Source organism: Tyto alba, unplaced genomic scaffold (assembly GCF_018691265.1).
Source record: "Tyto alba isolate M040663 unplaced genomic scaffold, T.alba_DEE_v4.0 Super-Scaffold_26, whole genome shotgun sequence".
NCBI classification, from domain to species: Eukaryota; Metazoa; Chordata; class Aves; order Strigiformes; family Tytonidae; genus Tyto; species Tyto alba.
Window position 1 is genome coordinate 21,227,133 of NW_024881300.1, and position 288,358 is coordinate 21,515,490.

Here is a 288,358-nt window from a genome sequence, read left to right on the forward strand (position 1 = left end):
CTCCTTTGGCCACAGCTGTCACTTTTTGAATGTTCTCTTTTAAAGCACTATTGGCACAGGCTATTCTGCTGTTTAGCCATGCTGGCTTTTAGAGATGTTTTTCTTAGATTACTCTGATTCCTCCACTAAGAGTCTCTAATGCCGTATCGGAAAGCCTCTGTGCTCCTCGTCGCACCCACTGTCCTTGTAACTGCACTCGCAGTTCTGCACCTCTAACTTCCTTTTTATATATATAAAAAATATGTATATATAAAGTTAAATGTTACTGTGGTAGTGAGGTTTGGTTTTATGAGGATGTTAGGCTTGAGCATATAATACTGCAGATTCTCTCTTCCGGTGTTGGCTTCTGAAACAGCTACAATGCTCAAGAGTAAATCAAGAATTGCCTTTTTCTTGTGAATCCTCTCATTGTCCAAGACATCAGTTGACTGTAGCACCTAAAATTCAGTATGAAATTTGTGTATAACATCTATTCAGCCTCTGTAGGCATTGCTGAAGTTTCACTTTACTACTGGGTTTTCTTCGCAGCCTCTCCGATCTCCATTAGCATTCCAAGCCCATTTCTTCCTCTTGGGGGGTGGAGGGGATGTGTCAACAGAATAGCCTGAGCTCCATCTTCTCTTTTAGGAAGGAAAACTTCTGAGTTCTACCATCTGCACACCCAAAAGTGCAAATCTTCAAGCAACCCTCACACCTCCACATTTCTGTACGCCTGAGCATCCCCTCCCCTCCCTCAAGCCAGAGCCCCTGCACCCCGAGCGTCTCTCTAGTGTGGAAGGACCCCGGGAAGGGGGATTGCAGCAGAGGATCATCGAATCGCAGAATGGGTCGGGTTGGAAGGGACCTTGATCACGTAGTTCAACCCCCCTGCCCCAGGCAGGGCCCCCTTCCCCCAGCCCAGGGTGCTCCCAGCCCCGTCCAACCTGGCCTTGAACCCTTCCAGGGAGGGGGCACCCACAGCTGCTCTGGGCACCCTGGGCCAGCGCCTCACCACCCACGCAGTAAAGAATTTCTTCCTTAGATCTCACCTAAATCTCCCCTCTGTCAGTTTATAACCATCACCCCTCATCCTACCCCCACCCCCTGACCCAGAGTCCCTCCCCACCTCTCCTGCCCCCCCTTTAAGCCCTGGGAGGCCGCTCGAAGGTCCCCCCGGAGCCTTCTCTTCTCCAGGCTGAACCCCCCCAACTCTCTCAGCCCGGCCCCCCAGGGGAGCTGCTCCAGCCCCCCCAGCATCTCCGTGGCCTCCTCTGGCCCCGCTCGAGCAGCTCCGGGTCCTTCTGCTGTTGGGGGCCCCCGAGCTGGCCCCAGCACTGCAGGGGGGTCTCCCCAGAGCGGAGCAGAGGGGGAGAATCCCCCCCCTGGCCCTGCTGCCCCCCCTGCTCTGGCTGCAGCCCAGTCACTCTCCCTATGACATTTTTTTTGTCTGCAACTTTTACCAGCAGCATCTCTATCATACAACCATGCAGATACACCCTGGGACTTGGGATGTTTGTCTTCTGCTCCCACCTCTTGCCCAGAGCTCACCCACCTTCCCATTCCCTTAGTTTTAACACACGCAAAACCAGAAGTGGTAACTGGAATTTCAAAAAGGAGGATGGTGATAGAGGAATGGATGCTGTCATTGCTAGGCTACACTCCTAGACCAAGAGGAACACTTGGAAACCCAGGGCTTAGGTGCTGGGGGATGTGGGATAAGACAACCTTTTGCAAAATAAAAAATTAAGAGGCAAAGACCAGCAACAAGACAGTTGTAATTCAGCTTTGTTAAAAAAACAAAACAAAAAAAAACAACAAAACAACCCAAAACATAGAACAACCCAAACATTGAACAGATTTGTTAACCACAGACATAAAAGAATCAAGAAATACTACAAAAAAATACATTGCAGGAGACATCTTGTTTTACAAGGCAATTTGATTAAGTTACTACTGGCTGACCAGCACTCAGTCAGTTGTGGAATAGCTGTGTTGACAGGAACACAAATATTGTAAATAGACAGCGCTTACTGTAGAAGTATTAAGACTAAAAGATATTTACCCCTTAAAATAAATAGAATGTCATCTACAGCAACATTTAAATTAGTAAAATATTTTTAAAGCAACCAAATATAACAAAATTGTAAATCAGATCTAGATTTTTTTCTGTATGTTAAGATCCACTTTTTCTGCGTTTTTTTTTTAAAAAAAAAAAACAACAAAAATACAAACTTTAGAAGAAAGATATCTCTGAAAAGTCAGATTATTCACTAGAAGTGAATTTCACCCTCCCTTTGTTCTGCGGGCCAGCGCAAGGTCTGGGTACCACTTAAAAGACTTCCTTTGCAAAGATTTAGGTGGGACACAGACCTCACTCTGTCCTCTGAACAAATAAGGATTTTTTTCCCCAAATGTGAAATTCATCCCAGCGCAGGAGACGCAGCCAGACCCCGCGTCGCGCTGCCTGGGATGCGGGAGAGCATCCGCGCGCTTGCAGAGCCCCTGCGCCGAGAGGAACGTCGCCCGACGGGAATAATTTAGATGTAGATAGAAAGTCTCTTTTAGGCCCTTTAAAAATTAATTCAATATTTAAAAAAATATTTTTATTTTTTTATTTTTTTTTTTCCTCATTAACACTTCCAACAGCTGGAGGAAGCAACGCCCCGTCTCACACAAGGAACAGGGGGCTAAAAACAACGAAAGAATCCTCTGGACATCGGTTACTTAGGGGTGACCTAACCCACGCCACATTTCCTACCACTACATCGCGCGGGCGAGAGCGTCTGCACCAAACTGGGAGCCCTTGGATCCAGCAGCACACAGGCAACCCCCTTCCTGCTCCACCCCCAGCTGCTAGTTCCAGTTCGGACCGTGTAAACTGGGAAGCAACTTCTCAAAACCAGCCTAAGGCTGGCTGGCTGAAACTCCTCGAGAAGCCACCAGAAATGTAGAACCCCATGAGCATCCCCACCCCCCCGCCAACGCCGAGGGCTCGTGGGATGCCCCGGCACGGGCAAGGGCGCCGCTGGAGGGGATTCCTGTCGCCCCAGGGAGTTGGTGGCCGCTCTCCCTGGTCGGCAGCCAAACGCCGTCGGCTTCGGCGGCGCCGGCCCGGCTCGGAGACGCTCACCGAGCTCCCAGGGCCGGCACAAGGCTGCGACTGACCCCACGGGGCTCTGCCGAGGCCGTGGCGCCGGGCGGCAGACCTCGGCACGAGCCCCGCGGCGGGGAACCGGAGCCGTCTCAACCCTGGGCTGCCCTTTCCCGAGCTCCAGGAGGAAGTTTTTGTTCCGAGCCCTTTCTCAGTGGCCAACGTCGCCTTCCCCCTTCGATGTCATTAGAAATGGGAGTTGTGCAACCGGTTGATGGAAAAGCTGGCATCCCGCAAGAATAACCCCAACCGGCCAGAGTGTTGCGTAATGGCAACGTTCGGCTGGTTTTTATTTGGTTTTATTTATTTATTTATTATTTTTTTATTAAAGCCCGAGGCCCCCGTAGGCTCGGCTGAAGGCACGGGTACCTTCCCAGACTGAGTGGAAGCCTTCCCTGCAGCCAGACTGGGACTCTGCCCCTGCAAACCTCTCCCCGTGGTTGGGAAGTCGCGGCCGTGGGGATAGAGCTCTGTCACAGCACCGCTGTCCCTCAGCTCCGCTCTCAGGGCAGACCCACAGCAGAGGAGCCCATGGAGGAGCCCGATTTATTCCCTTGCCTGAGCCACCCACGGGGAGAGGGCTCGGGGAACACCAAAGCCGCTTCTTACGAGTTTCGATCCAGTTGAAGGATCTTTAAAGTTTGGCTCAATAGTGACAGAGCCCCTCTGGACTCGGTACCCACAGACGGTGCCATTAAAAACAAAAGTGTGTTTACCAGGACACAGCATCTGAGATGGCAAACACTGCAAATACTGCAGGAAGTATATATATATATATATTAAAAAAAAAAAAAAAAAAAGTAAAAATCCACCCAGGATGACAAATCCTCCCCATTTTGGGGCAGCAGCAGGGCTGGTTCCCCTCTCAGCTGGGAAGAAGGTTTTTCATTTAGAAAGAGGAACCCAACGGGTAAGTAGGCGCCTGGCTCCAGCTCTGCACACCCCTGCCCTACTGTCTAGCAACCCCTGCGGGATGTTCTTCCAGAACACCCCAACAACTGACTGCCCGGGAGCCTAAATACTTAAAAACAAGCAAAGAAGAGTGATAATTGAAAGGGGGGGGGGTTTAATGCAAGGACCAAGGGGCTGCTGCGGCACAGCCGCCACTCGCAGAGACACACCGCCACAGCTCCACGGTTGGACTCGATGATCTTAAAGGTGTTTTCCAACCTAAATGACTCTTGTGATCCCACTGACATGGGTCTGGCTGTATCTGCAGAGTACTGACATAGGATCCACACGATACCTCGCTCAACTGTAGCTACCGTTTAGGAAAGCAAACTCGGGGGCGCTGCGGCCGTGTGTGTCCTTTGCGGTGGGTCGCAGCGGGCGTGACTGGTCACAGGCTCGAAAGAGCACAGGCAAACAGAGAAACGACAGAAAAATCCCACGTCCGGTGCTGGGAACGATGAGAAATTTTCCGGGAGGTCTCTGTTGCCCCCCTCGCCCTCCGTGACACATCTCATTCCACATTTGAGGAAAACAAGCAGCAAGGAGGTCTTTCACGGGGGTGTATTCTCTCTTTTTCCATACCAAAATCCAGCTGAACATGGCCAGCCCCGAGGGCAGCAGACACTCCTGGCTGCTGATCTGAGTTACAAGCGGTGCCGGACAGCAGATACTGTTAGCAGCAGTTTCACCCATTGGAGAATTTACTTTATTGTGTTCTCTTTATAAAATGAAATTCAGTTTTCCCCCCTTTACTCATTATCTCCCTAAACTCCAGGAAAAAAATAACCCAGCCTCTTACAGCCATGTCATCAAGCTCTGGTGAAGGGGAACTATCGGAGTCAATGAATCAGGGATAAAAGAAATCAGGTTTTTGAAAGGTAAACTTTGAGATGTGAGTTGTGGCTGACCAAATTCAACATTTTCGTCATTCTGTGCTGGTACCTGGTTCAGTTTCTTATACCTCTATTGCCAAGAAGATGCTGGCGAGACCACCATGAGACATATGGTATCAGTGCCAGAGCCAGCAGGTTAGTACAAGAGAAAGATCTTTAGCAGCAAGTGAAAAACCATTAAAATTCATAAAGAGCAAGCAAGCGAGTTAAGGACTTAATTAAGAACAGTTAATTAATTAAAAAATATTTCTCGGTGTGACATCTCCTCTTTAAAACCAGTGTGAGAGATTCACCAAGAGGACATTGTTTAGTGATGGTCTTCGGCGCTGATGAAACTCACTTAAAGATGTGTCCCAACCGAGCAACCCCCACGCCTCTGGGAGATTTGGACCCGTTTCTGAGCTCTCCGTGGATCGGATTTGAGTGGTGCTAATTTACATTGGATTGAGGTGGCTGAGAATTTAAATCCCTTCCCTTTGCATCACAAGTAATTCTGCTGGTATGTGTTAGCATGGAGAGCCCCTACGCTGAACCCAGGCCCTGCAGGAAGCTGGCCCTGAGACCCCTGCAGCCAAAAAAAACACCTGCAGACCGAGCGGGAGGTGACAGACTGCGGTTCTCTCTTCCTGAAAACAGGTTCCAGCATAAGCAGCGATTGCACATCCCTAACCCTGCCCAAACATCTCAGCCTTCAGCTGGAAGAGGATTCCAAAAATTTGAGTTCGGGTTTCAGAGTTCACGACCTTCTTTATGCAAATGCCTCTCCGCAGGCACTCGCTCTGAGATGCTCCGATTCATTGCACGTAGGTCCCTGAACAGCCAGGCACTGGCCATAAACTTTGGGTTCTTCTGCGCTGGAGATACACCCAAACCAGCCGCCAACTCTCCAGAGGTTTAACTAAGGGCCAGGAGAGCCGGTCACTAACCCGTGGGAAGCAGCACCTGAGCTGGCTCGCGTATCTCTACCCTGTGCTGCCACGGAATAAGCAAACCTGACAGCAAAGGGCTTCAGCGTGATGATTGTCTCACCTATTCCCTCCTGCGCCGCCTCAAAGCGAAGACGCGTGGTTGGCGAAGCGACAGCAAAGAGCTGCACGGAGACACTCGTTGGCACAGCCACGGTCATTGTCACACACACTTAAAACAGAAGCTGCCACCTGCTATAACACACTTTTTTTTTTTTTTTTTTTCCTTTTTTTTTTTTTTGCTAAAGAACTTAAAAGGACAAAGCATGAGCTAGTACCATTGGTGTCCTTAATGCCTCTTCATCCAAAAGAACTCTATGCTACGAGGAAAATCCAGTGGAAAGCATTAGCTCTTGGGAGGATCCTGGCTTCGAACAGCTAAGTTTACAAAAATAGGAGAAAAAGTTGTTCAACGACCCATTTGCACGAAGCACGAGCACACAGAAGATCTGTAACAGAGACTGAAGCAGCTCACATGTGGGGAAAAGATGCTTTTGATTTCTAACTGCCACCTCGAGCGCAGAGGCATAATGAGCACATTGTTCAAAACCTGCAGTTTTGCTGAAAAGGTGATGCTTTTGACCAAAAAAAGGGACAGTTTTGACTACTTGGGACCTCGAGGAATTTTGGGTGGCCTCTGGGGATGGGACTGCACCACCCGCAACAGCAAAACGTGATTTCACATGCGGGTCATGGTTTATGCTCAGAGACCCCTCCCTGAACGGGAGGGTGTTGGTGGGGGCACCTCACCAAGCCAAACCTGATGCTGCAGTTTTGCACGAAGGAGAGACCAAGCCCCTGGTCCCTGGTTCTTAGAGCAAAACAGACCATCTGCAGCAGACCGAGATGAAAGCCAGGCTCCAGCCATCCGGGGCCATCTGCCCTTTTCTACACCCCCAGACCCAGTTGGTCCCATCTCCACTGCACGTTCGAGAAGAGGAAGAGACTCAGCGTTCACGACGGGCAGCGCACAGACAGACCCCCCCGGGGACGAGCCCAGGGAATCCCACCCTTATTTTCTCTTTGCAAATGGTTTAGGGGCAAACGTGAATCAGACCGTGGGGAACGAGCGGGGCCGTTTGGAGCGCATGATGTTGCTCATCCCATGCTGGATCATTGCCTGACTACAGCAAAACACGGAGTGAGCAAGCCAAGGACTTGGCCTTCTGCTAATTGCAGTTCCCTGGGGTTATCAGGAGGAACTTCACCCTCAGGCCTGCACCTGCCCCAGTGCTAATTCTCAGTGCCATGGGACGGGCATTCTGGTGAAGAGCATCCCGGAGGGCCGGCTCAATAGCAGGGAGATGGCTTGGATCTGAGAGTTAAAAGCCAGGCAGTGGCAGGGGACCCCGAGTGCTCTAGTCAGGAACGCAGTGAAAGTCAGATGAGACCTCCCCACGTCATTTCTCTGACACTAATTCTGCTCTGCCTTGTCTCACCCAAGTCACTGCCAGTGGACCCAAAGCGTCTGGCAGCGCATATTTTGGTGTGAGTTGGTGTGTGTGTAAGCCTGTGAGCCAACGTCAGCCACCCTTTGCTTCCCAACCACCCTCCCCCTGAGGTCCCTCAGGACCTCCCTGCAGCTCTGAGACTGTCCCAGCCCCAGACACAGGCACGTTGGGACAGCTGGCAACACTCAAACCGACCTCATGAGAAGATCCACCATCGTCTGGGGAATCCCAGACCGAGTAAGCTTACACAGAACTGAAGCACAGCCCTCAGTATCACACACACACAGAGATACTGATCGGCCTCGCTGCCGCCGGACGGGCAGGGCCCCTTCGGAGTTGCCGTCAGGATTTCCTCCTCCTGGCCCCAGCTCGTACCGAGAACTCATCACAGGGCTGCTCATCTGCCAGGCTAAAAGGTGGTGACGGCGGGGCTGGAGAAGGCAAGGCAGAGCCGGGGGCATGGTGTCAGACATGAAGCAGCTCTGACGGGGTGCTCCAGTGCCTAGGTTTCGTTTACGAGGGATCAGAAGCGTTTTCTCCTTGTGTTGTCTTAAAATAATATTGTGCGTTTCCTCGAGCTGAACGTCTCTGCTTTTCCTGCTTAGGATTCTTGTGGAACCACTTCCATCAGTTTCTGGCACAGGACTGTTGCAGTGACTGTGGGGAAGAAAGCAAAGCACGGGTCAGAGATCGGATCCAGGGGCCCAACATACATCTGGGTCTCGGTTCACGATACTCTGCCTCAAAAGGGCTGACCCATTCGCCTCCCCGCCGCGGTTCTGAGCAAGATTACTCCAAATGCAATTTAAGATGTGAAAGCAAATGAGCCGTGGGCTACTCTCTCCTCAGGCCCAGCACTGAAATATGTAACACCGGGAGCTTTGCTCCTGCAGCAAGGATGCTGCAGTGCCCCAAGAGAGGCTCTGGTACGTCTTGACACCAGTTTCTAATTGCACGGTGATACGGGAACTACGCTGCGATGCCAGAACCGCAAGCAGCCAACCCCGAGTTAGGCACAATAGCAGGAATGGGCATAGAAAATCGGAGCCGATGCTTTTACCTTCCGTTTTGAAAACCTCGGCTGTATGTGCACTCAGCTCCTTTAAAGGCTCGAGTACCCAGGACAAAACCAACCCAGCATTCTGAACACAAGGCAGAGTCCAGTGCCGCGCACAGAGCAGGTGAGGAGCAAAGGAAGCGTTTCAGATGCAGGTTTGCACAGCAAAGGTGCTAAACTGGAGTTAACTTTATTTTTCCACCCGGTAGTTTTGGTGGCTAGTATCCAAACACACCCGTGCCTTCTGCTGCTTCACTCTGTCTTTGGAGATCACAAGATAGTCTCGCCAAGTAAAGCTAACACTAATTCTAAAAACACACAAAGTCAAACTCAGATCAGTTGGAGCTGATCAAATAATCTGCACTATATGAATATACACGTGTTTAAAGTTCTTCGGTTTCTAAGGGGACACTTGCAGGATTATCATTCTGTGTTCCCAGAATATTCTCTATATTCTCCTTACAAGCCTTTGGTGGTAGAAAACAATTAATATGGTAATTTGCTGCCCAGGCACTGCAAAAATGGCTTTTCCAGGAACTGAGCCTAATACTCTGAATAAAAAAAGTGAGCATGTGAGAAAGAGAGAGGGAGAGAGAGACAAGGGGTAAAAAAAAAAAAAAAAAAAAAAAAGAATAACAAGTGCTGAGCACTGTTGAAAGCGTTTTTCTTCTTCACAAAAAGCATCCAGCTAAGGCTGGGCATTTCTACTTCTCTGCTTTTCTAGGTCAGTCTGCTGTAAGAGAGCTGGGAGGCAGATGGTAGAGTTTAGTTACTTGGACAACACGGATTGACTTTCGTGATTCAGTTGTTCGGAGAGAGGTTACATGTGCCAAGCACAACCTCTCCATCCCTTCAAAACACACCGTGCTGTAGTGTCAGCTGTTGGAAAACCTTATGTGAAGACACCTTAAAAATAAACCTCATAAGAGAAAACATCCAGGGGATTTTCCCCTCCTTCTGCTCTGCTGCCATGTTCTGATGCCAAGGAGAGCTTTGACTGGATCAGAAATGTTAGCACTGGCTACGCGATGGATTGGGATTAATTACGGATTTTCAGCAGTCAAATTGAGGCCAACTGTGCTCAGACTGTGATGCTGTTACCTCTTTTCCCTTCCTACACCCCTAGGAAGGGATTCTCTGCTGACAAAAGGCTTGACCCTGTGCTTTTACAGGGGGCAGAAGAGAGGCAGCAATGTGCTCAGCAAATTATGCTCCACAGCGTAACAGCAACCTGCTCGCCAAGATAAAAAAACCCAACATGGTATTTGGCTCGAACTTTGCAACTATCACAAGTCAGGGTGCATTTGGGGTGCTTGGTAGATAAGGTAATCATCAGGTTAAAACTTGTTCCTGTCAAAGAAGAATTGAACAGAGCCAAGCCACTGGAAGCCTCCACTACAGAAAGGAGAGCCAGTGCTACTAGCTGTAGCATGCTCACTGGGAAGCTGCTATTTTTTGGAACAAAAGCCAAGGCTGCACCCTTGGTCTTCACTGGTAACACTTACAGATGCCTTGGAGAACCCACTTGGGCTTGTTTTGCCACCAGACCCCGAAGAAGTAAACAGGGATCCCACTGAAGATGATTGCAAAGCCAATCGCACATTCCTTTGGCGTCATCCAGAAGGAAACAGCAATGAGAAACAAGCAGGCCAGGATGAAGAAAATGGGCAGGCAGATGTTCACCTAAAGAAGGACCCAAAGAACCAGGTAAAGGTTGTATCAGGGGAACAGGGCACACTTTCCAGTGAGGTTTATCTAGCTGTACGGCCCGGGGAGGGAAGGAGTTCATGTTCCAGCACGGACCCCCCCCACGGATGATGCTCCTGTCTGTCCCAGTGCTCTGAACAAGGGGACCATGACCTTGAACTGCCATGGGGAGGGTATCGATTTAGGCGGTGCTCTTCATCAACCCTGGAGAAAGCAGGCATGGGCTAACACCTCACATGCACATTTAAAACCAGCAAACCAAAGCACGGAGTTGTGGCTTGCCAAGAGCCATGAGCCTTTCTTAGCATCCTTTTTTTGACCCCAATTCCATCCCTGAATTAGCCCTTGTAAACAGCACCTGTACCAACAGCATCAAATTCAGCAGCAGCCACAGCACAAGCCATAGCATCTTCACGGCGGTTTCTCAGGGGACTTGGGCTACACTGCTCTGAGCAGGGCGTGCGCTGAGAGCAGCCCAGATTTTTGAGGAAAAACCACAAAACAAAGGAAACACCCTGCAAAGAGTTACTTTGAGAAGGCACTGGGACAGGTCTGTGAGTTTGTTTCTCTCTGGCTGCCTGTTGCCTGGCAGAGACCTGAGTGTGCTGGGGGATGAGTGAGAAACATGCCTTTAGGAAAGGCAGACATGCTTGTGGCTGACATGATCTTGGCCTCCTCCCAGCTGGGACATGGTACTGCCAAGCTGGCCAAGGACAAAGAGAACAAAGTTCTCATCTCTGCAGGCGTGGGTCTGTCTGCTTTGTTAAAAAAACCTATTTTAAGTGAATTCCATGATGGTACAGAGCGTTTCCCTGAGAGCCACAGCCTATGATTTGTCCTGGGGAATATGTTAGTCATTGAGAGCCTCCCACTGGGCTACCCCACCAGAACACCCCGCATCTCTGACACCCAGAGCCCCCTTCACTCCGATGTCCCCACGGCCACACCAGCAATTCGTCCTCCTGCACCTTATTTGCCAGATTTCCGTGCAGCAGGGATGCCTGGCTTAGCTCCGACACAACATTTCCCCAGCACGCTTGCAATCCCAGTCCCTCTTCCACACAGGACAAGCAGCTGTAGTTGCTGAACCTTCCCTGGTGCTGAGAAGGGACTCAGGGAGGACCCGCCACGCAGTTACCACGCTGTTCTCACCCTGATGGGCCTTTCCAGCTCTGGCTTCTTGTAACGCAGCCACATCATGCCGATGATGGCCAGAGCCACGCACAGCCAGTTGAAGAAGCTGAAGAAGTTGATGACTGAGAAGATGTTGTTGGAGAAGGCGTAGAGCAGGGTCATGACACACTGCACCCAGAAAAAAAAAAAAAAAAAAAGCCGTTTGCAAAGGGAATAGGCAAACCCACATGTGTTACAACACTAAATACGGGTATTCTAGAAGAACTATCTGCCAGGAAAAGAATCCTATTGATTATTTTTTACTTATTTAAGCTGTTTTCAATGGGTGCCTGGAGTGACGTCAAAACAGAAGTGGAATATGAGGATATGATGAGAAGAAGGGCCTGTCCTCTCCTGTAGGTCCATGTGTCTGGACGTGGTGGCCAAGCAGCCCCCCCGCCTCCAACCACTCCGATGGGATCCCACCCCCGACCCTTTTCTCAATACCAGGTCGATGCTCCTCACCACAGCCCCCGGTGCTTACCGTAAAGATGAGGGACGGCACGGGAGTGAGAAGCCTGGGGTGAATCATAGACAGGATTGAGGGCAAGTGACCTTCTCGGGATCCCACGAAGAACAGCCTGAGGTGGGGGAGACAGAGTAGTTACCACCTCCCCGAACTTCAGCCCGGGGCTGGGGTTTGTCTTCGGCACAAAACAAGTGGGGACAGCCCAAGCTCAGCCTGGGCAGTGCTGCAGCAGCAAGACTGAAACGCCCAGGCTCCACGCAGGTTTTCCACCTTAGTGGTGCTTTGCCCGAGGCCAGTTCTGCCCTTTTGCTAGTCACTGGCTCAGGGGTGGGGCCCTCCAGGATCAGACCCCAGCATGGGGCGTTCTGCACATACACAGTGGAAAGGTTCTGTCTTAGAAGGAAGGCTGGAGACGGTCAAAGAGTGCAAGAAAAGATGTATTTATATCCTCCTTTCCACAAAGAGCAATTAAGTGGCTTTCCTAAGACGACCCGGGAGATGTGTGTCAGAGCTGGAACCATCTCAGTCCCCGTCCTGCCCCGTCCTTTCTCCCCTCTCTGGAGGGATTTTCAGCCCTGAAGTTTCATAAGTTTCTGCTTTTCATTAGAGCCACTTTCTCAGGCAACATCACTGAGCCCCAAGCCTGTGTTTGTTTATGTGCTAACAACTTCAATGGGACTTTGCCTGAGGACCTGGAGACTAAGACCATTGAAAGGGTTTCCTTTAAACTGGATATGATTTTAAAGTCTTACTTTTTTTATTTCCACATTCCCCACATGGCCTCCAGACCCTTTAGACTTTGTGTCTACCCACAGCTACTCTTTGGAGGACAGCTCCAAACCAAGAGGCATTAAGCACGACTTGTAAACAAAAACTACAAGATTGAGCAAGAAACCTACCGGGAAGAAGTGAAGAGAGATCCATTAACGGATCCAAAGCAGGATAAGCCAACAAAGACGGGTATGATCCAGGACATGAAGCCAAGGTGGTAGTTCCCAAAATCCTAAATAGGGGCCAACAAAACAGACATTTCACACCCAGGATGTCCAGAAGAACTCACAGCTGCCTACAAAGTACTTAGTATTTGTAGAAAGCTGAACAAATGGCATGGCTTGGTGCTGAAGCTGTTACGGGGTTGTCCATATTGCCATTTGCTGCTCCTCCTTCCTGAAAAAGCATACTGTGGAATTGCAAAAAAAATCAGCAGCAAGGCCTGGAGCTGTAGTTTTCTGTCACAAACTGATGCCGCGCTGCTTCACTGCAGTTTGAGGCCAACGCCATGATACTGATTTCAAGACTTGCAAAGTCACACAACTAGAGCGATGCAACCCAGACCGGCACCTCCAGTAACTCAGCACTGCGTAGGTGCAGGCTGGAGCGCCGGCACCTGGGTGGCCCAGTCCAACTTCTCCTGGTCTGGGAGATTCCCCTTGAAGCCCTGAACAATGCTGGTCACACTCAGTTTGCAAGGTCATACCGTGCTGCTCACTTCTGAAGCAACCAGGAGTCCTGACCGCAATGGCATTTTAATTAATGGAAGTATTATTTTTCTCTCTTAATTAAAACAAGGAAGATACAGAGAGAGAACAATCCAGTTCAGTATTGACCGAATGACCTTTTCTCATAAATATCATGCTCTGATAACTGGTGATAAGTCATGAGGCCAGCAGCAACCTTGCATATTTATGAATTAAAAGCAGCGTTAACTGACTGCCCACCCTTACTATTGTCTGTGATTAATCCCACTTGGTATCACGCTGTTCTTCCCTGCTCCTGTCACAGTTGCCTTTATCTCCTGTCAAACATCAGCTTTTTTTGTAAGCAGCCATGGTCAGCCTGGAACAAACTAGGAGGTGTATGCAGAGACTTTAAGTCTGATTTAACCAGCCTTGGAAAACAGATGAGTCACATCAGAAATGCACCTATCTTACCACAGCCACGGCTTCGGACGTCAGCATCTGGTCCGTCGACAGGGTCGTGAAGTAAGCCAAGTTTGTCAGCACATAAACCAAAGTGACTACAGGTAGTGAGATGATGATAGCCAGAGGCAGGTTTCTAGGAAGAAAATATAAATCGCGATGAAGCGCTGCAGCTCAGAGAAGAGAATTCTTGATGCCACGGACGGGTGGCTCACGCTGCAGCCCTCCCTTGAAGTCGGTTTGAGCCATGCTGCTCTTCTTTGGCTCTTCAGCATGCCCAGTTTCCCAGCCACATGCTGCTCCCCAGGAGAGGAGAAGATGCCCACACGGAGCAGCCTGGAGGCAGATGGACGTAGAGTGAAGGATTATGGCAGAAGGGGCTTTCTGCATGGAGAGACTGGCTGGCTGGGCAAGCAGTAATCCAAGATCACTGCAAAGCCAATTAGTTAAATAACTCCCCGTGTCTCTTGCTAGCCAGTGGCATTAGCACATGCGTTCTCTTCTGCGTAAAGGAGAAGCATTTGTGCTGGTGGGTTTCTTGTGGGAGAAGGGAAGATGGGGGATTTAGTGCGCAGCTTTTAGGCTCTAACTCTGTGCAGCTGGCTGGACCAGTGAAACTCAAAGCAAATGAGTTCAGACACAGTCTGAGTGGGTCTGCAAAGACGAGGCTGTGTTGGTACGAATTTGCCTTTCCAAACAGTCTAACTTCATTTGCGAATGGAAACTGAAAAAGGAAACCCTGCTTGATGCCATGTATAATTGGTCTAGTGAAGCTCAAAGCCACAGGAGGAGAGAGTCAAATACCATGACTGCATTCAGAAGACACGAAAATAATTGCAAACTGCAAAACCTTTTTATAACTCTGTTTGTCAAGGAAAGGGCATATCAAATCTTGTGCTTCCCAGCAGGCACTAATCAGTGCCAGGGTCAGCCAGCAACGGCTTCTCACACAAGTGACCCTGAAGCTCGCATTGACAGTGCATCACAGGCACCTTCCCTATGAGCAGAAATGATTTATCAGTGATATCCTGCTTTGGGGTGGCCCACCCTCATCTCACCAGATCCCCTGCGTAACCCTGAAAGGCACGAGCCGTGCAGAAGGAGGCTCTTGCTCAGCAGAACAGGAAGAGCACGTGACAAACATACGTACGCACAAATACTCTCGTGGGAGTGTACACAAGACAGTAATAAAGCCATCATGTTTCTTCCTCACCTGTAATTCAGAGAGGTGCCAAGGAATCAGGGCTTTCCAACAGCACTGATAATATTAGCAGTACAGGAAAGCAGTGTAAGCAACAGCCCTCCTCATACAGAGATTATTATTCCCCTTCCCCTATTCCAGGGAGGAATAATGGCATTAATTTATCTCATTTTCTATTTTTTTCAGAAAAAGTCTTTGGTTTCTGGGCTGATTAACAGCCCCTGTTACACACACGAGGAAGGGGCTTCCCGAGAACAACAGGCTTTCCTCCCCAGGAAGTTATCACAGGACACACACCTACCTGTAGGGATTTATCATCTCTTCTGTAACAAAATTCAAGTAATTCCTGTAATTTTAAAAGAATGGTGGTTAATTCTGGTTAGTCCATGGAATAAATGAAGCCCTTCATCTTACTCATCTGCCAGGGGATTTCAGGAGCGGTGGAGAGACTGACACCTGGGATGGCTGATGCCACAAACCCTGCAAAGCACAAGCGCTGGCCGGTGCTGGTGCATCGGGCTCCCCACGCCGCCTGCTCCCTTGCAAGAGGAGGGGTGATTGCAGTGAAGAGCTGGACCCAGCAGCCACAGGGCCACCCCTCCAGGCCGCAGGGATGGCTACAACTGGCCTGTTTCCACAGCAAATCAAGCAGGCTCCTTTGTGCTTGCAAGTGCTCAAAGGGACTGAGAACCCCCAGGACCTTCAGTTTGGTGCTCAGTGTAACCTGCTGGCATGTGGCACAGCTCTCCTCCTCGAGCTAAACCCACCCTGCTGCTTTCTCTTAACACACCCAGGAGCTGCATGAAGCATCGTGGTGCGTCATCACCCATCACCTGCTGCTGCTTCTAAATCCCATCGTCGCCTCCACTTCTTTGTTGCTTCCGTGTCCTGGCTGGAAACGGGGTCTGAAGTGTGACTATTAACACTATTAGGCAAACCCAAAGCATCTGCCTCGTTGCTCTGGTTACAAGCAAGAGTTGGAACGTCCTGGACCACGCTCTTTCTGCAAAGGCAATCTAGGGACGGAATGAACTGCAGTATTTTGCACCGGAAAGAGATACAGGGCTGCATCTTACCATCCTCCATAGGCAAAGAGACCGCTGTACAAAGCTAACACGATGTTCCCCACGCCTACTTTGGTGCCTTTGAAGGAGTGCTCAGGAGTCAGGTTTGTCACATCACCTGCAGAAAACGAAAACAAGAAAGGGTCGATGCGGCTGGACTGTGAACCCCAAGGGCCTCGGTGGGTGTTGAAACAGAGAAACCTGGAGGCGAAAGCTGCTCTTAGGATACTTAATAGTCACGCTGATGCATTTCAGGTTAGGCTAGAGAGCACGTGCACATACTCTTAGAGGGCTGATTCGTCCAGTTTTACAGCGCTTAATTCATCTGGAGTAAAGCACCGGATAATCAACCCCCAATATACTTGTCTCAAGCAACTGGCCATTACTGAGCACTCAGACTTTCTCACACTGCAGTGTGCTATCGCCGAGATAATCTCCCAAATATCGTCCTGCGAGGAAAACATTCTGGGGACCTTCCTGCTGAAAGATGCTATGCAAACAGATATTGTCACATTGTCCTCTCAACTGAAAGCTGCTTTCATTCGATAAAACCCCAGGATTTCCTCCACTTCCACCAACCACCCAATAAAGCAGAAACCCAGGATTTCCTCTAGTCCCACCAGCCACCTGATAAAGCAGAGGGTTATGGTAATCCCTTTGATTGTGGGAAGTCAGGTTCTTTGGGGCTTGAATATCAGAAGTTAGCTTCTTTAGGGCTTGAATATCAAAAGTTCCTGTTATGCATCTGCTTTTGAAATAAAAAGCCATAAATAGACAACTCGATTGTACCTTTGGTAAGAACTCTCCCAGAGCAGCCAAGGGTTTATTTATTTTGCTTTCATTTGCTCTGCAGTTGTTTTGTTCCCTGCCTTTTGATGTGGAGCCTGGGTATAGGCCCGGGCTGGCGCAGCCACGCTCCCCTCCCCGGGCCCAGCGCTCCCCTTGGTGAGGACGGAAGCGGGGAGCGAGGCAGGATTCAGGAGGGCACGTTTGCATCCAGGGAGCCCTGTCGAAGCCCATGTGATTCCTCTTAGGGCACAGATCTCTACTAATCACCCGAGCAAATGCATCACATGGCAGTCAGCAGGGCCTGGAGCTTAACCCTTCATCTCTTAGCGCAAGGTATCCAAGACGTGGATTTGAGGAAAGGAGAGGGATGCTCACACGCCCGGCATTTTTCCTCTGGATTGGCCTCTCTTCCCACCTCACGCCGGGAGCTTTCGCTCCCCTGTGCCACCAAAAAGCCACTTTTTCAGCATCTGGGTAACAAATACGGAGGCACGGACCCTTTTACGCCTCGCACTTATCTTTTTAGTGGTGGGAAAGGGGGACTTTTCCCGACGGCGCTATCGGTCTGCTGGTGCAGCTTTCATTCATGGGGCTTCGCAGGCGACTGCTCCAACTCTGTGCCAGTGACAGGGAGCTGCCCTCTCTGTGCGGGGGAGCTACATCTTGTCTTTCCCCCTTTCTACCTGACCCTCCAGCTCTATCCCCATCCTTTCCACCCTGGGCATTGCTCCCTTCACCTCCTTTCTGCTTCCTGCTCCTGCCAAGTCCTAACCAGGGCAAAAAGATATTCCCTAACATGCCGTGCAAAATGCTCTCTGCTCACAAAGCTACCACGGAAACCAGCATCCTTCTGCCTCCTTCCCTGGCTGGTAGTTATCCCGTTTGCAAGGGGATGCTGTGGGTGTGAGCTGCGAAAGAACCAGGACCACAGCAGCAGCTGATGCACTGGGGTGCGGGAAACCCAGCGCAGTTCTGTCCGGCAGGTTCTCAAGGATCAGCTTCTCCAGATCCCACTGCAGATTGCTCCACTGTTGTTGCCTTGTCCCCCTCGCCCAGCAGCCCCTCGCAGCAGGAAGGTCTGTTCTGAATCTACCTTGGGATATGCTGGTTGTATTTAATGCCCCTTTAGCCAGTGAATCTCCTTAGCAAAACGCACCACTCCTTTTTTTAAAAAAAAGTGAGGTTAGAAAATGTACAGAGTGTAACAGGAAAGCCAGGAAATGCAAAGAGACTGATATAATGCTGCGAGTTTAACCTTAATTCCTGGTTTATAGGTTCAGTCATATAATCTTAATTTAGCATTAATGCCCTGGCCCGGCTGTGAATAAAAAGGCTGAGCAGGAGGTGGGTGTGCACGGTATCACATTCTGCTGGATCCCTCGGGCTCAGCTTTACTGAGTTTATTTTCTCCCACTCTTGAATAATTACCAAGCTAGTTCTTTCCAGATCTTTTGTTATGGGAATAAGATACAGTTTTTGTTAACAGTGGCTGTAATTAGCTACTGGAATGGCACACGAATGAACTAGGAGAGCTCTCCAAGCATTTCAGACACCCCTCGGGGTGTCTCCCCCGGGGCTGAGGGACCACCACCTTTACCAGCTCAGGAGGATGCTCTGATCCGGGAGGAGCCAGGGCACCGGCAGCATCACGCTGTGGGCTCACACTTCCATTTCTCGTCCACACCTGGACACCAGCTTCCACCGAAAGCCTCTTTCTGTTTAGCACAGGCGAAAAACTCTCAGGCCAAACGTTCCTTTTTCTGAGGCATCTGCAGGTTTCGCTCTGTGTCGTCCCAAACCTCACACAGAAACCGTGTGCTGGGGCCGCCGAGGAAGGGCTGAGCTGCCGCCATCGCCCAGCTGGCCAGGACAGGAGGAGAGCATCGGTGGGCCCCCCAACCGCAACCACATCCCTGGATGCAGGATGTGCCACCCGCTTGGGGACCGCAGGCACCTTCAGCCCCTGGGCGAGGAAGGGCCCGAGCCCAGTTTGGTGGCCTGTTGGGCTGTGCAGACACTTTGGCTGCGAGTCAGGACTGCTTGCCCTCCAGGACACCAGCAAAGAGGAGGGAAAGGCAGCGTGGGACCGCTACGGGAGCGGCACTGAGGCAAAGAAATTAAAACAAAGCCTGGCATCTCGTTACACGGTGGGTGGGCAGGCGTGACGGATGGAGGGATGGATGGGTGGGACATAACTAATTACTCGTACACCTCTTCCTTGCACGCACCGAACCCGTCCCTTTGAAGCACGGAAATGCAGCTACAGGCAAAGGAGTGGCAAGTCAGCGTGGAGGCAGCCAGGAGAGGAGAGGAGGTAGGAAGGAAGGGGCTTTTTGTTCCTCCTCAACGCTTGAGGAGCTGACACCCCGTTGCCCTCTCCCTGCCTCACCTAGCAAGAGCTGCAGCTTTTCTAAAAACTTGCAGCGAGTTGCTAAGCTTCACATCTTTATGCTCCCATGGTAAAACGGATTTAGCAACATGTCAGAACGTGATTAAATAACCAGAGGAGCTGAGATCTGTCTCTTCCCACTCCAAGGGGACGAGCTCGTGTTCCCAGGTGTCCACACGATGCCCCTTTGCTGTTTGCTTCTTTCATGCTTTATCGCTTCTTGGTTGCATGACAGGAGCCCGGGCTCCTTAACAGGCATGCCCTGAAGACCACATCCCAGCAGAGCAGCCATCCTCTCCCCGCATCACCACAAAGCTCTGTCCCACCCTGCCAGCCCGTGGATCACCAGAAAGATAACAACTTGTGCCCGCCGGCGATGCCTTTACAGACACAACTGGCACCACATTATACATCTCGGGGCAAGAAAGCCAAACGCCAGCAGCGATGCTGGAAAGGTATCCCAGATGTCTTTTGACATGGGCCAAGTTGTAAAACACAGCAGGTGAGCTCCGCCTGTGCCCACAAATCCTTGGATGAGAAATCCATCGCGCAAAGATACCTCCTCTGGAGCAGAGGATCCAGAGGTGCACTGCCAGCTGAGAAAGGGTCCAAGAAGCACCACGTATCCCCCCCTGTTCTTACACTTAGCACCGATGCTTGCTATTGACCCCAGCTGGAGACTGGGCATACTGGGTAGGTGGTCCAGCACAGTCATCGTTACCTCCTCCTTCTAAAATAAATGCTCATTCGGACCTGCTGTTCAGAATGGAGTTACGAACCTCAGCTCCAGACACTCCGCATCCTTCAAGCCTGAGTGTGCAACTCAAGGCTCCAGACTTCGGAGGCTTGAATTGCAGACTTTGGCTCCAATCAAGGGTTACAAACCTGCAGGTGAGGCTGCCAAGCACGGCCTCCACTGCTCCCGTGGAGCCCGAGGTCTGTAAGCGAGAGCATCCCGGGCACAGCCGTGCTCTGCCCACCCTGCCGGCTCCCTCGTCCCCCCCAGCCCACGCAGCCAGGGCTGCTCTCTAGGCAATGCCCTGCCCGCGCCCGGTACCCTGGAGAGCTGAAACCTGGTTTGAACTGGCTGTTCAATGCACTCTGCTCTACAATTAACCAAATTAAGGTAACAAGTTCTGACATAAACCCCATTTGCTGATCTTGCCAGCTGCCAAGACTCTGGTAATTGCGCCGGCAAGCGATGGGTCACCTGGGGCCTTTCTGTGGGAGGGACCTATTTCAGGTCCATGCACTGCATGTTTGGACCATTTCTTTGAAAATGTTCATTTACTCCCCGGTCATGTCCGTTCCAGTTTTAATAGCACAGCAATCTTCTCCTGCAGAAAGCATTTAATGATAATTAAATATTTTTAACTTGCCTAAACAGTGAGGAGAGGGAACACAGCCATCTAGAGAGCTCAGCAAGAGAAGGGGGGGCCCTCAGCGCGTCTCGCTTGTGGAAACCAAGCCAGGGAGAAATGCGTTGTATATATGAAAAACCCCAGAGGAGAAGATCTACTCAGCTGTTGAGCCATTTCCTGAAAAAAGCAGCAAGAGTTCAATCGACTGAGCCAGAAAAACAAGACAGCAAGAAACAGGCAGGGGCCAAGGTTAGGAGAGCATCCCTTCGGCAGCTCATGGCTCCCAGGGAAGCGCACGCTCGGCAGCCACATGAGCTGTTTGCTCCTCTCTGATCGCTGTCACTCTGCGGACAGCTTTGCATTAGGTGGTTTTGAACAGCGGCTATTAAACTTGGGTCCCGTAGCAGACGAGTTTATGGGTCTGAAAATTTCTTCTCCGGGGTGAAGGCAAGGGTCCGGGCTCCTGGATTCACTCCACCCCACACACTGCTCGAGCTTCACAACTCCTCCTTTTGCAGTGGTCCACCAGGACACTACCTGGGCCAGACAGCGTGTTGTTCCCTTTCCACCTCCTCTGCATCCTGCTGATACCTCCAAAAAACCTTTTACCCTTCTCCTCCTAAGCCAACGCCTCTTGATTTTCACAGCCTCCGTGGCTGCTGGCATGACGTCTGCTGATGAGAAATAAAGCAGCAGAGCGAGCCCCGGAGCGATGCACGGCACGCCGAGCGCCGTGCCTCCTCCGGGAGCCAGAAAGCACAGAGGCAGTGCCTGGGTGAACAGGGTCCCTTTGATCCTTGGCACAGCACGGAAAGGTGTTTCCTAAATACCCTCTTGTCTGTCCCTATCTGAGCAGAGTAACAGCAAGGTGCAAACCCCAAACAAACCACCCGGTTGGTTTCCAGCCGCTTCCATGGGCTTGTTTTTTCGTTTTCATAACTGCACAACAGGTTCAATCCACATCCATAGAAACTTGGGATTGAGAGTGACAAATAAGAATGAGCCACCTGACCGGGCTCCGGCGGGGCTAACCACAGCAAACCAGCTTGACATGCAGGAGAGCCAAGAACATTTGGGGAGGGCAGATCCTCCTGCCTGTCGCCCGCACCTCTAGCACCACAGGCAAGGCCATTAATTTCAGCCCAGCAGCTGAAAGCTGGGGGAAAGGGTCAATATAAAATGCAAGCAAAAGCACACGTGTACACACAGACTGCGTTGATGCACCTTAGGTATGAACGACTGCTTCTGGCTGAGAGCAGAGGCTTTAGAAAGACAGAGAGAGGAGATCTGAACAGAGATGCAAAGAAGCAAATGCCAAAGTATTAGCTGCTCTCTAGTTAAATATGCCTGCATTGCTGGGATAGCTGCACTTGGAAAAATGAGAAGCCAACAGAGCCTCTTATGTCAGCTGCCTTAAAACCCACTCAGCCCACAGCAGCGGGGAGCAGGGTCCCCTGCGACCAGCCCGAGATGCGCTCCTCGGCCCCGATCCCGCCCGGATCCAGCGCAGCATTTGGCTGCTCATTCAGGACACTGAAAATGAGCAACACGCGACGATCCACAGCTCCTTGAATAAAGCAGCTTTTCAGGTGTCAAGGCACCTTTCCACCCTGAAGAGTTAACGCAGCTACGAGCCTCCGTACGCAGTGTTAAGCAAACAAGTGCATCATTAAAAGCCAAGCTTCCAGCCAGAGCCACCCCAACTCACCGTGATCATAACAAGAAGCACAGGTCACCGACCAACTGCTTCGGTATTTTTATTGTTGTTATTAGATACGTTTTATTTATTTTTGGACAGACGACTTTGTACTTGTAAACTGCAAAAGCCCCAGGAGGCTGGATTCTATCCTTGAATTTATAAATTGCCCAAAATTTTCTGGGCAGAGAGGGCAAGAAAAAAATTGCCTGAGCAGAAACGAACTGCTGCTCACTCCAAACCAGCACAGGCAAGCGGCACAGCACACTAACCTGCCATGCCCACCTGGCCTCAGCGTTTGCATCCACCTTTGGCTGGAAAAGAAATCAAAGATTAGAGAGTGAGAGGCCCATAAAGCATAATTGTGTTGTATCAACCCTCCGGCATTAAGACGCCTGATTAATCTCCAACATGTGGTTGATGTGATTTAGAGGTGCAGGGTGCTGGCAGCTTTCCCAGCTTCCTCATTCGCGCTCTCCTTTGGTACAGGCTTCCACTCTCCCTGTGCTCCGTGAACAAGAGGGTGAGTAAGGGAAGCACAATAGGTTTCCTTCAAAGCTTACAGCTGGAAAATCACATTATAGTGGCATTTCTGAATGCCAGTGTAACAAGAAACAACACAGGCAGCTGCAGGGCACGCTTTTCTTGCAATCTTTTGTGCAGGAGCCTCAGCCCCAACTTGCAGGGACACACTCAAAGCTTGAGGGACGTTTACTATCCATAGGCTTTGCCTCTTCTCTGCCAGAGAGGACCTACAGTGTGAGTTAGTCGTGGGCTGGTGGGGTGAATATCCAGCTGGTTTGGCTTTGGGCTCCAAACTCCTCTCAGACCCCTACAGCTCCATTCCTGTGTCCCAGAACCAGTCCCTGGGGGGAGCTGGTCCCTCCAGGCACTGAGAGGCATACAAGGGCTGCCCTGCTCCGTACGACGCCAGGCAGTGTGTGCAGAGGCACTGCCACATCTACCCTCAGCTAGCAGGCACGACTGATGGGGCAGGAAATTTGGGGGGGGAAAAAAAAAAAAAAAAAAAAAAATTGATTGAAAACAAACTCCTAAACATCGACCTGCTGGTCAGGTTCATTCTTGGGTTCACCCTGTGGACGCAAGAGATGAGACCAGGTCAGAGGAAAACTTGTGGCAGATTTCTTTAGCTGTGCTAAGTGCTCATTCATCTCTGGACGGCCAAGCGTGGTTAAATGTAGGTACAAACCCCAGAGAATTCAGACAATGACCGCTCTTGTTTCCTCTTAGTATCCATGTGCCATTGTGTTTTGAGACCTGAGGGAGCCTGAGATTTTAATTGCCAGCCGCCGAATCAAGTTTTCCTGCCATGTCTCAGCAGGCCCCCTCCAGAGCAGCCCTGCCCTCGGCTTTGCTGCGTGCAGAGCAAACCCGCTCTGCCCCCGCTCGCACTCCACGTCGGGCTCAGGGGGATTTTTTGGGACATTCGACTGGCGTTGCCACTGGCAACGGAGAAGAAAATCTGGGAAGAAAGGAAGAGTGAGTAAACTTTCCCTCCCTCAGGTCTTTCTTAATCACAGGATTTTTCACCAAAAAAAAGGCAGAGACAAAAGTTTGGACAGGGAGCTAGTGAAATAACCCTCACAGAGAACCACAGAGACCAAATGGGCGTTCTCTAGCAAAAGACAAAGGGATTTGATAAGTAAAAGTAGCACCCAGATTGGCACGCATGCCCCCAGCACCAAGATGTCACCTGGCACCTGGAATACTTAAGCGATATTTTTAGGAGGCTTCGCAGACGTGCTCAGCTCACGCTAATGACTGACGGTTTGATTCTTAATTTCGGTACTTTCTGAAACCTTCTCATATCAGGTTCAGAATTTGCCAGCCACAACTACACCTCTAAATACCTTTTTACAAAGAGCAAATGATATTGGGGTGGGGCATGCCAGTGCTGGCTGATACCGTAAACATCTATTTAAAGTAAAAACAAGATTAAAACCAAAACTCACTGCCTAGTCTAAGTTTTCCATGGCAAATGTCTGGAGTTAAACCTGTCTCCTTTGTCCTTAACTCACCCCGTGCTTGTTCAGCACATGCAAATCTGCTGGTCTCTGACAAGCCCAATGAAGGGAGACAGAGAGAATAATGCTGCTGTCATCAAAGAGGCACTCAAAGCACCGCAGATGAGAAATTTAAGGTCAGAAATCAGGCATTAAGAGGGACAGTAAGTTCAATTAAAAATAATGCGATAAAATGAGCGTTAAATTCTATTTCCCTAAGTCCCACATGCCCAATTCTTTGTTTTTTTTTTTTAAGCAGAACTGCTGGTGAGGAATCACAGCGAGGGCTGGAGCCCAGCACCCCCCGAACACACAGCAGCCAGAAAGGGCACCTCACTGCTGCTGGAGCTGCCCAACAGCAGGTAAATGTCTAAGTAACCCTGGGACATCAACAACAGAATAGAAAATATCTGAAACGTGTCTGAGATATGGGGTTTTTTAGAATTTTTTGACATCAAAACCCATCCTGGATTTCATCACGTGTAAAAAGCATGAGTGCTCTGACAGCTCAGCACATTTTTTTTGACTGTTTCATGCCTTGGTTAGTTTTTAAGGCACTGTGAAGTGTGGGGTGATCGGGTATGAAGAGCACAGCTGCTGCCCCAACCGCAGACACCCCTTAAACGTGCAGAGCCACTGTCCAAACCGGCTGCAGGCTCCAGTCCCAGGCATCCCACTCACCAGGTCAAGAATATGGCCAAAAAATACACAGAGGTGGCTGGGCAGAAGGCAACTTGTGAGAGCTGGAAGAAGAACCAAAAATAAGCCTAGTTTTTATAACACTGGAGTGAAAAAGTCCTGATCCTCGGTTATTTATACTCTTTAAGTCCTAAGGACTGGTGGGCTGTGTAGTTAGTTGTCCATATATAAGGTTTTCCACACCAATATACCAAGTCCAGGACACTGAACTTTTAAAGCAACACAACAAAGACTTTATAAAGTGTAACTTTTGTATTAGTAGAGTAATTGCATACCAAGTGGGTCTGCTATACTGAGTCAACTTTCAAGTAGTTGAAAGGCTGTCTAAGTAGGAAACCAACTTCTACCCTCCTTTTGAAGCTGCATGAAAGAAGTGATGTGAAACAGCTGTCCACAGAAAGATCACAAGGAAATGCTATTTTCTGTGTGGTAATATTGCCACGTATTTTTTTGTCTTGAGATATTACTGCTTTTCTGAAAATAATGAAAATATCCAATGAAAGGATGAAAAGAAAAAAAGCCAAAAGCTGGAGGCGGGAGGTCAATACAGAGAAAGACATACTTCTGAGACTTCTCAGAAGTTTCCACATTTGAGCAAGAAACCGTGGTATTGCTCCTCTTTGTTTATGGATATTGTAAACATAAACCAGCAATGGGACAGTAACCATTAAAGCAAGTTAACCAGCGCTGGTCAGGCACCGGCCAGACTGCTGAAACTGCTGAAACTGCAGCCCCAGACAAATCAGCTTGGCATGTATTTCACCCCAATAATAGCTGCTGGCTTGGCACTGAATTTCCTGAGCGGGTGGTGGTAAGAGTCCTCTTTGTCCAAAAAGCGTTGGAACGGGTACGGCAGAACACGGGGGCACTCAGAGGAGCAGCAGAGGCACGGCCCACTGGTGGTGTATGGGACCCAGGATCACCCACCTACTCAGACGTTAAACAGGCTTTTAGGAAAAAAATTATCCGTTTGAAGGCATCAGCACTTTAAAAGACTGGGTCTGTAGTTTTTCGCCTGGAGAAGACCCAGCAGCTCTGCACTGTGCTACCAACACACAGCGGGCACAGACACGGCGGCTTCCACGTGCACCAGGTTTGTCCCCCTGCTCCAAGGCAGGTTTGACTCACTCGAACCATTCCCAAGTGGCATTTATTGACCTGTTCCTGTAAATCTCCAGTGAGGCAGCCTCCCTGGGCAACCTACTTGAGCTCTGCATTACAGTTAAAAGTGGTTTTCTAATGGCTAATTTAAATTTCCCTTGCCTCACAGCTTGCATCCATCGTTTCTTGTCCCAACAAAGATGGAGAACGGTACAGCGCTTTCCCATTTTCAGTATGCTTTCCTTGAAGAAAAAAGTCAGTCTCCTGATGTATCCCTGCTACACAAAAGCACTGAGTTACCTGGCATGATTTAAAGAAAAATGGAGAAACTTGCAAAATGTAGGTGGAAGCTAAGGGCGGGCATCGGAAAGAAGCTTGCACATTCTTAAGGACTTAGCAGAGAGCTTGCAACTTCCATAAGGAGATTAATAAAAGCCATGTTAGATCCCAGGCAGAATCCCAGGCAGTATGTTGTAAAATAAGAACTCGGACGAACAGTAATGTGCCACTTAGGACAAGGTGTAATCAGGCACTTTGTGAGAAGCACCTTCTGTAGATCCCAAGATTCCCACCCCAAGCCAACTTGCTTTATGCTGAGTGTTATGTGCACAGACAGGAAGAAAAGGCTTTTGCCTTCAGATGTTATCATCTAACTATTGCTTTTGATCTTGTTACCTTTCACTCGAAACTAAACGTCACATGGAATGAGTTGTACCTCTCCAGACCTTGAACAAACTTGAAACTGTAATAGGCTTCATGCAGGTAAAAAGCTTCTCAGCCAGAAGAGTATAGGATGGCTTTTTTGGTTCACAAGACAGAAATCTCTTATTGGTTGCAGATATAAGTCAATGGAAATATCATGTATTTGTACGTGAGGAACCAGGGCAGAAAGTGATTCACCCTCAACAAAATGACGAAAGAACAGTACAGAGGGAGGGAAGGTGATTCCGAAGAAGCAAATTAAGATTATTACCTGCAAGCAGAAAACAACTGTAAAGACCTATAATGGGTAAAATGTTGAAGAACTAACAGAGATTGATGTTTACTTATCCTTTTCCTTCTAAGACAGAAAAAAAGTTCTGCAAAGCAGCCTGGGCAGATATAAAGAGGAAGGAGGTATATTTTGTGATAAGCTTCAGACAATGTTCCTGTTGAGCGTAGGCACTGAGCTGGAAGAAAATAAAACCTCTGATAAAGCAAGAAATTCTGCAAAGACAGCACTGGCTCCCATAGCTGAGACAGGAATTAAAAAGACCCACGTGCACACACAAACATACAAACACTTGCCAGTACAGAGACAGGCGGGACTATCTATAGACTTTTATCCCCATTTAACAAACAGGGCCTGTACTGTGCCCCAAGAAAAGTTTATGTTCAGAAAACTCACACAAAAAAAGCACACAGTAAAGCTTATCTGCGTGGACTGGTTAATCAGATGGGTTTGGAACAAAGTATCTCCCTAGGTTTGAGAGGATTTTAAGTGTGCATGAGGAAAACAAGCAAAACCACCAGAAAATTTGCTTTATCTTCATATTTTTATCTTCTTCTTTGGATGCTGGTTGACACACATGCATGCTGGTGTCAGCTGAGAGCCCTAATATCACTATTCATCGTGCGGTTTCTGCAGCCTTGCCTGACCCAAGCTTCCCTCTGTGGCCCTATGGACTCAACCAAGCTGTTCCATACCTGAAGGAGGAAGAATAGAAATGTACAGGGGCAGTTTGTGAAAAAATGAAAATTAGCAGGGGTTGGTTTGCACGTGCAGATACTTCTCTACTAACAAATGGCCACGACCAGCTACCAGTTACAGAAAAGACTTCCGAGAGCCACAGCACCAAAATCTTAATTCCCTGTAGACTTGGCAGCTCTGCAGTCTCAAAGGGAGAGGCAACACAGTGACTGCATTAAGTGGAAAAGACCTTGGGTGGTATATGCTGGGTTCCAGTAGCATGAAATCCAGCCTAACTTCAGCAAGGTAAATACAAAACCTCGCAAATAAAATGCACAAAAGCACTCGGCCCTTTGCAAAGCATGAGCTGGAAATATCACCCAAGCATGCAAGAGAACAAAAGACATTTGTAAAGCACTTCTGCTAGCTCTGAAATGCTGGGGTTAGAACTCTTGGGCTCTATCTCTAATCCCCAGATTCTGCTTTAACTGCATACCATCTTCAAAAGAAAAAGGAAGCATACTCACCCTTCGCAATCTGCACGAAGCCAAGAATGATGATCAAAGCCAGCGCCAGCAGTTTTGCCGCAGCAAAGGCATCCTGAACACGAGTAGCAGCTTTCACGCTGTAACAGTTCACTGCTGTGAGGAGCACTGAGGGAAACGGACAAGAAGAGACACATCAGTTGTCCGTGAAGCGCTTAAAAAGCAAACCGAATGATGACACACTGGCATGTGCTTTTTGCTAAAACTTAAGCGAACACAAAGAGTCTCTTCCTAAAACAGAAATTTTTCACAGGGGAGGCGCCGCAGCCCCGCACTTCTCTGTTCCGTCTTTTGTTTTGGCAATAGGTGGTTTGAATAGTGCATACGCTCCTTGGGACAAGGAGCTGCCCTGCTGCACTGGAAAGTACACTTCTGAGGGCATGTAAATAAAAGTTCTTACTGCAACCATTAGCATCAAAGTGTTTGGCTGCAATCCCTGTTAAGTCGATCCAATTTAATGCTGCTGTTGCGCAAAAACACCATAGAAATGTCAGGACAAACTTCCAGAGCTGAGGTACAGTGATTTGTGTAACAACAGCACCTAAAAGGCGACGGAGGCCACACCAGGACATCCCTGTCCCGACCCACTGGGCAAGCTACGAGCCAAAGAACGCCTGCAGGTCAGCGGCACAGACGGGATGAGAAGCCGGAGCTAAGGAAACCCTCACGCTCGGCTCGGCTGTGCAGGCTTTCAGAGATGCTGCCCAAGGCCACACACCGCAGCGATGGAAGAGGAGGCTGCCTCCCCACGCTGCAGTTTGCTTGCTGAGAAGCTCCCCACTGCCTACCAGTTGCTAACGAAGCCTAATTTCCTAGCTTTTTTTGCCTTGCTCCCCCCGTCACCCTCCCCTGCATCACCCTCCCCTGCCCACCATTCAGTGTGGCACTCCTACCAGGCAAGGGACAGCGTGACCTAGGGCTTGTCTAAAGCCCCAAAGCTCCTGACTGGCTGAGTTTCACCTGCTTCAGAGAAAATAATGGCTAAAACCTTTACTGCTCTTCCAAATCTCTTACTATTTTCGTGCCCTGCTCACTCCCCAGAGCCTGTTGCTTGTTATAGAGACGGACAAATGTCACGCAGAGAATGACGGTGTCCCACGTGCTGGATGTCCTCCCCTCCTCCTCGGCTCCCTTGCACCCAGCCACCCCTCGCTGCCTCCACACCAGCTTGTCACCGGCCCCCGGAGCCAACAGGTCCCCGAGCAGCTCGGGGTGGAGTGGATCTCAGCCTTTCTTCTTCAGCTGAAGGCTCTTCCCTGTGGGATCCTTTCCTGGCCAGCCTCTGCCCTCGTGGCAAAGGCTCTTTCCCACATCCTGCAGCTCATTTTCACAAGACCCTACTGCCTCGATCAGAGCCAAACAGCTGCTCCCCAAAATATTCAGCTCGGATGCAGATTACCCTCTCCTGAGGTTACGGGCTATATCTACTCTCACAGTTTAAAGCCCAGAGCATTTGATGTAGGTATTTCAGCCTTAATCAAAGCCCCAGAGATAGAAGGGGGATCAGCAGCACTACAATCAGGTCACCAACCTCTCCAGGAGATTGCCAGTGGAGACTCTGGCCCCAGGCCTGTCCCCATGGGGCCGAGCAGCACGGGGTGCTTCAGAAGGGAGGGAAAGCGACGGATAAAGGTGGGAGGCAGAAATACCAGCACTCAGAAGGCGTGGCGACTGCCCAGCAAGAGTCCCCAGTGCCTTAAAACCCTCAACACATGCTGAGCATCACAGGGAAAACCACAACACAGCCCTACTCTGAAGTGAGGTTACCTCCCGACTAGGGGCCGGCACCCAGCTGAGCGTACCCCGAGTGCACACGCAGGATGCAGGCACCAGCACGCCGTGTCCTCACTAGCCCACCTCCAGCGTGCGATGGCTGCACGGGGTGGGCAGCACCCGCCTTTGCTCCCCAGCTGGCGGCAGGACCACGCACCGGAGCTGCTCACATCTCCTCAGCTCGGAGCCACAGCACGTCCCCGCAGCCTCACGCCCTGCCTCCCAGCAAGGGCGCAATAACCTGCAAAACTGAAATAAAACCGTGGCGGGAGGAAGGGGAAGTTGGGTATTTAAAAGGGTCTTATTAGCTCGCTGCCACCCTGCATCCTGCCCTGCCTGCGAGAAAGCAACTGCATCTGTAAGAGCTCAGGGAAATGCATGCAGAGCCCACGCCAGAGCTGGGAATAGCCCTCCTGGAACGCGTGGGCACGGAGAGGCTCAGTCGTACCCACGGGCTGGCTGCAGAGAGCTCGGTCTTCACAGACAGCACTACCTGGGTCTGACAGCAACGATTAAACTTCATGTTCCTGCTCGAGCGAGCGCCGAGAGTGACGGGACTTCCCGGTGTCTCGGAGGACACACAGGCAAGAAGGGATGCGAGTTGCATCGTTCATTCACAGGGGTCTGAGAGCTGGCCATGGCCATGGCACAACAGCAGGAGGTACCCGGCTGAGAGGATTTAAGTGTCCACATCTTGCTCAGCTCAAGGCCGCTTGTAGGGGATCTTTCGGCAGGGACAAGCAAAGGCAGCCCCAGCGGCGCAGGCTGCACATCCCGGAATACAATGCCTGCTTTCAGGATCATTAGCTTTCCCTCCCCCAAATCTCTAGGATCTAGTGTCATCTCAATACAAGAGCATTGTAAAATTTGGAGAAATGAAAGACTTGGATGTCCTCATGAATAAAAGCACGTGATCCCATATAACCTACCAGAATGAAAGCCAGAAGTAAATAAGGCATTTTAGATTCACTGGGTTTTGTATCATGCCTTTCAAGCCCCTTTGGCACTTTGGAGGTGTCTGGGCATTTGGGGTGAGGGAGACTGAAATGAGCCAGAGCCATCTTCGTTGGGAGGGACATCTCTGCAGGCTCCCACACGGGTGACAGGACAGCACGGGCTGGGCTTTGGCTGACCTGCTTGGGCACACGGCCGCACGCGAGCGGCGAGGAGCCGCGCCGAGAGACCTGCCGCACCTCCTCCCCTAAGTGTGACCACCCCGTCCCAGGGTCCCTTCACCCCGTGCTGTTCGGAAGAGATACGGAACATCTAATTAGCAAGACACCTCGTGCCTGGACTTGGAGGCTTTTCAAGCGTCGAGCAGCAGGCCGGCACTATCAGCGGTTTGCAGGGTCACAGCTCTGTCACCTTGCAGCAAGACTGTGATATATCTGTCTCCAACCAGCATGCTAAAGGGGATGTTGCCCAGATATCCAAGGGAGGAGAAAATAAAGGTTAGCAAGGTCAACTTACAGTACATCTCTGCTACAGAGGGGGAGAGAAGAAAACACAGTGAAATATCACTAAGCACAGATTGCAATTACATCTACTATAAGCACCTCTAGTGAATTCTAATGGGGAGGACGAGGAGGGAACCGAGGATCCAGGATTCACTTCGACCAGCAATTATGCTAAAAATAAAACTCTCCTTGTTTACAGAGGGATATTTAAAGCATGAGCTAACGCATCTAAAAGCACACTTTTCCCGTTAGTGAAGACAGCCCTTAGAGGTGTGACAGTGACATTCACTTCCCCATTTAGGCATTCTGTTTCTTTGACAATAGCTGCTTCAGCCTCCACATTAGATCCTGACTTTCTCAGGGCCGTTTTTCATGTTCTGGTTCTATACCAAGTCTGCTGGATGGACCATGGGACAGCAGTGGTGTACATAAAAGGCAAAAGCTTTCTACACAGTCCAAAACTGAAAAGTAACAGAAGTGTCTGTATTCAGCCCTTAAAAACACATTGGTGCCAGATAAACAGGCTCTGTAAAAATAAGAAAACACTTAAGGCCAGAGACTCTGACCAGGGCTCAGAGCTTCCTCCATGCCAGTCGTGATTCAGAGCCCTTCAAGTCAACCTCTCTCCTTTGCTTTTCCCACCATGTCATAATATTTGTCTTTCCTAAAGGAGTGTGGTGGAGTTACTACACATAAATGCTTTCAACATAGGAAGGGCTAAAAAAACCCCAGTCTCACCCACCAGAAAGAATCCTACAGGCACCGAGATGAAAAGGCAGACCAAGTTCTTTTCCAGATAAATTCCAGTGCTTGCTCAGCTTCTCAGGAGAGCGGAGGGCTAGGGTTTCTGAAAGCAGTTTTATTCTTTTGATCCAAGCTGCTGCCCCGCGAAGCAGGGGCTGCGGGACTCCTCTTGGCACCGCTCTGCTCACCTCGGCTGAACTGCTCCGCATGAACAACGGGGGAAAGCTGCACAGCCACAGCTTTGCTATGAATGAGGGCCATGATACAATGCAGGGGAAGATCAGACTGCACTGCCCTAATTCCTGCAGCACCTTTCCTAAGGCTACAGCCACCGGCCGTTGTCGGAAGCCAGCTGCACAGCCAGGCAGACCTCTAGCGTGACCCATCTCGGGAATCGTTCTAGGAATACGGATTTCAGCACGACCTGACGTGACACAGTCTGTCTGATCCAGCAGCCCCTCTCCAAAGGCTTTACATAATTGGGATAATAGGAGCTAGAAAGCTGCAGTGATTGCAGATGTAAGAGGGCGTCCTTTTATTTATTTATTTACTTATCACTTCTGGCAGAAGTAGGAAAGATACTGGTTTTTGATTACTGTAGAGGGAACATGCTCACAAGGTGCTGGTCACCCCTTCAACTCTTCTGGTGACTGCTCTAGCTTAGTCGTGGGTGAGCTTTGCTTCAAAATACTCAAGCCACAGGGGAAGCCAGAGGCTTTCAAAGAGAAGTTTGGCTTTCTAAAGACAACAGTGGGTCGGCTTCAATTATTTACTTTGTCCTAGTAGTTCCAGCCAGCTTCAGGCATGTCACTCAACCTGCTCCACTGGCACTCACCTGCAGAGTCAGGTAATTTCCCCATTACTGATAGGAACCAAGGATAAACTGACTAACACAACACAGGACCCAGAACCTTGCCCCCTCAGCAATTCACATTTTATGGGCATATTCCTCTGAACTCAAGTTCCAAGATCCCTCCCAGACATGACTTCTAGATGAACAGGACAGCAGGAATAAATCCTTGCAAGGCAGACATAGAAAGGGATCACGACAAACACACTATATGTAACAGCAGCTCCTGTGTCTACAAAGGAAAGGCAGGATGTAGTAAAGCTGCCCTGCGGGCATGTGGTTCTGCCCAAAGCAAACAGTACGTGAATGGAGCCCTAATACAGGTAAACGGGGGCAGCTTGGCATTTATGATGCAACAGTCTTGGCAACTATTCTCTAGAAAAAGGCAGGGCTGCAGCTTTCCCAGGGTAATGGAACGTGGCCATGGATCGGAGACGGAGTAAAGACAGCGCTCAGGGAGGTTTTGTTTGGATAAAAAAAGCAAACAAACAAGCAGCCGATCCCTGGCTCTGCGCACTCGCGCTCATTCGCAGGGGAAAAAAGGATCCAGTTCCAGCACCGTATGTAACTTGCTGATGGGGTGGCAGGAGTTTGCTCAACCCAAGATCTTCAGCAGCGCTTCAGGTGAAAGATTTCTGAAATAAGTGTAGGAATTCCTGAGGTACTGGCACAGCTGCATTCAGGCAGTGTGGGAGGTTACATACCTTGGGAGCCTTCCACAATGTCACTTTTGTCCTTTATTTCATCTCCTATAGGTTTCCCTGGTCTTGACCTGTAGTGCTTCCTGTATCATTCAGTATACACACATTTATTCTTGTCATAGAGGTGTAAGTAGCTTGCTTTAGAGAAGTAAACTCAATTAGCTTGCTGCAAGTTACCCACGGATTCCTATTTCTGGTGTTACAGGTCCAGAATGAAAATGCGTAGCAGGGTAGGGAACTTGTGGAAAGAAAGGGGAAGAATGAAGGGAAATCCTCCACCTCAGCTTCCCCGCCAAGAAAATGGGGACTATAACACTGTCCACACACAGAGGATAAATCATGAAATAAGTTTGTAACTCACACACTGCCAAAGCACTTAGCCCTTACAACTGTAAGACGATGCTTCCATTTACCATCTGCCACTGGATGATACTGATTTTCTCTTCACAATTACAGAACTGTTTCCATTTCCTCATCCTACAGCAAAGGCTGCTCCTTTCGCTCTTTATAAAAGTGCAGATGATGGACAAGCAGTTTTCTCTTCTGCCAGAGATGGTGCAACCAGGTTTCACAAAGAGACAAGACAAGCTGAGCCCATGGCCACTAAGAAACAAACCACAGGGATGACAGCAGCACATGGCACAGACACAAAACGGTCCACATGCTTTAAAGAGAACTGCTGCCTAAGCTCATAAGAGGTTAGACACACTGAAATGAAGAGTTACTCCACACAGTACAAACAAGGAATTAACGCTATACTGATTACAATGGTTTAAACCCATGGGAAAAATCAATGCCTTAAGTATTCACTAAGGCAAAAAAACCCTTTATAGTCAAGTGGCTGTGATGCCACAGTGTCTTCCAAAAGTCGCAGGTGCCTATCTCTACTAGCACAATCTAACATGAGACATACATACGAGGATGTAGACAGAAAATGGTTAGGGAAATTTCAACTCTGGAGTGAGGACTTGGGCCCTGCAAGGTGATAAAAAGCAGAAGGAAAAACTTTGCAGATATTTCTTCAAAGACAAGTCCCTGGAGAAACTTAACAGCCAGGGCAATCCGTCTGTAGAACGGAAACACTTAGTGGCACATGAAGCTGCTGGGAAGGAGCACTTGGCCCCAGAGCAAATGCATCTACATTAAAATCAACTTGTAATAATAAACATACCTGGCAATGGTTTACAGTTTCCTTTTTATTTTTCTTCCCCAAAAAGCAGTGCTGAGGAATCAGGGAATGGGTGCATCAACAAACGACAGGTGAAAGGAGAGGGCAAAGGCTGCCCTACCACTAGAGTGTCAGAAAAGGGGTCGCCTCCAGACCCACCCTGAGACCACGAGCTCTGGATGTCTCCAACAAAACGGCTGCAGACACCCTGAATGTGTCACAGCTCCATCTCTGCGCTGGCTTTCAATTCCAGGAAGCCCCTGGTGCTGAAACCAGCTTGGAGCTGGGAGCCAGAGAAGTTAGTGCAGAGTGGGATGATGCTGGCATTTTACCATGTAGCACAGATCCCAGAAGCATCCACACCCTCAAGTTTCCAGAATTCTTCAAGAATAAATTAACAAGCACTTACTTGTCATCTCTCTCTCAAGAGCTGTGCCAACTAGTGCAGCACAGCCAGGGCCACAAGGCAGCAGCAGGACTGCCTGGAGGAAGAGCCCAGTGAAGAATTTCACTGTTTGCAGATACTGCAGGGGCTGGATCTCAAGACTGTATAAATGCACCCAGAGCTTTGGTACCAAGGTTCCATAATAACAGTGATACAGTTTACACTATTCAAACTGTGTGCTTCATGAAAAACTACAAAGAATTTATTACTGTTAGAGGAGCTAACTCCTAGCTAGTAGTGGTAGGAGTTACTATTTTGTTTCCTTGGAAAGAAACTTGTGTTTTTACTATCAAAGTTTATAGATTACATGATGCAGCAATTCCACAAAACAGGTCACTTTACTACAGGAATACAAACAAAATACAGACTTTGCAAGGGGAGAAAGAGGTGTATTTCTGCTATTCTCAGCAAATTAAACAGACCCTGTAACTATTACAAGCTAAACATCTTCTCCACCACGCCCGCCTCAGATGAAATGTCTTCCTAACAGCAAACAACACTTACTAATATTTTATGTGCACATTAAGCCCCGCAGACATATCACCATCCTTGCCAAACAGATGGTCAGCTAATGGACCTGCAAAACACGGCATCCTACCTGGCCCACAATGATGTTACACAGAAGCACCTTCCCAGAGTTGTATGGAATTAGGTTCCACAAATCCGCAGGAAGGTGGCTGAACTTCAGCACTGAGTGCTAAACCCTGGGTCATGAACTTAATGAGAAAGTCCAGGCAGATTTTAGTCTGAATCATGCCACTTATGCCATGCAGAGGGTCAGAATGCAGTTCTGAGTGCTGGCTGGCAAGAAAATGCTTTGCCATCCATTGCATTTGATTTTTTTGGCCGCATCCGACGCTGGAACTATGAGACTATTGGAATACTTGAGATACCTAGTGATGTTGCTTTGAATTAGACTGACCACGGAGAGTTTCTCTGAAAAAGCCTTCCCAATTTGTTCATGTCAGAAGAGAAAGACTCTGAAGGATCTCGGTGGTAATGTAAATCATTCAAATACAATAAAATTTAATGGGACATTTGTTGTTAGAGCCAAGAGAGGGATGCCAAGAAATTCAGTAGTTGCTTGCTGTGTTTCAAGAGTCCTCCAAACCTTCATCCATTTCAGGAGATTCCTGCTAGTTGGAGGCTGTTTTCATTAATGCTACTCTCTTTAATTAAATGCGGATTTAAAAAGGCAACCGCAGTCTTGCAATGTTAGCCATACAGCAGGGATTCTACAAAGACCCCTTCCTTTCACTCTGATCAAACAAGTGCATATTTACTGATACATCTTAGTCATTTAATCCACCTTTCTGAAGGAGGGAAATTAAAAAAAAAAAAAAAAAGTCTTCAAAGCTTCACACCCTGCTTGTCCTAGCAGATTAATTCCAAGTAACAATGCTGCAGAATAAACCCATCCTCAACAGACAAGCGTAAGATTTATTTTGTGTTTGCCTTGCTTACCATCTAATACCTGATGAGTTGAAAATCTACCCATAGCTTCACTTTAAACAGATTGTCAAACAGCCAAACTTGTCAGATTTAAAGTAAAACCTTCATACCAAATAAAGACGTTCCTGCTTTCAACATATGCAATTTCTAGTTGAAATGCTGACACTGAATATTCACTTATGGACTACAGCTATAATGTGGCAAGCATTCAAGGCATGTGTTTATACACTTTTGCCAAACCCTGGATTTGATACCATTCTCTGCCTCTAACTCACAATGTACTCGGGGGGCTGTCAGGCACTTACGCTTCCATATGACATGTCCTGCTAGATATGAATCAGCTCCACACTGACTGCTACTAATTCTTCCACTATTAGGCCGTTCATAACAGAAGAGACGAACGAGAAATACGTGATCGTTTTACCGGAATTCCACACTTGCAGAATGAGTGCCCAAAATAATGTTTCAAATGCAGCAAAGGAAGTGTGAAGAAATTTTAAAGAAGATTAAAATACCATAGCTTTCAAAAGAGGAGATACAGCTGCAGCAGTAGTGGGGTTATTAGTGCCAGATTAGCATATATAATTAATAAGTGATAAAAGGCTTGAGAAGCTAACAAATCACTGATTTGACATTGAAGATCAGAAGTAAAATTATATGCAACTGGCCGGGTTTCTCAAATTTTTGTGGCAGATTATATTGTCAAGAAATAAGTAAATTATAGAATAACCTGTTATGCAGCACAGAGGGGTTGTGCAGCAGGCTGCAAATAAGGGTGTAGGAAGACCAGTTCAGGCACTTGTGAAGTACCAAGCAAAAAACAGTTCAGGTCTGGAAGCAGCATTAGCCCCCATCTCCCTCTACCTACAGGGAATTTGCTGTACCACAATTCAAAGACCTCTCCTACGTAGGAAACCTGCAAATTAGCAGGTGGAAATGAGGAATATGCATGTTATCTTTAACTGGGCAATTTGAAACTTTCCATCCTTGAGCCGTCTCTAGAACATACACTGGGTATTAGGCTGTGCTCTGTGATTATTTTTTTTTTTAATGATTTTTGTTAAGATTTATCAGTTTAAGAAACATTAACGCAAGTGGCAGCCTGCTGTAGAAGAGAATCTGACCCACCCGAACTGTAAGACATCAGGGATGTACTTCCAACTGGATGCTGTGCCACGTCAATATTCAGGCCACCACCTGGATGCCACCTCTTCAGTGGGGAAAAAAAAAGACAGGATAAAACAGTTTTACATGATCCTGTTTCTGCTACATGAAGATGGTCCTGCAATGTATATAAACAACAAGTTCTTTCAAAACTACACTTGCTACCCAAGTACTCTGTTAAAAAGTATTTTTAAAATTCTAATTCAAAATAAGTTGTAGAGAATTGCAGAAAAAGATAGAAGTATGTTGGAAGTGCAGTAAGAATGTATGTTCCACTGTGATGGTTTCTCAAGATAAAAAAAAAAAAAAAAAGAGCCAATACCAGTCCCTCCATCCTCTGTAGAAGGGGTAAAATTGGTATAGATGAGATCATATTTGGGGGAATTCAAATCACTGTTGGGTCTTCACGCATATGCACAAATTATCTGCTTCATGAACTTTCTATTCACAAATGCTTGGATACCAGGTGGACTTTGTGCTTGTTACCCCTTAGCATTTGCTTTTATGTTTTATCAGTTATGAAGTATCAGCCATCCACTCTTACCAGTAAATAACATGCAGTTTATGAGTTACCCAAATAACCCACAGCTTGAAAAAAGTTAAACCAAAGTACCTGCAAATCCCTACAACTAGGGAGCACTGGCTGTTTTGTGGTGAACATAAAATAAGCCACGCTAATGATGAACAGCTTGACCCATCTTGCTACAGGAAGACTTCCCTGTAGTGAATTCCCACACTGTTATTTGGCAACCTTAATAAGCATTCATGTTGTCTTGTGGAAGAAGTAGTCTTGCATACCAACTGTCTGTAGATTACAATCTTGACAGCAGAAAATACCTATTTGTAGTTAAATTCTACTTACCACCCACCTTGTTTTTCTCAGTACCTCCAGGGGAACAAAATTCCCTACTCCACTATTTTTTCTTCCTTTCAAGACTGTGATTTATTTAGATAATCTTAATGCCTAGGAATTCAATTTCTGTACTTTATGGTGGCAAATACCAAACAACAGGTTATTTATTCAACTGTTCAACACCAGTAACACTCAAAGGGAAAACAAGTAACTTTTGTTATTTCTCCTCTTACTAGAAACCATGCAGTCAATTGCATTTTATGTTGAGATACAAAATTTGCAAGGAATACAGCTGGTACTATTCTAGACGCTGGATTCTGGCTACATAATAAGTCAACTGTATTCCAGCCCGGGGCCCCAAATTACCCTATTGCTTCCTAAACAGTTCTTCCCCTCTTTGAGATAACTCGTTAACGTATGCTCTAGAGCATTTGCACAAATAGGCCATTTTTCCTACCCCTGGGCTCTTGGAAAAAAAGTATCTCACTGGTTAGGGGTGTGTTTGGAACAACCATGTAACAAAGCTGCTTGTTAGTCCATAAAAGTTTTGTGTGACTTGCTAAGTCCTTGGACCAGTTTTACTTCATTTATTGTTCCTAGTTCATGATGTGGTTTTGGCACCAGACAGTTAAAAAGCTAACTCCAAAAATCAACGTTACAGAAAACTAGATTGCTGAAGGCAATGCATGATGAACTAACCTTTTGCAACAAAGGAGACAAACAAAACTTTAACCCAAAGCATAAACAAAATAGCAGCCAGCGGTGTATGGGGGAGTAAAGTTTAAAGAAGAAACACATGGAAATGACGCAGATTTGTAGAACTAGCGACTCTTTCCTTGGCACTTCATGATAAAGGTTCAAGAACAAATTCTGCTTCAGGAAAACTACTAATTGCTAGCAAAAGAAAGTTGGAGACACATTGGAATGAGACCTGGCATCAAGAAATTTCATGCTGCAATCCATCCTGTAATGAACAGATCTCGCCATGGGCAGGTCTACCTTTACCCCCGTATTCGTTTTCTGATCAGTAAAACAGGAGCAGAAACACCTCATCTTACCTATTTTGGGAAAGATCCTGCAGATTCAAAGTTCCTTATTATTAGATACATGTTCTCAAAGGCCTTATCAACTACAATATGTTCTTGCATAGCAAAACTTTGATGTAAACCAGTATGAAAGTCCATCTAATAAATGCTTTAATTCTGTTAGCTTCTCAGAAAAAAAAAAAAGGAGTGCCACGTGCATACATGCCCCTTTTCTCTTTGTCACTAAAGAAAGCGTATTGGGGACTGGCAGGAAAGCTCTAAAACCAGATTTTTCACAAGACCCTACTGGAAGCAAGAAACCCGTCAACAGAACTATTTTCTAACCCTGCTACAGCTTTCTTACTTGGGTAACTATTTCCTTAATAGATGCATTCCACTTTGTTATGCCCTTATGTTCCTAAAAATTTATCTGGTGAATGAGTAAGTTTCAATCTTGCCCAAAGAAAGTGCCATTTGCTGCCCTGTCTGTTATTTATCTTACTGTATCTGCTAGCTAGCCATATAATACATCTACCAAAGATTTGGTCAATCTGTGTATGAAGACATTTACAGACAACAGATCTTCCCATAATGACCAGGCGCTACAACTTTTGAACGCCTGCGATGCTCAGAGGGTGAAGGAATCAAACACAATCTCCCTTTGGACAGCATGAACAAGCAGTCTTCTCTTCACGGTCTCAAAATGAAAAAATAAAAAGATCGCCTGATGGTAACTTTGTACAGCAAATAAGTATTTTATAAAGGCCTCACAAAAAATTATATCCTCTCCCAATATACATCTTTACAATGGCACAAGAATAACCAGTGGAGTAGAACACAGATTGAATATGAAATAAGGAGAGAAAGGCAGAAAATAGTCCTGCATTTAAAGAATGAGGAATTTGGATGGAGTGACTTTGCAGTCACTGGAGAAATAGAAAGTGGGGCTTCACCTACAAAATTGCAGAACTCAAAATACCAGAGGGATGATAAAAACTGCATCAGGAGAGACAGATCTGTGTGTCATGACAGACATCAGTGGCCCTAAATTCATCACAGCATAACTGAACTTCTCTGCAAGGCAAGGTCTCATGAGATACCGTGTTTGCTAGCAAAAAAAAAAAAACCAAAAAACCAAACCCAGTTTTGAGCATGGTATCAGTGCACATACAGCCAAGATCTCAAAACTGGTGCTGAAAACAGCCAGGTGCTGCAGCACAGGCCACATTCAGCACCAGTTGCTCATGACAGATAATTTTTTTGCTCAGTTTTTTGGGGATAGGGCCACATTTCCTAATCACGCTGCTCAAAAGAGCCCCCCAACCCCCCCCCCCCCCCCCCAGTATTCAGCCAGTGTAGCAGAGCAGAGATGATGCATCTCCTACAAAGCGACGGGCTCACGGGTTGGGGCAGGCTTTTTGGGGAAAGCGATGGCGAGCGGGGAGCCACGTGGGGTAGCAGGACAGCGGGTGTCTGGAGAGGGTCTGCGGGTACTTACGGACACAGAGACAGGCCACCAGCTTGGCAGCCTCGTCGGGCACCGGGCAGGTGGGGAAGATGGGCTTGAGCAGGTAAGTGGCAAAGACCAGAGCCACGATGTACTGCGAGGAGGGCCGGATGATGAGCAGCTCTATCCAGAGCTTGAGGAAGGCGGGCAGGGAGCCGTACACCTCCAGCATGTAGGCATAGTCCCCGCCAGATTTGGTGATGGTGGTACCCAGCTCAGCGTAGCAGAGGGCACCCACGATGGAGAAGGCCCCGCAGACGGCCCACACCACCAGCGACAGCCCCGGCGAGCCGGCCTCCCGCAGCACGCCGGTGGGGGTGACGAAGATGCCGGAGCCGATGATGGTGCCCACGATGATGGCCACGCCGTTGAGCAGCGTGATGGAGCGCTGCAGGGTCACCCCCTCGCCCTCGGCGGAGGCGCAGGGCGAGGGCGAGCGGGCGCAACCGTTCTCCTGCGCCCCACCGCCCGCCGCCTCCAGCATCTTCTCCATCGCCTGCTTCTCCTCCTCCTGAGCCAGCGAGGAGGCCGAGCCAGCCGGGCTCCTCTTCTTCACCGCGTTGCTGCTGCTGCTGCCGCCGCCGCTGCCCGACATGGTGGCGGGGTGCGGAGCGGGGTGCGGAGCGGGACCGGTGCTCCGCAGCCACCATGCAACCGCGCCTTTTGTTCCGGCAGCGGTGGGCGGCGAGCAGCGAGCACCTCCCGCTTAGGCGGGGAGCCTGGCCTCCTTTCCGGGAGGAGGAGGAGGAGGAGGAGGAGGAGGAGGAGGAAGAAGGAGGGGTGTTGCAGTGCCCCCGGTTTGCACTAGTAGCGGCGGATCTCTTGCAAGGCGCGGGCAGCTCGCACACGCCACCCCCCCTCTTCCCCTCCCTGCACCCCAAGAAGCGCAGCGGGGAGCTGCAGAGGGACCAAAGCGGGTCCCCCATCGCCTCTGCCCCCGGCTGCGGGGTGCTGGGGGGGGCTCCTCGCTGTCGGCTGCCAGGAGGGGGAGGTTCGCTACCATTCATTCTCCTGGCCAGACTCGGCCGTGCAGTCTTACAAAGGAGAAAGGGGCTCTCTGCATCTGTGTGTAAACCTGCTGTTCAGCAAAGCCTGCGTTTCCCAATTTCTGATATTAGTGCGCTGTACTGCACTCTTCTATTTGACATGTTCACACAAGCAGAGGTCAAAGCCCTGTCGTTGCATCACCTGCATTTCTGCAGAGGCACTGCAGGGCGACTGCCTGTCATTTTGGATGCCAAGAGCACTAAAAAGACTTGTTTGCAAAAAATAAATAAATAAATAAAAAATTAAAATCTGCCAATCTGACAAGCATGCAGGCAAAATGAGCAACTTCTACCACACCACCTCAATGAAGGCATAGGTTTTGCATCCAAGGGGACTTACTTGGATATCTCACAACAGTGCCTAAGGAACTAATTATTTAGCAAATTCAGACTCTGCCTTGTCCTTGTGGGATGAGAGATGAGTTCAGAGGCTAAAGCCTGGAAGCCCCGATTCCCAACAACAGTAATTCCCCTTGAGAGGTGGAAGTGGTACCTTTGAGGAGCTGCTTCTCAGCAAGTGAGTAGTTGGTGTCACACAAGCCAAGGTTTGTGTCCATCCTCCCTGGACCATCCTCCTCCCCGCGAGTTTCAGACACGCTTCAGAACAGGCTGTAGGGTGGATCAGGAGCTTTTCTAAAAGATACCTCAGAGAAACGCGAGATCTGCATTCTGGGGAAAGATGGAACAGTTTAGGAACGTTTTCAGGTACCTGGCACTGGCAATTGGCATCATGACCACGTTCAACCATTTCAGGAAGCCCGAGCAGCCCCTTGAAGCACTAGTCAGAACGTGACATCTAGTGGCCACTGGCCACAATAGCCCAGAGGCTTGCAACTTGGGATCATCGTTTCTTGATTTATACAAGCATCTGTCTCGAGGAAGAAAGCTTAGGCAAAAATTACCTTTGCACTGAGCGGATTTTTCTACTTTTCAGAGGGAGATGGGATCCCGAAGTGATTGCAAAGACCATGAAAATTAATTAAAAATAAACAGCAAAACATATTTATCGCAGATTTCCTGAAACCCCAACAGCCTTTCTTCAGACTCCTAGCCTAACATTAGCCCCATTGCAGAGGCTACAATCTAAACCAACTATTACTCAAAGTAAGATTTAACAACGTTTACTTGTTACTATATTCCATATTTTATCCTAGGCAAAATGTTCACAGGGCCATAAAATCAGAAAAAAACAGGTACCTATAACATGGGATTGTCTCCGAGTTGGCCTCATTACCTCAGGATCCAGCAGGCAGGATTGGAATTGAAATAAGCTGTATGCTTCAGATATTTTCAGATGAATGCTCAAGCTCAGTTGTAGAATTGGGTGAACAAAATCATTCATCAGTGGCTTTACTTCACCAGTGCTCTAGACTAACTTCTTAAGGCAAATTAACTCCTTGATGATTGGTGTTTTTCACCTCATACTAACCTAACTCACAGAAACTTCCATTATCTTTCACAAGAATGGGACCAAGTTATCTTCTCTCTTCATCCAATTCTTCCAAAAGGGAATTTTTGAACAGACTGACAAGTAAGAATTTGCAGACATCAGTCTCCATTTTGACACCGTTTCCATTTGGAAATCCTGGGATCAAGGGGCAGTGCAGTAGCAGCCACTGAACTGCCATACTCAATTCAACCACATACCTGACTGTCTTGCAAATGAATCAGCGCTAATTCTGCAGCTGTTTCTCCATTTGTATTACTGAGAAAATACCTGCTTTGCAGTCACGGTGTTAGGGTGTGTTCATATAGTGCTTTATATCTTCAAAGCACTTCACGAATGCTAAGTATTATTATCAGTCCTGACCATGAACATTAACTCTCTTCAGGCCCCCAAGTTATTCTGCAGAATCTTTGAAGACTATTTGATTATACAATCAGTTCTCCATATGCTAATACTCAGGCACTTCAAGTTTGTCACATCAAAAAGAAAGACGGAAAGAATTATTTGTCAGAAAGAGAAACAATTACCAGTATCAGAAGTAAATTGGCCATTTGTTAGAAGTAATGTGTATGTTCTTAACCATTTATCAGGAAAGCTGCCTTGATCAAAATAAGACAGCCTGCTGGAACCAAATAAGCCATTTCTTTAGCAAACACCTCAGCTATACTAACACAAGAGCTTAGGAGCTTTTTTTGTTGGGTAAATGGAAGTGGTGGTAGCTTCTAGAACCCTTAAACAGTAGTAATAGTGGAGCTTGCCTCATTCTTAACCTGTGCCACACTTTCTTCACACTGAAACGGCCTGCCTACTATGTATTCAGTTCTCTCTGCTCTGTTAACAATCTTCAGTTCTTCCCCTCCTGTTCTTTTACATAAACCAAAAAAAAAACCAAACCAAACTACTACGACCTAACAAAGGTTACCAAATAGCACAGTTTGGGAGGCCTTATATGAAAGTATTGCCTAAATTATTTTAGGGGGAAATTCCTTAACCAGGAATGTAATCTCCTACTTTTCCCATCAAAAGAAGTGAAAACTTGTTTGAATGAAATCAGCTAAGCATAACATATCTATATGATATCTAGAACCTAAGCATGGCCAAGCAGTGAGACAGAAAAAGCAATGCTTATTTCACCTGATTAGCCAATCTTTATTGAAAAGAGCAATTTATTTTACTCAAAGTTTTTTTCAGGTTATCTGATAAGGTCCTCGTAGCCACAACCACTAAATGTGAAACCCTCGAGAGTTACACCACACATCAGACCAATGCTTGGTTTTATCAAGACCAATTACACAATGCAAAAAGGAGCTTAGTTGACAAGTTGAATTTAATGATCAGTGTCAAATCAAGTAGTTTAGCAAAGATCCTCAAACTTTAGAATCCCATTTTAGATGGCATGTTGCATCTAGCTGAATGTAACAAATAATTAGATATCCTTCCATCAGTACAGCTGCAACAGAGAGGTCATTGTTCTTTCATTCCAATTATAATACAGTTCAGCAGTCTTTCATAGCTTTTAAGTATCACAGAATGTCTGACATCTGATTAGACTCCACTCATAATGAACTGGTTCATTCTCAGAGGAGGAATTGTATTATTTTCTTGACAGAAAATCTACTTTTAAACTTGGAGTGCTTAATTACACAATGAGATACAGGCACAGGTTTCTGTTTCTTTATTGCATAGTCACACACAAATGTAATAGTTTAAAATCTAACAGCCAGAAGTTCCTTTACATCAGGTAAAAACTGAGACAAAAGGCCTGTATCCTAGGAAAACAAGGCTTTCCCTCTTACGGATGTTGTCTACAAAGACAATTATTTCAGTCAATTATGATTAGGTAGATAACATACATTAAAATACACAATGTAATAACTACATTAAAATACACAATGTAATAACTGCCATGAAAACAAGACGCACAAATAAAAAAGCAAAGATGTGCCAAGAAATACAAGTTAAGACATTCGAAGCTAAGGCATTCAAATTTTTAAAGCAAATACTATTCACTACAAAGTTGAGAAAAGGGAACCTTCCTTAAAAGTAAGCCGTGTAGAATTCCAGTACTCTAAAAGCCAGTAGATTTTTGTAAGACCGAAGCAATCTCCATTTCTATAGCTTTCAAAGCCAAAATATACACTCCTGTCAGACTTGCGGTAAAAATACCAATGCAAAGCCACTCATGACAGAAGATGACAAAAGACTGGTCAGGTTTACATGGTGGTGTACACCTGAAGTACACTGGTGTGAAAGTCCTGGAACGTAGGAATATGGATCAAACATTCAAATGTCAAATGAAGTCATTCCAGCCATGAAGTCACCAAGAACAAGGCTTCTGATAAGAGTGACATTTAACAGAAACACTGAAAGGTAGTTGAAAGTCAGACCAACACAGATCTATGCTCAAAAACCTTCTACTCCCTTTTCAGTAAGCTGTCCTCAAAATTCTTTCTATTACAGTCTCTAATTCCTAGTACTTACTGTCACAGGAACACCTCCCAATACAGTATTAAGTAATGGAAATTACTACTATGCAAGGACAAATATAAATGTGTGCTTTGACTCTTCCGTATTGTACCATCTAAAAGGAGAGCCTAAAGATTCCTGCCTCTCAAATAGAGTTTAACTTAGTTGTGCAAAATCAGTACAAGTATTAGCTCTAGACCAACAATCAAATCAAATAATTTTCCCCCCAAACGCAACTGAGAGAATAAGGCAAAAGAATTATATCCCATCTCCCATTTTACATACATGTGCAGGCACATAGAATTATTTTTCCTGAAGTTAGCTTGTGTGAGGCCAATATAGGCATTGTAACATAGAAGTTAAAAAAAACCAAACAAACAAAAACCCAAACCCACCTTTCTGTTAATTTCCAGACTGCTAGTTTCAACAACAATCTACCCTGCAACTGAGATACTGCCTACCTTAACCAGAGATGCTAAAACACTAACACATAAATGCAAGACTGAAAAAAATCCAGCAAAACAACTGTAACAGAGAATCCCTGTAAAGCACAGGGATTTGTAGCACAGTAATTTTTTTTCCTATGTTGACCCTGGTTCCAGATATTTGAAGTGATCAGTGCTGAAACTAAAATTAATTGATTTTATCTAAATATGTATGGAGTATAACTTATTAACTGTATGACTGGATAATATACCTATTCTCTAACAAAACTTCCAGCACAATACTTCAACAAAGTAAGTAAATATAAGAATTTTAAATGGATCACTGAAAATAGACTATTCAACATAAATTTCTGACGGCTGCATGGTGGTGAGCATGCTAAAAAGAGATTTGCACACCTAGGAATAAAATTTGGTTCAGTGGAGCAAACCTAACCATTGAGAACTCAGTTGGGTATGAACATACTACAGCATTATGAAGCATTTGAAGATTAAACATTTACACCACAGCAGTTCCCTAAGAACAAAATATGTATTTTGTATTTGCATATGCTAGGAAAGCTATATTAACTTGTGAAACAAGCTCAGTGGATCAGAGGTACAGAAAAACTTGGTGAAAATTACTGAGGCAACTAAAAAAAACTTAGAGCAATTGCATGAAGGTTTTAAAAAGACCCACTCGTATATGATAGGGACATTGATGCAGGCTACCTACAGCTAGCTTTGTGCTGCTGAGTCGCCTGGACTTTTAAATGTGAAGGCAATATTAAGATGTCTTTACATTACAGTTTTTCCTAACTGCTAATAAAAAGTAGCAATAAAAAGAAAAATCACAAAGATAGACAAGATATGTGCCAGTTCTGAATAACTGCCATCTTTCTATGGGGTCCTCCTTTGAAAAATGTTTTCAAGAACAGCACTGAACAAAAACCTCAAGCTTAACGATGACTAGGTCACATACCTTCAGGCAGAAAGCAAAAGAATTCTTTTGCTATTGCCAGAACTGTAGATATCCCTTCCAAAATTAGTTTGGAACCTGTCATTCTCTGGCAAAACCACCACTGATATGATTCTGCAGACCAGGAACATTGTAAAAAGTTTGATGATGCCAAGGACTGTATAGTTCAACTGAGATGGTATAGTTCTGCAGAGTTCAACCAAGATGGTAAGATTCAACTGAGCAGTAAGGGCTTGGGAGAGGTATTAATACAGAAGATACATACTGCCATTCTGAATATACTACACAGTAAAAATAAGTACACTACACTGGGATAGAAGAGAAAGTTTCTTACATTTACCAGGTTACTCTAAGGTTAAGTGGCCACATTTCAAATTGCCAGGCAAGAAAGGCACAACTGTTGCAACGTATCAACAGCCTGAGGTAGAGCTATTAAGGAAGCAAAGGCAGGACCCAGGCACTTAACTGGTTAAACAAGAATATTCAAAAGCCTTAAAATCATCAGGGTCACACTAAATAGTGGTAAAGTGCTTTTAAATTGAACACTTGGACTTAGGAAAAAAAAAAAAAAGGATCAATTCTAAAGTTCTGAATGTAGCATTGAGAAGCTAGTGTCCTGGCTTTACTTGTGCTGAATCACAGCAGCAACCAGTGCCTTTGCTTAGTGGCAGAAGCAGACCAAGTAACATCTATACTCCAAGATTCCTCAGATACAATTAATCAAGATCACATCATGAATTTACAGACAGACCTGCTCCTCATCAAAAAACCTGACTGTACATCAATTTCATGAACAGGCACACTGTTAAATACAGTAAAACATAAAAAGCCAGTGAAAAAGGTGCTCAAGAGAAAATTATGACTAGTAGTAGTATACTTCAGAGGTAGATAATATTTGTGGTAATTGGACTGTAACTCTAGGATAAGGCTCCACAGCTGGCAGCTTACACAAATATTTTGTCTGGGCCACAAATAAATTTCAATCACCACTTAACTTCGTTACCGTAAGGTGCTAAGGAATACAATCTGGTCCCCAGTTGTCCTGAAGCTAGATAACTCATTTTAGAAGAAAGTTTTGTCTTAAGACAAATCTCTGAAGAGAGTGCACTGGTGCTCTATGAGTTACTGAAAAAATTCTTTCAAGTACCTGAATGCTGCATTTTGTCCATACTCTCCTAGCACTGCACTAGGTTTCAGAAGTATTTTTTTCTTGCTCCCCACCCCAATCCCATTGGGAAAGTCATCTGGGGCTTGTCTAATTTTGCTTTCCTTTGATGTGATCAGTTTCCTAGGATCAACTGGACATTTTTGCCTAATATGATGCTCTTACCAATCTTGAGATACTGGTGAATTCTCTTCTGTTCTCTTCTCCTGGTACATTATTAATACAGAAAAAAAAAAAAAAAAAAAAAAAAGCTGCCAAAGCTAAAAGCTTCTACATACGTTATAATGTTTTAGAAAATGTCTTCTGGCTTGTGGTGTCGATAGAGTGGACGTTCTGTGGCATCCTGATCAAACATGGATCATGGAGTCAATAGAATGGAAGAGGTTAAATTCTATAAATCATTTTTTCCCCTCATCCTCTCATCATTTTAAGCATCAAGGCAAAAGGAAGATGATAAAATGTCTCTGTACATCTGACTAGAGAAGCTAGTTCTCTTCACAAACCTCTGAAACAATTCCATAAAAGGTCCTGATCAGTATTAATAGTTTTCACTTCTTCACATTTCCTGCTTGCTAACATGTTTTTAGTTGGGATTATTAATTCATGCAAGTCACTGAAAGAGCACTTGGAGAGACAAAACAATTCAGAAAAGAGGCAGGGGAAGAGATTTCCTGCCCTTGTTTTTCCTTTAACTGTCAAAATAATTCCTTATTGATCCCTGCTTTAAAGCAAGTCAGTTTGTTAAAGGTCAATATTATTTTATTCTTAAAAAAATCAAAACTAAAAAAGCTTCTCTGCTGAGGATCAAATGGCACCTAGCAGAACGGAAGCTGGCTGGCTGTGAAACTGTACAGCATACACACACATACTGCAGAAAAAGGGAAAATAATTAAAAAATAACGTCAGTTATATCCAGGTACTGCAGTCTGGACTGACATTTCATGGGCCATCTACGGCCCGATTTGCTCAGCATGGTCCTTGGGCTGTAGTTCAGTATTCAAGAGGTGCCTGCTTTGGAAGGATGAACGGACGGTTCGGTTCATTAATGGCTGAAGAGGGCGAAAGTTGTCTACCATTCTCTTTTCTTCTTCACCATCTGAAGTAAAGAGCAGCATCCGAAATGCCTCCAGCTGAGAATGAGAAATGTCCAGTTTTGTGACTTTACTAACTGAAGAATTATTGGAGTTCACGACAAAACACAACCATTCATGCGTGGACAAAAAAAAAAAAAAAAATCGAAGGTACTGTTACATTTGCATGCTGAGAAATTTTAGCACAAACTTCTGGCCCTTCTTTGTCACCTGCTGGTAAAGCACCATCATCCATATCAATGCAGAAGATGAATTGTCAGTCATCTGCCATATTTCGGCAAATTACCTCTCAAATGTGGCATGCCTGAGACAGAACCGATTCCCGTTCAGAAACTGGAACATATGCCATCTTTAAATAAACCTCTCCAACCTTCTTAATTTATACCCTTCCCAGAGTTCTGTTATCTTATACAGAAGTGCATATGCTGGCACCCATAAAAGAGGGAACCTCAACAAGCAACAATCTACATAGTTGTTGTTCTCAGTGGTTTATAACTGGGGATTAAAATAAAGTATGCAGCAGATCATCTTTTAATGCTCACAAGGGCATTCAATGTTAAGTAAACTATAAGCCTTTATGCCATAAACAAGTAAAGATCCAAGAGAAGGAATAAAAGATAAAAAGTTTCAATTTAAAGGAAAAATTATATACTATGTATTCAGTTCTCTCTGCTCTGTTAACAATCTTCAGTTCTTCCCCTCCTGTTCTTTTACGTAAACCAAAACATTAAGATCAGAAACATGCTAATTCTTCAGAGTTAGTGTTTGTTTGGAGCATAACTTTCTAGATGAACTATCTCCATGCAAAAGTTGTATGAATTAAAAAAAAAAAAAAAAAAAAAAAAAAAAAAAAGATCAGTATTTTGCTTGTGAGTCCAACGACACAACTTCATTATTAATCAAAGCCTCAAAAAACAGGGACAATGCACAGACAACTTCCAGTGCCTCCTGAACCATGAAAAAATAGTAGAATTTTAGGTTGTTAATTTCTACTTGCTTTGCAACAGTCTCCAGGATGTGTTTTATGACATAGTGCCCCTCAAAGTATTCCATTTCTTTGAAAAGACAAAAAAAAAAAATCCTGAAATCTTCCAACAAAATACATAATTGTAATACAGTTCCAACAAGTCCTCCTTCTGCCCATTTTCTACTTGTCCCTACATCTACTTCACACTAAGGAATAACATCTCATTGAAACATAAAGTACTAAAAATTAAAAGCAGTAGAGGGCATACAGTGAAAAGTTAGGGTTGGTCTCAGACCAGACTATTGACCAAGAACTCCTTCACTTGAGATAACTTCTGTAATACAAACAGTTGCTGTAACCTTTGTTCATCTGTCCTTTTTAAAGGCGAAGTAAAAAAAGAAAATAAAAAAAATGGAATTCAAGAACAGTACAGCCAAATATAGAGTAAACATGCCTACAAAGGCAAAGGAGATAACCCAACAGGGACCCACTCTATCTCTGGCCGTCAGAATGACATGTGAAGGACTCGGAGCCACCCGCCATCCCTCCTGCACCTTCAGAGTCTGCCCAAGGGAAGAACAGAGAATTAGCCCTTGCAGTCTCTGCAAGATTTCTGTACAAATTCACGTGGCTATCAAGAATATGCACAAAAGGTCAGAGTGTGGAATTTCACAAAACCTGCCCTTTCTCCTTCCCTACCACAAAAAGGGCTGCATCTTGGCAAGGAGAGCAAAATTATGCAGCATTCCAATGAATAACCTTTGAAGTTTTCAAGGGGCAGCTTTCAGTATAAGGCATTGTTTATCACAGATCAATATAAAATGCTATGTTAATGTCAGGATACCTCCCCAAACAAACCCTGGGTGTGAAGCAGCCACTCATCTCTGCATATTCACAGAGTAAGCAACTACTACTGTGCACCTTCTCCTCCATGGCAGCAGGCAGTCTAACAAGTATGGTATGATTTGAAATGTAAGCATGAGATTTACCTGATCCTCATCAACCTCTATTGGCTGCTTCTTAATAATCCACGTAACTGATTCGGTAAGTGGGGGAGTAGTCAAAGAGCCTGCGTAGGTCCAATAATCAGGGCATGAAGGTATCAAACAGGAAGGATCAAAGACATCAAACTCGATAACAGTGTCCTAAACCCCAGAAAGACATTTTTTTTAAAAATTGTATTTTGAGAAAAAAGTTATAGCAGATTTTAAAATATCTTAACAATGAGATTAAATCCTGTATGTGTTATATATGCCCATGCAAAATTAAGTATTGTGAATATTAATAATGATCTACATAAAAACATAATTTAAACCCCATAAACTCATACAAAATTGGTAAAATGGGTTTGAGGCAGCTAGTGAGTAGACAAAATTTAAATATTTCTGTTGCCTCCACAAGCCATTAGGAACTCAGTGCAGAAGAAACAAGGAGTGCAAAGGATCAATTGACTACGTCTTTGGGGGAGCTAGAAGCAAACAAGAAAAAGAAAGTAAGTGGTGGAATAAGTTCAGGTAGTTCTGCCAGATGTACTTAATAGACTGCAAACAATAGTGCTTTTACTTTTCACCATGTGATTTTAGGCAGCGGGGAAAGGGAAGAGGACTGAAGTTTTATTTAAATCATATCAAGTATCCATGTCCCCAGAATGAGCACTCTCAAGTGAGATACCAGACAGCATATAGGAGCTTCAGAGCCCATGATTTCCTATACAAACATTTGACTGCTGAGGTATTTCCAGAATATACTGGCAGTGCAGGAAAGGAACATCTCATTTTTCTTTACAGAGGCTTTATTGGTTCCCCACTGAGAATAAGAAATATTACAGTAAAGAATTTTTCAAAAATAGGGAACTAGACAAGAGATTCTAGATGGAAGCTTTCACCCTTCATGTGAGAGAGGATGGTTCAAGGACAGCAGAATGGGTATTATCTGACCTTCTTCCTCCTCCTCACCAGGGTGATGCTCCTCAGGATTTGGTGCTTAAGTCAGTGGTAACACTGGTAAGTCAAAGGTTTTCAAACATTTTAAACCAAATGCTGATGAGTTGCTGGGTGATTGACACCCTTTGGAAATGAGATCCCTCCCAGAGCAGACCCATATGCAGCTTGATGAGCCTAGTGTTTGATACTGCCTTTTTTTTTTTTTTTTTTTTTTTTTTTTAAGATCTTTACTTTAGTTTCTTTCAAATTTATATGCTGTAAAATATTATATTCTCTTAACAGATATATATTCACATATTTTTGAGGTCTTTTGGCACTGAACTGACTGTTTTGCTATTTATCTGGCAGAATTTTCACTGCACTGCCATAAATATTTGTTTAATTTGGATAAAAAAAAATCCTTACTGTGATAAATAACGGCACAGCGACTTCAACTGGATGTGCTTACAAGCCAGGAAAATTCTTGATATGCATTTTTTGTGTGTACTTTCAAAAAGGAATGGGCAACTCAAGAAGCATGAGCTGCTTCTGAGTAGTACCAGAGATGCAGCACTCCCTCTCCTGGCAGAAGTCAGAAATCAGCTATGAAGAAAGAGTCCCATTCCCCTAGCAGAAAATTTACAGTGTTTAAACACAAAGTAAACAATAATCTCCTCCTCAGAGATCAGACAGCCTTAATTCCACAAGAAATAAACTACCACTTAACACAGCATAGAAAGTTCCTTCCAGTTAAACAATATACAAAAACTAATCTAGTGGCATCTGTTTTCATAGAAGTGGAAGGGCAGGCTTCAGTGAGGGCAGGCATTAAACACATGCATGCCCTTCTAAGAGGATACAATCTCAATAGCATTATTTCTTAAACCAAGAGGTTTGGAAAGCTTAAAGTATACAATTTCTCCTTAAAAATTAGCTTTCCTGCCTCTAGTATAATCAACAATTCACCCAAGGTGTCAATCAGGCCCCCTACGGACATTTAAGGAAAAAAGCATTTATTAGTGTTTTACTATACTCAAAGTATTCTTTTTGTTGAATGACTGCATTAACTACGCTGAGTGATAACTGGTGTGACACTTAAAAATACTTACCTTGTGTTTAACTGCTGGCAAAGCATCAACCAGTGTCTGCAGCCCTTCATGATGTGCTCCTAGCTGTGGAAGACAGGTAGGAGTTAGCAAATCATTAAGCTGACATTCTGCATTTCTACCTTAATCAGTGTTTTTTGAAAACAGCAACAATCTGGAGGTATTTTGTCCTAAATCGGTTTTAACAAAGTGAAAATAAAAAGACGTCGTTACAGCTTATTACACAAAGTGAAGTTACCTTTAAAAACACTCCAATAACAGCCAAGCCGTTACCTTCCATCACAGCTTCTTCAAAAGTTGGGTACACAACAGCATTCCAGTGTACCAAATGCAACTGAAATATAAATGAATGAGAAATCAAACATATGCACAGAGCACAGCAATGTTAGCAAAAACAAAAATTACTTCTGATCTTTGCTACATTTGGTCCTTGGCAACTTGAGACACTGCAGCGAGCTACCTCAGAAATCACACACCACAAAAATAAGGACAAAATGTGAACTGGAAAATAATGGTAGTTCCTTTTTTTTTTTTTTTTTTCCTTTTTTAAACAATAGCCAGAGACTCATAAACTGCATTTCACACATATGAAAGGGTTTTTGTCTGTGGGAGACTGATTACAGGAATGCTAGTTAAAAGCACAAAAAAAGCTTAGTATACCTGGAACTGAAGGACTCTTCCATCTCTTAACAGGAAGAACAGAGCATGCTATTCTGGTAAGGAACATTGTCCCGCACATAACTTAAGCTTCCTCTGCATTGCTTATGGTCCAATACAAGCATTCCACTGAGCAGTTTTGTGTATTAAATAAATAGCCAGCACCAGTCCCAAAACTTAGTCATACAGTCTTGCTGTTACTAAATATCTTGCCAAGCTGACAGGCATCATTATGAACACATTAACAGGAGATAAGCATCTTCTCAAAAATAAGCAATAACTGTTTTTCAAATTGTCCATCTCTGGCATATAACTGTGTTTATACCTGTTATAATTTCTTATCTGAGCAACTTAATCTCTATTTTTCCCTGTTGGCTCCGTCCTTTTAATTGAACTCTTTCTGCCTTAGTAGCTACTTAATCACAAAAGTCCTGCCACTTTAATAAGTGCTTAAGAGTTGAAAACAGAAAGTAAATTAAACGTGATGACCACTATATAACCATAGTGTTACCGAAAATCATAACCAAGAAAACTCCCCAAACCAAATGACAGTTTAGAAAGCTGACACTGGTTTATTGCAGCGCAGGGTGCATGGGGTATCCCTCCTCCTATCATGCACCCAGAGAGACAAATGCAATTCCAAAGTCTGAGCAGGGTGTGTGTGACACCCTACTCATCCTTTGTGTAAACCTTGTATAAACAAGTAGAGCATACCAAAGGGGCTTATTCCATTTTAATATTCTTTCTTGATCAAATTTGGTATCAATAGAACTCTGCTGTATGTTATTCTAACTTAGGAGACACACAAAAAAGTTGTTGATAATTGGAATAAACTTTCTAACATTAGCCAAGGCTCTCGGGTCACATACACAAGAGAGTTACTGTATATAAGATAAGCAGGACCAGGCTTCTTGAGTTACAAGTATGGGTGTGAGAATTAAATAATCTTCCATTTCCTCTTTAAATATTTTTTTAGAGTATTTAGTATGTGCTCTGTTTCTCTGCAAGCGCTTAGTAATAATAAACAAAGCAATTTTTAAAGCAGTAAGGATTGGGAGATTCGGAGGTCCACTAGAGACAGCAGCTGAGGTGAAATGCACGCACCATACTCCTAAGAAAACAGATCCTACATCTCACATGAACTCTTGGCTTACTGACGCTCAGGGGTAAAGCACTTTTTTTTTAATTGAGATCTGAGTTTGCACATTTACGTCAATATTTACTGTCCACCTGGTCTGTACCACGTTAGCTGGGATCTGGGCGTTCATTCAGACCTGACTGTGCCCTCAACCTGCCTTCTCTCTCATCCTTTTCCCCTTTAAAAGGAGAAAGGGCAAGCAGAGCTGTGCCACTCCACCCAGACAGAGCTGGAATAGCAATGACACTTTGCTGCCGGCCATTGGCTTGTCCGGCAGCTACCCCAGCGACATTCAGGGAGAAGAAAACATTACTGAAACTTTCAGTAATGGGGCCAATGTTCAATTTTAAGACTCTGTTCTTCTCCAGAAAACACAGTGATTATGAACTTACTAATAAAGTGGTAGATGAGCTATGGCACCTACCAGCTCTGATTGTTAACAATAAACTGCAATTCTTCAAATTGGGAGTTTTCTAGCATGCATTATAGTCACAGACAGCCTGAGACCTAGCCTCCAGTCCCCACAAGCATTTGCATTGTTCAGCATTTTATCTCATACCTCTGCTGGGTAAAATTTACTGTCCACTGTGTGCTCTGAACCCCACTCGTTTACAGCTCCCCAATGGAAGTGGAACTGCTTTAGCCTGTATTGGTTTTCCAAGGGGCCTCCAACGATTGCTAAAAAACAAAACAAGACACACATATGAATAAGCATTTAGAATTGTCCAGACAAGTAATACAGCAAGATCCTCCTTCAAATAAATTTGCCCAGGAAAAAAAAAAAAATAAAAAATCAGGTGGAGCAACTACCTTAACTGAAACAGTCCGCTGTTACTTTTACTTGGCTACTTTTACACTTTACTTTGCTATGACAAAATTATTCAAACACACACATCACTGGTTTTCCCTGCAGCCTGAATCAGCTATATGAAATTGAAGATAAACTAGTCTCATCCATCTCCCCTCAAGAGAATTTTCTTTCCAATTCACATCAAGTTTGGCAGAGTCATGGTGATTACATGTTACATTCTACACTACTCTCTTTGAGTAGGCAAATGAGAACTGCCTTACCAGAAGAAACACGTATGATGACAAAGCAATGAACACATCTATTAAATGTCATCCCAGCAAAGCCTCAATATCTATGAAAAATATTGAAATTTCCCATGACAATACAAGACTTCCAAAACCCAATTTTGCCAGAAAAATCAGTACCTTGTGTCAAATGTTCAGCTGTGCTGTTTTTCAAGTTAGAAAAATCCAAACAAACTATTCTGCTTCAATGCAGCTTTCAGACTGCATAACAAATGTCAAAAGATTTCCTGCACAGCCAGAAATATGCTAATATTGTGCCTACTGTAAACTGCTCAAACTACACTCGACAAAGTATCTAAATATACACTCTGCTCATTGGCAAGATTCTGAGTTTCTGGAAGCTTTAGTACACTTTTTAGCCATTAGTAAAGGTAAACATTCAGTCTGCTCTCCTGATTTCAGAAGGCCTCTCAGCATTTTGTGTACACATGAATGAAAAAGCCTATGCTTAGTTTGCTGCGTACTGTTAGGTTTTACTCATTTCCTCCTAACTAAACCAGCGACATCCTGCAAAGTCTTCTTGCTAGTTATTACCTCACAGCATCTGGTAAATGAGAGATGATAATTACTTCCAAAGGGCTAACAGTAAATATGTAACTGTAAAGTAAAAATCAGCGAATGCATCTTAACTGTATGTCATAGTTACATTTTATAGCGAAGCCGTGTATAAAGTACATAATTCCAACATTACTTCTGAAAATAAGTTAGTCGCTTTAATGCTAAGGAGAAAACAACAAGAGGCATTAAGAGCTTTTCTTGTGTTTTGGTTTGTAGGCTTGTTTTTTTTTTTTCCTTTTTTTTCCTGAACACCAGCCAGTGGTTTTGAAATTCTAACTAGACAGGCCTCCTTGTGATAAGAGTAATCTGAAACAAGCTATGCAAATTTACATTTAATTAACTTCATCCACTGCTGCTGAGCTCTTAGCATAAAGGCAATACTGACCAACACTAAAAAAACCCATGATGGGTAACTTTCAGGGATGGGATGAAGACACGGTCCACACCACCAAGTCTTTCAGAATTAAAGTTTCTATGCTCTAACACCATCCATTCCTGATTACGTGATGATGCAAACCCACAAGTGACTACATTCATGTTAATAATCCCATTCACTTGAATGTCTGCTTCACAAATAAAGTAAGCCACAGGCACACATAGGTAAAAAATCAGGTTCCTATAGTGGACACTAGAAGGTGACAGGACACACACAGGAACTCGCTGTCCCTTTACAAGCATTTTTGACATTTCATTTCTTCTCAACTTACCAGTTTTGGTAATTTCAAAACAAAGTAGAAGTTTAAAGGAACTTCAACAACATCAGGAAAGAATCACATCAGCTTTTTATTGTAGCCCTAGTTCCATTTCAGTCTCATTTCCTTGCAGCAGGTGGCATTCATGCACACAGACAAGACCATGTTCTGTACATACCTTCCCCACACCCTCCTCCTTCTTCATCTTCCTGCTCTGCTCATAAGTAAACACCCCATGGCAGCACTACCTTCATCTTTTGCCCAAGTCTTGTTTTGCCTCGTCTCAGGAGTTGGGCATTATTGTCTATCCTGGATACGTTTCATTTTGTCTTTTTATCTTCTGTTTCAATTTTGTGGCTCTGTTTATTCATAAGCTTGCTTCTCTGGATTTCTATTATTGTTAGGCAGAAGCTGGCAGAAAGAAAAATCAGAAATAGCAACAGTAAAGAAAGAAAGGTAGAGCAGAGAGGCAGGCACTTGAAAACCTGGCCATTTATACAGCAACACCCATGATCTGCTGTTTCTTGATCTGTCATTTTGGAGGCCAGTCACTGTTTAATGCCATCCTCCACCAGTCATCATCACCCTTCATCAACTTGAGGAAGATGGTGATGATGCTAATGAAAAGGCAGCCATCCAGAGAGAGGCAGCAAGAATGCTCACACTTAAACATCCATCTCAGGTGTTCAGCCTTACTGATGAAGCAGACAAGATCTTTCACAGCTGAATAGCCAGCCTCTGAAAGACCAGCACCCCTCAGACAGTTCTGATGATTTCATGCTTGCCTCTATGTCACAAGAACTGCCCCCGTGTATTTAAATGTGTATTTCTTACCCTCCCACAGGCAATTCCCCTCCATTACATCAATTCTTGCAGAAAAAAAAATGACTTTGTCATCCATCAAACTGCAAACCATTACACTTCTCAGGAACAAATCCTCAACAGATAATGGGATGTGGCTGTATAAAGTAAAAGACTGTTAGATTGGTTTTGCTTTTAACTTAAAGTTAGTAAGTTAAAATCACTGATGAGCTAACAAGTGATGTCTTCATCTTAGTCTCTCCTCTAACCGCACCTCACTAACGCCATAGCAGTTTGTACTGTAAAACAGAAGGGCACTACATGGTTTCGTCATTACATATCATAGTGCTCAAATGAACAAGGGCAAGAATACTCTCTGGTTAGAAACTAATATTCTGGGTAAACACCTATAAACAATAAAAAAAAAAAAAAAACAACATTACACAAGCCCCTGAAAGCTCCATGCATTCCACCACTACAATTTTTGTTGCACTGTTTTATCAGCCTCTTTCCAAACATCAACCAAAAATACAGGTACTGCGAAGACACAACATTTGTTTATTAGCATGCTGAAAGCTTCCTTCCCAAGAGCATGACTAAATCCTTACCAAGTTCTAGCATCTCTCACGGTAAGCAGTCACATTAAACATAAATGACTCTGATGAAACAGGTTCAAACTTGCCCAGGGTCTCTCAATGTTTCCCTCCAGGAGAAGCTGAGTAATCAACGTGAATCATGTGCTTTACAATATCCCTGACCAACTGCTACCAGTTCACCTACCTTTACGAAATATCTTCTTTATACATACAAGCAATATTCTCTGGTAAAGTCAACTTCTAAAAGGAACAAAGGACAGGAAATCTTGGAATTTGGTGGCAGTATCTTGATTTTAAGTCACCTGACTCTACTGAGCAGTTCAAAAAAATTCAGCTGATCAGGTCAGCACGCTTATTCACAACAAATTGATGGAATGCATAACTGGATTTTGCATGAGTGGACTCCTCCTTATACTAAAACAACAGGAATACATGCACCTGCTGCCTATTTAATTCTCAGAAAGCTTATTGAGATAAGTATGTATGGTTTCTAACTGTAAGTCATTTTGCTGCTCATTATTTCAAATGCATTCAATGTATTTGTTAACACCACAAAAGAAATAAGCGGCAGATTATTTTATTAAAGTGTAATCATGGAATCTCGTTTAAAATTAAATAGGTACATATGTCTGAAGATTGGCTCACATAGACAACGCTGTGAAATTACAAGACCTTATGAAGAAGCAGGACATTAAGGTTTGTGTGATAAGAATCAATTTCAACCTACAACAGAGGATTTGCACACAATGTCCACGGCGATAAATACATAGTAAAAGTGAGGCCTGTGTAGAACTTCTGCAATACATTTCCCATTGTAAATCTGCATTTATCTAAAGAGTTCTTCTACTGTACATTCATTTTCAACATTTGTGATGTTATTGAACCTGAGGTTTTACAGCATGCAAATATTTCTCCTCTCTAAGCATTAATAATACATTATACAGATTTTTCTGAGTTTTGCTTACTTGATCTATCAGCAGAATCATCAAATTCAACCAGGAATGAATATCCATTGTTCCAGATGTGAAGACACGTCGTTGGGTCATAGCTGATTTTCAAAGGCTTCAGAAAGGGGTCATAAACACTGTCTCTCCACTGAATATTGATAGGAGACTGTCGGGTGCCCCCGGGAATTGTAAGCGGACTCTGCCAAAGTGGGTGCACTGGAAGATGAAGAACAGAGTGAGGCTCTAATGCACGATACAGAATTTCCAATTGAATACTTCAGAACTCTTTGGCAAGAGAAGATGCTTTGCCATATTGGCTCCAAAAGCTAATTCAAGTCAGCTGATGCACAGGAAAGTAAAATAATAATACATTCCAGTTGCATGACTCAGAGCTACACAGGGAAGTGCAGTAATTTGACTTACAACTGTGTTGATACCTTTCCACATTTGCAAAACGCTCTTCAAAAAAATTCTGTCCCCTTATTTATCAGAAAATTGTTTTCCTTTTATTGCCAATTGATTTTAAGGTAGCTTTTGTTTTACAAGTTTGCTGGAGTCTCACCACACCACTTCAGATTTTGTTATATACTAGTACCATCAACTGACACCGGATTGCACCAGACACAGGATAACACCCACTGCAAAGCAACAACTCCTTTGAAGGTGCCAGTCTTTCACCTTCGTGCTTACAGGTTACACTACTGCGAAGAGCGTAGGTGCTTCTGAAGCACCCATACCAATATTGACCAAGACTACTTTATGCAGTAGGGACCTACAGCTGACCTCCACACCTGTAGAATCCTACACTTAACAATTTTGGGGACAGATTGGTCATCTCAAACTGGTACGAGCAGGGCAGACGCATGAATACAGTTTCCACAGGGTTTTATTCTCCTTAAAAATAGAACTGAGACCTGCGTGGACTTGGGGAGCACTTGCTCACCTGCTGTCCCCCGACATCAATGACCCACAAAGGTTTTTTGTGCTCTGTTCATCCACTGAGCCCAAAACTGAGAGGCTCTGAAGTGATGCATTATTAGCTACTTCATTAGATACAAATACAAATGCCAGATACAATATACAGAGACAAATGTCTTTCCCAAGGGGAAAGAAAAATAAATTAAATCTTTTAACAAACCACTCATATGAGGAGCGGCTTAACAACCATTCCACTCGTTTTTCTCAGCAAGGGGCAAACTTTATGGGCCTGCACAAGGTCACCGCACACAGGTAAGGCAGAAGAACAAGATATTCCCCAGAGGCGCCACAGCTCTGTTATTTTTAGTGCCGTTTCCTGACGTTTCAGCGGAGGGACTGACACAGACAAAGCCAGGCTGAACTTGGCGTCCCCGCCTCTTCTACACAAACTTTCGAGGCACCGGCAGCCCCCTCAGCCCGGGGAGCAAGGGAGGGATAGGGGGGCTACCCGTGCCCCGGCAGGAAAGGAGCGCGAAGGGGGCTCGGGCCGGTGACCTGTTCTCCTCAGGCGGCGGGAGGCTGCTCGCCTCGAGGGGTGAGGACAGCCCCGGCCTGAGGGAGCCGCTCTCGGGGGAGCCCCGGCCTGAGGGAGCCGCTCTCGGGGGAGCCCCGGCCTGAGGGAACCGGCTCCCCCCCCCCAACTCCTGAGGGAAGCGGCGCGGGAGGGCGGCAGCACTCACGGGCGTCTCGCAGGCGGTAGGAGCAGCAGGCGCCCAAACTGCACCGTCGCGTCCCCCACCGTGAGGCAGCGGCCACCCCAACCCGGCGTAACAGCAGCGGCAGCATCGCGGAGGAGTCCGCGGAGCCACCGCCCAGCCCGGCGCGGCCCCTTCCGGCACGGCCCCCGCCGTCGCCATGGCTCCCTCAGGGGAAAGAGCGGTTTTTCTGCCTGAGGGAAAGCGGTGAGGGCGGCCTCTGCCCAGCCGGCAGCTTCTCCTCAGGGCCCGGCTCTTACCAGCGTTTCATCGTGTGGCAACGTTAGGGGAGAGACCGCAGTTCCCTGTGGGTGGGTGTTCGCCATTTCCCATGGTCAGGCTAATTGCTGTGCCTGACTCACAGCAAAAATATATTTCCTCTCAGGGGGGAGAGCGTCAGGGCTTGCATACACACTTTAGAGGATTAGCATTTATTCTTGTCTAGTTGGTTTTGCTCAGGTAGGTGGTTTCGGTTTGTCCCAGCTGAAGGTGGGCTGGAGGGTGATCCCTCTCCCACAGAGACACGGGTGGCCTTGGTGAAGCAGGGTCCCTGCCCCAAACTGCACACAGAAAAGTTAGGAAAAGTTAACATTCTGGCTACTTTACGCGAGTGCATCTGTCCCAAAGGCTGAAAGCCAAAATAGGCCAGCCCCGGGATGGTAAAAGGAGCCAACTGAGCTAACATTCCTCTGGTGCCACTTGAAGCGGGCACTGATGAAACAGGGTAAAACTTTGATTAATCCTTGCACCTTTTCTGTGTTACAGCCGCCAGTGAGGAACACAAAACAGAAAAGGGAAGTCTGTAAAAAGCTGACAGTGTTGGTGAAAGTGCAGAGATTAAGTAAGTGTCCTCATTTTTGCCAGGTCTGTTGGGCAGCCGGGAGCAGAACAGCACACCTTGGCTCCTGGCCTTCATCTTGCCACCTGCTTTGAATCATATTTCTTGGTCACGCTCTTAAAAATAATTTTGCAAATCTACATTTACCTTTTGAGGATTTTTAAGTTCATTAGGGTGAGTACTTTTGAATTTTCATGAGGAACCTGACGTAGCATTTAGAATGTTTTACTGAAATGGAGACGGGACTGTATACTCAACTAGAGTCAACCAAGAAGTGTTTTCTCTAATATTTACAACATTATGTAAGAAGTTTCCATTGCATTTACAGTATAACATATTTAAAGTACTCCTGAGTTGAGTAAGAGGTTGAAATCTAGCAAGCGATTTGCTTTGAGTGGCTACATGATCAGAAAACAGGTCATTTGGAATAAATTTCATTTCACTTCCTCCCTGCTAAGATATGACTTCTTTAAAGCACAGTTTTTTGGTTTTTTTTTTTAATAGTAGGATTCATTTGCAAACATAATGAATTCTTGGTTTGACTTCCAATGTTTTTCAGGATGGCTAATTTACTATCCTCAACATTCATCTTCCTGCAACTTAAAAAGAAGAGATGAAAAGTAAAACAGTTGCTGCCCATAAACATTGTTATTCATTCAGGCTTAATCACTGTTTAATAGCCTATTGATCATGGTTAGGCAATTGTGTTTAGCACAGATCAGACATGTCAGTTGCTGATGCTACTTATGAGCAACGGGCAGCTCCTGGTCATGAGGACAGCCCATTTGAGCTTCATAGCTTCTGAGATTTTATTATCGAGCATAAACAAAAGATATTGGGTTTTATTCTCATATATCAACAAAACAAGATTGTCATTCCTTCACGTTCCATTCTTCTGTGGCATGTTGTCTAAATACAGTTGATAATCTTGGGCATCTTATAAGTGACATCTACCAAATTAACTAATGTATGTATGCCCAATATCACGGTATAGATGCTTACTGTTGCAGAGACTAACTTGGTTTCTGTACAACCATCACTTTTCCATACGTTGAAAGCAGTTGGGAAAAAAAAAAAAGCCTCAAACTCTACTGCTTTACACTGTGGCATTAAGGTGACCAAACTTTGTGAAGCTTTTTAGAGATCTGATCCTGCAACATTTTGAAAATGTGAAGTTTATTATATTGCTACTAAACTGAACAGAACGAGTCATTCATTTCTCGTGGGCTGAACACCACAACCAAAGGGAAGTTCTTACAGCATAGACTTTTGGAAATGATGGGCTGTTCAGGTGCAAAACTAAAGAGAAATAACTTTGACCTAGAACACTTTTGTTTCCCTTCTGAATCATTCACAGAATCTACATCCAGTTTTCATGTGCATATGCTATTTCTTACTGAGCATAAATGCCTGTAAAACTGTAGCATTTAATTAAAAAAACCCTTTTCTTCTCTAGGAGGTTAAAGAAAACCCTTTAAAATATGAACTCAGTGGCAGTGAGATAGTTTGTTTTGGAAACTGCTGACTGAAAGGCAAAAACTACCTGTGCAAAAGGAAACATATGCCTTGTTTGCAGCACTTAGCTGGTGTGGCCAAAATCTTTTCTGGACCATTCCAGAAACAAAGTTTCTCCTTGGCCCTGTCTCAGCTAGAGATGAGGGTTTATGCAAGAGAAATATGGTTCTCATGAAGCAAGCTGGAGAGAACAACAGCAGCCAAAATTACAGTACCTCTGTTGTTCTCCAGGTTTTTCCAAAATTGTTATATTTCTGGACCACCTGGAAGGTTTCAGCTATGCCCTCTCGTGTTCATGAACTGAGAGTGGTTTCAGAGTATAGGGAACACTGCAACCAGAATCTAGCAATTGGCCTTCTGAGTGAGGTAAAGTATTGCAGAATCTGTGTAGAAAGAGAAGTAGAAACCGCATCTACTAGGTCTGTTTTCAAATGTGCAAAGTTAAAAACAAACAAACAGGTGAGAATGAAGGTAGCATACAATTTGTACCCCTTGTTTTATGCATGCCTAATTTATGATCAGCTCACTGAGGAAGGGCTTAGTGTTTTGCCTACCTTTGTTACATACATATTTATGGTATTGTCAGAACAGTTATAGTAAATATTGTAATATAACAAGCATGACCAAAATGTGAGTCACCCGTGAAAAGAGATCTGCCACAAACAGACCTAATGAGTGCTTGATTTATTTTATTTTTTTTAAAACCTTCCAAATAGACACAGTGATGCTCCATTTAATTTTATAGTATTTGGAGGCTTCTTACATTTGCACTGTGGTCTTTTCCTACCTTTCCCAGCTGAAGTAGATGTATAGAGCCATCCAAATAGTCCCAATCTTTTGAATTATTTTCTATAATTAATTGCAGCTGTGGAGGCTTCAACAGGTCTGTCTGGAATAGTTGTTAAAAACTTCATTTAGCAAAAGCTTTGGGATGGGAGTCAAGATCCAGATGAAAATACAAGTTGTGTATTATACTGGATTATCATAATTTATAACATGATTTCCAAGAAAATATATTGAAGGCCATTGTGTTATGGTAAAAATCCAAAATAAATTCAGTTAAATGAAAGGATTTACTGCCAATTTACACTGTTGTAAACTTGATTTAAAGAGACCAAGCATTTTTCCATGTTTCATTTTTAAATTCTCTTTAAGTATCCTGGAGAAGAGAGGCTTCTCACATATGGGTTATAAAATTAGAAGAAAGGGTATGAAAATTAATTTGGGTGGTTGTCGAATGAGTAGTAAAATGAATCAGCTTCAGTGGATTTCAGCCTTTATGGTTTTAATCTTTAAGAAGACCTGTTGAATAAAGCTCTTTGATTTGTTTACACAGGGACTTTCAAAGCAGCTTCACCCAGCTCTGAAGTAAATCAGGGAGGACAGCATGGTGAGAACAGTTGAGAAACCCCACCCGCTTGAAGGAAATATGTCTTTGTCCTCAGCTGAGCAGGGGTGCTTTCCATAGCAACACATTCTGAATTAGAAAAATAAAAACAAACACATTACTGAAATTCAATAAAAATCCATTTTAAACTTTAAAGGACTGTGGCTCTGCTTCAGCCACTTGGACTGAATATTACAGGGGAAATCCAAGATAGGTTGATTTCTTTGAAGCTTTTTAGTAGGAATCAAGATTTTGAAGGATAACAGTGGTGGTTGGCTGAGGTCCATTCTGACAAGGTGTTGAAGGTTCTGCTGAATTGATGTCAGATTTGGACTGTGATGTAGGCCAGTTTATTGATAAACAGTCCAGTGCTTTTTATCAAACGGATGTAAGTGACAGAGTAAGCTCAACAGGAAAGCAGCAGCAGATTGTGAAATGCTGAGCTTTTCCCTACTTCCAGAATGTTTGGCTGAGATAGGAGTCTGGATGAGAAGGCAGTGGCTGAGGCTAAGTCCAGATAAGGAGGAGGTAATTCCAGTTGGCAAGGTAAAGCAAACAGAGGCTTTATCTTTTCTGTATAAAAACATTTGCTAAAATTATGCATGCAGGCTTAGTAACTCGGCATGGAAAAGGCTTAGAAGATATCTCATGGACAATTTGTGTAGTTACTGCAATAGTATGTGTAGTCCTGGAGATGGCACACCTGGATTGTGTATTATTGCTGTACTTACACAATTCTCTAAAAAAAAACCACTTGGGATTCTGCTTTTCTTGTAACTTGTTCTGAAAGAGTAAGAAAGAAAAAAGGCACTCAGGTCTGCTCTGGCAATAATTACTAGGCTAAGGGTATACTTCATAGACTTAATATCCCTGTAAAGAACATTTCTAGCAATTCCCTCTCTATTGTATTAAGATGTGTCTGAAACCACTGCCTCCATGTATTGTTACAAGATTCCACAGAGCTTAGTAGACATGCACTGCGGTAGGCCACATCACTAGAAATTTTTACATATATGCCATGATTGTCAGCAATGTTTCTACAGTTCTTTCCCACTGAATTGCAGAAAAATGCTTTTGTCCCTGTGGGGACAGAAGGGGAATCCAGAAAAGGTACTAGGAAGCATCAGCCTTTGATTTGTTTAACCCATGTCCTCACAGCAAATGTCTGGGTGAACTGCCAAGTGAAAGCATCACCACCCAGCTTAGTGAGAGACTACTTCTGTGTGTGGGAAGGGTGAGGGGAGAAAGGAAAGAGATGAAGTTCAGGAAAATGGTGAACTTTACATTGAAGACATTACCTAAGACCCCAGTAGTCCAGTTCTACTGTTTCTTTGATCAAGTTTTTGTCACTGAAAGGGCTGTTTGTACTGTCAGCTGTGAATAGCAGAATTTAATTGAATGTGCTTTTTGCTTTGAATGCACATCGTGCACAGGGTCTAGTCACCAGATGGAGGAACCCACAGGCTGGCTTATTTGGAGCTGGTGTCTATTCACTGGCAGCCGAAACCAGCTATTCCAAAGATAGTGTTTTCCTGAATCAGTTGTTTTGGCATTTCCTGCATGAATGTCATGGAGTAGAGAAAGATTTAAGTAATAAATAGTATCTGTCTTAAATTGAAAAGAGGAATGTGAGTAAAATGAGATAGGTAGCAACTGTAGTTAATTTAATCAGCAATGGTCTTATGATGGAACGGCCTTGTATGAGCTCTTCCTGGAATATTTGTTACCATGAAGTGAGTTTTGGTTTCTCAGTGCTGTTCCACATGCACAACTGTCCACAGCAAAAAATACAGCATCATTTAGCCCCTTATTGGGAACTGATGGACCACAGGTAACCATAAAATAATTACTTTCTCCATCACATGTGGAAATCTAGAGATCTCAATCTTTTCTCCAGTTCACCTTCTTATTCCACTGAACAATTCAAAACAATTTTCCTAAACAGATGCAACAGAAGTGTAACACTCAATTGTACTATATTCCATTCCTGAAGTTTTTAATTCTATAGGCCATAAAGTTTCGTAGTATATTAATATTGAACAAGCAGAAGAATTAGGAACTGTGTAGAGGGATTCTGTGCTGATGATTCATGGGTTTCACTACTTTTTAAACGAAGGATATTGATTTATATTGTCTGTGTGGCTTCTGAAGTTGGAAGTCATTGGACTCGCAATGAATATTCACTTGCAATCTTAGTTTATGTCTTCAAACATAAAAATAATAATAAAAATATAAAATAACGACAGAACTTTTTAACCACAATTCAATGGATTCTCTGCATTTCCCCTCTGAAGCAGTAATTCATATCACTGCACATGATGAGCAGTATTGTATGAGCCCAAGCATCACTCTTACTGGCACAGATCTTGGGTTTACCTCTTGACTCTCCAACACTGCAAAAGCTTGCTGATAAATTGCAGATCCAGAAGTAATATAGACATTGCTTGTGATTATTAGAATATGTTCTCTCATATGCACACATCCTTGTGTGGAGTGGGTGTACATAGAGTTGTACAGACTAATTAGCACACCTAATTAAAATGAATTGATTAAAAAAGCTACTATTACATGCACCTAATTAATAAAAATTTGTTAGAAAGTCAGGAAGTTTAAGAGACTTTTGGGCTTTACTAAAAGCTCTACGCAGGTCAGAGGAGGGAAAATGTCATGGATGCGTGTATGATCATTCAAATTTTGCATTAGGAATTAGGTTCTTTCTTGTGGTTGTTTCACTAATAAAACAATTCAGTGCTAATCCTGCTTCTAGAATTAGGCATCTTTAGATTTAAAAGGCACCTTTTAAAAATGAAGGTGAAGTGCTGTATTAACAAGTTATGTTACTGACTTGAAGTACCTATTCTGTTTTAAGCTTTCAGAATAAATTCACATTTTCTATTCTGAGTAGCAGAGAACCCAGAAAATTTAGACCAAAGACTCTGAAAAACATCACAAACACTCTATCCTTATAAGAACTACTCTAGTTATTCCTGATGTGCTGAGTCACAGGGAAGCTTGCATGCTATATATTACATAAAGCTTCCATGTCTAGGAATATATACAACACAGTGCACATTGAACTTGGCAGCTGATCTACCAGGTTTTTTGAAATGCTGGTCACTCAGTGGCAGAAAGTATTTTGGCATCATCTTCAAAAATGCGTTTACAAGTGCAGAGCTATTAAACACTGAAAGTTACTGAATATTTCTTCTGGCTTTCAATATAAACAAAGCCTCATGCTTGTCTCCATTCTGCTTTGGTTTATTTATTTTACAAAATCATCTGTTTTCTCATCAGTTAAGTAAACATAAAATTTGTCATTTGATAGTTTAAATAGAAGAGAATCACATCTCAGTATTCAAGGAAGGATCTGGTTGTTCTCTGGGAAGAGTTAGTAAGCTGAATACATTTACAGAGAAAAAAATAGGAAACAAAAGGATTTCCTAGATGTAAAAAAATTACTCTTTACTGTTGCTCCAGCTGACATTATGTGCACACAAGCGAGTAGATACACAAACTCTGGCTGGCCTCATCTTATCTGTAAGTTAATCAGTATTTTAAATAACTAAATCTTTGACATCTTCCAGTACTACCCTACATCTCAGGAAGTGATTCACTGTAGCTCTGTACACCACATTTGGATGGCTTTGTGATTTGTATTTGCCTTAGGCCTCATATTCAAAATTAAACATTGTAGCATCTGTTAAATTCAAAGTCACTCAGAATCAATTTGCACAAAATGTGCTTTGAATTACACTTACACAGGTTTCATTGAAATCAGTCAAAACCTTGCAGGACAAAATTAAAAATTAATTGTTATAGCGTCTGTTTCTTCATTGTAGTTACAAGTGAAAAATCACACAACCCAATAACATTGACACAGCAGAAATAATGAAGAACAATGTTTTAATCCTGCACACGAAGATAAATCATGCAATTCATAAGGTGTTTCCATCTCTAGTTTCTCTCATTCTAGTCACTCTTTTTTCTTTAATCTTTCAGTCACATTCTCCAATTTCCCTTTTTGATTACCTAACAAATAAGAGCAACAGTTAACTACATTTGTTGTCTTTGTACCTCTGCATCTCTGTTATGCACGTATCTAGTCCTATTTTGATAAAATGGGATACACTTACATGCATCATTCCTGTTTTTATGAGTGCAGGAGGCCAAGCTGCAGAGTCTTGCTGGCACTGCTGGTGGACGCCAAATAGTTTTCAGCTGTTTGTACAAATGCACCAGGCTATTTGCCTTCACAATATTCATTGCTATCACCTTGGCTCTTGAAATCTTCAGCTCGTCAAACAGCCAGAGGAGCTTTCCAGAGTCTAGCGACCTGTCAACACAAAGTAGAGGAAAAAAAATCCTGTGGATGTGCAGTTTCAAGATAACTGAGGGGTCTCCAGACCTATTTATAAAAAATTTTGAGAGCACCCTTTCCTGGTTGGAGAGGTGGAGCTAACCAAGTAGTTAATTTTCAACTTGTCCCTAGTCTGGCTTCTTCATTGGCTCCACACTTTGGTGGAGGGCTGGCTAGTTGATGATTATGCTACATGTGCTTCCCAGGTTCTTTCTCATCTGACTCCGGGAACACCAAAGGGTTACAGAAACCACTCTTCTGTATGCAAGGAGAGGTTTCTTATCATTTCTTCATGCATACCTGCTTTGAATTTACATAGTTGTGTATTTGAATACTGATAGCCAAGAACTGCTATCACTAACAGCTGCAATTATAAGGACTGGTGACTGCTTAAAATAAGGAATTCAAAGGAATCTAGTAGATATACAAGACTTGCTGAGGAGCAGCCTTCCACAAAAAGAGTATTTTAGCTCTGAGCACATATTACATTACCATTGTAGCTTCAAGACAAGGAGTTTGTTCTTCTGAACTATCAGATGTCCCCCAAGAGGGATGATTTTGTAGAGACTAGAAAAAGACAAAAGGAACTGTCATTACTCCTCCCACTCACACACCACTTTGACCCAGCTGAAGTGTTTGGGATTTTTTCCCCAGTGGGGAGAACAGATTGGGATGTTTTCCTGACTGGTGTTTTTTAGGGATGAAAGCATAAAGAATATTACTCTCTTATTTCCACATGCAATTCCAATAACTTTGTTATCTTATGTGAAATATCTAGATAGAAAGCCCATCCTTTCATTTTCTTTGGGATGTTTGCTCTTCCTCCCAGAGCTGCAATCCATATAAATGGCTCAGACACAAGTAGCTTCTGAATTAGAGCTGCAGTTTCCCATGCCAAACACAGAAACACTTCACATGCTGTTACAGATTATAGTAGGGCAAATGGGGATGAAAATGGAGAGCCATTAAGAAAGGGTGCCAGGGCACATCAGAGAGCAGCAGGGCCAGCTACTCTGCAAGGACAGAGGAGTGGGGAGCCCCAGCACTGGCTCACGGGCAGGGGAGCCACCCCACAGCAGGCAGAGCTGGCCACTGGTAAAAGGGACCACTGCCAGTCCCCAACACCGCGAGGGACAAACCAGGTCCAAGGTCCAACCAGAGAGCCCAGACAGGAGCAAAAAGAGACAGGGCCAAAGACAAGCAACAACAAGGGTTCAAAGTTCTTCCTAGAGACAGAACCAAAGACAAACCTGAAGGTAAGAGCCCTATCAGGAGTTTAGGGGCCCTGGCCTGAGCTTAAATGGGCTCCTGGCCCATGGGCAGGGCTGCAGGTGAGGCTTGTCAGGGCCATTAAAACTTGTTAGTGACCTCAGGGTCATGACAGCACAAAAGTATTGTGGGGCCTTTAATAATTCTCATGTAAGTATTTACAAAATCCATGTGGTTGGTTTCCTCCATTAATTACATAGGAGGGGATGTTTTGAAAGCTACAAAATCAATGAGAGATCGAACAGAAATTATGACTGTTAACATTCTGCCATTAAAAATTTACTATTAGAACCCACTCCTTTCTTAATCCATACAATTACCTGTAAAATATTTTTCAATAGGTGTTTGTTTTGTTTTGTTTTGTTTTTTACTTAACAAGTTGTGGTGTTTCAAATTAGAAACTTATTTGCTTGGTGTTATTTTCATTAAACATATGCACATCTGTCATCTCTTATCACACAGGTGTAAGTGCAGGGTTCAGGCTCAGGGAATCCTTTTTAGTATCCTAAAGCGAGAAGCTTATCTTGGCTATTTGCTATTCCCAAACCTACTCTTTAGAAGAGTCTTTATTAATGCTTGTCATTTATTACCTCAGATGTATGCTTCAGAGTATCTAACAACAAGCCATTGTCAGCTAGGGGTTCTGCCTGAAGAACTGCAATATTAAACTTCTATTGTTGCTCATAATTGTGGATAATTACAGATGTGGAGTGTGTGTACAGTAGAAAGAAATGTGCTTACTTTGTCTTCACAGAAACTAGGGAAGTAAAAATCTAGAAATTTTTTGCTGTCACTACCCATTTGACTTTTACTGTAAATGCCTCTGGGCTAGACAGAGAAGATCAATATTTGTTTTCTTTCTGATGCTTACTAGAGAGTTGCCAGTACTTACATTCTGGTTAACTTCAAATGAATGCTGTTACTTGCAGAGGGAAAATTACCTCCTTGGTTTAGTGTTTCAAGAAATCTGATTCTCCTGGCATCATGCATGTAAGGGTGTTCCTGTCCTAATATTGTCTCAGTTGCAACATTGGCAAGTCAAACCCAATAATTCAGAAAAAAATAGTCTTACAGTTTTACTGTAATAAAAAAGATACAATGAAAGCGATTTCATAATTATCATTTTCCTCACCTAGTTATTGTAATATAAGAGCTGACAGGGTGATCAGTCAGGTCCTGGGAAGCTGCCTGGGATGGCACTGCTGCTGCAGAGTCCATGGGAAACCTCTATCAAGTAGCTGAAAATATCGCCTAGGGCAGCTTTCACAAAGCAGTCAGGTCATTACTGGCTGGGCTGTAACACTCATTTCTCTGAGGATTGGCTCATACTTCCCATGTTAGATATTACTTCAGCCTAAGAGAAGTTTTCTTTGATATCCAAATTTTGCTAGGACACTTAGTAATGCGACGGAGCTCACTGGCCTGCTAACCGCCTCTCCTCCCTCCAGTTTCTCATTCTCTCTTTTGCACTAGGGGTCCCCAGACAGGGCAGAGTATTCCAGATGTGTCCTCACAAGTGCTGAGTAGTGGGGAATGGTCACTCGATATGCTGGCCGTGCTCTTTCTAATACAGCCCACTACACCATTAACCTTCATCCCTGCAAGGATGCACTGCTGATGCATGTTTGACTTGTCCTCCAGGGTCTGCAGTGTGTTTCTCCAGAGCTTTTCACCCTAGCAGTCAGTCCCCGGGTTGTACCAGAACATGGGGTTATACTGTCCCAAGTGCAGAATTTGGCATTTGCCTTTGTTGCATTTCATGAGGTTCCAGCTGATGTGGCTTTTCAGGACCACTCCGAAGGGTGGCCCTGCCGTCCTGCACATGACAAACGTGGTGATGTATGGAAACTTGCTGAGGGGACAGTCTGTCACGCTGGCCACTGATGAAAATTTATACTTTTTACCTTTCACAACTGAAAAAATGGGGTTACATTGCAAATAAGTTTGAACATGTGTGTGAATGGATGCAGGTCCAGAACTAGGAAATGGTCAAATTCTGCTTAGATTAATAGCATTAATGATACATTGGTGCTGTGTAACATTTTGTATGTGGATTTCTGAAAAAAATATATGAAGGTGGGGACTACACATTGAGTGAAAAAGCAGTTCTCAGGCAACCCTCAGTCCAAAGAAAAGGATAAAATCCTCTAAAATCAGTGAGTGTAATGAGCTCCCCATCAGGCTTTTGATAATCCCAGTGGATTAAAAAAGCCTGATGATGATAATGGTACCTGACCAAGTAAACATGGTCTGTGGCGAACCTGCACAAAGCTGGGCAAACTAGCAAATACTGGGCAAAGGTATCAGCTGTGTAACAGAGGTAAAAGGGCAGCAGAAACAGCTGTGAGCGTGATCCTGGGAAGATCACAGTCAGGCAAAGTGCAAATACAGAGCTTGTCAGAATGGCAGATTTCTGAGAAGGGGAATAGCCTCCTATCCTCTTTTTTTTTTTTTTTTTTTTTTTTTTCCATGATGTATACAGGGAAATGGAACAGTACATAAATAAATATGAGAACACTGATATCATGACCCTTCTCACCTTATTTCTCAGATGGGCAGAAGTGACCTTAGAAGACCATGAACTTTGACCAGCTAGATGACCAAATGTGTAATGATGTTTTTCTCTCTGCTGTGGGAATTCAAGGCCTTTTCTTCCATCCTTATTCATGAAAATTAGGAGTATTGTCGCTGAATGAAATGGAGTTTACTCAGCATAAACCAGAAGTGAGATCAGAGTTAGACCAGAAAATGTCTGTGTCTTGCCCTAAGTCATAGAGCTAGCTGAAGTAGGTTCAGGAGCAAACCCCACTGGATCCTGACCTGTTTTATGTAAAAAAATCAAAGAAAAATTCTGAGAGAATTGAAAATGGATGTGGTGTCTGTAAAGTAAGTTATGAGGAAGAATGTCCTTGGAGGGGGAAGATTGACAACAAATTTCAACAGCAGAGAAGTTTACTATTGATAAAAGGGGAAATGCTACAGCAAGTTTACAAACAGTGTTAATATTACCTTTGTTTAAAAAATGTATTTTATGTAACTTTTAATTAAGCATCAATGTGTCATAAGATAATGCATGCTGTGTTCGCAAGTATGTGTTTGTGTCCCTCTCCAGTTATGAGAGTTAGTATATAGAAAGTGAATTATCAGGGGAACTTCAAGTACTCTTTTTTGGTTTTAATAGCATAGGATGTGATCAAGGATTTTATCCATAGTAAAGAAAATTATTCCCACAGAGTTCTTATGGCAAATACTCTGGAGTTACTTCTGTGCCCTGGTCACATCTTCTGTGTTCTTCATGCCTTTGTTTCTATATTCTCATGCTCAGCAGTGAGTATAATTATGAAAGCCTGTCACTTGTTTAAACAAATGCTTTGTTTGACAACCTTTGTTTTCCTGCTGCTGATGCAGCTGCAAAATTGTGTGCACAGTGTGTTAATTTTTTACCTTTGATGCTATGGTAATTTTTTTTTCCTAACAAAAAAAAGGAAACCAATGAATGAGATCCCAATCTCTCTTGATCCACACAAAACATGTGAAAGCAGCAACTTCCTTAGGAAACAATAGTAAATGAATGCTGATACAACGGTAAAATAAGCTAGATACTTCCTGGAACCAAATGATTCTTCATAACACGACAGAGAAAAGTTAGCACATACATAAAATGCAAGGGAGAGAGAGAGACTAAAAAAAAAAAAAAAGAGGATGAATAAGGTGAGGAAATAAACCAACGAAGAAGTATCTTATTATTTTATTTGGGACAACAGACAAACAGGGCAACAGGTTGTATTTTTTTCTATAAAATTTAAAAATGAAATTGGTATATTAGCACCTGGAAGTTCTTACTCATTTTTATAAGCGGAATGAAAATTAGAATCGATTTGATGTAAGCACTTGAGCAGGTTATGGTGGTTTAAATCAGAATATAACTCTCAGCGTATATCAACTTCTTCCTGGTTCTTGCTCATGGGCCGTCTCTCATCCCATGGTAAAGTGAAGCCTTCATTCACCAGAGGGGGACTTACACTGCATTTCATTACATTATTGCAGAAATATTCAGATGAGCACATTCCTGAAAGCTCATAAAATTTAGGAGATTGTGAAGCACAGGAAACAATTATCCTTGGGTTAGTTATTCATGTGTTGGTAACGTAAGTTAAAGACTAAAAGCCAAATTTGGGCCTTCTGATTTAAGCACAAAGGAGACCTCCACTTTTAGATTGTGAACAGAAAGATCCTCTTTCTTCTGCTGTTTACCAGTGTTTTCTGCCATACTTTATGCTGCATGAAGAGTATGTCATATCTGGCTGTGTCAGTCTCAAGGGGAACAAGGGATAGCCTGTGATAACAGAGTCTTTTCATGGTTTATTGGTGTAATTCAAAATTTTAGCAAGAAGCACCTCCTGCTTTAGAAGAAACGATAGGGGAAAAAAAAAAAAACAACTTAAATCGTATCTCTGGTAAAGAGGGGAAAAAACCCTTACAAGAGGTAAGTTAACTGTATATTCCAGATTGCTGTAATGCTCAGAGTGGACTGACTCGCTAGCAGAAGGTCGTGCTGCAGCCTTTCTTAGTGATAAATGGCTGTATTATTTTTTTACTATGTTGCTATCGCTGATCAAAGACGGAGACATGAGTTGGATTCTGTCAGTATTTCCTGCAGTTAATTTGACAACTGTAGGTGAATAGTAAAATTGGTTTATGACAATCAAAGTTTTTCTGTTTTGTCTTGTTTTAGCTGTGAAATGATTTACTGGCTATATAGACAGGAGGGGGATCTCACATCCTCAGCAGAACGCGAGTTAATAATCTCTGGGAGAGAATGCACTGATGAGAAAACAGAACAGTTTTTACATTGGATTTGCTTTATGATGGCAAAGGCTTTAACTAGCAACTTTCCACAGCAGGTAGTACATTGATATTTATATCACTGCTTTTCTAGCTGGGACCTGGCAATTGCTTGAGTACAGCAAAAACTGTTTGGCAAATCTGTTGCAGGGCAAATCTGTGCAGCGAAGTGTGAAATAATCCTGTGTGAAAAGTCAGTTTATAAGTAGTTTAACCTTTGAACTTCCTAATCTACTTGTGAAGGAAGAGAACACAATAAATAAATCAACAGACTCAACTGAACAGTTACAAATCTGGAGGCAGAAGCAAGGGTTTTTCTAACATACTGGTTGTTAATTCCCAGGCTCATGACAACCCTTAATACTGAAAACACCAGCTTGAGAAGTTACTATGAGCCTTTTGAAGAAAGGCACAGTGCATGTGCTTCTGTCAGCATAAGCTTCCCTACCTGAAAGGTGAAACTCCTCAAATCCTGTTCTCTGACTCTGTAACTTCCAGACAGGTGATGAAGAGGAATTGCTGGTTCCCTGAGGTCAGAAACACCTATGAAACTGGAGCTTTTGTGACATGCACCGTTACATTTCATACAGGTACAAAAGTCCTGCAGTGGACACCTTGAGTTTGAACATGACAAAGCTATTGTGCCTGAAAACAGCTTTTCAAGCCACTAGCCCCGCAGCCATGACAACAGCTCCATTTAGCCATAGGTCTGTAGTTGTCACCGTGGCCAATTACAGTGGAACCAGGGTGGATTCAATTGCATGTCATGACACTGCAGAACTGAATTAAGCATCTAATTTATGGACTATTTTTATGCAGAAGTCTGAAAGTCACTGCTGGCTATGCTGAGGCTGAAAAGTGAAATATGATGATGGTCTTGTTTGGGCAACACTGTGATATATAAAGCTATAGTAAAACAATCTAATCTTCTGTCAGAGCTACGTGTATACTTCCTCCATGCTCCCTTTTTGTGCTTTTGCGTATTTTTATCATTCCCAGAAGGTTAACAGAAGGTTTTCCACCTTCGCCCAGTCATCCTGTTCTCACACCAAATGCAGCAACGAAGCAACAGAAGAATCAGTCCGATGAGCTAATTTAGCAAATTCCCACTTGCTGCCTGTTCTTCAGCTGTGTTCTGAGCACGGTGACATTTTTCTCCTTAATATGACAGCTCACATACCAATCATCCCATTTCAGTGATGCAAGCACTCAGGAGCCATTTGAGCAGGGAGGAATTTAATGGAAGGACCAGAGAAAGGAGTGGGTAAAGGGAACGTGTCAGTGTGCGAATGGCTCAGCGCAGGCGGCTCTCGAGGTGCAGATACACATTTAATCTGCTTGTTGACAGCTCCGCTGGCCAAATCCTGTGGCTACGTCCCCTGGCAGGTCTGGCAACACTTAATAAAAAAAAAAGAGATGCGATATTGGAGCTCGCAGTAGCTCCGAGATGCTGTCGGGGAAGGAATCGCAGAGCCGTGCCCAGCAAGACCTGGTTGCAGGCTGCGGGACACCACCGCACAAACCATATGGCTGCCCTGCCCGAAATGCTGGCAGGTCTGTCACCGTCCAGAGGGTTTTGTGGGACCCTCAGGGCGGTGGCAGGGCTGGGGTGCGCGCCTCAGGGTAAATAGCACAGAGAAGGAGGGGATGCGTGTGCAGATATGGGGTGTGAGGGGCGGACTACAATTCCCGGCACGCACTGCGCCAGGCGCGTGTACTACAGGTCCCGGCCTGCTCGGCGGGGGCGGCACCGAGCCGGCGCGTTGCCCTCTGGGAATTGTAGTCTCCCCCGGCGGCGCGTCGGTGAAGGGCGGCCGCGGGGCCGCGTCCCCCGTACGCCTGCGCGGACGCTCGGGGCGGGCGGGGGCCGAGCGGTCGCAGCGCCGCGGCGCCTGCGCTCTGAGGAGAGGGAGCTCTCTCGCGAGGAAGGACGCCATTATCGCAGCCGCTCGACAAACACCACGAGAATTCGGCACCGCACACGGTAACCGCGGCGCCCCGCGGCCGGACGGCTGGGGCTGAGCTCCCGGGGGGGGCCTGACGCCGGCCGTATCGCCCTGGCCCTCACGGTCGTCCCGCTCCTCACAGCGCTGCCCGAGCACCCGGGCCGCGAGGCGGTGGCTCCGGGGAGGGGCCGAGGCGCGGGGGGGGGGGGGAGCCCGAGGGCCCCCGCCTCCTCCTCCTCCTCCTCCTTTTCCTCCTCCTCCTCACCCGGCCGGGGCGGGCGCGGGGAGGCGGGGGGCGACTGGGGACTCGCCTCCTCCCGCCGCGGACGCTGGAGCTGGGCCCTCCTTTGGCGGCGGCGGTGGTGGGGGGTGTGTGGGGTGCGTGTGCTGCTCTTCATCGCCTCGCTGCCCGCCTGCCTTCTCCGCGCATTCGGGCCCGGGGAGGGGTGGGGGGGGGGTGTCACCCCCTTGGCCGCGGCCCCTTCCCTTGTTAAACGCTGCGGGAGCCGCCGGTTCAAGCCCTGCGGGGCCTGCGGCGTTTGCGGCGGGGGGTCTGGTCTGTCCCTCCCCCGGCAGCGTCCCCGCAGGCCGTGCCCCGTCTCTCCCCCACTTCCCCGAGGCTTGTGTTGTCTCGTTTCGAAGGAGGGAGCGGGGGGGCTGAGCCTCCCCTCGCCGGGGTCGCGCACACGCTCCACTGCAGACACGATTTGGGGAAGGGGTGTCGCCGAGCGCACTCCCACCCCCCGTCCTCCCTCCGTGTCGTGGGAGAGTGTAAATGACTGGTGACGGGGGTACTGCCTCCTCCTTCCCTCTGCCCTGCTTGCAGGTAGCGGTAATGGAAAGGGGCTGCTGCTTTTCACATGCCTGCTAGTGGAGGGGGGGGGGGAGAGGAAAATAAGCTCCTGAGCTGCTGTTTTGTGTGTGTGATCATTTAGTCGTAGTGAGGGTTTTTCACATCCATAGTGGGGTTGGTATTTTCTAGTGTCTTCATATTAGCGATCTGTTTGACAACACACTCGGTCTTCCCTTTTTGCTTATTTGCAATACAAGTGTTGCTTTTTTTTTTTTTTTTTACTTTTTTTTTTTTTTTTTAAGCCCTTGTACAGTGGGAAGTTGTGTACTTAACCAAATATAGTAATTTTATATTGCTATGGGACATGCAGTTTATTTATCAGCTTATTTTTAGATCTCTCAAGAGAACGCTTTTTAAGTATAAACAAGTTTGGAGGGGCATCAGCAACTGAATGATGGCTTCAGTGCAGCTTTCAAGTTGTTTTCAAGTGATTGCTTTGAACGTTTTTTGATACTTTTTTACCATCTGTGTGAGGTTACCTTAGGTGTAGTACCCTGTTGAAGTTAGGCTTTCAGGAAACAAACACAAAATTTATAGGATTTTGAGTACTCAAGCAAGATCTTAACAAACAAATGTTTTTGTCTTAATTTCATAGTAGTATCTCTTGAAACAATGGGTTTTCTCTGTTAGAAAGTATTAATATATGTTTAAAATCGACCAGAATAACAAGAATTTGATTTTGAAACTGTATGAGCCTTATTCCGTACATTAAATGACATCTTGGCAGTAGTTCAGTTTTCAGTAATACATGAAAAGATGCTACAAAGAAAGACGAGTGAATTTATTGAAGAGAGTAAAAAGACTGAGTTTGGATTTGGGAAACATTCCATCTCCTTCAGAGGATGAAAATATTTTGTAACTTGGTTTTGTAATTTATAATCTGTTTTACAATAACAGTAACTGGCTTTAATGTCTGAATTATTCAGCCATGTTTAAGTTGTGTGGTTACAGGACTGGTTTTGAATTTTAAGGTTCTTTTAAAGGACTGATTGATAACATGCAGAGTAATTGAAGAATAATAGCGTTGAGAGTATGGTTATAATACAGTGAATGCTAATTATCAGTGTTCACAGTTGAAAGGCTTCCATCAACACGTGTTCTGCTAAAGATGTTTGGAAAAGGCTTGTTTCCTGCCTGTGCTGTTTTTAACACGGTACAATATACATGTTCTATACTGTTTTGGACTGATTAGGTGAAGATAGATGAGCTTATAGCTCAATGCAAGAGAAGTGCTACTTAAAGGTTTACCTTGATTTTGCAAGTAGTCCTCTGGGATTCAGACCCCCATTAATTGCAGTAATATGGTGACATTTGCAAGGACTGGAGGTTGTCTCTGGTCTTTATCTTGAGCTTTTCCCTAAATTTGTAAATCACTGTTTGTGCAGAAAGATTACGTGCCTTTATTTTGTCAGAACTTGAATGTCTTCATATCTTTAATTGAAGAATGTCTTGAATTGAAATTACTGTGACGATCCTTAGAAAGTAAAGATTCTCTCAGTACGTTTATTTTGAAAGGAAGAGATGGGTGCATCTCTTTGCACAGAAGCTGTTTTCCCAGAGATCTACAGAAACTCTTTATGTGAATTAAGCAGAACAGCAAGAGCTACTTGTAGGAGACAATGCAACGATTAGAATTAGATCAACAAACTGTCTATGTATACTAAACTTTGCCAATAAAATTTTTTTCACAGATTTGATTTCCTTTAGTTTGAAAGTTGATATTTAGTTGTTAACTATGACGTCATTTTATTTGTTTTCTGTTTTTTACATATTCATTAAAAGGCTAAATCATATTTTTTTTTTCCAAGTAAAAATAAAAAGAATAAAATGTCTTAAGTCATGTCAAACACTTGTTTCCTTGCAGTTTTAGCTACTGTTAAGCACTTAGTGTTGCCTACCAATTGTTAGACTGCATGTTAAGACATTAAGCAAAAGTGCACAAAAGGATTAACTTCATAAAATCCTTTGCATTTTGGACTTTAAATAAAATAATTTGTAATGTTGTCTGTTGAACAAAATTATTTTATTTTGCTTCCTGTTTGTAAAATCCTAATGTAGACCACTTAAGGGAAAAATACATTAGGTTCAAGTTTTCCTCTGAAAATCAGAGCACCTGTATTTTATGATGAAAAAAGAATGCATCTCTCCTACTCATAGAGCATATTCATAGCAACTAAAGTTAAACGCCTCTTTCTTCCCTGCTCCTTAGACACAAATGTCCGTTACATGTACCAACATACCTCTTTTTAACATCCTATGAATATACAGTCTTGCAAGTTTAAAGCTGGAGTGAGTTACTTTTTTTTTTTTTTTTTTTTTTGTCTGCAAGAGGGAGGGAGGGAAGGAAAATGGCAAAATGGGATCACAGTGTACTAATGAAAGTATTTCAGAATGTGAAGAACTACTTGCTCTACATTTTTCTACTGAAACGATGCTCTTCAGTTTATTTTCATAAGTATTTTTGATCATAATTTAAAATTCCTAGTATTATCCTTGTGTTTTAAAACAGTGCTAAGGTCTGTTTCAGCAGCTTGAATGTTTCTGTTTTCTAGATAGCTGCAGGAGGTAAATCTATCGGAAGACTTTCGAGGAAGCAAATTACTTGTATATTTTATATTGGTCATCATGCTTTCTAATAGTAGAAGCCTGTGCCAACATCAGGATCTGTCCTTGTCCCTTCTGGAATTGCTAGATCAGAAAGTTTTTCCAGTGTGTAGAAGCCTAGCAGTGCACATACTAGGAAAAGTATAAAATGATAAAGATAGATTATATTACTCCCTTTTGTTCTCAAAGATTCTGCTTTGGGTAAACTGAACACATAAGAAGAAAGTATTTTGCACAAATTTCCCTTGAACTTGAGCCAGGTGCTTGTCACAGTGCATAGTGGTCCTGGGGTGTCTGCTGTATTTAGACTGAACAACTTTCTGAGGCAAAGCCTCTAAGTGATAGAGCAAAGACTTTTTCCTGCAAAGGGGCAATAAAACTTGAACGTTACAGTATTAGAAAGTCTTAATTCTACCGATGGAAAATGTGCACTAAGCAAGGGTGTCTTCCAAAGCACACCGAAGCCAGCCAGGTTCGGGTGTATGTCTTACTCCCACACCCTGCCTTGCATTTATTTTTTGTTTCTGTAGAAGAGCTAGTTTTAACATGGGGAAGGAATATGATGGTCAGAGGAAACGAGATTCTGGTACAGTGGCCATGCACCACTACACAGACATGACAAATGATATGACAGATGGGGGGGCACCCCTGCCACGCTCGCCGTGCCTTGGAGCTGAGGAGAGTAGCAGCTTTGGACGTGGAACAGTTGACCCAGATGGAAGTGGCTTCTCAGTGGTGCTGTTTTCTTGCAAGCCAGCATGGGGCAAGATGTTTTCCTTGGCAGTCTCTTCCGCTTGGAATTTCATTGGTAGGGATTTTCATCACACAGTTCTAGTCCCAGCATAGCATGCTGTTGGTGATGTGAGGTGGTCGTGATGTTGGAGCTGTGGTGGTATTTCTCAGGGTGTGCACGGCTCAAGAGGACAGCTCCAAGATGTAGGGCTTAGTTACTGCTGCTTTCATTTTTATCTAGACAGTGACAGGTCATTTCAGCAGTGTGTCTGCTTCCAGAAACAAACAGTTTTCTGCACTAGCTAAAGTTTCTAAATGATCTTTTGCTTGGCTTTAAGTAGAGAAGGTTCTGATTTATCATACACTTTTTAGCAACATATTTAAAAGTAATAGTTTTCTGTTTACACTAAATTGCAGTGTTTGGTCTGTGAAGTGAAGTAATATTTGCGTTGAGAGAATCAGTAATACAAGATGCAGTTTAGGAATTCAGTAGTTCAATCATTGGACAGAAGTCCTATCCAGGTTGGTTTTTTTTTTTATATAGTATGGTTGCTAGCTTATTCTTCACTCAGCCTTTCTTCTAGGTCTGTTAATAAACCTGGAATAAACGTTGGAAGGTTTGAGGAATCACTGGCTTTTCTAGTAATGTAACTGCTGGCACGTGGCCGTTAATGCCAGAATTGGAGATGAGCCTTCCCATGGAGTCAGCAAGTCTGGTGGCATATTGGTGTGCCTTCTCCCCCTGAGGCAGAGCCCAACTCCACTGAATCTTCATGATTGTGAGGGCTTCTGAAAGAGGGAATCTTCACGGAAAATTTAATCTACTCTAAAATTTGTTCTGTGGTAAACATTTCTTATTAAATAATTGTGTTGAGTTAATGGCCTTGCCATTTCAGTGGTCATTTAAAGTACCATCTATGATACTATTCATTAAGCTGTTTTCTTGAATACAGAGGGGGAATTTTTGAGGGGAAAAAATTATTTTGTGATACTGAAATGATTGGGCAACATAATGAAAAACTGGGCTTTCAGAGGTACAAGTTGAGAACTAGGCTAATTTCCTTAAAATCCGTTTATTTCCCATGTTTGATCTTGACTGTATAATTTCAGTCTTGCAGAAGGGAAATCAAAATAATATAGACTGCGCAGTTTTTCACGTAGTTTATCAAGCGGTTGCACAGTAGAGTAGAAAGTATTATGCAGGAAGGAAACTTACGGGATAGCTACTTAATGGTGAAATAGCAAATGAAGCTACATTAGAGATTCATGCAAGTGCTTTTATCAGGTGTAAATTATTATGTAGGTAGTCAATATTCAGAAGCTGTCATTTATTCAGCAAGTTTTATCAAGTGTTTTAAAATTAAAAATTTGTTTCACCTCCTTCTCTTTCCTGGTAGCATCTGACAGTTTTTTAGAACTGTTATTTTTAGTTGCAGCCCTTTTGTTAAGCTATTTATTTCCTGCTTTCCAAAGGGGATTTTAATATTGAATAAATAGCTGGTATCTAGATCTGTTATTCTTATACATATATTCCTTAAAAAATCCTTTTGAGTTGAACCAGTAGTTGTACAGAAAGTATCTCAGAGCCTTTTTGACGAATGCACAGTATTGCTGTCGAGAAAGCAGCTACAGATGTATCATGTACACTCTTAAAGATCTTTCCAGCTTTCTGGCATCCACTCCCTATGGGAAATTAAAATTTTAAAAGTTAAAATTTAAAAAAATTATTTCAGCCTATGCCACTGAGATTTCAAGAGGTTTTAATATCAGTACATGTCCCTCCCCTGATCCCCCTCCCACACCCCCCACCCCCCCCCCCCCCAAATAAATTAAGTAACGAAACTCAAATTTGGTAGAAATTGCATTCTCCAAAGTCTTCTCTCATGTGCAAGCTTAGGGTCAAAGATCTGGTGATAAACCTTGTTCCAGTCTATACATCCCTGCTGGGCGAAAATGTGCTCGCTTGATCCTTCATGAAATAACTTATGTTTCCTGAGCATAATGCAGATCCCGCTGCTGTGAAGGAGGCTCATCTGAAAGAGGCTGCGGTGCGATGTCTGTGAAAGATGTTTGTAGTGCTTGTGCCCTTCCTCCAAGTGGTTGATTCTGGGACTGGAAGGAGGAGACATCACAGCTTTTCTCAGCTTCTCCACTACCTCTGCAGACCTCCTGAATAGCAGTGATGAAGCTCGTTTGCTGTGTTACTTTGTCCTGCTGCTGGTGAAAATTACAAGGTGGTGCAAGAACTTTGGGTAATACCTACTCAGGGTTAGTGTTAAGTTGATTTCATTGCTAGTGATGCTTCAGCTACCAGTGTCTTCTGGAATATTGGCTTTCCAAAGAAGGATTCCCTCATCCTCCCCTCACCTCAGTCTTATATCACTTCTCAGTAAAGGCCTTATGAGGTGTTGAAAAATCACTGTTGTTTCCTCTCAGTGTTATTTCTCCTGCAGAGGAAACAAACTTTTAAAATAACACCTTTTATTCAGGAACCAGGCAGATACTTCACCTTTGTTTTTTGGGGGAGGAAGGGTTTCTTTTTCCTTTTTTTATTTTCCAGATGGGAAAATTGAATCCTGAATCCCTTGGTGGACCAGTAGCACGCATTGTACGGGACCAGCTGTTGCTGAAGTCTGTAGACTACTGAGGTTTCTTTCATGTTAGAAGCAGCACAACATTTTAACATCCATTGAGTTTTGTGATGGAGAATAGGAAACAAAGCACTTGGAGTTCAGATATTTAACTACTATGTTTTGACTGCTGTATAATCCACTTACATTGTAGTATTAAACTTCAAGCAAAGTTTTGCTCTTTCTCATGTACTTAATGTTCTGTTAAGAGCTTTCTGCTTGTGGACAACATGACAATGAACTGGGGTGCAATTGTATTTTTGTTCCCTTCATTTTTATTGTCTGTCTGTGTTTCAACTAGAAATAGAGTAGATTTTGGTTTTGATCTTACCTGTTTATCAGGAATGTCATTTTGCTAGGAGCATATGAAAGTACTCCTGAATAGGAAGTTTACAACTTTCTCTGAAAAGAGTTTTTGGTGTAGAAGGGCCCAAGGGTACGACCATCTCTATGTAAAGGCATAAGCACAGTGAGTTAGGTGTGATGTTTTAAGGTATGCTTTGAATCTGACATCGTGGAGCTGCCTTCATTAATTGGAGTACACTCTGCAAGCATTCAGGTCATACTGATAATCTCACCAAAAATACATCCTTTCTCAACATCTGCAGGATATTTTGGAGTTAATGATTGAGGCACAAAAGAAAAATACTCTTACCGATGCTGTAGCTTTTGTAAAGATCTAAGATCTGCCCCAAATAATTCTGTTCGTGTTAGGCAGTGGTTTGAAATTCCTGAAGTCGGTATGAAATGTCACAGAAAAACAGATTAAGAGGTTACAAAAAACCCCTAAAGTAGTAACTTCTAACTTCAAATGAAGGTACAGTTACCTAGAGTTCCAAGGACATCTGGACTACCTGTCTGAAAAAAATTCTATTCGTGTATAGAAATTCTTTGAGGCAGGATGACACTTTTATATAAAGTAATATGAAACTAATTCTGGAAGTTTGTTCTTTGAATTTAAGTACTTGCAGGTTTTTTTTGGAGTTGTCAATAAAGATTCTCCATCTAGTGGATGAAAACAATAAAACAACAGGACTCCATCTGCCTCTCTATACTGCATTTGCTGTTCAGGCAGTTCTTGTTTCGTATTTGCTGCTTTTCAGCCAAACATACAAATTGTGCCCAGCATTAATGACCTATGTCCTGAATAATTATACCATGATGCAGAAAACTGACCTCTGCCGTAAGGCACTGAATCTGCAAACACTTTTGTATATCTATTCCATATGGGTAATATCATTCAAAGTTCAATGGGTCTATAGGTCTGTAAAATTAAATTCAGACTTTTTTGCATGTCTAAACACCTGAAAGCATAGTTGTAAGAGGTGTTAACATAACCTTCCTAGCTCACTTGGGAAAAATTATATCAACGATGGGGCAGTGCAGGTGTTGGCACATGACACCAGCAAGAGCGTTTATAGGAGGCCTGCAGAGAATTTGTGCTTGAGGTGCTGGTGAATGTGGCCACACGCTCAGCGCTGTCGTTCCTTCTGCCAGAGCGTGTTAAACTGGTGTGAGTGCACTGGAAAGCAGGACAGTGGTATTTCAGTTTGCTGTACGTTATGTTAGGATTTTGGCCAAGGGCAGTGTATTAGAAGAGTTAGAAAAAGACATCCAAGCAAAACAGTGGCTTGTACCAGGCAGAATGAGAAGAAAAAAAAAAAGGGGGAATACTTCTAGAAGCAAAACAGTAAAACAATAATGTGAGCTTTCATAGCAATATTTGAGAATTTCTGCCTCTCTGTAAGATTTTGTACTCCAAAGAAATTTCAAGTTCCTTTATTCTTGGAGCAGCTGTTTCCCTTTTTCTGTTGCTATCTGTATTGTAAGAATTTGTACTGGAGTACATCATTATAGCATCTCTGTGAGTGATATTTATTTTATATATCCAGAATGTTATGGCTGGTGTCTGTGCTTATACAGATAAGGAATGTTTCTGTTGTGTTTTGGGAGGATAGACTTTTTTTTCTGATCCTTGGCTGAACCAAAGATGCCTGTATATTATTACAGTAATTTTTTAAATTGTTAAACTGAAATACTTGTCTAGTTTTGCTATGAAATTTACTTAAAACAGTGTTTTTACTTGCCTTTTAAGATGGATTGAGAGTAAGGATGAAAGCTAAACAGATACTAAGAAAGATCAGAATACTCTCCTTTGTAGTTTTTAGTAATAAAGAAATGTAAATTCTGATATCCCCCTTTTTTTTTTCCCATCTTCCCCCAGAAAATTATTTTTGACTTCATATTCTGATAGAGTGCAGCTTCAGAGAGTTGGAGCATAAGGGAGGCTGGTAGCTCTTGTGTTTACAGTGCATTTAACCCTGCATGCTATTAAATTGTTGGTTTTTATTACGTTATTCCTCATCTGTTACAGCACATTAACATTTGCACTGATGTGGCTTGTTGAGGAATTACTAGTTAGTGTAGGAAGGCTGTTTCAGCTGCTGACTAAAGTGACTTTATCTCAGAGAAAAAGACAGATTTGGGGATTATAAAAAATGTTGCGAATCACAGAGCAAGACTAAAAGAGCATTGTCAGGTTCTGAACCTCATAATACCCATGAATAACTTAATGTATCTAATTATATGAACATTTCCCATTTTTTTTCCCCTGGGGCTTCTCGTACAAATTGTTCCTGTGAAAACGCGACAGATTTGTCGGTGCAGGAGATCTGTTGCCAGGTTAGCCAGGGTTATAACCTGAGCATGCTGGTTATTCTTCGTTAAGGCTATCATGTGTAAGATTTTGTTTTGTACTTGGAGTGCCTTTTTGCTGGTTTTGCATAATTGGCTTCCAGAGTGAATTTAACTGAGCTGCACAAAGGGATTCTTGGTGTGGATTATTCCTTGCGCAGAGATTTAAAGCTCAGTGGCCCTTCTGGGCTGTTTCCGTGAAGGGACAAGAACTCAGGGAAGTTGAACTGATTTAATGAAAGCAGTAGAGTTAATGAGGATTGTGTCCTCTATGGATCTTCACTTTGAGAGGGTGGATGATCTTGATACTGTAATCCCTTTACAGCATAAGGTCATTTTACTTCTGCACAAAGTTGTTCTCACAGAGGATCAATACACTTGGGTACATGTATGAAATACTTTCTTACCATCAGGCTTGCCTTTGCAGTCTAGCTGGTTTGCTGTTTCAGAAAACTGTTAAGTGTCAGCAAATCACAGCTTTTTGCAAGATGAGGATCTTTATTTGTCCCATTCATGGTAGATATTAGGCTCAAAAAAATGGGCTGATTGGCTAATAGTGGATCATAAAGAAGAATATATATTTGTAACAGAAATGACGTGTTTGAAAATTGGCTTTAATTGATTTAAAGGAAAAATGAAATAAGAGGAAAAACATTTGGGGCTTTTTGGCTGAGCAAAGCAAAATGGCATCCTTCAGCTTTTTTGACACAATTTTTGTCATGGTTCAAGTTGAAGTACTGATAAATGAAAAAACCTCTTTATAGCACTGAGAAATATTAGCCAGGGGGGTGATTAGCTGTTCAAATAAGAGAAGTTCAGTTAAACACTCTAAGCAGACTAGAGTTTTGGAAAATATTTTTTTTTAAATGTAGTGTTTACCCTTGCTAATTAGCATGAGAGGGAAGATTTATGTTTTGTGCCTGTTTTTATATGTTAACAAGGCATTGGATGTTTTTGATTATACACTTTGGAATGATGCCCTGTGACTTTGTAAAGCCATCAGATATTTCAGTAAATAGGTTTGTGTACAAGGGACTGCTCAGAAGAATTATTCTGAATTAATGTTTTAAAATAGATTCATTAATTTGCATTAAACTTGTGTGTGGAAAAGCTAATCTGGAATTCAGGTGAGTTTAATTTAGTTGCTTACAAATATTAATTTACTTAATTAAACAAAGGCTACTTAAATTCTGTGTTAAGTGTATCCGTTCTGAGTAAGAGTATTGGCAGAGATATTTCGTGCACTTTACATAATCTGCTTTAAATTTATACCTTTAGTTGTCTGTAGTTTTTCTGAGTGTTGCAGTACTAGAGCCACCTCCTAGCAAGTGGTTGTAGGAATGCCTAGGCTTTTTGCTCACCTTTTTGGCTTTCTATCTGAATATGGAAAGCCAGGAATGGAGAGGATTGTTTGTCTTTACTTTCAACTCATAATACATAAATAGGGAAATTAATATTTTAAAGTTTTGATGGGTGATGAAATAGACTGTCTTTATTATTAGAGGATTTAGTTCTATTACTCTATATTGATTCTTGTTCTATCTTGGAATCTTAGTACTGTTTCCTCAGATTTTGAAAAAATATCTTTCCTTTGAGAGATAAGAAAGAACTAATGCAGTATGTTTGCTATGTGTGATTATTTCCATTATTCACCATGATTAAAATGTGAGACAATTTTTAGTATGTGCTGTTCTATTCAACATGAATGGATTTCTGGTGGGCTTAGTAGGCAAGGATTATGAAAGCAGTGTCTGGCCTGGGTTGGGGAAAGGGTGGACAGTAACAGAGCTCATCTGAAGGGTTAGAAACATTTGAGGGAACTGAGATTTGAAGGCACCCAGGGCTGAAGTGGGAATGGAGGTGGGAGGAAATCCCTGTGATACACACCGTAACCTGTTTTTCAGTTTTTGCGTTGGGTAAGAGTTGAAGCAACCTCTCCCAAGCCCCGAAAAAGCCCTCTGGGGGAAGTGAGGAGTGCAGTGTAGATCCACCTACATAGCTTAGCTGGAGTCACTCTGGGTTTGGCTGGCCAAGGCCTCCCGTAGTGTATGTGTTAATGAGATATTTTCCATTGTCTGGTGTAAGCTGTCTTCCCATACCCCTCCCCCAGATAATGGCAAATGGACTATAAAATACTGCTCTTTGATCCAACTTCCACATGCTGGTTGGGGAAGAAAAAGTGGGCACGTATTTACGTCCCTGTTGTAGTTTATCCTTGGCTTCCTGACTTTCTGTTAATATTTCTTTCTTACAGCTTAATACTTGTTCCAGGTAATATTTCAGCATTGGCTTCTTAATGCCAATGTACACATACTTAATTTAGAATTAATGGGGACTAGGGTTTCAGGCAGAAGAAAGAAGAAAAAAAAAAAGTCTGGGAACATACAGCAAATTTCAAGAAAAGTGTTTTACATGAGGAAATGCTGGTAAATACTTCACTGAGTAACATACGTGGAAACTATATTGGCAAAGTTTTTCTGAATTTGTTGACTGAGGATTTTTAAAGCTGATAAACTAATCTAACTCTAATCCTGTTAAATTTTATCGGGCTTTTACCCTTGGTTATAAAAGCAAGGTTAGACCACTGCTGAAATTTTCTATTATAAATTGAAATTCTGAATTTGGAAGAGGGGCATTTTATTCAAGCTGTGATAGCTGCTGTGGTTGCAGTACCCAGTGTAGTTTATTTGGGCATTGCTTTCCTAATTCACACTTCTAGAGTTAATAACAAATTTATTTGTTTTTCCCTTATGTTGTGATACAGGAGCTTACAGCATCTGGTGACAGCAGAAGTGTATTTTGTTCTGTGTGTTGAGAAGGCAAAAATTCCATCAGGTTGTTGGCTAATTGCCTATGAGCTGTGTCTGCCTTACTGAAATTGTAATAAAATTTGTTTAAATGGAAATAAATACTGATGTTATGAAGACGCATTGCTGTGTATGTGTGGTAGCTGTTTTGCCAGTTTGGTTGGCTTGCCCTTGTTTCAAGGCTCTGTGACAGAATGTTTTGGTACTTCCTCTCTGATGTGAAGTTGAATAATTTCAGACTGTGAACCATGAGAGGTGGAGAACATGTCAGAAGTGTGAAATTATTTTTTGTTTGTGTGGAAGAAAGGTTTAAATAATTTCAGTGATCTTTTTATAATGAATTTTGGAAGGCTAAATGTGTGCATCGCATGAAGTATTCAAGTGAATTTAAAGAAAAGCATTGCAAATCCTTTGGAATGTTTTGTAAAATATTGATGTGTTTGTAGCTATAACTGGTTTAAATGCAACACGTGAAGTGTCAGTGAAATCTTGAATTGCGTAAATAGACAAAGTTTCCAAAGTTGGGTTTTGTTCTAGTTTGTCCTTTTCGAGTGTTTGGAGTGGCGGATGTCTTCCTTCAAGTTGAGGGCAGGGTTCTTAATATTACTAGCAGTATGTAGCATTATGAAACAGTAACTGTAGCACAGCTGTTTTATTATGTTAAGCCTGGCTGGTTACCAGGATTTCTCAGAAATGGCAAATATAATTTGCCAAAATGGCATCCATATGCACTAATGTATTGCCAGTTTTTTTGGGCGTGCTGCCACAGTCTGTGCTGTCCCAACAGTTTTTCACCACGCTCAGAATTTCAAATGACTCAGTATTGGCAGTGCTGGTATTTTGAGTAAACAAATCTGATATGTGGGGAGTCCTCCTTTTGAGATGGGCTTTCACAGCGTGCAGCGGTTGCTCAGGCCAGTCTCCGAATTCTTCTGTAGGTTGTGTTGCTCTCTTCAAAAATTTGTACTCCACCTGTCTGGCTTAATGGCTTTCTTGTGCTCAAGTGGAAGAGGGCAAGAGGAAAATCTATATGCATAGTTGGACTTGATTCAGTGTTAAGAGATGAATTACCATTTCCATTGGTAAACCTCAAATTATCTCCCTAGTGTTTTTTCTTCAGGTTCAAAAGGAAAAAATCGGCTGATCTCTTGGTATTCATTGTCCATCTCTTTGTGGGAAAGCACAGATATGAATGGTTCCAGTGATTTTTTAATTCAATTTTACAGGCTGAAGGTTTCTCTTAAAACACTAATAAATAACCTTGACAGACAATTTCAAGGGAGCAGGACTGAAAAATATTTTGGCTTTAAAATCAGGACCATATTCTGAAAGTAATTTCATCAGAATCTAGCTGCAGAAACACCAGGCCAGTTCAATAGCCAAGAAAAAAAGTCAAGTTGTGCTTCAAGTCTAGTTATAATTAGCTGTGAGGAAGTTCCCTGTTCTCACTGAATGTTTATGAAGTTTTGAGAGGCCTGTTAAGATTCATACATTTAAGGATCTTGTGTGCATATAGATCTGTACAGAATGCAGTAATTGCAAATCTGATGTGGTTCTGGAGCTTCGTATGCTTTTGTAACATCAAGACTAAATACTAAAGCCTGATCGCTTCCAAGAGCTTAAGTAATTTGTAAATTAAAACCCTGCAATTTCAGAATGGTCTTGTATGCTCTTGAAACTTCTAAAACAAAAAATCAATTTAAAAGAAAATATTTCATTTTGTAGTTTATACTGATGAGCTGCCAAATCTCTGAAACTAAATATTCTCCTCATCCAGTGGGAAAATGCAGAAAGGTGGATCAGCAAAGAAAGCCTGAACTCTTGTCTCAGTCCTAGTACAGAAAGATTTACTCACAGAGGTGATGCAGGTCCTTTGCTCTTTGAGGAGGCTGCTGGATAATGTAGCAGTTGATACCACTGGATGATCACTCTGTAGGCTGGTCACTTACGTTAGGAACTGCATTTCCTTTTATAGAGGAAGAATGAAAAAATAAAGGCAGTATTGATGTATCAAATATATCTGTATTAACACTGTTCTTGCTGCTGTGTTTCAGGATTGCATGACTTGTAAAATTACTTATCTGGGGACCTGCAGTGGTGTTTGACTGGATATTGCTGCCTGGTTCTGAATGATGTCAGAACACGATTTGGCAGATGTTGTTCAGATTGCTGTTGAAGACTTGGCTCCAGATAACCCAGGTACAGTAGAGATGGTAGTGATGTCATGAGAAAGATAATTTATGGTATTGCTCGTTAACAAGGTGCAAATTACTGTTGAGCTTTTCTTAAAAATATAAAGCACTGCTGCAGATATTTTTTTGGAGAGGTGCTTCTTAAGACTCCATATCAGGTTTTCAATGGTTTAACTTGTATATTTTCAATACCCTTTCTATAGATCAGATTTTTTTTTTTAATTTTTACTTTTCTTTTAGAAGTTTTACCGCCGTTTTTTATGCAGGGGTAGACTAGTGTCAAAAACTTTGAATGAAATAAGGCCTCTGGCAATCTTTTGTTTTTCTCCAGACCCAAATACATGTTTTAGGCCTTCTCTCAAATGAGAACTATCACCCATCTATTATGAATTGTTGTTCTACTTGTAAAATAGTTTCTCTCATACATCATTAAAATTCTTTGTCAGTATAACAAAATTACAGTAAAACTGAAAAACACTTCTGAAAGCAAATAGTGTGATATCTTAGAACTTGACCTACTAAGCAAAACCATGTTGAGGTCAGCTACAGACACTGATCCTATGCTGCCTTTACACGTGAGTAACTGACTGAAAGAACAGTAACTACAGTTATGGAAAAGAGAAATATGTATCAAAAAAACTTGGATGCAAAACAAAAAATTTATTTCAGCGATGTTCCCAAAGAGTTGGAGGAGAAGCTGGGACCTGCCTGTCCTAGCCTAGCTGGTAACTTGGTGTTCAGGACTGTCAGCTGTGTTCTGGCCAACCTTACACAAGCCTGCCTCTGCTTGGTTTGGCGAAGGAGCTCGGACCTGGTCCGATCCCAGGTGATGCTCTGACTGGGAGGCTGATCAAGGCTTTACCTCTTGATTTTACCAGTCAGGCCTTCCAGTTCTCAATTCAGTTCTTCTTTGTTACTGTTTTCTTCAAATTGTTTCCCTTTAGATGAAAAGCTATTAGAAACTATAGGTCTGCATATATAAGTATTTATTTTGGAAAGCTTGCAGGATTTTGTTCATCTATACTGGGGAAAAATAACCTGCTACTACACTGAGTAGTGGGTATAATTCTACCTTTGTACATAACTTCATTAGTATTTTTATGGTTTTGTATATACACGAGGGTTCAGAAGCCTGTAGAATCTTGAAATCAGGGCAGCTGATGAGGCAACTCTGCTACCTCGTGGTAGGTTCCTAATAAAAAAATCCAAGGTGATGCTTGTGTGTTACATCCTCAGTGCATTTGCAACAAAGTCTTAGATTTGGATAAATGTTTTTTTGAGAAGCAGTAAACAGTTGTCATATATTTAAGAGAAAGCCCAAGTAAGTATAAAAGAATATATACAATATGTTAATTAAATTCCTTTTTTTTTTTTTAAATTTTATCCATTTAATGTATTTTTAATTTGTGCCTTGCCCTCTTGTGTTACAAACTATGGCAATGCTTATTTTTCTTTGCAGTTGTGTTGGAGAATCATGAAGTGACAGACGATGATGTAGAGCCTGCTCTGAAACGTCAGCGTATAGAAATTAACTGCCAGGATCCCTCTATTAAGGTTATAATAATGCCTTTTTCTGTTTTGGTTTTTTTTTTTTTTTTTTTCATAATACCAATTAACTTAGTACTCTTATATTAAAAGATATTGAAAGAGAAGAGCATAAAATAAAATTTTTATACATAATACTGGAATTATTAATGGCCTTCTTGTAAATGTTTGTTTATTCTTGTGCATAAATCTTAAAGTATGGAGGAATGGCTAATTTACTGGTATAAAATCAGAAGCAAGAATTTGATATGCAATATAAAATGTCACCAGAAGTAATTCCAGTGTCTCATCATTATTGGTACACTTTTTGATGAAGTGAATAAAGTTGAACTAAAAGATAAACTTGAGCATGTATTAGTATTACAATTTGTAGATACTTTCAGCATGTTTTAAATTATTATTTTAATTAATTCTCCAGCATTCTTGTAATAGTTAAACCACCTTTGGTTCAGACCCGGTAGCTCAGGCTTTTCAGTACATGCAGAACTTCCCCTGCTGTTCTCACCAGTGTGCTTCGGGTCATTTGGGTTTTTTTTTTGGTCTTGGAACATACGTATATGAGTAGTATTTTACTGCCACACACATTAAATAGTATGTGATTCTGTATTTTTGAAATGGCCATAGAAACTGAAGCTCTGTATTGAAAGAGCATGGGGGAGCAGCACTATAAACCACCTTGATTTGGTGTGTAAATTGTAATGAAGGGCCACGAGATGGCATAGTTGCTGTTTGCAAAGGAGAACGTGTGTAACATTACCCTTTAATGGTCTGTTTTTCCCAAGAGAAACTTAAGTAGAATATGCTTTATTTTGAATAAAATTGCTTAGGAAAACAGATTGTATTTATTTGCTTTTCTTGATTGGCTGTTCAGGAGAATACTTAAGTGAGCGGCATCAATTGTCTCTGAGGTTATTTGTGTTGATATCATTTCCACTGTAATTATCTGAATTTATCTGTTTGGGCAGGAAAAAAATCTTATTTAACTTTATCCAGGAGGATGCGTTCATAGAGTTATAATCCTTTTGTTTTTACATGTATCGAATGAAAGGCTTTGGCGTGTCATTTGAAATGATTTTGTGGCATATGAAATCATACTAACAAAGTGCTTAGGTGAAAATGTGTTTGGCTCGGGTGCTTTTGGCTTCTAAATAAAGATCTGGAAGAATTTGAGAATGCTAAAATGCTCCTGGATGTCATCAGTTTTGTTCGTGGCTGAATTTTGTCACTAGGCACACTGCTTGTTCCTTTTGAATTGTTTTCCAGTCACATTTATCTGGAGCTTCCTTATGTGTATATTGCTGAAGATAAATGTGTAAGTCTTTAAAATCAGTTTCTTTTGCATTCTCCCCTTTCTAGTCATTCCTGTATTCCATTAATCAGACAATATGCCTGCGGTTGGATAGCATTGAGGCGAAGTTGCTGGCACTAGAGGCTACCTGTAAATCACTGGAAGAGAAGTTGGATCTTGTCATGAACAAACAGCATAGCCCCATCCAAGTCCCCATGGTGGCAGGTTCTCCTCTTGGCGCTACACAGACGTGCAATAAAGTACGATGGTAAGAAAAGAACAGATTACTCATCAATGTGCTTTTTAAAAATAACGTAAATCCGTTTCTTTGGCATCAATCTCTGCAGCTTTCTGTATAGCTGTCAAGATCCTGGTATGGTGTTTGTGAATGTAGAATGAATTTATCTTGAAGGTAATTTTTGTACCAGTTTCATGATGTTACTTAGAATGAGACACTGGTCCATGGACAGTTTGCAATTATTTCCACATTTCATTTTGACTTAAACCAGACTGATTCATCCATCCTCTGGAAAAGTCTCATCAGCTATTTTAGACAGGTTTTTTAGACTTTACTTTTATTTATGTGGCTGTTTTGAGTTAATGAGTTCATCATCATTCTAATTGCTTCTCATTTTACCTTTATTCACCAGAAGTACAATGGAGTTTATGTGCTTGTTTTCTAAAGACTCTTGCTAGAATAATATCTGTGTTTATTTTGGGGTTGGAAGTTGGAGATAGAAAATCTGTTAAATAATCTAATCCACTTCATGAAGGAGCAGGTTTGACCTGCAGTACCTTTATATATGAGTTGCCTAATATGGTTTTAAATGTCTAAATCTTGACGTGCCTGTCATTTTACAGTGGAGATGATTTCAGCCAGAGAAATATTCTTATCAAAAGACTCTTTTGTCTGACAACTTTTTCTTCCTCACTTGTATTTTTGCAGCTAGGAAAAACTTATTGAAATAATTACCTTTTATTCTCCTTTACAAAGGTATATAGGCAACGTTCACATGTCATACTGTTCTAGTCAGGATATACTAATTTAATTAATACTTTGTCAGTCTGTTTTTCCATCTTCTGATCTTTCATCACTCTCTGAAATTTCCCAGTATCTGAAAATAATTTTGAATATATTTTTGGTATGTTGTACTCAGTGCAGTGTTTCAGGTGCACTACTTTAGAGCTTTATAGAAAAAAATATTTCCTTGCTTTATGTTGTGGGACTCATCCATGTGAGGTAAGGGGGAGGGGGAAAAAAATCCTCAAACATCACAAACATTACCCTTTTTCTACTAGGCCACTACTTGCTCCCTGCTGTATTTTTTTTTTTTTTTAAGTATCGCTATTTTTATAATAGTTACTTTAAGTTAAAAAAAATCTATCTCAAGGTCATAAGTGCATTTTATCATGATATCTTTCAGTTCATGCATTTGTGAAACAGGATGGATTATAGCCTTACTACCATCAGAGTTCAGAGTTGGAGTCTTCTATGCAGGAGGGTTATGCTCTGCTCACGTAGCTGTACTTGTTGCATGATTCAGACTGTTGCCTCACAGTTGTTCATTGAGTGTGACTACTTCTGATGAATGCAGTCTAATCATTTTAAAAGATACCTCATTTGTATTTAAAAATCTAAAATTATACAGAACTTAGTGTGCTTATTGATCTCTGTTTTAAAAGTTCAAATGTTCTTTATATTTTCAGTGTAAATCTGAGTACTCTTTGTTCCTTTAGCTGGAACAGTCACCTGTCCAGTTAGGAACAGCTGATGTGTCCTCATGTCCTCAAACTTTTCCAAAACAACTTCCCTTTGTAGATGGTTCAAGTACAATATTTGGGCCCCAGTTCAGAATTCTTTTATTGGTCTTTGTTCTTGTGCTGATCATGAACATCCTGACCATTGGTCATCCTTCTTTTCCCTTTTTAATTTTTCTTTAGAATAGGTGCTGTGTTTACATTTACCTAAAGGTCAATGATAGTTAAGTTCTGTATCAAAAGAAATAAAGTACATGGAATAACTATTTGGATAATAGAGCAAGTAACTAGAATATTACACCAGTGTCTTCACTAAATACTCTTTATCAATAATTATTTCTCAAGGAACTTCCTTTAAATCTGTTATTCTTTCTTTCTCATTAGAGATCTTCAAGTTCTTGTGCATAAACTGAACTTCTTACTGTGGTTAGTGCACAAAAAAATTCAGAAACATTTTCAGAAATACATGGCCCCGTTGGGAATCTGTTAATTCATATTCAGTGAATGCTTTCCTCCATAAGTGGTACTATTTTGAGTTCCTTATGGGATTTGTCAGACTCGAGGCTTTTTTTTTGTTTTAATCTCTGTAACAGTCGGAAATCTGTCCTGTGTGTTAATGGCGAACTTGATGTATAATCTTTTGGTTTGGGTGTACAAATTTATGATGACAGCTCCTCGGTCTGAACATAATTTAGATAGAAGTCTTGAAGACTGTAAAATTCTCTGCCCCAAATATTTGTTAGTGTTGGTATGAAGTTGCACTTTATCAAATGCATCTTGCCAATAAAGAACTGAGGGCTTTTTGTTCTTTTAGCAGTCTGTGGCCTATATGACTCAAAATAAAATAGTTAGGGATGTATGTGTTTAACTTGGCTTTAGTAACACTTCAGTTTCACAGGGGTAGAATGTTTCACTGAATTCCCTGTCTCATTCATAAAAACCTTTATCACTTGTTGATTATTTCCAAATAAAGCCCGTGTGGACTGTTCTGTTGTATCAACTCTGTGTCGTTCCCTCTTCCCCTTACGTTGCAGATGGCAGTGGAGAGCTGCCAACAGGAGTTAGTGTTTTGGATAGTGATTTTCAGATTCCACATCTGACTGAGATTCTTCAACCTTCTTCTGCTCCTTCTGCCACTACAATAATACCGGGTTTGCCACTCTAACAAAAGAGTTGTAGTTGGCAAAAGCACGTCAAACAGAAGGTGCCACACCACCAGTAAAGCAGACTTTTATTCTTCTTTCGATAAATACCTTAGGGTTTGTGATCTGTTCCACTCCTGTGAATTTTGTTTACAGTTTTTCTGGTAATTTAGTTACATTAATTAGGTGCAGGTTTAACAATCAAAATTTGTTTTACAGCACCACAGGTAGTAGAGTGTATGAACTGTGCATTGGAAATTCACACAGTTTGATTGCTTTGTGCTATTTGTGCTTTTAAAAATCAGTTAATTTAACTAAGACTTGTTAGTTTGAAATACGCTTAAGTGATTGTGTGATGAAAAGAAGGACAACTTGGACAGAGGAGCTTTCTTCTGTGTCATCTTGTGGTAGAATTGTGTAGTTACAGCATACCAGGTGCACTCACAGCTGTGTACTGTGGCCTGCCTTAACTATGATGCAGAATTTTACGCTTTGTCCAATGCTGTACACTGGCTGCTTATAAAATGGAGTAAGAAAGTATAATCTGTCTATAGCTGCATTAAGGAGGCAGGAGTACAGTTGTCAGATTTATGTTCAGTGATAAGTTGTTTTTTCTAGTAAACTTAACACGTTGATTTATTGGGATAACACATATCTTTTTTTGTGCCAAACTGTTGTTTCCAAGTTTTAAAAATTGTTATTAGGGAAATGAAGCAGAAATTTTCAAGGAGACTTGCAATAAATCAGGAACCACCCCATGTTATTAGCTCCCAGGACAGAAATGCAGTGCATTTTAGAGTCTCATTCTGCTTTCCATCTCTTTATTAAACACATGAGGAATGATATGTGTGGAAATCTTCCAACATCCTTTTCTGGATATGTGATTTTTGAAGGCTTGCTGATGTTTCTTGGAAAACTACGAAATGTTGAATTCTGAAATTACAGCACTGTCTACTGCTCTTGATATTTTGTGTAAGTACATCTTCATGAAAGCTGGATTGTGTTCTTAATTCTTCTGTTCATATTGTTTACTCTGATCTGCTGTTACGGTACTTCATTATATACTAGCTAATTGCAGTGCAGATAAGGAAGAAAATATAGGGTGCGTCGTGCTGTGTGACAAATAATTAGTAGGAACAGTTGAGATACAGAGAAACAGTAGGGAAACTTGAAGATCTCCAAGTAAGAAATTTAAGCTGCAGCAAAAATTAAGAGGAGAAGACTTCTTTTGAAAGGAAGTCATTCCGAATTTGTGAGATGTAAACTGTTTTGGGGGAAACAGCAATAGGCCATAAACAATACGGAAAGACTTGTAGCTGTTGCATTTCAGTAAATCATCACATGAAAAGCAGAACTAAACAAGTGTGTTCTCGTACAGGTTTTTGTCCTACGGCCTTTCCCTTTTCAGTGGACCAGCCTTGTGTTTCCCATATGGTCCATGACACTCCCTGCTGTGGGATTTTGAAATCTTCTGTGCTGCTCTTGTGATAGTAGCATATGCAACTGCTGGACCTAGCTGCTGGGGGGCAATGGCTGAGACCTCTCTGACTTTCTGCTAGTGGGGTGTAGCATTTGGGCTTCTCCTTAGCCCAGCCTCAGATTTTAATAGGTGTTTACTATCTCTCAGACCTCATTTTGTCAGATTTGCTTGTAAGAGTGCAAAGTATTAGTTGGGATTGGAGAAACAACAGCTTGATGTTAAATCTCATTTTCTCTGAGGAGGAAAAAAAAAAAAAAGTTTTAGAAAGTATTTTCTCAATGTTTAGTGGCTGCTGCTGAAAACTATGTAGTTGTTAGGATTACCTACAAAGACATAGTGTTAATAAAGTTTTAAAAATTTCTTCCAAGAAAGAAAGGCTGTCAGAAGGTTTCAGAACTATTAGAATGGATGGCAAAAATCCTTAGATTGCACAGAGTTATGTTGAACTATATGGAACTTGAAAAGAGCCAAGAACAGTAGCAAAATAATGTAATAAATTCATAATGGGAGTACGTGTATTGTCCTGGTGTTCTGAGCTTTGTCCGGCTGTGTGCAGCATTAGTACAGCCCTGCTTTTCCATCCAGGAAGTGATTGTCTCTCTTCCTCTGTCTGCAACATTTCCTGGCAGTATGGCCATTAAAAACCTCTAATTTCTTTTCTTTATGAGGTACCATGCTGGTCAAAAACTTCCAGTAGCTGCTGAAAGTTTCTTGGATAGGAGAATTGGTGCGATGCCTGATGGCCTGTCAGTATGACAGCCTCAGATGATAAGTTTGAAATTTAACATGTGCCCAGGTCTTGAGATTTATAAATTGATGAACACACAGTGTGACAGTGCGACTAAAATCTTTTATCCGTGTTTTAAAGCAAATATTTCATCTGAAATATTTCAGTCCAGAAACTGTTATTTTTGTTAACGTCTTTCCATTAATCATTTTTCTGAGTGGGTAAGTCCAAGTATAAATGGTTAAGGTTGATTGCTTCAGATAACATAGGAATTTGTTTTGGTTTCACAGAACTCTCCATCATTTGTTTTTATGGGTATTTCCTGCAAATACTACATTGGACAATTCTGCTCTGTCATTTTGGAAACTTTTGTTGGGTAAATGGATGTAACTGAGAGCAGTTTTTAAAATGTATTAATTTTGGAGAGGATTTAAATTTAAAATTGGTATTTTCTTCATACTCATGAAGTGTTTCTGATGAAATATGGAAATCTGTAGGTAAATGGAGTTTTTTCTTCTGTTCAGATATTTTCTTTGAGCTTTTGTTATGGTAAAGTTGAAATAGAGACCACATACCTCTGTTTCTTTACCACATGCATTTGTGACTAACCAATTAATGATACTGATCACTAAGTGTAGAGATAGAATTGCAAATATTTTTATCTTTAATGGGAACTGGGGGCTTAAGTGGAGTTGCGGGTTTAATGCATTCAGTTACTGTGCAAAGACCTAATACAGTGTCCTTGAACAAGACTTGTTAGTGGTTTGGACATTAGCTTATTAAAGTGGAGGTGCTTCAGATAGTCTTGTCTGCCCGTAATTGTGATGTTGGTAGGTTCAAGCAGCTAGTTTTAGAAAACAGCATTTGACCTTTTTTTGCCTTAAGATACAAACCAACTTTTTTTTTTTACATGCAAGAGATGCAAGATATACCGCTTGATGCGGTTTTGTACTAGATGGGATGTATGGACTGGCTTTATTTTTCTAGTGTAGATCATCAGTATGTTTGTTTTACCATTAAGTTTAATCGACAGGGTGGAATAGGTTTTGAAGAATAGGATTTGCTCATCCTTTGTTTGTGGTGTACCAGTTGGCAAGCCTTTTGGCTCCAGATTTCCCAAGTTCCAGATCTGCGTTTCTGGTGTGTGATTGTTTCTTTGTTTACAAGTGGTTTTGTAGTCAAATAAGGCAAAACTGAAAACCGATATGATTTTAAATGAAGTTGTAAAGTTGGGAGGATGTGGGGTGGAAAGAACTGCAGGATGACTGTTATTCTAGACTTAGCAAAACTGTTGTTACTCCTGCATATAAAGCCTTTAGGAGAACAAAAAAACCTGAAGAAATACAAGCAAGGTATTGATATAAAACCCAAAATAGCTAGAATTTGATTTTTTAAAGTATATATATATATTTCTTTTCTTTTACCCCTTGAACACCCTAATTTCATGTTATCAGATATTGAATAGCTTTTTCAGTTTCGCTGTATTTTTATAGATTATAATAAACTATCCTACTATGCTAATCCAGGCTTTTGAAAAGAATAGTAATTCTTCAGTTGTTACCACTGAATAGTGGCTGTTGAGTCTCTGGTGTATATAGTTAACCTCTTTCCCACATTTACTGCAATTGGTACCATAACTCATTAGGTGATGTAAGCCACTATCCAAGTTTAATTTATCGCTATTTTTTCTTTCCTTTTAATTCAGTGATAAATAAATGAATATTGTAAACCTTCAGGATTGTTACTGTCTTTAACTAAAGTTAAAGCTAACTGTCCCTTCCTGGAAATAAACCCTCTTCAGGTCTGAGGACCCTCAATTTGCAGGAAGATTTTTTTTTTTTTTTGAATAGCCAGTTTGAAACAAAGCATGTATTGAGGAATATAATAACCTGAAAGATGTATGGTATATGGTTTATTTTGAAGTTGCAGGTACATTACTCTGCCTGCTGTGACCTGATCTCACACACTGAACTCTAGGCCTGAAAAAACATTTCCCTGGAAGCGGATTCAGTCCTCAAGACAACTCAGCAGGCAGCTCAACAAAAGATGTAAAATTAAACCATGTTTCGCGGAGTGGGAGGGAGTGGAGTGTTACAGATGATGTCTTGAAAATACAGTCAGCAATTTGGGGTGTTAGACAGAACTTATTATAAAGGTTTTATTTGGAGAAACTTTGGAGTTCATCAGGTTTTCAGAAATTCTTGTCGCTTCCTATAAGCAAGCCAGACTTATTTATCCTTCAGTATATCTTGTGTTAGAGCCTCTTTCTGGGGCCTCATCCAGCAGCGTCTTTAGTGCAAAATGTTAAGTCTGGGAGCGGCTGACAAAAACACAGATGAACTTTTGTCATTGTTTTGGTCTGGACCCTGTGGTATCAATAAATTAACAACCTTTCCCCGTCACTTTCTGTCATCAGTCAATGGCACTGTGTGCAAACATTTATTTTAAATTACCAGTTCATGTCTGTAGCTTCAGCCAGTAAGAGTTCTGTTTAAAATTAATGTGTTTGTTTCATGAAGAATTGAGGATGATGGTGCTGCCCCCGTGTGAATAGCTCTTTCATGCAAGTTCAGTCTGTTTATGTCTGCGCGTGGAAGGGGTTGAAGGAAAATGGCACAATTGTCTGTGATCTGTTTTCACCATGTTCATTCCGGGTACACTCACGGTTAGGGAACAAAGTCTTAACAAAATGTAAAGATGATAATTAAAACTTCATGACTTTAGAGGATTTTACTCCTTTTTATGGATTGAAAAATTTTGTTTAGAATCTTGAGTTTTTTAAAGAGGACATAAATATAAGCAAAATTTTGATATTTTGATAAAAATTTCTGGTAAAGTGGAATTTTGACTAAGGGAATAAGAATTTGAACAGCCATTCATAGTTGCATCGATTGGTTCACAATTCTGTTAGTCTTCATGACTTTTGGGGTCTCTGTTTTCAATACTATCTGCCTTTGTTGTTTTGTTTTCGTTTAAATTCTTTCTTACTGCAAAGCAGGTGATAAGGGGGTTTTACACATACATTCGTGTATGAACACACCCCCCCACAAATGCTCACTCTTGTTTTGAACCTAAATGTGTGAAGTATGCTTTGTATGGTTTTCTTAAATGAAGGAAATTAGCTGCTGTCACCTTGCAATGCCAGCAAGTGATGAGCAGTATTTTAGTCTGGAAGAATTATTGTGACTTGAAATATGTAAGTGGATAGATGAAAAACTCAAATACCTTCTTGAGGTATAGTAGACATGTTTATGTGAAAATTATGGTTATGTCTTGCATTCAAAAATTCAGTTTATGAAACGGAGCTAATCAAATAAAGGAATTCTTTGATTAGATGTCAGTCCTTCTTTCTTTATCTAGGGGTGCATAACATTAGTTTCTTTGGCTGTGGTGTGGAAAAAAAAAAAAAAAAAAAAAGGAAAAATATTTACATCTTTGATTCCCTGAAAAACATAACAGTGTTTTCCAAAGTCTCCTAATTTGTTACAAGCACTTGCCAGCCTCAACATCTTGAGATTGATTCGGGTCCTGCATAGCAGTAAGACTGCCGATATACGTATTTTTATTTTACCTGCATTGAAACATGCATTTCATGTAGAAGTACCTGCTGTGAATTAAGTGGACTTCTATGATTCGTTATATTTAAGATCAATACAACTTTATATTGAAAAGAGTCTAATCATGACTGATTTTTGCTGTTACTTGCTGTATCCTGTAAGATCGGCAGCAGCAGTGCTGCAAACAATGGTGATTCTTGCTTTAGACATTTATGCTGGAGATTTAGATATTTTGAAATTAAGTTACCCTGTTGGTTTTCCGTCTGGAGTTTTCATTACAGACCATCAGCAAGTGAAGGTGGTGTTTTTTTTTTTTTTTTTTTTTTTTTGTTACGAATCATTAGTTTGTGAAGATTTTTACAGTTACTCCCTTCACTATTGGGAGTTAAAATTCACACCGGACTAAGGAGAAATGGCATCTTGGATTTAAGAAGCTTGTACAGCAGTGTTCTCATTGGAATTTCACATTCCATTATTGTTGCACTAAGATATTGAGGAGCCAAGTGTTTAGTAATTTGTTGTTGGGATTTGATAAATTCAGAAACAATGTATAACTTCCAGACAGCGTTTAGGTTGAGAGTGCGAGGTCAGTTATGGAATTAAAATAACAATCTAATACCAAGATTTCATCTGTGGTTTGGAGAGTTCAATAATTCACGCATGTATGGGATGGACCTTAATCTATAAAACTTTTCAAACTGACCAAGAATTGAACTGTGTTGATTCATTCTCCCAAGTCCAATTTTTCTGAAGTTAATGGTTTCTGATGAAATACTACTTCAAATAGTCCAACGATTCAAATGAGAGCCTAGCAAGTAGCAGCTGATAACTTATATCTGAGAAATGGATGCAAAATGTTTGGCTTGGATCTTTTCAATTGTGGTGGTAGTGCTTAAAATGTGCCTGTGAGGCTTAAAACACTAGAAATAATCTTTTGGGAAGATAGAAATTTGAATTCTTAAATATAATGCTAGATAAGATTTTCAGCAATATACACCGAAAATGAAGTCCTAGGTAATAAACTTCCTTCAAGTTTTAGACAAAGGTTTCAGTCTTTAGTTGTGTTACAAGGTTTAATATTTTACTATTTGCCAGGTAATCATACAGTAACTTTTCTGGTTCTTTCCTCTTACCACATGACAAATGTTGAAATCCTTTAAATTAGGAGGTTTAAAGCATCGGAAGTAATTGGTGCTTGCTCTGAACCACATGTGGGTAAACAGTTTATTTATTCCCTCTTAGCTAATACACAGGAACTTTGTTCTGCATCTGAGATATTAGTGAATCCCCTTATTTTCATTTTGTAAAGAAAAACCTTATGTAAAAGTTACGGCACCAAAACCGGCTATGCAGTTGTGTGAAGTCCCTTGTGGTGCGATATATTGCTATTGACAATAGCAGGCTAAGAAATGGGACAACTGAATGCACGTAGAATTTGTCCCTTGTGCCAAGACATTTTAGAACATCCTTTAATTCTAAGGGTATCTGAGAATGAGAGAGGCGCGTACATAGGGATCAAAAAGGCTTTGAGTTTTATACACAGATTAGGGGAACATTTACTAGTGTAATTAGTGTCTAAGAACATCTAAAACCAATTACAGCAGTATTAAAATGTGGGTTAACCTACCCCCTTGCCAAATCCCATAAGGTCAAATTAGATGAATTCAGGGGAAAGCAGAACATTTACTTTAATCCTATGGTTCCCTGCGCATAGCCAGCTATTGCATTCAAGAAATAAATGTAAAGGGTACATGACCTGAAATTTGGGTCAGGACATATGCCTACATATGGCTCATGCTTTTCCTTTTGCCTAATTAAACAATTGAAAAGAATTAGTGTGTTTAATGGAAGTAGATAGTTTTTACCTCATGGATGTTGTAAAATGGATGAATATTATTATTAGGATTATATCTTAGTGAAACTCTAAAAATCGTAATGTATTTGAAGCAGTGCATCAGATTGTGGAAGCATATGTTACATACTATATATTTTAAGAAGTATCAAGCATATAATAAACAGAAGGGGGCAGAAAAGCCTTATATATTCATTTGGATTGCAGTTTTGAGAATTTAAATATCTTTAATATTACAGTTTCTGGAGATGTTTGAGAATTTGAAAATCCATCAGTAAGAGCACTCCCTGGAAACTTCCTGTAAGTTGGGGTATTTAATTCTGCAAGTACAACAAAATGTATGAATGAAGAGGGGAGCAGCTAATCAATTTGTGATTAGAGGGGGCAAGTTTTCATCTTCCTTTGGAAATGACAGAAATTTGTGTTTCAAAATAATTTGTATCCCAGTTTGCACCAGATTAAAGTACCAGTAATACTATTTTAAAAAGTTGCGAAGCCCCCTGGTCTTGCTACTTATGGAAGATAATACATAGTAGTATAGTTTTAAAATAAATAATCTACAGTGGTTTTGGAGAGTCCTAGTTTTACTTTAAGCAAGGTGGAAAATAGCTATAGATAGTTTCAGAGCTTCGAAAGGATGAAACAGTCTAACATCTAGCAAGGTCTCAGCAAGGTTGGTAAAATGGCAAAGAGCCAGTCTTCCATCTGCTTTATTTGGCAGCAGATGCTATTTAACTGATACATTTCCAAACGTAAAAAACACACTGTTTGGAATCTGGATGTCTTTCCAAACAGAATTTTTCCTTTTTGTGGAACTGTACATTTTTGCATATCTTTAGCTCAATCTCTTTGTTCCCTATTGAAGGGTGGAGTATGAGACAGGAAATCTGCTCCTAATAACTTTTAAAATTGTGTTCTTTGTAAAAAGTGAAGAGTGGTGTTTCTTTGACATCCCTTCAGGATATATGGAAATTAAAAATTCAGTACCAGCTCAGAGTAGCAGCATCTTTGGCCTTTCTATAAAAGTGTGTGTGTGGTGGCAAGTGTGCATAACTGGTTGGGCAGTTAGGAAAAGCAAGAGAAAGAGATACATGATGATGGAAATTATTTACCAGCTGGGTCTGTAAGAGCTGTATGTTTGAGTACTGTTTGCAGAAACCTGACATGGTAATTGATTTGCAGTTTGTTACCTGGTGACCATAGAGGCTCCAGTTCCTGGAACTAGTGTCCTGGAAGCCAGTTTATAACAGTGCTTCCTTTACCTCCAAACTTCTACTGCCACATTAATCAGATTTGTGGTGATATTAGATACCAGAATTTGTGAGAAAATTTGGAAAATTTAGAAGTAGCTAATTGTATAATAAAGGATTTGAAGTCTTTATGTCTGTTGCATACAGTGTTTTCTAAACATAGAGCAATTTCTATTTGAGTACTAAGGCTGCAGTAGATAATTGATAATTCATAGTAACTGTGTCCAGGATCAGTCAAGGCTATGTATTTTGTTAGGGAAAATGACTGTCCTTCACTTATAGATCAGCCTTTCTCATTTCATGTTTAATACAGTCTCCAGTAGGCTGCACTACTACTTACTACTTATCTAGTTCAGGAAGTTAAGGCTCAAAGAAGGGTAACAACTGTAAATTTTTTCTATAGTCTGAAAAAAAGATATCTTTGCTGTTGTATTTTTGTGAGTACATTTATCTTTTAAGAGGCTTATATTAACCTGTTAATTAACAAGTCCTGACCTGTCCTTTTCTTGTCCATAATCAAATATTGAAGACTAATAATTAATGCCATTTCTGTTATATTTTTCAATGCTAGTTATGCCGCTTGTATATGGCCTTGGATGTACTGGTTTTTGCTAATTTTGTGTATCTGTTTAGGCCAAAAGGTTCTCTGGAGATGCTTTCACTGTGCATTTAATTTTTATGGAGTTTCAGTTGTGTTTGAAACAAAAGAATTTGAAACAAACACAAAACAAACACTAGCATGTGGAGTTGCTGGTGTACCCATACAGGTGTAAAATCCCTGAAGTAACAAGCTTGACCTTTTCAGTGATAGGTCCTTTGGGTCAGTTGTAGTGTTACCTGGCTGTTGGTTAATTGGTGAACTAGATGGAAATGGGTGTTGTCATTTATGAATGATTACATTTGATTGTACAGGTGTGTTTAGCTTTTCTCAGAGCAGAGTAATCCACAACAGATTTGAACTGCTTTTGAAATTGGTTGATAAAATGGACTTAAAGCTACTAATTCATGTCTTTCTGATTGCCAGCCAATTCAGAGGCTCTCTCGGTAGGTAAGGCTGAGTACAATAAAGTACATGGATGTATTTTGTAACTTGTAAAATGTCTGGCTCTTACTTGTTTGAGCTGAAAATTTGATGTTAAATGTTCTTAAACTGTTAACAGTATGTTCTAATAAATGCTACATTTGCTTTATCTTTATTATAAATTGATTACAGCTTTCTCAGTTTTCAGATCCATGAATCTCTCCGGTGATGGCTGGTGTACTTTGGCTTGTCTTTTTACAGGGTCTGATTGCTAGTGCTGTCTTTATAATGTCTGCTCTTGTGTGATGTTCCAGATGCAGAGAATCCAAAGATAATTTTTGATGACTGAACTCTTACTGAAAATGATGGATAACGCTGCTGCTTTTCTGGCAATTGGCTGAGACTAGGCAAATGCATGGTTTAGGGACATGAGAACTTTAACTGTTCAAGTGCCCATACAATGCTCTACCCTACTGCGGGTGTCCCAGTGGTCCTCATCTTGCTGAATGGTTGGGTGGTTGACAGGTTTGCTCTTTCCTGGGAGATGAGAGGAGCTGCATTCCTTTTTTTTTTTTTTTTTTTGGCATAAATCCAGTGTAATCTTGTGTATGCTTCGACAGTTTGTGGTTTTGTTCATGTATACCATAGTGTAAATTCGTCTGTTTTCTCATTCCTATTTGGATAGGGAATCTTAACGGTATGTACAGACGGCAAAGGAAGCAGGTGGTCATCAGGAGGAGGGAGCATTTTAACATTATCTTCCTAAATAGTGATGAAAAGATCCAACGAGCGTCTGTTCTTACAGATGAACACAAGTGTTAGTGAAAGGTAAAAAAAAAAAAAAAAAGGAAAAAAAGAAGATACCGCAATTCTAAAATGGTATTTTTCTATATAATTTGAAAAATGTTTAGGCTTTCTTCATAGTAGGGCTAATTGTAATATTTCTCCAGAGCCCTGCCCCAACATGAATTTAACTCTTCACATTCATCCCCAGCAGTAAACTGGAAAATACTGGAGGTCAAGGTCTCTTTCCCTGACTTGCTTTCCTTAAGGCTGTGTTTGGCTGGAGACCTTTAGTACAAGCAGTCTGCCAGCAGTAACGCTCAACTCCTGCCTTCCTGATCTCCTCTTTCTGCATCTCCTTCTAATATGTACGCTAGAGGAAGATAAGAATGATATCCTCAGGAGCCCTGCCGTCCAGATAAGCAGTGCTCCCTGTGTGGGTGTTGGGGTGACCACAAAGTATTATATAGGCAGGGGATAGCAGTTCATGTTGGGGCGACCTCCTGAATGTCTCTGAGCTGAGCTCTGTCTCCGAGCTCTTACTCTCCCTATTTGCAGATGTTCACATGCACAAAGAAGGCTCAGAAACGGAGGACTCTCTTCTTTTTTCTTTTTAATGGGTTGAGTGCTGCTATAAATATTCCATTAACTGGCCTATATTAGTGTGTCTAGGAAAACAAGAAGAATAACTTCTTGTCTGAAAATTTCAGTCCGAGTTTTTCCACAAGTAGTTTTCATCCATTTGGAGAAACGCTTTTGATCGTGTACCTTGTGAAAGATAGAAATGTCAGTTAGTTCCTCTTGCTTTATTTTTCTCTCTGTCTAAATTCTCTCTGTCTAAATGAAAACCTCTTCTGGGAAGAGGAGATGATGGTCGTGGTATTGCCAAAAATTCTTTTATGCCATTGGCTACGTTCTGTGTGATTGACAGGTTATTGGCAATGAAAAACCAAGAGGTAAGACTAATGATCATATCTGTGACTCACACGTTTTCCATACTACATATTACCTTTGGCAGCAGTTTTCTTATATAAAATATAGGCTGTCCTTTTATATTTCAAAAAAACCTATCAGAGGCTAAATATGCATGCTTGAAAATCATTACCTGGTGTGTTTATTTCTTATAAATATTTTCACCTGTAATTTAATAGATTATTAAGTAAACTGCATTTAAAAAAAATTTCCCAAATATAAGAATATCTGTAGGTTGCATGCATTTAAATTTTTTATGAAGCGGTGTCCAAGAATAGGCAAATTGCAGAACCAGTCTCCAAGTTCTAATGCTTATGGGGAAAGGAATATGTGAACACAAATGGAAAGTTCTGAGCCTGTGCAACAACACTGGGTTTCTGAAGCACTCCTCCTGACCCCTCTTAATATTTTCTTTCCATCTTCTCTGTGAGTATAGTACTGGCAGCACTTGTAGAAAGAATTGCTTAATTTCAGATCTGAGTGAATGTCAGAAGCTTTCCTCCTCCTTTGTGATTTTTGTTTTCTGTATTCTAGTACATAGTAATGTTCAAAGTTGGTTCACCTTCAGGATGAGATGTACAGACTGAAAAAAGAAATTAGAATAATCCAGTATGAGGATGCATTAGGCTGTAATAAGTTTTAATGATTTCCTTGATGGATTTTGTCAGGTTATCCAAATATTTGGACTTCACATAAATTCCTTGTTTAGTTTCATGTATGTTCAGCAGATTTCTTATTGTTGTTTCTTAAAAATAAATAAATCTGCAAACGGAGAATAAAACATCTCACAGGAAAGTTGATGGGAATTACATTCCCATATCTGCAGGGAATCTTGTGGATATCGGTTTCTCCTGTGTACAAGTTGGAGTCTAAGACAATCCTGTGAAACTCTCCTTTTTCAAGCATAATGGTGCCTTTTTTGTGTTGGTCCCAATTGTTATTTTCTTCCAGCTAAGTACTTGCTTATGTTTTACAGCATCAACTCTGCAAAATTTCTGCTTTATGATGCCTCACAGACAGAATTTGTCAGCAAATTCTGTAGCCATTCTTGTTCCATGTAGGGCATGGACCAGAAGTGTAGTTTCTTGGTTAACATTTATTATGTTTTGAATGGAAAGGTTACCTCCTCTTCCTCATACAGACTGCTTTTGAAAGCATTGTTCTTCAGGAATTAAGCATGAAACATAATAAATTCCTTCTCCTTTAAGACTGAAAAAGAATTGAGTGAGTTTTACTGGAGTCTTTGTGTTAGTAGATACAGAAAACAGAAATCATCTTTTATCCAAATTTAATGATTTCTGGTAAAAGATAGAAACTTCACTAGGTTAATTTCAACCTGGATGTAGAGTTCCTACTGAGCCAGGTTAATCACAGAGAAAGCTTAATTGGTGGCTGTAGATTTGTTGTGCTGTGGTGAACATTTCCAAATGCTTACTGTAGCTGTTCTCTACCACTGTGCTTTCTGTGTGACTCATTTCTCTCCAAACTGCCGTATAGCTTCCTTGAGTCCTTACAGCTTGATAACAGTTCATTTCCAAATGTAAAATAATTGATGGACCATTTGGTGGTAGCTGTGGCTTGTTACAGAGGTTTTCCTTGTGTATGTGGTCTCTGGTTTTGCCTTTGTGCTTTATAGCGAGGGAAATGTGTGTCATTAAAATAGTATGCTTAGTTAGTGGCTCCTCCCCAAACAACTGTGAAGGTGGATTTTTCCTGTCAATAACCCACTCTACTAACCAGGAAAAGTTAATTAGAGAGGAGCCAGTGCTTTCATGGATGTTTCTTTAGGGATAAAATTGAAGAAAATGTTTCTGCATTGAATTAAGCAAGCTTGAATATGCACTGGTACATTGAAGAGGGGATAAATCTATGCTGGTGGGTTGTATAAAAGTATTTTCTTATTCTAAATTTTCTAAATTTGCTTTATTTAGCTATATGCCATCCAGCTAACTCTTTAGATTTTCTTCCTTAAAATGAATGTTCCTTAAAAAAAAAAAAGGGGAGGGGGTGCCCCCAACTTCTTCCTTATTTCATGCCAATTTTTAGTGCTAAGACTGTTCAAATATAAACTTTATATGAGCAAAATCCTAAGGACTTCATAAATGTAATTTTATTGCATTTATCTCTACAACTGAAATTAATTATTCAGAGCGCTCATTAAAAATAAGCTTTGGTAAGTGAAATTTTAAACAGGCATTCAGAAGTGATTGCAAGAAAGATGGTGATAAAGAACAGTGTCTAAAAGGAAATGTAAAATTCTTGAACATTTTAAACTGGCCTGTAAAAACTTCAAATGTAGCTATTTGGACAATTTGGGAAATGTAACGAGAACATGTGCTGCTGCTAGACTGGGGGGCCTGCCAGCATTGCCACATATCAGTATTTTATCGAGTACCTGGTGTGGTGTTTTTTAAAATGTTCAGTGGTGGCGTTGAGCAAATAGACAGAAATTACCATTTTTTAAAATGAAAGATGTGCAGGTTTTTCCCCCTTGATAATGGAGAAAATTTTGAAAAGGTGACTATGAAAGCATCGTAAAACCCTGTACTCTAGACAGCAACTAAAAAACCCCAACAGCAAACCCCCCATCTAATGCTTAATATAATTTGAAGTTCACATGCACATGAAAAGCTCTAGTACACTCTGTACTTGTCTGTGACTAGACAAACATCTTCCAGAGCTGCTCAAGGTGGGCAGTCCAGCAGATCGTTGGCAGTCCAGGAGGAATCCTGCGTGTTAGCAACAGATGAGTGACTGCAAGACAGAGGCAGGGCTTTAGGCTGTGGGGCTTTTTCTGTCCAAAAAACCTGTGGTCAACCATTTTATCTGTGCCAAAGTTGAAATCCATTTATTGTTAGCTCTTATGACAGTTTCTTATCTTTTCTTTAGGTCGTAATGATGGATATTGTAGTGCTTAAAGTCTTTTGGATATTCAAGCAAGCAGACGCTCTATTACAGCTGAAATAAACAGAGTTGCTGTCATCAGATTTGTTTAATTTGTGTTTGAACAATTAGCCAAGGAATACAGTTAAGAAAAATAAATGACCATCAGTCATGTTTGAGATGTTGGACCAGTAAAAACAATAGCGGACTATTTACTGTGGGAAGCAAAGAGAAAGAAGAAAGCCTTCTCTGTCACTAAACCACAAATTTTCTTCTAAGTTCTCTCCTTGAGTTTACCATGAACACAGGGGAAATAGTCTTAAATATCAAAGCCATGCCTGAGAATATTGAGTAATGGGGTGGGAATTATGTTAATAATCTCTGAAACCAAATTAAATGATAAGTTGCACGCTGGAGACAATTATTTACTTCATGTTTACTTTTGTATTATAGTGTAGTCTTAGTGTGTTTTTCTGTGCAACACTTCTCTAGTTACTTCCTGCTACATTCTCATCATAAACGATTGAAATTGCTTTCTGGTTTCTCACACACTAAATGTTTTTCTGTTATTTGTTTTAGATTTTTTTTTTTGTATGTGAAATACACACAAGAAACAGTTTAGTCTTGTCATTATTTAAAATTTTAGTCTGTCCCTGTTCTGCTCTCATGCCTCTAGTACCACTCTCGTCTCCCTGCTTTCCACAAGCACCCAGCCCTGGAAGACAATACATGCTCTTTAACTAAGATAATCATCTGATTTTGTAATAAATGCTTTTACGCTTTTTTCTTTCCCCCCTAGTAATTATCTTACTAAAACTGGTGCATTACCATGTAAGTTGGCTGTAGTATCTCTGAAAATGCACACTCTGAGACTTCAAAAAAAGCATTTGGTGGCTGTTTGGAGCAGTGATTTACAGACTTCCTTCTGTGTATCTTGAGTTGATGAATTCTTTACCGCTTTGCCAGGGGTCGTGGACTTTTATATAATTCCATTGAAGCCATCTGTCCTCTGAAAAAAATTGAGTACTTGAAATGGTACAGATGTCAAATTCGATGGATTACCAGCTTTAGCATTTGATACATAACCGCGATGCTGGGAGAAAGAGCAAGGCTTAGAGGCAGTCTCTGTTTTTAAGCAGACTATTTAAACCATAAGACTGTGTTAATGTATTATTTATAAGGTTTGCTCCTTTACATTCCATTTTCCTCTCTGATTTTTGTCTTGTAGTGTTGTCCCTCAAACCACAGTAATACTGAACAACGACCGGCAGAATTCAATTGTAGCCAAGATGGTTGGGCAGGAAGAGCCGTTGAGCAGAGCAGCGGATTCTCTGGAAAATATCCTTAACAAGTTAGTAGCAGTTACGGGAATCCTCCCTCCTCATTCCCTCCTTTGACAGATCAGTATCAGTCTCTGCAGCAATTTGAAGTGCAAAATGAGGAATGTTCTAGGTAATAGTGGGGGGAAGAACAGCGAACTGGTGCTTGAATATTTTATCAGGCTGACAGTTCTGCCTAGGGAAACCTCGTATCAGCAGTAGTGGTACAGAGTGATGTTTCGCTTTTGCTGGGGGGAGAACATCTTGGAGGATCTGGGATTAGTTCAATGTTAGTTAAGGGCTGACAGTTGAAAAATATGTAGCTATGGACACTTTTTTTTTTTATACAGATGCACAATCACTTGAGAACATGCCAAGATCCTGTATTTAGCCGACTGAAGAAGGAATATACAGCAGCCCAGGAAGACTTGTTAGAATTTGTACTATCTAGAGCAAATCTTCAATTAAGTGGAACTGTAGATTCTGGGTAGAAAATGTTCTATCCAGAATCTAGAAAATCAGATTCTATAAAATATTATCTAAATATTTTTTTGTCTTGCACACTGGGCTTAGACTTTTCCATTGATGAAAATTTAGAAAGTGTACATCTAAAATTTCTTCTGCTGTTTTCGTTCTGTTTTATTTTTCTGGATTGCTCAGAGTTATAAACAGGAGTAGGCTTGTTTAAAGCAGTATGCTTTTATAATACATTTAATTTTGTCAGTTAGTGTTTTTAAGTCCCTTATGACGCTATTCCTGATCAAGGATTGTGTTTTTCCAAAGCTTGAAGTACTTTTCTTTTCCATAGTGCTGTTCCTGGGCGTAGACAGAACACCATAGTGGTGAAAGTTCCAGGGCATGACGACAGTCACAATGAAGATGGAGAGAGTGGCTCTGAGGCCAGTGACTCGGTTTCCAACAACGGACAATTAGGAAACCAAAGTATTGGGAACAATGTCACGCTTATTACGCTGAACTCTGAAGGTATGCTGATCTGACTATAAGGCTACTTGGGCAAAGTAAATGTGGTGGTGGAATGGACTAAAATTCAACTGGAAGCATCAGAGATCATATCACGGGTCCAACCTTGAATCGTTAAGCAGTAGAGCAAGCATCAGAAAGGAGTGAATGAATCTGAGCGGTTTGGTTGGGGGTTTTTTGTGTTTTTGTTTGTTTGTTTGTTTTTTTTTCTTTTTCCTCACTAGTTTTTCAGGCAGAACAGCTAATAAAAATTACTTGTAAAAGTTAAAAAGTATGCCCCAATGCAGCAGTGTAACTTTATATTTTAAACCCTTTAAATTAACACGTGCAATCTGCAGGATTTCCTATCACCAAGTTGAAACAGCATTTCAGGACAATAAAGGTCTTATCTGGGAAATAATCTACTAGTCCACCTTCAACTTACTATGAGAGTCCACTTGTATAATTCTTATGTAAACTAGACATTTTAACAACTGTAAACAATTTTTATAAGGAAATTCATATTAAAAACAAAATGTTAACAGGATAGTGTGTAGTGTCAGATTTTTATGAAAATTCTTCAGGTTTTGGACACAGAAATCAAATGTAGTGAAATCTAAGAATTTTAGATTTGCCTTATAAACATATTCTATTTTATGTGGTTGGAAACATTGAAATGAATGTTAGTTGCTATATTTTAATCACAAACAAGGTGATAGAAGCGACACTGAGTTTTAGGTGAAAGTAACACTTGATAAATTGTATTTTATGTTTGTTTGAAAGTGTCAGTGGGGTTTTTTTGTACACAAATGTAATTTGAATCCTAGACTTCAATTTAATAATTTTCCTAATTACTTTTAAAAACATAGTTATTGAGTATTTACTTAAGTGTTATTCTGGATGTGGTAGTTCATACTTACATTCATGTACCAGAGAAGAGTAAGTTACTTTAGGAAGTTATTGCAGCAGATTGCATTTAGGAGGTGACCTTTGTACTTCAGAGGTAAATGTGTTGTCTTTCTGATCTCTCACACTGGAGCAGAAGGGCTCTAATTTAGGAGTGATTCAGTTTCTTCTGCATGATCTGCAGCCATTGGTAAAAGCACGTTGGGTGTGAACAGGTTAGGGTTAGTGGTAAGGATTGATTCAGGATAGCCTGAAACTAAATATTTAAGAGTGAATTCAAAGATTTCAGAACCAACAACTCGGTGAGATGCTGTAAAACTTTGATACTTGGAATGCTTCAGAAATCAGTCTACTGAAAGTCTCATGCACCAAAGGTTGTTTCTGAAAATGTTGTTCTAAGGCATCTGAACCTAGGTTTCTTCAGCTTTTATGGATACTCATACAATGTATGCGTATTATAAAGAGCCTTTAGGTTCTGACCTGTTTGTATGCTGTGAGATAGAGTTGCTTCCAAAGGGTATTTCCTTTTGGGTCAATGGGGAATTAAAGCAGATGGAGACTGTCGGAGGAGTTCCTCTCAAAAAAATAATTGGATTGCAGATAGTGCTGATATTTCGATGTGAAAATCCATATAAAATGTACTCTTTGTGGAATCTGTTAATATTTCATACAGCTCTGTCAGCTATGCCAGGAACAAAGTCTCTAACATTAGGAGGGTATTTATTGTATAATGCCCTTTTTGACTTGGCTGTTAGGCACAGATTTGCAGACAAATGTGATGTTGGCCTTTTCTGCCATTGTTGTATATGTAAATTTTGAAGAAATGGCTAATCCATTAATGTCTTCAGATCTGATTTTCTTCAGACCTTTAGAACGCTCATCCATTAAAAATCTCTCTGAGATTGATGAATGCTTTGAGAATCAGATTAGTAATCCCCCACACCCACCTCTTCTTGCCCTCTCGAAGATGAGAGAGGACCACTTGCACAGAAGGAATGCTAAGCGAGCTAGCCTGCAAGATGTCACAGAAATTAAATTATTAATAAAGGAAGTGATGAAGAAGAATAGGTCTGTTGTGCAGACTTGTTTTCTTCAGCAGGAAAAGGCAAAAGTTACAGCACCCATCAGCTTGCTTTCATCGTCTGTGACAGAATTCTGAGTGACTTTGAGTTGCTCAAAGCTATCTCGATTGATTGTAAAATACGAGGGGCTGCGAATGGAGTAATTCAGCCCTTATGGACTGAGACTAAACAACAGGTTTTCAGTACGACTCCCATCTGTCACCTTGTGTCCAGAAAACAAAACTAAATCGTGTTTATAGTTGGGCTTTAGCTGACTTTGGATATGGGATTGTCCTGTGGTTATATTCAGAATTTAGTTTAAAGATTTATATAAAGGCATTGTTTGCTCTCTGCTGGCTGTTTTCAGAGAGCATTTAATCACGTATGGCAGTTTAAAAAATACGAGTGTACTGCCTTTCTGTTCTTGCAAAATAATTATACAGAAGTGTGGAGGCCAGTTCCTGGTTCCAGTAATGGTCTAGAAGGTTGTTTTTTTTTCCAACTTAACAGTGTGGCTTCATTTGATCTTCAGTTGTATGTTACTTTTTGCATGTGCAGTAAGGCATGTTCTCTCTTTTCTTTGAGCAACTGTTACCTGATTCTTTCTTTTGCTTTTGAGAAAATTGAAAATGCTCATCCAATTTATAGATGCAGTTAATGGTCTGCAAAGTGTTGTTTTTAAAATATAGTATTTATGAATGGAAAGCATGTAGAGATACTGAATCTCTAATTTTTGTGAAATTTTTTGATTTTGTTCTGAAGTGAAATGTGGAAAAAAATAATTCATGTCCTTTTACATGGGGATGATAGTACGAATATCAACGCCTGATGTATTCACTGGACTGCAGTTCTAAAAGTGGTGTTCATAAAGTAATTTTGCACAATTAAAGATAAAAGCCAGCAAGAACAGAATTGTCTACTATTGAATTACCAGTGTAAAAATCAAATTAAAATAGGCTAGTAGGCTTACTAATAAGTGACTTACTATTTTTATTAATGTTATATTTTTGACATCCTTATTCAACCAACTAAGAAATAGTGTTTTTTCATTTAACTTGTAATTTTACCCCATAGATACTAATAACTGTCAAAAGTGATTATTCTCTTGTTCTGAATGCATATGTTAGAGTGTGTCTTTTCTGCTCTAACTTTGTTGTGGTCGAGGGGATCTTCTGGGGAAAATGAATGCCACTGATCCTCTCAGAATTTAAATGGGGAAGGGACATCAGCTAATTAACTTGGAATCTTCGGTTTCTGGAGATCTGGATTGGGGCCTTCATTTAAATCCTAAGTAAAAAATATAAAAATTTTTTTAGAATGAAGAAGCCCAGGTGTGACCCACTACTGAACACACATTTGAATGGAAGTGAAAAAGCAGAAAGGTCTTAAAACAGCAAACATGCAGTCTACCAAGGTTAACACTGTGGCCAAGCTGCTCTATTCTGGTAACTTAAACCCACTCAAGCAATGCCAAAATGTTAATTGTAAGCGCTGTCTGTAAGGTCTAATTGACTTAATCATCGCCCATCTCTTTTCTCTTTATTTTTCTGATTGAGAAGAAAATATCCTCGTATTTTTAACACAATATGCGAATGATGTTTAAATAGGTCCTCACTGTAACCAGGAGTCACTGTTTCAAACCAGAGATCATTTTGTTGTATAATTATCTTAGTTATAGTCTTAGTTAAGAAGTTCTGATTTGGAAGAGCTTTTGGAGAGCTCCTCTGACAGTTGTGAAACTCCTTACCAACAGTGCTCTTAACTGAATAACTCTCAGGTTTGGATAACCTTTCTTTTCTCTTTCTGTCTTTGAAACATCAGAGCTATATGGGTAACCTGTGTATTGCAGTACACATGCAGCCAAGCAGTTTACATCAGGAGGTATACGTGTGGTTTTTCAAAGAAAGGTTTTCTTTCTAAAGTGTGGCTTCTAGAAATTTGAAGTACCCAGCTGTCTGCGTGTTTTAGAAGTCTTTTGTGTAGTAGTTACTCACTGAATACATGAATGCATCCGTTTTACCAGAAGTGTTTTCTGAAAGAAAGAAACCACCAAGCATGAATAATAGCATGACCTATCAAACTTATAAACAAACCATTTTACTGTGCGACTATCTTAAAAATTTGGACAGAGGCTGGTTTTCTCATAGGTTCTGGTAGATGAAAACGATGTAAAAGTAAATGAAAATGAATGTTCTGGCTGTGTACTCCAGAGGCACTGTATCATTTTTCTTTAATCTGGAAGAAACCTGTGTTTAAAAATACAGTGAATTTTTTTTGTTTGTTGTTCTCTTCCCCACCCGTCCCCCCCTCACCCCCCCCATGGATTACACATCTTTGTCATCTAATGGAATAAGAAGCAAATATTTATCACCAAGAAGTGTTTAAAGTAAATGTCAACAATTGATAGATGTGTTTTTATCTTTTAAAAGTCCAGTTAATTTTGACATGAGTGTGTTCTTACTCTAAGTTTTGGAGTACAGCATATTCTCAGTTTAAACAAAGATGTGCTTTTTTTTTTTTTTAAATCTTGAACTTTTTAATTAGGCTTAAAAATGATGAACAATTGATTAATCAAAAACATTTTTAAAACCTCATCATTTGGGCCTTGTGTTTATGTATGGGTTATTTTTATAATGAACTGTTGTAAAACTTCAGGAACTGTTACAAAACCCCTGTTTGTCCATTTGTGTTTGTGAGGATTTAGTAGCTACGTGTGTTAAATGGTTTATAATGCAGTGACTTCTATCCATCTGTTCATCTGTGATTGGAATAGAGTTGGTGTTTCTCTCAGGTGCGTTGAAGCTGTGCAGAATTGTGTGACCTAAATGTCATGGGCACCCTCCACCTTTGTTCAGTTCACCGTATTATGCAAAGCAAAGATAGCGCAGGAAGAGATTTCATTAATTTCACTGACATGATTTTGGAGTGGGAGAGCCGTTAAGTTCTCTGTACTAAAGATGCTGAATAATTATTTTTTTTTTTAATAGCTACATGGGAGTTTGTGTGCTACATGATGTGATGGCACTCTTCTGTTTTCCTCCTCAGTTTTCAGATCTTGTACTACTTACGCTTTCAGGGTGGTAATAGAAGGAAAAGTTTAGACTGTTATTTTGAGGAGACTATTTTTCTGTGCTTTTCAGAATTCTTGTACACTTATAAAGGTCTGTAGACTCTGAATTGGATTTCACCAACCTAAAATGCTACAGCTGATATTTAGTGTCCTTCTTGCACAGAACTTATTTTGCGAATCGATTCTTTAAGCCTTCATATCTCTGAAGATATCGGTCCTGGTTGATTATGTGGCAGGTAAGGCCTCGTGTATAGACTCTGTTTACGAAAAATTGCATCCTAACATTGTTATGTTCTTTTGGATTTTGCCTTCCACTGTAAAAAGTAATACTGTGAAGAACATGAGATCCACACTGTTTTTAAATTACAGAAGTTTTAAACCTATGGTGGTATTAAATACCTATATTGTTTTCTGACTTTAATGAATTCTCTCGTACTGGTATGTGGCTGTAATCCTGTCAAGGGTTGGTTTTCAGTTGACTAAGCTATAACCTGGCAACCATATGCACTTTCATGCTCACCACAAATCTGTTAAAGAAATATTCGGATATTCTCAAATATATTTGTCTAAACTCGTTAACTGAATAGTTTCAGCATTAGACAAAGAAAAGCAAGTGGCAATAACTATGAACAAATAAGTTTTGGTAAGAATGGTGAGTAGATTTTCAAATGATCAACACTTAAAGGAGCCTTCTGTGTTCTTAATAGATAACATCTGAGATGAAATTAACACTGTTATGTCTAGGTTCCAGTGACCTCCCATCTTATTTACTGTAAGGACTCCTCTCTGGCCTTACATTCAGAAAACTGTTACAAATATGATCTTCCAAACTCATCATTTTAACCCCATCATCTTCTCCTCGCATCCCTTTTCCTGCTCCATGGCATCCTTGTTATTAGGGAAGATCCCATCCTTTGCCATCTTCCAGTCACTGTTCAGAGTTGCTCCAACTTCCTCAGCCATAGATGACAGGTTTCCTTGCTTGTAATGTTTCACAGAGACTTTCATGCTTTCTTCTACTTCCTTGGGAGGAGATCCTCATAACTTTATATACATCACTGCCCAGAATACTCGATCATAAAACTATTTTCTCAGTGTGTTTACATAAAACCTAGCCACAGTTAAGATTCCTTTCTTTTAAGATACTCTCTCTTTTGGTGATGCCTGTCATCTCCATGTGTGTTGTCAACTGCCTGCCTCTCTGTAGTCTGATTATTGTCTCCTGCCTTATTCTTGAATTGTAAAACTGCTGGGTAAGGGTGTTATTTCTTCTGTACTTATGTAGCAGCTTCCGCAACACTTGATTCTGATTTAGGAATGTTACGCTCTTGGATTTATATGAAACAGTTAGTAAGTGTGGCTGTTGCTTACTTGTGATTTCTCATTTGTTGGGTAAACTGCTTGGAATTTATCTATAAAAGATTACAATTCATAAAGAACGCCTCCTTTTAAGTCTGGAGCTTGCACTAAATAGCAGTTTCAGAATTTTATATTGTTAAGTACTGTTTTACCAAGAAACGTGCAGACAGCAGAGAGCAAAGAATAGATAATATCCAAATATAATTAGTAATTTTTTTGTTAAATTAGTTTTGCTGTGATCAGGCAGTTTTGCGTTTCCTGTGAAGGTGTTGAATTTTATTTTTAAAAGCTTTACAAGAACTTGCTCTTCAGAATTTCACATTAGACTATTGGTAAAAACAGAATTTGCTTTTTTTAATGCAGCTTATGTACAGAAAAATTACTAACTCAAGCAGCTGCTTCAGCAGCTCAACAAAGCTCAAATGTTGAATATTTACTGTTCAAGTAAAGAATAAGTTATATAAAGGCACTGTGATTATGCTTGCACACTTCTCTAGGAGATATGATGAAAGCATTATTTGCTTAACAGTAGATATTGCTTTCAAGATACAAGGGGCTTCAAGATGTAAGGAATATTATAATAATACTGTTCTTAGACATACTCAGTATATGGTAACATTTAAAATATCTAATCTGTGATTTACTGTACAAACAAGCGGAGCATCTGTTCCTAAAACATTAATGCACATTATGTTATCCTTTTAAATCGTTCACAATAGGGTTACTGTGCTCTCTTTAATAGGGAGAGGGGAAAAAAAAAAAAAGCAGGACCTCTCATCTTTGTGGTATAAGAATGTCCCATTCAGCATTACTATGGTGCTTTAAAAGCGGATATTTTTAAAAATGTCTATGCTAAAGCCAAGACTTTGAAATTACTAAGGAAGAAACACACTGTCCTTAGTATCTTCCAATTATGTGATATGCTCTTGAACAGAGCTCCCATGAAAGCTGTTTTAAAGTGATAAAAGGGCAAGGTCCATTGATTTAGAATTCGATTCAATGAACTTTATACTTGATACACTGACATATGTTTGGCACCATATATGATAGTTTTGTATCATATCTGCTTTCTCTGCATTCCTTTATTGCATTTTAAGACTATAAAAACACAGAATTAAAAATGTAAACCTGCTTTTTTTTTTTTTTTGAGAAGATAGGGGAAAGCTGGTCTACATAGTGTGCCAATTAAAGGATGGATGTTTTTTCCAAATAAAATTTAGTCACATATTGTCTTTTCAACTTTTCATCTGAAACAGTCATTTTACAATAGTAGTATTAAATAGTGCTCAGAATTTGCTTTCCAAATGTGAATCCAAGCAGCTATTTGTACATGGCCCAGACTTATCTGTCCACAGGATTTTCCAGTTCATGGCAAGATCAAATCTTGCATGTTATATGATCATTTGTAGCACTTTGCTTTTTCCTGCCAAGCTCCTTATGACCAGATACAGACAGGGAGAATGAACTTTTAAAGAGCAAACTTTTTGTACAATAAAACAATATTATACGTAGCTGATGTGAAGACACAGATGAGACTTCAGGAGCTTCAACGTCTTCAAAGGAAACTATAGAAATTGAATTGCTTTTATTTATTTATTTTTACATTATTGGGAGCAAACAAATGAACAATGGTTTCTTCTAGGTATCTGTCACAGTGATGTTTGGAATCAGCAGTCCATTCCACTGTGTAAAGTTAAATGTAAGGAAAAGGTAATAAGCAAGTGGGCAAAACGTAAATCAAAAAACTGATTTCTGACATGAAACACATTTTCTGAGTGTTTAAAAAGCCCTATAAGTCTGCGGATTTTAATTGTCTCAATTTTATCTGGATTTTTTTTAGCTGATCGTTTTAAATGACAGATGATCACCTAGTCCTAATTTTTTACTTTTGTTGAATAAATTCCCTGGCCTTCCGTGAGTCATAAAGTGAATGTCTTCTTTCTCTCATGGATTTAACCCTATACTAAAACTGATTTAGTTTTATATTTAGCCTTGTTTTTAACAAACTAGTAATTTTGCCGATGTTATGCTGAGACTTTTGTGTACACTGTAATATTTACTGAGCCGAGTATGCTTTGGTATTGCATCCCATACATATTTTTTCATGCTGTATGTTGTCTGTCAGATGACTGAAAAAATCATGAGCACAGCAGAGCGCGGGTTATATTTTCAGAATATTTCGTGTACTGTACCAGTCCTCTAATCATGGGGGCTTAGAAGTTAACTGGAACTGTGTCTCTGTTATCCAAATCCTTTGTGCTGTACAGGAGATTATACCTGGAACATGAGATTCTTCTGGCTATCTTTCTTTTATATTGACATGGAAATTAAACCTTTTTTTCCCAGTGAGAATCGTCAGGCAAAAAAACCCAGTTCTGTGTCCAGGGCTGATGTTTGTAGACGTGTGTGTGTTGTACACTTCCTTTTGCCAGAACTCCCAATATCTTCACTGCTTTTTGTGGCGGGAGGAGGTTTTGGTGAGCATAGCTTTACAGCTACTTTTTAAACTTTTTCTTATAGCGCAATCTTTAAATCACACTGTTGGATTCGTAGGTTAACATACAGCCTCATTGTCACACTGTTCCCTTTTATTTAATGTTTGTTAGTTTAAGTCAGTGCTCTGTAGTCAGTTAATCACTACCCTTGTGAACTCTTGTAGGGGCAGAGGACTTGGTCCGATTGACAAAAGTTTATTTAAAAAGATGATGTTGAATTTTGTATACAACAGCGAAAATATTCTTTAATTTCTCTGAAATGGGGGTTTATTTTTCTGGGTTACTGTTTGGTTGGCTTTTTTCTTTTTAAGGTTAATTAATCTTTATGCCTTTGTACTGTAGCTACCATTTTTCTCTGTTGCAAATGCCAGATCTGCAGCCAGCCTTGTTAGTAAAATAAACACAGCTACTCTGAATAATGGAACACATTAATTCAAGTGTTTATGCGGGCAGGTGTTTTCTTTTGTTTTTCCTTGGTTTAAAAGAGTGACTGACAACACCTCGCGAGAGCTTTGCTTCTAGTCTTGCTGCTGATGCTCACATGTCAACGTAGGGGCGCGTATCCCAGTGGAAGGATGTGAGTAACAGTGAAGTGTCTGTCATCTCCCGGGGTGGGAAAACACACACACATCAACAGCTAGTCTGAAAGCCACAGTGACTCTTGTCTGGTTTTTGCTCTCTTGACGTAGGTTTTCTTGATACTAACCCTAAAGCTCATCCGTCCCCTTGTTTGTGTAGCAGCCCCAGCCGCCTCTTGTCTTCTCGCATGTCCCTGCAGAAACAGAGGAATGGTCAGCTGTGCTGTGAGATAAAAGAAATGGGCTTAGTACAGTAAAAAAGATTTGAAAACTGCGTTGAAAAGTGAACTAGTTCTGGATTCAGTAGAATGGAGCTAAAGGCAACTTTTCTGATCTCTTAAAAAAACATTGAAGAGGAGCTAGATATTTAGTCTGTCTGTCATTGAAATGAGCTTCTGAGTACAGAGAAGAAATCAGATTAAAATGTCAGGACTTTTAACACTGGAAGTAGAAATGATCAAGAGCCACTTCTCTGATGATAAAATGTTTGGTGTGAAGAAACTCAAGGAAGTGCCTTTCCACATAGCACTCGAAATCCAGCAAGGCCCTCAGGAAAATTAACAAAAGAAAAATACTTCAGGGCAGAAAAAAAAAGGTGCATGATTAAGGTACAGATAAGCGTGTGCATTTATGCTTTGTTATTTTTAAGAGTGTTCCTTATCTGTATTCTTCATCCCTAGCCCTTCACATGCTCTTTGTGTTTTGGTAGCACTTAAGGAATAGAAGCAGCTGTGTGTACGGTTGTACAGTGCCCTGTGGAGTCCTGACTCGGTATCTGGCTATTGCAATGTATGTGCTGAATAACATGACTCATCCAGATTCTATCTAGATATTACATATAATGACTGATAATACCCATAAAGAACCGTTTCAGTAAGCATAAAAGCATGTTTGAGTGCTAGGAGCTTCAAATGATGCACCTTTAATCAACAGCGTTTAGGTACTTAATTGTTCAGAGAAAACTTCCATCAAACTTCCAGTCTTTTTTTTTTCTCTTTCTTTATTCAGTCTGTCTTCTCCCATACCACACCACTTGTTCAGAGCAGGTCTGCCACCCTCATAACTGGCACTGTGCTTCCTCTTTCCACCAGCTTTTTTATGTGCCAATCTCATCATATTTGCTCTGTGCAAAGAGCCAGATGTGTTGGCAGGCCAGTAGGAATTATTTTTATATATGCTAAGAAATAGTTTAGCTTTTGTGCCCTCAAGTAGGTGCAGTGAAACAGTAGAGTCATGGTTAACTTAAGTCATGCAAGTTCCACTTAATGCAAAATGACTATCAAGCAAATTCCCTTTCTGTTGAAGCTTTAAAGCAGGAGGAAAATGCAAGAGATAATTTAATGCGGGGCTTGTGTTCATAGGTCAGAATAACAAGATAGTGTCTTTTTTCCAGGCTGTTAGCAATAAAAGAACAGTTGCATGTGGTGAAAACAGTATGTTCTGGACTCTCTGCCAGTAAAAAAAAAAAAAAAAAAAGGAGATTATTTTGCAAATTGAAAAAAAACTTTAGTTCATGCAGGTTGATAGCATTTGTTAAACAAGATTGCAGGTGGAAGGTGTTCCAGAAGTAGTAATAACTCATATCAAATAGTAGTTCTGTGAACTAATAAGGAAATAAGATTTTGATAGGATATAGAATCATTTACTAGGGCTTCCTAGAATTTCTTTGAAAAACTTTTGCATTTATCCAGAGATGTTTTTGCTTTGTCAGTTCTGCCCAAATTTTTATAGAACAGTCAATTTATCTTCAGGAACAGACTGTTGTTTTCCCTGATAACATTAACCAGACTTGTGGTGAGGCCAGACACAATGGCATTCAAAACAAGTCATAATTAAGCTGAACCACCTTAGTTTTTGGATGGCACCTGGCACCGTGAGCAGAAAACAGATAGTGTGCCCTATTACATAGTTCAGGATAAAAAGTAAGGTTCAAATAAAAAATATATAGGAAAAATTGTGAGCGAATAAAAATATTTTTAGAAAGTTTCTTCTGTTGATAACAGAAGTTTGAGGGACTAGCTGCTACATACATCAGCAACAAATATTTTTCCTTACAAATAATTATAGTTGATAATCTGATGTTTATAGTGATATATCAGTATTGCATAATCTAACATTTGCTTCATATGGTCGTTATTCATTGCAATAAACTTGCATCTGACATGTGGTATGACTCAACCCAAAGGTCATGTTGGAAAAGTGTTTTTTAGTGTTTGAGTTGCTTTTATGTTCTATTTTATTGCATACTTTTGGTCTGTAGTCTAGTAAAATGCAGGCTGCTTAACCTATGCCAGTACTTGGAAATAAAGATGCTGCTTGCTCAGGGGTCCTGTTCAGTGTGAGAAGGATATGCTCATCTGTCTGAACTCGGTCACCTCGTTTGGTGACTAGGAGGATAATGGAAACCAGGAATTTGTGTTTTTGTATATACCATGAAACTACTTGAAAGGCAATTAGTGAAAGATAAATCATGGAGTTGAATTCTTGGTCACATGTTTACCATTTTGAAGGTGTGTGAAACAACAATGAAATGCAATAAAACTCTAGTAGGGAAGGGCTGAGTGACTCCTAAGTCAGGAAGCTTTGTTTTACTCCACAGAGTTGAGCAAACAGAGAAATCAAATCCAAATGGTCTGTGTCAGTGAACATTGAAACAGTACTGGAATGTGGTTCTATCCAGTTCCTATTAGCGTTGTCAAGATTTGTACTGGAAGTTTGTTCTTATCTGGAATGAGAGTCTCATCCTAGATCCTGTGTTGCATCCCTCACTTCAGGAGGGATTGATCATCCTTATGAGCTCTGTTCGAGTTTCTGGTTAGTCTTGGATCCACTAACTTTTGGCACTGTCTGCAAAGATTAATTTCCAGTGGGGGGTTAGTATTCCTCTTCAAATGAACAGGTTTTTTCCCCCCACCAAACTGAGAGCTGGGGCAGAAATCAAGAAACTTCTTTATATATAAAAATTGTGTGTGTATATACAGGAGAAGTTAGGTATAGTTCTGCTGCTAATGGCCTTATACTTGAATAGAAGGGAAGATGCACTTGGGAAATAATTAGTGATTGATTCATTACCTTTATGCTGGGCTTGTTCCTTGGTAAACTCTGTGTTTAGGAAATAAGGTAGCCTACTGGCCAGTAAATTTGAAGAAAGACCAAAATTTTAATTGGGATCTCTGCCTACATTTTGAATGATTGTCATTTCTTGAAATACTCTTTAAGTGATTAAATAAGTTACTGTTCACTATTAGTGTAATTTCTTAAATTTATAACCTTGCTTAGACTCATTTTAATCAGATGCTTTTAGGGAAAAATGTGGTTCAAAGCTGTTAGCTTCTTGAACTTAGCTGTACTTTAGAAGTATTGCGGGGTTGCAGTAATCCTCATTTTTAGGGGATGACTAACTTGATGAATGAGAACACTGTGAATATAGTGTGCTCCTTCAGCTGTTGGCCTCTAGAATGAGACACATTAAAAAGATAACTGAGTGCGAGTTAGGCATCTGCACTAATGGCACCGGTTTCTTGTGTAGGCCAGAACATTAATGGCAATAAATTTTGGTCATTGTTGATGTGGATTTGAGAATAACTTTTTATCTGTAGGAAATCTCAGCAAAACCTATTAGTCGTGCTAAATTTTAAAGAAGTTTATGGAGACTACGAAGAAAACTGGAAGAGCTCATGGTAATTTAAGAAGCGTTGACTGTAACTTGAACCTGACTGTTTCATTCTATGCCACAATTAGAATTTCCACAATCTCTGTTTTTAGAGGATTACCCCAATGGGACGTGGCTCGGAGATGAAAATAATCCGGAGATGAGAGTTCGTTGCCCCATCACCCCTGCCGACATGCTGCACATCAGCACGAACTGCCGCACAGCTGAGAAGATGGCACTGACACTGCTTGATTATCTCTTCCATCGGGAAATTCAGGCCATCTCCAACCTTTCGGGCCAGGGGAAGCATGGAAAGAAGCAACTGGATCCTCTCATGATTTACGGAATTCGCTGTGAGTATAATACTGAAACTTTTGAATTTATACTGTGTAAATAAGGCAGAAACTGCCTGTTATTTGTGGTTAAAACTGTTCTGTAAGAATGGGGTAAGTATTGTTGCCAGACAGATGTTTTGTTAGCTTTTGTTTGTGAAGAAAACCTAATGGGCTGCTTTAATTTAGCTTGTTGTGGGTATTCACCAGAAATTCCTTAATCTTGAAATCTGAATTCATATTTCTTTGCAACTACCAGCTGTGAGTAGACCAAATATAGTAAATATTGGAGGAAAACTACTTTCTCAGATAATGGAACAAATAAAAGAAATCACACATACTTAAGTATTGTTCAAGTGTTCAAAACAATATGGTCTTGATTCTTAGTTTTTTATTCCATTTATGTGTATTATTTCAAAAGACTTGCTGACATTGAAATGGAGGAAATTTGCAATCTCTACTAAAGGAGAGATTAAGTATCATAACGTCTGGATTCATAACAGGAATGCATATGATGCTAATGTACTTCTGTCTGCTCCAGCGTGCATGAGTCTTTTCATTATTAAAGCTATTATGCTGTAATGAACAGAGATTACTTACATTGAAGATGCAATTTTTGGCAATTTAAAAGGAATCGAATGTGTTTTGCACTTAGAATATATAGTAGGCATAGCCGCTAGTTTCAAGTGAAAAGAAGAATCTGGACATATAGAGCAAGGACATACAGAATATAGTCGGCATAGCCACTAGTTTCAAGTGAAGAAGAATCTGGAGATAGGCATCTTACCCTGAGACAGTGACTTCTAGTAGGGAATTACTCAGTGAATACATTGAGGACAGCCAGGTCTGTTCCGTGTGCTGTGGTGTAAATATTTTCCAGCAAAAGAGGTAGGCGAAGGCCTCTCAAACAAACAAGCACCTGACATGAGTGTACAGCTCTCGTGTGACACCTTTGTTAAACATGCAAAGGGGAAACATTTAAATGTTAGTGTGGAATTAAGAGAGATTCTAAAAATGACCAACTTCACTAGTTGGACTAGATTTTAATATACCAATAGGTCTCACTGTTAAAAGATTCCTTATAGTCACATTTTATGTAGGTCACCTATGGATTAGTAGAGTGGGAATAATTTGTTGTACTGGAGTGTTTAGTATGCAGTTGCCAATTTGAAATGCCAATTAAAGCTTAAGAGCATGGCCAGAGAGAGCTTCTTTTGAATGGTGTTTGAAGAATTTGATGTTTTCTTTTTATGCTTCTGTAAGGGCAATGTGTTTGATAGTTACATGGAAGAAAATGTGAAGAATATTTGATGGTGAGACTGCTGTGCTTTCTGTATCCTGAACTGAGCTGAGGAAGTACACTTCTGTTGCCTGCTTTTGTTACTAGTAATTTGCTGGCTAACCCAGGGAAATTGGTAGGCAAAACTAACCCATTCAGTTTGCTGCATTAAGCCAACTTTATGTCTCGTTATATACCTGAAGCAAAAGACTTCAGGCTTCTACTGCATATGTATTAAATATATATTTTTTAAGGGAGATTATGGATCAAAGTAATTTTGACGTCCAAAACCTCTTTAGCTATTGATCTCATCAATGTAAGCGACCTTGTTCCATTGTGTTTTTAAAATTTAGGTAGATCTTTGTTGACAATAGTTTTTAGAAACATGAAGAAATGAACAGCCTTCTTCCCTTGCCCCATGGTTAAAGCCAGTCACTATCAACCCATTCCCCATCCCTTAAATCTGTGAGCACAAATCAAATGAGTGAGGTTATAACTATTTGTGTAGGAAGAACAGGGTTTTGAAAATGTGAGCATGGGGAAGGAATGTGCACATGTGACTGACTGCTCAAGCTAGGGATTATGTCATTTATATGAGGCATTCTGACCATGAAGAAATTGGATTATAGAAGTGATCCCTGCAGCTGGAAAAGGTCTGCAATGGCAGAAATGTATCAGCAGTGGATCATAAGCAGCAGCATTCCAAATGATGGGCACAGAAACCACTGCCTGTGTCTTTGATGTCGTAAGCAGGGTTTGGAAGGTTTTGGAATCCAGGTATCTGAAACATATCTTTATTTCTCCTGCATCTTGACTAGTGTATTGCTTTTGGGAACCAGTCCATAAGAAACTGGGGATGGTATATGCCTTCTGGAAAAAACACACCCGATGTGAATCTGACCAGAGTTTACTTTTCTGGGTACCTGAATATTAATGGTTATTGAGATGTGCTGTCGGCAATGGCAAAGAATCCTGTGGCAGCAAGTGTCGAAAATGCATGTGAACTTGATGAAGCAGCAAACTTAATAGTAACAACATTGGTCTAGAAATGATGTTTTCATGTAATAACCTAATGTGTCATCATCGTGAATAATTAGGTTGAAATGAAATATGATTTCAGTAGCCTATTTATGAATTTGCTTTGAAGTGAGTGAGCAGATGGATGATTCATAACTTTTGAGGATGAGATTCTGGCCACGTTCAGTTCAGTGGCAGAACTCCTGTTGAGTTCAGCTGTGACATGATTTCACCCCTCATATTTGCCGGAGAGGTACTGGGAAGTGCCCGGCCATGCCATAGCCACTTTGCTTTACCAGTCCACAGGCTGTCTGTTTGTTATTGGTGAAACATTGTCCCATAAAATCTACCAAAGACCGAATACAGTGCTAGCATGGAAACTGAATTAGGTGGTTGTGCTAACAATGTGGTTTGCTTCTGCTCTGAGCAGTAATACTTTGATACGTTATTGTAGACTTAAATGAAAAATCTAATGTCATCAGCCTTGCATTTGCCAATTATAGCTAGAAGAGCTCAAGCCAATATAAAGGCTTTTATTTTTCCTTTAGTTTCAAGTTCCTTGAAGTTTGTCAGTGGAAAGATATTCCTTCCTTTCTTTTTCTAGAAGAAAAAGAAAACACCAAATCTCTATTTAATGGAGAGAATATTTTGTATAATGTGCAGAAACTATAGAAAATTGAGATCTATATTTATTAAAAATTCTTGATATGCTGCACAAGGTTTACCACAAGAGAGATGAAAGTTTATCTTTGGAAGTATTAATTTTCACTTGCGGTATAAATTTGCTTGTGGGGTGGCAGTGGTATTGAAGAGAGTTTTTGGGCAAGGAACCAAAATGACTTAAACACACTATATGTCATTAAGTAGCTCATTACTTCAGCCTTACCAAAACTGTAGACATTTTCTGGTGAAATATGATATAAGAATATCCGCACTTGTAATTTTGTGTAACAGAAAATGCAGGTTTAGCTCTTTTGACTCTTTTGAGATTTTACAGCAATCTTCACAAATGAGTTTGAAAAAGAACAGATTTCCAAATTCAGAATTTTGCATTTATAAGAAACTATTCACAAAGGATGATTTTACATGTTGTCTTGGAAAAAATTGAGAGGAGATTTCTGAAGTTCATAAAAGAAAATCTATCAGTAGTTTTTATTCTTTAAAATAATCTAAGTAATTTAATGAAAACATAATAACATTAGTTCCTGTGTGTGTAACTTTGTTAGTGTGTCATTTCTGTGACAGCTTCGTGCATCTGCACATGTGTTTTTGCAGACTCTCACCAGTGATTTCTTAACATATTTGTTAGTTTTGGCTAATTATGACAAGAGGATAGATCATCTGTACCTACAAATTAAATGCAGAACGAGTGGTTGGGCAGAGGAAGGAGATGCAAATTCAGTAATTGCGTTAAAGGGAACCTGTGCCCTTAGTTCAGTTGTGTTACTGGGCACCACAAATCCTCCTTCGGCTCCATACAGTCGTCTGTTGCTCAGGGAACTGTTTATGCACATTGAAAGACCTCTCACATTTGGACACGATTGTTTAAAAAAAAACCCAAAACAAGAATAAAAAAAAACCACCAGAAAACCCCACTACCCACAGAGGGGAGGGCACCGTGGTGAAAGATGCAGGAGTACTGTTATAGCCAGTTTAGCACTATCCTGTTGAATTTTCCCATCTACTTCCAAGACTACATTGTGGAGTGAATGTGTGCTGATTTCTGTTCATCAGTTAACATTTATTTCATCCAGAATACATCCCTGTCATTTAATTAAACATAGGAAAAAAGTGTTCTCTGAAAATCCCTTATGATAAAGTCTGATTTTTAACTATATGGTAAATTGTATACTCTGTTTCAAATAGCATGTTACTTTCTAAGATGCAATTAAGAACATAAAATAGAAAGAAATTGGTAATCAAAGCTTGGTGCTTCTGTTGTGTCATAATATTGCTCCCAGTAACGATGGGACCGCTTTTCTACTGTACTAGTTGAAAGAGATGTTAATGCACTTTGATAGAAGAATGAAACATAGCTATGCCCTCTTCAGAGGCTGTTCAGATAGAATTAAGCGCTGTACTGCTTTACAAAATTCATTGACACAGTACTGCTTGAGAAGCAAGCAGACCACCCGCATTTGTTTAATGGGAAACACATTTGACTCCTGCTTGATTGTGTAATGCATGTCAGTTAGATCAGTGTATGTATATATATATATTCATGCCCATAACCCAAACATAGTGTAGGTTGGGCCAGTTTAAGCAACTTGTAACTTGTGTCATGTAAAATCTGCAGATCGCTGTAAATCACTACTGTTTCAGCTTCTCATTTGCTTTTAATGAAGATTTTGATCTTAATAGCAATGCAGGATAAACAACAAGTATACCACACTTCTGTCTGTCATAAGCATTATGCTTTTAAATGCTGGAGGAAGGGTAATAAGTTGCTTCTCATAGACAAACTGTTAGCTGTAATGTTTCTCACCAGTGGATCTGTTTTATGAGGTACTTCAGATCGTTGCTATTTTATAGAATGTTTTATATAACTAAACATCACAGTTACTGAAGATGCACACTGTAAATATGAAATTTATTCAGTATTTTCTGTTTTTTTTTTTTTTTTTTAATTTTTCCACTTAAAAGCTTTTTTTATTGCTGTGTTTTTTGTAAACTATACCCATTTTTCCTTTTATATCCTTTTTTCCTTCTTAATCTCTGTATACTTTTTTGAACTCTCTGTCTTCCTTTCATTTCCTGTTTATAATTCTGGGCTTCGTGTGTCTCATTTCTGAATATTGTACTAGTCACTAACTGTCAGAGTGTATGGTGTACATATACAGTGATTTAAAACAGCGCTATACCTAGATGCAATGGAGAGCGCTACAAGTCTTGGTTGTCAGCAATTGTAGACATGCATCTGGACTTCAGATTTCATCAGGAGACTGTTGGAGAACTTCAAGAAAAATTAAGAATTTTTCAAATTGGCATTTTGTCCTCTCTCTATTTCATCAGCACTAGGAATCGATGAATTCCTGTAACTCAAATTGTTGTGACTACACTCCTAATCGTCATTTCAATCCATCCTTGTTGGCAGACCCGCTAGCTCCAGAATCAGTCATGCTCTGGATACTCTGGAGGTTTGGGGGGGAAGAGGAATGGGTGAGTGGCAGTGCTCAAGCTAGTTATTTGTTGAGGATCTCTGTCTTCTGTTTAACCCATGCTTCTGTTTCTTCATTGTATAGGACATTAACTAACCTTCCCAGCTATATAGTAGTCTGAAAAGAAGTTGTGTGGTTTGTATCCACATGGATGAGCTAATCTTGTGGTCACTGGAAATACTTTTTGCCAACATTTTCTTCTCCTACTAATAAATACCATGGACTGTAGCTCTTTGGAAATAAAAATTCGCTTCAGCCTGTTCTTTGAAGACTGTGGTGTTATCAGATGCTGTAGTGCATTTTTCCTCAGCTGCCAGATGATGGCTTAGAGGTAGGACAAACTTCCATTTTACTTTTGGAGGGTTGAGTACAAGCAGGGAGGAATCTGCCCAATTCTGCAGCGTCATGCCTCTGGCCAACGGGGGAGGTAAGCAGGTTCTTCTGAGCTGTGTGCTATTCAAAACCTCTCATCTGAATCTTACCAGGTAGACCACCTCTATCTGACGGTTCAGAAAAGCTGCGTTGTGGTTTGTTCTGAAGCCCATGAGAGTGGTGACTCTTGCTGGGGTAGAACTTGGGAAGAGGGAGAGTTTGCAGAGGTGTTGAACGCTCATACTCAAGAAGAGTGAGAAGCAAAATCTGAGAGTTCAGTACATCTTTAAATGGAAAGAAGTGAAATAAAGCATTTCTGTTGTGCTTCTCTCATACCCAAAAAGCATTATGTTTTTTTTGTACAGGACCCTCGGGAAGGGCCTTGTGATGCAGCAGTGCTGCTTTTTTCAAACATGTTGTCTTCCTCAGAGCTGCAAAAGTCTGGCTTCAGTTCCAAATGGCTGCTTCTTTGTGAATCAATTAAATGCTGCCACATGGAGGGAAGTGATAACCTATTTTGAGGCTAGGCAAGAAGATAATATGAGAACCCATTGAGTTTATCTCGGCACTGCAGTTCTCATAAATGGCATCAATGCTGGCACTTGCTTACTGACTTTATGTAAGCACTCTAATTTAATGCTGGTGGTTGTTTTCTTCTTTCCTGGGCACTTATGTTTATTTCAATTACTTTCCTGGCCAGTTACTGTTTAATAAACTGAAGTAAAGGCAGCGGTTTGGGGAAAAAAAGTAAATTGTTGGCAGTGCGTTTTCTCTCTCCTTCTCACACTTCTCGTGTTGTTGCGTTATACAACCGATGAATTTAATTTTCCGTTCTTGAACGTAAGCAGCCGCTTAGCCTGTCAGTTGCAACTGTGCATGTAACTTGATTGTGCGTGATGTGCTGTCAAGCATTTGTGAGTTCGTAGGTTCTACAGAAAGAAAAAACCTGACGCATTAGGTCACTTGGACCATCTCTTTCCAGCTGATGCACAGTTGTTCCATCCTGTCAATACTTTTCCGCTTTGGCCAGACTTATTTAAAGTACGTGCTGAAGTGCGCTGGTCCTCACTTCTTGAGAGGCAGCTAAAAACATTCAGATAAGTCTGTGAGCAGTTTTCTCGGTGACTTAAATGTTGCTTCAGGAGCCTATAGTGAAAAAAGGGGCAAGTTGTGTAATTTGTAAGAAAGATCTGTTCATTGGGAAAGCTACTGCTACAAATATGATAACTTAGTGGAACAAGTGCTGCTTTTTTCTAATGAAAATCAAGGGAACCTTGCGTGGATTTTGGAAGTCATTACATATTCATGCATTAGCAAGCCCTAAACTCTGATGTCAACGAGAAGAACTGGACCATTTTTAATCAATGTATTGAGTGTGATGTCCAAGAATCATCTTTATGAATACTGAAGATCCATCTGAGCTGTGAAGTTACAAGTGAAACAGAGGACTCTTTGTATCACGGTTGTACTAATCACTGTTTTCTTTGGGCTGATTCCTCCATACGTGGAACTTCTCCAGTATTATGACTGTCTGCAGGGTAGTTATTCCAGCGTGCAGCGGTGCTGTCCCTTTAGGGCCTAATTCAGAAGGATGCAGAGCATGCTTTGCTCTCACCATCTGTTCAGGAGGCTGCTGGTTACCCAGTATCACTCAGGCTCAGTCCCTGCATAAATAAAAAATCCTAATGAACTTTTCATGGACTCCAGACAAGAAATAGTTTCTTTACTATTGAAGGCCTATAAATGACAAAATTGAACTTTTATAGTGTGGTTTTAGAAGACATGAAGAGTCTAAGAAAGTATGTGATCCCTGACATTTTGAGAGCAAAAGCAGCTCAGCCACCAAACACCGATAGATCCGCGCAAATAATAATGTACATTCATCTGGAAAACGCATTGCTGCATGCAAGGAGAGCTGTGATTTCACAAAATGTCATAAACGGAATTCCAGAAAGTTGCATAGCTTTTCCTTTCCTGGCTTTGAACTCTCTTTTCTCCATTTCACAAGGGTTAAAAAGTGAAGTGGGGAGATGCCTCAGGCTGACTGCAAGTAAAATGTAAATAAATTCCCGCAGCGTTCAGGTTTCTGTCGTGCCAGCCCTTTCCAAACCCACAAGTTCCTTCGGAAGGGGAGAAATTTTCGTTGTTGATTCATAAGTGAGTTTTTCTTGGCGGCACGTGTGGTGGCGTTTGCCATCCAGATGGGCTCCCGAGGCACTGCGGTGAGGGCTTATGTAACGGGATGTCTTGGGAAAGGGGGTGGTTAAAGCAACAACCCTCCTTTTTCCATCGGTTCTGCTGGTTCTGTCAGATCACACTGTGTTGCTGTGTAAAAGACAAACAGCTGTTTAATCAACTTCTCGGTAAAGTTGTGGCTATCGAAAATGACCTGATCTGTGGTTATTGGCAGCAGCTCCTTTGAATCAGAAGCATTTATTTTGCTCAAGCATTATTGCTTCAATTTAGGTGATTCCATTTGTTTTGAGCATCAGACTTTGATTTCAAGCAGTAAGTTGATCCTTTGGCAATAAACGCATCATATACTTAGGTATGTTCCATGCCAAAACAGGATGACGTCTGATAAACCTTGTGGGATTGTTTCTCCCAGTGAGTAGAAGAAATAGCAAGATCTTTGCTTGCTGACTGTGGTCATAAATGAATACTCTGACATTTTGAATGTGCAAAACTAAAAGGTAAATTTAACTGACGACTTAAAAGCATGATATCCTGCAAGTGCATTTTTATTATGCAAAAAGAAGGTCATAGTTAGGAACGCATTAGGTATTTTATTTGGAAGGAGATTGTTAGTGGCTGGGTAAGTCAAACAAGTGTTGAAGTCTTTAGGTTCTACTCTTCATGAAAAGCCATTTCAGAAGAGAATGCTTGTGCAGGCTGTATGGAATGCTGCCACGGCAATTTTTAGCTGTACAGCTATAGCTATGAAGTATGCAATTTTGCTTTCATACTGAGACCCAATTGTTGCATCAATGTGTATATTTTTGGGAGGAAACGAAACATAGATCTTCTTTCTTTCAAGGTATCTTGTTTTATTTGCTGCGTCTCTGGAATTTTGCAAGATGTGTTTTAGAGAAAACAGTGTGTTTTCTTTAAAATGGGGGAAAAAATAGAAGCAAATATATGTCATTTGTCCAGTATCATCATAGTGGAGTACCTCCCACATAACTTTTGAACCTTAGCAACTCTGTAGAATAGATGACATGAAGACTTTCCTATTTTCAGATTTTAAAACCTCTGATTTGTTCCAGAATTATTTTCTTGTGGGGTTGACTGATTTAATGAGCTAGACGCTTCAAGGTTTTGATACTTACGCTCTGGTTATTAAACAGTTACATTTATGCAGCTGTTGATACTTTGTCCTGATCAGAGAAATGTGATCAAAAGATCCCTCCGGGAATGCCTTACGACCCCTGCTGTAACCTGCCGCCTGAAACTCGCTTCAATCAAAGCGTGTAACCCAGGAACATCAAAAATACTCTATTTCTGTAGTGATTAATTCACTCACTTCCATTTCCCAGTGTTCTGCAGTTCTGCTAACCTTTTGTAGCACTTGGCATGTGCTGCAAGGGAGTCGGAGATTGAGCAAACATACACGTGCACGAATTAAAATGCTGTCATTTCTTCCCAGAATGGTAAATTTGTCACTCCACTGGATGGCATTATTCGCATGCTTATGGCTGTCTCTTGACAAGTCAAAATAAAACAGGTTCTGCTCTTAGTAAAACAGATAAAAATAAACTGGCTGGTTTTCCAGAAAGGTAGTAAGGTGTGTCAGAATGTAGGATCTCTTCTGTTTTAGGAGAGGAAACAGTGGTGGAATTTGGCGATTCTAGATGCTACATAATTTTATTTTTGTTTTTGAAACGTCTGGTAGGGTCCTATAGACCTGCATGAGTCATTCTAATCTGTAAAACAAGGGCACTTAAAATAATTTTCAGTTTAATGTTTCCTCAGGTTCTGTGATTTGTTAAAAATGAAATATTCAGGCAAATATCCTAAATAAATATTAATAAATATTAATGAAATATTTGGACAGATTAACTTTTAATAAAATAAAATCAGAATATATATACTCTGGTAACTGGAAACTAGTTATTATGTCTTTTAAGGAACAGTACACGGCCAGAATGAAATCTAAGCCAGATCTGCACGTAAGCATAAAGAAGGTGCTTGCTTTTCTCATGCAACATTTGGTTTCAAAATGCTTTAAATCTTGTAAAATACAAGAAGTTCTGTCACAGAGAGCAAGAACAGAGAAAGAGAACCCTCATGCCTTTTGGGTTGTACTGCTTTCTCATAACTGTTTTTTTTTTTTTTAAAAAAAAAACCCCAAACAAACCAAAATCAAACCACAACTAAACACCAAAACAAAGAAACAAACAACAAACTATCTGGCTGTACCACGTATTTTACCTGAAGCAAAAAGACTTTGAGCAACCACTTGTAAGAGGTGAAGGGTCTCTTGCCTTTGATCTGGTATGCTCGAGAGAAGTGTGAAAAATAAATGTGGTCACAACCATCTGTCTGCATCCACCAAATCATTGGACCTGCAGCTTCAGATTGCCAAAGTTGTAATGATTGAATCACTGAATAATTCACTTTCACTTTAATCTACGATTTGAGACACAGGTCTGTAAGTGCAAACACCTTTTATGCTGCTTGGTAGATACTTAAAACAGGCTCACTTCTGAAATGTTTCCTCAACATGATAAAGTAATCTGACACTATTGAGGAAAACCTTCTTGCCTGTTCTTCCAAATGGTTTAGAGTTCCATTTGCATAGAATTGTAATCAGCAGATTGTCTAAACAGTGTAATTAACATTTTAGAAATTGTTGCTGATTGTGGTTTAACACTTCTGGCTTTCTTTGATGCTGGTACATCAGAATGCACCTTTTTAATCCCCAAAAGTATTCCTACAAGACAGATACTTAATTTGAATTTGCCTTTGTTTTAGGAGCTCAGATGAGAAAACATTGTTTTAAATTGTTGTTTTTCTTGCAATAGTTAAAACATGCTGCTTTCATATACATTAGAAAGGAGATTTGCATTCTAAGAGGGAAGCAATGAGTGATAGGATGTTGCCTCAACCCACCGGGGAATTTATAGTAGTCATAGTTTGTAGTAGTCATGGTGGCTTGGTAATTGTAAAACCTGTGTTACTGGGATTTTGGGGACTGGGAGTGGGACGCTGATGGGCTGATGCCAGTTCAGTCTGCAGAAATTTATGTCCACAGTCTCAGTTGTATTCTAGTTGTTTTGTAAAAGGTATGAAAACACAACGTTTAGAGTTCAGCTCCTTAAAGTGCTGACGTGTGTATTTATGTAACACCCACATGATGATGGCATCTGGAAGCCAAGAGGATTAGGCAATATGAGCAATACACTCCTGAAAAGAAGCATTTTTTTGGTGTCCTTAAAATTAGTCCCTCTTCCTTAAATTGTCTAACCACATGCTCACACACATGTCCACACACGGTGAAGACCACCGACTTCACTGATGTTTTTCACACCTGGAGTGTTTCCCTTGAACATGCCTGGCTTTTTCAGTTGTGTTCTTACTGGTATTTATGCATTTCCTTACACTCTTATCACAACAGATTTAATTTTCTTACTGGAAGTAAACAGTTGCTAGGTATTTGTTGTAAGTTTAGCAGTTAAGTATTTTGTCATAGTTACCGAAGATAAGACTCCTTCTTACCTCCAGTATAGAGTTCATGCTGTCCAAATAGAAAGGGATTTGATTAACATGGAATTTCGAGGTTTATATGTTTTTATAACTTAGTTTAAGAGTATAATAACCTGTTTTCCATGGAATCTCTTTGCAGAAATCCTCTTTAACCATATCATCTGTACCTAGGAAAACAGGGCTTTTTTTTTTTTTTTTTTTTTTTCCCCTTTAAAAGCTGACAATTGAAAGTTTCCTGAAAAAGTTCAGATTTTGTGAACGTTTTATAGTGTTTTTTTAGTATTTCACTGTTTAAAATATTCTGGTTACTGACACAGGTTTAGTAAATCCTTCTTTAGGTATGTATAGTGGAATAGGATTTCACTTTTATTTGAGGCTGTTCGTAAGTACCCTCTGAATATAGTTTGTACTATAACATGTGTGCACTCTAGTAGTCTAGAAATTTATAGCTGTTTGAAAGATATGAATGTAATAGTTAAACAAAGGAACTGTTGAAATAAAATGGAAAACAGAGTAATTGCTTGGTAGCTGAGTTTTCCTTCCCTCCTCCCTCTCTCCAAGTTTTTAACAGCTCCCCCCATCTCCTTTTGGCCGTTGTTTAGCCTGTGGGTGAGGACAGTGTTACGGCAAGTGATTGTCTGGTGACATGACTGACGTTCACAAGCCCGTGATGCTGGCGAAGCCGCCAAGGTTCTGCCATCCCACCGACCGTACCGGGGAGAGCTTCCCTGGAACGACGCTGCTGCCGCCCTCCCCTCCTGCATCCCTTTGCCCAACACGAAACACTGCTGAGTTTTGGAGGGGGGAAACTGCCTCCCAGCTGTGGAGATCATACCTCCCCCCCCCCAGCTGTCACATGAGTAAACAATTACTCTTCTAAAAATTGTTTCAATATGGTCAATGCGTGATCGTAATTACGTTTGAAGAATTGAAGCCTGAAGGCGCAAGAAGTAACTTCAGAGGTGCTTAATTTTTTCCTCCACTGTTCCAGTATTTAGTACAGCAGATTTTGTTGTCATATGCTATTCGTTTAATAAAAAGAACTCCAAATGTATGACCCTTATGTGAAAAAATGTGTTTGGTTAGCCAAACCCCCAAATAATCGCCCCTCTTCATGATTCTGTGCAGGCAGAATCTGAAACCCTTGTTTTTCATAATATCCATCCATATTCTTGTCAATTAAAGTAAGATTCTCTTAATCGGTTTAAGTGTTTGAATTTTGAATATGACATCCTGTTGCTTTTTCTCTAGACTTTAAAAATGATGTTGAATTTGAAAATGGAAGGAACAGCTGACCAAATGTGTTTTGGATTACACATTTAATGTAAATATGTCTTTATACACGTGGCTGTTAGATTCTCTGGTGATAACATTTTCCTTAATCTTTCCAAATGTAACGGTAACAGAGGGAGCGTCTGTGCCATCTCAGTATAAAGGGCAGCAAAGGGAACTCTGCCAAAGTCCATGAAAATAATGATTTACCTTTTAACTTTCTAAAGAAATCTGGTACTCATGGAGAATGGGAAGCAGCACAACCCAGCAATATCCAAATGCAAGCTATTGACATGAAGTTTATTTTTTAGGAGGCTGATTTTCAATGCAGTATCAAGATGGAATATTTCATGTCTGGTTTTGATATTACAAATGTCTACCCTTTCTCCTCAATTTGTTTTTAATTAAATTTCTTTACAATTTCATGTTTTATGTGGATTGTTTCGTCTGCTGACTGACTTCTGACCTTTAAGAAGGAGAGGATTACTTTCTCAGGAACACTGTTTTCCTAGTGTGTTTTTTTTTTTTTTTTTTTCTAATTAGCTCTGTTTTATAAAAAACCCCAACCCTTTCTCACTGTATTTAGTACATTAGATGCCCCAAAAGTTTGGGAGTATATCGTCATTTCAGACAGCGTTGCTGATGATCTTTGTGTTTGTACCAGATCATCTTCACTACATTTCCAGGCTTTTTTCTCTTAGAGCCACAGAAAGATTTATTTTGAGGTGCACAAGAAGCATTCGAGAATGTGTTGTGTCAGTTTTCTTTTTAATTTTATAGGAACTTTGGCAAAAATGTGCTGTGTTTCTAATCTAAGATGTGGAAGGCAAAAGTTAGTATGATGCACCTGTTGGCGTTTAAAGCTGACGTGAATTTTCCTGATGCACACATGCCTCCTGCCTAAGCTTTTGCTTGATGGAATTTGAACGTTGGTTCTTTTCTGCAAACTGATGTGATTTCCTCTTTGCACATTTCGGAGTAGCCTGTGTCTCTGTGAATTCTTTGTGCAGACCGTTTTGTCTCCCAAGCTGTTGCTAGTATGTATCAGGTCTATAGAAATCACTCAAGCTCTTGCAATTTATTCAATAAGTGAACTATTTTAAGTCTCTGGTGTGCTTTCATAGAAAGCTTTGTTTAGGAAGTGAGGTTCCCAAAGAAAGCAAACTTTGGACCCTTAGTGTTTAAAAACAAGCACATCCTTTGTTTTGAATGTTACAGGCAGCCATCCATTGTCCTGAATAAAAAGATTGCTAAAAACACAGTCAGCCATCCTTAGATCATCTAAATCCTTTGCTTCACTCTTCTTGTATAAGTGCATCTGTCTTCTAGAATACTGTTGTCATTTTGCCCAAGTGCTGAATTATTGCTGAATGTATTTTTTTAATGTGTTTTTAGCAGCGTTGTTATGTGGCTCATAGATAGTGTGCTGCTTCCACACTACAGTGCTTCATGCTGCTTTTGATGAGCAGATGTTCCAAAAAAGTCAAATCCCTCCTCACTGGAGTATTTCTGTCCTTTCTGATATGGATTTCTCCAAGTTAAATGTCTCATTTGCAGTATCTTTCTTAAGTGTTCTGCTTCTCTAACTTTTTTTGTGTTTGACATACTCTGAATGAGACAGCTGAAAGCTCTCCTGCGTGTGATCGTTTATGGATAGAGAACAGAAAGTCAGCACGATGCAGTTTTCTAGTATTGCTTGCGCATGTTTTCAGGATGTATCCCTCCACTACAGGTAAATCATATTTCTAATGTTATGGTGAGCTTTTTCTCTACTTTAAAAAATACTCCACTGTCGTTAGCATTAGATTTTTCTTCAGTCACCAGTGGACTGTTATGAAATGTGGTTGCTGAAGACCTGTTCGCAGAATAACATTTTAGATTGTAATACCAACTGGATAGATTTATACATCTGAAATTCATTTAACCTTTATATCAACTATCTTTGTACTCAAGGGCTAATTTTTCATGCCTAATTTGCACATGCAGTTACTGTGACTGAGTATACAGTTATGGTAAAAATCTGTGCAAACCGCAGGCGTTTCGTCTATACCAGTTTTATACCTTCGACCACCGTAACAGCTAAGTAGGAATTTCATGAATAAGGGAAAAGAAATAAGCACGACTGGCTTTGAAAATCTGTGCCTGATGTGTTAGGTCTCCCTAGCCTAAAATCTTCTCTGACTCTACCCTGTTTAGCTTGTTGTCTATTTTCCATGCTCTCTTCTGTAGTCATGTTCCCTCCATGAAGGTAGCGATCTCTTTACCCTGTATTTCATGGCCATTCCTTAACACAATGATTAAATGACAGTGTTCGTGATCAGGGAGTAGAAGAAGGTCTTTTCCTGTCTTCCTGCAACAGAGCAATTTCTGGGATGTTTTATATCACAGCTCTGGCACTCATCTTTCTCAAGCTCTTGTCCTGCACGGCTTGCGTCTCCTGGTATGAACAGCTCACTGCACCTGAGACTTTCTTGTTCCAAATAATTTATATTGCTTTTGATTTATCTTTGAATTAAGTGACATCCTGGAATATCCCATGGATTACACCGCAATAGTTAAAATTCCTAACTAGACTGCTTTGCTATGAGAGTTTTCTCTGACCTGCAATTGATTCAGTCACTTCTCTTAAATAGAGCAGCATACAACATGAAAGTCATTAAAGTGTATTTATGAATGAAATATGGCCATTTTTTCAAAATAACCACAGAGCATATGACTGTGTTTTATGTAGGACTACACAAGTACTTTTGTATGTACTGACAGCTGAAGTCATACGAAGAGTTAAAGCACAACTATTTTTATTGGACATTACTGCAAACATTTATAAACCCATTTCTCTCTGTAGTGCATATTAGTAATAGATTACACTGAGAAATGTGGTCTCGGTGTTCACAATACAGAATGTGCTTTCCTTTTGCTGACACCCATGGAAAGGAAACTGTTGCACAGCAGCAGATGATAGTTTCGGTCGATTTTCCTCCTTTCCTACTCCCACTCCCTTTTTGGAGACCTAATGTAGGGGTTGTAAAGCAATCTCGAAGTATTGTGCTTGCTGTCACCTGCCAGTGAGAAATCTTGGGGCCTTTAAAGCTCTTTTGAATTAGCTTTTTGATGCCGGTGTTTTCCTCCTGTATATTGTCTACTTTATTTCAAATCGCTTTTTGAACAGATCTGTAAATTTAAAGCATTGGAAAATAAATGTGTTTAAAAACCGATGATGACTTAAGAGATACAGTACTCCACTTGAATATGTTAGATCAGTAAACTGCGGATTTCAGTTTCTGAGGACTCTGGGTTAATTTGTAATACAAAGGAAAATACAGAGCTCTTGGTTTGTGCAGACCTGGCATTTTGCAGCTGTAGGCTTCAAATTGTTTGTCTTACAGGAGCAGACCATATCCTGTTCACCAGTTTAAGCAAGTACTTCACAAGATCAGGATCCTATTTGAGAGTAAGCTGGAAAACACAGTAGGTTGAAAAGATTATTTTACTTTGCAGGGTATGGAAAGCAACAGATACCAAAAGGAGAACGAGAATCTTAGAGATCCTTCAAGCATAGTCATGTTGAATAAAAGCATATATTACAGCTTTGGACTGTTTTTAACTCCAGTGTTGCACGTGTAAATCTGTAAAGTTTAGAAGTACTCAAGTTTTAAAGAATGTTAAATGTTCAGATAGTTCTGTTCTAACTCACAGGTTTTGAACCTTTGGGTTTCCTTTTTAAAGTGTTTTTTTTCTGCAGCCATGAGGATTATAAATGTCTCTTAACGTACTGTCAAATGCTCTCGACTGTTGATGCTTTAAGCAAAATATAAACAACTCTGAGGCTTACAATGAAATGATAAAACTATGTAGCAATATGAGGAGGACCTTGAAACAGCTGACAATGCATGACATGTTTCCTTCCCAGTTTTAAAGCCATTTGTCCAGATGTTGAAACAAGTATTTCTTGTCATACCTGAAATAGTCTTTTTGCTCCTTCTGTTTCTTGTAGAACTAGGCTTCCCCTTTGGGTGTAGAGGTTGCACATGATAATGAACCCGGTTTGAGTTGACAGCAGGACTCAAATCAGTATGAGCTTTGTTTCGAAATACTTAGTTGGACTCGCAAGTCAATGTCGTGTTTATATAACAGTTGGCAACTTAGCACCAAATTCTGGAAAGCGCATAATGTAGCTCTTTAAATGACTTAATGCTAGTAGTAACATTTTCAGAGGATTCTAATTTTGTATTGCATTTTTACTGGATTCTAATGAATTTTGAACTGAGCTGTAAAAGAGTTTTTTTTTTTTTAATAGGGAGTTTTATATGGCTTCCTACCTATTAGACTTACACATATTGTGGGGCACTACCAGTGATAAAGTTTTATCCAGTTTTGGCATCGGAGTGCTGGATGGTTGGTTAGTGTTGCACAGCTTGAATGGAATAGTGCAGCTCCCATGGATAGAAGTGTAGATTAGACAATTTCATGGACTGCTGACATTTCTAAACACATAACTGTGCACATGTATGATTACTTAATTTTGTGACTAACTGTTGAAATCACATCACTGGAGAGCTTTGATGTTTTTCGTAATATGATTGTATCCCGTTAGGCCTTGTTAAGCATGAGGGCAGTTCTAAAATTTTCAGTTGCTTTATTCACCTTGTGTGAGTGACAGTGTGTGTCATTATGCATTTTCTTGAAAATACGGATTTATGCTGATTTTCACCCTTCTGCGTTTCTTTCTAATTACAGGTCATCTGTTTTACAAATTTGGAATCACAGAATCTGACTGGTATCGAATCAAGCAAAGCATAGACTCCAAATGCCGAACAGCTTGGAGGCGGAAACAGCGAGGGCAGAGTCTTGCTGTGAAAAGCTTCTCAAGGCGAACACCATCATCATCATCGTACAGTGGTTCAGGTAAAAAAACAAACCAAGCTCCCCCAGACCCCACAAAACCCAAACAGACCCCAACAGAAATGGAAACGTACAGTAATCACACCGTTTGTTTTTCAATATACCTGAAAATTAGTTTGATATGGTTACATTTATAACAGGTGCATGTGGTACCCACAGATGTGAATATTTTTGTGTAACAAAGAGAAACGGAGAAACCCACATTCCTCAGAATTGAATTTTTGGACTGGATTTTATTTTATTAGTGCTTTTTTTTTTTTTTTTTGAAGTACCCTTTATCATTGGCAGAGAGGCCTCTCTTACAGTGTTTGTCTGTCTGCAGTGCTCCTCAAGGAGTGTATCCGTGTAGTAAGTGAAGCCAGCCATTGGTAGTTAAATCATCTTGGACCTTCAGTGCAAGCCAACCACCTCCTGGTACGCGTGGAGTCCTTTGCAGCCTCCTGGGGCTTGTACCAAAGTACATCCGTGGTAGGATGAGCTCCTGATCCTGTTTCGCCTACAAATTGCAGTCATGCTGAGCATTAATGATCCTAGAAAGGAAGTGAGATGTGTGCGTTTGCTCACAAAGAGAAGAGAGAGAAGGGAGTCTGTCTCTAAAACAGTAGTAGAATACAGATTTGCCAGAAATGAAACTGTATTATATTCCAGTGAGTGAGAGATTGGCTTTGTTGATTTGTACGTTATCTGAATGCCTGGCTTTACTGAGATACTTGAGAACATCCATCCACATGTGTTAACTGAAAAACTTCAGCACGTGCAGCTTCACACTATCATATGTTTTTTTTTAGCCATGTTCAGTTTTTTGAGTAGAAGGTCAAGGTCAAAATGTTTCTGCAACTGATGTTCATAAGAGGGGTCAAGTGAATAAGTCTTTCGCAGTGCGTTCACACCATTTAGTAGGGTGTGCTAAATTTTGTTCCTGAAGTATTTTCCTCTGAAGAAATTAAATATGTTGAAGGTGATTCTGTATTTCCATATAGGTACGTAGGCATGAATAGTAATAACAAATGAAAAATACTGACCTAAGAAGTGTTCTCATAGGACATTTCTGGCTCATGCTTTTAATATAAAGCAGTGTTATGGGACATTTGTACATCATATATTAAAAACAGTGTTTTGGGAGTGAGCCCAAAGAAAAGGAAGTAAGTTTATTTGCCTGCATAAAATTTTTGGTTGCATGTTAACACTAACCACTGTATCTCATGCAAAGAATGCCAAAATCTGCTTTCAATGGAAAATTTTATGTGCTGGAACTAGGAATCTTATCCAAAATTCTCAAATTAAAACAACTAATCAACATAATGATAACCATAAGCCATATATGTTGATGGGATTTTTATTTTCAGTCTCTTAGCAATCAGTATTTTAGAATAAAAATGTGGTAGTAAGTGGATATTATGGGCCTGTGTTCATTGGACCGTACTCCTTGACTGTTGTTGAGATTTATTGTTAAAAAAATATTAATCTTTAATCTCCTGGTTTGGAGATTTGGGGAGACTAGTGTAGAAATGTAAAACACAGACTCAGGCTCAGTGAATTCTTGTTTTCAGACTGCCATAAGATAGCAAGGTGGGGTATTTTGTTGTGGTTAAGCTGGAGACTCGGTTCAGGTGTCTCCGTACCCACGGAACAATCTACTCACAAATCAGGTTAGCAGAATTGGAGGGTAAAAAGTAACTCCTGGGATGTCAGCAGCTTGCTCTCGGAGCATGTGGGAGTAGCGTGGTACGGACACTCGTGAGCTGGTTCTGCAGGAGCCACCACGATATTTTGGGTTGTGTGCCCGGGCTGGCTCCTGGAGCTGGAGTTGAGCTGGCTGCCTTTGGTACGTGGATAGCCAGCAACCCCCCAGGAGTTTTTATGCCACCCGGGTCTCCCCCTGAGCAGGCTGTCTCATCTCCCAAGTTCCCTAGATAGCAAAGAGGTGCCTGCAAGTCCTTATAAAGATGTCTTTGGTCCTGAAGACGATGAAGGTCAACTGAGGCACCTTGGCATGTCATTGGCAGGACTGTGTAGACCGTGCAGCCAAAAGTCGAGTACCGGCAATAACATTAACAGCTGCCTTTGGTAACGGTATGTGAAAATGTTCCTGTGGATTCAGAGTATTTCGTTAATTTTCTTTAAAATATTGCTCTTACTCAGAATGTCATTGGCATAATTTTCTGGGAGGCTGTAAAGATGTTAGATGAATTCACCACTACGTTCGCACCCACTGTGAAAAAGCTCTTAGAAAAACAGACTGCTTTTCAGAATGAGGTGGTCCTTTGAAAAATTAATTTACGTTCCAAAATCAGGTGGGAGTGGTATTTCACCTGAAGGAAGAAGAGGAGGCATGAGGAAAAACAGGAGAGCAGGTTGAGAGGCTGAATGAGTATATAGGGAAAAGAAATAGAAGAAAAGATACAAGGAAAAAATGTAGATTCACACATGCTTAAAAAGGTAACTTTTGCATGACGGGGCTGTAATTCCACTGCTCTGCCCAGGTAACTTCATGAACCTCTCAGACTTCGCCTTTGTGGTTTGACATCCCTGGAACCCCTCAATGGAATTACACCGTCATAATTCACAGGCATCTGTTTCTTATTATACACACTGTATAGTGGATATAGCAGAATTCCTGCTGCCAGCTAGCAGGAAAGAGAAGTAATATTTCACAGCTCTGAAGTAAAGGAGGTCTGTATTTCACAGTTATGACAACATAGCTGTCAAATACAGCTTTTTAAAGTGTTACATATGAACCCAGACGGTTTTTATGGTAGCATTTGTTTCAGGGGGCAATTTAAGGTGAGCCTTGAACGGTCTGAAATTCAGCTACTTGAGAAACTGTCTTTCCCACTATTGTTAGTTGTAGCTATTGAGATGAGTTTCTCGGTGGTTTATGTCAGGTCTCCCCCCGGCCGTGGTTGCTGCTGCCTGCAGAATAATGCCTCTCTTTGGTGGCACGGGGTAATAGGTTGCTCCGTGTCAGTTCACATACAACAGGCATTTGAGTTGTTTATCTGTTGGGCAGAATATAGTAGCTGCTTCTCACAAAACTTACAATAATAATAAAAAAGCTCTTAAAAGACTGTGAATGGCTCCTGCGCCATCTTTACACTGAAGTATGTGGGGATATGCAGCGTAGTTTCTTGTATTACGTTCTCTGAGCTGTTCTGAGCAGCTCTGGCCGTGCCTTCACTCGCTTGGCATAAGACTGTATGACTTCTATTCATATCAGCTGTCATTATTTAGTTTGATCAGGAAATTTAGTAGAGCATGGTTCTGTGAGTGATCAGGTTGGGTCACTGAGCACCTTAAGGTAAGTGCGTGAGGGTCTCTGATAGTTCACACATAACAGTGGTATCGCACACTTTCAGCAGGAAAGCACTTTCATTTCACATCTTGTAAATGAGCATTTCAGATTATGCCCCACGTGGGGAAGATTTACACACACGCTTGCCCCTTTCATCAGGTTAAATATGATAAACCTAAGCTATTTGTGGAAGTACTTAAACCCACTGATTCGTAGCTAAATGATGATAATTTCCTAGGGAAGTTTTAGGGTTTACCCTAGAAGATATTCCTGTAGTCTCCAGAAAGCACTTCTTTTTAAGATGCACTCTTGCCATCAACAGATGCCTTGAGTAGACGTGTAGTGTCACGGTGTCTGCTTTGCAGCTGAGCTGTTCTGAAAACATCAAGAGGTTTAAATATGATTTCAATGTTCTGAGCGTAAATGAATGAACACCACGTTCCGTGGCTGAACTTCTTCCAGAGTTTGTTTTTTTCCACTTTTGAACTTGTGATTGTAGTATTTCATATTAAAATTGCGACCAAGAGGTGCAACAAACAAAAAAGCTCAAATCCCAAACGGGTGTGTTTAATTGGCTTGAAGTAATGTTTTTCATCAGCTATCTCTAGGAGCTGATAATAGCAACATAGCTTTCTTTTATGTTGCTGTATAATAATACATGTTTAAATCAGCAGAAATTTATTGGCACTTTCTTCAAGTGTTGCAAAGGAGCACCATTCTCTTATGTGTTACAGAATATTTTCTTAAATGATGGTATGCTGAAAGTGTAGAATAGCTTAGTATTTTCTGTTTGGCAGTGAAAATTGTTGAACTTTTCTAGATATCATTAAAAATAATATTTTTGTTAGTCCTGAAGTAATCTCAGATAAGCATGATCACTGCTCTGCTGGACATACTCCCCTGTGAATTAGGGGACTTGATTTTCCAGGGCTGCTTTTTATCTGCAATTACTTTGCCTCACTTAAAAAAAAAAAAAACGGATCCTGAAACTCACCTGCCTGTGACCCAACTTTGATTTCTCTGGCTCTGAGCAATCTTGAAGGTGGTTGACACAGTAACAGATTGCCCAGAGAAGCTGCAGGGACTCCATCCCTGGAGACAGTCAAACTCCACCTGGATGCAGTCTAAAGCAACCAGTTCTGGCTGCCCATGCTTTGAGAAAGGGCATTGGATTAGATGATCTCCAGAGGTCACTTCCAACCTCATCTGCATTGTGTTTTTGTGAGTTATTGCACACTTAATAAATAATTTGGAATTACTTATATCTAAAGAGAATTGCTGTTGCTGAGCTTCATTCTTATGTACGTGTTGCACAGGTCAGAACTTTTAGGCTTTTTCTGCTAGTTGTGCATAAAAGCTGATGTAGCACATGGCTTTGATTTGAGGCGTGATAACAGAGTTCCTCTCTGCTCTGTTTGTCATATGGAAGAATTAGCTATGCAAGTGACGTAGAAGAGCAGGAGGCCGAGTCCATAGTCCTTACATAGCCTTACAGGTTTTTTTAGTGTAATTCTGTGATAGTGTTCAAGTGTTAAGAGCTCAAGAGGAACTGATCTGCAGACAAAAACATGTCTAAGGAAGCTGGCAGGAAAATATGAATGAAATCTCTTCTCTGTCCTTCACCCCCAAATATATTAATTGAAATTGTTCTACATTTAATTGACTCTGCAGCTTTACAGTAGCCACAAGATTTAGGGCTTGTGTAAAGTTGTTGTAGCGGACGTATTTAGGCAGCAGTTGGTTTTCCTTATTTTATCTGGCTCTTCCGTTTGAAGCTGTTGCCTTTTGTTGGAATTGAGGTATTAATTGCAGTGGTTTGCTCTGCTCTACTCAGAGCCAACACTTCAGTCCTTAATGTGTGTTTTTCTCTGTTTTTTTTCCTGACAAGTTGTACACATGGCTGCCATGATAATGTAGCTAGATACTCTTTTTAAAAATGTTAGCAGTCTGTGGAGGGAAGACAGTAGGAAATGAGGTTTTGGGGAGGAGGATTAATTGAAGAGTGCTTTCTCCCTTTCTTTTAATTTCTCTTAAGATTGTTAAAGCTGTTATCACAGTTTTCCATGTTGGAATTTTTAATTAGTTCTATGACTTTGGGATTTATATGTAGATTTAGGCTGAAGTGCTCTGCCTATGCTGAGATGTCACATATAAAAATGGGTATGCAGCCAAATCTTCAAAGCTGCTCTGCAAAATTGGAGGCATTTAGCGCTGGATGAGTCAGGTTGAGATAATGGTTTACAGCATACAGTTTTATTTCTACTAATTGTTCAGTAATGGTGTTTTTCCTGCTCTTTGTTTTTGAGGACTGCTTTGCTGCATCTGGCCATTAACCTTTCCTTGCTAGGACTACACATTGAGGAAGCAAGAAAATACATTCTAGTTCATAAGCAGAAGTGTGAGGCTGCGAGGCCTGTACGCTAGGAAAACAATTTTGAATAATAGCACGTAAGGAGACTAAGTGTGAATCCCCTCAGCTGCAGGATCCTACATTTCCCTCCAAAATGAGAAGCCAGATGCTCAACTTGTAAATATGAAGTGGAATAGGAAAAAAATTAGAAAATACTGAGGGTTTTGCCTTTGAAGTGAGGAATTTTAGAACTGATCTTAGTTGAGAATTAAACACACATTCTTAAAATATTTAGAAATTACGTTTATCTGACAACTCTGATCTTGCTGAGCAATGCCTGAGGAAGACTAGCTTTGAGAAATGTGACAGAAGCAACTGCTTTACGGGGGTGATATTGCCAAGTCTTGAACATTCGTCTGAGAAGACAGACTCACTCGGGTTAAATTTTCTTTGACTCATAAGCACACGCAGTAAACAAGCAGAAAATGTAAAACGTCCAATGTCAGCTCGGGAGGAAGGAATATTTCAACAGTTGGGGCTGTTTCCCCTGTATCACAACTTAATCACCTGTGGAATGGTTGACGCACCACCTTCCATTCTGTGGGTGGCTCCAGAGCGGTTCCATCTGGTGGAGGGTGCTCGGGGAACGCCGTGGGTAACGTGCTCCGTGAGCAGCTCGGTTCATGTCAAAGTGCCCCTTTGTAGCTAGCGCCATGGAAAATTTCAAAGCAAGAGCTCAGCTGTAGAGCTTCTCGGTGCCAGGGATTCTCTAATATATCAAAGTTGTAAATGTGAGGCTAGATAGTTTACATGATAGTGATTTATAACTGTTGACATATCCTCTATTCAAGCTGTGTGCTATTCATGTTTGTGTTTGTTTTTAATGGGGAATGTTTAAAAATGGATAAATATTACTTTTGTCTGGTCAGAGATTTAGAGGGGAAAACAATACTTATAAAGGATGTTTTGTTTTTAGACACTGTTGAATCCTCTCTTCTTTCTCCTTAAGAAGCAAAAAACCACACCAAAATCCAAAAAAAAAAAAAAAAAAAAAAAAGAAAGAAAACCCAACTGTGGTTGTTGCAGTGAAGCCAAACTGAAATCTATTTATAAGTGACCATGCAAGATGTACAGTATGATTGCATTCAGTCTGTCTCTCCTGTTCCCACCTCTGAGAAGTGTAATGATTTCTGGCATCTGTGAAGCTAAAGATGGTTTACAAATAAAGGCTTTTGGACATTACAGTTAAAAATGCCTTTCAATATGTGCATATAATATATATGTAAATACATATTTTTATCTGCTGCAGCTCTTATTTCTTTGATACCCTTTTATTCCGTAACTTTCTTAATCAGAAAATAAATACTCATGAATGCATCTTCATGTTTTCTCACAAGTACAATATTGCAGTTTGTGTGATGGTGAGTGTAAGCTACAGGAGGAGTATTGCTAGAAAGTCGCTAAATCTAAGTGAAACACATCTTACCTTGCTTGTGTCCCAAGCTCAGTTCTGCTGTTTGTGTATGTGTATTTCCATTTACACTATGTATGTTTGAGTGAAGGAGTTAGGTACATATGCAGGTGTGTATACATGCACACATCTAAATGGAGGATTATGTATTTGGACGCTGTGGTTTGACTGGAAGTGGAGTTGTAACTCAACTCAGCTGTTGAATTGCATAGCGGGGACTGGGGAGTGGGGTGGAAAGACAAAATCACAATGGAATGGGCTAGTGTTAGCCTGTAAGAAGCAAGATGACTAGCAGTTGGCTTTCTTATAGCTATTGAGAATCCTAACAAATTGCTATTTATAAAATAAAACATACAGAAAATTAATTGCATAATGTGTTGTTAGGACTGAAGTAATGGAAAGGAGAGAAAAAGTGAGACAAACATGTTTAGGTAAATGATCTTTCTAGAATATCTGTTACTTTCAGTGACCATAACAAAGCCACTGGCAATGGAAAGCATGATCTGATACCAGAATTTGAACAAATCACCTTTTTATTTGGTTGACGGTGCAGTTTCTCATACCAGGTACAGGACTTTTCTGCCAACTGAGATTTGTTAATCCCACCCGGAGTTCTGCACGGCAAACTTCCATTGTACAACAGTGCAGGAAATACTGGAATTGCACAGTAAGCAACAGGGCTATAAGAAATTATAAACATTCTGCAGTTACCTACTAGTCAAATGTAAGGTATTAAAGATGTATGTTCAGCAGACAGCAAAAACATGTACTTGTTATGTTCTGCTCAGTTACTGCACAAGTGTTCTGCTTGTAGTTATATATTTGCAGATTGTTAACATAATTAGAGCTGTCTAGTTGAATTGTTAAGCAGCTAAACTTTTCAACAAATAAGTAAATACTAGCTTGGTGGTTTTCAGTTATTTTCCAGATTCCATGTTTAGACTTAAAACTCAAAGCAGACAAGATGAAAAACACTCAAATGGATGATTTTCTTAAAGAACATTTACATTCAAATATTTGTATGAGTGGATAAAGCTTATTCTTGCAAAACTAACATTGTCTTGTCAGTATAAATCTTAGATTATTACGTAGAGATATTAAATTTTTATGAAACATGGCTTCCTGCTGTGCTGGTTCCAAAAAAACAACCATCATTTTAAAAATCAAAACGTATCAGCCATCAGTTATCTCTGAGCAGGATGAGGCCTATCTAGTGCTTATTTAAGCAATACATAAAATCTTGTAAGGAAATGATCTATAATAGAAGTAGAGTGACACTGTTTTTTAAATATTTTCATTATAGTTTCCGGTACTTGGACAGCTGGAAAGCCCTATTGTATTGAATGTTACTAAATGTTAGATGTTAATGTGTTTTGTGTTATCTTGTAGCATAGAAGTCATTGTCAGAGCAATAAATAAGTTAGAAAAATTGTAAAACACTTCATGCTTCAGAGATTTAATTCCATGTATTTTTGGGGCATAGCAAAAGAAAAATGTTAAAATTGTTTACAGGAGTATTGCGTGGAAAAAATATTCTTCAGATACATTATTCTAAAAGCCCTTTATGACAGTTCCATTTTCCAAGATGTCTCAAAAAAAAAAAAAAACCAAGGAAGAAAACTAGGATGGATGCTGAATTTTAGCATGACACTAGTATGATATTGGGTCATTTTAAGGTTTTTCCTAGCAATGTGTACTCAAACTTGTCACGTGTGCTGCAAAAGCGGCATGAATCTATAGCCTTGGGGTTTTTTTTCCTGATTCCTAAGAGGATATATGGTATCTAGTGCTACATTTACCTGATTTATTTACATTTAGTGGTGTCTTAACCTGTAGGAAGACCCATAAATAGCATTAGTCTCTGGTCCGTTGTATTCCACTTCAGCCTTTCAGTGCAGAACTACTGACATTATTAGTCTCTTGGTATCAATATAATATAATCAATATAAATGCATAAAAAAATAATCTTTCAAAATAAAAAGTATTTGAGTACTTTTATGCTAAAAAGAATATAAAATAATAATTTTAGTTGTTTTTACTTGCCTTTTGCCTCTTAGATTTATAAGAATCCTTTCCCTGCATCTGGAAAACCTAGAATTGAATCTATGATATGTCTACTAATGCAAGTTGCTATCCTCTTGAAATCATGCGCTGGTTTTTCTGGTGCCTGTCACTGTTACCTGAAGATAACGCACAGGTTTCTTATTTTTGTAGGGTCATTTTCAGAAGGCAGTACTTTGCAGTGTGAGGTAGTGTTTAAATTCATCTAAGTCAGGAAATCAACTTGCCATTTTGAGGTTAAAAAAAAAAAAATTCCAGTCTCGTGTGTCAGTATGAATTATAGATGATGGATCTTGAAAAACAGTTGGGAGGTATCCTTTATTTATATGATAACTTCAACGTACAGGATGGGTTTTCAAATGTATCCTTGTGGTGGCGGTGGCAGTAATGATTCTCAGCTACACTGCCGTGCAAAAGAAAGTGCTGAACTGCTTAGGAAACGTATGTGGCTTTGCTGTGATATGACTTTTACAGTTGCAGAGTCTTTAATCTAGATTCAAAAGATGTTTTTTAAACATACGCTTTCTCAGAGACAAAATAGCCCTTGGAACTCCTTTGGAATTTGTAGCAAATCTACAGGTGAGCAATGAATATGCAAAAAAAATATTAGCATATAAATAATCTGCATCTGCTTAGTGACTGCATTTGTTTTCCACAGTTTTTAAGTATGCAATGTTGCGTGGCCACTGGCATGAGATATGCACATATAATAAAGATGGATTTTTGTCTCTCTTTCAGAGGGTTCACAGAGTTCAGTTTCGGCTTCTAATGAGATCCAGCAGAACCAGCCACAGGCACTACACTATGCACTAGCCAATGCTCAGCAGGTTCAGATCCACCAAATAGGAGAAGATGGACAAGTTCAAGTAGTATGTACTCAACTTTTTCTAAACTATTCCATTTTAAACAGTCTAGATTATTGCAAAGTTTGCTTCAGTTGAAATTCTTTTTATTTTAAAAAAGTGACCTATTATCACATCTTAAGCACCATTTTCAGAAAACAAACATTGAAGGCTTATGAAAAAAATTTTAGTTATTTGGCAAAAATCTTCACGCATGATTTGCTTACACAATTGTTGCAAATAAGTGCACATTCATTACTGTATATAGAATTGTCTAGTCTCTGGCCATTTGCTTGCACTTGCCATAATAATAATAGCAGATCTACTAAGTGTATGATTTACACTTCAGAGGTTGTTCTAGCTATGACTTTCAAAACAAAAATGCATTTATTTATTTGTTTTCACTTAAAAAACACCCTGCATTCTTAGGCATTTTGGAACATCTGTTAGCTGAATCCTTTACATATGTATTCATTTAGATACATGTATACAAGTAAAAGTTATAAATATTGACATTTTTTAAGCCTGAGACTCCTACCATAACTCAGTCCATGATTATTTTTATATGTGGTTTTAGTGTACTCTGAAAAAACTCACCTTGGCTTTAGTTCCTGTGTGCCACAGCTGGACTGCGAGGATTGTTTTAAATTGAAATTTTACAAAAAAGTAGAAGGAAAAAATGAAATAATGGATTGTGTGGCATTTCTGACATGCAGCATTCAGAAATAGTGAATTTTATCTGCACACTCACTCTTTTGTTGTAGAAACCTGAGAACTTAATGTGTGAAATCCATCTGACGTTAGTTTTCAGAAACTTCAGGCTTTGCAGTTTACAGCATTTATGCGTGACGATATAACATGGAAACTTTCTCACCGATGGTATTAGTGCTTTGAAGGCACCCAGAAATCTGAGTGTGGGGAGCACTCAGCTGTGCCAGGCAGTGTCCAAGCCCAGAACAATCAAATGTGCACAGGCACGTACGTACCTATTCTGTACGATGATCTCGTACGCTCACTTTCCTTAGAAACCAGGCTGAAAAAACAGGTGGAAATGGGCAAATAAACAAGAATTCTTGAGTGGTATTAGTCAACAATATAAACTGTAGTACCCAGTGGTCTGGCTATTGCAAAAATTTTAGTCAACACCATCACAAAGAAGAGTCTGAGGTAGGATAACGAAGCAGCTGTGGCAGATATTTATAGTATTTTCTCCCCAGGTAAGAGAGACAGTACAGGAGAGGAGCGCATGTGCCCAGTTGAATAATTTACACACAAAGAATGAAAACTCTCTGTCAACACAGGGAATGCTCAAGTCTGGTCATGTAGAGCTGCAAATAGTCAGCGTGGAAATGGTGAAGTTGCTCAGAAATACGATGAAGAAAAAAGGGCTGTGAAGGACAGATGCTTTTGGAATGTTATCAAAAAAGACATGTCTGTAAGACCTGCTGAAGGTTTACCGGAGTAGCAATAGAAGAATCAGAGGAGGAAAGTGTCATGGAAGTTGGGGGAGAATTTCAAGATGTGCGGCACGTGTTGAAGGCAACTGACGGAGCTGTAAGCATTGCTTAAAAGGACTTAAGTATTAGTCAGAATATTTCTTAAGGAGTGCATGGAAGTGGAAGGGGTTTAAGAAGAAAGTGATTGAGAGGCACTCCAGACAGCAACTGTAAGAGTTGTGGAGAGGAAGTTGCAGTAGACAGCACGTTTTTCCAAAGTGGAAAAGGATGCTTATAAAGTAAGAGAAAAGAAAGGCCTGGGGTGTGGGTGTAAGGGATGCTAGGAACCACTAGCTGTGAGATTCAGAGTCCAGGCCACCCCTTTTGTTTTCCCAAAGGCCTTACCCTTTCCTGTTATGTACCTGGAAACCATACGACTTAAACAGAAGTTGAGGAGCTAATCCTGGAGAGTGATTGCTTAGTGGAACTAGATCCTAAATGCTTTGAGTTCCTGTTATCAAACTTGGAAGAGGACTGAAGGGAAGTTTAATAAATTAACTTGCAAACTTTTTTCTCTCCTGTCAGTCGAGAGCACCCTCAGTGAATTAATGCTCTTTCTGCAGGAGCTGGGTACCAAGGTTCCATTTCTACTTCACTTTTGCCATAACTTTATGGTATCTTTGACTCTTGGTTTCCCTATATATTTTAAAGAACCTTACTAACTGCTGTATGGATCTTTTGATGAGATTTAACTGATGACTGAGAAGTATTTTTCAAGTCTTAAAAGACAATGTAGAAGGGAAAATTAAATGAAATACATGGATATAATAGACAGAACAGTTATTTTTATAGATGTAAGTGATGAAAGTTTGCCTCATGAAAAGATCCGGACCTGTCAACTGTCCTTTAAATTGATTGTGGAATCGGGAAAAATCCACCACAACTCCCAAGCACTGTCTGCATGTTGTCATAATTTGTCAAACATGTAGCGGGGTCCTAGGTTGAAAGAGGTTAAGATGGTATTGCTTTTTCAGTTTTAGGGAATGATATATGTAGATCAGGCTAAGAGTCATTAGTAATGTGGTAGCTATTTATACTGTAAGTGTTTAAAAAAAATCAGTATTGAATTGAATTTGTGAACAAACTGAAAGGACTGTCCTTGAAGGCCAGCTATGGATCTGGAAAGGATGAGTGAGCAGGTCTCTTTGGAATGCTGCATGATACAAAGGTGAATAAAGTCACCTTCTCCCCCCTCCCTTTAGTCAGGAAGGATTGCTTATATTTGAAAACACTATAAAATGTTCAGTGCATTTTCCTGGGAGCCTTGAGAGCTTGATGTTAAGGAGGGAAAGCGATTCTAATCTCAACATGGACTGGGCTGTGCTCTAATTTTATATACAGTCCCTATTGTCAGAGTGATACTTTCAGTATGTTTTTTCTCCCTATAAATAGACAGTTTCCTTCCAAAGGAAATGAAACTGTTTGAAATAGAGGGATCTGTGTTTCTTTGAAAATCACATGCAATTGTTCTTGTGTTATAAAATAAGAAGAGCCTTTGACAGAATTCCAAATGATTATCTTTAATCTCTGTCTCATGCAGGCATATTAAAATGAACACAAAGCCTTATAAACCCTGAAGTAGGTTATTTAGAATCCAATCTTCCTTCAGGTAAATCACAGTAGCAAAGACTTCGCTGGGCTAGTCAGGATGCACAAGGAATTCCATCCACTCTCTTATCCATGTTTTGATCGAATGGTAGGCTTGATACCATTCTGAAGTGGTGGGTATGGTCAGCAATACAAAGTATTAACATTATTAAAACTGTTAGGGCAGATTCTCCACTAACATAAACCGGTGTAACTGCATTCAAATTAATGACTTCATGCCACTTTAGAGCAGCTTGAGAGATAGTCTTTAGCATGGTGCTGTCCTTCACCGTAACTATGTGAATGTACAAAGATATAGGACATTTACAGATGCCTTTTAAAACCTTCCTCTTAGTGAGTAGTCTTGGTGTATCTGTTTCGAAGATACTGAGTTTGAGAACTGAGTTTTGAAGGTTCTTAAATGGGATTAATGTTTCAGGCACAATGCTAATGTACCAAAGCAAGTTAGTCCCGTGCTTTGTGTATATTAGTCAAAAATGCAGATACTTTGTCTGTAGAGAAATGCACTACAGAAATGTTATTTATTATTATGCCTATTTTCTTTCTTCTGATGTGAAAACGAATCATTCTTTATTCAAAGTCACTGTGCTTATACTTTGCATAAAAAGATGGGGAAATATGAAGGCACTTTATTTTTTTTTAAAAGCTGTATTTAATGGTTTTAATTGAATAAGCATTTTGCTGCTCAGTGCGTTAAGCTGTATTGAATCCAAGGTAATAGCTTCTTTCTCTAGTTCTGATTTTCTTCTGATGCTCCTTGGTGTTTTCTTTTGTTGTGGATCCCACAGGGCCATCTCCACATAGCCCAGGTTCCTCAAGGCGAGCAAGTCCAAATCACACAGGACAGTGAGGTGAGCCAAAAGTTTGGGTGCCCGTGGAGCAACTGTTGGCCAGAATTTAGGGACCTGATTCTAAAACTGCACCTCCGAGATCTGCTACAGTGCACTGCAGGGCCCTGGGGGGACAGAAGCGGGAGCATGTGGTGGAGCCAGGCTGAAATACGCTTTGTGGCAGCACATGCAATACGCTATTTCTGTCTCTGGGGGTTTTCTGGGGTTTCTTTTTGTTTGCTTGGGGTTGTTTATCTGTTTGTCTTTTCGCTTTGACCAGCCAAGCCTGATCAAACATACTGTGTATATGTTACACTAATAATTGTTGTATATGGCTGATGGTCATTTTTGGAAATTTAGGACTTGCAGGGTATTACAGGAAACAAGCTTACATGCTTGCACTGCCATTGAAAAATGAAATTATTTTGGTTAAGTGTATGGACTAAATGTGTTCAGAATACTTGGTGTCTTTAATTGTGAGAACTGTTGCACAGGAGTTGGAGAAACGTTCAAACACCATTTAGTAGAGATATATGGCAGAATGAAGTGAACTGAGCTTCCTTACTGATCAAGTAATCTGGCACTGCAGTATTTGCACCTCAATTTTTCCATAAAAATAGTACAGTAGAATGGAAATGGAGAAATCAAGTACTGAACCCTCCAGTTTTGACTTTTTTTTTTTCCCCTAATCAGGCAAAACAGTTATTAAAGCCAGCTGAGTTTCCCTGAGTGAGAGTGCTATTGGTGGTTATTTAAGAATGTATAGAGACTCTTAACTGCTAAGAATGCTGTTAGATTTCTTGTGCACTTAGTCTGTTTACATGAGGAAGCGATAGCAAAACAAGGTTAAACAGAAATGCAGATTACAATTTCAATCTGTGTGATTTCCCTGTAGAGTTTTTTTAATGTTAAGTGTATCTACTTGTGGGTTAGTTTAGTTCATTTCCAAAGTACCCTAAATCACATCGCATAAAGCCACTCTTGGTGCAGAGGAGTACTGTTAACACAGGGAGTTATTGTAGAATAAATATTATCATAAATATTATATAAATATTATAGTTAAAGGAGTCTCCTTTGAAGAGCTTCTCAGACCTAGAGAGAAATAAGAAAGGATCAAAATATTCTGGGTCTAAAGGAATGCATAGTGTGCTGCAATAAAACTGAAGCCGTTCTTGGGTAAGGAGCCACTGAAAAAATTATGATTCAGCAGATACTAGTTGTAATTGATCTTGAGGTTCAAGCACACCCTGATGTCCACTGGCCTCCTCTGAAGTTCCTGTATGTAAGACTTGTAAGGACTACATTTGTCAGTGACAGATGAAAACATCTGGTTTTAAATTTATTACAATGTACACAGCTTCAAATAAGAGGAAGTGCTGCCAGTAAGAGAAAATTCAGAGAATTGGTGTTTTTTCCTCAAAGAAATGTGCTATTTCGCTGCAAGTCTCTGTTTGGGAAGCTGTTTTTTCTTAATCTAAGTGTGCTTTTGAAAAGACATCTCTGAGCACATGACTAAAAGCTTCATTTTGTAAAGATACTGCTCTCCTTTTTTTAGACTTTGTAGCTACAGTTTCCTTTAAAATACTTAACATTATTGAGCTTTTTTGTAATACATATAATTACTGTAATAGAGCTATGTTGGTCTTTGGTATTGATTTTTGATAAAATAAAAAAAATCTGTTACCACAGGCGGTAACTTTAGAACAACAAATATTAAATAGCACTCCATACATGTAAAAGCGTTATACTGGTATTCTAGTTTAGTAAGGATTTGACTTAAAATTTCAGTTTTATATAAATAAGGAAAACAAAAAAATCTTACCTCAAAAGCCATACAACCGAACTTTGCATAAAAATACTGTACATTACACAGACCTGCTTTTTCAAAAAGCAAAACATGCTGATACTGAAAAGCCTCCTTGATTTTTAGGCTGTTTATCCGCTGTGGTTAAAGTGCTGACCATTGAGTTGTGGCTGGGTTGCCAAAATAACCCTCAGCAGAATTTCCTAAATTAATAGATTTCCTTAATATTGAAGTTGTTTAATATTGAGATGAGAAACAGGCCTTTTTCAGGACAGAGCAGCTTCTTAAGTTCCAAAGTTGTGTTTATTGTCAACGCTTTTATTTTACAGGGAAACCTGCAGATACATCAAGTTCATGTGGGTCAAGACGGGCAGGTAGGAACAGAACTGTGTTTTAAGCAGCATTTTACTTTGATCTTTAATGTTACAGTTGGAATGATCTCACATTATTAGTGTCTGTTTTAAAGAGCAAAATCTGTTCTGGTCTCTCTGTTTAAATAAACAACTTGCAAAATGATAAACTGTAAGCTAAGTATTCTGTCTGTGGACTGAAAGTATTTGACCAAGTTTATTTCATTACTTCTGTGAGATACTTTATCCCTGTGTTTTATACCTTCTTGTCTTTGGCCTCTTCACCTTACATTTACCAACTGGATTGATTATATCGTGTACAGTATGTTCTTTTCTCTGTTATCAACTGTCACTATGGCCAGATGTGGACTGCAGTCCAAGCAAACCTAAGAACATTTATTGCTGAGGTTTAAGCAGCTATTTTTTCATTATATGGCTGTCTTGGGAGAAACAGATCTTTCACATCTGCTTTTGTTCTTTTTGATAAGATGACTTTATTAGGTGCTTATGCATACATGAGGTAAGAAAAAGAAGCTTTTAATTTGAGTGATGAATCGGTAAGTGATTAAATTAGTGGAAATTCCATGTCAGGTGTCAGCAAAATTGCTAACATTTGATCTCAGACACACTTTACTAAATGTTGAGCTATATTCAAATATCCACAGCACAAAAATATTCCTGTAATAAGCTTTCTAGCCAGGCCACTTGAATAAATGTGTTATGAATTTTTTTGTTCCTGTTGAATATTAATAAGTTGAGACATATGGCTAGAACTTGAATACTTCCCTGAATTGAAAAGGCTCACGTCATGAAAGTTCTTGAACTCAAAGGCCTTGAGAAGTTACCAGTACTCTGAACTTTTGACCACGTACAGTATTTGTGTAGGGAAGCAATCTAATTTGTATTTAAAAAGTAAAAATTAAAAAAAACCTCTAAGTATTCTTTACTGAGACTTTAATCAGAAGTACTTTTGTGGAAGTGAGGCTAGGAAAGGTGATTTTTTGGAGACATGTCAGAACCGTTGTTTTAGTACTTCCTATTCTTTTCTCCTTCTTTGTGAAATACTGCTGTCCAAATTACATCTTCTTAAAAGACTAATATTGGGTGGTACATCTCTCCAGGAGTGGCATATAGATGAAGTTACTTTTTTTTTAAATTATAGCCTAGTAACATAATTTTTCCCCTTGAAATATCTATTCATAACAAGTATTCCACAAATTGCATCTCTGTTTCTTACGTAGAACCACGGAATGTAGTTTAAAACATTGCTGTGAGTTCATGCTGTTCTTAAGGGAAATGCCTGGATGACCATGTTCTCCTGAAAACCCCCTATGTTAGGCAGGGAGAGGTAAGTCCTTTCATACAACAGTAGCATTCAGCCGTGTCTCATGCTTAAAATAGTCATGGAGTAAAAAACTGTAAACTCTAGAGTAGTGAAAAACTTCCAAACTCTAAATGCCTGTAAGTGGAGTTTGCTGATCATCTGAGCAGTTGCATTAGTCCATGCAGGATAAAGGGCGTTCTGCAAATACGTGTTTGTAAGTGTGTGTATCCATGTGTCTGCGCAGATACGGATGTGTGATACGTGTTTGAAGTGTGTGAGAGCACACACAAGCCAGGGAAGAAGAACACGATTTAATCGATTTTGTTGTTGTTGAAAATCAACATCAGCTTATCTATAAAAAGGCATCTGTACTGTTACACAGTATGTTGTATTTGGGATCATCCTGCTTCCGCCTAACTGGTTGTGGCTGTACATGTGTATGTAGGAAATCAGTTTAGCATACAATTTTTGGCTTTGCTGTTGTTTTTTTTTGTTTGTTTGTTTGTTTGTTTTTTTCTAACTGTACTCTGGGCCCTGCTTTTAAACTTTCTTTGAAAACAAATGGTTGAAGTGCTGGGTTTTTTTCCTTCATGCACTCAGCTGCGTTTTGGTGCGAAAGAGTAACTGCTGTCCCTCGAGCATCAAGAGCCAGGCGATGTCCCACTTCAGCTGGCATCTGTGCAAACTCACAGGAACCCCTCAAGCACCTCCAAAAGTATTTCTGCTGCTTAATTGTTTTCCAGTTGACCACAAAATAGGAGCAAGCAGATATTTAGGGGATTTTTATCTCCATTCTGCAGGAGATACTGAAACCTTCATCAGCAGTTTAAGCCGCTTTTTTGGGCCTGTTTTGCGCTGAAGGGGATGAGTAGCACTCACATGATTCCTTGGAACAGCTCCGCATGTGTGTTTAGCGAGGGGGTAGAGGGGAGATCTGTGGCTCAACTGGCTTCTGCTCATCAGCTGATCTGTGTTAAGCGACCATTTTTTGAGCTATTAGCTCATAAAAATTGCAAAGGAAAATGAGTTAAACTAAACTGTGTTTGTGGTTTGAGAATGGAAGCTGAAACTAATACATTTTCCTTGGCACTTGTAGTGGGATAAGAGCACAAAAACCTGTCATATGATATGGTTCAGTGGTAATGTAAGTCATAACAATCCAGTAGCTTGCGATCATCTGGACACGACCTGTGATCAAAGAGACTTCTGTAGTTTTCTCACCTGTCCATTACTTTTCAGGAGAGTGTCTTTTTCTTCCGTGTTTTGAACCTGTAACGTGCGCTGCCAAGGGACACGGAAGAATATTGATAATAAGGAAAGTGAATAATGTGTCACTTTTGTTACTGAATGTTTTTAGCTGACTAATATATACTTACTAGTGGTACTAGATCTTAGCTTGGCTACTAAATATTCCCTTTGAAAATTCATCTCATACTGCTGTTTTCCAGATATTATTGTACACTTAACAGATGTTAGGTATTTTCTCTATTCAGGTGAGGTTTAGTACTGCTGCCTGGTGCAGGCTGTCACTCTGAATCACAAGTAAAAGGTTTACAAGAAGCTGGGACTGCAAAGCATAAAGTTGTTAGCTTCATATGAACTAAAGCAGAGAATGGCATAAATCTACTATGAAATTTTATCAGTAAAATTTCCAAGATGATAGATATGTTTTTAAGCTTTGTAATTCTAGTAATAAATACTAGCTTCCCTGTGGAATGCTGCCAGTTGTTGATTTTAACTTTTTTCCCCCTCTTGAATTGTCTGTCCTGATAGTTGCACTGAATTTAGATTTTGTTTTTCTGGCATCATTGTTCGTGGAACTAATGAAATCATGCTAAAAAGAATGCTGTCTACCTACACATGTGTTCTATTAGCTGAAAGTTTCATATTTCAATGCACGTTTAATAAAAATACCAAACTGCAAAAATAATTAGATTTCATATTAACTAACACTAGAAGCCTTGGACTAGTGGGAATTTTTTTGGACTTCGCATTTTATACTTATGAATTACCAGAAGTTTTCTATTTGTCTCTCTCTTTCCTCTGATTACCTGTCCTCCTTTCTCCCTAACTCCATCTTTTTCTTCCTTTGAGCTTCAGTGTTCTTCATCCCAGGAGGTGTTTACTGTGTGTCCTGAACAAGCGGCCGTGGTGCCACGGTGTTCAGAAAATACATGGGGTATAAAGAGGTAGAACGAGACAATTTCAGTAGTTTGACGTTCCTTGATTCTGCGTTTTAAATGTTCCATTTTGTACATCCTCACAGCCAGTGTTTCTCCAATTTAGAAATTAATTAAAATGACACCAGGCAATTGGACTTCAACTAATAGCCTTAGTTCTTAAATTAAAAAGTTAATGCACTTCAAAATCTAAAATATGATCATATGTTTTCCTGGAGAGCCGACAATTTGTTCTGCTCAATGAATGAAAAATCAGTAAGAGTAGCAACACGTAGTTCACTTAGTATCTGTAGGTAAGTCAGAAGTAGGAGAATCCAGAACAAACAGCATGTATGATAGGTTTAGCAGCAAAAAGCTAGCCAGTGTAAATTGCTTTTGTGGTATCAGTCTTCTTACCGTGTGCATATGAACTAAACACGCAGAATTGCTGCTACTCCATTACGTTTTTTGAAAAGAAACTTGGCATCTTATATAGCTGTAGACACAATCTCTTCCAGATAAGTCTGTAATCAAAGTGGTGCACTGAGACCCATCCATAACTGTTGAGTTACATATACGTAGAGAGAGAGAGGGGATCACATTAATAACACATTCTTCTACTGCTTAATGAGGTATTTGTATGGAGCAGTGATTGCATTATCTTTTTCTGAACTTTTACTCTAACCCTGCTGCTCTGCGATGCTTCGCTTTATGGCAGCTCTGAGGTCTAGGAGAGTTCAGATCCGGGGCTGTGGAGGTGGCTCACCAAGCAGGCTTTAGAAAAGCATCCTCTTATGTGTAATGATCGTGCGAGAGTATGCGAATCCATCATCCGAAAAGATACTCGTGGAGAATTGCTGTAGTGATGGAGAACATACAGCAGACTTCGGTGCTGCAAAGTAGCAGCTAGCTGCTGCTGGGCCTGAAAGGTTACAATAGAGATGTGTGTGAGAAAGAGATCAGTGAGAGCTTGTCTTTAACGGCCTCAGGAGGAGTATGAATCTGATGGCTCGTTCAGATCTGTTTTCAATACGCGTAGTACGCCCTGTAATGCAGCTCAAAGGAGGTATGACCTCATCACCTATGTTTGAAACATCTGTCCTGTTTCTGTACTCTCCTGTAGTCTGAAGCGAAGGGCAAGCTGTTAAATCAGAGGAGTGGAAAAGGGGGAGAAATGGTTCCAAATGTTCGGGGGGGAAAAAAAAAAAAAAAAAAAAAAAGCAAAACCAACAAACCCTATTCTAGTAATTCTGCATAATATCCATTGAATCTTATTTGTGACTGGGTTAAACTAAAATGAAAGCAGGTTTGTGGAGGAAAATATTTACAAACCTGTGGGACAGCCTTAACCAACTCTTTTAACATCTGGTTTTTGTATCTCTCTTTACCTCCCTGATCGTTACTGAGATAGTCACACTTTGCTTCTCAGTGAGGGCACCACATTTGTTTAAGGTCCAGTTTAATCCATAACTTGAGCATGGGTTTCAGTTATACGAACAAAAATGCGTTGACATATTAACTCGGCTTCTGCTCACTTTTATGCACCTTGCAGGTGTCACTTCACTGGGAAAGAAACTGCTTAACATATTTGCTGAATATGCATTTTAATTGCCTTTGGAATAGCTCCTGCAGTTTCTATCAATATTAACAACTTCAATAATAATATGTTATCCAAAAGAGAGGGAAGGACCATCTTCCACATTTCTTAGTTTTCATATAATGCATCTACTAAAAAAGTTCTAGATTTAAAAATACTAAAATTCTTTATTCAAGTTCCTCAGTTGAGAATTAATACCATGGATGAGGTTTTTTTTCCTGTCCCTAGTTTTTAAGCAGTAGAGGGCAGTAGTATTAAGATGATTGTCAGTTACTTTCTCGGCGAAAGCCTGAAGAAATGAGGAGGAAATTTGAAGTGCAAGAAATGTGCTGCTCCGACATCAGCCTTGTAAACTGTCGTACCGTGGGGACAGAGACACGTTCACAGCGTGAGTCTTTCTGCATGCATTGCTGACCTAGGTCTGTGTGTGCACGCGTGTGTGCTTGTGTGCAAACGAGAGAAAGGAAGACGACCTTAACTTCTGCACCAGCTGCTGTAGTAGACTGAAAAGGCTTTTCCTTGTTTCAGCATATCTGCTGTGAATAATGTGCACGGAGAAACAAATGGGATTGTGAGAAGAAAACCAACAAAATTAAAAACCCAATATAGTTCAGCTGGAACTTAAAAACTGCTCATATGGTTTGAAAAAAAAAAAAATTATTTCTAACTGATACTTCTTCAGTGCTAAGTTGTACTAAAGCCTTGCAGGTCTGCTCTGGTTTTAGGAGCAAAAATGAAGAGAATAGTTTTGAATAAAATGTGCTCTGTGCAAATTTCACATAGAAGCACAATTTATTTCTGGATAAAGTAAGATTACTTAAAGCAGTTCAGTGTGAGCATTTTGATTACAAGATTTTTATTTTTGTTGCTAGAAGATAGTCCTTTGTGCACATACTCTCTTTAATTTGGCATTCCATAGAAGAGGAATTCTTCACTTTGACTGTTCCTCAAAGCAGATCATCAAACACACTCACCATACTTCCAACTTCTGAAAACTTAGTTTGGTAGAGAAAGTAGTATTTTAGCAAATTAAAATTGAGAAAGTTAATTTAAAAAAAGCAGTTAAGTGTATTAAAACTTACAAATGTGTATGGAAATAATAAAAAAAAAAAATCTTGGGGAAAAAACTCTACTACTTAGGTGACCAGTAACATACAAAATATCTCTAGAAAAATTAATATAAGAAAAACAGTAACATATTTGTGTTATTACATATGGGTAACTAAACCAGTAGCTATAATAAACTGTGTTCGGTGTAGTTTAACTGCAGAATTTAAAATACATTTGTAGAAGGTTTGCACCTACTTTGTAATTGTGAAGCAGAGTAGGACGCTGTCCAGTAGGATAGCAACTGATCCCCAACGCATGCTGGATACGATTCCTGAAACAAATCTGTGCAAAGTGTTATCCCCAGGTTGTTAGAATTGACAATAGAACAACAGAATTCTTTTACCCCAATATGAGGAGACAGTACTCAGGGAAAATACAGTCCTTCAGTGGCAGTCAACAAAACATAACAGAAAAAAAAACACCACAGGAGGGGAACTGCTGCTTAAGGCATATTGATGACAATATACATTCTCTGTAGTTAAAGAATGCAAAACTAATTCTGGTATTTAATTGAAAACGTCGTATGTTTTTTACTCCATAACATATTTATCCACTTTTGGGGAAAATGCTGAGGGATTTAGAAGCTCACTGAAAGTCAGCAGGCCTTGCTCTATGAATGAGTTAATAATTTTGAAAAATACCTCTGTTGCAAACTCAGGGATTCTGTATTGTTTTGTTAAGACTTAAATTCTGATGCTGTTATGGTCACACGACTATTTCTTTCCATGTCTGTGCCACGGAGCTGGGGAATCCTTCTGCCTCTCAGCTGTCTTGGAGAGCTGAAAGTGAATGTGCTGTTCTATAACAATGAGAATATGTCCTGGTTCTTCGTGCCTACTTGTACTGCTGTCCCTGTTAATTATGTAAAATTTCAGAACCAAGTTGTTGGATGACTAAGTTCACTAATCAGTACAGAAAGCTGTAGCAGATATTGGAAACCACCATGATTGGAAAGTAGCTTCGATTTTATTCTTATGGTTTTAAATTTCAAAATCTGTAAAATACTTTATTTTTTTACTTTAAAGAATGGAAAACCTGAGTATTTTGCTAGCACATTTTTTAATCTTCTGTTACTTAACAAGTGATTAGTAGTGTTCTTTTTTAAAATTCTTTTTAGATTCAAGATAAAAAAAGCAGAAGTCTTTTATTTTTTTTTTTTTTTTGGCAAAAATTTCACTGCATTAACCTGACCACATCCAGTAATTTTCATCACCTTTTTTTATTGCTTAAAGGTATATTGTAACTTTTTCTTAAACTAAGATTTGTTTAAAAGGGAGTGGGAGGGATGACCCTGGCAAATTTTGAGCAGTGTGCCCCTAGTTACTGCTATTTATACAAGTCTTCTCCTTCACCTTTAAGCTGTTTTTCTTCCCATTGTGCTGTCTCCATCTTCTTACTCGTTTACAGTGCCTGCTGCTGGGAAGGCAGTAAAAAAATCTCATGTACTAGAGAGTCAGCAGTGTCAGATCTCTGCAGATGTTATTGGGTCATAAGTTTCATTTACAAACTGGCTGCATTTAGTTTTCTTTCTGCACTGTTTTGTGCCAGAAGATGCTGCTTTATTTTTTGGAGAAACCCACCTATGTCCATGTCTGATACGTCACTAAGAACAGTATCCTGAAGTGGGTCAAGAGGAAAAGCTTTTTTTCCAGCAGCGTGGCCCATTCTCAAAGGTAGTAATTATAACACCTGACTGCCATCAGTACTTCAACATTTTCTGCTCTAGGAGATGTTTATTACTACATTTTCTATTCCAAGGTGTAGCAGGTATACATTGGCACTCCCTTGGAGTAGTTTAGTCCTCTTGTAATTGGACTTTATTTCATTCCTCATGGGGGACTGTATTTCCCCATTTTCAGAGTGCTTAGCAGGGGCTTCCAGAGCCTCTGCGGCTTTTCCAGATGTTGTTTAAGCTTACATGAAATCGCTGGAAGTACAGACAAGACAGGATGAGTCCTTGCCCTGGTCTATGCAGAAAATGCACAACTCTGCTTTTTAGGGGGTTTTGTTTGGTTGTATCAAGTAGTAGTGGCACCATTTCCCAGCCTTTTCAATACTTGACTAAAAGGAGCTATCTAAATGCCATGCTGCTAGCAAAAAATAACAGCTTAGATTAATTTACTTTATGCTATCTCCAGGTATTGAAAAGAATCGTTCATTGGCCGGTTGCTGGTCCTGAATGCTGGGTTAACTTGGCTTCTTTTAATCAACCTTGAGTAAGGACTCATTAAAAGACTTGGCAAAATTAGCAAATATTTTTTGCATTTTCTTCTCTCAACTTTAAAGCAGCCTTTAGGTGACAATGAAATAAAAGGCAACATCTTTGTGTAAGTGTGGGATGGCACAAGCAGTAACTATTATGCATTTGTGCCCTTAATGCACAGGTGAACTGATCTGATGTGTGGTAAAGTTTTCATCTAAATGTAATAGAGGGTGGAAAGAGTAATTTATGGTGCTTTTCAGATAAATGTATCCAAACAGATTTTACATGTGGGAAAGGAAGGAAATGAGGAAGAAAGAAACAGACTTAACTAAGTTTATCAGGAGTGGGAGAAAGGAATTGCTACTTTAGAGATAAAGCAAATACTTAGGTTTTTTTAGGTTTAGTGTATTTAAGGATTGGTGTGTAGAATTTATATGTTGTAGTCTATCGAAGGCCATTAATTGTTGATCTGCAGTTCAGCACCTAGTTTAATATGTGAGTTTAAGAAATCATGGGCATGTCTGCCCTCTGCTCTCTGTCTCCACTAAAGTTTATTAGCGCTTCTTGGGTTCATAGTGCTGGTCTGAGCCTTATAAAGCCATTTTTATTTTACCATTTGGTAAAAGGACAAGCATCTTCAGTCCACAGAGCTTCTTGAAAAACACTCAACTTCCTTTTGAATTCTGAAAATATACATATTTTCAGACTGCAGTATATGGGGGCAAAACAAAAAAATCTCTGCTGAAGGCAAAGTAAACAGAGTCTCCAGCAGCAAAATCTTGCATTTATGGCATTTTTTTTTTTGTCACGTCAGCTTTTGGCATAGTGTGACAATAAAGAAATAGCTTCCCCTTAATAACAGAGGATTCAAATTTGCCTGCTTTCATGCTTCATTTCAGTGACGCAGGTAAAGATTTGTTTTGGGAGCAAACAGTAAATTCCAGCAGATACTTGGCTGTAAGCACATAATATAATGTCTGTGTTTTAAACGTAGAGTTTTTCCCTAGCCCTTCTCAAGATTTAGACATTATGTCACGCAACTATTTTTGTCTTCTGTTCAGAAGTCCCAGTTCCCAATACAATGTCTCTCTTAGTGACCTGTGGAGCCTTACACTGTTACCTTTCTCACATCACAAACGTGGTTGTTTTTCTTTGGCTTGCTGATTAAAAGTAGTAAAATGTACAGGGATATGTTAAAATCAGCCTTTATTTTAATGCTGATGTATATTAGGAATTTTTTTTTTTTTTTCCCAAATTACTTCTTTCCATTTGTAAAAATGTTCTGACTGGTGGAAAGAATTAATAAAGGTGATTTGTTAATCTCTTATAGGTCCTTTCTTTAATACAGTCCCTGAGCGACAGAGTCCATAGAGTGATCTGTGGTGGTTGTAAAGCAAGACTGTTTAATGAACGTTTTGGAAAAGGATAATATTTTCTGTCATCTTTTTTTATTTTTCTCCTAAGAGGGTAGGTTGTTCCATTAAAATTCCATTCAAGCAGACAGGAGCATTTATAATGCTCCAAAGAATATGTTCTCTATTTTGGAGTATATTATGTTCTTTATTCACCCAAATCTTGTTTTAATATTGCTGTAAACTTAATAAGAAGAGATGAGATATGAAGCGATAATCTTTTAAATATAAGGAAAAATAATTTTCTCCACCTTCATAGAAGGCATAGGTCTAAGCTGTCTCTTATTAGAGATTTTGGTAATAAAAATCTCTGCTTGTAGAATAGCAGTCATCACAAAGCTATCTTGCTGTGCTAATCTAGAGAAATCATTTCTTTTTTGTTTTGTTTATTTTTTTTTAGTGCTCTTCATTTATGATTTTTCTCATCATGTGATATGAACCCTGTCTTTATGCTGCAGATTTGCCCTTATCCTATCACTGTTCCACTTTGTATGCTCTAATAATTCCATGTTCGGTTATTTAAAGTATTAGGGATGCCTCTAGCAAAGTGTGTGTGTGTGTGTATGTGTGTGTGTGTTCAGAAATCGCTGTCCCACATTCCAAATTCCAACCCAAGAGGGATTTGGGGAATGGTTGGTACAATTGGACTGTCGATGCCCATGATGGGTTGATACTGGATATACTATAAGGCTCATATCCTTGGCTGGGTACCAACTGCTTGCGTGCTGCTAGCAGAGCCTGATGATTGCTTAGCTGTTCAACATGGAGAGATCTCGTTTCATCCTGATAAAATACAAAATAAGTGTGTGCATGCGGATGTGTTGTCAGGTTACTAAATGGCAAGTATAGAGTTCAGGCCATTGACATAATTAATCTTTCCACGATGTTAAGCGCAACAGTAAATCTTAATGACTTAAGTCTGTTTCCAGATTTCCATATTGTCTGCCTAGGTTAAACGATCAATGGGATTTTGTGGTGGTCATGACTCCAGAAATCTTTTGCGACCAATTTAAGTATGTGGAGATGGGAAACGGCTCGCTTATTTTGTCTCCTCTCCATTAAAACAATTGCTTTTTGTCAAGTTTGGTCACAAAAGCTATCCTTTTTAAAAATTAAACCACAGTGGCTCGATCGCGAATGAAGAATGAGCTTATCTTTTTAGAAGAAAACCTGTGATTTACACAGAGTTTTCAGAGGTTTAACAAGGTAATATTAAACATAGTGACATTTGACCAGTTGATTGACTTTTATATCTGTTGTTCGGGTATTTAATCATTCCCATAGTTCAAATATACTTTCAGACCAATTTTCCAGAATCCTTAAAATATTTCAGACTAGCTGAGTAAGTATCTAAGAAATTGAAGAAGGATGATTAAAGAGCCTAATCTTGTGATTTGTGTGCTGATTAGAACAAATCATATAGGATGCCGTGTAGCTCAGTGTGTTTTTTAATAATCAATGTTTGTTTCTATTTCAAGTGCATACATGCAAAAAACTACAAGATGACCACTTTGTTGCTTATTTTAGACACTGAAATGCCACATCAACAGCACAATGTTCTGATCTCAGACACTAGTTTAATTAGCTGAGATATATTTACTTTATTCAAAGTATATATGTGTATTACTGTGAGTAACATTTGGAAAGTATATTTGGAAAATCATCCACTGTGGCTTGCCTTAGCCATTTCTTCGGTGTTCTGTGAGCAAAATTCTTCAGTGTGAAATTAGTACTTTAAATTATAACTTGCTTCAGTTTATTTGATCCGGTCTGCTGGGATTAATTGTTGTATGCTGGCTCCATCAGTTATTCAGCTAGAGCTATCAGTTCCTGACTGGTCTGGAAGCAAAAGGCAGTACTGCTTTGCACGCAGATATTCTTTTTCTTTGATAGAAAATCTGGGCTCCAACCAGCATTGAGCTGTGAATGAATCTGTTTTATAAATTGCTTCATTTTTTTACAACTATTTTTCTTCCTGAAAGATGTCATTCCATGCTTCTGGAATGTTGCTAAATATTTGTGTTAAACAGCAGAAGTGTTACAGAGTTCACCAGGAGGAAGTGTTAGAATCGAGTTATTTATCATGTTAGTGTGATTTTTCTGGTTAACTGTTTTGCTATAGGTGGCTTGTGGTGACACTGAAAATGAGGTATCTCAGTCCCACAGCGATGACACAGAAGAAATACCGTCTTCAAATCCAGCCCATTTTACACTTAATTTGTGTATGGTTTCAAAGACTTGCTCTGTTTTGCTTCTGAGTCGGTACGACAGGGCTGACTCCAAACCTAAGTCAGTTCATGGGTTTCTCTGGTGAAGACCCTGAGGGTTGCAGAAGTTGTTGTAGTGTATCAAATGCAGTCAGAGGCAAAATGTCAGTGATGCCAGGAAATAAGTAGGTGTAACAGCTAGCAATGAAAAAATGAGTGATCAGTACTTCTAAAGTCCAGAACTGTGTTGGGAGATTTTCGGGGTTTGAGTTTTTCTTTTAGCAGAAGGCAGGTATTACAGCATTTTGCATACATAAAAGTAAGAATGCAATGGTGTGCAGTTCAAGGATCGGACATCTGCTATGCTGTAAGTGTGAACAAAGGAGATGTCCGTGTAGAGAGGAGAAAGCTGTAAGAAAGACTGAACCAGAGACCGTGCTCTGAGAACTGAATGACATTGTTTTAACAATGGCAGAGTGACTTTTGTTGTTGATTTTGGTGGGATGGCGTTTTCCTTTGAGGTAAGTTTGTTTTAGAACAGGCCAATACATTAAAAAAAACTTGTCAGGTGGTAGAAGTGGGTTTGTAAGCACATAGAAAAGAGGACGTGTCCCAGTGTTGCCTAGAGGTAAGGCAGAAGTCAATAGGTGAAATTTTTGCGTCTGATATTCGCTGTATGTCTCGCACAGCCACGCGCTAACGTGTGTAAACCAGCCTGTACATCTCCTGAAGGAATGGCCGTTCTGTCTGTGGGTCTTTGCACTGCTAGAGAACAGGATGCTGATCTTCAAAGGCGTCTGGTAAAACACCACATGATTTTACTTTTTGATGTGTGTTTTTCGTTGTTGATGGTGATATGTCAGAGACACACTATCTGAAACCTGAAGAAAGGAGTCATCAGTGAACCATCTGTTCTGAATAAAACAAAAGATGACTTAGTCTTGAGTAATGGGAATGGAACTGTCAAAACCACTTGTCATTGGTCTAATTCTTTTTCAAGTGATGCTAACAGTTTCACCATTAATTGGAGTCCATTTAGTCCAACACCAAACTCTTAACAACAAAAAAAATGATCCATGAGTTTCATGATGGTATTGCGTGATCATTCATGTCAGTATGTACTTAAAAGCCCCAGACACGGGAACAGATGCTGCTTCTTCCATGGAGATTTTCCAAATTAAGGTGGTTCTCATTTGGGTCCGTGTAGGTTATCTGGAGTAAATAAGCAGTAGTTGAGGAAATCCAAGATTCTGAGTGATGGACCTAGAAATAGGTAGGTAAAACTGTACAGGGGCATTGTTTTCTGTTCTTTTAGAAAATACCATTATATAAGAACATGTGCTAGGTACATCAGTTGTAAATGTCTTCATTGGAAATGCTCCTTTGGGAAAATTTAAATCAGATCACTTGCTTTGAAGAATACAAGATTTGGCGTACAAATATCTGGGACTTTCTGGAGTTATTTTATTGAAGATACGCAGACGCTTTAGTTTTCCATGTGTTGAATAGTGTCTTTTTCATTATTATGGGAAGATAGTGAAATCTATTTGGAGACTGCGGCAAACTTGATTTTTAAAAAATCAGGGTCTGTCAGTGACCTTTAAAAGAGCAGAATTTTGTCTCACTGATGATAGTGTAGATCGAGACTGACTTGGTTAAGGAAAAGTTGGAACATCTGAAGTCAGAATTTGAGCCCTCTCTTTCTGCGAACATAAATTTCTTTTGAATAGTAAACCAACGCATTTACTAGCTTGCAACACTGCTAGAAGCCACGGTTAAACATCACTAAATTTTAACCATTCTCCTCACCTTACAGTAATTCCATGTAACTTGATTTTCTGGAAAACTCTGATGAAAACTTGCAGCAAAGTGAACAGAGTCAGAGGGATAAAAGAATTCCTAGAACGTTGTAAAAAAGCTGGCCGAATGGACACTGTTACTGCTCTCGACCTCGTGCCGGCAGCAGCAGCACTGGTGCACTAACACCAGTCCCATTTGCTGTTGCACTTTTCACCGGGCAGTCGTGCCGTAGCGACCCGCCGGCCGGGCCGGTGCTTCCTTGGCTTTGGTCAAGGCTGGTGACTTCTGCGGCGCGTTGGAAGCCAGCGTCTGCCAGGGGGAGGTACCGACATCCCCTGTTTGTAACAGAGTTTTTAATCCTATTTCCTCTGCCATTGCTTCAGGCGAAGCCAGATTGTTTCGTAAGCATTCATTGTTCATTTTAGAAAATCTTCCCTGCCTGAAATATTAAGTAGAAAAGCTTTTCCTTTCCGACTCTACCTAAAATCTATATAAATTGTAAAATTGTAACAGTGGACTTCTCAGACTTTGTCAGTACTGACCGAGAGATTTTTTTGACCATCCTCATTGTTGCTCTCCTTAAGTAATTGACATTTCCAGACAAATCTGTATTTTTTTTTTTCCCTCTTCAGAATTTCTTGTAATAAAAAAAATCCTGTCCTTTTAACCATGGACTGGTGCATAATTGTAAAAAAAGGGAAGTGTAGTTCATAAAGAAAATCAATGCTATTTAAATTATCCCCCTGAAAGTGAATAGTATCTCTTTAAATCTGTTTTGCTTAGACCAGAAAACACAACTGACAAGTTGGTGGTTTTCCCCTGCTCCAATTCTGTAATGGCACATGGCATCCAGCAGCTCTTATTCCGAGCATTTGCAAACACTAATGATCAAGAAAAGAACTTAAAAGTCACAGACTTCAGCCATTGTGGTTAATTGGTTTGTTTTTTATTAGTCAGACCTTGATGTCAGTACAAGAGCTGACATTTATTTTGAAATTTTTCTGAATTCATACAAATGCCATATTAATTCCAAATGTTGAATTTGTTGAGAATTGCATTTTCCATTTCAAGTAAAACATTTTATTAAAATGATAAATTGATTTGTCATCTGTTTGCATTTTTACTGTAATTATTATTAAAGCTGAAATTGGTGCAAAATGTTTGAATGACATAAAAATCCTTGCTTCTTTCAACCCAAGTGAGTGCAAAAATGAAAAACTAAAAAATCCCCTGACTTCCTCTTTCCTGATTTGGAGAGTTTTTTCTGTATTTGCTTCAGTGAGAAAAACTGCAATATATTAAGCAGTAAAAATAGGGATATATGGGAGTAAGAATGCACACAGAAAAAAATACTTAAATTTGCAGTATTCAAATCACGGTATGGCAAAGTGAAGTGTTTTTGTGAGGGGAAAAATAAAAGTTGTTTTCAGTGTTAAAAAATGCTAAAAAAACCCCCCAAACCAGTCTGCTTTAGAATCCTCTTTTTAAAGGGTATGAACTTGCACAGTAATAAGAATGATAGCCGCCTCCTGTGAGGCTATGAGGTATTTAGCTTTTTACGGTCCATTAAGTTTTATGGTTCGTATGACACTATCTGCTTTGTTGTTGATAGCATCTCACTGGAAGGAATGATTCGTGCCAGGCTATATAAGCAGCGAGAGCTCGTGTTTAAAAAGAGTTGTCTGTGTTAAATTTCACTAACATACGCGGTCCTTGTTCTTGTGAAATTAAGAATAGGAGCATACGCAGGTTTTCTCAAGCGTGTAGCCTACAGAGCTCTGTTCCAGGTGCTGTGGGAGATGAATTTAAAAACCCCAGGAGATAGCAGCAGTGACTTCCGAGTTGTGACCGTGCTCAGCATGATGCTGTGGCGTTGTTTGTGATATATTCTTAGGAAAAAATGACTTTAAAATTACACTTTTTCCTTCCTAACTGTAATTGTTACGGACAGTGCAAAGATCTAAGTCTGTAGCTGAGGGGGAGAGTTGTTTGGAGAATAGCTACTTTAAAAAAGGAAAAAATGTGGAGGAACGGTTCCCATATGCCTCTCTCTGTGAATCCTGTTATTGAAATAGTGTTGGGGAATGATGGTGTCACAGCCAGCGCAGTAGTTACAAAATACAAACCTAACATTATTTTCCCTGACCGACGGATGCTGCGAGGAATTAAAAGAATAGCTTAAAGACATCATTTGGTAGCTGTGGGCTTTCTCAGAAAGACTCGATGTGCTGTAAAGGAAATCTACTGTTGAGCAAAAATATTTTGCTTCAGTGAACAAAGTTTTACAATCTAATTATAAAAGCAGAGCTATAGGGCAAGGTTAACAACAGAGCAGGATTCTGGAGCATCCCGAGACATTTGCATTCCTCAGCAGCATAAATGATTCTGGCTGGGATATTTTTGCAAACGCATAAATTGTGCTTCTGAAGCATTGTTGTGAAGCCTTTGCCTGAAGTGTGAATGCAAGATAGCCGAGACCAGTCCTCATTCCTGATCAAAGAAAATTGTGTTCCCTGCATTAGAAAATCTATAGGAAATATGTAACACTTAAATATATGGACATAAGAGAATTTGCTTATATGAATTGCACCTACGTTGTCTGGATAGCAGAGGAGTTTGTTGTAATGTAGGAATTCGAAGCCTTGATGGGTTTGTTTTGATGCTAAGCGTGGCCAGCACTTTGGGTCTGTACAGTGTTAATTATTTCCTTCATTTTCATGTATGTGAGACACTAGGCAACATTTCTTTTAAAAATCTCTGGTTTAAATTGCGGAAGAGATGTAACATGTCTTTTAAGCCATAATGTTCCATTGTAGTATCAAAAATACAAGAGTTGAACAGAAAATTCAATGAAATGGAGGATCCAGATGCCTTTTATAATGAGGCTGGACTAGGTGCATCCCCTTAAAAAATCACCGGCCTTATTTTTCTGTTTTGGAATCAGTGTTGATCGGTAGCAGGGAACCTTTGTCTTTGAAAATATGGGCTTGACAGAAGCCAGATCTTTGACTTGCACAGTTTTTGCACACACTTTTCTTGTACTAGAATATTGTATTCTGTGAGCTGTAAATTTAAAGTTGCTTTAGAATTATTTTGATTATGGAGGTTTTTTCCTGTGGAAAAACAGTCATGGATCTTCTGTTCTCCGGATTATATAGGACAGTCTTAAGAATTAGCTTAAATAAAACCTTAATTTTTGTCCTGTTCTTTGAAGTCTTTTCGAGCTGCTCTTTTTAGGTCAAAAAGTAGACATTCTCTGCTCTCCTACATTTTATTTACAATAGTCATCCATATGTCTAATCAGCGGCTTGTTTCTCCCTCAGGATAGTCTCTGGCATCTTTTTTCTTTAGTTGCTCCAGGAAAAGTTTGGCTCCTTAAGAATCTCCTTATTTTGGCTGTGCTTTGGTTTCCCCTGGTCTCTGTTCTCACAGCCCCATCAAAGGCTGCCTTCCTGGCTCCTGGCTGTCCTGACATTCCTTCTTGGTTGTGCTTTTTGCTGAAACTTCATGAATATACTGCGCTAGTGCCTTTGAAGTATGCTCGTGCCACTTTTGTGTAACTGGTTTCAAAGACCTAACAGCTTTTCTCAAATTCAGAGCAATTTGGGCAACTCGGTCCCTTGGGTTCCGTAGTGACTGCCAGGTAAAACTTCAGCAGTTTGATCGCTGTCAGCCTTCCAGCTCTTTTATCCCAGCGCAGGCAGGAGCACAAAGGTTCTGGCACAGCACCATAAATGTGATCTCAAATTATGACTTCATGTAAAAATCACATTTGAGTGTGAGTGGTAATTGAGATCAGAAAACACAAGGGAGTGCCACTTTTTTTTTTTTTTTTTTCTCATTTTCTGGATGGTGATTTGCTATTCCCGTGTCGTGTCATTTCAATTGAATTGCTTGAGACTGCTTTCCTCATCAATATTTTTCATTATAGATCAATCCCATCAATGTTATGTTATTTAGTCAATCCTTCCTCCACAGCCTTTCTTGGTAACAACGTGAGAGCTCTAAAATACTTACTTGAGGAAAAAACTTATTTGTGCCAGGTCATTGTGCTCTCACTAGCAAGGTGCAGTCTTAGGGACAGCTTCTTTAAATGCTGAGTTTTGGAGACAAAATACGTGTAGTGGGTTGTGAAGGTTGTGTTGTTGTTTTGCATAGCTGACTTGGGATGGGATATATAATTAAAAAAAAAAACAATACAAATGTGCACATGCACTCTTTCAAATATCTCGTGTGATGGCTGGGTTCCATGTGTACGAGGCATGGAGAGAGTAGAAGATATCTTTGGTGGGAGAATGGAGGATGTAAAACATGCACCGGAGTTGAAATTTGCTAAGTATACAGGAAAGTTTAAACCAGAATGGACTAAGCACAACAAAAAAGAATATGGTTGGACAGTAATAGCTGGTTATGGCGTACTTGAGATGCTTAACAGTTTTCTTTTGACTCTGGAAGGTAACTGTGAAATGGAATCAAAGAAATTGGAACAATGCTGCGTTCCAGTAAGATTTGAAATACAGGGGAGAGATGCATTTTTACCTTCTAAGACAGAAGGTGCTAAAAGTGGTTGAAACCATAGAAAACCCCTTGGCTAATCAAAGGTTCAAGAACCACTTTTTCAGCTTTGAAGGGTTTTTTTTAATTGTTTCTGTGATAAGAGATCAGATTGTGATAGCAATCTGATGAAAGAGCCTTGGAAATAAAATGCTTTTTAAAGCAGTAGAATTTGTCCATCAAAGAAAGCCACTCAGTTTGTGGTAAAAACACAGCTCTGCTGCTATGGGCATGAGGAAGAACACAAAATACTACATGAGAGGAGACCTGCAGCCACAAACTACATGTATCATAGAGCTGGAGGCCAGCAGAAGTGTAGGTGTTAAATATTTTGTTTAATCCAGCAGCTCTGCCTCCTCATGAGGACAGGCGAGTCATAACAGCAGCCCATAAAAAGCAAAATTATATCTTTATTTGCATTTTAATCTTTTTGAAAGAGACAGTTTTCTCAGATTATCATTTGAGTCCAGCTCAACACCGGAGATGCTCTGCTGAAAATCACAGCGTGGTTTTGATAGCATGGAGCACTGATGGCCAGTGGACAGCCCAGGGGGGCAATTTGGCCTGCCAGAAATATTTATTGACTGGATGCATGGTCATTGCAGCAGTCTCGTCTGTATTCATATGTTAGAAAAATCTCTTTCGAATCTCAGCAGCACTGTCACTATACTTGGCTATGTACTCAGCTGGGAAAAAAAAGGCGATTAATAATATACTGGAGTTAGTCTGATTTAGGGTCAGCAGAGCTTGTGTGCTGGAAAGGGCCCCATGGAGGAGGCAGAAGGTGGCTCGTGGCTTGAAGCGAAGATGTTCAGGTTGTGGGTCAGTTTGCGGGCTGGGGGACGACTGGGAGCAGAAGAGGAGGGGGTGATGTCTGGGGGCAGGAGGAAAAGCGAGGGCGGGAGGAGGAACGAAGGAGCACTGCTCTTCTGTGGTTTCTCCGCGTGCAGGTTGCGTTGGCTTGGATAGATAGAGGGCGAGGAAGTGCGGGAGGAGAGGGGCTGCGTTTTGGTGTCTGGAGTAGTGAATTTCAGAGGGGGTAGTATAGCTGAGCTTAACGTTTAAAAAAAAAAAAAGGCAAGAAAGAAATCTCAATGTAGAGTGTGAAATCCATGTAATGTGAGTAACACATCTGGAGCACAAGAGAGTGCAGAAAGGTCACGGTGAAGGTACGGCTATTACTACTGCGCTGTCCTAGATGGACTAGGAAGAGATGCAGAAGGGATTCCTACAGAGAAATTGTCTGAATTGGTAGCCTAAGAATGCTGATGTCTACAGATAACTTAAGAACTTGGTTATAAATCCACAAATTCTGCACCCTGCTCCCCCACCCTGCCCCAACCCCAAAACAACCAAATCATAGGAAGCCCCAGGACCGTGACAATACCAAAATGACTTCAACTTTCTGATTTTGTACGCTTCTTTTGCCTCTGTGTAGTCAGGACTAAAGCTCAGGAACTGGTATGTGTAGTTGCTAAAAAAAATAATTATGCACCAGTACAGTCAAAAAGAGGAGGCGGTTTTGGCTTTCATACAGCTATGTGAAAAGTTTTCATGATTCGTCTTTGAGAGGCCAGCTGACCATCAGCCACTAACTGGTATTGCCAAATAGAGCAAATGGGTGATATCCCACTAGAATATAAAGACTGCTCTTTTGATTGCAGATATACGATTAGCCAATGAAATACAAAAGTATTAGACATTTTATGTTTGCAGACATTGTTTCTAGAACTTTTGCCAAAAACACAGTGGAACAAAGACCAGAGTTAAATTTAGTACATGTCAACCTGATCAAAACCAACTATACACAAACAAAGCCTGTCCAGATTCAGACACAATGTGGCCTGCAGTTGCCAGAGCTACCACAAAGGATGGGATCTTGCAGAAAATACTTAAAACTGTTACAGCAGGAGGCTTGAGGCAACATATCTCCACTGTCAGTGTGTGAATTCAGTAGGCCTGGTTATGACTAGAGGAGGTTTTGTTTAAGGTAGCAAACTTGGGTTTTCATTGTTTGTTGAAAACAGGTGTTTTAAAAGATGACTGATCTTTTTTGTTTTAATCCAAAAGTTTACAGTAGCCTGAGATCCATTAAACCCCTTGCAAACTAATCTGGACTGGATGCTTTTAAACTGTAGAATAGCAGCAATGAAACAGAGTGTTACTTTTTGAGATTTTGTCCAATAGAAGAATGAAAACAAGAATGCCTGCGTTGCGTAGAAAGTGATATCTGAAAGACTTGGACTGAAAGATCTCATGTGACTAACAGATCGATAATAGTTTTGGTTTTGTCTTATGAAAGTGGCACCGTGTGGGTCTGCAACGGGGAGGAGCGGCTGCAAGGAGCAGGGATGTCCCATGAGCTTGTCTGGTGGCTGTGTGGGAGACTCGACCCACGGAGGCACGGTATATAGTCGCGGGAGATAGATGGCACACATACCAGGAGGAGAGAAGATGACTTTGCCAGAAGACATTTCAAAGGGGCAGGGGCTATAGGATGAGACCGTGAATGCCGAGGCGAGGAAGCGGTGAGCAAGCCCCTTTACCTCAGCAGTACCAGTACTTTGAGGGAGCCCAGAAGGTTCAAGCAGTGGCACAGAGAGTATTTTCCTAACTGTACAATAAGTAACTTAACCACAAGGTTGAGTGTAAATGTTTAATGTTATGTTAATGTTGGTCTTTAAATCTTTTAATGTGTTTCTAAGCTCTGACTTGGAAGGGGGGACGTGATGTTAGGGACTTTTAACAGCTGAGCTTCCCTGGCCTGGAGTCTGGGCAAGGTGTTGTGAAACACTTTCTGCCTGTACGCAGCCAGTTGGAAAGGAAGGCAGAGCAAAGCCCTGCTCCAGCAAGTGTTTCAGCACTGAGTGAGCACAGAACCACCACACCGAGGCCAGATTGTTCCAGCTCCTTAAATTTTCCTCTTGAGCTGATCTTTTAATTTAGGAGAAATAAACTCTTCCAGCTGTGGAGAGCAACCTGTGTTATCTTGTCACCTTTCCCTTTGAGTGCTGCCTGTCTGTGTGTGTATCATCAGCAGGAGAAAATGATGATTCTTGAGTCCTTGCAGCCTTCCTTTCTTCCTTCTGAAGAGATAAATCTGTTGATAAATGTTTTCACTTGTTTTGTGTCAATTAATACTACAAGATTGTTCTTAGAGTAACTTCAGACAGCCTTTATCTTCTGTATCTTTAAGGTGGTGTTTGTGTATCAATGTTTACAGGGAATTGTCTTCACAACAGTCTGTGTATTATCTCTAAAGCAGATTTTATTCATTAAGCATTTTTCAGCCACAGACCTGATCAGAATACGAAGTATTTCACAACAGAGTAAACAAAGGCAAGTTTGTGGTCACAAGTATCCGACATGTTCTCCCAGAGAGGCTGGGAAGCATTGGTTTCACGTTCTTGTCATTGCTGTGGCTTTTAATTCCCATTGCTTGCAGGCTCATTGGAGCAGGCAGGCTGAGGATGGAAGATACCATAAATTTCTCAGCATTTAAACTTGGGAAGTGTGAATCATTTCTTTCTTGGAATAACTTTAATAGAAAACTAGAATCCAACCTGATGAGAAAAACGTGCAAAACCTTTTCTTTTTTTTTTTTTTTTTTTTTTCCCCCGTTTAAATGTTTTTTTTCCAGACTATTTTTATCATGAATGCATGAGCAGTTTGAGAAACCTAAGCAACTTTGAGTTGTAACACTTACGGAATTAGAGCGCTGTAAAGAAGTATTTTGTTAGGAGTTTTTTTTTAAGGAGCAGTAGAGTGCCAACCAATTAGAAAAGAAAATTATTTGTGTCCGGGGTAGTTTCCATTAGATTTTAAACAATTTCTGCAGCTTATAGAAGGTTAGAAATTGGTTGGATTTCCTTCTGAAGAGATGTAACATCATTTCTAATATACTTTACAGCAATGTCAGATGTCAAAAGCATAAGAGAGCTTATATGTCACCGAGTCAATGCCAAAAGTATAGCAATGTATTCAGTAATTCCCTGGTTTTACAAGAAGCAGTGGATTATATTCACTTGAATCTTACTCAGTTACTGTGTCATTTTTTGGACATTTTATCTTGATGATTACAAAATACGGAACAAGCGAAAAACACAACCAACTCAGTGAAGATCAATTTAATGTCTCCCATTCCTACAAGAAATATTGAAAAACTTTGTTGTTTTAGGACTTGAATTTATGGTTCTTGGGGATGTAGTCCATTCCGTAATGTCATACAATCCATTGAGTGCTGGACAGAAAGCCAAAACAGCTACTTCTCAAATTCTGTGCCTGCCATTGCTAAGTGTAACTTCAGAAAAAACACCACTGCTATCTTTATGAAAGAGTACAGCCACTAATAGAATTGACGAAAAATGTGAGGCTATTTAATATATAGTATTTTATTGTCATAAGAACCAAGCCAGTCCAAAAACTTTGCATACAAACCGTGAAATCGTACAACATGCAGTCTGTCCCCGCACAGGGCGAGGGTTCACATTCACCTGCACTCTTTGCATAGCTGGAGGTTGGAAGTTTCCCTTCCTGTTCCTGCCCCATTGTGTGTGACATGGAGACGACAGAGGTACCTTGAATCTGGCTTAATGATTCTGAAATTGTAGTCTTATAGCTGATTACAGTGCTCTTAATAGAACTTGAATTCATTTTGCTGGGTGGGATTCATTCTAACAAGTTGAAGGAATTGGGGGCGAAGCTGTTCACTTCTAAAAACTTGAAATTATGACATTTCTAACTCAGTGTAAACAAGCCTGATGCTGCTCTAACCCGGATCTCTGGGCTTCCTTGGTACCTCTAGCTTTGGTGAATTGACAGATTGACATTTAATAATCAGGAAATGGTTCATCCGAATGCCACTTCTTTTTGAATGCATGTTTTATCATCTGCCTAACTGTCTGGCACCACTTTTTAACTCCGCAGGATTAGCCAGTGGTTTTGATGCAGTAGTGAAAAGGTAGCTCAAGATTATCCAGTGCCAGCTTAAGTCTGCACCACAGAAGCGCAACTGTGATTATGGTCACTCATGCTATTACTGTGAGCATTACCCGTGGTATGTACCTCTCACATTTACTGTAATTTTCTTTGGCATCTCAAGTTGCCCAATGCAGAAACCACTGTTACAATGCAATTTGGCAGAAGCAAACTTTAAATGTGTCTTCCCTGCACCATTCCATTTTTGGGACTACTTGAGTTGAGTAGAAAAGGATGGAAAACGTTCTATGTAAGAATTAATGAAGACCAAAGAAAATGGAGCAGAAATTCTGTTTGATTTCCAGTGAGTTTCTGTGTGATCTTTTATTCCTCAGCGACAGACACTTGAGACAAAATCTCATGTTTGCTGACGAGACTTGGATAAATGTCAGTTGGAAAACTTTTGTATTTATCCATTGAGAAAATAGCTTTTCAAAACGTTTGTGAAGGAATTTATTTTTAGAGAAGTATTTTCTTTAAAGTAAATTAATATGTTTACAGGGCCAAGCTCTAGTTGTATAACATCTTTGGCTTCTGTAGGTGCTCTGCTTCTTATTTAAGCTCCTTTAAGATCTTTCACAATTAGGCTATACTGATAAAGCTATGTGTTCTTATCTTGTCTCTTCTCTTAGCTTAGAGGAAATAATTTGTGCATTATATCAGGGATAAGAGCTAGAAAATGTGAAATCTGATCCCAGTTCTGCCACTTGGTGACCCATAGGAAATTGGTTCACCACATCGTTTCAGTTTTCTTGTCTGTGTGATAGGTAAATGCTAGTCTCATCTGTCTTCCAGGGTATTCTGCAGCTCTTTAAGTATTTAAAAACAATACCAAACCTTTTAATAAGCTCCTCTATATATCATTTTTCTTGAAGTAAAATAAAAATGAGGTTATCTGGAGCTTACAATAACTGTGAATTTCAGATTAACTGTGAAATCTTTCTGCTTGAAATCAGTGTATCCCACTTGCTTGGAAAGATTTTCTATTCCATTATTCATTACAGGGGCCTTAAAATTATACTCCAGTGACAAAGCCTCTATTTATTTTTAGACAATTGGCATCCACTTCTGGCTGACCTAGAATGTTTCTTTGATGACAATGTCTGTGATCCAGCTGGGTTTGCTGAATGGTTGAATAAACAAAGACAGATAGTAAAATGTGGGAAAGAAAAGGCTATTTTTATTATATTAGAGAATCTGTCCAGCCAGCTCCAGGCCTGATTCTAAATGTCATATCTGTAACAGTACACTTCAGTTAAGTGCCCTTGTGGTCTCCATAATATCTCTGGAATTTTATCTTTATTGGATTTCAAGGTTATGAGAAGGCTAAGATCAAGAAGTTCAGAACGAAGGTGATTCACAAAAAAAAAATGCAATCAGTTTGTTATCCAGCCTCTTCCTTCCTGAAATATGTAGGTTAAATACATGGAAGTAAGAAGATAAGTCTAAGCTTGTTTTCTCCCTTCCCATTTTTTCATTGTTGTTTTGTTTGCTGGCCATTTATATTTTATTGCAACAGCTTCAAAGTTAACGTAATTTTTGGATAATAATGTTGCCTGTAGGCAAAGAGCTCCAGGTAGTAGAATAAACAGACGTCTCCTGTTTTGACTAAAATCTAAAGGGTATTTCACCACACAGTGTTATGATCTGAATGTCTCTTTCTTGCTCAAAAAGAAGACCCTAAACCAGTTACTGGTTACAATGCAAGAAAGTGCCAGAGGGCAAAATTTGGTCCTGATTCAAATTTCACTCTGAATTCAGGGGAAGTTTATCCGTTACCTGAGACTGAGGACCAAGGGGCAACTCACTTCCTTGCATTATTTAATTTTCGTTTCTACCTGACAAATAACAGATAGTAATGAAAAGGACATCCTGATGTTCTAGTTCTGACATCTCAGTTGTCAGTTATAGCCTTTGCACTAAACGCAGCTCACAGCAACTTCGAATTCTCACTAGAGCTGCCAGCAGAGAAGGAGACCCAGCAAGCCCCAGCGTTCTACGGGGTGTAGTAGGAGCTTGGGCCAATAAAAACCATTACTTCTACTGTAAAAAGCAACGGCACAGCTCAAGAGTTCCAGCGTGAATATTGTCAAAATATTTTAACAGGAAAAATAGTTGGTTTCACAATTTTTTTTTTTTAGTGGTCATTGTATGTCTGAACAAGAAGCCATTTTTAGTACGTGTAAAATAACCAGATGTGCTCTAGCTTTTAACTACGGCTGCTGTCCTATCAGTAAAGGGGTTATTTCCACTACATGAAACAATTAAAGTACTCGACAAATGCTCTGCAGGAGCATTCTGCAGTCATAATCATCATGTTTGTCTTGGATTAGGAGCTTTAAGGGATTTATTTAGAAGCCTTTCTGTTTGTCTATTTCCAGAATGTAAAAAATGGCCTTTCACATATAATACGCTAAGCTTGATGGCTTCAGTGTAATTTTCCATGGTTCATACTTTCTGCAGTAATAAATAAAATGTAATAAGAATAAATTGTAAATATTTATAAGACTATTTTTGTCTTTTATTAGGTTCTTATGATTTAGAATTTAATATCTCAGCCAAAGCGTCAGTCAGAGCTCTTCTCTTTAACATCAGAATGACGGCTCAGAATTTTACAGTTGAAGACTGATCTAGTTGACTGCAAAAAAACTTCACCTGTATCGGTGCCAAGGAAAGCATCCGGTGAGATAGACCAAACAAAGTCAGCAAACCTTAGACATCCAGATTGGGGTTAGGAAATTCATATGACCCAAGCACATTCCAGCTCCCATCCTTGTGCCCCTGTCTCTTGATTAGTCACTCTTACGGACTTGGTTGCATGCCAGGTATACCAGATACGTTTTTTTTGAAAAGTACCAAAAGACAAAAAGAGAGAAGAATTCTTAGTTGTCTGGAAGAGTTGCTTTTTGTAAATGAGGAACTTTGCTTAAATTCATATCTCAAATAATTCTAGACAATTTACCTTAACAAATATGTTCTGAATGTTTCTCTTGTAAAATTTGGACTTAATTTATATGGAAAAGAATGTGGTTGTTGGTGCTAGAAGAGAAACAAACAGTCGTCTTCCAGTTTCTGAAAAATATTTAGTCCCTCTTATTTTGTGCCCAGACTTGAAGCTGAAATATCTCCTTAATTTGGCTTATGCTGATGTACAACAGCTTTGTTTTTCATTTCCCTTGTAAAACACGTTGTTCTCAATGCCATGAAAATCCATCCATATGTCCGGTCCTCTGTGGTCGTTCATATACCTCGTGCTCCCAAACTGGGAGTTGTATTTTGTATCACTTCTGTCATTTCATGTCCCTCATGGTGAGGGCATAAAGGGCAGTGTCTGCTTCTTTTCACCCCTCGTGAAGATACAGCATACTGAGATTTTTCTGCAGTTTGCATCACCGTTTGATTTAGATACTTTTAAATATCAGGGCAATGAAATTAGGTTTTTCACTTGTCACTGACAAACTCTAAGCGTCTCTTAAAGCCGGGGGAATAAAAATTCTTGTCCTCGCAACGGCTTCCCTGTTGTCTTACGAATTCAGATTACCACTTTCAACGTGAAAAAAAACGGGCAATAGATAAAAGGCTGCGAGTACCTTTACTCATATGGAGAGAGCCCTGTATCCCAGGAAGGCCTGTACCTGCACATATTTCACTTGACAAACCTGCAGCGACGAGATGGTGGACCAGCAAATCTCTCTCTTGAACAAACTGATTATGCTGACTTCAAACCCAGATGACAAGGACATCCCCAAAAGACTCTGGGAAACCCCAGAACTCTTTGGTGGCTTATCTTCATGCAGTGTTAAACAAGGAATTGCAGTTGAATGAGATAAAGGACTAAGAATGTTCAAAAGGTAGATTTGCTTTTCCTTCCACCCGCATAGTCCTCTTCCTCTTGTTAAGCAGTGTCAGGGTTGCAGTAAGATAGCAACAATTGAGTCGGGAAACTGATGGACAGAAGACAGCAAAACCCATCTGCTTTCTCCTGTGCTTTTATCCATCTCGGCAGTTCAAGAGCACCGCTGGGGCTCTACTCTAGTGAGGCATCCTTGACCATGTAATGATGGTAGAGCAGAGTAAAGCAACAAAGAGTTTGCAACAGGCTTACAGAAGCTGCGGGTTTTTATACTGTGTGAATCTGGTTGGCCATGGTTGCTGAAAGGCAACATCTTTGGAAAAGTTTCCCAATCAATCCTGCTGTCAGCATCGTTTGTTACTACTGATGGTTATGTGTTTCTGTTACCTGTCTCTTCATGGGTGAATGCCTTCTGATAATGTTTAGATCATTGCCTGTGTCCTTGGGTTTCTTCTCAGTTGTTTTTCCAAGGCAAAAACAATTTCAGCCCAAGAGAGACACTTGGATACAAGCTACGCTTTCAGTGCATGCTGCCATTTGGGATTGTGTTGGCCTTGGATCTTAGTAACGGTTGTAATGACGGAGCTGGATTGTAAAACATGAGAGCAATTCAGTGACAGTGTCTGTTCCAAGACTGCTAGCAGCCCTCAGCAGCTTGGGCTTGGGGACTGTCCCAGTACAAGCCCAAGTTTCAGAATATGCAGCTGTACAGATAAAGAAATATTCAGATATTTTTATCTTCTCCCTTCTTTTCCCCAACGGGTTGGAGGAAGCAGGAGCTGCTCTGCACATCCCAGAGCTGTCAGAGTTCCAAGATACTCAGCAGGAGCAAAGGATGGATAGTTCACATTTGTCCTCTTGACTTTAGTTGAAGGACTCAGTCCTTGCAGCTCTTCTCTTGAACAAGTTGATTACACTAACATCAAACCCAGAAGACTGGATTAAGTAGATAATAAGCGTATGATTTTGTGCCAGTGGTTTGAGGTCAATAATGGCCAAGCCCTTTGTTAAGATACGTAGCAGACTTGCAAGCAGCTCATTTTCTTTATAGACAAATTATTCCCTGATGGTGGGGAGGAGCTGTTTTGCTGCTGTTGTTAGGTGAATTTGCACACTGGCCCATGTGTGTGCGCTGTGGCGGTCACTTCGCGGTCAGGCCGGCTGCTTGCGTCAGGCGTTTCCAGCAGAAAACAAGCGCCGAGAACCTCCTGGCTGCAGTGTCCAGCTCCAGAGCTGCCCTGCTCTGGTTTGGAACCGAGGAAGCCTTTAGGTGACTGTCGTTGGCAAGGCTGCTTATGGTCTGGGGAAGTCGTTTAATGACTTTAGAAAGTAATCTGTTAATTAACAATGGGCTCTTCTGTCAGCTCAAAGCATCAGCGTTGCCAAAAAGCCCATCCAACGCGACACGTGTAAGGCTGTACTCAATAAATTAGAGCTAGAGTTGATTGATTGATTGATTGATTTTTAAATTCCAAGAACCGAAGTCCGAATGCCACTGATGTTGACAGCACTTGCGCCGTGGCTGCGGAGGAACGTGCCCCACCGCGGGCGTGCACGGTCCGTAGCCCGTGCCCTGCGGAAGCTGGCCTGCCTGCAGCCTTGGGCTGCGGGAACCCCTGCGCTGCTAGTCCGGGGAGTGTAAGGTGCAAGGCGTTGAAGATCCCCTCTTAGAGAGAGGAGTCTTGTGTTTCAGAAGTACCCTGGCAGGAGATACCACTGGTGTTTAGTACATAATTAAACACAGAAATCTGTTCTTGCATGTTAACTGTCTATCCTGTTGGAAAAAAAATATCCTACAGCTTAAGAGGAAAACAAGAGAACCCTTGGTAATACCTTTATTAAAGCTGATTTTGCAAAGCTTTAACACGTTCCTGACAAAGAAGAGACCTGGTTAGATGCTTTTTTTTTTTTGTTAACAAATGGTAGAATAACAAATGTTTTTCTTCTCCCTCGAGTAATTTATTCTCTGGACAACATTCTTCATTGGTAATATACATTTTTTATTTTGAAGAATGATCCAAAAACTGGCCAGATTATAATGGATTAAAGGAAATATTGCAAAAATACCCTACTGAATGTATGCTTTCTGTTAGTATTTTACTATTTATTAATATCTCGTAGAAAAATTTTTAAACCCATATGGGTGGAGGTAGGATTTTACTGCATTGGTAAAATGCATGAGCTTACATAAAAATACTCTCTAATTTACTACCACTTTTTACTGCTATGTCTAGGCTGAAGGATTTTAGAAAAGAAATTTTATTTTCTTGATGTCAAACAGATGTGTAAAAAATTTTTTGTTTGCTTATTTTTTATTGTTTTCTGCAGACTTTACTGATGGGGGGAAGTTTTTTTTCATGACTGCCTCAGTGTTTTTATCCGATATTGATGCTTGTAGAATATGCAGGTTATGGGGTTTTGAAAAAATATTATTTGGATGTTTGTGTAAAAATTAATAATATATAGGAAAAATGAGATAAGGGTATTTTTTATTAAACTAAAAGATGCAAGTTTTCTGAACTTTTTCTGTTTTAGAGAGTGATTAGAAAATAACATTTTCTCCTATACCTGTTTGGCAAGGAGGGCCATTTTAACTTAAGAACTGTGCATGCTAAAAGTTTGAGTATATACTGCCTGCCTTTTCTTTGAGCTGCATTTCCAGCTGTGTCTGCTTTATTTCAGTTGACAATGTTTAACTCTGTTCAGCAAAGTAGTAAGAAATATGTATTTGGAATGAACATCCTGAAAATTTTAGCTAGCAGATAGTGAATTGCTGTAAAGAGGGTTTCAGGAGGAGTGTTAAAGATGAGCCATTTTAGAGCGAGGAATTCTTCCTGACACTTAGTTTAGATTCTGCATCACACCCTGAGATAGTGAAGAGCATGAAATTGGTAAGAACTTATGTACTTCTAAAATATCTAATACCTAAATCTAATAATTGTCTTTTAGTCTCTTAGCTTTCCCAGTTCTTTTGTTGAGGGTGCAGTAAATTCATCTGCCAGGCTGTGAAATCCATGGTAGCAGTTTTTCATAAAGTTTCAGTATTGACCAAAATTAATAAATATTGTTGTTAGTCACTTCCGCTGTCGTCATATGTCCAGTTGCTGAAGATATGCGATGCTTTGTAGTATCAGTTTCAGTAGTTTTGTCACATATAAATTAACTTTAAGTCACAGCACTTAGGTGTGGTTTTCAATTCTATGATTAAGTCTTTAATTTAAAAAAAAAAAAAAATCTTCCTGCTGCTCGATTTCAGTTTGGAATTTTTCTTAATTCGCAGCGGTATTGAGGAAAATGAGCTGACTATTTTGGAAGCCTTTTCTGTTCATTTCAAATATGGCTTCACTTAAAGAATATTCCACTCTCTATATCCAAGCAACTGTTTTCCCCTTCGCGCTCCTGTGCTTGCTCTTTATCCTCAGCTCACCCTGCTGTGCTTAGTTAGGTGTTGGGGCGGCAGTTTTATTGCTGTTTGCGTAGCGAGAGGGCTCGAGCAACACGTCAGCAGCGTGGCACGAGCTGAAGGGCACGAGTGGCGTGCTGGAGCGTGCGCCCTGTGACTCGGCATGGTCGAAGTTAATCTCCGATAAGTGGAACTGATGTTATTAGATAGGTAAAACGCGTGCTACACGAACTGCAATAACTGTCAATTTGCATTTGGAAACTACTTAAAATGCTGCAAAAGAGCAACGCTGAAGAGCGTCTCATGATGCTGAACTTAGAGCAGAGCAGTGTAAGGAGGTGTTTTTATTCGGTGCCACAGTGCAGCAAATACAACCCTATTGTGCCTATTTGCCTTAGTAACATTTAAATTTTCCAACCTCTCTTCCACATGAATGAACTTTTATATCTCCAATATATTTTACTACTTTTCCCTGGGCTACTCTATCTTTTTTCTTTTTGGTTTGTTTCTGAGATTGAGAAGCTAAAATTGAACGCGTGCTTAAAGGCATAGCACTAAATACTGTTTTACAAAATGACATAACATTTTTAATTTCCTTGTTTCCTGTGCCTTTCACATCTGTTTAACTTGACATTACAACCTCTGTTTCACTGCAGTTTTTTTGGTGAATGTACGTAGTTAATTTGTAAGTCTATGTGGCATTAACTTGCACTTGGGGATGAATTTCACCTGCTGCTATGCTGGTTTTATGTGTTGCTGAATTGGTTTGGACTCTCGTGCAGAAGTTTCTGCTATACATTATCCCGTTATCATCAGAACGGTTCAGTATCTCCCGGGATGTGCACATTGCTCTGGCACGCACCTTTCTGAATGTTAAGGTTAAAAAAGAATTCCTAACAATTCAAAAATCCCGTAGTGTTTCTCCTAATATTGGGAAATGGATACAGAGTCCTTGGCTAAAGATTTGCCCTTTCACAGATAAGCTGTCTAGCTACTATTCTCAACAGAAGTTGTATTTATACTGTTATTAAGATAAGTTTAAGAAGAAAAGCATTCTGTAAGTAGTATATTTTCAGAAAAAGTACCGTGAACTACTTTAACATACTCTTTTTTTCACTAGTAAATATGACTGCAGCTGAAATGAGGACTGTTCTCCCCCTTTTAAGTTGTTTACAGATACGGTATGTTATTGCTAAGTTGTATGTAAGTTCTAGAATTCTGGAATTTCTCTTTTTTTTTTTTTTTTGGAGGGGGGAAAGTCATTCAAAACACTCATGAGGAATTAAATTCATTTTGTAAAATCACTTGAGGGGAATTGGATACATCTGCTTAGATAGTTCAGTCTTTCTAAATTGCATTAAACGCTCTTAAACAAGAAACACTCAACATCCAGCTGCGTCGGGCAGGACGCGGAAGGTAAAGCCGTGTGTTTTTAAGCAGACACCCAAGGTCTCTGTAGATTTGGGGAGTAATGTTTTGTGCCGCAACTTAGTTTACCAAGAGCGTGTAGCAGCTTTGTGCTCGGATCTTCATTTTATCCTAAATGTGTTGTCGCAGACATCGGGCAGACAATCACGAGCTTGTGAGCGAGCCTGTGGCTAGCCAAACTTGCATTTACAAACCGGGGTAGATTTTGACCGAAAGAGAGCTCAGACAGTAAACTTCCCTCCTCCTATATCTACGTACACAAGAAAAGAAGTAATTGTATCAAATGAGAAGATGCTTGTTCTGCGTGTTGTGTATTTTCACAGCACTAGCTCTGCGAGGTTTTGGAGGGAGGAAGAGAATTGGTTTTGTAAGTGTCATTTATCTGCAGATAGAAATATGTTATCAACTCATTTCATTTATGTGTGGATAGTAATGTGTGCGTACAGATGATGTATAAACTAATAACTGAAGACACAGAATTCAAAGCAAGGAGACCTAAGTTCTGCTTCTGTCTGTAATTATTGTTGTAGTCTTACTAAAGTAAAACAGGAGTAAAAAAAATGTAGATGCTGTTTGCCTAATGCAGTTTATATAAAACATGGAGTTGAAGCAAAATTCAATTTCTTGAGCCACAGCTGAACTTGAAGGGTTTGTTGATACAGAACTAGGACTGAATCCCTTCAAAATACTTTGTATTTCTAGTTGAAAATAATGAGCCTGCTAAAAAAGTAATATATCTCTCTCTCTAACCTTTGCACGAGACATCTGTTCAGGTGCAGGGCTGTTTTTACCTGGTGAGCCTACAGAGCAGGAGCATGCTGTTGCTTCTCCCTCCCCCTGTCCCCGTGAGCCCTTGCTTCGGCGCTGTGACACTGTACGCTCCGCAAATCCTGGCAGGGATTTTATTTCCTCACGCAAGAATTGGATCGGCGATTACCCACAGATCGTGGGCTCTGACTAGACGGCTCGGAGAGAGGGATTCTTGTCTCGAACGCAGGCACTACTCCCCCGGCAGTCCCGCTTTGAAGTCTCGCTGCGTGGGCCTTTCTGAGCACCTGGTCTGTGCGCACAAGCGCGCGACTGTGCACGGTCTTGGGTTTGCAGGTGGGAGAAGGGGGTGCCGAGAGGATTCACACCGTATCCTTAACCCGCTCTTGCTTCCTTAAGAGCAACACTTGGATCAGCTCTCTACTTGCTAAAGCCCTCAAGCTGTGCTTGAGCTCTGACAAGAGGGTAGGATTTGGGGAGTTAAAGATTCCCTTTGGCTGAAGCCCCGTCCTATAAGTCTTTCCCTTTTAAAATTTTGCATTTTTCAACGCAAGACAATTTCAGCTCAGATAAAGTTACTCACCGATTAAATCCCTGTTTGCCTGAAACATCACTGCAGAAATGCAATGAAAACCAATCCAAAAATGCAGTGGTTTCGTGTCCAAATTTTAAGGCCTAATTAACTAACGTCTGCAGGGGTTTTAAGATTCTTAGTTGCAGCTGGATTTAGAAGGGCAAAGTAACAGTAGCAGGGTGCTAAAGAACTACTAAAGAATTTTTTTGGCACTGTCTGTCTGCTCTACTGAATGGACAGTTCAAAACTTGGCATTAAATTAAAAAACGAGCTTTGGACCCTATCCAGAGTCACCAAAGCCACTGGGTTCAGACTTTGAAGAAGCTTGAATCCAAGTGTCTCCTCAAAGGTCCTTGTCAAAAAGGGCTACATGGGAGCTAAGGGGATTTTAATTTATCTGTGGCAGAATTTTTTTTTTTATTTTCTAATTTCAAAATTGTTGAGTATTTTTTTTCTACATATAGATTTGTATACGGTTATCTCTCTTTTCAGTTTGTGTCTTTTTATGGAAAAAATCACACATGTAAATCTTTTTCCTGTGAAAACACTTGCCAAGCAAATTTTTATTACAGTTATCCAAATGAAGAGCCATTTTTACAGAGAGACTTCTCCATATATATTTTCAGACAACTTGCAGCCAGCCAACAATAGCAGTGGCATCTTTCAACTTTAACCTTGTGTTCTCTAAAACTTGTTTAATAAGAAAAAAAAAAAAAAGAAATTCTAAGAACTTCCATCTATTCCATGAAGTGATTCTTTTGAAAACTCGGATAACAAAGGACTTTGAGAAATGTGAATGTTCAAGTTTTTATTTTGTGTGCATGAAAAAACTCCTATAGCAAAAACATTTTGTGTAGCAACTTCCAGAATTATTTGACTATCAGTAATAGTTTGCCAGACAAAGCAGAATAATACCAACTCAATAGGCAGGGTAATTTGTTATTTCTCTTGTAACGACAGTGTTCCTTTCAGGCAAAAAATGTTCTTGTCTTGCATGCTAAAACAGAAACAGAAATCTTGGAGAGCCTAGGTAGCACAGGGAATGAATCCCTTATGGGAAACCCATCCCTACCAGAATTAGTGGAAAATAAAATTTAAGCCATAATGAGTCAAGAAAATGGGTTTGGTGTTTATTGGTTCCAAGAAACACCCTAATAAAGTCTCAAAAACAACTGTACATCAATTGCGAGTCTGGCAAAGGTGAAGCGTGGCCAAAAGAGGCCCAGGACAGCGAGAGCCGGACAAATATCCTCTTTCAGAACGATCTCAGCAGGCGATTGTGCTTTGTCTGTCCTGCCTTTTTCTCAGTACTGGACATGGAATTCATCTCATCGCTTTTACACTCACAATCCTTCAGTATTTAAAATTATTTTAATATCCCTCCCATAAAAACTATTAGCGACTACGTTGAAGGTTTCATTTAAAAGGTGAAAGTTAACTCCGCTTTTGAGATTGCGCCTGGAAGAGCAAACGACTGTCACAGCTACAGTGCAAGTGCTCACGAGAGAGAAAGATAAACAAGAGCCTCAGCTCCCAGTCCAGTGCTTCGCGGGGCTTGGCTTTACCTTTTTATAAATTTAATGAAAATCCCTAAGATGCAGCTATCAAAGTGAGCTCAGGTATCAGCGATATATAACTTGCTCCTGTTTTTTTTTTTTTTTTCACCCGTGTGACTTCAATTGGCGTGTGTTTGTGTAGATTGATGCATTGGAATTGTAGCAGGTTTTGTTCCAATTTCTGTCTAGCAGCATATTGAAATGAAACCATAATGTCTTTGAATGTAGCTTTTCTTGTGAGGACTTTTCATGGAGTTATATCTTGCTGCTGTTAGCTGCAAGTATTTGAAACTAGAAACAGAGCCCAGGAATCTCCTAGAAAATAATTCTTCATCAGGGAGAGGCATCAACTTCCTCAGAGAAAAAGGAAACCTTTAACATTTAATGACTCTATTAATAAAATTTTCAGTATTTTCTCAGACTGTTGAAAATGTGTAGATGTGCTTGATGGATGTGTTAGGATATTCACTGCAGGAGCCTTCTAGGTAAGCGAGAAGTTTCTTAGATTTTGCTTTGGCAGCATTTCAAAAGGGATTGTAAGTAGATAAATGGAGAACGTGAATGGTGTTCACAAAACGCACGTATAGGTTACCCTCATACACAAGATGTAAGTGCTCTTGGCTTTCTTTGCCTTTAACACATGAAAAGCTGTATTGTGCTTTAGGTGGTAGTAATTAAATAGTAGATTCGTGATCCGTGTGCTAATATTGTATTACTGTATATTGTCATGCAAGGAAGAGTTCGTGCACTCCTGTCATACTGTGATTTATAGAGCAGTGGGCTGTTTATTTGTGGTTTGGTAACGATGCAGGACACGGCCCAGCTCTGCTGTAGTCAAAGGGTATCATCAAGATTGCAAGTTATCATTTGACTGTTAATCGTTCCAGAATGCCTCGGGACTTCCCCTTCTCGCTTCTACTCAACCTCACGTGTTGGAGGTGGAAGGTGGAGGAAGAAAGCCGCACGTTCCCTGCAGGTTCTGGGGATCTTACACCTGCAGTACAATCTCAGGAGCATTCCCAATCTATTTCTCGTAAAGCAGAGGGTGCTGGTTCTCACTCCAGACCTGGACTTGGTTTTGGCATCGGTTCCCACATTCCAGGAACGTTTGTCTCCCGGAGCGAGGGGAATACCCGGCGAGGTTTGTTTGGATGGAGGTAGTGCACAGGGCTAATGGTTACAGCCGGAACTGGCTGGCCTCCAAAATATCAAAGCGTAAAAGGGTTCAGGCATTATTACAAAAGGCTGGTGGTGGGAGGGAGTCCTGTTCTGTGGCAATCCCGGAGGGGGAACGGAGTGAAAGTAGAGGATTATAGTCAATGGACATGGGGTTACTATATACAGTAAATAAAGCTTTCTCATAAAAAGGGAAATATAATTGCATAAGAGAGAAAAATGTCTGTTGTGGACCTTGATTATAATAATCCTTAAGATGAAGTTCTTGATGGTCAGATTTATTAAAAAGAAGAAAAAGCGCATCTCCCATGTAATTTTTAGGAATGTTGGCAGTCCTCTGCTGACTTGGAGGACTGAGTAATAACGGGGCAAGTGTGAGATTCGTTGCATTCAGTGAAGACTGCCTGGATGGGTGTTACATCCAGGGGCGCCGGCAACAAACATCTAATAAATAAACATTTCCAGCAGAAAGCGATCATTGTGTGCCCCAATCCGCGTTAAAAATGTGAGCAAATTAGTTTTTGTGTTCTGTTTTAAAAGCATAATCCAGAAATTGTAGACTTGTGTATGAGAGTACCTTTGATAATTCTACTGAACTCATCTTTCAGAGAGAACCTGTGTTCTTTTGGGCTCCTCTGTACAAGAATGCTTCAAAAACCTGATCTAAATTACCCGAAAGATATTTATTTAGTGGATTACTTTAAACCATAATAAACCCCTGTGTGGACTCCATTTTACAGAACTCAAGCAGATTTAATTCATGTATCTTAATTCATTTTTGGTTCTTATTAGTTTGAATTTAATGGAAGTCACGTGAATTACGAATGAGAGTGCTGAGGGATTTAATGTAGTTTAGTTTATCCACCTTTTTTTTTTTTTTCTATGTCCTGTTACAGATGAGCACTCATATTTTTACATGTAACAGGGCAATCTATGTGGTAGGAATAGGTTTTTTTGAACCAGACTATAATTCCAGTTGATCAGCAGTACCACACAATTTTCTTAGTCTGCTCAGTCAATGTAAGAGCAACAAAATATTCAATATATACTCACCATATAGGACATGTCACACTGCAGTGGAAAAGGGATAGATCCAAGACTTTGTGTGTGCATGTGCACACACTTGTGTACATATTTTATCTTAATTCATCTGTGGCTGTAGCTTTCCTAATAACATTATCTAAAGGTGGGGAATCGGGAGGCAGAGAGGAGTTATTAGAGGAGAAGTATAGAGTTACGCACTTGCAGAAAAAACCCCTTCTGGCCTTGGACAGGATACAACTTTCTGTGTTTACCTTAATTCTAGAGGTTACATCATGCTACCACAACTTTGGGGGGAGGCATCTTGGGTTTCCCTAGATTATCTGAAGTGTTGCTGCTCACGTGTCTGTCACTCATATTCTCAGCTGAATTGTTTTTTTCTGAGTGATTATCGGTTAATTATACTCCTCATGCTTTTGTTTCATGCTATTCCATTTCAAGCTATTGGACTGTTGCCACGGATTTGACAGGATCCGGATCAGACCTTGAAGTTTTCAGCTCCAGCTAGGAAAGTCTCATTATTTTAGTTGCTTGGTATTTTCTACTTTGTAGTCTCAGGAGTCGTTCACAGTTGAATCCAACATTTGGTTACTGCTTGTCATTGTGTGATATGTGAGCAGCAGGGTTGCGTTTTACTAAGATACATATTACTGTGTTGTATTTAATTGAAACTTTTGTACGGCACTTGGAGCAACGTAAATCTCATTAAAATGAGATTAGAAGTGGATTACCTCTTTCTGTTTTCCTCTGCAGTTGACAAAATCCTGCAGTCACGCTCCTGGCTGTGTTCTTTCTGCCTTATCAGTTCAAAGTTTAAGTATTCCCAAATATTCTGTGAAAACCTTTTTACAGTCCCTTGTATATCCTCTCAGGATTCGGAGTCCAGGAATGAAATATGTGCGAAGTGCCCCCTGGGTTTTGGGAGGAGGTAGAAATTGGTTCAAATTGGCAAAATCTGCAAGTCTGACAACGCGAGGACTTAAAAATTTGTATTTTTTTTTTCTTTTTTAAGAGAAATTAAGAGCATATTGAACCACTTTCCCTAATTGGCCAAACTAGTGAAATATGTATGCATATGCCATATAAAAAACCTGAGTATTGGAAATATTTTCACTCTGTGACAAATGTAACCATTTGTTACTAATTTTTCATAGGTTGGAGCTATGTTAAACAGTTCTGGGAGGGTCAAGGGGATGGGGAGAGGAGTGGGTTTTATTGTCACGAAAAGATCAAGATCATCTCTGACTGGATTTTTACCCTTCTACTTGCTGTTCTTGTAAGTCACCTATGAAAAGGAAAATAATATCCATGAGATAAATTAAGCAGAAGATAAAACCCTTTTATTCTCACAAAGATTTTTTTTTTTCACTTAATACTGTAGAACACATAAGAACAGGGAGTTGGCTAGAAAAAATGCTTTATAAACCTTAGTATATTTGCTTTTGGAAAGATGTTGTAGAAAAATGTTATGAGCTCTCTAACGACAGGAAAATGATAGAAAAAGTTAAAAAAAAATAAAGATGAGAAGAGGAATTCGTACAGAGCAGCTGTTGTGAACAGAGCAGTAAGGATAAAAAAAATTAAGTTTTAGACCGCAAGATATGCTAAATTAAGCAAAGATTCCACAAGCAAAACTGATCTTTTGACTTTAAAAACATGGATTCTTTCTGTGGACTTAATTATATTAAGGTAAAAGTTGTGTGCTTTTTTAGAAACTTTCTGGAAGCAATATTTCAAAACCAGTGCTGCGTGTGTACACTGATGTACCACATAATATTCAGCAAATATAATGAATATAAGAAAGAACATCTGAAACAGCAGAAAAGCTCCCAGTCTGTATTTAGGCGCATGTGTGTCAGCTTTCTGTTGCTTAGTCATCACAGATGCTGCGTTCATTTGTTTTTTCTTTACAGTTGCGAATTAAATACTGTCCAAATAATCATAATTAGGACGTTAAAATTTTCCTGCCTTCAGCTGAATGGAGCATTGACTTTCCATGGTACTTGCAAAGTTTTCCTCTTTAATAGGATAACAAACAACTTTTGAGATACAGAGTAAGGAATATAATATCACCAATTTTATAGCAGACTATTGATGATACATGATTTAAAATCCATAAATTCGCAATCAGGCAGTAATTGCAGGGTATCTCAATAATGATATTTGGTGTTATTACCCCTTGCATTTTAACAGACCTCAGGAAGAGCCTCAAGCAATTGGTCCATAGGTGTTCTGTGTTATCACAAGGTCCTAACGCTGTTATAATTTCAGAAGTGCCTCAATTAATGAGGATGCTGTCTTTGAATTAAGAGCTCCTTCCACACGGCAGTTCTTTGGCTGTCAATACGTCTCTTTAATTGCAATCATAATTCCTGTACAGAAAGATAACCAAATTTGTGTCCCCCCTACTATTTAGTAGTAAAGTTTTGACTGCTGAAATAGCAATTAGCTGCCTGGCTAATAACAAACAAAAACCCCAGACAGTGGTTGTGTGAGTATTTCCAACAATGGAAGAGCACATAGCCACGGACGAATTTCAGCTGAAGCTCAGATTTATAAGATCCTGAGAAAATGGAGAGAAACAAAGGGCAGAGGAAATGCCGGGACGTAAAAACTCATCCCATATAAACTGTCATATTCTAATTGGTTGCAATTGGTTGCCTACTTCCAGAGGGGGATAGGGCTTTATTTCCTGTTTTAAATCAGTTTTAAAGTGCAGCTCTGACAGTGGAGTTGCTGCCAGATCTCTGTAGTTGCTAGAAGCAGCTTATACCCTCGTTTTTCATCTGTCTGTCAGTTCCCCAAATGTCCGTAAGGCAGTAGTAACAACCTCATCGTACAGGTGAAGAGGCGGAAGCAGTGACTTGCCCAAGATTACCTAAGTTGGTAGGGAACTAAGATGATAAACTATAAATTCTGTATTTCTTGCTACGTTTTCAGCTGTTTTCTCTGATTCATAATAGGTTTTGTCCTGCTTTTACTGAGGAAGAAGCCAGAGAAGCTCTTTTACTTTTGGAGGAAAATGGCTTGGTTTCTGCTTTGTTTGAGATCACATCTTAGTCCTTCTTCCTTGCTGAGGAACTTAGGACTAGTAACAGAAAACTATTCTGACTTTTCTTCTTCTGTGAATTAGCAGAACATGTTTTGCTATGCACAAAATTACGTAGGAAAACTCCTTCCAAGTCCACAGTCCCCTGACCCTGTCAGATTTGAACCAGTTATATAAAAACCATTGGATTTTCACGTTCACCTGTGTTTCCAGAGCTCTCTGATAGGTGCTGCAGGTTGCAGTGCAATTCTTCTCTGAGTTAACAACTGTGTTCAAATGCTTTGTGATTCTTAGTAGAGAGAGGACCTGGACATATTTGTGTGAGGTTTTTTCCACAAAATCTTTCGGATGGGTTTGATTTCTTTTGTTACATTTCAGATACATGAGTTCTGCTTTGTTATGTTGCAAATTAAATTGTTCCAGGAAACTTTTAACTGAAAAGTGACTTTTTTATTCTAAATTTTTTTATATATATATATATATATATGTGTGTGTGTGTGTGTATATATGTGTCATATATATATATATATAGACACACATCTAAGAAACAAAAATAAGAAACAAGGATTGAAAGGTTAGGAAGTGCCAGTTTTTATGCTTTTCTCTGTTAAGGCAGCTACGGGCTGGAGGCTCAGTGTGCGTGAGGAGCAGGGTTGCAGACTGCTCATCCCACGGAGCCCCTGTCCCAACCATTTAGTAGAATAACGACCCGTGAGGGCAGGATTTAAATTTGCGCTAGTGATGATAATTTTGGCACTCTGCAATTTCTGTGTGTTTGATTTACAAATTGAATAATCTGCTGTTTATGTCATTGTGTACCATTTATTCTACAGGTTTTCAATATTGGTTTTCGATGAGCATATTCCTTAAAAGAGTCTAGCTAAGGTCCATATGCCTGTACAGCGAATTCAAGCCTCCTTGAGAAAAACTTGTTTGTAATCAACTGAAACCCAAAGGCTTTAGAAGTACTTCATAAATTCTTTTCATCCCTGCTGCAGCGTTAACCAAATGTTAGCAGAAATAGCCTGAGGTCAGCTATTGGTGTCTTTTAATGAGTTTGTTTTTAATCTTAATATCTGAACTAGAAATATTTGTGTCTTGTTAGGTAGCTGCAGAATGTTTCATTCATCTAGCAGTTGCCTACAGCTGCATATAAAAGAAGTAAAGGAACTTCGAAGCATTTGTTTTCAGCTAAAATAAATACTTGCTTTCAAAATGTTTTTATTAAAAAAATATCCATGACAGCTTTGGAATATCTTCATCCTTGTTTTTTATTCACTCTTTCACATCATTAATTTACAATCTAATGAAAAGGTTATGGTCACAATAAAACAACACAGAACAATAAATCACTAAGTCTGTAAAAATATTTGGCAGTGTTTAGTTAGATACTAGGTGAGATAACATTCTATTCAGTTCTGAAAAAAGGGTGTGAGAACAGGGGACACACCTGGAGTTTAAGCTTCAGGTCCCCAAAGGTCTGTCTTAAGCTGGTCTCTGTGTGCCCAGCTTAAGGAAGCTCGGGTTGGTAGATCGGGTGGAACAGAGCTTGTTGCTTCTTGATGGTGAGGTGAACCTCAGGGCTTTGCAAGTGGAAGATCCAGCGTAGTGAAGTGTTAGATTTCCTGCTAATGCAAGGAATAATAATGTTTTTTGTTCGGTTGTAAAGATAAATACTAGCAAAACCCATTGCGGTGGCTGGGGATGTCATGTAAAACAGAAGTGTTTAATACATAATTTTAATTTCTAAGGTTTTCCAGTTTATAAAAGAAGTGACTTGTTCTCTCTTCGCTTTTGCTTTTAAGCAATACTGAGAGATCGGGTTGACTGGTCTGTCCTTCAGAATATCCAGTCAAGGCTTTGATGCTGACCTCTCATTTTATTTGCTTCGCGTTTTGCATTATTGTTGCGGCTGCAATACTTTCCCGGGGTACCACAAAATTCTTTACTTTGATGGAGGCACTCTACAGAAGAAAAGATGATAACACCATTTAGGTATCTCTTTAAATTTAAAATGCAGTGTGTTTTACATTGAAAAATTCAGGTGGTTTCATTATATAATAAATCTTTCGTAGCCTTTGAACATTCCTTCAGCTCAGCCTGTCCCATAGGAGTCCTTCCACAAGTCCTTCCTCTGCATCGTGTTTCCAAAAACACAAGGCTCGTCTTGAGCCAGTTTCCACAGTCTTGGACACTTTGCTGAGAACATTCTGTATCTGGGCAGTTCCTATTTACCTGGGATACCAGTGACTTAAGTCACTGAGTTACTTGACAGTTACTCACTCATGAGACAGATATTTCAAAATCCTTAAGTTTTTCAAATAAATTTTTGGTCATAGTACTGCTCCATAAATCAAAAAAGTAACAACGTAGATGTTAAATAAACTCCCATAAATATTCTTCATTTGAAATTCTTGGCTTTTTAGAAAAATAGACAATAATGCTGTTAAAGAAATTGAAAGCAGAGCTTTCAAAGTCAGGAAAATTTGTCTAATCCCCCAGAATTGTTCATCTGATGCTTTTAGCAGTGTTAGTCATAGGTGACCAATAGAAACTATATCCTATTAAAGAAATTCTAGGACCATTCACTTTTGTTACCATTGAGTGAGTAAAAACTTGGAAACGTGTGGGAGATTAGCACCTTATTACTCATTTTTGTTTCTGCTTTTGAGGTCTATGATAGATTTTATCTAATTAAATTTTGAAGCAAAATCATCCTCCCCTTCGTTTTCTTTTTAAATATACTCAATCATCATGATATTAAAACTGGTTTAGCTTTCCAAGTTGCCTGGCATGCTTAGTAAATCAACTTTATGAAGGTTTTATCGCGCTTTTTTTTTTTTTTTTTTTTAAGAAACAGTGCACACTTTTTTCTTTTGCTTGCTGTGTCCCGGTCTGTGTGGCAGGTGTGCTAAATATTTGAAAAACGTGTGCGTTATCCCAGGGATGCTGAGGTTTTACAACTTTAGGTGCTTGTCTGAAAGTGAAGTGCTGGGGGGGGGCAGTGTCCCGAGTGGAGGGGGGACGCGGAGGAGCTGGAGCACCGCGTCCACGCCGCAGTCCTGGGCCTGGCTGGGCTAGCTCGGTGGCCAAAATCTGCTAGTACTTCAGCATGCAGCAGCTGCGCCCAGAGAGAGATCGAGGCCAGAAACATTTAGAATATTGGATAAGCGTGAGAAATTTTTGGTCCGTAAAGCTCAGAGCTGTCTCTTTATTAGCACGTAATTTAACATGATTTGTATCCTTAATATTGCACAGACTAAATCCTCTCTCACCCTTTGGTTTGTTAGGTCGGGTTCATTACTTTATTTTCCTTGGATGGAAACCTTCCCCAGTTATCAACCAGTGAACAAACATATTTAGACATAAGACTGAGTATTGTTTGTCTTTTCCTTTCAATCTGAAATCTAATTTCCAGCCGCAGTAAAAACAATAAAACTGATGTTTGCTTTTAGCCTTTTTTTTTTTCTCCAGTGATAAATAAGACATATTTTGAATTTTATCTGTATATCAAAAAAACTCCATTGGAAGCTTTTGAAAGATAGCATTGCTTTTACTGCACAACTGGCTCCTGGTCAAGTGGTTTTAGCTGTATGCATGAATAGAAACTTCTGTTATTTATAGTAAGTACATCCGTTGCTGATGTACTTTGTAACTTACATTTAGAACTAAGTGTAATTTCTCAGATTTTAGTGATTTCGGATTGTCTCACAATGCAGAACTTTTTCCCTTCTGAGTTTTTAGTGAATCTGGCACAACAAAAACTACTTGCAATTCTACCCACTGTTAAATTATCTTAGAATCTATTATTTCATCAACATAATGTCTACAAATTTTCTCAGCTATTTATAAAGTTATAAATCCTATCCACTGAGCCCTGTGTTTAACTTAACATACAGCAGTACATTTTTACTCCATGTTTTGTGTAACTACAGTAACAGCAGTGCTTGGCAGTGGAGTGTTTTAATTTTTTTTTTTCTTGAGTGCCATCAATACTCCACTGTAATTTTTATCCTGAAGGTAGTCTGCTGAGAGTCAAATAGACGGGGGTGCTTTGAACTTTCAATTTTCTCTCTAAATCCTTTTTGTGGAGTTTCTGTTTCTCCTTGAATCCTTACTCTCAGATTCTTTAGATAGATACTTCAAATGTCTATGAGCACTGACATACACTTTTCCTGCATGATATGCATAAACATTTTCAGATTCATTCTTTTGCCATTATTATAGTTTTGTCCGCATGGAGTGTTTTCACGTGCACCTTTAGTCCCTTCACTAGAGAGCTGTTTTGTTGTTTGCAGTGTCCAGGTGCTTAGAAACTTTCCTTTTTGGTAACGTGTTAAGAAATTTCAGACAGGTTTTTCCAATGTCACTTGAATTTTTTTAAATGTATTTTTTGCCGTTGTGAAGGTCAGCGCTTGTTGCTTGTCTGAAGAAGACATGTTTATCAGCAGTAATGTTAATAAGCGCTCTGATCCACAGTTTTTCTCGGGATTGAAAAATGTAAAAGGGGTGCACAACCTCTGGTGCAAGTTTGTTCCTTGGCGACACGGCATGAGGTGACAAAGTGACAGGGCTGCTCTGTTTCTGTAGGTAGCTGCTACATTCTGGGCTCTTGCTCGTCAGAGACCCTGAGAGGTCCAGCGGGAGCTGTAGAACATCACCGTTTCCCCGTGCCCTCATGCATTAGAAATTCATTTGTGAATGTCAGCCACTGCAGCTATGTTTTATGTAATGCGATCTGTAATGGTTTAAAGGCGTGCATCAGTCTACACAGAGCTGGCTCCTACTCTCAAAGGAGCTCTTTGTAAATAAAGCTGTCATAGGTCTGGGACTGGCCTGTGTGGGTCTCCGAAAAGACCGCGGTAAATGTCACCAGCAGTTTGGTTCAAAACGACAGTACATTTTTACAGTGGTAGAAATTAACACTGTAACAAATTTTGAACCAAGTGAAGAAATATCAGAGGTTGTCAAAGGTTCATATTATAGCATTTCAATTGTAAATGTTACTTATGACTAACCTTATCTCACCCAAAAAAAAAAAAAAAAAAAAAAAAAAAAGTTGAGCTTTTTTCCCTGAGTTGCCTCTTGACATTTTAGATCATGTTAATACAATATTCAGCAAAAAATCTGGTGTGAAGCCAGCGATCCAGCAGGTCATTAGCCAGAACAATGCTGGTATTTGCCACTGCTTTCAGAAGACACACAGGATTTCAGAAGGGAAGAACAGTTGAAAAATCCGCAGATCAGATGCAGCGCGAAGGGGCAAACCAGGAATGTGCTTGTTTTGAAGCGACAGACACTCCAGTGGAATTCACCGTTCAGTTCAGGTCTGCTCCCCAGTACCGTGGAGAAGCAAAGCGTTGGATCGTTGAGCCTTAATAAAAGAATTTGGGGCTTGCAGACGGAGGAGGGTCATCCCTGGACAGTGCAAAAACTCGCCTCTCTGGAACTACTGGCGAGACAGACCTGAGCGCGGTCTGCACGCAGCAAACGTGAGGCTCGAGCTGCTGCACGTTCGCCGTACACTGCTCGCACACTCAAGGAGGGTGGGACAAGATTCCCCAGTCTTCTTCATCTCATTATTTCCATCTGTCTATCTGGACACTGAGGCAATTAAATTAACCCCCAATCAGTCAGATACAAGATGTTGTTATTGTTCTGAAAATGGCTAGAAATGTTCGTTTCCATGTGTTTTGACGATTAGATTTTTCACAAAGCATAGACTCTGGAACCTATTAGAAGAGTTTACCTGTTTGTCTGATAGATTCTGTCTACCGTAATTTAAACATAAAAATCTAATTATTAACTATTACTTCCTTTTTTTTAATAACAGTGGCTAATCATGCTCTGTGATGTACAGTGATTTCTTGTTTATCTCAAATGCCAGGGTGGATAATTGCTAAAGATTTTTTAATCTGACGGTGGTTAAAAGGGAAAGAAGTTTTTAAATTAATCTTTTCCAGTGTCATTTCATTACTGATCTACTCTGTGGCTTATTTACTATACGATGGGTTTCTTTGTGCTTTGTGTGATCTAATTTCTAAGTCATATATGTGGGAAAAAGCAGTCTGCACATGGGTAGGTAAATAAAAGCAAAGTATCAGAGGGAACACTTGGTAAACTGTGGATCTCCTGCACCTCTGGGGAGTCTGGTTTACCCCTTTCTTCTTCCCTTTGCTTTTAGTTTCTTGCTGTGGAAAGTGTTTAAGTACCACTTAGGACCTTCTTTTCCTTAAATCCCGTTTCCCCCTTCCTCTCCAAAAAGCATCCGTTAGTGTGAAACCTGGATTTAATGGAGGTCATGAAATAACTTTTGTGACGTGCAGTTTGGAGTCCTTGCGCTTTGACTGTTGTGATTGCAGCAAGATACAACCATCGATTTTTTTCTAGAGGAAAAGGTTGGCACCAGGAGGAGAATAGGCTTCTACGAACACCTTGGTGTTCGGAAAGAAATGATAAAGGTAAAAGGAAATATTTCCAAAATTCCCTTATTAAATGTGAGTTCAGGGCCTGAGTCTGCTGGTGTTACTCAGCTGGAGTAATCTAGTAGGTGTAAGTAGTCTCCCTGGTTGGTACACTGCAGCAGGGTCATTCAGGGTGCCTCTCCTAATGATCTTGTTTGGCTGAAGTCTAACATGTTGAATTTTTGAGAAAAAAAGTAGCATGTTCTGTATTAGATACGAAAAAAAATGCTTTTTATGAGCACACGGTATATGGAATCTTTATATTAATAGCATCTTGGCATTTTACATTCCCAAGACAGTCTCAGAAACCATGCGAGGGCTGCAAATCTGGTTTATAAGTGCTGTAATTTGTATCAGGACCAGATTTGATCAAGTCCAAATGTGCTGATTTCTTTTTTTTCCCCCTAAAAAGCTGAATCCATTTTAAGACTTTATGCATCTCTCTAAGAATGACCAGCCATATAGAGTCAAGCTCAGACTGTAGGATGTAAAATTACTGTGTGAATAAAAGTGTAAGTCATAATAATTCATGCATTAATGGAATGGAAGAAGGAAGAACTTCTCCTGACACTTCTTTAAATTCCTTTAGTAACATTTTGCACATTGCTTTCAAAGTGAGCTCGCTGTGGTCCTTGTTTCATGCTTACCTCTTAGCAGCATTCAGGATAACATTATCAGGTTGTCACTTTTATTGCTGCATGACTTTTGATTTATGTTTTGGCCGTCAGAGTTGCCAAAAGATGATGATTTTATATACAAGATTGTTCCGTAGATTCAGCTTGCTTTATTCAGCAGCTTCCTCTCTGTACTTCAATATCCTTAGTTTCCTAAGCATTAAAGATTTTGTTACCAGACGTTTGTACTTCCCATGGACTGGAAAGAAGAAAGTTTCGAGTTGGTCAGGGAAAAGATTGTCAGCAGCCCGGGAACATTCCTGCAACACGCTAGTGTTAGACGCTTTGATAATTCCTTTCTGATGTTATGAGAAAACCACATTTTAAATGCCTTTGCTTTAAAAACTTGTGTTTTGATTGTAAAAATAAGTAATTTTAACCTTCTAAAAGCAAATTTTTATGCTGCTCTGGTGAGCTTTAGTTCTAGTTTCCAATTGTGTGGCCACACACATGCACGGTGCCTGGTTTGGGGTGCGATTCCCCCCCCTCCTTCCCCCTTCATTGATACAAACTTTTTGGTATGTGGGTAGAATGTTAGTCAAGTTGAACTTAATGCATACAAGTATTACTGAACAAAAATATGTGCTTCTAGCATTTATTTTAGGTTATATGCTAGTTTTACATTATCCCAGCTGGGTATTAAACTGAGTTACAGAACTGGCAGTATGTTGGGGAAAACCAGATGTGTACTCTAAGAAAACAACAGTTTTGGGTCCAGAGCTTTCATTGAAGTCTGCTTCAAATTCACACTCCATATTCCTCTCCCTTTTCTCACAAAAAAAAAAAAATATATATATATAATAATAAAAAAAAAAGAAAATAAAAAAAAAAAATTGAGAGTTGTTCAAAAATGCATTTAAAAAAAAAATCCAAATGATGATCGGAAAGTTTAACATGTATGCAAATGCTCTCTGGATATGGCTTCAGAAAGTAAAGACCTTTGGCTGGCCTGGAGGCTCAGCTGGTAGCAAAATGTATTGCCGTATGGGAGACCCTGCTTTAAGTTCAACCACAGGCCATTAACGTCTGGAAGCTCCGCATAGGTGCAACTTTGAGCTCTACAGCAAAGTCGTAGGGGATTCGGGGGCTGCGTTACTGATGGATGGGTTTTGTAATTGCATCCCAAAGCCATCGTCTGCCATGGATTTCACTGGAGCGGAAAATGAGCGCAAGCGGTGAAGGAACGGGCGAATAAATGGCAGTGTGCACACAGATAAATGCACAAAACCTTGGAGAGCCACCGAGACTGGTGCTCTTGAAGGGTAAAATTGCCCTGACAGTAGACATATGGTTGAAGTTTAATTCACAGGAGAGAACAGGCACTCAACTACTGTGCCAATTGTTTTCCACCCCCAAAGCGAAGAGATTTTAATGATTTATAGCAGAACAGGGTGTATGTGTTACCTAATGTGTTTAGAATGACTTGATACGGTTTTCTAAGCAATGCAGGAAGTGAAGGGGATAAACAATCACTTCTTACTCTTTTTTGTTCCGAATTTAAACAGCGGAGTTTTGGTTATCAGCTGTAATGTTCGTTTCTCTGAAAACGCTTTCCCATGCAGAACTTCATGCCGTAGGCTAATACATGCAAGCAAAAAATACATTTTGGAAATCACTACCAGAAAAATGGTTTTACTTGTGTTCTCAACGTGGAATGTAACTGGCAATTCACATTTTTAAGAATTTGTATGATTCTTAAATGTCACGTTACTGGCTCCAACTTGAGAAAAATGAATAAAGGAGGAAATTAATTCAGTAACCAGGATTTCATTTGCAAAGTTGGGAAAGTATCATCTGCAGTACCATAACATGTAGTACACAACTTAGGCAAACAAACTGACACTCTGTCGGATTCATTTTCATTTTATGACTTTAAATTAGAAAAAGCATGTTTGCATCACTGCAAAGCCTGGTGTGAAAGAAGCACCAATTCCCAAGCTCTTCTCCGGGGTATTAGAAACATTTGTCCACTTTGTGCATTGACTAAAGGGAAAGCACATGGAAGTTCCATTACTGAGCAGGCTTCTGGTGGAGAAACTTAAGAAGAAATAGTATGGCTTCACGTGGAGAGAAATATAGAGAACTGATGTCTTCTCTGTGGACTTTGATGGAAATCAGAAGATGGTGATTTGTGTTAGTCTAACATTATTAAATTTGTCAAAAAGGTGATAGTTTTAAAAATGACAGCAGATATATATATAAGAACATCCACTTTAATGAAAGAAATTAATAATTTTTCCTAATTCCTTTTGGTTGAGAACTGTTGTCTGAAAATGTTTTTGACATGAAACATAAGATTTTCTGAGTATCTAGCTTATAATATACATTACATCTGCTTTTAGTTTTGGTCATCATTGGAACACACTGAGCAGTTCACTGCGACACTTTTTCAGTGTGAATAATTTAAATGAAGTAGATAAAGCTTCTGTTATTTTGGATTCTTTTTACATGAACTGTACTAGTCGATAAAAGCCAAGATTAGAGATACATTTGGGTATATTAAGTCTTTTCCTACCGATATCCTGTAACCTTTTCTATGGACATTTTGAGAATTCTAGGTGTTCCTGCCGTTATGTTTTCCATTCTAAAAACCAGGCATTTCATATGTTTATTTCTAGCCTAAATTCTGGAGTACATATTCCCCTTACAAATGTATATACTCTACTGTAATAAGAATAGAACTCCTTGTGTTTGTGGAAGGGTTCCAGGCCAGGTTGGACGGGGCTGGGAGCCCCCTGGGCTGGGGGAAGGGGGCCCTGCCCGGGGCAGGGGGGGCCGCTGGGGGGGCTTTAAGGTCCCTCCCAACCTAAGCCATTCTCTGATCCCTGTCTATCTTGAGATTTGGGTGGAAAAGCAAAACTAAAGAAGACAGACAATTTAAAGTTCTGGATTCCTTTCTTGTCTACGCCAACCGGAGAGCATCTTCCCTTAGGTCCTGGGTTTGTTACAGGGAAAAAACCCGGAGGGTCTGAATCTGCTCTCTAACTTTTGTCAAGTTTTCACTTTTTTTCTTGTGCTTCCTGGGATTTTTTTTCATGAATTATGTCTGTGGTGTTATTTTTTGTGCAAGTTTCTTTAAGAAACTTAACAATGTAATTCAGATAGTTCTCAGGAGTACTGCTTTCTTATTTAAGTAGTCTTTAATTGACAAGTACAGGCTTATAACTTTCTCCCACTTCTGATTTATCGCTCAGACACAGTTAAATCCTCCTCACTGGGGTTGTTCCTACCGCTCTTCATCTGCTTTTCTTTTGAAGCCATTATAGACTTCTGATGCTGATTGATATAAATTGAGCTGATTACCTCATTTCATAATTAAAATGCAGGAGGTAGTATATTCATTTTCTTTTCATTAGGACTTTTCCTGAACATTGTAATATAAGAACTTTTCTGTTCCTCTGTGTATAAAAGGCTCATGCCGTCGTCGCATGTGCTTTTTTTTCCCATCCATATTTCTCCAATTTAATAGGATCCTGCAGTGTACGGTAGGAGCAGTGTTTTGTTACCCTAGCAACAAAAGCCAAACTTTCAGATGTTATTTTGCTAGTATATTAAAAAAAAAAAAAAAATCACTGCCAGTTATGATGTAAACATTTGCCGTTCCCCCCAAATGTCTTTTCTTTTTGAAATCAAAGTAGAAGCACCGCTTTGAGGGGAAACTGAAAAATTGTTTTAGATGTTTTAAAGTAAAATAACAGATGTGTGTGATTCTGGTAGATCCCGAGTGATCTGGTCTTACTATTTTGAAGTGGTATATTTACTACTGGCCTCACTGGAGGAGATGTACCCTCTCATCAGCACTAAGAGTCCAACTTCTAGTTTTAAGTTATTTCTGAAAGGATTGAATGCTATTTCTGCTGAAATTGCCTGAAGACTTTAGCAGAATTTTATAGTAAATGCTGAAACTACTTCAGCATTTTTCTTGACCTTTTGTTTTAAGCATAACTAATCCCATCAGGAATTTGAGACTAGAAGATGGGACCAGCACGGTGACATTTAAAGCCATGTTTACATTTATTGGACTAGCAGGGACTTGTCACATAAAAATGCAGAGGAAGACAGTCCTCTAGGACTGAGTTATCCTCTCCCACTTGGCTAGGTTATGTCACAACAAAAAATTTCCCACCAGCCAGATGCTGTGTGAGTCACCATTTATTATTCACTTGCATAACCTTTATCAGTGCTGGTCAGTTGGAGGGAGTCTGGGTCACTCCTGCATGACTTGTTTCTTGAGCTTTTGCACTCGGCAGCTACAGTTTAGTAAGATTTCTTTGACACTGTAGTATTTTTCTCTGAACTGTCCAGCCATTTCTTAATAGCACTCAGTTGTTCGTTGAATAAATCCCAAAAATAACATTCTGTTTGGGGAAAAGAAAAAAACTAAACAAAAACCAAAAAACAACATTTAAGCCAGAGGCTTCTTTCGTATTGCTCAAAATAGTGAATTATTGTAGAGATTTAATTGTCCACTCTTGAAAAAACCTTCCTTTTGGAAGTAGCTCCATCAGTTTTACCATACTTACTCCTAACAGTAAGCCATTTCATCACAAAATGTTGCAATTGTGTAGATTTGAATACAATTTACTGTTCTTAGATCGAATTCACTCAAAAGATTGTGCAGGCTTTAACAGAATGTCAAAGACTGAGCTGAGCTGAAATGCTTAGTTACATATTTCTGTAATTTTTTTTTTCCTTTCTTGCCAAAAGATGATTGGGATATATGAAAAAAAAAATTTCTAGTGGGTTGATTACCTGGCAGTCACATCTCCATATGCACACATGTAGCTCGTATGATGTAAAACATTGGTTCACCAGTAGAAAAGAGATTGATTAACTACAGCCTTGCTTTCAGAGAAGATGGGCACAAAATACCAAAACTACCTCATTTAAGGAACTCTGGCAGGTGCACGTACATCAAACTACCTTTTGTGTAACATCTGAAATTAAACTGTAGGTTACGGTTTGGGAAGTGCAACGTCTGAGAAGAGTTGTCCGTTAACCACAAAGTTGTTTTGAGAAGTTTCCCTTGGTGAGGGATTCACTAAGAGTATCTTCATACAAAAGATGAGTCAGATGTATGATACAGATTTCCTTATGAGCCTCATGCTTCCAAATAGCTTCTTTAATTTAGTGAATTTAAATGAGGTAACTCTTCTTTCCATAAGCCAGTAGTTTTTACTGAAATTACATCTGCAGTTGAACTGCCAGTTAATTATAATTCAGTTTTGCACATGTGCTAGTGTGCTAGTTTAAAGTGTATCTTCATCATTTTGGTCTATTTTACATCATTTTATAGGGCCTGAACCCATCTCTACTTGAAGCCAAAGGAAGGACCCCACTTGGCTTCCATGGCATGTAACCCCAAAGCATCTTGAGACAATGCTCCTTTCTTTGCTTTGCTACCCATTGATGCTGGCAGATACCTCACTGTCTGTCTACCTGTGATGTTGAGTTAACATAAAATACTGATGACGTGAAAGTGGACTACTTACATATAAAACTTCAGATAATCTCATTGTATTTAGATCACACGATACAAAGCTTGATTTAGGCTTTTATTTCTTAATAATTAACTTCGCATCCCTTTCAGCCAGCGTAATAGTTCACAGATAACGTTTTAATTACACTGATTACTGCTTTGTGTTCGACACTAACCACTTCTCAAAGGAGCTGGTGGTCCGTTGAGGGACCCCCAGCTTCCCAGGTGAGCGTGTGAGATACTTTGAACAACTGCGCCCTTGTCTGTAGCTGTTCATTTAAATTCCGGCAAAACGCGTTTAACCCGGAGAAACATCATGAGCCTCATGGGGTTTTCTTACATTATTTGTTTTTAAATACACTATGTGGGGAGAAAAAACGGGTCAGATTGCTTATTTTAGTTGGACTGTGCTTAGGGAAAGGGTCAGAGGGACAGTGATGGTGAGAGCAGGTGCTTTTTTTAAAAAAAGACAACATCGACTGTATTAATTTGCTCTTTTTCTGTGCTTTATGTTTCTCCAGTTTCTTTACCAAATTAGATGTGAACAGTTTTCAAAGAACTCAGAATATTTATTTGTAATATTTTTTTTAATGCTTATTTTCTAAAAAAAAAAAGCTTGTATAGGGAATGTTAATAAAGATCGTGACCCTCTGTCACGCTTTCCCTTTTAAAACGTCACGCAGTTCTTCGCGTCTCATTTTTCTTTGCTCGGGGCCTATTACAGCATTTCACCGACGGCTCCTACCCCCCGTAAAACCACAGTGCTGGGAAGTATTGGTGGCTTTACTGAATAGTCTTCAGAGGCAGAGACTTGCTCCTGGGGCTTGCTGAGCCCTGCTCTCCTTGGGGATCACTGGAACGGAGATGTGGGGGAGCAAGGTGGTGTGTTGGGAAAGGGCTGTTGCCGATGCAGATGGTTTAAATACACTGAGGCATAATTTGCCATCACTTATCTGGCTCAATCCAACCGCAGTAGCCAGAAAGATGGACGTTTTTGTAAAGTTTGTTTTAGTAACCACAATAGCTGTAGTTTGTGTTCACGCTTTTCTCCAGATTTCATACAGGCGCATTAGGAGAATCTCAGAGTAGACATAACTGAGCAGATCTGTGCCGTGGTATACACCCAAAGTAAAAGCAGATGAGATGGTTTATTATTTGTTATGCAAGGAAATAATGCTGCTGATAAAAATGTACTCTGGAATTATTCTTCTCATTTTTCCACACTTGGTAGAGCTGAAATCAGTTTCACTTTTCATGCCTTTTAGTTTGGGGAATTTAAAGGAGGTGCGCTCAGTTATATGACTCTGTAGGGGTGTTAGTTAATGAAGTTTTGACAGATTTAAGGTCACATTTTGTATGGTTCAATTCAGCACACTTAGAAATACACAGCAGGGAGAGTTCCTATCTCCATGAACTGTTGTGTATTAGACTTATATATGCTGAATTTATTTTTGTATTGGCACATTTTATGTAGGAAATAAATAGCAAATTTAGATACAGGTTGTTGTCGGAGCAAGAAATGACTCTAAGTAAAGCTTTATGAACTAGATCCTTAACTTCAGAATGATAACCTAATCTTTAAGAGCAGTGGATCCTTTTTATATTGTTTCCAGTCACCCTTGATCAAACATACTTTTATTCTAAAAGAAACTTATCGGGGTGTTAATGGGAATATATTATCTTAACATTACCAAAGCTCTTGCAGTGTAATTCGCTGCAAAACCCTTATCATGCAACGCTGCAATATTTGAGGACAAGTTAGTGGAGCAATTCGATTTTGGTGATGGAAACTGCCAACAGGATACGTGATCTGGGGACTCCGGCTTTGGTAGCTGCTTCATTACCACTGGCTCGCTCAGAACCTCGTTTTGTTTTTTTTCCCCTCGTTTCTTCTCAGCATAGCCCGGTCCATACTTGGTATCTTGCTCAAATGGAAAGGGGACATGATAGCTGAATCTTTTCATTGGCATCAGTTGTCTGGGCACAGACGGTATGAGTTCATTTTTAATTCAGTAAATATGCCTAGCTTACAGGAAGTGTTTAGAAGATAATTAGTCAAGGATTAAAAACTTGTTAACATACTTAATGTGAATCAGCATCATTTTATTAAAAATGGGTTTGGCTTTGTGAGTTTGATTGACACTATACATATTTGCTTTATAATTCCAACATGCTGTTCCAGTCATTTGAAAGTGTAGCCCTATAGCAAATGATTGAAGCCACTGTTAAATGTATTCGAAAGAATCTAGTTGATATATCGCAAAAAGTAATTTTAAGCCTTCCAGTTCCTATTTTCTGGTGGTTTCCCACAGATATCTTTGACTAATGCTATTCAGTATTTTAATCAAAGATAGGAAAGAAAATGAATAATTAGTGATATGTAAATGGCAGCGTAATGAAAGTAACAGGTCATTTTTACACTCTGACCTAGATTACCAGATATGATTGACTCAACCTGCCTTTTAATAAAGCTAGATGCAAAGTAATGTATTTTTCTAAGAACAAATATTCCAGAATTATTATTTTTTTTATACTGGTGAATTGTTTGGTGGCCTGCCTGATAGGATAAAATACCGTCTTTCACCTCCCAAACCTTTTCCTATAGGGAGTAATGAGAAGACACAGAAGATGGGGCAGTACGTTAGATGGTCCATGCTATTCTGTCAATCGAAGTATCTAAAATAAAGATGGGATAACCTCTAAAAGAGATGTTATATTTCAAAAAGCAGCTATGGTTTTAATGGGAATTGCCTTCTGTAAGGGTCTTTATGACATGTAAGACAAACTAGACAGTGATCAGCCCTTTGTAACAGTAGAATAGAAAAGCACATTGTGACCTTGAGGCCTTTTCTCTTGAGTTGATGCTGGTGGTAATGAAATTATAATCAGAGCAAGTTCAGCTTGAAAAATAAGAAATTAATACATGTAATTATTGTGGAAAAAATGTGTGCGTTCTATATTTTGGCTTTTCTCTTTTTTCTAGCGTGATCTTAGTAGCTTGAAATCGGACCTACAGCAGCCATAAAAAAGGCACCTTAAATAGAAGAGAGGCCTCCTATTTTGGAGGCATCTGCTTAAAAAAGGGTTGCCAATAAATGATCTGAAGGACGAGTTACATCTTCCATGTGCTTACTTGCACCTCGGTATGCTTCTCATCACTAGTTACTGAGAGAGAAAAGCTGCAGATTCTCTCTGCAGCGCTGTGGGCCATCTGTCTTCCTTATCTTTTTGGAAGAGGAACTTCCAGTCTTCTATTGCTGTTAAGATTTTGAAAAGTTTGGAAGATAAAACTTAGTTCTTAAAACTGTCTTGTAATTCTACCAAAATACTTATTGCTTAATTTTAAATACAGCGTAGAAAGAATGCAGCAGTATGTAGTGATCCTTGGTCCGTATTGTCAGCTGTGTATTTGTTCTGAAGAATTACAGGTTGAATGTGGATTTCTTTCTCCGGAAAGATAACACATCATCAGGCTATGTGTGTTCTTACTTTATATACATATGGGATAGATTAATATAGCGCAAGGGTTACAGTGGTTTTCAAATAACACTGCTTAATCTTAGCATGAAGAGGACTGCTGCTTCGAGAACAGTTAGGTCAGTCTGTCCTTTGCTGCCCCTCCTTTTTGTCAAGTTAATACTTTAATTTTATTGCAACTGGACTGTAAAATCACCAAAATAACTTTGTATCAGCCACCATCTGATATGAGCTTTTCAACACACTTGACCTTGGTTAAATTGAACCGATGGCTTAAAGAGGAAGGGGTGTGAAGTAGATCATGTTACCACTTTTCCTTTATGCTTTAGTATCCTCCATACTGGACTTGTTTCCTTGTGTTGGGTCTTGCTCTGCTTCATCAAGTGAAATTAAGAACTACAAAAGACAATCTTGCAGAAGAAAATCTTGTGGGTTTTATTCATAGAGCTCCACTCTCTTGGCATTCTGCTTTGCCTGTTGTTCTGGTTTTGGCGGGCCAGAGTTAATTCCTTCATAAATGCCAAGTAGACAGAGACCTTGATTAGTCTAAGCCTCTGATTTTTCAAAGACCTCATTAATTTCCAGTACTAAAAAAGTTATGAGTTCTGCGCCTAAACATAGAGTCTAGTTGCCTCAGGTAAACTCATCTGTAAGCCATAAATCCACTAAATAAATGTTTTCGTGACAATACAGTGGATGTTTTTAGTCTTAAGGCTCTATGAAGAAAACTGTGAGACTGAAAAGAATCAGCTGGAGGGAGTTATCTTCTCTAAGTGAACGTGTTTATCAGCACAGCTTCTTATCCTTTGAAGGAGCTGTGTTTACTGTTTGAATGTATTAATGTAGTTTTGCCACCAGGGATGAATGACAGTGTAGGGGGATGATAGGCAGGTATTCTCTTAATTTTTTGCTTTCTAGGAATTATCTAAACCCATAACCATCCTTACACTTCTGGGCCCAAACTGTCCTTTTTAGCAATGTTTTAGCTAGAGCATATCACCGAGATCTTTCCTTTTTCCTATGCACAACTCATTTCTTTTGTGCAACGTTTGCTGAGATGGTTACTTGTTGGCTGTAAGTGTTACAGGATTTTCAGATGTGAACTTTCTATAAACAGCTACTCTTTCAGTGAGTCAAAACCCAATTTTTTTTAAAAGAAACATCATCTTTTATTGCATTCCCGCAGTAGAAATGGGAAGAAATAATGGAAAAAAGACACCAAAATCCCAATGTGTCTTGTTTTTGAGCTTTTTATAGGTAGGCAAACGTATGCGCTTGCCTAGATTAATAAAAAAGCTGACAACAACAGTAGCGAGAATGTGTTTTAGGAGGCTCAGTCTGGCAAGGACCAGACTGAGGAATGGGCTTTTTTGGTAAACATGCTTTGGCTACCCCATAACAGTTACCTATTTTTGAAGGTTGGGGTCTGGAGAAAAGTTTTAAATTATGGACACTTCTAGAAGAATAAATCTGCGATAAGTAAAATCAGCAGAGGACATGATATGAATTGAACCATGGTTGGAAACTATGCTTGAATAATTTTGGAAGAAACTGAAGGAAAACCTATTACATTTTAATCTTTTTAAAAAAAAATTTATTTCCTGCCCTGGCAGTTGAATGTTGTATGGGAACTCTTAGTTATGGGCTAAAATGATCTTTAAGTGGAAAGAAAGGGAGCAGAGAAAGTAGCTGGTTTTCATTATTAATACTAATTCTATTATTACATTTTATATGGCAAGCATCTCACTGAAGAAGGCATGAAAAATAGAAATCCAGGCCTTTCAGGCTCAATAGCTTGCGTGTCCCAAATCATCAAGACTTTGAAGAGAGAATGATATAGGAACAAAGGTGGAGGGGGGAAGGAAAAAAAAAAAATAAAGACAAAGGCAAAGGTTCAGGTCAGTGGAATACCGGTGCAGGGGTCTGCACTTCTGCTACAATTGTGATGAGGAAACCTGGCTCTGTGTTAATGCTGCTGCAGGGAGGGACAGAGAACGCGTGGGTGGGCACAAGGTGCTCTGAGTGGGCAGGAGGGGACGGGCGGTCCCTTCGCTCCTTTTATCGGATCTGTCAGCTCTTGTATCTCTCACTGAAAGAGCATAGAGCTTTAAGGAAAAGAAATGTTTGGTCAAAGAGACTGTGGTTCTGTATTCACGAGTGATGCCAGGAGTTCACACTTCATTTTAAACATCTGAACAAAATACTTTTCCTTCTGGTATTTCCAAGACCATTTGAAATCAAAACTAATAGAAATGCATTTACATTTCTGTCTAAGGGTGTTAGGGAACATTTTCATATTCTGAAAGGTGATGGGAATAGTGAGAGAAGGGGCTCTTTCATGCTTGTTTTTGAATTTAGGCAAGTTGTCTTCACCAGGGTCACCATGCAGTGTGGTAACCTTTGAGGCAACAAGGTCTGGGACATGAAGGCTTGCAAAGATCGGGCCGGGTCACAAAATGTGCTTGAGATCATTGGTAGCTTTGAAGCGTTCTCAAGCATTCTCACAGAGATCCATTCTCAAATATCTTATAGACGTTTCCTGAAGTATTCTGATTTTTCTTGATAAACATTTTTCACTAGATTTTTCTATTTGGGAGAAAAGCATGTATCCGTGGTTGTAACTTCAGGCTGAAAGAACAGAAGAATGCAGTGAGCTGCTCTGTTCCAGCTGTGCAATTGCTTAAGCTTGCAGTGGAAATAATTGTGCAATGTAAAGAGTGGGCTCGGGCTCCGTGAGAGCTAAAGAGCTTGTCACTGTCAAGACAACCTTTTACCGCTGACAGCAAGCAATAATAGATGACCAAGTGAACTTTTGCTAAATACTCCACTGAATTTTTTTTTTTTTTTTTTTAAAGACAACATTTTTTGGTGTGCTTGTTAATTTTAAAGGCACTCTTTTTTAGGATATTTTTCAGCCTTGACTTGAACTCTTGCTAGCCTGAGTTAGCTTGAGCAACACTCCATGTCAGATACTTCTGTGCTTTTGCGCCTCAGTGAAAGGGAAGGGTGACTCCAGGCTTCTTGGTGTGTGTGTGTGTGTGTGTGTGTGTGTGTTAAGAGCATGAATTAATCCATTTTGTTAGAAGTAGAGTTTATTATTTTTCAGCTTAACCATATTCTGTTACCTGTGTTGGACTGGTAAGGCAGGATGTTAGAGAAGCCCAGTGGAATTGGGAAGAGAAGTTCATTTTCAGGGCAGATTGTTTATTTTTTTGGTACAATTCCTGTGTTTTAAGGTCAAGGGCAGGTAAGAATTACAAAGTTAAAGTATTGGTTTGGAAGTCAAATGAGCAGCCAAAGAAAAGCCATATACTAGCACCTGTCCCATTTGTGAAAAGCTCCATTATCCAGCTCCTCCACAAATCCCATGTTACATAAAGCTGTTGATCCCTTTATGTCTTTAAGTTTTTGCAGCCTTGCTATAGTTTCATATAAAACTTGTGACACCAACAGAGGAAAACTATTAAGTGAGACTGATTGAAGTTACAGGGCTGAATTTCAATCCTGTTCTTATCTAGGGAAGCATGGTCGTACTGATTAGAGAGTCTGTTCAGTCCACTTGAATCTACTCCATGGACTCTGTCCTTTGTTATGTTTGTTTGTATCTACCTACCAACATGTGTTTTGAGATAATTTCTTCCCATGGGCACTGTGCATACAGTGGAAGAAAAGGTTTTGTGAATGCAAGTGGAATCCAAGGACCATAACCAAACTTGCCACTCTATTTGCCCAAGTTGGGCTTTTTCTGTACAAAATACTTACCATTACTGCTGTTTGTGAGAAGTAGAAAGGATGACATCATAGTTCTTCAGCATAACAAACTTTTACCACATTTTTAAGCTAAGACAGAAATAGAATAAATTTATCATAATCTCCAGTAATGTCTAGAGAAAATGTAATTTATTGCTTTTTTTAATGTCAGTTCAGTTGGATTTTCCTATCTGGATATGACTGAAATTCATGATAAATTGTGTTATCTTATGAATACAGTGTGATTAGTTAAGGGATATCTTTAGTAAACTGCAAGTCGTCATCGTGTCACATTTGACAGAGGTGTTCAGACATACAAAGTGGGATCAACTGTTCCAGGCTGAGCCCAAGACGGGGTTGATCCTGTCTTTGGCTCAGCAGATTAAACACAAGGTACTATGCCATTGAGAGTACACAAACAGCTTGATTTCCAAATCCCTTTTTAAAAAAAAAAAAAAAATCCAAAACAAAACCAAAACAACAACTGGTGTGTGTGTAAAGATGGCAGTTCTCCCTTTCTGCTCTGATCCATTTGTATTTTAATTTCAGAAGCTGTACAGTAATTCAAATAGACACTGCAAAATAGTATTTTTTTTCAGAGTGCTGTATATAAACTGTGCAGATATTAGGAAGAGATTGTTGCTCATTACTTCATTTAAAGTTCAGTCAGATGGTTTAATTTAAGACTGGGATCTTTTCCATGTTCTTGCTTTTATTCTCATTTGTTTAGGACTGATTATATAGCCAGTTATGCCACAATAACAAACTGGGCAGTGTATAATGAAATCTAAGACAGCTATTAATGTTAGCATGTATTAAGTGGAAAATATTGAGAAGTCTTTTTCAGCATTAGATTGTTGGTTTTTTAGTTTTCAAAGTCCAGACAGATTCTTTTTTTCTTTTTAAAGTGATTTTAAACACGTATTAAGTACACTGTGCATGATGGACAAACGGATAAAGAGGAGCCTAAAGAAGCGAAATGGTTCTTAGTTTTGAAAAATGGCCTTTCCCTGGCTTGCAAGCATCCTGACACGTTTTCTAGCTATAGGGAAAAATACAAAGGTGGCAATTGGTAGAGAATAAACGTATCAATATATTCAATTTAGAGCCAGTCACCTAGTTTGCAAAAGCCAAATAGTTTGACATCATGCTAGTGGAAATGACTCTGCCTTGCTGGGGCACTCACCTTCCATTGCTGAGGACTGACGCCTGGAGTCCTTGGGGTCTGCACAAGCAGGACATGACAAAGAAGGAGAATCTATACTAATTGCAGGTTTTGAGGTCTTATCTTTCCAATTTACCCATCTGAACTTTTTTCAAGCTATACAACCGGAAACCAAGCATGCAATCAATCAGTGGCCCTGTCAATGGAAATTCAGAAATACTTGGGTTTGTCAACCCCTGCTGATGTTGGCACGTTGTCTGTTTTTACCCCTGTGAAAACTAGCTCAGCTTCATCGTTATGTCCTATAAAAATGCTCCCCATTTCTTGGTGAATGAAAGCTTAATTACAAATGCTTTATCCAACAGGAAGACGTGACAGGAAAAAGCTCATAACCATTTGCATGGAACCAATAGGGAAGTGTAATTTGACAGCAAGAAGTATTTTATGCAAGTATTGCTGGGTTGGTTTTTTTTGTAGGCAGGATGGTGAAGGTAGATTATCACTAGGAATCTAATAGATTTGGTATAAGACAACATATAACAGAGTTATTTGGTCTTCTCCACGGTGTGTGCTATAAAAGGGTGTGCTATAACTTTTGAAGTGCTCTGGAAGATGTGCAGTTGAGAACATAAAATAAACCAGGGAAGCTGGTATTGTTACAAGTTTTAGACTTCTTTGTTGTAAAATAGTTTCTGTGCAAGAATGATGGGTTTGTTCAGTTGCTCACAGTCATCCTGCAGTTTGTAGTTCAGAAATAAATGAGAAAAAAATACATTTAAGACCTGCAGGTAATCAATAGGACAGACTGTGATGTGGTTCTGACAGTGTGTCATATAGTTCCAAAACAAATACTGTAGGATGAGATAATTTTACTTACTCCTGTAAAAACAAAATGTAGCATCCTTTTGCAGTGTGATGCTGACTGTATCTCAGAACACCCAAGATCCCTATAAAATCCTGACTACACCCCTAAAGGTCATTTATGGAGGTCGCCTCTTTTTGCCTCCCACACTCCCTAGAGAAATTCTGGTTTACCCACTCCTTCATGGCCACCCACCCGCAGATCAGCTGAGAAATCATACTTTGTTAAGAAAAACCTTTGTTAAGAATGTTATTTTTGTTCTTTGTTCTCGTTCCTTCGTTTGAAAGATGTCTTTTGTTCTCTGCGGTTCAAATACCATAGTTTAAAAATACATAATTTGCGGCATATAGAAACCAAAATGGAATATATCTGAGCTGAATTTAAAAAAATGAGATTGGGGACTTGTTGTCATTTATATACATGTATTTTATTTTGATCTGTGTTTCAAGAAGTAAATTAAAATTAATCTGATCATCAGAACATTTTTAAACAAGCACTTTTAGATGGATCAACTGTTCTTTGGGTTTTGAAGCCTATAGGGGATTTATCTGCAGTTGGTGAAGACTGTGTGTTTAGAGTAAGCATTAATTAACAGTAATTCTTAAATCTATACCTTTATATACAATAGGAATATAAACATTCCTGTAATAAGCTGTCAAAAGTTGAATGCCTTTGGCTGTGAGGAGTAGTATCTTGGATCTGCGTTGATGTAACAGTAAAAGCCTCACTCAGTGACGTTGTTGTGTGCTGCTGACATCGTCACACCCTTGGTGTAACCTGCGCAGTTTATCCCACTTAGTCTTTGCCATAATCATTAACAGAATTATGAATCTCATAAGGCAAAAGGCAGCGAACATCCAGTATGGGGATCTTTCCATATGCCTACCATGTCCCCTGGGAAACCCACATGATTTAAAGCAACTGTTACCGATAGACAAGTTTGCTTGTGTTTCTTTTTAACGGTCTTTGGGCTTGCATCTGTTTTAGGTTAGGTGGCTCATAATGCCTTTCTGACTGTGGTTGTTTACAAGCTGCTTTCTGCATCGCTTTCCCTGCAGGTGTTGCAGGGCGCTCAGCTGATCGCTGTTGCTTCTGCTGAGCCTGCGTCGGGGGGTGTTGACGGATCCCCGCTCCAAGGGAGTGATATCCAAGTCCAATATGTGCAGCTGACACCGGTGACAGACCACTCTGCGACTAATCAAGTATGTATAAATATATCTTTTTGACTTTTGAATGTACTTAGCTTGATTGAAACATCTGCCAGATGAACTATATAGCTATCCACCAATACAGCAGTCCCAATGAATTTATGATCCCGTTTCCAAACAGTAAAAAAAAAAAAAAAAACCAAACCCCACTATAATAGGAAACAAAATTTTGCTAAAGGTACAAATGGTCTTTGACTATTCCTAATTCTGCGTTCTTGCTCAATGCCCCTAGAGAGTAGTTATTTTGGTCATCATTGTTTTTCTGCATCCCTGAAGGCTGAGAGCCATGTTAAAGGACAGAGCAAAAAACTTGGAATCTATCCAGAAAATATTTTTCAGACTGAGGTTTCTTTTAAAAATGTTATTCCCTTTCTGACAGCAGTTTTCCAGTTATTTTGATCAACAGCCTGGATTTCCCACAGGAGTCACAATGTTAGCAATTGTAAGTGAACACTTGATCCTCTCAGTTATGGTAGAGGAATTACCTTTTTTTTTTTTTTCTCCCTTTTAAAGCAGTTTGAATAGTCGTGTACCTCAGTCTAGAAAAAGTTGCTCATCAGCTTGAAGCTATGACTGGTGACAGCACAAGAATGTTGACCTCAACCATTTGTCAGAAGTTTTTCTGAAGATGGCTACGCATTCTTCCGTGAACCCCACTGTAGTGGGCTTCTTTTCTAGAGAATGCCAAGTGGTTGTGAAAAATAAGCTGTTGCTTGCTAGCTGAAATATGATGGTATCCTTAGCAGCCAGTATTAGAGTGGGATTTTGTCTGATATATATCCCGCTTTGTAGAGATTTCTGATCTGGTTACAAACATTTGGATATTGAGTCTCTTGAAGGGGAAAAAAAAAGAAATAAATGCATGTGAAATCAAGGGAATCTTGTCCAAACTTTCTGTGCACAAAACTCAGTTGCCGAAGTGCCGTCTGTGCTGGCTGGTGCTGGGAGGGAGGCCAGAGCTCTGAACAAACCAAGTTGCTCTGGTCCACACTGGCTCCTCACCTGGATGCTACAAAGTGCTTTTCAGAAAAATTATGCTCCCTGCCAAAAAGGACCAGACTGCCTGGCATGTGAGTGTGCTGTGCTGCAAGATTACGTTCTAGTTTTCTGTACACAGATCTTCCCGTGTAGACGAGCCCTTAATAGTCTTTTTTTTCCCCTCTTTGCTAGATTTGTGTCCGCACTACCCTTCTCAATATTTTATTCATAGTCACTTGTAATCGTACGCTGGACAGTAAGAGGGTTGCTACAGGAATCATGCATTATTTCTTATAAACCCTTGAGTACTGCTGGTTTTTTCCCCTCTTTGCTAGATTTGTGTCCGCACTACCCTTCTCAATATTTTATTCATAGTCACTTGTAATCGTACGCTGGACAGTAAGAGGGTTGCTACAGGGATCATGCATTATTTCTTATAAACCCTTGAGTACTGCTGGTCCCATGCAATTAATAAAGCATAGAGGCATCAGGTCGTGCGAGGTGTTTCTCGTGCTGTTGTCCTCGGTCCAGGCCTGGGAAATTCTCAGATTTACCTCCCACAGACTTTCTCCTGGGTCTGTTCTTGTGTCTGTCCTCCCTTCTCAGCTAGCACCTCTGAGGGGCAGGAGGTTCCAGAGCTCGGTTATAAACATCGGCAGCCATCTCCCCCACGACTGGCAGCTACCAGAGGAGTTACTTTTCTCTTCAGGGACACTTTGCACCGTGTTAGGTTTTAATATTGTGGTTAACCACAGAGATTTATACAAAGCTGAGGAGAAGCAGAAAAGGAATGTGAAATAAGAAGAGTATGAAAGGAAAAACAGACAAGGCTAAAAATAAGTTTGCCATAAATATTTCCTCAGTTTACACAAACTCAAAACTAAGGATCTGTTAATGAACTGGAGAAACCAACTTGGTATTTGCATTACTCTGAATTATATGGCTAGTTCAACAGCTTGGTTTTTTTTTTTTTTTGGCTAAAATTATGGAATAGTCCTGCATCATCTTAGAAAGATCTCTTATCTGAAGAGAGAAGTCTTATCTCAAGAGAAAACCCTCTCAGTGAGGCTCTAGTGACGCTTTCATCTATTTTCATATGGTTCTTTGTCAGGGTACTGAGATAATTCTCAATGATTTTGTATCTATTTATCAATCAAATCTTATAAAAATTATTATCCGTCTGGGTCTGATGCTATGCCCTACACAAATTCTGTGTTTGAAACACCACAAATGTGAATCTACTTCATGTCTGAAAACAAGATACCAGTTTTCTGACCTTTCTTCTTGAAAGCCATGCCTTTGGAAGCAGTCACATATGCAGAGCTGAAGGTAGGAGTGAGGCTATTTGAAATTAATCCCTTCTCTGACTTCAGCTGAAGCAGACAGCACTGTGCACTTCAACAGAGTATTTTCAGTGTATTCATGCACAATTTATATTTGCAAAGTAGCTCTAGGCAGAGGAATTAACAGCTTGAATTCTGACAGTTTCGTAGTGACCCTGAACCCCATATGTAAGCACAAACTACTAATGTATTAACAGTGTTTTGCTGGCAGAAGGTTGCAAATGCACGAGTGGAAGGAGGCATGGTTTGAAATCAGATGCATTTGGGGGATTTAGGTTTAGTTGGCTTGTTTTCATGTCTCGGTAGCATTCTTACAGCAGCTTGCAAAATGTAGAAATACAGAATGTGATGATGACAAAGAATATTTGAATTAATTCTGTGCTCAAAATCGTATGCTGGTGGTAAATTTTGTTATATTTAAAGAAAAAAAAATAAAATCCAAATCTAAAGTGTGTTTCTAATCCCTTTGGGCAGTCTGCTACTTCTGGTCTAAATGGTGGATAAATGTTATTCAATATTGCCGTTGTCACTATTATTTGATAATTATATTACTTTAATACAGTTTTCTTCAAATGGGAAAGAAAACTTCGATGGTCACTTGAAAACTTACCTGCTTTCAAATTTAGCAATCTGATAGAATTATTTACCACTTTGGCACTAATTTATCGAAGATTTAAGTAAACACCAAATTACCTATAAAGTTGAACAGGAAGAAATCCTGTAGCTGTGTGCAGTTACTGGCAACAAGGCACAGAAAGGAAGAGAAGTAATTTGACAACAGAACCTTAATTTAGGAGCAGTGCTTTATAATTTTGAACCTTGAGTATTTTCTTTTGAATAAATAAGTTGCGACTATAGAGTAAAACCTAAAGGATGGAAAATCTAGTTGAGTTTCTACCCTTGAGTCCTTTGTGGATCATCTTGCAGATGTTAGGCTGAGAGCGTAAAGCAGGGCTTCAAGTCAGACTTTTTTATAACAGAAGTCCTGCCCCAGAAATAATTCTGTATCCAGGGTGTTACATAAAGCATCTATTAGATGTATTTATGGAAGGAAAATCCATCAAGGGCAGATCTCTGGAATCTGTGGGAGTGTGCAGGAAAATATCATTAAATGCTTGCCCTTTACTGTAGTTTATCTATGTTTGTGATACTGGCTGCTATCAGGGGAAGGCTTATTGGGTGTGATGGACTTTATCCAAGCCAGTACAGCTGTTCTTAAATGCTATTCATCTTATAGCTCTAAAGATGGACTTTGTTTGTTTCATAATCTAGTTTTCCTTACTCCAACTAACTTGGCTAAAAAGGCAGTTTGCTATGGGATTATCCTTTCACAGCATTGTCAGACTACGGGTAGGCAATACTTTAATTTTTAAGGAGACTTTCTTTGAAAGCTTACGTCGATTGTGTTCACTTTAAATTCTTACACAGAGGACTGGTTTTGCTTGGAAAGTGAGTAGAATCAGGCTGGTAGGAAGAATTTTATTTGAGAAAGAAGTTTGCTGTAATAGCAATATTCGCATTTTACACAAAGTAGAGAAAAGCTGCAGTGGGTAAAGTCAGCAGTTGGAGTCCGTATCCGGCACCAGCTGGGGAAATTCCAAGCACAGGGCAAACAGGTAATTTTACCCTCCTTACCTGCAATAGTTCTGTCACTCTGGGACTTCTTACTGTCTTTCCTGTGCTCACCCTCGGTGGCCTTCCCTCCCGTAACGCTGCGCAGCTCCGTGCCCCGAGCTGTCAGTGCGTACAGCGCGCTGGGACCAGTCCTTCCACAGCTTTGGCACACGTTGTGCCAGGCACAGGGTTTATTTTGGTTCTTTTTAGAGCTGGTTCTTTTTTGGGAAGAGAGAGGGAATAATTGTTTCTGTGTGCTCTTTTGTGAATTTATAGATCCTTATCGTGATTTCATTATTTTAGCCTTTTCTTTCCAGCCTGAAGGGCATTTGTCTGCTTAGTCTTCATGTGAACTCTTTATGTTATTTTTGGTGCCTTTGTAAATGTATTCCCATTTCAACTCTCTCATAGGGCTGACACTCATGCAGATTTTGCACTGGTATATACAAGAACTTTATGTTCACATTCCCTTGGCTACACCAATGGAAATCACTTTTGTATTGATTTACCGATTCCCCGTTTCCTTTTTCAGGGCACTGACACCCTTCAATCAGCCATCCAGCCAGAAATGCAGATAGAACATGGAGCAATCCAGATTCAGTAAGAGGATTGCAAAAAGCTGCGTCAGCCGCGGGGTCAGTGAACCACAGTCAGAAGTTAAGTGCTGCAGTCTCTGTGCAACAACAGGAGAATGGAAATGCCCGTTAGACTAACGGTCACACCTCGAACCTCTCCTGCAAACAGCAGAGTTCTGATGATCTGGCTGTCCTCACCTGGAATAAATCAGACCCACTTACTTAAATTGGAGCTACATCACTACATCAATTGAGGATCTGGCCTTCAGAAAAAAATAAATGGCCTGCCCTTAGGTACACTTAAAGAGGGAAACAAATCTAATGAATCAAAACCCTGAGACTAAATTTATGTTTCATCCTGTTCATTTCTTCTGTGAAATACGCCATTTGAATGTCTGCAGATACCTTAGAAAGTGTATTGCTGCTTTGCAATACTTGCTTTACCACATATAGAAGATCAAGAGCTCAAATATTTTTCACTGTTTAAACAGCTTTTTTTATTTGCTATGGTGTTTATAACAAAAAAGGAAAATATTTAAAAAAAGAAAAATCCCATAACTGCAAGTATTAGCCTTTTGCTGGTGTTTTCTGTTCAGTGTAATGAAAACTGTATTTGCAGAAGACTAACAATTTTGTTTGTACTGTTGCTTAACTACTTTTCTAGGGGAAAATGCTTTTAAATGCTGTAATTATGCATTTCTAATGAAAAATAAATGTGTATTTATGAATAGTGCAGCTCTAAGTTGCTGTCTGCCTTAGGAATGAATACGCTTTAACTGGACTGTGCTGTAAGAGTGTAGTTCTGCAGTATTTGAAGACAGACGCTATCTGGCAAGCTCTGCTGTCACACTGAGAAGTAAGATTAAGTCTATAAGGAAGATATCAATCTTAGATCATGTTATTATCTAAATTTCCAGTGCAAGAAAAATGTGATAGTTAAGCTTTTGAGTCTGCAAACCCTACTTTAGACAATGAAGTTATGAAATATCTTTTTTGAAATGTGAACAATTCTTCTGAGCTCTCTCCCTTATTAGTGCCTCCTACCTCCTTTGTCCGGTCGTTTGTGGCAATGCCTCGGTGTGGGATTCATCCATAAAAAGGTGGGCTGCAAAAGTCTGATACCTGTCTTGTTGTCCAACCCGAGGGGCAAGGTGAAATCCTGTCTCCACTGAAACTTACAGGAAATTTGATTTCAAGAAAGCTACATATTCGTATTTGCTAGGCTTGAATGGAACGGCTACATGTTTACTATTAGCTGATTATCTTAATGGTGCACTTTCTAGAAAAACATGGAGTTTAGTGGGAGGTGTGTTGCTTTGTATTTGCTTTTCATCTGACTTGCTATGTGGTTATTGTTAATCTATGGCTCATAACACATTTAATGTATTAATGAATGGGACATAGCCACAGCTGCTACATGGTTGATTTCAGGATAACTTTTTTTATTTTTTTAATGAAAGGAAGGGTTAAGCACACCCAATTTCTGGGAATGTTGTCCCTGGTAAGTATTATACTTTATGTAAATTCCTACTTCTCTTTAGGATATTTCTTGACGCACAAGTACAATGCGAGCTGAACCACAGCTTATTGAACACGATGTTTGCAACAGGCCAAGAATTTGGCTACGCTTCAGTTTCTTTTTATAATAGTGTTTCTCTGACTGGGCAATGTTTGAAGAGCTTGGCATCCAGATAGAAGCCTAAAAATATAGCAAGGCCTGTACTTTTTAGCATGGCTGTTTAATAATAATTTATCACTTGGAAATGACAGTGAGAAAGCTGGGATGGCAAAGCCGCTGCGTGCTACCACACTCCACTCTCTTGCTGTATTCATATTGGCCACAGAGGCTTTCTTGTCATCTTCAGAAAGTTTCCATCTCTGTCCTGGGCATTTCCTGCTTTTGGGAGGAGCACACGTGCGTTTAAACTGTAGGGTATCTGTCTTTGTATTGTGGTGCAATTAAGAATTCTGTTCTCTTTGCATTTTTCAGCTCAGGTACAAGATGAAATTGAGTTCAGGAGAGGTTTCCTTTAGCCGCTAGACTGCTGCATGCTCAAGTCTCTTCTGCTAAAAGTGATTGTAAAGGGGTATCAATCAGTGACGTAGCATTCGCTAGATTTCTAAAGGATTAAGTCTGCTTCACCAGTGTGGAATGGAGAGCGTACAAATCAATTGGAATAGGTAAGGAGAGCAGCTTAGTAAGATCCTCCACTGCATTCACATGTTAAGACTGAGTGTTCCTCAAGTTCTGAATGTTTCTCAGTGTTATGTCAATGTTTACATTAGTCTACGCTGTGTCACACTATGTTTATTCTTCAAAGAAGAGAAACCTCAACCTTGAGCTGGGTATTCCTGTGAAATCCCCATCCCTGTTCCCTTTCTGTAGATTTTGTGTCCTTGGAAGACTGATGTCCCTGTCCAGGGAAGAAATGTCTTCAAGAATTTTTTTTATGTTTCCTGGATATCACAGGGTGTGTCACGTACAAATAAGTCATTCCCTAGAAGAGTAATTCAGGAATTAATTCCCTTCTAGGAAATGCTTCTGACTGTGAAGAGCCTGTGAGGTTCTGGGAGAAGAGTGCGTTCACACAGAGGTTATTGTAACAATAACATAACAGTAAGAAATCTTAAAAGTATTGTAAGATAACTCAAGAGTGAAAGTCTTGCAGGGGTACTGAGGGCTTTGCCTGGCTCTCTGTCCAGGTAGGTTGGTGGTGTCTCACCGTGGATGTAGTTCTGCCCTTGAAGACTTCGACTGTTTTCAATAGGTCAGCTAGAAATGAGTTCTCACTTTGTCTCCTTCTGTTATCCTCAGCCTCTGCCTTTTTAATAATAAGGATCTTTTCCCTCAGCAAACTTTCTAACATCCTTATTTTAACTGTTCTTTTTTTCGTCGTGCTGCTTTTGTCCAAGAGGCAGAGATTGAGAACATATGACCAAGAGTCTTCAGAGTGACGTTTCTTGTAAGGTTAGACTAGGATCAGCTGCATATTTTATTCGTAATTCATTTTGTGACCTACAGAATACCTTTTCATGGGTTTGATTTTGTTGTGTGTAATAATTTTTAGAGGCACGGGCTGTGGGAGAGGAGAGCCTCTGGTTACCCTAGTTGGCCTCATTGATTATTTTCGATATTAAGTTCACTGTAGCCAGGACCTCACCATTTATCTTGATGTACTGAAATTCTTGACATGTAGTTACGGCTGCACAGGCAGTACTGTACCATTATTAATGACCTTTCAGATCATTTAATCTTGAATCCCACCTGAAAGAGCATCCATCTCAGGAGTTCTTAAGGGTTTCTGTGTCCTGATGTAAAAACTAATCCAAATTCTCTGGTTTGATGGATTGTACAACTAGAAATCGGTCTGAAAAAAGTGAAGGATGTGGGTTAATTCTTTTCTGGTTCTCCTTTCTCTCATTCCTTGTTAGTTTTACATATTTTGTCTTGCAAAACAAAACTATAAAAATGAGCACCCTTCTGTGACTCAAACTGGAATGCCTTCATTAGCTGCATTTTTAGACATTTCAGTATTGACAGTTTGCCTGTAAAGCAAGGAATGCTGGCCAAAATGTTGCTCTAGTGCTTGTCTGCGTCACAGAGATCCTGGCACGTGTGCAGGTATGCTCTGGTGGCCCTGTACTTTATTATCCGTTTCACAGAACCGCTATGGAGTTTCATGTTAGGAAATAGAGTGAGGAAACCAATATCTAAAAAAAAAAACCAAAAACCCAAAAAACAACAAAGAAAATCACTGTAGAATCTCACTCTGCACAAACTTCTGTTGGCAATCAGTATTCCTTCTGAATTCCTAATTATCCAAGTACTGAAAACTTAGAGCTGTAACTATAATTCAACAAAAACTGTTTCCCATTATCAGAAATAAGAATGTTCCTTTCATTCACTGCAATCCCAGAGCGCTTCTATAAGCTCTGCTGATTTAGATGAGTACTCAGCGGTCAAACCTCATTTCCTTGAATGAATCTGGGAATAAGAAAGTCATTCAGTTAGAGTGGGCTTTGGGGTAAACTGAGATTGCTTTTTTAGTGTGCTGGTACAAACAGACATACTTGATTTCTCTGCTAAACAAAGTTTGACATACTTAGGGGTAGGCTTTATACTCCACAAAAATAGGAGTGACTAACCGTGCAGCACGTGGAGGCAAGGGGAGTCGTGCAGAGCTGAAGTTAGAGCTGAGGTTCGTGGGACGCGATTGCCCACGTTCGGTTTGGCCAGTGCAAGGGTTTAACACTCTTCCTCCTTCAGGAGGTGCCAGGGCATTTTTTTTTTAATCAAGTCTCGCTCTTTAGCATGAAAAATTGGATGGAACTGGATGAAAATCTTTTTTTCCTCCTCTATAACTTCACGTGGAAAATTTAATTCAAGAGAAAATATCTCCTTTGTTTGACTTCTTTGCCTTTTTTTAAACTTATGTGAATTCTACTTTTGAAAGCTTTTTCATGTTTGTTTCCTATTCTATTTTTCTAAATTCACATTTCGCAAAGGAGAAATATCCTTCAATGATACTTAAGAAAATGTGATATTTTGGGGCAGAAAGTTATATTTTAAGTTTTTTTCTTAATCATTATTGATATTTTTCATTAATCAGGAGGCTGGGAAAAGTTCTGTACTTCTACCAGTCCCTCAGGTTAATCAGTGGTTTTGAATGTTTAAGTAAACTGTCCAGTTTCATTTCTGTCCATCAGCTTGGGTTGAGCATGAAATCTTATCTTATATCGTCTTCCAAAAAATATTTTATTGCAGACTTTTCATACTAGTTAAGGAAGGTTAATCTGACTGTGAAACAGATCCCTGAAAGCCTGGCTGGAAAGCTGAGTTCAGCCTGACAGCTCTCCCCGCTACGCTGTGATGCCAGCTGTAAGGACAGACTGTTCATTGTCCTGCACTGTGTCACAATCTGGACATTTATGATATTTAATTTGAAAATAACAAATATCCCTGTTTTCCAGACTGATTCCCCTCTTTTCTTAAGGAATCTTCGGGATTTCTGTTTTCAAGATGCACTGGGGTTTGCTTGCCAGGCTATGGAGTGCATCTTGCCAAGACCTGAGAATTTAAGCAAGTGCACTGAAATCAAAGGGACTTCACTCTCCTGTTATTACCACAGGAGCAACAAATATCCTCTGTGTATATTTAAAATAATTCAAATTTTAATTGATTAACTATATATTAAATTTACCATTAGCTTTCTCGGTAAAGCAGAAAAAAACCTGGGAGCTGGCCAGCACCATCTGACTTGCTGAAAGGTGCACTTCAGCTTGCTTGATGTATATATATATGTGTGTGTGTGTGTGTATCTATATATAGAGATATATATATCTATGTTTTTATATATGGCTATCTTGTTGCTTGAGTTAGCATGGGGCTGGCTCACCTCCTACTACTTTGGTCCTAGAAGTCACCTCTCCCCTCTTCTCACTTCCTTTTGATACATTTTTCACTCTCCCACGTCTATAGCATTTCTTTTTAATCTCAGGAAGAACCTAGATCCATTTTACTGCTTTGATCTTACTGGAGGAGCTTGGCTGGCCACCTCTAATTAAAAAAATAAAAATCAAAACCCCCTGGTCTGCTGCATTCTGAGTTGCATTTAACAGAGAAAAAAAACAAAACAAAACAAAACAAAACAAAACCCAAACCAGTGATAGACATTACTTTGTGCACAGGGAAGAAGCTCTCTTATTTGGCTTATTTAAGAGTTACAAAAAGTGCCTCAGTTGGAAATGATGTCTGCCATTAATTAGTAACATTTGCAGTTTAGTAACCAGATTTGCTCCTGCTGTTCCACGTAAAATTACACCCAGGTGAATACATGAGTAGCCGGTACTGTGAATTGCACAGACAATTCTGCTAACTTCCAGTCTAGGGGAAGCAGCAGCTAACCTTGTCGTTTGATGCCTTTCCTCCCCAGAACGCCTGCTTCCATCTCCCCGGTGTCATAACCCTCTTAGGGCGGCCCTTGTCTAATAATCACAAATTGGTGTGATTTAATCAGACCCAAATGATGTGCTTTTTCTGAAGCAGAGCGGGCTCCGTTCTGCTTCCCATCCCGGCGTGTGTGAAACGCTCTGCTCTCTCGCCCGGGCCATCTGCCTTGCATAATTGCTGTTATTTAACAGCAATTTTATTGCTCAATCCTACTTCAGCTCTCTTAATCCCCCTGCTCTAATGGGCTCCCTGCTCTCTTCTGCAAAATCAGAGGAGAAATAAAAAAGCCAAAATGTTCATAAAAGAGGTGGGAGGAATCAAGGAAAAGATGAGGAACAGTTTGTTGATTTGTTTTGAATCCCTTCCTCCCTTTTCATTCATTCCGGTTGCCTCTCTCTCCTTTTTGCAGTTAAATGTGCAGCCCAGGGAGGTGGTTCACACTGAGAAGTTCTTCATTTTTTGAAATATAATAGTGACAAATATATACTACTGTTATCCAAGGAACAGCAGCTTTGGAGGTAGGCAGGGGCAAGGTGGAGGGTAGAGATTTGGGGGTTTACTTCGATTTATTTTATTTTATTTTGTTTATACCTTCCTATGTTTTGAAATAGTTTGTAAGCATCTTGGAGGAATTACATCTGTTTTGGGTTCTCCCTGAAATTCCTTTGAGTTTTGTTAAATTGATCATTATAATGGAACTAGGACCTTCTCTGGCACGCTCTCAGATTTAAAAAAAAAAAAAAATAGTGCATCTCTACGCTTTCCAGCTCTGACATTTTCCTACATTTTCATGGAAATTTTCTTGTGTGGCAAAAGACTGAGTGCCCATTAGTGTTAGTGAAAATAATTTTTTCCTTTTGTTTTGCTTTTTGTAAAAGGTAGAAGGTATTAATCTTCTCTGCCAGAAAATCAACTTTTGGAGGAATATTCCCATAAGAAACTTTGACCTCTGTGAATGTCTTTGCACAGATTGACATAGTTTTCCACACCGATTCCTTTCTTTGAGCAAATGCAACACACTTAGGACTGATAAAGCTTCATAGATAGTAAGTGGCTGAATATTTTGGGGAAGGTTTTTTGTTTGTCGTTTTGCTTTCATTTTGTTTTTTACCCGTCTCATTTCCTGGATGCAATTCACGGTATCGAAATCTCTGTGCCGTACAGAAATGAGCCTGACAGAGGTGTGTGCTTGGATTTGAGCTCCCTCACGGCCGCAGGCTTTTGGCTCTGAGTCCCTTGAAATCTTTGCAGCTTTAATCGATGCGCAGATTTGGGTAAATAAAGAGTGAGATTTAAAAGCCCTTGATTGGAATGTTGCTCTTGGGAAGAAAACACTGGCTGGTGAAGAGCTCTTCAGTTTGGGCAGGTGGGGAGTTGCAAGAACCAGAAGCCAGTTAAATTCAGGTGGGAAATGAGGCAAAATGTTTGATAATGTGGAAAGAGGTGGGTTCCTCGTCCTTAGGTACCTTCAGCTCTTGACTGGCTGCCACTGGGCAGGACTATCACCAGGTGCAGCCCCGCGATTTGTGATGGTAAGGGGGGTGTGCCTTCATCTACGCCAGCCTGGCGCTCTCTGATAAGGGTGCAAGGGTTATCCCGGGGGATGCTAATGATGCTCACAGCCTGCAGCTTCAGCCAGTCTCACAACGATACATCCACACAGTCATTAAATCCATTCCCTGGTCCCTCCCAGAGGATGTTGCCTCTGTTCTCTCCCTATACAGCACATGCTGTAAAGCACAACCTAATAATGTGTGAAACAGCCTAAATTCAAAAGCCGTAAAATTAAAATGTACAAGTAAAAAGTATAAAAGATGGAGGGCTTTGCTGATGTCCTGGTTTCCTGCAGTGGCAGCCTCCCGTGACATCAGAAATTCTTTTTTGAGCCTTTCAGGTCACCAGCAGAACCCTGAGCCTTGGGATTTGTGTGGTACTGATGGGGCACCACGAACAGGCAGCAGATGGTGAGCGGTTTCTCCTTCAGTCTTTGTTCAGTGCCAAGTAACCGAAGCAGACCAAACCCTCATGACAGCAGCAGAGGTTGGTGTTTTTGTTGTCATGCAGTCCGTAATTCATGAAGGTATCGATTTCTTCCTTGAAACAAGTTTTCTTATAGCCATCACTGGCCTGCTTGAAAGCTCATTCTTCTCTGATGAGGATTTTTTCTTTTTCTCTGTTGATTGGCAATGTTCTGGTGTAGGTCTTGGGTGCTTGTTTGTGTAGTTTATGGGTCTTTTCCAGTCTTGTTGTCTACGATTTCAACTTTAATCAACTGAAAATCTGACAAAGAGTTTCTGTTCTGTATCTCAAGCATTTTTCCTACTTCCAGATTGCAGCTTTGTGAAAGTAAGATTGGCACTGAGGCATCCAGAAACGCTAAACCCATGCCTAGTTTGTTACCCTTGTTCTGGATTTACTAAAAAGGCTCAGCTGCCAGTAGAATAAAATCCTAAATAAAGTTTGTCAACATGCTGAAAAAAGCCCAAAGCAACTTCGTGTCAAACTGACAAACAAGTGCCTGTATTGGGGGCAGAGATAAAACGCAAGCAACAGCTCAGTGATGTGTGTGGTGTAATTTCTGTCTGCACATCTGCACTACCGCTCCCAGCAGGCGCAGCTGAGAGCCCCTGGTGAAACAAGGAGTGTCTGCTGCCACTCGAGGATATTCCTCCACCCTGGGTATTTGAAATCCCACTAGTCCTTGGAAGCTGCACTGAGAACAGACACCTACATGGGAATACCAAATGTGCGTGCTGATGACTGACACCACTTGCTTATACGCTGGGAGGAAGGACGAGAAGGAAACTTTATGTTGCATAAGTTAATATTTATTTTATCTAGGGTAATTGGTCTTCCTGATCTTAATAGCTGCACAGCAGAGTTTTCGTGTGTCTGGGACACACAAGGCAAGTATCTTCGCAATTACTGATGGGGAAATTCTGGGGTAGTTTCATTACCTGGAGGTGGCAACAGCTCCCACCGCACCGCTGCGGCCCAAAGCGACCGTAGGTGCTGGCTCCGGCAGCACGCGCCGGCGGCCTGTCAGTGCCTGCCGGGTCGAAGTTACCAACAACCCACACTTCATCACAGGCAGGGTGTATAGCTTTTTAATTTCCATCCTCAGTTTGTGTCCCCTGTCCAGGGAAATACACGGTGGCGGTGGAGCCTGGGATGCATCAGAGATGCTGGCTCGGGTGAGTGTATGGAAGCCATAACGCGCAAGTTTTTACTATACCAGCTGTGTGTGCCAGGTTTGCTCAAAATCTTTGGAGCAGTCAGCTCTGCTTTTTCTGGTGTTTTCTGTTGGCCTGCACAGATGGAGAATGGGCAGCGGCAGGCGTGCCTGGCTGTGGCAGGACTGTCACGTAAGAAGCCTTTGGCTCAAAAATCAGGTAAGAGTGGCAGCTGTTTCATCCTGCACAACTACTCTTGGAGTGGGAGCACACGTGCTCGTCTGCAGTTCTCAATGTGTGAGGGTTGGGTTGGGCTGGAAGTGCGTTTTACTGAGTTGTGACCAGTGAAACAGAAGAGCGATAGGTTCTTGTGCACAGATGCTTGTTTGTAGCCGACAGCAAAAGTCTTACTAATGAACAATGCTTCTGCCCGTAGGTGGTCTGGGAACTGAGGGAGGAGGGGTGGGGGCGTTGATAAAGATCATAAGAAAAAGAATTCAAGACAGAAACAATTTAAAAAAAAAAAAATTAAAAAAAAAGACGGACTTGAAATCTCTAGTCCTTTGGGACCAGTTGGTTTCTAAGGGTCAATAGTTAAAAATACCATAATTATAGATATCTTTCTTACAGCATGGAGTTACTAAAGAGGGACCATCTAAGAATATAGGTTTGGGGTTTTTTTTTTCCTTAAAATGCTGCCTTCCCACTTCCTGCTTCTTTGCAGTCTTTGGTACCTAAAAGGTTTTTTTGTGGGTGTTTGCTAGACACTTCCAGCAGAAGGAGGGTTAAGTACATGAGAAGGGGGTGGAGAGGGAATCCCAGCTTGGAACTTGAGACTTTCCAGCTGAGAAAGAAAGATTCAGAGATGCAGACGTAATCATACAGCACTGCAATCAACTCCTGTGTCAAAAGAAGTCAGGAAAAGCACATAAATAACTCCACAGCCATACTTAATGTAGTGCAGGACATATATCAATCATGCCACCACTTCCTCCAGGGTGAGTATAGAAAAGCTTCCTGTCTAAACGCTTGCAAAATGGTTTAAATACTTTGAAATGGCTTGGTGTAAACTTCAGAAGTTGAGGTAGCTTTGAATTCAAATTATTTGGTACCAGATCAAATTTTATCGTATTGCAAGTTTCAGGTTTCCTTGCAAATAGTCTCAAGAAATAAACTGTGGTTGTCTGAAGCATAATCTGTATTGTTTCCTGCTGTAAATTCAAAAGCCCAAATGAGCTGCCAAAGACTGAAAAGCACACTCATTTAGCGGGAATGCAAATTTGTCTGTGTTCTTTAATATACAAATTTGAGCATTTCTGTTTTCATGGATTAACTCCTTCCAGCTAATTGCTTGAGTTGCTCTAGTTATCTGCCTGCTTCCGTGTAATGAGCTAAATGTTTTCAGGTAGCCCACGGGTTTAGGATGGGCTTTCCTGGAGCTGTCGCTCTAGAGAGGCTTTGAAGTGTCCTCAGTAAATCTGGTGTAGCTCTACATTTTATCTGCTGCCTGTGTAATGTACAGCAGCTTCTGTAAGGACCGTGGGGTGTTTGTGGTCAGTCTGCTGGTCTGAAGGATCCAGAGTCTTTCGATTGATACAGACAGAATGAAGGATGGAAGAGGAAAGAGATGCTGCTGCCTTGCTTCTCACCGGGGTGCTTTCTCCCCTGCTAGGTGGATGGTGATGTGATGTTACAGATGGCGTGTGATTTATTGCATTATTAATATTATTATTACCAGTCTTTATGGATGGTTCTTGGTTAATGCTCTCGAGTTCATAAACCGTCTCATGCTGGGCTTTGTGTGTATGTGTTTGTAAAAAGCCTGTTTTCCATTACAGAACTGGGAGATAAACAAAGATGACGGTCACATTTTCCTAACATAAATTTCTCCCTTTCTCAGTCCTCCTTGGAAACCATAAATTTCAGCAGTGTGTCTGTGTGCTCCAGACATCAAAAAGCCACATTCGGGCAGGCGGATTTACAAGCCCTCTGTTTTCCTTGGTCAAGTCCTTTGCAGAAGAAAAGATAGACATCCAAATGATAACAGAAAGCTGGGAAGGGAAGCAGAGTTAAAGGAGGAAGCTGTGCAATGTGGGAGGGGAAGGGAAGTCTCCTGGGAGGACTTGTCTCAGCTGATACGATTCAGGTGGTGGATAGAGATTTTCCTTCTATTTCTGGCCAATAAACATCTTCTTGTTTTCCTGTTCCTGTACTAAGTGTTTTCAGCTATAAGTATTCAACCTTTTCTTCCTCACAGCTCAAACTCTTGTCCAAGTCGTTATCTCATCATGTCTCAATTAATGCAACGTCCTTTTCTCTTGGCCTTGATGAACACTGACTTTTGCCCAAATCATATCCATTCAGAAACTTCCTCTCATTTGGCTTTTTCTTCTCTGTAACATGAAATACTTGTCTGTGTTTTTGCGGTCCTTCTTGGCCTGTCTTCATCTTATATCCTGTTTCTCATTTAATATCTGTTCCTTCCACCGTGCTGCCCCTTGCACTTGACAGGAGCAAAATTTTGCATGCAAACAACCTTTACTTCTCGCCCTTTAGTCCTTTCCTATGGGGTGTTTTCTGTGCCTGTCATGAAAATCTTGACTGTTTTGGTTTCTGGCCCGCTATGACTGCTTCCTCCTAGGCCTAAATATTATGTTAGTATTATTCCTAAATAATGTGGTGTTTTCCAGCCCTGTATTCCCTGTCTTTATGGGCCGTCTGTCTCTTTGAGGCTTGGACCATCTTTTCTTCCTTGTGCAGCACCTATTCGTAGGGTACTAATAGTAATTCATTCACGAATTTTACCTGTCGTCAGTTCAGCGACTTTGGTCATTAATCCATAAGCAGTGTTTGTCTTTTTTGAAAATTATTATTATCATTATTACTATACTAAGATTAAGCATAATTAGCTTGGAGTTATCACCCGTTAATAAAACCAAGACTCAAGCTTGCAGATTAGAAACCTCCTTCTGGTTTTCAGTCTGCTTTAAAACCTTTTACCGTGCTCTGCAGAGCAGATCAAACTCACTGATCTGTAGAAAGAAAACCTTCCTTGCAACTTCGGTCTGCTTGAGTCCTTATCAACAAAATATTTGGGAGGCCACAGACCCGTCATATTTACCTCCCCGGGCTCTGCAGATTTCCTGGCATGAGTGTGTGAGGGAGGAAAGGAGACTTCAGCTCTGCTCTCCCTTCCTGTGTTTTGGGACTTCGGGCCAGCCGGGACCTGGGTCCAAGCAGACTTTCAGACCTCTTCCGAGTGCTTTGGGCTTGCGCGTGCTTTTTTGGAATGCAGAGTGTGTAGGCTGGCTGTGCCCTTCCCGGGACAGACTGGACACTCTGCACAGGACACACGTGCGTGTCGTTTCCTCTGGGGTTTCCCCGGCGGGGATGGGGGAGCTGTGTGTGCCCACTTCCATGTCACACCATCCAGCCGCGGCCGTGACGCTCCCCCCCAACACACACACACACGTTGGCATCGGGCTCAATCTTCCACAATTTCTCTTCCTACCAAGTTGTTCCCAGGGATGATGTTTTCTAGCTTCTGACTTGAAGAGGCTCTGGCAGAATCAGGAGCTGAGCTGTTCAGTAATGACTTTGAGCCACGTCTTTTAGTAGAGACCTGTTTTGTTCAGGGCTTCGTTCTGCGTTGTTGTAACATGAGTGTCTGGGCAGCACCGCAGCCATGTCCAACTGCTGCTTGAAAATGCCTCTGAAAGGTGTCCCTGCTCACATTCTCCTTCGCCTGCCAAGCATAACAATAGTAGTAACAAAATATAAACATTTAAATGAGAGTCTGACTCTGTAGCTTTTTTTAGTAGGCCCTTCACTGTTTTGGCGTTTTACACCAACCCATTGCGCCGGTGATATAATAGGAGCAAGTCAGAAAGGAAACTCCAGATCCTGATTTTACTACAGATGGCTAAGGCCGTTATTTCGGGTGCCATACTTAGCAAAAATCAGCTCAGTCTTGTTACCTGCCATATCTTCTAGCGAGCTGTATCATGGAAAGAGATGTAATAATCCAGATCACCCACTATTTTCTTAATGAAAATATACCTGCACTGTTCTGGTGGAAAGTTTTTTAGACCACTGATGTTTGTCCTGCTGTTTGACTAGTTTTGGCATAGGTGACAATCCCGAGCTCCTACTTCCATGTGATTGTTTATTTCAGCTAGCATAAAGCATTTCTGTCTTTTATCCTTGTGGTTTTAAACAAAATCCCACCACCAAACCAAAAGAACCTATCGAGATTAAAGATGTGTTAGGAGTTCACTAGCCTGATCCAGTGACTACCTGTGGGATTCTACAATAGATCTGGCACTGGCAATCTGTGTTTTTTCCAGTGATATATACAGACAGGTTTGTGTTGTTTTGTAAACAATTGGGCTGTGAGGCTTTTCCAGTTTATTTTGACAAATTTTCTAGAGCAGGAGATCCCCGAATGTGGTAACGTGGGTGCTGGGTGGGCAGGTTCTCCTGAGGATGAGCTGGGGCAGGGTGTTGCTTTGGGGTCCTGCCCAGGGCAGGAGGAGATGGCAATCCATCCCTTCAATCCGCAGGTCTGAGCACAGGGCACGGTGGTGGTGGTGCTGCTAAGCCAACGTGCAAAGCTGTTGCAGGCATCGCCAGAGCAATAAGTGAGGGAGTGTAGAGCGTGTCTCTGCAACCACCAGACTTTTTAATTTGCTTTTGCAAGTCGTGTGTTCACAGCTGAAACAGAGCTGTATTCTCAAGGAGTGCCTTCTCAGCATCTTTTCGGGAGTAGCAGTGGTCATGTACGTGGATCCCAGTCATGCTCGTGGTTTGCGGCTGGTCGCACATAACACCTGCCCTCCTCAAAGAGGGACTTCTGCTTTTAAATGCATAACCACCAACTGTGGCCAAGATCTCCACCCGGAACACCAAGGAATGCAGAGCACGGGTCTTGATTTGACCATGCTGATGACAGAGACTGTGCCGATATCCTCTCTCAATGCCTGTCACAGCATCTAAAGCCTGAAGCTTTGCTGCTTCAGTTCCCACATGTACTCTGTTGAGATCAGCAGCCGGTGTTCCCTGGGAGAGCTTTTTCTACAGTAGCGCTCTCAGGTTGCTAATTTGAGCAGCTGAAGTCGGGCGGCTTTGTTTGCACATCGTCATTCCAGGAAATCCTTGAATCTCCTCGTCTGTTGTGGCAGGCGGGTACATCTTGCCAAACTCTTCTCTGCCTGATATCTTCCCTTTATTTCCAGTACGTGGAATTCAGCTTTAGCTTAGCAGCTCCAGCTCTTTCCAAAGTGAGTTGGAGCTTTCTGCCATGCCTTTTCTGCAGATTTTCCCCAGATGTAAGCAGCAGCTCTGTAGACTTTGGAACCCTCCTGGATACACCAACAAAAATATGTTGTATTTTCCAGTGAAACACCTCTGGTGCTGAACTCAACCCAAGTGACAGGCTGAGGAAAGTGTCTCTCAAAGAGAGTGTTGAATGCCCACAAACATGCCCTTTATTTTTCTAAGGGCACCCGCCAGAACACTGCTGATGCATCAAGCACTGAAATATATTTGGCATTAGACATCTCTCCAAAAATGTCTCTCTTTGTAGGTAATGGAAAATGTTTCTTTTTAACGTATTCTTATAATTATTTTGTCTATGCAGATTTTTTTTCTTGAAGTACCTTGTGAGTATAACAAATCTTGATTCTTCTTATTCTGTGGTTTGTAACTGTTGCATCTTTTCCAGCTCTTGATGCCATTAGTGCGAACGAGCTTTCTGCACCAAACCCTGAGTTTTACCTCATTACCTTGTGCTCAGTGCTCCTGTTGCTGGCTCCGTGCTGCTTTGTGCACCTCTGCTTGAAAGTCTGCTTCCATCGCAGCACCATTTCCCGAACTAATGCTGTTGTCTTCTATTTTTGTCAGCTTTGCGTTTGCTTCATTTCTAGTGGATTTCAACTCTGGTGAAGCTTTTCGCTACTTGGTTTTCCTCAGGACGGCCTTTTACTCTTGGTGAAGTAGTTTCTCAGAGCCAAGAAACAAAAAATAAAGAATCCCAGAACCAAAGATGAATCAAAGCTACCAAGGCCACGAGGCAGTGTCTTGCATTTGCATCGGTTGTGGTTAATGCTCCTATAAATCTGCTTCCAGCTCTTTGGGGTTGTTTAGCATAAGGCCTCCTTCTAGCACACCAACTTGTTCCAAATAGTCTGTGCATGACCTTCTTAAAGCATGGTTTACGCAGGGAGCAGCTGTGGACAGCTGCTGGTCTTTGCTTGGGATCACAGACACCCCAGGAATCCCAGGGTTTTTTGTAGGGAAAGCCCGGAGCTCCTTTAGCTGCATTTTATGAAGTTTAATTTTATGGATAATGAGTCCCTTTGCAAGCAGGCTGTAGCCGAGGGGTTCCTTGCGAGTTCAGGAAGTATCTCCGTGCTTGGCTCGCTTTTGGTGTGCGATAGCAGCTGTCTTTTCTTTCCATCACTGATGTTTTCTTGTATCCAGGGAAGAATTAATCCGTTGGGTAAATCAGCCATAGTCCCACATGGATTGAAGGAACCTGGAAATAGCAGACTGCATGGACCGTGGAAGGGACACCAGTCTTGGGATAAAAAACAATGATAGATGCTCAGTGCCCAGGAAAGCTCACAGGGGAGAAGCTGAGACTCAGACCAGTGTGATCACTGTCACTGGGCAGCAAGTCAGCCAGTCCTGGCTTTCTTCCTTGCCTGGGTTATTAATTCTCTTGGGCTCTACGTCAAGCAGAGTCTGTCCCTGTGACAGATGGAACTCTCAGTTTATTACAGCTTCGTGATTCCTGGGAGGGAGAACAGGCAACCTGTGGTAACCAGCACCCCCTTGGAGTGTATGGAAGTCAAGAATCCTGTAGTATGTAAACATGCCTAGCTTTTCCCTTTCTTCCATTATTTTAGTTCTTAACATTTGCCATAAATAAGGCCAGTTTCTAAGTAGTAGTAGTAATAATAATAATAATAATAATAAAACCTGATGGTAGTTTTGCATTGTGGGGTGATGTCTGTCCAGTTAGTCTGAGCTCTTGTCCTCAAGTGTCTGGAAAATTTCTATTTATATACAATGTACAGAGTCTTTTTCCAGTTTCAAGGTGGGGATTTGCTGAAGGCATAATCTGCGTCGTAATGAAAGCTGCTGGGATAGACTGACTCATTCTCCTGCTATAAACAGCTAATGTACATAAACTTTCTATTTCTTTTGCACTTGTTTCTACCTCTTTTTATCCTGTGTCTTAAATTCACTTGTTTTTGTGGCAGGGAGATGAAGCCAAGACCAACTATACTCATTCAACTCCTCCCAGTATTTTAAGCCTAGTCCTTTAGCTCCTTGAAGCAGTATCTCACCATGTGCACTCTTCAGCAGGACAAGGGACTAAATGCAGGCCTCCTAATTCACTGTCCAGGAGCTTCATTATGTGATTATTGTGTCTCTTCTCATCATTAATAGACCATCCAAGCCCTTCTAGCTCTGATCAAGTCCATTCTCTTATTAGTATAGAGTTGCTTCCTGCAATCCACTTTCAATTTTTTTTTTTTTTATTTAGTTTCATCTGTTCCCAGAAATGAGTCTTTCACTTCAAGCTGTGAAAGCTTCCACTTCAGTTAACAAGCTAGCTGAATTCAGCTAAACTCCCTTTTCATTCCCTGATCCTGTTTTATTCGTTAATAAACCAGAAGGCATTTCAGATATATATTGTTGTAATTCGTCAACGCCACAGTTTGAATGTCAACTACTGCTGAAGATCCTTTTCCATCACGAGGGCCAACGCGCCTTTGGCAGGACATCACCCCCCCCCCCCCCAGCTGTCCTGTGGAGACACCGTCCTGCCCCGGAGCTCGCCGCTCCGATCTCTGCGTCCATCACCTTCACCAAGCACAGAACCATCCCCTGCTCTGCCCTGTGGCCCACGGCAGTGCCAGGGCCACCGAGAGCGTTGTCCCTTCCACAGGCAACGTGGTTCCCAGCACTCGCGTCGTCTTTCTCCTCTCCGGCACGGTGACGTACCCGGTAAGGCACTTGGCCGTGTGGAGGTGTGATGTTTACAGAGACATGAATATTGGCATCCTCGGGTGTAAGTCTTCTGTCATCAGTTCCAGTTCGGGCTTGGCTGTCATTCTAGGAGAGAAGGGGATGAAGGGACCAAATTTGGGATCTCCTGTCTTACACTGGGCTAGCTCTTCCCTTGGCTGGCGGGTAGGAGAGCTGAGTCACGGATGCGGGTAGCTAAGATCCTGAGCTGCTCTGCAGACCCAGACCCTGAATCCTGGAGATGTAATGGATCCCTTTCCTGTCCTGTGCAGGCTGGGCACAGACCAGAGTCCATCCCTGTAGTACTTTTGCAGTGCAGGATTTTTGAAACAAGGGTTTGTTTTTTTTTTTCCTCCTAGAAAAGCTGCAATTCAGACAGGGGACTGTGCCAAGGTTCTCTCATTCACAGACCTGAAAGGACCAGTGGGCAGAGTGGGAGTTTGGGGATAAACTGCAGGACACAGTGGTGAGGACCTGGGATGTGCAGGCAGCTACCAGCTTCATCAGCGAGAGCTTGGAAGGAGCTGGATCTGCCGGCAACGGCTTTTTCTTTTCCTCAAAGAAACCTAACTGCTGCTGCAGGATTCATGCCAGGCTGAGACCAAAGCAGAAAGCCTAGGGCAGGGAGAGCTGGTTTCTTTTAGTTTTTGGAACTCTGGGAGCCCTGAAGAGGGGGGAAGTGCCTTTGGGTAAAAGTAACCTTCAGCAGAGAAGCAGGGTGGCCTGGCAGCCCGGAGTGACCATCTGCTTCCATTGCAGGGGCCAGGTTGGAGCTGTGCTTCACCCATTCCACGGCAGCTGACTGGAAACAAACCTGTACTGGTCTAGCAAGTGCTCCCTCCGTGCAACTGGGACAGGAGCTCAAGCTCTGGGATGTGACACTGATTGCAAGTCATGTACTCTGACACAAGTTTTTAACTATTAACTGTTTGGTGCTAGTGGATTGCTAGAGAGGAAAACGACTTCTGCTGTAAAAAGAGAAAATCACTGATCCACAGCTAAGCTAAGCCTCTGGTACTGTCTGTCTTCCTCCAAGCCAGAGGCCTCCCCCTCTCCTCCCCTTGGTGTTGCTTTGTTATATATTTACTTTTGGAAACTGCTGAAGCAATTCTGAGCTGCTGCTGTAGCTGGGCTTTAACTGATGGGTAGTTCCTGCATGACCACCAGCTTTCACCCCTAGCCTGACTTCCCTGGGGTCACAGAGATTCTGGAGGTCACCAGATCTGCCCAACAGCAGCAGAGAAAAGCTTTCTGCATTGTCCATGTTACGCTTTTCTGTTGCTGTATAGATTTGGTTGCTGAACTCACACTTGCTCACAAGCCCACACAGGTGCATGGTGTGGGCAGGCATCTCACGAGAAGCCCCAGCCAGGTAGGACTTGTAGGGGGTTTTGTCACCTGTAGAATATAGCAAAGAACAGAAGAAAACACACATTTCTTTCTGTATTGCACAGTGTTTGGGATGCACATGGGAGAGCTGCTGAGTCTCTTACAACTGCACCACGAGCATGCTTGGCAGGTATTTGCCAAATGAGGTAAAGAGCAGGTCTTAAATGCTTCTAGCCTCCTGAGAAGCTGCAGGTTCACACCACAGCAGGGCCTTTGTACAAAGGTGTACAGTCAGACTGCCCGCCAGATGTCTTGTAGAGTGGCTCCTTCCAGATCAAACTTAAATTCAGTGTTTGTGGCCATCGTGTTTGCCGAATGATTCTGAAGTACACGCTGTCTCATCGTGTACCTGGTAAAGATCATGGGGTGTAAAAGCATCGCCTCTAAATTCCCTCTTTCCCGTCCCGCTCTCCTACTCGGTGCTGTTGGTCAGTCGACTGCTGTCCCCTGCCACCGTGGCAGCTGTATTTCATAGCTGCAGCACTGGATGGAAAGTGGTTGTGATCCATTTGGGGATAAAACACACTGGAAGCTGTGAAGGACTCCAGCAGTGATGGCTGAACCTCACCTTCCACAGAAAGACCCGGGGCAGGTCATTCTTAGTTGAGAAACGTCTTTCTCGCCCATGAGATATTTTATTTGGTTTCCTTTCTAAAACTCTGTGAAACAGCTGAGGCCCTCTTCACCCTCACAGCATGGATGCTTTGATGTTTCGCTTCCGCACAGACCCCAGATATAAAATCCACTCTTTTTCTCAATTACCTATTTTTTCATTTAGTCATCTCTGTGCACCTTCCCTTGTTGCTCTGCCTCTGATACCCGTATGGGAGAGACGGCTGCTCTGCTGCGCTCAGACGATGACTCAGGGCTCCCATGTCTTGTTTACGCTGTGGTGCTCAGTGGTGATCTTACCGGGGCTGGATTGTGACCTTGCTTAAGGGACTGTCTGGTTTTTCTGTCTGCCAAGTACTGCAGAGCAACTCTTGCTGCAGAAGGCATGTGTATCGTGGTAGCGTCTGACCTTTGCAGTTTGCTGTTGAGAAGAAGGAGACAAAAAGGCAAGAAATAAAGCAAAGCAAACAAGGCAAGGAACAGCTCTTGAAGTGCCAGAAGCAAAAGTCATTTGAGTTAGCAATTTTTTTTTTTTCTTCTATTTTTAATCCACTAACTTTCATTTTTCTCTGGAACTCATGGAAAGAACAAGCTTCTGGATAAGGACAAGAGACTGAACTTGTGCTTAGACATAAATAATCTTGTTAATCAGCAATTCAAGGACAGGAGACAGAAAACTATGTGACAATTGAGCTGAGGTTTGGTCAAATCCTTCTTTGTTTGAGACGTTTTGCCTGATTTTGCAGAGCTGTCTGCAAAACAGAATCCAATATAAGTTCAGTGTTATTAAAATAATTCATCTTTTAAACCCCAGCAGAATTTGTTTGGATTGTTAATTTCCTCAAGGCCTCAGGCCCCTGTATATGTTGAAGTGGATACAATTCATGGTTAGCACACAAGGTATCCAATTGCATGGTCTCTCAGGGATAGGAAATCACTTTACAGGCATGCCTGATAGTCCTAGTGCGTAGAAATTATTATTGGTGATTACACAGTAAAAAAATAAATGATCAAAGCAGATACCATGCAGCAGTGTGGGTGCTGAAAGAAAAGGAAAACAGATGGGAGAGTCAGGAGATCCAGGCTCCACACCAGTTTTGTCATTTTATTCCCCCAGTTTGTCCCTGGATGTAATCACATCAGTGGCTAAATAACGTTTCTCTCAGCAAAAGTTGTTACGAGTAACTGCTTGCAGTGACCAGAATGGAGGAGTGTTATGTGCCTTTTGTCCAGTTCTTCTCTAGCTTTTTGGGACCCTTGGTAGGATGGAAACCAGTTCAACTCGCACTGGTGTACTTCAGACTGAGCCCTCGGGTCTTGACCTTGACTTCTTGACCAAAAGGGCTGTGGAGGTGGCAGTCACCGTCCTTTCTGGCTGTACCCTCCAAACGCTGCATGTGGTGACACTGCTGCTCATCTGCCCCTGCGGACATGGCAAGGGGGGGCTTCACCAGGCCACACCTCATGCAAAAAGTTGTGTCTTTGCCACTCTGGGTGAATACACAGCAAGAGCAAGAAGTGACCTGGGTTAACTCTCTGACCTCCACAGCGTTCTGCAGGCTCTGTTTTTCATAATCTTTATAAGCATAGAAAAAAAAAAAAAAAAAAAAAAAAAAAAAGGAAAATACTTCTTTGGCTACTAAATAATGCTTATTTTTGTCCTGGCACTCCCCTGCAGTTCCAGCCCTGGCTTTTCCTGGCTGCTCTCTCGGTGCCCCCCAGGAGAGCTTTCTGTTTTCCCGAAGTGCACCTCAATTGCAATGTCTGTTTTGCTTTGTATGGCTTTTGTGGTGAAGGTTGCGTTTGGCAGCAGATCCTCCCGCAGGGCAGCCTCCAGCTCCCCGGGTTGCGGTGCTGTGGCAGCTGAGGGTTTTGCCTTCCCACTGCTGCCCTCGAGACCCAGCTCCTCTCCGAGCTGGGCTCCAGGCTGGGCTTATTGCCTTTTCCCTCCCTCTCACCAAAGTCATAATCATCCTGGTAAATAAACACCTTACTCCTTTCCAGCTGCTCCGGTGGCCTCGGGCCAGAAAGCGAGATTGTGAGACACTATTTTAGCATTTCGTGCTGTCGCTGTTGTCTGCCTCAGGACCCTGTGACATTTGCTCCCCCCCGTTCCCCTGCCTCAAAGGGTTTGCAAGAGAGAAAAGCAAGTGGCACATGAGAGGAGGAGGAGAGTGGGGTGGTGAGCTTGGGGGAATTCATCGTTTCCTCCCTAGGAAATTTTGTTAATTGTTATTTCCATACAGCGCAGGGACTTCATACTTAGCGGATGGCTGGACACAAAACAAATCATAGAATCACAGAATCGTTTGTTTTGGAAGGGACCTTAAAGGTTGTCTAGTCCTACCCCCCCTGCCCCAGGCAGGGCCCCCTTCCCCCAGCCCAGGGGGCTCCCAGCCCCGTCCAACCTGGCCTGGAACCCTTCCAGGGAGGGGGCACCCACAGCTGCTCTGGGCACCCGGGGCCAGCGCCTCACCCCCCGCACAGGGAAGGATTTCTGCCTTAGATCTCATCTAAATCTGCCCTCTGACAGTTTAAAACCATCACCCCTCGTCCCATCCCCACCCCCTGACCCAGAGTCCCCCCCCACCTCTCCTGCCTCCCCTTTAAGCCCTGGGAGGCCGCTCGAAGGGCTCCCCGGAGCCTTCTCTTCTCCAGGCTGAACCCCCCCAACTCTCTCAGCCCGGCCCCCCAGGGGAGCTGCTCCAGCCCCCCCAGCATCTCCGTGGCCTCCTCTGGCCCCGCTCGAGCAGCTCCGGGTCCTTCTGCTGTTGGGGCCCCCGAGCTGGCCCCAGCACTGCAGGGGGGTCTCCCCTGAGCGGAGCAGAGGGGGAGAATCCCCTCCCTGGCCCTGCTGCCCCCCCTGCTCTGGCTGCAGCCCAGGGCACGGGGCTGGCTCACGGGCAGTTTTCCCCCCACTAATATCCCCCCCCAGTCCCTCTCCTCGGGGCTGCTCTCCATCCCCTCCTCGCCCAGCCTGGATTTGTGCTGGGGATTGCAAATCCTTCCCTTTATTCCCTCCTGAAAAAGAGGAAGGCCACACAGCATCCTTTTCCAGACAGCCGCAAAGTGCCTGCGGTCATTTTTGCTCAACTGAGAGGGTGACTAGATTTTATAAATGAAGTAGAAGGTGTGAGACTGCAAATAACCCCAGTGTCAAAGTGTTTGTGGAGGAACATGTTTCCTGTTACAGCCGGGGGGCTGGGTATGGTCCCAGAGGCTTGGCTCAAGAGGGGAAATCAAGGAAAATCACACGTCTGAAGCTCAATACTACCCTTGAAGAATTGTCAGGGACTGTTGGGATAGGTCCTGTGTTCTGGTCCGTCCTCATCAACCTGGGGACATTTTTCCTTAGTCCTAACACCCATGTGCTTCCTCTGACATGGATATACAAGTTGAAACTGGGAGAGCGAGCAATGAATGCTGTCTCTGTGATTCTCACTGTGCTCCAGTTATGCCTCTCACAGAGTTAAAATTACCCATTTTTTTATTGAGGGCTTTTTTTTCACGACAAACTTAGGCACGGAGAGAAACAGCTGCCTTTTGCGCCTTTTTATACAGGCATCCTTTGCAGGCTTAGCTGGAAACATCTACGAAGTGTTAGTGCAAACAGGGCTGATAAGTGCTGCAATAAATGCCTGTCTGGATGTTTTCCATGGGCTGTGTTGAAAACACACCAAAAATTGTTCGGTTTGAACGTAAAAGCTGACAGAAGTGATTAAAACCTTGTTTTGTTAGCCACCCTGGCTGTTCTAGGTGGTTCAGCACCTTCTCCTCATCTGTTAACTGACTTTTACTAATCTCATCTTTTCCAGGTAAGTAAAAACCATGTCCGGGTTGTTTTTTTCCCTGCCCACCCTCTGCCTTTCTGTAACTGCCCCAGCTGGATGGTTGGATGTGGTGAATCTGTTTTCAAGCGTGGCACATCAGGCTAAAGGTTTCCTACTGTTGGCACATTCTTCTGCTGCCATTTTCCTAATGCAGAGTGTCCTACGTTTATGCCCCAAAGTCCCTAGGATAGAAAATGGCTCTTTACTCCAATGAGACATCAGTGGTAAATTAGAAAAAGGACTGTATGGAAATTTTGGGTTTTTTTTAAAAAAAAAAAAAAAAAAAAAAATACAACTTCTGCTTTAGAGTATAGCTTGAGTTCCACCAGGTTTTATGATTTTCCGTGGGGTTTTAGACAAACTGAATATAAGGCCAAAATCACCTGCTATACCATCTTAGTCTGCAAATATTCCAAGACAGGAAAACCCGGGGGCAGAAAGGGCTATACCCTCCTGCTGTACGCAGACTTATTTTCCTCAAGAATTTAACGTGAGATTTCGGAGAAATGCCACAGACCTGCATAGACACATGCACAGAGCCCTCCCCGTCACTCCCCTGGCTGACCCAGGGGCTTATTAGACACATCCACAAGAACATGAAGTTTGCAGCCTCTCCCCCGTGTCCTGGGGAGACCCGATGCTCACGCAGGTTTTCTGTGGGTAGCCGTGGATCCGCCTGCCCGCAGCAGACGTGGGGTCACTGTCAGGGGGTCTGGGAAAATAACGGGGGAAAGCAACCTCGGGGGTGCTCTGCAGCGATCCACGCGTGGGGCGTTTCTCAAAGGAGTGGTGTCTTCCCTGGGAAACCTCCTTGTCTGGGCAAAGGCAAAAAGGTGAAGAACGATGGTGTGTAGATGATAGAGAGTTTGCACGTGTCATTGATTAAAGTTTTGTGTGCTCACCAAACACGGGGCACCTGCGTGTCCAGTCTCATAAGATTGGACACATCTCGAAAACAACGGCACAGGAAAAATCCTGTAGAATTTAATAGAAAGCAACTGTTTCCAGTTGTTTCTTAACCCCCTTTATTTATTTTATTTTCGTGTCTGAGGTGGAGCTATGTCCCAGAAAAAGCATGTTAACATATAAACTGATTCTGATCCTTCTCACCAGGCAGTTTTGTTCTTCCACCGGAAAAAAAGGTTTCCTTCATGAATGAGAGATCTGCAGAGTGACCTGTGCTCTCAGCCCACAGTAGCTCAAGGTTGGTTGATTTTACGTACATCCTTTTAAAAAACAACGGAACTGCAACGACATCTGAAATTATCTGTTTGAGAATAAATAATCACCTGCAAGTAAGCGTTCACAGGGATATGCAGAGGCATTTCAAAAAAACAAGGTGAGCAGATGAATCTCTCCCTTATTTCCTATCTCCCTACTGTTCTGGATGAGCATTTGTTTGTTTTGCATCTTGCAAGATAAGGAATCAGTGCTTTACAAGTGGTGGTTGTAATCTGCATGAGTTGGCCATATCGTAAAGGAAGGGGTGACAGTGGAAGGGATGAAACCGGTGAAAGCATGCGAGGAGCTGCGCGTTAATTATTCTTCTGCTAAAGTTTGTCGTGAGGCTTCTTCTGTTTAATGCTGCTGCACCTAATGATGACGGGTTTCTGCTCTAACAGGAGAGAGTTAATTTGCTGAGTCTCTTCACGGTGCTCAGCTTTCCTCATGCTCAAGGGCAATATTCAGATAACAAGAGCTTGGGTTTTCTCTTCTTTTCTGTTTTATGGCAACTATTTTATAAAATGCAATGCAATGCAAAAAAAAAACAACAAAAAAAAGTTGCAATTCATGCAAATGCAAATTAGGAGGTGAGGGGGGCAGAAAAAAAAAACAAAACCCTTTTGCTGTGGCTCTGGGAACTCCCACCATTTCCTTCCCCAGTGTGTGCAGACAAGAAAGTGAAAACAAGCAGAAATGGAAAACGTGAGGTGGTTGTCAGTGGCAGGGAAGCCACTTGAAGGCATCTTCCCCACCTCGTGTGGAGACCCCTGCCCATCATATGCCCTGTCCCTCCCTCCAGTCTTGTGCAGCATCTCATGCTCCAGGATAGGAGAAGCATAAGAGGTCAGGAAATGGTGAGAACAGAATTAGATCTTAACTTGCTTTCACTATTTTTTAATAATCTCTGATGCTGTTAATAATACAGGAGTTATATTCCTCTGAAGAAGAGAACTAATAAACTTCCTTTTTTTAAAAATAATGCTTGTTCAGGAGGTTAAACCTTCTCCCAGGTGCTGTTCCAAAAAATAGCAGTGATTTCAGCTCCTGTAATTTTAGCCTGTAGGACAAAAAAAAATACTTATTTGAGGCTTGTTTAGGTCTGTTTTTTCAGCGTGTACAACCTCCCTCCCCGCTATTAAAGTAACACTTTAGCCATTTTGAAGGAAACTTTGGGCCAGGTTTTACAACTAACCACATGCAAAAATGCTTATGCAATTCCCGTGTGTTAAAAATGAACTAAAATTTCATGCAAAAAGGACAGTTTCGTGCCATGTAATGACCGGATGAGGTTGTCAGGCTGGTCTCGTGATGTGACGGGTGCCGGAGCTGGCACGTGCGTGGGCTTCAGGCTTTGGACTCCGGGGTTCATGACGGTGGCAAGAGGGAGCCGTTGCGGATGCCAACCCTCCCGCACCGAGTTACGGGAAACTCTCCTGGGGTTTTAGCAAAGTTAGCATCAAATTGGTGCCAAAGTTGGTCTGATGCTCTTCGTCCGTGGACAGTGATGTGAGTATGTGCTCACCAGCTGGCTCCCGTGTAACGGATGTCGGAAGAGAAGGGGGCTCTTGGCTTATTGCGTCGCCCTTGGCATGTTCCTTATGGAGTTTTTTAATGCTAGGTGTGCTGTAGCATCCCTGAGCCTGTCATCAGCTGGACAAATTACAGCTTTGGAGAGGCAAATCTCTGGTTTGTTTGGGCTGTTTGGGTTTTTTTTGTTGTTGTTTTGCTTGCAACTGCAGGCTCTGTTCTGGGATGTAGGCGTGAAGATTCAGGATTTACCCCTGGTGATGCCCTTGCGGTAGTGTTTTCTCTATCTCTGTGATTGTCGTTTAAGGTTGGGCAGAAGGAAACCTGAGGAGATGAACTGCCCCTCCCTAGATTTACTGCCTGCAAGTTAAAACATTAAAAAAAAAAAACCTAAAACTAAAGCCCTCTCTTCCAGCTGGTTACACCTGTGTGGTCTGTTCTGCTGGGGAATTACTGCTTTGGAAGATCTCCATGGCTCTCAGAGGGCTGAGGAAGATGTGTTGGAGGGGTTAATCACCAGCTTCTCTCTTTGGAGACCTTTGTTAAAATTCAGCCTGAGCCACAGAGGTCTTGGTGGCCTCGTGGCTTTTTGACGTGTCCCTGCCCGTGGTGTGACCCCGGGGCCAAGGGGAAAGGTGAGGCGGGCTGGCTCCGCTGCGCTGCACGGGGCCAGATCTGGGGCATCGGGACGGGTCCGTCGGGTGTCTGGCCTGAGCACAGAAGTGGCAGCCGGTGGCTCTGTCAGGATGGCAGCGTCGCATCTGAGCGCCGGCAGAGCCTGGGAATCAACCCACAGAGCACCTACCCTCGCCCAAGTGCCGGCCACAAAAAACCCCCTGCTGAGTCCCCCCCCCTGCCCCCGTCCACCTTCTCCTGCCCCTGTGGGCAGGGGGCTGGCCGTGCTACGCTGCAGCGGGCGCGTGTCTTCTCGTGGGGCAGAGGGACCGGAGGAACACTCGCCTTCGGTGCTGCAGGGTCACCACGTTCACCCCTTTACTGAAAAACAAAGAAAGAACCAACGCAAAAAAGTAAAAGCAGAGGACTAGAGTTGGAGTTTTGGCATCGACCCAGTCTAATGGATATTCAGCTCTGGCCCAGAGACTCTGAGATTAGCAGATATTTGTTTTCCTTGGGGATTGAGGAAATCTCCACATTGGCTTTTAGGAAGGCTGGTTTTTCCCCTGTCTTGTGACAGGGGTTCATCCTGTGGACACACGTTAGCAAGAAGCAGATGATAAATTAATCGCCTCCTGAGATTTTTACTTTTTTTTTCCTTTCACGCAATGGCACCAAGGTCTTCCTAAGGGAGTTCATAGTTGGCTGTGGGCTTCCAAACAAAACCGACTCCGCGATGGAGAGTTAATCAGAGACAGCTGTTACCCACAGCACTGCCGGCCTCACCTCTTTAGCATCAGATTAAAAATCATTAATAACAATCAGGGAGAAGCCGCTGGCGAGCTCCTGCCTTGCCGGAACGGCGCTCTCCGAGAGCCGGGGTGGCCCGGGGTGGGCACGAGCTCTCCGGGACGGCCGGGGCAGGCGAGCGGCCGGTGGTGAGTCAGGATGACTCGATGGGTGGGTGTGAGCACCCACCGGATCGTGCAGCTTTCGGGCACTGTAATGCAGGAGCACAAAACGAGGGCTCTTTTGGAGAAAGGCAAATGAGGATGTGAGCGCGGAGCTCCGCGCAGGGATGGCCTTGGCTTTGGGTATTGTTTTCTTACCGAGAGTGAGCTGGATTTGAACAACACAACTGGCAGGCGAGTGAGCCTTCTTCCTCTGTTTGAGTTCTCTGTGCTTTTTGTATCCACCTCCCTCAGCTGGGTCCAAGCAGAGCAAAAGGGGTTTTATTAATTTTGTTCTTCCCTTCTTTAAGTCGCTCGCTCTCAGTTGCACAGACGTGGAGGTCCTGCTGTAGTTGCCCCCGTTCACGTCCAAAAGCCCTCGCCAGTTGGCAGACCAGGAGGTTACACAAGCAAGTCAAGGGAAGCACGCAGCTCCTTCCCTGCATCCAGCTAGCATTTCTTCCTTCCTCTTCGGTGCCGTCTGGAAAACCATTTGCTCAGTGTCAGTGGGAACGTGGGCAAGATTTATTTCATAAAACGGGGTGCGCTGGGACACCCGACAGATGGAGTCAGTTTGCGAAACAGCCTGGCGTTTCGCACACGCTCCTGTTCTGTGTAAGGCAGAACAGTTGCCTGGGAAAGGACTGGGGCTCAGAATCCAGGCTCTGATGTAAACCTCGTTTGGGTGAGTCACTGAGGCCGGTTTCTTAAAAGTATCCACGCGCTGACCTCTCGTAGCGATGTTCCTGTTCCTTGCTGCAAGGTCATGCCCGTGATGTGCGTGGCTTTGGTCCCTTCGGGGGGCATCGCTGCCAGCCCTGCCCCGAGGACAGCATCACGCTCCCCATCCTTGCAGTGACAGCGGGGCTTGGAGCCAGGGCACAACGCTGAGGCATTGGCGATATGGAAAAAAAAAAAAAAAACAAAAAAAAAAAAAACAAAAACCAAAAACACCCTGGCATTTCTGTCCTGGACTTTTTAATATCCAGAGACGGACCCTTTGGGGATGTTGCAGCACTCGGTGTGAGCCGGGGAAGGACTGCTGAGCAGACACCTATGCAGTGCTGACATAATCAATAAAGCTCAGCGAATTTTCTCTGACTGCTGAGGCTCGGTCCTTGAAGTTAATTAGCTCCAGAGATCCAGCAGAACCCCGTTGTATTTCCCAAGCTCCCAAAGGCATGGAGAGTGAAGGGTTTCTTTCAACACCCCAGAAACCCCATGAAAAACAGTCACCGAAACATCTAGAGCCCATCCTGGCTTCCACCCACCATTACTGCCTGTAAGTGTTTGCCGACAGGCTGCCAGGAACCTCCTGGAGGAAAAAAAAAAAAAAAAAGAAAAAAAATATCCCAAAACCAAATCAGGGCTGCTGAGCAGGCTTTGCATGAGTTTGGGATGGATGAATCGTTCATCTCTTCGGCTCCTTCAGGGGCTGCAGATTCAGAGATGAGCCTGGCCCCCGCAGTGACAGCTGCCACTCAGACCGTACCTCTGACCAGAGCATTAACCATGAATTGCCTCGATGCTGCTCTGTCTGCCCGAAACCTGGGCTGTGTCACGGCAGAAGTGGTGAGCACTGGGGGGGGGGGGGTGCTGGGGCAAGAGGGGGCTCAGGCTGCTCTGCAGCCCCACGGGGTTTGCCTGGGGCTGCAGGGATGTGCCTTAGCTTTGTCTCCTTCCCACTTTTGGGGCAGAGCGCTGCTTAACTGCTGCGTCGCTGTGATTTCTACTTTTGTCCTATGAATTCCTGGCAAAATAAAACCCAACCAGCTCCAGAAAGAGCTAGATAGCAGGTGACAGCGTTTCTTTTTTGCTGCTCTTGCCATCTGGAGCAGCATCTGCCTTTACCTCCCTATCTCCTTCCCCATCTCAGCTGAAAGCATGCCTGTTCTTCTTTGCCCACACCTCTTAATTTCTTTCTGCTTCTGCTACTATTTATGACTTAGCCCTGTTCCTGTAATAACTCTGGTATACCCAGATGCCCTATTTCTCCACAAGTGGTGGCTGAAATGAAGCCAGGTTAGTATTCCCTCATTGCACTGCGCATGGAGAGCCCCTCCAGCTCTGTGGCAGCATTGCTAAGGCTTTTATGTGCTTTGCCCATTTCTTAGTATGTTAATGTTTGAGATGCAGTGTTTTCGCCCGTGTTGCCCAGGACCCAGGGGCGAGTTGTGTGAGTGGTTCATCGATGGTACACCAAGGCACGGAGAGCTGATGCGACCTCCTCCATCCCCCCTTCCTCTGCCCTTGCAGTAGTGGCGCTGGAGGTGCTGAGGGCGGGTAGAGTTCAGACCCGCCAGCATCCTCCCCAGCCCCTTCCAGCAGTGAATGCCTCCCAGGGATTTGCTCCCAGTGGATCACATTCCATTTTGCCTGATTTTAAAACAGTAAAATACCCCAGAGCCTCCTAATCTCAGTCACCCCAAACCTGAGGTTATTCAACCCATAGTTCCTGTATTAGCGCCATATCTAGCATCTCTCCTGGGCAAATAGTGAGTCAGAGTCGTTGCTGTTTCACACAGCTGTGTGAAGCACAGAGAGGAGAACCACAAAAAGTGCTTATGTTGGTGGGAAGGACGGTTTTCGATGCGTAAAGGCTGTGCCCTGAAGCCTGAACCTTTCCCCCTCACTCTGTTGGGAACGCTTCATTCACAGTGGATGAATGATTTTGTTTGTCGTCAAATTAAGGACCAAGCTGGTCCTTTGGCTTTGCCTGTCCATTCAGCAGAGTTTTGCTTGTGTCTGGCCAGAAAGTGACTCAGTCTAACCATGACCAAGGGGCACGGACGTTTCTAAAGCAAGGCAGTGAGAGGAATGAATCCATCAACAAATAGAAGCTGATATCTTGTTTCAGTACGAAACTTATGAAGTAGAAACCACAGGCAGTGAGATTTGAATCAAGAGGCGATCCATGGAGAGAAAATGGTTAGAAAAGGACAGGCTGTGCTGATACAACACCCAGGATAAGGACTTGACTGGGGTCCAGCACTCCTTTGAGAGCTCCATGAGCTACCAGACGGTTCTTCAGCTGGGTGGGATCCAGACGGAGAAGCCAATGGGAGCCAAACTAGTGCGTGGGTTGCAGAGGATGTCTTTCTGTTCTTATGACCCCATCTTCAATCACACAGTAATAGTTTTTGTATTGTACTAAAACAAAGGAATTCTGCCCTTTCACAGCAGCACAAGCCTCGAGTTGAGTTGTTTTGGGGGTCTGTAACAAACCTGAGGCGGTTTAGGGACTGGTAACGCACAATGCGAAAGCAGCCCCAGTCAGGTGGCAAGGAGGTAAATTAAACTGGCCAGTGTGGGAGGGACGGATGCTGCGTGTCTGTGTGGGAGAGCAGGCTCCCCTGCAAACCTTTTTGAGTAAATCCAGCGGGAAAATGGGGACAGCATCTGCGCTGAGCAGAGACTTCTGCAAGGTCTCCTGGAGGACCCCAGAGCCGTGACTCAAAACCTAAAGGGCCTTGTAGGAAATCTGCTTTACCCAGCTGTCCATAGCAGCAGCTTCCAAGAACCCCCACCCTTTCTCCCACTCGTAATAGCTTGGGGTGCATAAAACAATTTCTCATTAACTATAAAACACCCAAACCTCAGCAGAATTACAAACAGATGGATAAACAAACCAAAATTTCAAACAACATGAGAAAAGCCCTTAAAAGAGCAGGAGCGAGGCAGAGTCCTGCCCAGTCCTCGGAGAGGCAGTCCCCACTCCTCAGCCTTGGCATCCCTGTGTCAGAGCCCAGGTGGTGGGAAGTTTTGCACACACACCTCAGTCGTCTTTGTAGAAAGGCTAACTATGCCTCAGAGAGGTTTGTTGCAGGATTAGGCTTGGTCTGAGCTGGTAATTCAAGTGCTGGGTGCAGCGAGGTACCAGTGACCACGCTGACCCAGAGAGAGGCATGGTTTTATTCTTTTGCTCCAGGCATTAAGTTCTTGGGGCGAGGAGGGGGGGAATGTGTCTTCTGTTCCTCCTTGGGACCTGCTCACGGAGGAAGTAGCCCATGATGCTGTTGAGGTCGGTGATTGGACTTTGAATAAGGGTTAAATTTTTTTAAGATAAAGGTATCTGAAGTAATTCTTGCACAAAATGATACTTGGTTTAGTTCAGGTCGGTAGGGCAGGCTCGGATTGTGCTTGCTTTGATGAGCATACATTTGCAGAAATCTTTGTAAGAAATAGGAAAGCATCTCAAGCATCACTTTGCTTTTTTACCTCCAGCACACCTGAAGAAATACTAGAGAACAGTGTTCCGCAGGTTCCCTACCTGCAGAGAAGCCGGATCCCTCTCAGCTTTGCTGTTCTCGAGCAGTATCATGGTCCCATCCCACACCCTTAAGTCCCTTCTCCAACCCTGTGATGATTATTCTCTGTTTTTCCCTGGCCTTTTATGCAAAGAGGGCCTCTGTTCTTTAGCAACATGCATCATCATTTCCTGCTGCTCTAATGGATGGAGATTTTGCCATGAAAGGATGTGGGTTTCGTTCCCATCGTCAGTGGGAATTTCTGAAAAACGGCATTAAAATTGATGGCAGCTCCACATTAAGCACAGCAGGGCTGCTCTTCCCAGGAGCATTCAAGAAATCTATAGCCTGCGTCCAGCTGGGCCAGCAAGTTTCGATCACAGCTCCTTAGTCGGAGCCGCTGCGCATCCTGGCGAACCTCCTCCCTCAGCTTCCCACGCTAACGCTGGGCAGACGCCTGCCAGGGATGCGGCTGGCATCAGGGACTAACTCCAATTTCCACCCCCCATTTTCTGTCTGATGGGAAGTAGCGGTGCCTGCCCACGTAACTTTGTGATTACCATGGCTTTTTGCAAGATCAGGGGAGGGGACCACCGGTTCTTTGGGGGGGTCCCTGTCGCCCAGCCACAAGACCCATCCTCTGTGTAGTTGCAGCCACCATCAACCGTTTTCTGCTGGAGATAATTCCATCTTTTAATCAGTCTTCTGCAATAGTGGATGGCAATTGCAACCTTTTCCATAGGGTGGTTGTGTCTCGGTCAGCTTTTATTCCGGGGAAGCAGCTAATTTCTTCCCTCCGGGCACATCTACCCATGGAAGCCCCTACCGAAGTCAAACCTCTGGCTGGCTTGATGGAATTTTCATGGGGCTGAAGTCAGGGGCTGGGATGTGACCCGCTGCTGTGAGAGCTGTTTGAGGTTCACACGCAGGCGGGGTGGGAGGAGCGGGCACTGAGCACGAGGGAGCTGAGCTTGTTGGTGTTGGTGGAGCCTTTGGCTTCTTGCTACCACGGTGTGTAAGGGCCCAGATGTGAGAAAAAGACTGTGGGATCAGGGAGAGGAACAGAAACCAGAAGAGCTAGAGTCTAGTCTTGGCTCTGTGACGGACTCAGTGCATTACACTGAGCATGTCATTTAAGGTCACCTCCTTAAGAGAAACAGCTTCTAATTCAGGGCTCTAACAGAGTCTTTTCAGATGTGGTGAACTCCCACTGCTTGGAGATGTCTACCTGGAAACTTTTTAAAGGGTAATCCCTCCAGCTGTGACCTCAATGAGCCCCGCTCTAGAGGCTGCTCATGGACAAATCTTGCATCTCAACTTCCAGGTGAAAAATGTGGCTAGTGATAGTTGCCTTTCAAAGGATGGTGGACCCGTAAATCTGACCACGTGATGTTCTCTACGGAGGTTGGACTCTTTGGACTTGTCTTGAGCTTGGCAGGAGGCAGCTTACAACAAGGAGGAGTAGCAGCTCCCAGCAGTCTCTTACTAATGACAGCTGGGACCTTCCACGGAGTTGGAGTCGGTTGTGCACTGATTTATGAGTGTTTGGTGCCTGCTCCTTTTCAGATCTTTGGAAAACTGCTACCAAAATCCACCAACTAATTTTTCTGTGAGCAAAATGCGTGTGCCACTCGAAATACAGCCAGTGTACCCTAGTGATGAGCACGTCAAGAAAAACCCCATGGAGTGAACCGATCTCTTGGATGCCCATGCTCGGTTCATTGCAGAGAAAAAATGAAAAGTTTCTCTGTTAGGTAGGGAGTAGCTCTCTCCCTGGAATGACTGGGCGACCCATGGACGACTGGAGGTGGAGGCTGAACTCGGCCAAAGGCAGGAATTGGTGCTGCTGGGCTACACGTGCTCCAATCTCCCGGTGCCTCCCCAGGCTCGTCGCGGGCAGGTCCGGCTGGTGGGGCGGTGCGGTCCAGGTCGCTGTACCTGCCGTTGGCATAAACCAGCCCCGGGCGCCTCCACTGCTCAGCTGGCTCTGTTCAACGTGAAATAAAGTGCTTGGAAACTTCTCCCGAGGGGCCGTTGACAACCAGAGGCAGCCTTCTCGGTTGTTTCCTCGTGAATTGGTTTCGCCACCTCCTCGGACCTGTTTTGCACAGCGCTGGCTGGGCTGCTCTGTGTCTTGGCCTCTGCAGAGCCTGTCTGGCCATTTGATCTCAGTACGATGGGTCGCTTACGGAGCATAGTCCGTGATGAGTATGTCAGCTCAAGGGAACCATAAAGAAGGAACTAAGAGTTCAAGCAAACAAAACCTGGAAGCTTTGATAGAGTCAGGTCAGTGGAGACACCCTCTCCGTGGCAGGACACTGTGTTTTTTGAGACTGGGCTGCTTTGCCTGGCTGGAGATCTCTGGCACATCACAGGGTTTGCAGTGGACTCCTTCGCTGAGCTGGGTGTTGAGTCTGTTCACGCTTCAGGAAGCAGCTTAGACTCTGGGTAAACCAACAAGAGGCATTTGATGCAAACAGAGTTGTTAACCAATGCCCAGTGCATGGGGAGCACATCAGTTGTCTCTTGTGGATTAAAAGCTTCCTCCCTCTCTGCTTAGAATCCTGGGCAGGGCATAGTGTTTCTTAGAGAAATGGGCCTAGTCTGAAAACCCAGGATCTCCATCTCGGGCAGGGAATTTGCTTTGATTCATTTGCTGTCCCCGGAGCAGCTGCCACACGTATTCCGCAAATGGGGGAGATTTGAACTCTGTCTGAATCCTGACTCATCTTGCATTGTCCCAGCTGATAGATGTTTCTGGACCTTACGATGCCCAGTACAGGATTTGTTTGCTTCCTTCATTGCTCCGTTTGGGCCCGATTCTGGCAGCCCAGGCTTGCCAGAGACCTGGTGGAAATGAGGTTTCCAAAAGCCCTCTTCTTTTTCAGTGCACAGCAGGCCCAAGGCTTTAGGGACCTGCTCTACCATTCCGGTGGCATTTCCCCATCTTGAGCAGGGCATCGTATGGCAGAGGATCCTATCCCAAACAGCCCGGTTTACCAGGTCAAAACGGACCGTGAACCATTTCTCCAGCCGTGAAGCGGGGCTAAATGGCCTTTCAACTCCTTCCTAAAACCCTGCGAGACCTGCCGGCACGCAACGCTACTGCGAGCGAACCCTTGCTGTTAACTTTTAGCACGTCCAAATATTATTTCATCCCTGTACTGCAGCCCAGCCGGCACGGGAGCCAACAGAAACGTGGCTACGGGTCAGCCCCAGCGGCGCGGGGAGGGCGGGGGGTGCCGGGACGGGGCAGCCTTGCAGCCCCCATCTTGCAAATGTCACGTTTGCAGCCCCCAAGGTCTGCGCTCCGTGTGTATGGCTTGGCCCTGCTTAGTCTCCCGCAAGCGCCGACGTGTTGGACGGCCTCGGTGCACCATGTGCAAAGGGACAAACTGGAAACAAATGCTAATCTCTGAGACTTCACCCCCCGAATGCGCCAGCTCAAACAATCCAGGCCCTCCTGGGTCTCATGGACTTTTAATTTGTCTTCTTGCTCGCAAACCAAGTTGATTTCTGTCAGAGAAGATAAATGTTGTCTACAAAGCTCAGATAAGAATGATGAAATCTATCCTTTGCTGAGGGCTTTGCAGAGGTTTTGGGGGATGCAGATGGAAAGTTGGGACTCGACTTGCCAAGAACGCAGAGACTCAGCGAGTACACATTAAAGGGGGTTGTACTGGTTGGGGAAAATGGATGCAAAACCCTTTAGGTCATTTGCTTATTTCCACCCCAGTTTGATTGTGGTTGAGCAGCGTTTCTGTGTGATCGGTGAAATGCAGGCTGCGCCGCTACACTCTGGTGAGAAGAGTCTTTGAAATGCCAGGGTGGATCCTGCCAAAAAGTCTTTTCCCTGGCTAACGGGAAGCTGAGCGTGCTGGTCTCCCCCCGGTTCGGAGGGCTACCCTCCATCTCATGAACCCCCCCACCAAAACCATCGCCGCTAACGCACGCCCTTGCCAAAAGCCTCAGCAAAGAGGCCAAGGTATGTGTCCGAGCGATGGAGTCTGGCCCAGGCACTTTCCAGGAGTGTTTTGGGGTTTTTTGTTTTGTTTTGTTTTGTTTTTCCCCAGAAACAAGCTTTAGGGTAGAGATGGACAGGTGGACAAATGCAGAGTGGACACATTCAGAGTCAACACAGGGGGTTTGCTGCACGTAGGGGAAGATGTCTTTGCTTCTGCCAGTGCTGTACCTTGTCTGAAGACGTGGATCTTCGGTCTCCTGAGCCGTTAGGATGCTGAAGGAGAAGTGCCATGCCACGCGACAGGTCTCTTGCTCCCCTCTTAGCCGTCCCTCGCCACGGACATGCTCGGCGTCAAGCGGGGTGGAGGCTGTGGCAGCTCTGCACCGCGAGCATGGCTGCATCTAGCCCAGATGCACCCGGTTCGCCAGCAATAAATTTGCTTAAAACTCTTAGGGAGCCCTGCTCAGTGAATGTAGGCGGTGCAAAGCGTGAAATTTCCCCCCCAAAGCTGCAAAATCTTGTGTGGCAGCCCCTGTTCCCCTGGTTTCTTTAAAAGCGCAGCTCTATTTATCTGCTGGAAAGTTTATGAAAGATGCTGTTTGAAGTCTCTGCCTTTTTATGTACTATGCGGGAATTTGGCTACAGGAAGCCTTAGTTCTTCCACGTAGTTTGTATCAAAATCCCTTTATAGACCAAATAATGACTTTTTCGTGGTGGAGAGACTATGACCCATACACAGATTGCTCCAACCTATTCGTGCTGCCGAAAGGAACCGAAAAGGCAAGTCCGTAGCTTTTCTGTTAAATTCTCAGGCTTCTGTGATTTTTCAGAGACATTTTTCAGAGGAGAGGAGACAGCTCTTAGCAAAGCTTCCTGCTTGCTGCCTAGCAGGCTGGCTTCATCCCTCCCAGAGCACCACCGAGGTGTTCAGCGGTCAGAGCACTGAGCCGATAGCCCTGTAGTCACCTTCATCAGCACTTCAGGAAAAGACTTGCGAGAAATTCCTGTGGTTTCTGAACTCTCAGCCTCTCGGGGAGTTTTCCACCTGCAGCGAGTCTGTTTGCTCCGTGCTTAAAAGCAGACCTCACAGCAGCAGTGGTTAAATCCACCCTTCAGAGCCAGCAGCTGCTGATGTTCCTATCCCACCCAAGGCAGGCTGATAACCGGCCCGGTGAGCGTGTTATCATCACACCCACTGACATCGAAGCGATGGCGATGAATGCTCAGGCTCCTGGAGGGAAGGGGAGAGAGAGCCTCTTGTCCTCTGCGTGCTCCACACGGGATTGATTAGGGACGTGGCTCGCCGGGGTGTTGCAGCTTGGGGAACGTGACGTGCCCCGTGCAGACAACCGCAAGCCGCAGACGCTGCCCTCCCCGTAGCTACCAAGGTGCCAAAAGGAGCGAGGGCAAAGGGGATAGTTGCAGGGAGGCAGGATGTGACAAGGGGGGTGGAAGATAACGACACGTTTTTAATTTCCACCGCGCATTAAACGGAAGGAGAAATGTTCCCGTCCCGGCAGCTTGTTCGCAGTTCTGCATCGTGCCGTTGCCGTCGGGTCCCAGATGTCTCTGGGAGTGCAATCCCAGAGCAGCTCTGCCTCTTCGAGGGATTGCAAATCCCAGCTGGCTTTGTCTCCCGGGCCTGCGCTGTCTTTTACGCTGGGTGGAAAGGGTGGCAAGTCACAATGTGGCTTTGCAAGGCTGGAAAATCAGGGGAAGGCAAGTTCCTGACTGCCTGTTACAGGGACAGCTTGGCTCTTTCACCGTCCGACTGTGGGAGACTGTGAGTTTGCTGGCCCACGGGCTCCAGTATGAGAGTGGGAAGTTGCTGTTTCAAAGGGAGTAGACAGAAATAAAACACACTGTGATGACATTTAGTTAAGTGGCAAGGAATGCACCACGGACCTCTCTCTGCATCAGCGTTGCTCTGGGTTTCCCGTGGGGTTGCCGTTACGAAAAAGCCTCCTTGCCTGCATCCCTCGGGAGACACGCAGCTGGTGGGGTGGGGGAACAGTATTTCCAGATTGCCAGGCTGGAGCGAGCCGGTCATCCCTGGATCTCGTAGCCTCTGCCCAGCCACAGTCGCTGCCAGGCTTTGCAAGTCAAAGCGTTACATCCATTTGATCCTTTGCCCATTTCCACCGGGGCACCTGACCAACAGCGTGGTTAAGCGCAGAACCTCGGATGCCGAAGAGGAAAATCCCTCCGAGGCCAGCCTTCGGTGTGCCAGGTCTGGTTTGCAGAATTAAGCATCTGTCTTCTCTGCTGCGGACAGCTTGCAGCTTTTCAAATCAGAGCCTTGGCTACGAGGATTTTGAACGTGCACCTGGAAAAACTGCAGAAGCGTTATCCTGTACCGAAAGAAGTCGTCGCGTCTTTCTGACTCCGGCAATTGCTTTTTCCACCCTTCAGATCTACCACGCTCGATAGCTGATGGCGAGCAACCGAGCCGCTGCAGGCTGGCACGTCGCTGCCTCTCAGCTGCCTTGTAGACCACGGGGGTGCTGCTGCACGGGGCGTCTTTCTGCATTTACGGTGGCCCGGGAGGATGCGTCCAGCCCTTACCGCAGCCCGGCCGAGGGATCAGCACCGAGGAAATCCTAGTCCCCAGGACACTGGGGATCCGTGCATCTCCCGGGAGAGATTTCAGAAACTGCTGGACAGACTTGCCCCCCTGTTTCCACTAGAGATGCAAGCCTTCAGGCTCCATAAGGACTCAATTTTTTTCTTTTGCAAACAGTACAAGATTTATCCCCTTGACCAGTATTTGTAATTACCAAGGCCTGATGCTGGGAGCCAGGTTCAGTTTTGCTTGAACTGTCAGTGCTCTTGGAAAGCCAGGACTTCCAGCGTGCGGCTCTATCTGCTGACCTTCATCGTGCGCTAACATGTGCTGAGCAGATCCGGAGCCTCACCCGCACAAAGTGCATCGTGACCTCAGTTAAGAAAACACTTGCTGTAATCGCCTCCAGATCTGCCGCTGTCTTTGATCAGTTTAAATATCGGTTTATCTTATGATATAAATATGTAAAACGTCCATTTGTTTTTGCGCAGGATGCAAATAAATCATTGTGTAAGTTTATACATGAGCTAGGAAGTGGGGGGGGGGGGGGGGGGGTTGTGTGCGGCGATGGGTTCATAACTCATAAGTCTCCACCTCTTTGAAGGTCATTACTTCACGAACGTGCCGTTTCTCTTCCCAGCGAGCCCCTATTTTGCATTATTCAAATGGTCCGTGTCATCCCCGGACAGCTCGGCCGGGCGGGAGGAGCGTGTTTCCAGTGGGAGTGTGCATGGTGCCACTGCCCTCTCGTGGGTGCAGCGCCCGTCCCGCTCCCACCCAGCTCTCCCCAACGCTTCACAGAAAGGAAAAAAAAAAAAAAAAAAAACAAACCAACAAAAAACCTTCCAATTCCTCATGAGACCACGCGTAGAGGCTTGGCGGATCTGGGGAGCATCTCCCAGCCCTGCCACAGGCCCGCCGGCTCACCCGTGGCCGCGTTCAGCTCATCCCCACCCCTTTGCTTGTGTCCGCGTGTGCGCGCGCCAGGAATAATTAATCGTACTGCAGCCTCAGCGCTGCAAAGGATTTTTTTTTTTTTTTTTTTTTCCCCCTATTATTATTATTCTCTTAATCCCAGGGCTGTTTTCCAGTGTTTCCCTGCAGCGATGTGCCTGTCCCGGCTGCCGATGTCCATCCCTCGTGGGCTGGGGTCCTGGGGGGGTGTAGCCCTCCGGCAGCAGGGTACAGTTAAGTCCCCGCCGAAAGCAGCAATTCCCACGTGTGGTAAGGTCGGCTTTCCAGCCGGGAAGTTTTACTCGAGACGATGTTACAGAGATTAAGCTGAGTCCAGGGCTCAGCGTCCCCTCCTTCGTGTTAGGCTTTGTGTACCACTAAGCTGGTCTCAGCTGGGCTTCTGCGGCCGGATCAAGCCCTGCTGCTGCCGGTCGGTTGATGGGAAATAGGAATTTGGGCTTTCTCCTTCCGAGACTCCTAAAAATCAGCTTTATCTGCTTGTTCCCAGCTCAGACATAAACACACTCCGTATTTAACATGTCGAGAACGGACTCTCTTGCCAAGAGATTCAGTAAAAACTATAAAAGCGCGTAATAATTGATGATTAGAGAATCTTGCCTGCTGAGCCATAAAATATGCAAGTGAACGTTCACCTTTCTTCTGTATCTGATGAAGAATCGGGGTCTCACGCCACTCGTGTTCTTCAGAGGTCTGTTAGCACTCTCCCGGCAGAGAAGGGATTTTGTGGTGTTCTTCTGTGTTAATTCCTACTTGTGCCCTTATATTCCACCTTCCTTAAGGCCTTATATTTTTCCTCATTTTTAGAGGATTTCCCATTTCTTGTCCCAAATGCTGTGCTGGTGGGTAGATCCCAGCTGGGAGGTGGCTGCATTTTGGGGCAGCGTAATGCCTGTGTTTACATCTTCCTAAGTAATAAAGCAATTGCAGTGAAGAACATCAGAATGTAATAATATTAATCAATATTTTACTGCTGTCACTTCTGCTCACAGATGTCCTGTAAAAGAGAGTATAGGGAGCAATCCGAAGATAAGATATGGTGCATAAAATAGTGCAACATGATTAATGAATCTTTTGTCCTGGTGAGCGAGATAAAATATCTAGTGCTACTGCCCCATGCTAATAGCATTTATATCACGTTTTAAATATTTTTTCTTATTTCAGAGGTATTTCACTATCTGTCTTTGTTCAAGGGCAGATGCGAAAGGGATGATGCAAACACTGAAATTTGAAATCTTCCCCAGCTTAATTTTATTCTTAGATCACAGAGATCCTTTCTTTGCTGCTTGTTTGTTTGTTCTGTTTTCTCACCTTTGCAGACTGCAGAGTTGGAAGAAATCCACATCAATTACTGTCGTGTCCCGCCCCCCCCCCCCCCCCCCCCCCCCCTTTCCCACCCCACCAAACCTCCTGCATCTCAAGCAATGGAGCTTATCTCCTGGCTGCCACTGCTGCCGGGTCTGGAGCCTGTCCCGGAGCCCCTGGGCAGCAACCGCTCCTGTCGGGCGGCCGGGAGGGAGAGGTGGACCCGGGCCAGAGTTTTGTAACGCCGCAAAGCGAATTTCAGCTTTCCAGCTGAAATTCAGGGGAATGAGGCAGAGCACCCACTGCCCGGGTGGTTTAAACTGATGATGGGGAGTGGGAGAAGACGCTGGGCGGTGGGTGGGCAGAGCCTTGGCGCAAGCACGGGCGTGAGCTTGTGGGACTCCCCCTGGGCTCGTGTCTGAAAAAGGCTTTTGTCCTCCTCCTCCTCCTCCAGCTCAACTTTCTCTTATTCTTTCAATTTTACCGCAGCTCACCCAAGGGAAAGCCTTGCAAGTACACGAGACGCATCGGGCCAGTGCTGGGATGAGAAATCCCCAGGGGAGATACGGGGCTGGGGGGTGAGAAATCCCCTGGGGAGATACGGGGCTGGGGGGTGAGAGATCTCCAGAGGAGATACGGGGCTGGGGGGTGAGAAATCCCCAGGGGAGATACAGGGCTGGGGGGTGAGAAATCCCCTGGGGAGATACGGGGCTGGGGGGTGAGAAATCCCCAGGGGAGATACGGGGCTGGGGGGTGAGAAATCTCCAGGGGAGATATGGGGCTGGGGCGTGAGAAATCCCCAGGGGAGATACAGGGCTGGGGGGCTTAGGGCACTGCTTAAAAGTTCCGAGAGCCCCCCGAGGTCACTGATGTGGGAGCTGAGAACTGCCTGGGCTTCGGCGGGGGGTCCCTGCAGCAGAGGGTCCCCCCAGAGTGAGCGTGGCGATGAGGCCAGACAGGACAGAAGTGTGTGATGATTAGTGAGCAGCATCACCTCCGGGGGGGTCGCATCCCCACCTCCGGCATGACACAGGAAACCTTCAGAGAGCTCCTTCTGCAACTTTTAAAGTACAGAGGCTTGTATTTATTTAGAAACGTGGGTTAGGCTGGTGCTGTTTGGAAAGCCCCCCCGCCCTGCATGAGCCGTGCCGAGCCGCCCGGGCCTTGGACCGACCCGATTTCCAGTGCCAGTTGCAAAACTGTGGGGTAAGAAAAATCCGATGACACCAGCACTATGTTCCTCCCGTAAAGACCGGCTTGCACCATGTCCAAAATGAAATGAAATACAGTGCTGCAGTGGCACTGTTTGACCTTTCCCGTTTTCTGGGTATCGAGTTTTATTTGGATTTCAACCTTTTCCCCCGTGGTTTCTTGGCTCTCTTCTGGGCGGGCTGACAGATACTTGCTCTGCACGGAAATCCACCCCACCTCAGGTGCTCGCTGCTGCCACCGAGCTGAACGGGAGCTGCTGCCTTGGCTTCACATCTGTTGCTGACACCCCTGGAGGTGAGGGGCTCGCGGAGGGCGGCACCCCGCCCAGTCGGAGGAGTTTGGGATGCTGCAAACCTCCCTGCTCTTGGCTTTCTCCCATGGAATTCACCCTGAATTCTCGTCACGCAGTTAGCACAAATCTGTGGCGCTCTCCCTGCAAGATGAAGCTGTTCGCCTGTCGGAGACAAAAATGTTACAGTTCCTGTGGCTGGAGCATTTTCTCCAAGCTGTCCTGTTGTAGAGCATGCTGTATTTTTTTTAACTATGTCCACCGATTTTCCTACCAGACAATCAGACCTAGCTGGTTGATTGCAAATGCCGTTTCCTTCATTTTGGGCAGATTTTACAAAGTCAAATCAGCCCCCAAGCACAAAAGCGATGAGCTTAGCTTCTTCTCTGTGAGGTTAAGACTGAAGCTGGGACAATTTATAGCAACAGATCCTGCTGGGGAGAGTGGCACTACTTTTACACCCATGCAGTACTTCAGGGAGTTTACTCCCAGTTTATTCCATGCCACGTGAGGTCAGAGTCAGGCCACTAAAGGAAGATAAATATCTTTAAAAATGTTTGCTGCCTGCTTTGATGAAAGGAAAGCAATGGCTAAAAATAAATCTAAAGTGGAGAAACTAAGACTACTTTCGGAGAGGTGGGAAGGACACAACAAAGCCAAGGACAAAGTCATAGTCTGCCAAGCAAAGGAAAGCAAGGTGCAGAGACGGTGATGTCTGGGGCGACAAAAATGGTGATTTGACAGATGAAAAGCAGGAATTTGCGGTTGCCCACGGTTTGCGGGGTAGGTACCTTCGCAGATTTCCCGGGTTTCTGGCTGAAAGTTGCCCGTTGGTGATCTTTGCTAGGCGCTGACTTCTCCTAATAATCTCCAGTGTGCTGTGCCTGGGGGATTTGCCTGGCGTGTGCGTAGCTGATTTTGGAAGCAGCCATCCAGCCATCCATCATCTCATTTTAGGGCAACTACGATCAGCATCCTGCAGCCTTCTGGCCCCGGCCGCTCTCCTGTTACTGCTTTCCATCAAGTGGATGGCAAATCCTTATTTTAGGTGGCTAATTAAAACGCATTAATTTATAGCCAGCGCTGCTCACGTGCAAACCTAGACAGGGAAAATATTCTTAGCCAGTGCTTGCCAGGCCGGCTGGGGTCTCCAGCTCGTGGGTGACCTGATGTGCAGCTCGCAAACACACAGCAGCCCCACTTTCTCCACAATTCCTGCTGCTGCCATAATACCCTGGGACACTATAGCTGTCCCTGCTCCGTGTCCGCTCTTCCAGGAAATTTATATTTATATGTAATGATGGTTTTAGCACTCACCAAGTGTCGGCGTGCTTCTCCTGAGTCAGGAGCATTTTGGGATAGCTGGGATCGTCTCGCCAGTGCTGCTTTTATCACCTCGGGGGAGTCCATAGCCTGTCCCTGCCTCCTTTTGCCCAAACTGTGGCTATTAACAGTGCAAAAATACTGCCTACGTGGGCAAAAGCAGAATGGAGAAGGAAATCCTCTCCAATTGTTAAAATGTTGGGTTGGATGTTAGCGCTGAAGTTTATCCTCATAAAAGGCGCAGTCTTCAAAAACATCTGGAAAAGGAGAGATGCTCCGTGGGAGAGGCATAACGGATTTCTTAGGCTGGGATGGCATGAAATGTAACCTAGTAATTCACGTCGTAGTGAGCAGAAAAGACCACTGCGTTACCAACATTCCTATATGAATGCAAAACCGTCATCTTTTTCACAAGAAAAATGGCTGGGGACCCAGGTTGCTATCTCTGAGAGGAGAAAAGGAAGGCAAAACGCCGTGCCGATTCCCCAAACTGTTATTTTAAAGGGTCTAAAGGGGGAGGAACGGGGATTCTACCAACCTGCAGGAATTTGTGCTCCCAGATCCCCTGAGGGGGCTTTGGAAATCTGCTCTCCACAACGACTGAGCCTGCAATGGTTGGGAAATTCAATTAATACGTGCACAGATAGCTGTTCCTAAGTATTTACACAGTACACCTATCTCGGTGGTATGTAAACACTCTGCAGGGTTTAGCAGCATGATTACAGCTGACCTGCCAAGGGCAGTCATTCCCTTTACTATTTTCCTATAGTTTGAGTTCTGGCTGTCGAATCTGAGCCCATTTTCTGTGAGATTTCGTTTGAAATTCAGTGTATGGTCCTACTCTGCATTACCAGATAGGTGTGGGACAAAATTTCAGGAGTAGAACCTGTGGAAATGTGACCCCCCACGAAAAAATTTTTTAAAAATATATATGTTTTTAAATTTACTACTGGGCAGTGTTTTGTGCTGAGAATTAATTTTTACTATAGCTGATTTATAACCCCATGAAAATGGGCTTCAGTCTCGGAAAAAAATGCATACACTGCAAATACCAAAGGTGTGCTATCCAGTTTCCATACAGCCCTCCAGCATTCATATACAGCATATTTGTAGGGGTGTCACAGCTGGCTTTCTCTTGGCCATATTTTGCTGGGGAACTAGGAATCTTGGCAATTCTGAATTTTGTTGCTCTTCCAAAAGCAGTCGACACCGTTGCTGCGTGGTGAAAGGTCTCTCCATAGGAACTACATCTCATAAGTTAGTCTGCAAATGCAAGGCTGGAGAAGAGCTGTCGTTCTCCGCCTTCCAGATTTCCCCGTGTGATTGCTCAGGGTCCTGCTTCTACATTTTCCACACATCCACAAAATTGTTGAGGTCAGCAGAGCATGCGAGGTTCGGGTCTAGCGGAGGGCGTCAGGAGAGCAGGCTGGGCGCGTGGTTGCAGTGAAGCTCTGCAAGGAGACTTCTTGCACAGGAATTAAGTGTTAAAGCCAAACTGAGCCACCTCCGAGAGTCCCGCGGATGTATAAATACCTCCTTAAATGCAAATATATGGACTGGCTCGCCTCTGGGTCGCAGGAAAGTTCACTGCAAAAGTAACAGACGCAGCTATAGCGGCTGCACGTTTTTTAAGCAAGACTGGTTCCTGTGAGGCATCCTGGCACTGATGCGATTCAGTGACTAGATGGGTAATTGTGGTGACTTTTGGGGGGCAGCAAGGCAGGAGCAGGGGCTACCCCCCCCAAAAAAAAAACTCGGCAGTTTTTCCATGAGGTCGCAGGAGACGGTGGTCTCCTTGGATTTCAGTTTGCTAGGGAGTGGAGAGGCTTTGAGAAGCAACCCCAGCTCACAGGCTGCGTTTGAAAACTCCCCTCCTCTGCTGTCGGGGCTGGAGCTCGCCTCTCCGGGACACGGAACACAGGCAGGCGTTTTAACGCTTGTCCCGAGAGAAGATGAAGAAGCGCAGGTGGAAAAAAAATAAGAGGAGAAACGTGCCTATCCCCCGCGCAGCAGCTGGGCAGAGAAAGGACACGCTTCGGCTGCAGAGGCAGCAGGCTCACAGCTGCTGATCGTCAAGGGTTTTACAGCTGATAAGCAGTGAACTTGCTGCTTGCCGGGGAGCGGAGCGTGTTTGCACCGAGGCACGGAGCAGATACGCGTGGGAACGGCTGCGGGAAGCGGCGTTACAGCGTGAGGCCGCGCTGCATGTGCGGGATGGAGCCAGGCAACCTCCCACGAGCTGCCGGTTCGGGCGGTGGGTGACGGGGCTTGTCCCTTCCACTGCCGAAAAGCAGCGGCTGAGCTCCTCCAGCACCAACCCGCTGCTGGTAGGAAATGCGTCAGACACAACTCTTGTCACTCACAACTGATCAGTCCCCTTTTTTACCTCCCTTTTGGAGAAAAAAAAAACAAAAAAAAAAACAAAAAAAAAAAACCAAAAAAAAAACCCAAAAAAAAACAAAAAAAAAACAAAACAAAAAAAAACAAAAAAAACAAACAAAAAACAAAACAAAAACAACAAAAAAAAAAAAAAAAAAAAAAAAAAAAAAAAAACCAAAACAACCGAACAAAACCAGAAAACTGGGAGATGCTGTTTGCAAGCCCGATCTGTGCAGGCTGGGCTCAGCCCTGAGGCAGGACCAGCACCGCCCGGGAGCAAGGCTTTAACCAGCACCCTTCTTTGGTTCAACAATCAAAAAAAAAAAAAAAAAAAAAAAAGTGGTTTATTTAGGCTGCAAGCAGACAGAGATTTTGATCGTTGGAAATCATTTCAACTCGCGTCCATGGTCTCCCCGTGCAGAGCGGGGGATGCGTCTGGCCTCACCTTTAGCATAAAAACTAAGTGGAGGATTTAATGCAACCACATCCAGTAGCTCAGTACATTTCACATTCTGTACCGGGTGTTGTTTGCTCACGCTCCCAGTATTGCTGGCCCCTACTTTTAATAAGTTGTGACCTGGCTTCCAACCTTACGAGGCTGGTTTCAAAATTATGAGGTCTCATATGTCTAATAAATTCGGGGTTCTTTACCACCTCCTGTTTTTTTTTTTTTTTTTTTTTTCTTTAGTTTAAGAAGCACTAGCTGTCTGCAAGCCTATACATTGAAAACCTACCTTTTGCATTTTAAGCAGTAATTACTAGAAGTTAATAATTGTGTATTCCCATGATTCAAAGCACTTGGATTTAGGGAGAAGCACCGATAGCACAGGATACGCAGTAACGCAGCGAGAGCTGCCAGTGCTGCCTTTCTGTACATTCCCATGTCTGAGCTTTCCTCTCCCCTTTCCAGTGGAAACTTAACCTTCAGCTTCTTAACTCTGCGGACTTTTCTGTTGTTGAGACACTGCCACATTCTTGAAAGTCTGTGCTCTCCTTCCCCCTTCCATCCCCCAAATCAGGCTCCAGCTCCGTGGCAGATTAACACAGGTGGTGGTGGCGAAGGTGGGATTAGGATCAGATTTTTGATGGTGAAGGTGGGATTAGGATCAGATTTTTGATGGTGAAGGTGGGATTAGGATCAGATTTTTGATGGTGAAGGTGGGATTAGGATCAGATTTTTGATGGTGAAGGTGGGATTAGGATCAGATTTTTGATGGTGAAGGTGAGATTAGGATCAGATTTTTGATGGTGAAGGTGGGATTAGGATCAGATTTTTCTTTCTCTGTTGGGCAACTTCTTGCACTGTCCCAAGGCGCTGATGCTCGCTGTAATTCTGGCTGAAGTCAAAAGTGCTGGCTCTGTCCCGCTTTCCTTTAGCCCACAACTGACAAGCCAAGCCTAGCTCTGTCCTTCTTGCACCCTGGTCTGCTGTTGGGGTCGGTATGTGAATGCCCGTGCTCCCGTGCTCTGGAAGGACCGTCGTCTCTCTTAGCAGCACGCCTGTTGAAGACACCCACCCCTCTCAGCCAGGGTTTGCAGAAGCGTTTGTCAGAGCCCCTTGCACCTTGTTTGCGTGGTGTGCGAGGGCCTCCGGGAGCTGCTCTGATGTCGTTTAGGCTCCCAAAGCGAAGCAGAGCTGATGGAGGAAGGAAACCATTCATAAAACGAATAGACAGGGAGCACTGCTGAAAAACGAGTCCTGGAATGATTCGTAGGAATAGGTGCACCATAGGCCCGGGGGCAGCCAGGCTCAGCGGTGCTGGGCAGGAGGTACCAGCCTTTGCTTGGGTGCTGCTTTTGCTTTCCTCCCCACCCAGAGCTCTGCTGCTCGCCCAGCTGCACGGGGCCGGGGGGGGCAATCAGTGGCCGTGGGCACCTGAAAGTTGTTAATGGGGTGGGACAGCTCATTCCCCCCACCTGGCAGAAGGCTTGAAACTACCCAGAAGTGCCAGTTGCCCTCACTGGGGTGAGTTTCTGGGGAAGGTGCCGTTTGGATTTGTTTGGCTGGGAGTTTCTTCCTCGTTTCATAGCTTGCTAGGGAGAGGAAGGGAGGTGGAAGACAGATGGTGAACATCCATTTTCTGGGGGAGCTGCACAGGTCTTCCTGACCCCTTGGATTTTAGGTTGCGAGGTGCTATGCTTGGGCTGGTGCTGACCTTGGCACTTTTGCCTCCTCTCCTGGGACCTGGCCGGAGCTCTGAGCACCTTCCAGTGTTGTCCCTTCCTTCCTGAGCAGCAGCCTCTGAGCTCAGCAGGTCAGTGAGATGTCTCTCTCTTCTGCATCCCTGAATTGCCTTTAGTTGACTTTAATGTTTTGTGATTTACTGAGGGGGTGGGTGGGAGGCTGAGCTGTGGTTTGGTTTAGCTCCCTCTTGGTTCAGTTATGCTACTGTGCTGCCTGCTCTGAGTTAGGAGAGATTATAGCTGCCTTGGATGTAAAGCTCGTCTTGTTCCTTCCCCCTCTTGTTTTCAGCAATATTTGGTGCCAGTCTTTCAGCCCTGGGGCTGTGAAGTCTCAGAATATAGAAACTGTTCTGGTTTCAGAAGGATATGTTTTAGTAGTGAAATAGCTCTCAGTTTTTCTGTTTCTCCCAAAGCCTTATCCCTCTTGGTCCTGAGTTCTTCAGTGTCATCAAAAGGTATGTCTGTCTGTTATTTCTGACAAGCCCCTTTTTTATAGCTTTCAAATGTTGGCAAGTGGCTGTACCAAGTGTTTTGCTTTTATTGTGGTAGATGTTGCTGTTATCCTCTTCTGTTCCTCTCCTTGTGAGCCTGTAAGCTTGAGTAAGGGCAATTCCCCCAGCAATCTTAAATAATTGTTGTGTGATGTCTCTAGTGTGCACCATGTTACCTCCCGCTTCTCTGCTCTCGCTTGGGGAGTGCCAACTTTCTTCCATTTCGCTTTGTGTGTTGCAATAAGTGCAAACCCTTACTGATCTTTGTGAAAAGGATGAGTTTTGTTTGATGCCTCCCCTCTGCAAGCTGTATCTTTTGTGGGGAGCTGGAGTGACCTCGTCCTAGGCTCTGCCACTGCGACCTGCTCTGCATCAGCTTTCCCTGGTCCTTGGTCTCCACATCTGGAAAATGGGAACAAAGAGGCTTTTTGTTCTTCTCTAGTAAAGTCATTGTGAACCGTGGATGAAAAGCAGCTTCTGGGTCTGATCCAAAATCTCTGGAAGCTGCCTGAAAGACTTCGACGGATTTAAAGGTCTTTGGAGTAGGTGCTGTGATGTTTGCTTCACTCTTATTAAAAGTCTTTCTTGCCTTCTCTACCCAGCTGAGTGTCTTCTTGTTGCAGCTGCAATCACTTGAGAGCATCACCACCAAATGCCTTGTAGTCAGTTGTGTAATGAACTCCCTTCAGCTGTGGGCTAAACAGATGCCTTCACCTTTTTGGTCTAATTAAAGAAAAAGTTGCCACGTGCCTTTTCAGATGGGATAGTTATCAGAACGTTCTGAACCTTCACTTTCTGTTCCAGAGTGAATCTTTCCAGCTCCTCATAAAAAGAAGAGAAAAAGGAAGTGGGTGGGTGGGTGTGTGCACGTAACCAAACTCCCAAACCCTGCTTGTCTATGAGTTTTTATATAGATCTGTTTAATCACTGGCAAGAGGGCATGGGGCTCTGCAGCTGTGTGAAACCCAGATCCTGAGTCACTGGATCTCTCCTGTAAAGTGTTGTTATGACTTGATTAAATTTGGAAATAGGTGTTGAGTTGCAGAGTTCTCCCAAGTAAAAACTCATCCTGCCTGACTAGAAGCAGAATATTGGATACCTGGAAAACTTTAAAGTTGCTTTAAGTGTCCGTAGGGCCTAAATGTTTCTAGGATTAGATAGCAGCTGAACTGTGATTTTTTTTTTTTTTTTTTTTTTTTTTTTTGAGAGTGCCTCTCTGCAGATTTAGTTGTAGGGCTTGCCTTCACCTGTTAGGTATTCAAAGAGCTTTGAAAGCATGATTTAGGTTTCCTGGCATTTATGGTTGCACTCTTGAACCTTTGCAGCAAGTCCCTATATCTGTACTTGGGTATATTTTTCTAGAAAAAAAAAAAAAGCTATTCCCTCAGGCATTGCTTTCCATTAACCATCGAGCACCTGCAGAAGTTGTTTCCTGTTCCTTCAGGGGTTGCTGCTGTGAGTAGGAGGCAGGCGGGTGCTGGCTTTGGGATTTGCACTTGGACAGCACTGCAACTGCAGAAATCTCTGATGGGGAGTTGCTGGTTTTCATAGGAGCCATGGAAAGCTGGGGCACGAGCTCTCTGCTGCAACCCATGTGTGTCTTTGAGCTCTCTGTGGTGTGGTTGTCCTCTGAAAGTGCTTTTTGAAGACAGGAATGACTGGTTTGTTTTGCTGTTTTTTCGTGGTTTTTTTTTTTTTTTTTTTTTTTTTGTTATTAACTGGATAATTTTGCTGAAGCTATCCTACTTTATCTACAGGGTACGTGTTTCCTTCACAACAGTACTGGCTAAAAATAATCTTTCGGGAGAAAAAACCCAAATGCTGGTTTTGATCAAGGCCGTTGCTGCAGGCACTGGGGAGTGGGTAGGCTTGGCTAGTGAGTGTGGCGGGATGCAGAACCATCTTGGTAGCCACCCTGTCTCGGGGGGAATGGTAGGACTCGTAGTCATGTTCCTAGTGCCGAGTTCATCGCTTGGTTCAGTGTTAGGGTGTGAAACGTTCCTGCAGTCCAGGCTTTAATATTACCCTTGTCTGTGAAGTGGGTGTGATGGTACCTACATCGTGCACTGGCACCTGAGAACTTCATTATTAGTACTTGAAGTGCTTGGAGGTCTTGGAGTGAAAAGCAGAAGGGCGGCGTTAACAGCTGGGAAGGAAAATAGGATGGATCAGGGGACCAGGCTGTAGTCGTGTGTCGGATCCTGTGTGGTGCAAAGTCCCGGCAGCCTCTAAAAATAGATGTTGAGATCCGTTTCTCCGTGGTGAGATCCAGTGGCCCATAGGGTGAGCAGGAGCGTTCACCAAAAGGCCCAGCCCGTCCCGCGTGGGCTCCCGCCGAAGGGACGTGGGAGCCCCTTGTGTCTGCGCTCGTGGGGGGGACTTGGCCCGAGCCGTCGGGGTGGCGGAGATGTGTGGTCTGCTTCTGAATGACATTGCAGCACAAGTCCTTGTAAATTAGCATCCCATTTTGCATAAATAGAGGAACACGATCTCGGCAGGGGGATGGAGGTATCGGTATATCTCTTTAATGCAGTTGCACTGAGAAATACTATGATTCTGTTGAAATGTGATTTTAATAGTTTCTCCATTTTCCCTGATTCTTCTTGCAAATCCTTTTCAGCTGCAGAGGATGTAGTGGGTAGTTTGAATACTGATTCTTTGTGGGCAGCCTAGTTAAAATATAATTATGCTGTTTATCATTCAGTGAAAGCCTGTCTCTGAGAAGGGTCCTTTTAGGAAAGGAGAGGGGTTTTTTTCTTCCGTTTGTTCGAGAGCAAAACCAAAATGGAACATTTGATACCATAAGCAGCATTCTATTCACCAGTCGTCTGCCATGCTAACAAAAAGAAAAAAAGAAAAAGGGAAGACTTGATGTTTCCTCTAATGCCAAGAACTACAAAGAAGGTCATTTTAAGTTTTACTGCCTTGTTAATTCAAGCAGTTAACTTAAAGTGCATCTTTCCCATGCAACGGCACAGCCTAAAAATGTTCTTTGTTTGGGTTTGGAGATAAACAGCTCGTGCAGTGAGACTGCAGGCTCGGGAGGAGATAGTGGGTCAGGAGAATGAAGGCGAGGCATGTAACAAAGTCAGCAGCATGGACACACAACTGATGCAAGTGGAAAACCCAAACCCTTCGCTAAATACAGGATGGGGAGTTGGATGCAATCACTTCATCGTTGCTTTTGGTGGGCAGAGGGTGGGGGGTGTTACCCCTCCAGGACTTTTTCTCTTGTTCATACATAAGGTAGCAGATCGTAAGTGGCTGTGACTCTCCGCTCGCCGTCTCCTGGGGCTGACGGCTCGGTGGGGTGAAGCAGCACGCGGATCCTTCAGTAGGAACTTGAGCAGCGTCAGGCATCTGTGGAGACAGTGCAACTAATTTTATAATAAAAATTTCTTTCTGTTCTTAAATGGCTGTAATCAGAAATGCACAACCGAGCTGATGCTGTTTACGCTTCTCTCCTTTTTTTTTTTTTTTTTTCCCTCTGTTGAACATTCCCTTCTCGGTGCTGGGCAGCTAAGCGACGTGCTGGGAGCTTTTCTTTCTGAAACAGGAGTTGGGGTTTCACAGAGTCCCTAAGGCTCCTGTCTGTTTGGGCTGGGCATCGGTGTGCACGGTAGGAACCGTGTTTTAGCTGCTTCTTGGCATGTGACAAAGCAAGTGCTGACCAAGGAGATCCTGGAAGTTGTTGGCGTTTGTCCTGGGTTTGACTGAGTGGTGGGGTTTTTTGGTAGCAGGGGAGGGGGCTAAGCGGAATCCAAATGCAGACGTGAAAGGCATGTGCCACCAGGCAGTGTGGGAAGATGGCCCCATCCTGGCCTGGGAAGGCAGAATTGGCACCCAAATCTGCACACCCAGGTGCTGTAAAATTGCAAAAATGGAGGAATGGTACCATTTTTCTCCCCCCTCATCCCAGTATTATTTTTTTTTTTTTTTAAACACTCAGATCCTGTAGCTGCTCTGCTGTGGTACGTGCAGGAGCTCACCTAGATGAAACCCTGCATCTTGCTGGGCTGGATTTGGGGGAGAGGGGGAAGAGGCTGGGAAGTTCAGACGGGGCAGAGCTGGATCCTGGTTTTGTAAGGGGAGGCTGCAGGGAGAGAAGGAAGGGTTGGCCTTCCTTATAGAGGCCAAAAAACCCTCCAGAGTTGTCTTTATAATCAGAGATTTTTACGTCCTTGTGGAAATAAGGTAACTCATCCCTTTGGAGGGCCAGGGAGTAAAAACCTTCCTGGCTCTGGGCACCCTTGCAGTGGCTTCCCGGGCGCTGGGGACCCCCTCGGTGTCCCGTCCTGCGGCGTCACCTGCGCTTCGGCCGTGGGAGCTGGTGATGGAGTGAGAGCTGTAAATGACCAGAAACCAAAAATCTTATTTGTGCAAACATAGAGGTTTAAAATGTGATTGAGTTCCACAAAGGAATGAAAACAAAACCTTTTAGTACAAGGGTGTTTTCTTTTTTTTCTTTTTCCTTTTTTTTTTTTTTTTTTTTCCCCTTCTGAATGGAATGGAGGCAAAACATTTGTTTTTGGATAGGAAAGGCTCCCCCTCCCACCAATTTGCCTCCCTTCATCTCTCTGGAGACAGCAAATGGCTCATGCTGGACCTCAGATTCTTTTCCACCAAATATTGTCAGAACTAATACGTGTCTCTGTGGACTGTTTGAGCAGAAAATGTTGAGTTCCTTCGATGCAGCCAAAAGGAACCATATCCCGAGTCCCAGTCCCAAAGAACTAAGGATGAGAAATTTAATTCCCAGCCAGCAAAGATGGTCCTGCTTAAATCAAGTGCCACAGAAAACTTCCTGTGACTGGTTCCCATTTTAAATAGATGTGGTGCAAACTTAGGACGTCTGCAGCTTAAGGAAGAGATGGGAGTCCCGGGCTGGTGGCTGTGCTCTGGATCCCCAGCTCCTTGCTGTGGGACCTTGAGTAAAGGGGTTGGCATCACCTGCAAGGAGAGGACACCTCTCTGGCTGGAAGTGCTGTGTTGGTGACAGCAGCTCCAACACATAGCATAATTTTATTTTTTTTTTTCTTCATTCTTTGAACAAGGGTAAAGCCAGCGTTGTTTTTCCAACCGGCTTAAAAGCTCTTTCTGAGTGTAACTTTTGGCTCTTTGAGCCTTTGAGAGAGTATTGAGTTGCAAAAGGTGGTGGCTGCCAGTTCCTATATAAAAACACTGCATTTGTCAAAAACCCCTTTGGAAGAGCCACTGATTAATCTATCAGCTCCTATGAGAGCACGCTGACCTAGATTTTGCTTTAGCTGTTTAGGTGGAGACTCAAATACAATGTGGCTTTTATCTATTCGCAGAATGGATTTAGAGGATGTGGAGTCTACAGAGAGCTTTTATTTCTTTTTAAAACCATTGTGTTCAAACGTGCTACCATATGTTTGTGTGGTTTTTAATCTTGCTCGTTGATCTTTTTGGGGGGTTTGGAAGGTCAGTGGTGTTAAGCTTATCAGCCACCTAAGAATGGTTGGGGAATCCATTAATTTGCAGGTGTTTCGTGGCATAACTTGATTATCAGACACCTGAAAGACACTGGAGGTAACGGCTGTAGCAAATATTTGCTGGGATGAGCAGTTTTTCCCTTTGGTCTCTTTGAAGTTCAGATGTGTTAAAAGTAGGATCATAACACTCAGAGGCAGGCACTTCTTATCTGGCTTATTTTTTGCTGGGGGAACGTAATGCAATGCGAAAGGCGTTTATATGGAATTTCTGGAATAGCGTTTTACAGGGTGGGAAAAACAGGATGTCTGTGAAAGAGTCCAGCCTGTGAGTTTGCAGTGAGGGCTCACTGGAAAGGAGCTGAGACTCGGTGCTGCTCCGCAGTCGTAACTCTTGTGCTGCAGAACCTCCGAGCACCCTCGGGGTGTTCGAGGGGGTTAGCTTCCTATGGCTGCTGGCCTCCCCACCCTTAAACTGCGGGTGAAAACAAGGCACGGAAATTATTGTGATCCTGGGGATTTGGGGGGGGGTCCCTGATTGCTGGGTGCAGGAGGATTTCCTCGGCTCCGCTCCTGTAATATCGGTGGTTGTCATCTCACCTTCCCGCACGGGCTCTCCTCCGCGCCTGCATCTCGGGGGGGGCATCCAAGCCACGGGGAAGGGAGTGGAAAGGAGCGTTCTGCTCGCTGGGGTTAACCACGGGTCGGGTGTTTGTCTGCGGGTGTGCAGCAGTGGGAACAGCACACCTTGTCGCTGCTGGCCGAGGGATGCTCAGGAGGAGGAAATGGTTGGCGTGGCTGGTTTAGTGTTCCTCCCGGCAGCTCGATTAAAAGATTCCACTCTCCGCCTTTGATCTACCATGTGCAGCGTCTCAGCCATTGAGACAGCGGATAAATTGTTTCTTTGAATAGGAGTATTTACAGTGAGTTGTTACTCGTTTTTGGGTAAAGGACAGTCCAAGCGCATTTCTTAAGTCTTGATTTCATTAGCACAGTGCTGCAGTTCATCAAACCCCATAAATGTTTATCTTTTCAGCATTTTTTTGTATGATTTCAAAACACTGGCCGTATTTTAACGGGACGCTTTATGTTGTTTATTGTGCAATAGCTTTGCCATAGATACGCTGACAAAGAAATCTCTGATGGCCATAATGAAGAGGGAGGCACGTTTTCCTCCAGACGTGTTTATGAACCTGGTAAAAGCCGCCTTTGCATCAGCACTCCCCGAGTGGGTGGGGAGCGAAGGCCAGTTGGGGATTCCCCCCGCAAACACTATGACTCAAAAGGATTTGCAGCTCTGCCAACCCTTCGCGCTTAGAAATCATGAGTCGGTCGCTGAAAATCATGAGATTTATAATAAATAGATGTAGGGGTATTTCAGTTTGCTTTTTAACAGCTGTGGTTCTGGGTGAAATCAATGCTTGCATTCTGGATTTCTCTGCTACCCCAGTGGTTTGGGATTTATATTATGTCGCTTTAATGGCAGAGTGGAAGTTTTTGCGGACGTGTCAGCCTTCGGGTGGTTGAGGCTTTTAAAAGATGCACCAAGGGTTTGGAGACTTTTTGTGGATAAACCAGTACAAGCTGGCAGCGTGGGCTTCGGGGAGCAGGAACGGGGTTAGGCACACCTCGTCCTGGTGGTGATTAGTTCTTCCCCAGGGACTGGAGACTCTCTTGTGTCTGCTCACTTTAGAGCCAAGCAAAGCCAGTCTTGTCTCGAATGGATAAGGCCCTAACTTGGGTTTTAGTGGCATTTGGATTTTGAACCTTGTTCTTGCAGCTCTAATGAAACTGGTTGGTGGTTAAGCCACTCAACGCTTGTGGAGGACACTGTTAACGGCAATCACAACCATGTCCCTGTGGTTTTAGGTGTTTAAGTGTGTGAATTTTTAAATGCCGAGGTGATTAAAACAAAAAGTGTGTTTTCGTGAAGGTTTTTGCAAAGTGAATGGGCTGTGTGGTCATTGCTAACGTTTGTACTACCAAGAAATTGCCTGATAGACTTCATCCTGACTTGAAGGAGCCAGCTGTTGAAGCAGCCTGTTCATGAAACTTTCACGTTATAGGGGTTTTTTTAAAAGAATATTGCAGACTTTTCTTCCAAGTTGGTTTTTTTTTTTTTTTTTTCTGTTAGAACAAAACATATTTGGAGAATAAAAGAAGGCTGAATAATTATTATTACAAACTTCAGGAGTTATTCCTTTATAAGACAGACAAAAGGTCATGGTGTAAAGAAAAAACAAATCCAAGGTCTCTACTTCCTAATGCATAAGGGTGCTTCGTAAGCGTTGAAAATTTTAACAAGTTAGATGATCAGTATTTTCTTCAATTATTGAAGATCTTTGTTTTAAATTCTGAAAAAAGTAGTAATTGTTTTTTCCTCCCTCTTTCCAGGCCAGGATTATTGATTGAACACACCGGTTTTGTTCTGTGTGAATTCATGTCCTGAACACCTGCTGCACCAGGTACTACTTTTCTTTCATTGCATGTTTGTGCTATCTTTCCATTTAATGCTGCTTCAGAAAGGTCTTTATGCTTGAATAGACACTGTGTTTTGGATTTTAATCTTGCCTTCAGGAGACTGGGCTCCATATTATTCCCCGTTCCTTCCAGCATCCCAAATTTTTTTTTAATTGCAAGAAGATGCTTCTGCTCGTGGAAACTGGGGGTTGATGGGACCCTTGGAAATAGGGACTGGATATTATTATTCAGAGAGAATTGAATGGTATGTGGAGGCCTTGCAAAAACCAGTATCTTTATTTCCAGTTGTTCAAGGAACACATTATTAAGCCTGGATAAAGGACCTCGGTGTCCCTGCTGATTTTGGTTGGGCTCTCACAACCATGAGTACTGTGCCTGTGAAAAGCAATCGACTTCCCAGCTGTTTCTTATCACAGATGTAGCATGTCAGGAGGAAAAGCCCCATGTGTGACCTGAGACATCCCACATTTCTGAAGTGTCTGAAGTACTTTAATACTTTTGTCAAACTGCTCCTCAGTCTCTTTTCATCATGTTAAAGTTATGGCATGCTCCGATGACCACAGAGCCCGAGGCAGTGCTGAGTTCTGGCTGTACGATTAAACTGCATGAAGTACTTCACCCATTTATGTGATAGTTTTCATATGTTTTCTTTCTGTATTTACTACTATGTTACCTCTATTTCTGCTTATAAATAAGTGTGCGGCTGCAAAAGTAGTGAGGGGAGAAGGAAGCAAGTCAAATTTGCCCTACACAGAGAAAATGATGTAGTGCATGGGCACCAAGCCATTCCTTGTCACACGGTCGGGATCATCCTCCGTGAATATTTTTCCATCTAGAATTCGCTGATCTGCTTTGCTGGTATTTTTTGACCACACTTCTTTGTTTATTCCCCAACCACTTCGGATGAGCAAAAATTGCGCTGGCAAGAACATTTGTGGGAAAGCAACATCACGTTGCATACTTGTGCGAATAAATATTCACAAGAGAATCCACGTCAAGAGCGCTCGCGCGGCCGCTTGCGAATTCTCTTCTGATTACTCACCAAAGAGACTTGTTGAATGTTTATAGCTGTTTGGTGGGCAACTGGCAAGCAAGTTGGGAAGACTTGTAATTTGTCTAAGCCTTTGATTGTCAAGTCTGGGATAGAAATGAAAGCATCTGGCCTGGGTTGACTAATTGAGTGGCACTGGTAGCCCGGCTTCATAGCAACTCAGTTCTCTCTGTAGCAACTCCAGTTTGTCTGTTCAGGCTATTCATCAGAGCTAAAGGCTGGAGAAATTTGTGGAAGAATCACAGTCTGTTTATAGATTGTTATGACTTAAACTAAGAGCTGGATTTGCTGGATAAATGATCAGAGCATTATTTGACCAACATTAGAGAAATGTGAAGACTCTATTTACCTTTCACTTTTGAGTGTTCTTGAAGCAATTACCAGTTAATGCCTGTGCTTCTGGAGAGCTGTTAGTGAATGATGATGATCTCTTGGGAGTCCCAAATTCTCTGCTCTGAGTTCTCTGCACTGCTGGATACTTTTATCTGGTTGCCTTGCAAAGTACTGGCAAAAGCAGCTGTTGCCTTTGATACTTGGATAGATTGGGCTTCACAACTGACTAAACTATTGCTACTTGATCGTTTGCTCTGTTTCCCTGTGAGTTTTCCTGTAGTAGAGGAGAAAGCACTAATAAATTGTTCCAGTTGTGATTCTGTAGGCGAATGTGGGTTTTGGTGGATGCTTTTTAAATGGAGGTCAACTGTCAAGCGAAAGTTGCGTCATTCTTT

The 288,358-nt window shown here is 41.7% G+C and overlaps 3 protein-coding genes across 5 annotated transcripts; 1 reads left to right on the forward strand and 2 right to left on the reverse strand.

Moving 5' to 3' along the window:
* Positions 1–1,734: 1,734 nt before the first annotated feature.
* Positions 1,735–42,115, reverse strand: SLC7A5 (solute carrier family 7 member 5). Its single transcript, XM_032996579.2, has 10 exons — positions 41,384–42,115; positions 28,236–28,361; positions 15,993–16,098; positions 15,218–15,262; positions 13,728–13,851; positions 12,696–12,799; positions 11,812–11,908; positions 11,307–11,456; positions 9,953–10,130; positions 1,735–8,047 (listed from the first exon to the last, which is right to left on the reverse strand). Exons 1-10 carry the CDS (start codon positions 41,985–41,987, stop codon positions 7,992–7,994), a joined length of 1,590 nt encoding a protein of 529 aa, XP_032852470.2. The 5' UTR covers positions 41,988–42,115; the 3' UTR covers positions 1,735–7,991.
* A 2,898-nt stretch (positions 42,116–45,013) lies between these two features.
* Positions 45,014–70,163, reverse strand: CA5A (carbonic anhydrase 5A). 2 transcript variants are annotated; one of them, XM_032996600.2, is made up of 7 exons: positions 70,034–70,163; positions 60,506–60,703; positions 56,358–56,476; positions 54,242–54,337; positions 54,007–54,069; positions 51,965–52,120; positions 45,014–50,047 (listed from the first exon to the last, which is right to left on the reverse strand). In XM_032996600.2, exons 1-7 carry the CDS (start codon positions 70,161–70,163, stop codon positions 49,868–49,870), a joined length of 942 nt encoding a protein of 313 aa, XP_032852491.1. In that variant the 3' UTR covers positions 45,014–49,867. The 2 variants fall into 2 exon arrangements, with proteins under 2 accessions (XP_032852491.1, XP_032852492.1); XM_032996601.2 differs by lacking the exon at positions 70,034–70,163 and adding an exon at positions 62,146–62,266.
* Positions 70,164–78,279: 8,116 nt separating this feature from the next.
* LOC104367484 (BTG3 associated nuclear protein) lies at positions 78,280–231,435 on the forward strand. 2 transcript variants are annotated; one of them, XM_042797700.1, is made up of 13 exons: positions 78,280–78,355; positions 92,692–92,836; positions 94,289–94,383; positions 95,731–95,930; positions 114,316–114,438; positions 115,215–115,390; positions 128,601–128,840; positions 146,361–146,528; positions 156,438–156,568; positions 160,425–160,496; positions 162,609–162,653; positions 225,750–225,893; positions 230,367–231,435. In XM_042797700.1, the coding sequence occupies exons 2-13, from the start codon at positions 92,767–92,769 to the stop codon at positions 230,436–230,438; spliced, it is 1,536 nt and encodes a 511-aa protein (XP_042653634.1). In that variant the 5' UTR covers positions 78,280–78,355; positions 92,692–92,766; the 3' UTR covers positions 230,439–231,435. The 2 variants fall into 2 exon arrangements, with proteins under 2 accessions (XP_042653634.1, XP_042653636.1); XM_042797702.1 differs by having other exon boundaries at positions 160,434–160,496; positions 230,367–231,434.
* The last annotated feature ends 56,923 nt before the right edge of the window (positions 231,436–288,358 follow it).

Excerpts from the sequence above, each read along its gene's own strand:
- SLC7A5 (XM_032996579.2), bottom strand. The coding sequence starts at position 41,987 with ATGTCGGGCAGCGGCGGCGGCAGCAGCAGCAGCAACGCGGTGAAGAAG. Across the intron at positions 10,131-11,306 it reads AGCTGGAAAGGCCCATCAGG|GTGAACATCTGCCTGCCCAT; the intron begins GTGAGAACAGCG and ends GTCCTTCTTTAG. Across the intron at positions 8,048-9,952 it reads GTGGGTTCTCCAAGGCATCT|TCACTGCAACAGTCCTGTGC; the intron begins GTAAGTGTTACC and ends TCTTCCCCACAG.
- CA5A (XM_032996600.2), bottom strand. The coding sequence starts at position 70,163 with ATGAATATTGTGAAGGCAAATAGCCTGGTGCATTTGTACAAACAGCTG. Across the intron at positions 60,704-70,033 it reads TAAAAACAGGAATGATGCAT|TGCACCCACTTTGGCAGAGT; the intron begins GTAAGTGTATCC and ends TTCATCTTCCAG. Across the intron at positions 54,070-54,241 it reads TTATTGGAGTGTTTTTAAAG|CTAGGAGCACATCATGAAGG; the intron begins GTAACTTCACTT and ends TGTCTTCCACAG.
- LOC104367484 (XM_042797700.1), top strand. The coding sequence starts at position 92,767 with ATGATGTCAGAACACGATTTGGCAGATGTTGTTCAGATTGCTGTTGAA. Across the intron at positions 114,439-115,214 it reads CTGGAAAATATCCTTAACAA|TGCTGTTCCTGGGCGTAGAC; the intron begins GTTAGTAGCAGT and ends TCTTTTCCATAG. Across the intron at positions 146,529-156,437 it reads ATCATCGTACAGTGGTTCAG|AGGGTTCACAGAGTTCAGTT; the intron begins GTAAAAAAACAA and ends TCTCTCTTTCAG.